This window comes from Sus scrofa, chromosome 8, assembly GCF_000003025.6.
Source record: "Sus scrofa isolate TJ Tabasco breed Duroc chromosome 8, Sscrofa11.1, whole genome shotgun sequence".
In the NCBI taxonomy this organism is placed as follows: Eukaryota; Metazoa; Chordata; class Mammalia; order Artiodactyla; family Suidae; genus Sus; species Sus scrofa.
Genome location: NC_010450.4, coordinates 190,106 through 459,874, shown reverse-complemented (window position 1 = coordinate 459,874; position 269,769 = coordinate 190,106). Strand labels below are relative to the sequence as shown.

At 60.6% G+C, this 269,769-nt stretch overlaps 10 protein-coding genes and 5 long non-coding RNA genes across 40 annotated transcripts in view; 10 read left to right on the top strand and 5 right to left on the bottom strand.

Moving 5' to 3' along the window:
* LOC110262037 overlaps window positions 1-6,205 on the top strand; it is a 19,400-nt gene extending 13,195 nt beyond the window's left edge. Inside the window, exon 4 of the long non-coding RNA XR_002346518.1 lies at window positions 1,638-6,205. This is a non-coding gene — a long non-coding RNA (uncharacterized LOC110262037). The remainder of the gene's footprint in view (window positions 1-1,637) is intronic.
* Window positions 9,046-12,699, top strand: SPON2 (spondin 2). The gene is made up of 6 exons (XM_021100861.1): window positions 9,046-9,387; window positions 9,708-9,933; window positions 10,294-10,517; window positions 10,587-10,778; window positions 11,190-11,364; window positions 12,329-12,699. Exons 1-6 carry the CDS (start codon window positions 9,061-9,063, stop codon window positions 12,511-12,513), a joined length of 1,329 nt encoding a protein of 442 aa, XP_020956520.1. The 5' UTR covers window positions 9,046-9,060; the 3' UTR covers window positions 12,514-12,699.
* LOC110262034 (transmembrane emp24 domain-containing protein 11) lies at window positions 17,971-43,790 on the top strand. The gene is made up of 5 exons (XM_021100862.1): window positions 17,971-18,801; window positions 29,296-29,396; window positions 41,871-41,996; window positions 42,694-42,840; window positions 43,571-43,790. The coding sequence occupies exons 1-5, from the start codon at window positions 18,678-18,680 to the stop codon at window positions 43,718-43,720; spliced, it is 648 nt and encodes a 215-aa protein (XP_020956521.1). The 5' UTR covers window positions 17,971-18,677; the 3' UTR covers window positions 43,721-43,790.
* RNF212 (ring finger protein 212) lies at window positions 45,923-66,168 on the top strand. 4 transcript variants are annotated; one of them, XM_021100860.1, is made up of 12 exons: window positions 45,924-46,109; window positions 47,194-47,255; window positions 49,508-49,582; window positions 52,394-52,450; window positions 53,360-53,418; window positions 55,344-55,396; window positions 55,479-55,530; window positions 56,140-56,185; window positions 57,614-57,677; window positions 58,655-58,724; window positions 59,915-60,035; window positions 60,325-66,168. In XM_021100860.1, exons 1-11 carry the CDS (start codon window positions 46,001-46,003, stop codon window positions 60,033-60,035), a joined length of 768 nt encoding a protein of 255 aa, XP_020956519.1. In that variant the 5' UTR covers window positions 45,924-46,000; the 3' UTR covers window positions 60,325-66,168. The 4 variants fall into 4 exon arrangements, with proteins under 4 accessions (XP_020956517.1, XP_020956519.1, XP_020956518.1 ...); XM_021100859.1 differs by having other exon boundaries at window positions 57,515-57,677; XM_021100858.1 differs by lacking the exons at window positions 58,655-58,724; window positions 59,915-60,035; window positions 60,325-66,168 and having other exon boundaries at window positions 45,923-46,109; window positions 56,140-57,619.
* Window positions 81,491-94,508, bottom strand: FGFRL1 (fibroblast growth factor receptor-like 1). Of its 4 annotated transcripts, XM_021100853.1 has the most exons (8): window positions 94,042-94,334; window positions 93,727-93,827; window positions 85,414-85,533; window positions 84,920-85,191; window positions 83,719-83,799; window positions 83,328-83,612; window positions 82,903-83,256; window positions 81,491-82,782 (listed from the first exon to the last, which is right to left on the bottom strand). In XM_021100853.1, the coding sequence occupies exons 1-8, from the start codon at window positions 94,147-94,149 to the stop codon at window positions 82,325-82,327; spliced, it is 1,779 nt and encodes a 592-aa protein (XP_020956512.1). In that variant the 5' UTR covers window positions 94,150-94,334; the 3' UTR covers window positions 81,491-82,324. The 4 variants fall into 4 exon arrangements, with proteins under 4 accessions (XP_020956512.1, XP_020956515.1, XP_020956514.1 ...); XM_021100856.1 differs by lacking the exons at window positions 85,414-85,533; window positions 94,042-94,334 and adding an exon at window positions 94,403-94,508 and having other exon boundaries at window positions 93,723-93,827; XM_021100855.1 differs by lacking the exons at window positions 85,414-85,533; window positions 94,042-94,334 and adding an exon at window positions 94,403-94,507.
* Window positions 93,718-102,983, top strand: LOC110262031. The gene is made up of 3 exons (XR_002346510.1): window positions 93,718-93,844; window positions 96,653-96,694; window positions 101,995-102,983. It is a non-coding gene; the product is annotated as an uncharacterized LOC110262031 (long non-coding RNA).
* On the bottom strand, window positions 107,905-125,271 carry IDUA (iduronidase, alpha-L-). 2 transcript variants are annotated; one of them, XR_002346509.1, is made up of 14 exons: window positions 124,998-125,267; window positions 124,161-124,301; window positions 112,918-113,003; window positions 112,672-112,779; window positions 112,317-112,412; window positions 112,020-112,222; window positions 111,679-111,858; window positions 111,374-111,590; window positions 110,889-111,101; window positions 110,666-110,787; window positions 110,434-110,559; window positions 110,266-110,346; window positions 109,816-109,916; window positions 107,905-109,680 (listed from the first exon to the last, which is right to left on the bottom strand). XR_002346509.1 is itself a non-coding variant. In XM_021100852.1 (14 exons), the coding sequence occupies exons 1-14, from the start codon at window positions 125,150-125,152 to the stop codon at window positions 109,574-109,576; spliced, it is 1,932 nt and encodes a 643-aa protein (XP_020956511.1). In that variant the 5' UTR covers window positions 125,153-125,271; the 3' UTR covers window positions 107,906-109,573. The 2 variants fall into 2 exon arrangements, 1 of the variants encoding a protein (XP_020956511.1); XM_021100852.1 differs by having other exon boundaries at window positions 107,906-109,680; window positions 110,270-110,346; window positions 124,998-125,271.
* On the top strand, window positions 113,920-124,455 carry SLC26A1 (solute carrier family 26 member 1). Of its 6 annotated transcripts, none has more exons than XM_021100849.1 (5): window positions 113,921-116,447; window positions 119,323-119,478; window positions 119,727-119,853; window positions 120,515-121,132; window positions 121,759-124,455. In XM_021100849.1, exons 4-5 carry the CDS (start codon window positions 120,542-120,544, stop codon window positions 123,286-123,288), a joined length of 2,121 nt encoding a protein of 706 aa, XP_020956508.1. In that variant the 5' UTR covers window positions 113,921-116,447; window positions 119,323-119,478; window positions 119,727-119,853; window positions 120,515-120,541; the 3' UTR covers window positions 123,289-124,455. The 6 variants fall into 6 exon arrangements, with proteins under 6 accessions (XP_020956510.1, XP_020956509.1, XP_020956508.1 ...); XM_021100848.1 differs by lacking the exon at window positions 113,921-116,447 and adding an exon at window positions 117,417-117,828; XM_021100845.1 differs by lacking the exon at window positions 119,323-119,478.
* On the top strand, window positions 128,085-131,059 carry LOC102158901. The gene is made up of 2 exons (XR_299958.3): window positions 128,085-129,354; window positions 129,787-131,059. It is a non-coding gene; the product is annotated as an uncharacterized LOC102158901 (long non-coding RNA).
* LOC110262028 lies at window positions 133,042-134,649 on the bottom strand. The gene is made up of 2 exons (XR_002346508.1): window positions 134,436-134,649; window positions 133,042-133,269 (listed from the first exon to the last, which is right to left on the bottom strand). It is a non-coding gene; the product is annotated as an uncharacterized LOC110262028 (long non-coding RNA).
* DGKQ (diacylglycerol kinase theta) lies at window positions 134,786-146,550 on the top strand. 3 transcript variants are annotated; one of them, XM_021100838.1, is made up of 23 exons: window positions 134,786-135,185; window positions 137,040-137,119; window positions 137,843-137,942; window positions 138,363-138,448; window positions 138,537-138,662; window positions 139,015-139,168; window positions 139,252-139,323; window positions 139,420-139,520; window positions 139,623-139,858; window positions 139,949-140,039; window positions 140,139-140,193; window positions 140,322-140,383; window positions 140,703-140,853; window positions 141,228-141,266; window positions 141,838-141,953; window positions 143,268-143,419; window positions 143,595-143,743; window positions 143,863-144,041; window positions 144,335-144,435; window positions 144,541-144,687; window positions 144,779-144,890; window positions 144,967-145,119; window positions 145,324-146,550. In XM_021100838.1, exons 1-23 carry the CDS (start codon window positions 134,912-134,914, stop codon window positions 145,423-145,425), a joined length of 2,838 nt encoding a protein of 945 aa, XP_020956497.1. In that variant the 5' UTR covers window positions 134,786-134,911; the 3' UTR covers window positions 145,426-146,550. The 3 variants fall into 3 exon arrangements, with proteins under 3 accessions (XP_020956497.1, XP_020956498.1, XP_020956499.1); XM_021100840.1 differs by having other exon boundaries at window positions 135,172-135,274; XM_021100839.1 differs by lacking the exon at window positions 143,268-143,419 and having other exon boundaries at window positions 134,791-135,185; window positions 143,614-143,743; window positions 145,324-146,548.
* On the bottom strand, window positions 145,901-164,182 carry TMEM175 (transmembrane protein 175). 4 transcript variants are annotated; one of them, XM_021100841.1, is made up of 11 exons: window positions 162,500-162,861; window positions 156,840-157,000; window positions 156,661-156,699; window positions 155,309-155,406; window positions 153,849-153,900; window positions 153,660-153,695; window positions 152,938-153,021; window positions 152,579-152,743; window positions 149,311-149,389; window positions 149,027-149,162; window positions 145,901-147,540 (listed from the first exon to the last, which is right to left on the bottom strand). In XM_021100841.1, exons 2-11 carry the CDS (start codon window positions 156,990-156,992, stop codon window positions 146,868-146,870), a joined length of 1,515 nt encoding a protein of 504 aa, XP_020956500.1. In that variant the 5' UTR covers window positions 156,993-157,000; window positions 162,500-162,861; the 3' UTR covers window positions 145,901-146,867. The 4 variants fall into 4 exon arrangements, with proteins under 4 accessions (XP_020956500.1, XP_020956503.1, XP_020956501.1 ...); XM_021100844.1 differs by lacking the exon at window positions 162,500-162,861 and adding an exon at window positions 163,621-164,182 and having other exon boundaries at window positions 146,868-147,540; XM_021100842.1 differs by having other exon boundaries at window positions 146,868-147,540; window positions 156,840-157,005; window positions 162,504-162,839.
* Window positions 162,886-219,057, top strand: GAK (cyclin G associated kinase). Of its 8 annotated transcripts, none has more exons than XM_021100831.1 (28): window positions 162,886-163,165; window positions 178,965-179,026; window positions 179,895-179,954; window positions 180,578-180,692; window positions 183,708-183,850; window positions 188,516-188,641; window positions 190,683-190,772; window positions 192,000-192,135; window positions 192,361-192,473; window positions 193,841-193,913; window positions 195,489-195,612; window positions 201,405-201,454; window positions 202,026-202,174; window positions 202,618-202,740; window positions 203,433-203,566; window positions 205,939-206,133; window positions 206,324-206,441; window positions 206,559-206,638; window positions 210,276-210,469; window positions 210,982-211,104; window positions 211,199-211,606; window positions 211,848-212,021; window positions 212,560-212,670; window positions 213,450-213,566; window positions 216,970-217,194; window positions 217,596-217,744; window positions 218,331-218,507; window positions 218,578-219,057. In XM_021100831.1, the coding sequence occupies exons 1-28, from the start codon at window positions 163,021-163,023 to the stop codon at window positions 218,677-218,679; spliced, it is 3,816 nt and encodes a 1,271-aa protein (XP_020956490.1). In that variant the 5' UTR covers window positions 162,886-163,020; the 3' UTR covers window positions 218,680-219,057. The 8 variants fall into 8 exon arrangements, with proteins under 8 accessions (XP_020956490.1, XP_020956494.1, XP_020956489.1 ...); XM_021100830.1 differs by having other exon boundaries at window positions 162,931-163,165; window positions 179,895-180,360; window positions 180,544-180,692; XM_021100832.1 differs by lacking the exon at window positions 162,886-163,165 and adding an exon at window positions 166,468-166,635.
* Window positions 224,080-227,866, bottom strand: LOC110262027. The gene is made up of 3 exons (XR_002346507.1): window positions 227,725-227,866; window positions 225,174-225,546; window positions 224,080-224,116 (listed from the first exon to the last, which is right to left on the bottom strand). It is a non-coding gene; the product is annotated as an uncharacterized LOC110262027 (long non-coding RNA).
* CPLX1 (complexin 1) lies at window positions 228,154-261,999 on the top strand. 2 transcript variants are annotated; one of them, XM_021100829.1, is made up of 4 exons: window positions 228,154-228,274; window positions 230,058-230,163; window positions 255,128-255,303; window positions 260,138-261,997. In XM_021100829.1, exons 2-4 carry the CDS (start codon window positions 230,133-230,135, stop codon window positions 260,333-260,335), a joined length of 405 nt encoding a protein of 134 aa, XP_020956488.1. In that variant the 5' UTR covers window positions 228,154-228,274; window positions 230,058-230,132; the 3' UTR covers window positions 260,336-261,997. The 2 variants fall into 2 exon arrangements, with proteins under 2 accessions (XP_020956488.1, XP_003356873.1); XM_003356825.4 differs by lacking the exon at window positions 228,154-228,274 and adding an exon at window positions 228,602-228,758 and having other exon boundaries at window positions 260,138-261,999.

Below are 269,769 nucleotides of genomic sequence, written 5' to 3'. Positions count from 1 at the left end.
CTGGGCACCTGACCTTTGGCTGGGCTGCAGCTGGCATTTGGCAGCTCGTTACGAGGCGTCACTTTGGGGACCATCTCTGACGGGTGGATTGCATTGGAACTGGGGGCTGAATAAACCCAGGACACTGGAACCCCTTCAACGCTTTGGCCCCTGGGGGCGGTCACCCCCTTGGCCAGCACGCAGGGACTGGAGGGACCTGAAGCCTCGAGAGGTGTGAGCGGCAGTGGAGGCCCAGGGGCAGCTCGGCTGTCCCCAGAGGCCCACAAACCCTCCAGCCCATGCCTTCTAGAACCATGGCAGCCCCTTCCCATGACCTGGGGATGGTCCCCAAGACACCTGAGGGTAGGTTAGGAGCACCCATGGCGCTTCCTCCTGGCTTGTGCTCTCAGGACGCCCTGGAGGCAGCACAGGCCATGCCAAGGCCGCACACAGGGGCTCCAGGCCCCGCTAAGGCCCCAGCCCCGCATGGCCCCCTGGCAGTGAGTGACAAGCTTTTGGATGGTTTTGGTCATGGCCAAAAGGTGCAGAGAGCAGGTGCCCACCGAGCCCTGCCTGAGTGCAGGTTGGTGAGCAAAGCAGACACGGGGGCGGTTTTAAGGCATCAGGTCCTGGGGGCGTTGGTTACGCACGAGTCAGTAACCAGAGCAGACCCCACACGGGGCCCTGGGTGCTGCCTGCCAGGCCCTGCGGCTCCTTCCAGGCCCTTCTGGGGCTGAGCAGTCCCTGCAGCCCTGCAGTCTGAGGGCTCCCGGAGCCCAGAAGACTTCCTTCCCCAAGTCCAAAGCCCCGGGGAAGCCTCCGGAGGGCTGGCCTTTCCCAGGCGGGCTGCCCGTGGGTCTGCTGGGTTCTTCCCTCAGAGCCACGTGTTTCCCCCGAGATGTTCCGCCTCTCGGTCACCGGCCCCTGGTTGTCCCCAGTTGGCAGCACTTCGTGAATCTGCAGCGTCAGAAGCGCCCTCGGTGAGGGAGCGGCTCCTTCCAAGGGCACGTCTGAGGCGTGTCACCCGCGTCTTCCACTCTCGGGAACACCAGCGGTTCCCCGTGACTCAGCCACCAACCTCACTGTCTTTCTGTCATTTTCCTCTTTTGCATCTTGACTCCAAGTCCGGGCTCTGCCCCCGACACGTCCAGCGCCCGGGGAGCGCCGGGCGCACAGGATCCCGGGTCGGGGTGACGGTCTTTTCTTCTTGACACTGCCCTTTGAAGCACAGAAGGTTTTTGGCTGAAATATATCTTTTTCCTTTGGTTGTCTGTGTTTTGGGTGTCAAACCCGGGAACTCCTTGCCTAAGTCTGGTCATAACACTCACACCCAAGATTTCTCTTCGACGTTTACAGCGTCAGCTTTTCCATTTTTGTTGCTGTGGTTTGTTTTCTCGACGGCTGCACCTGTGGCACACGGACGCGCCAGGCTAGGGGTTGCTGGACGCTGCGGCTGCCGGCCTGCCCCACAGCCACGGCAGCACAGGATCCGAGCCGCACCTGGTGGCCACACCGGATCCTTAGCCCACTGCACGAGGCCAGGGAGTGAACCTGTGTCCTCACGGATGCTAACTGGGTTCTCAACCCGCTGAGCCACAAGGAGAACTCCTGCTTTTACATTTAGGTCTTTGATCTATTTTGACTTATTTTCTCTACAGTGTGAGATGGGAGCCAGCCTCACTGTCACCTGCGGAGGGAGGCTGTGTGCCTCAAAGCCACCTGCTGAAGAGAACATGCCTCCTCTACTCCATGGTCTCGGCACCCCTGTCAAAACTCAATTGACGGGGAGCTCCCTGGAGGCTCAGCCGATTAAGGATCCAGTGTTGTCCCTGCTGTGGCTCAGGTTTGATCCTGGTCCTGGAATTTCTGCATGCCTCGGGTAAGGCCAAAAAAAAAAAAAAAAAAAAAAAAAAAAAAAAAAAAATCAATTCACGATAACGGTAAGAGTTTATTTCTGAAATATCAGTACGATTCCATTAGTCTCCCTATTTTTATGCCAACGCTACACTGTCTTGACTTCTGTAGCTTTGTACGAATGTTTGAAATTTTGAAGAGTGAGTCCTCCCACCTGGTTATTGGTTTATGAGGTTGTTTTGGCGGATCTGGGGCCCCTGGCAATTCAGGATCAGACTTCCCATTTCTGGAGGGAAGAAGAGCAGAGGGAATACTGGCGGGGACAGCCACGAAGCTCTCCATCAGTTTGGGGAGCGCTTCCTTCTTCAGGACAGTAACGCCTCCGACCCGTGAACGGGAGGTTTCGTTCTGCTTACTCACATCGTCTTTAATTCCTTCCAACAACATTCCGCATTTCTCAGTGTGTAACTCTTGCACTTCCCTGCTTAAATTTATTCCTAAGTATTTTTTCCTTTTCTTTTTTTTTTTTGTTTTGGAGGGGGTTCTCCCTGCTGCTTAGGGACGTTCCTGGGCCAGGGCCAGGGATCAGATCGGAGCTGCAGCTGCAGCAATGCCGGATCCTTTAACCCACGGTGCCAGGCCAGGGATCGAACCCGCACCTGGCGCTGCAGAGACGCTGCCGTTCCCATTGCACCATAGCGGGAACTCCTAAGTATTGTTTTAAATTATTTATTTGTTTTTGGCCGCACCCAAGCATGGAGAGGTCCCTGGGCCAGGGATCACACCCACGCCACAGCGGTGCCAACTCCAGATCCTTAACCGCTAGGACACCAGGGTTGTACCATTGTACCCTTTTTGTGCTATCGTGAATGGAATTGTCTCCTTAACTTCATTTTCAGATCGTTATTGCTGGTGTATAGAAATACGACTAACTTTCTGCAGATTGATCTTCTACCTGTGGTCTCTCCGAACTCACTCATTCGCGCCGGCGTTTTTTGTACACATTTCTTCTGACTTTGCGAACAAGATCGTGGCCTCTGCAGGTCACCTTGGCTGCCTTCGCTTTCCCTTTCTTGGCTACGTTCCCGGCGAGACCCTCTAACACAGCGCGCTGAATAGAAGCACAGCGGCAGGCATGCTTGTCCGCCTCCTCCTTTGGGGGGACCGAGCCGTGGTCTTCTTTTCTGGCCATGACTTCGTCTGGTTCGGCTCGCAGGGTAGAAAGAACTGCGAAGCATTCCTTCATCTCGTGTTTTTGGAGGGTGGGGAGAAGGGTGGGTGCTAATTCTCCTTTTGATATTTTCTGGCCGCCAGCAGTGAAGCCGTAGGATCCCGGGCTTTGCTTCACCGTGAGTTGTAATTATTTATTATTAATTCAATCTCTTTGTTACAGGGTCTATTCAGATTCTCCATTTCTTCACGAGTCACTACTGGCAGCCGCTGTCTTTTTAGAAATGTGTCCATTTCGCATAAATCACCCAATTTGTTGGCACACTGTGGTTCATAGGATTTTTTCAAAATTCTTTTATTTTTCTGTAATGTCATCACTAATGTCTCCTATTTCATCCCTGATTTTAGTAATTTGATCTTCTCCTTCTCATTCTAGTTGATCAATTTTCTTGATCTTTCCAAAGGACCAATTTTCTTTTTCATGGATTTGTCTCAGTTTTCAAAATGCTCTATTTCGTGCACTTCTGCTCTAATATTATCGTCGCCTTCTGCTTGATTTGGGTTTACTTGCTCTCTTTTTTCTAGTTTCTTTGGTGTCAAGTTAGGTTACAGACTTGCCATATTATTCGTTTCCTTCTGAACACTTCTGTACTTCCGAAGTTTCCACACGTTGTGTTTTCATTGGTCTCAAAATACTTTCTAAGTTATACTGTGAGTTCTTTTGTGATCCATTAATTATAAGGAGCGTACCATTTCAATATTTTTTTCAACTTCCTAAATTTCTTCCTGTTACTGATTTTTAATTTCTCTTGCCACGGTGGCAAGAGAACGTTTTTGCATATGATTTCAAGCACTTTTTTTTTTTTTTTTTTGGTCTTTTTGCCTTTTCTTGAGCCACTCCCGCGGCATATGGAGGTTCCCAGGCTAGGGGTCTAACCAGAGCTGTAGCCGCCGGCCTACGCCAGAGCCACAGCAACGTGGGATCCGAGCCGCGTCTGCAACCTACACCATAGCTCACGGCAACGCCAGATCCTTCACCCACTGAGCAAGGCCAGGGATCGAACCCGCAACCTCCTGGTTCCTAGTCGGATTTGTTAACCACTGAGGCACGACGGGAACTCCTCAAGCACTTTTTAAGTTTATCGCGACAGTTAACCACCCGGTCTACTCTGCAGGACTCCCGTGTGCACTGGGGACGCTGCCGTGGGTGGCGTGTCCCAGAGACGCCTGCAGGGTCCCGTGGGTCACGCGAGTTGCTCAAGTCTCCTACCTCCTCCTGACCTGCCGTCTCGCTGCTTCGTCCATGTGGAAATCAGGCTACTGACAGCTGAAAGTCTCCAGTTATTACGGTTGGATGGTCCATCTCACCTTTCCCCTGTGCTTTTGCCTCCCAAACGCCGGGACTCTGGGGTCAGGTTCAGGTGTGTTTGTAACGGTCACGTCCTCCGCAAGGTTTACGCTTCCACCGTCGCAAAGTGCCCCTCTGTCTCTGGCCTAACACTTGCCCTGAAGTCTACTTTGCCTCCCGTCGCTGGAGACACCCCCTCTGTTGTTGGCCGGCCCTTCCGCCTCAACCTACTTGCGTCTTTGAACGCAGTGTCTGTCTTTAGCCAACAGCACGTAGTAAGATCATGTTTTACTTCGTCTCGTCTGCCATTCACTGCCTTTTCTTTTTTTTTCCTTTCGAGGGCTGCACCTGCAGCCTGTGGACATTCTCGGGCTAGTTCTCAGCATATGGAATTGCAGACGCAGCTGAGTGAGGCCAGGGATTGAACCTGCCTCCTCATGGATACTCATTGGGTTTGTAACCTGCTGAGCCGTACGGGAACTCCTGGGCTGTTCATTTTCAAGGTCACCGCAGAACTGGAGAGTGGTGGGTGGGCCCAGGGCGCCTCAAGCCCCTCAGAGCGTGGAGGGGCGGAGAGAGTGGCACACTTGCCCAATGATAACGGGAAGATAAGATGGTGCAGCAGCCACAGAGCACAGTTCCTCAAAGTGCTGAAAATAGTTGATCTACCACGCGACCCAGTAATTCTACCTCTGGGTCTGAACCCCAAGGAATGGCAAGCAGGGCCCTGAAGGGCTCTCGATGCCCCGTGTTCACGGCTGCCCTGTTCACAGCCGCTAAGACGGGAAAGCGACCCGCACATCCACGGCCAGGGGGACGAACAAGCAGACTCCATGGAGGGCGATTCGGCCTTAAAACAGAAGGGAGTCTGAGGCTGCGAACGGGGACCCCGGGGACACGGTGGCAGTGAAGAAGCCAGTCGCAAAGACAGACACCGCGTGATCCCGCTCATACCCGCTTCTAGAGTCGCCAAAGTGACAGAGACAAACGTGCAGCGGGGTTTCCAGGGCTGAGTGGAGGGGACAGCGAGTTCCTGGCGCAAAGCTTCAGAGTTTCAGCTTCAGGAGCTCAGACGAGTTCTGCGGACGGAGGCAGTGACGGCTGCACAACAGTGGGGCGTACTTCATGCCACTGGGCTGTCACTTGGCTGGTGACGACGGTAAAAACAAGACCTCACAGCTGTTCCTACCGAGATTCGGCTAATTCTCTTGACTGAAGAACAAAACACACAAACCAGCTCTCCAAAGACTGCCACAAGCGTGGGGTTAATTTCCAGAGTACTGGAAAAGTCCGTTCCGACAATTTTTGCCTGTTTTCTCATGTTTTCAGAGGTCCTTGCTCCGCTGTTTTTGCTGAGGTCCTGGCAGGCCCCCTGGGCGGAGGATGCGTGGCAGATTCCGCACAGACAGGCCTGTGTTTCCCTCGGCCCAGCGGAGGGAAGATCCGCGTGCGTGGCCGGACGGAGGCCCGGCTCCTCCCAGACCTGCGGTTGGCAGCTGGTGGCCTCCTCGGTAAAGCCGGGCTGCAGGCCTGGCCAGGGGTCACTCAGGGCCCCCGGTCCTTGGGCCCACTCGCGCCAGGCTCCAACGCAGGGGTGACCCTCGTGGAGGGTCAGCCGGGCATCTCTGCAGGAGCGATGGGAACCGATGGGAACCGGGTGCTGGGGGTGGGGGTTCAGCGTGCCAGCACCCCCTCCAGTGCTTTCCTGGACCACAGAGGCCACAATCGCTGGATCATGAGCTCCGTGACCTGATTCAGGCCCACAACCCGAAGTGCTCAAAGAGGAGCTCCCGCTGTGGCATAACAGGATGGCACAGCATCTTGGGAGTGCTGGGACGCAGGGCCGATGCCCAGCCCAGCACAGTGGGTTAAGAATCTGGTGTGGACGCAGCTGCAGCTTAGGTCGCGACTGCGGCTCAGATCCGATTCCTGGCCCGGGAGCCCCGGTGCTGCGGGATGTCCAAGAAGAAACACAGAAGACGAAAAGCTGCTGGGGGAGACCTGAGGCCAGAAGGGGTGAGGCCAGACGGAGGCTCGTCCAGGCAGCAGGACCGCGGGCTCCTGAGGCCCCTCCCTGTCCCTGCAGGCGCCGGACTGTAAGCCGGCTGCTGACCAGGCCCTGGGGACCCCCTCGGGTAGAGGGAGCTGCAGGGGGAGCCACGCCCGGGGGCGGAGGAGCGGAGCGGGTGGCGGCTAGGAGGTCCAGCCTCAGGGGTGGAAAGCATGTGTGAGCCGCTGCGGCATCTGGCAGGAACCGGGCCCTTGGTCAGCGTCTGGTGAGCGGACAGACCAGCAAACAAATGCGTGCCTGTTGTCCCCCATGCCCCAGGGGAGCCAGACTCCCGGCCTGTGTGCGTCCGAGGAGCCAGCGTGTCCCCGGGGCGCTGGGTGGGCCTGTCCTGGGCCGGCCCTGAAAGAGCCCTTGTCTCCGGCCCCGCTGCCAGAGCGCCACAGCCCTGGGCACAGGGTGACAGCATCGCGTGGACGCCTGCAGGCTCCACGCCCACTGAGGCCGGTGTGGGCAGCACAGACCCACCCGCAGCCAGCCGAGACTTAAAGGCACCCTTTAAAATGCAAACGCCTGGCAGGGCCTGGTGGCGGGCGGGCGTTCATCCTGTGCTGTCTGCTGTCGCTAATTTGAGCTGCAGAGGCTCTGAGGTGGGGCGAGGGCTCGGGGGGCCGCTGCAGCCGTTAGAGTCGTGGGGGTCTGGGAGATTCAGACCTTGGGGAGCAGGGTGTACCCAGGACTTTGCCACTCGGAGGCGAGGGGGGAGGTGGCTGAGTCGGGGCAGGGGCGGGGGTCTGCAGAGGCTGGGCCACAGCCTCAGCCCCGAGCCTGGTCCCCCTGGAGCCCCCTGAGGTGACTGACCCCGGAGTGACTTACAGGAGTCACTTACAGCGACCCCGGAGTGACTGGCCTGAGGGTCACCGAACAACCAAGCCCACATAAGAACGCAACCTGCAAAACGCTTCCGGTCTGCAGAGCCCACGGCCCCAGAGCAGGGGCACTGCCTGTGGGTCACTTCTGTGTCCCCAGGGCCGGGCCCCAGGAGGTGTTAACGAATGGACAGACTTACAGGGCGGGGGGGCACCTTGTGTGCAGAGCAGCCTTCTGTTTGCAGGCAGTAGATGCTCCCCAAATGCTGCTCTACCCGAGCCCGAGTGGGAGACAGGCGGGAGCGTCCGGGTCAGCAGAAGAGGCTGAGGGCCAGAGCGGCCGGCAGGGAGTCCAGAACCAGTGTGAGCCCACCCCGCCTGGCCAGGCTCCCCGCCGCAGGTCCCCTGGCCCCAGGTCTCCCTCTGTGCCCCCTCTGAGCAGAGCCAAACACTGGCCCCTCACCACGCCCCATGTGTCCTGAGTGTCCTCTCAGGCATGCTCTTGGCAGACATACCGCCACCAAAGGACGTGCCCCTGGCCACCCTCCTCCCGGCCCCGCCCGGGTCCCAGCCTTCAGTCTCCACCAGCAGCACACGGAGGTGGAGCCCCGGGGTGGTGGAGGGGAGCCTCCTGTAACATGGGGCCAGCCCCAAGGCCCCCACTGTTGAGGCTGCGCCTGAGCCAGCAGGGGGTGGGGGTGGGGTCCAGGCCCACCTCCCACGTCTCTCCAAGGACAGGTCGTGAGCAGACACTCGGCCCTTTCCACTCGTGCCCTCTCCAGGGTGTAGGGACTCCCCAGGAGCCCCGAGGCACACCCTGGCGTCCAGCCAGCGTCCCTCGTGTCGCGTCGGCCCAAGGCGGGCCTTTCTGCGGGACGCCCACCAGCGCCTCCGGCCGGGTCCCCCAGGCAGACAGACAGACAGACAGACAGCCACCCGAGCCGCTTCCTCGCAGAGGCTCTTTTTGAAAAAGATGGTTGTTTCTGTAAATCTCTTCTGTTTATGCTGCTGCGTAATCAGTTTATTTTCACTCTAAAGTGAGTCAGTAAAAGTGTCCTGAGTGTTTCCATGAGGGTCCCCAACAGGGCGAGGTCGGCTGATGTCACCCCCCGACACAGGCGCTCCTGGGGTCTGTGATTTTTCGGAGCGTAAGGGGTCCCACCAGGCTGGGGAACCACCAAGGCGGACTCTGCCTGCGGCCTGAGGCCCGGGTTTGCAGCCCCTTTCCCACAGGCATGTCATTTCCTTGAAACACGGTTCGATCGTTTGCTTTTGTTTGCATTCTATTCTTGTTGATTCTGTTTCTTTTCTCTCTTTGGGGGAACATGTAAACCATTACCATGGCTTCAGAATTCAGAGCGCTTTCTTCCAAGCTTTAAAGCTCCCTGGGAGGCTCCCGCGAGTGAGACCACTCACCGCCTTGGCTTCCCAGCTCCTGACCCCGTGACCAGGGTCTGGGAGCATTTTCCAGACTCTGCCACGGCCCCTGCTGCCTCCCTGAGTCCCTGGGGCTCTCCCCCAAGGAGGACGCCGGGGGCCTGGGGAGGGGGCGGGCAGCTGCGGGGTTCTGATGCCCCTCGGAGGGACAGTGGCCAGCAGCTTGGCCAGCACGGCCACTCCGCACCGCCCTGTGAACCGGAAGGAGGCAGCAGGGCTTGCTGAACCCAAAGCCCAGGGCCGGACACCTCCCCTGCTGCCCCCCAGCTGGGACCGCATCTGCCAAGGGGCCCCCTCGTCCCACCCCGTCCTGAGGGCGGCACGCACTGGCTGCGCAGCCCGGCTCTCCCTGCTGGCTTTGGCACCACCTCTAGGGAGACACTAGGAAGGGCCTGATGGGAAGGAGGGGACTGGGGGGAGGGGAGGGCCAGGGGAAGACAAAGGAAGGGGTGCGGCGAGTGGCCCCCGCCCAGGGGAGGAGTGACCTCAGCCCGAGCGGCATCTGTTCGGCGTCAGAGGCCGGCGGGCGGCCAGGCGCTCCGGCACCCAGCCCCTTCCTCTCCCTCTCCCCGCGTCCCATCCAGCGCTCTCCGCGGTGGAGGCCCTGGGGCCTCATTGGCCGCCCGGGCGCTGACCGCGGCATAAATTGGAGCTCTGGGCGCCTGCGGGGACCTTTGGCCGCCCACAGCCCGGCTGCCAGCCCCTCCCGTCGGTCCTGCTGGGTGAGTACTGCATGTGCGTGTGCCGCCCTCCCAGCTCTGTCCCCCAGCTCAGAAACCCGCAGCACCCCAGGAGGGGCCTGCGTGTGCCACCGCGTCAGGGCGCAGCAGTCCCCAGGCTCTCTCAGACGCCAGATGCAGAGGCGTGTGGCCGGGGAAAGCCGCCGGGCGCCGAGCCGCTCTGAGCTGCCGTGCCAGGCGTGACCTGCCAACACCGGCTTTCCAGCCTCGGGGTCAGGAGCCCAGACGGGAGCACGGGGGTGTGCCCGGCACCCCCGTGTGTCAGGACCGCGGCGCAGCGAGGGCCCTCCTTCTCCCCGCAGGTGATGGGAACCGTGAGTGCGGTCGCCCCCCGGGCCCGCGCCCTCTGGGCCCTCCTCCTGGCCTCTCTTGGCACCGCTGCCGGGCAGCCGCTGGGAGGAGAGTCCGTGTGCACGGCCCAGCCCCTGGCCAAGTATGGCATCACCTTCACGGGCAAGTGGAGCCAGGCGGCCTTCCCCAAGCAGTACCCGCTGTTCCGCCCGCCCGCGCAGTGGTCTGCCCTCCTGGGTGAGTGCCGCCCCACCTCCACATGTCCTGCAGGAGGGCCTGTCACCCGACGGGCGCCCTGCACGTCACAGTTTTGAGGGCACGCTCACCCAATGCACCTCGATGCGAGAAGCGCCTGCTAAGCGCCTACTGTGTGCCGGCAGCAGTGTCCTGGGCTTGGGGATGTGGCGGGGCAGCACGGCCAGGGTCAGGGGAAGGGCCCACTGGACGCTGGTCACGCGGCCAAGGCACCGGGCAGGGTGAGGCCCCCCGCAAGGCGTCCACCCGCGTGCGTGACAGGTGGCCGTGCTCGGGCCCAGTGGAGGAGGGTCAGCGTCCCGGCCTGGGCGGCGGCTCCGGCTCACGCAGCCGCGTCCCCAGGGGCAGCGCACAGCTCTGACTACAGCCTGTGGAGGAAGGACCAGTATGTCAGCAATGGGCTGAGGGACTTCGTGGAGCGGGGCGAGGCCTGGGCCCTGATGAGGGAGATGGAGGCGGCCGGGGAGAAGCTGCAGAGCGTGCACGGCGTGTTCTCCGCCCCCGCCGTGCCCAGCGGCACCGGGCAGACCTCCACGGAGCTGGAGGTCCACTCCAGGCACTCGCTCGTGAGTGGGGAGGTGCCGGGGGGGGGGCGTGGGCGGGGGGGGGGGCGCCCACTGAGCACTCGGCCCCAGGTGTCCTTCGCAGTCCGCATCATTCCCAGCCCCGACTGGTTTGTGGGCGTCGACAGCCTGGACCTGTGTGACGGGGACCACTGGAGGGAGCAGGTGGCCGTGGACCTCCACCCCTACGACGCCGGGACCGACAGCGGCTTCACCTTCTCCTCTCCCAACTTCGCGACTATCCCGCAGGACACGGTGACCGAGGTGAGGGGACAGCGGCCCCGCCATTCCCCCCAGGAGGCCGGCGATGGCACCACCCACCGTGAGGGGCAGCTCTCTGGGCCCCGCTCTGCCCTTCGTTTAGAAGACCTGGGCAGATGCATCCCAGTGAACGGGGTGGTGGGGGGGTGCCCGCTGGGAGCAGCGGCTGCGCAGGGAGGGCAGAGGGCTGGGTCTGGAAGCGCCGGACCCAATCTGCTTCCCAGGCGGGGGGGCCATGTGCCCTGTGGGCTGCTGAGGAGGGGGCCGGGGGCCGGGCTCAGAGGGGGACCGGCCAGGGTCTGCTCCTCCCCGTCCTGCTGGACCCCCAGGTTGGGGCCGCCCCACGCCCAGGGCCAAGCGCACACCAGGTGCTCCTGGGTTCTCTGGGCCGTGCTGACGCCGCGTCTCCTCCAGATTACAGCCTCCTCTCCCAACCACCCCGCAAACTCCTTCTTCTACCCGCGGCTGAAGGCCCTGCCTCCCATCGCCAGAGTGACCCTGGTGCAGCTCCGGCAGAGCCCCAGGGCCTTCGTCCCGCCCGCCCTGGACCTGGCGGGCGGGGGCAATGAGATCGTGGACAGCCTCCCAGGTAAGCCCGGTTCTCACCACAGGGCCCACGGCCCGCCCTGCACGTCACATGTCTGATCCCGGGAGTCAAGCGCTCAGGCTCCTGGGCAGCCGTGACATCCACCACTGGCCACGTGGGAGCAAGAGCACCAGGCAGGTTGACGTGCCACTTGGGGACTCGCTCAGGCTCCACGGCACGGGGCAGCCGCTGTTCCGGAGCCCCTGCACCAGCTCTTGCTTCTCACCCTTAAGTAGCCCTCAGAAGTGAGTGTCCACCTCAGCTGCCCAAGAAGGAGCACCTGTGAAGCCACACCCGCCACTTTCACAGAGGCGCCCCCACAAGGGCCGAGGGTCCCCCCAGGGTGCCTCCTCGCCAGAGGACCTTCCCACCCAGCCGCTGAGGGACAGCTGTGCCGCGTACTGGGCCAGCGGGGCCACGCTTCCGCTGCGGTCAGCTTCCAGCTCAGCAGCTGGCACAGCAGAGCTGGGGTCTGGACCCGCCGCCGCTGCCCCCGGGGCGCCTTTCACGACAGCATCCCCTGCTCCCTCCCTCCTCCCCTCGCCCTGGGCCTCTCAGCGCAGAAACATTAACCCAAGGCAGTTCCGTGGCTTTTTTTTTCTTTTTCGGCCGCACCTGCGGCATATGGAAGTTCCCAGGCTGTCAAATCTGGGCTGCAGCTGCAGGTCTACACCACAGCCACGCCAGATCCGGGCCTGGCCGCGACCTGGACCTACACCGCAGCTCACTGAGCGAGGCCAGGGATCAAACCCGCGTCCTCATGGATGCCAGTCGGGTTCGTTAGCCGCTGAGCCGCGCCGGGAACTGCCCCGGTGGCTTTGAGGAGGTGTCTGGTGGCACCTCCTGTGGCCCACTCCAAACCGCGCCCGTGCGATCAAGCTCCGCCCGCAGCCTGGAGGTGGGGGCCAGGACCACCGCCCCTTCGGCGCGAAGCCCCGCCGCCTCAGGCTTCCCTGTGCTCCTCCAGTTCCAGAAACGCCGCTGGACTGCGAGGTCTCCCTGTGGTCGTCCTGGGGGCTGTGCGCGGGCCCGTGCGGGCAGCTGGGAGCCCGGAGCAGGACTCGCTACGTGCGCGTGCAGCCCGCCAACCACGGGGCGCCGTGCCCGGGGCTGGAGGAGGAGGCCGAGTGCGTCCCGGACAACTGCGTCTGACAGCCGCGCCCGCGCCCGCGCCCGCGCCCCGGCGGCCTCGCGCTCGGCGCCCGCGCGCTCCGCGCACCCGCGCTACCTCAGGCCCGGCCGCCAGGCGGCGCTGCAGCGGGTCCCCGGCGGGAGACCGAGGCGACCTGCTGCGTCCCCATCCCCGCTCTTGAATAAAGATCGCCGTCTCCGGCCAGGGCTGTCGTCTCGTCTGTCTCGAGCCGCCTGTCGGGCGCTGGGCGAGGGCAGAGCCAGCCCACCGGGGGCGAGTGTCCCCACAGCGGGAGGCGTGGCACCCGCGCGGGACACACACGCGCACAGCCGCCGGGGCCGCGGCGTCCCCTCCCCCAGGCCGCTGAGCTCCCAGGCCCCTCCCCTCGCAGGGGCGCCCTGAGGCCGCGCGGTTTCGCCGCCTGGCTCCTGTCCGAGCTCGGCGCCCTGACCTGGTCCCGCTGCGCAGATCCTGGGCTGGACCCTCAGGGGACAGCTGCTCGGCGCCACCGCTCCGTCTCCTGCTTGGCCCCCTGGAGAACGAGACCCCTCAGCCGCAGCACCGCCCGGCCGCCCTCAGTCTGCTCCTCCGATTCTCCAGCCCTTCCGCCCCCACGTGCAGACCCCCTCGCCCACCCCTTCCTTCCTGTCTGGGCGGCTGGGGCCGTCCATAGGCCATCAAGGTGACCTGTCCATGTCCCCTGGCCCTGCACACCGCTGTGGGAGCCCCGTCTCCGCTCTCCCCTCTGTGCCCCCCCCCCCCGCCGGTCCTCCCAGCAGACTGGCTGTTTCTTCCCCCGAAGAGAGTGGCCCGTGGCCTCCCCTCCCCGCCCAGCTCCTCCTCCTTGCTTGCCTGAAGGACACACCAGGGAAGAGGTCTCCCCCGACCCCCGCGACACACACCCAGGTGACCTGGGGGCGGTGCCCCTTCTGCTTCTCCTCTGCTGGCACCCCTCCCCCTCGGCCCTCCTCCCCATGAACTGACCCTCAGGCTCCCTCCGCCCCTCCTCCCCACCGCAGATTTATACCCCGGGGGTCACCTTGACCCTTGACCTCGGGGAGGAAGGTGTTCAAGCAGCTGCCTGCGACCCATCTGTCCCCAGTCGGTTGGGACGGAAGCCCAGCTGCTGCCCAGACAGCCTGATGGACAGACCGCGTTTGCCGAGAGGAGACTTGTCTGCAGAAGGTTCCCAGCGGGTGTTCTCCAAGGATGTATGGGCTCAGAGTTTTGGGCGCAGCGCTGCCCGTGGGGGTGCCAGCACGTACACCAGCCCCAGAGGCCAGGAAGGACCCTGCCAGGTGCTGTGCCCGAGCCCCCAGTCTGCCTCCCTGCACGCCAGCTAAGGGCCAGCCAGCCAGACTCCCGGAGAGCCTGGGAGCACGGCCATCGCTGCCCTGGGCAGGGGCCACCTTGCCGAAGCCTGGCGAGCGCCTCCGAGTGAAGGAGCTTGATCCACATCATCCATTTTGCAGGAGTCCTGATGCCGAGTCCCTAAAAGTACCAGGCAAGGGAAGTGCCCTCACTTAAGGCACTGACCAAAAGGCGGGCGCCCCCCCGCCCCAGGCTGCCTCCACGCCGAACAGCCCCCCTGACCTCGGGACCCTCAGCCTGGGGTCTGAGGCCCTCACACCCCAGCACAGGGGCCTGCACGCCCACCGCCGGCTCTCCAAGGGCACAGCGCTCCAGCCTGCAGCTCGCGCCAGGAAGGCACCTTCCCGAGCATATTCGTAAACGGAAGCCCCTGCTCGCAGGGGCCTGAGGTCTGCAGTCACGACCGAGGCCTGAGACGCCCAGGGAACACCCTGAGGCTCCTGGAGGAAACGCTCATGGAACGCGGCCTGGCGGCTGTGCTGTGCACCCGGGACGCAGCACTCCCGCCATGACAGGGACTCAAATTAAAACCCACCAGATGGGGAAACGACACCCCAAGTCAGGGGAGACGGCAGCACAAAGGAGAGCCGCGAGCCAGTGACAGCGGGACGATCGTGCGGGAGACCAGCCAAGCGTGTGGCCATGTCCCCAGACCCCAGCTCAAAACGCACGTGTGCCACGGACCCCCCACGGCCACAGGTGTAGCCCCGAGGAGACAGCCCGCGCCCTCCAGACGGGCCAGGACTGCAGACTGGAGTCCCAAAACCCGGTGCCACTGCAGGACAGGGGACGTCTCCTAAGGACACGGAGAGGCTGGGAAGACACCGGGGACCCTCTGGCGCAGGGCTCTGGGCGGGGCTGGGGGGCAGTGATGCGTGTCATCGCGGGGCCAGGACGTTTACTGCCCGCACAGGAGCTCAGACCCTGGAGCTCCAGTCAGCGTGGAGGTGCCTTTGCAGAAGCCTCTCGGGCCGGCACCCAGAGGGCGGCCCCTGGCAAGGGCCCGGGCCCTACCGCGGGCTCAGAAACAGCCTTGGTGCGTTCGGGCCGATGAAGACGGCACATGATGAAGTAAACCTGCCGGGGAAGCCTGGTTGACACGGCGCTGCTCGGGCTCCGAGGAAGAGGGGCTGGAACAGAGCGGCCGCCGCTGCCGCTGGGGCTGGCGGGCCTGGCGTTGCTGTGCCTGCTGGTGGTGATGAAGGTGGAGGTGCTGGTCCTGGGGCTGGTGTGGGGGGTGGTGAGGCAGGTGGAGCTGCGGGGGTTGGCGGTGATGTGGTGGGGGTCAGAGACGCGGCTCGGAACCTGTGCGGCTGTGGCTGTGGCGAAGGCTGGTAACTTCGATTTGACCCCCAGCCTGGGAACCTCCACAGGCCACATCTGTGGCCCTAAAAAAATAAAATAAAAAATTTAAAAACAATACCAACAATAACACAAAACAACAAACCCTGGAGAAGAGGCTAATCCGATTTCCAGAGGCGTCACCACATCATTAATTCCCAAGTCCAGGGTCCGACAGCGACCACGACGACACAAGGCCTAAAGGTAAAGAGGGACCACACAGCCTGCCCGAAGGAAAAAACGGATCCGAAGGCGACCCCGAAAAATGTCTCATGGCAAAGACGCCGGACAAAAACTTTAAAACCTTGTTTTAAAGACGTTCAAAGGATTACAGATATGGAAAAAAATCAAGAAACCAATGGAAATACCAATAAAGAGAGGGAAGCCCCCAAAAGAAACCCAGAGAAATTCTAGAGCTGAAAAGCATAAGAACTGAAATTTAAAATCCACTAGAGGCATTCAAGGGCCGATGTTAGCAGGTAGAAGAAGATCAGTGGCCTTGAAGAAAAGGCAGTGGAAGCGGCCGTGTCGGAGGAATGGAACGAGCAAAGATCAGAGGACAGAGGAAAGAGCCGAAGCGACCGTGTGACACCGTCGGACACGTCAACAGAGACGCTGCGGGAAGGTCCAGAGGTCGTCTGAAGACCTGCGGCGAAACTCTCTGAAATGGGAAGAGAGCCGTCAGCACAAACGTCTGAGAAGCTGAAAGAATTCCAAGTAAAATGGGCTCAAGGAGATGCCCACGAAGACGTGTTACAACCAAAGGTTCAGAAGACAAAGAGTCTCGGAAGCAGCAAGAGAAGCAAACCGTCCCACACGAGAGATCCTTGGGGATAATATTACTGGACCTCTTATCAGAAACTTTGGGGGCTGAAGACCAATGTATTAAAAGTGCAGAAAGAAAAAAAAATCCATCAACCAGGAATCCAATATCTTACAAAACTGCCCTTCAAATGCGAAGAAAGAGTTCTGGCTGCAGGGAAGTGGGTTAAGAATCCCACTGCAATTCGCTCAGGTTTCGAGAGAGGCACAGATTTGATCCCCAGCTCCAGCTCAGTGGGTTAAAGGATCTGGTGTTGCCACAAGCTGTGGTGTAGGTCGCAGCTGCAGCTCAGATCCCACGTTGCTGTGGCTCTGGCATGGGCCAGCAGCTGCAGCTCCAGTTCAACCCCTGTCCCAGGAACTTCCACATGCGGCAGGTGCAGGCTTTAAAAAAAGAAAAAAGAAAAAAGAAAGGAGCAGAGTTTTTGTATGGTATCAAAGTTAAACTGGCATAAATTCAAATCAGTGTGTTATAACTTTAGTACGTTAAATGTAATCCCATGATAACCACAAATAAAAATAGTTATAAAATACACCCAAAATGAGAAATGGGAAAGGAAAGCAAACATTTCACACACACACAAAAGATCAACTAAATACCAAAAAAAAGGCAGTAACGCAAGAAATTTAGGCCAGAAAATTATAAGGCACACAGAAAAAGCAAAATGACAGACGTCCCTCCCTACATAATTACTTTACAGGTAAACAGATTAAAATTTCTAATCAAGAAACAGAGATTGGCAGAAGAGATAAAAGCATATGATCCAGGAGTTCCCATTGTGGCTCAGTGGTTAACCAATCTGACTAGGAACCATGAGGTTGCAGGTTCGATCCCTGGCCTTGCTCAGTAGGTTAAGGATCCAGCGGTGCCATGAGCTGTGTTGTAGGTTGCAGACGCGGCTCGGATCCTGCGTTGCTGTGGCTCTGGTGTAGGCCGGTGGCTACAGCTCCGATTGGACCCCTAGCCTGGGAACCTCCATATGCTGTGGATGTGGCCCTAAAAAGACAAAAACAAAAAACAAAAAACAAAACATATGATCCAACTACATGCTGTCTGAGACTCACTTTGCGTATGCATGCATGTCTTTTTAGGGCTGCACCTGCAGCACCTGGAGGTTCCAGGCTAGGGGTCGAATCGGAGCTACAGCTGCTGGCCTACACCCCAGACACAGCCATGCGGGATCCAGGACTCATCTGCGACCTACACCACAGCTCACAGCAACGCCAGATTCTCCACCCGCTGAGGGAGGCCAGAGATCGAACCTGCGTTCTCACGGATACTAGTCAGATTTTTTCCCGCTGAGCCACGACAGGAACTCCAAGACTCAATTTAAATCCAAAGACACAAATAGACTGAAATTGAAAGGGTAGCAAAAGACATTCCTTGCAAACAGTAGCAAAAAGAGAACAGTCAGACAAACAGACTTTAAATCAAAAATAGTTACAAGACACTACGGACATTGCACGTTAATAAAAATGTTGAGACAATCCGGCTCTGTAGCATTCGGAGCAGTTACACTGCTCGTGACCGGTCACCACAACACCCGAGGCAAGACCTGAGAAAACTGAAGGGAGAAACAGGCAGCCTTACCAACAGATCTGGAGACCCGAAAGCCCTCCGCGTAGCACTAGGCAGACCCACCAGACAGAAGACAAGTCAGGAAACAGAGGACTAAACGACGCAAGAAACCAACTAGGCCTGACAGACGTGCCCCCGAGACAGCAGGGCCCACCTAATACCCACACGGAGTGACGTTAGCGCTTTTTTATGAGAAAAGGGAGACTCGGAAGGCCGTTCAGCGTGAGGACTCAAACCCAGGCTCTCCCCTCCTCCTGGTCCAGAGCGTTTTCATCTCAGCAGCCCACCTCCTCCTCCCACCCCCACGCCCACCCCGTGCCTTTTCCCACCGCAGTCTCACACCCCCGCCCCGCCTCCCGCCAGGCAGCAAAAACAACCAGAAAGTGGCCCTTTTGGTTGCGTCACTGCAGCTCGGCTTGTGGCCACCGCGGGCACCTGCCGGCTCGGGCTTGGGTGTCCCCAGAGCTGCCTTGTCTGCCTTTCCGTCCATTAGAACAGGTCACAATCCTTGACAGTCTGAGCCCGTCACTTGTACGGTCCGTTCTCGGTCCATCCCTGTGCCTGCAAACGGCGAGACTTCGCTCTCGTCGTGGCCGAGCAGCACATTCCATTGTCCGCATGCCTGCACCTTCCCTGTCAATCTTCTTTTGATGGATCGACGGTAGAGCACAGCAAACTACTCTCCAGTGTATGATAACCTATGTGGGGAGAGAATCTGAAAAGGGACGGGCGTGTCTGTGTGTAGAGCTGCGCTACTTTGCCGTACGCCTGAAATTAACACAACTTTGTAAGTCAACTATTGTCCAATGCGATTAAAAAAAAATCCTTAAAAGTAACAGATCAGGAGGAACTCTGGTGTCACCGCACTCGGGGAGGTCCCCAGGCTCAGGCGTCTCTTATCTCGTTTCCTTGGATTTGCTGCAGTCACCTGCCTAAGCGTAGCCACCATCTGTCATTTCTCACAGAGGTCATTTTACAAAATCATCCAGTGAAGTGCACTCAGGAAGCAATACCACCTGCAGCTGATCCCTTTCAAAGGAAGAACTAGCAGGAGAGGCTAAAGCAACAGAAATGCCACTGTTAACATTTCTTTTAAGTTTTTGTTTTTCACTTTCGACTGCTTTTTATTTCCACGCAGGGGACCGTGAGGAGAAATGCGTCATAGAAGACATTCCCAGTGACACGCTGGTGACAGGTGGGTTGCATGAGCGCCGCTGAATGTTGAACCGAGATGTTGCCTTACGGTATCACGCTAACCGCGTGGGGCAGCTTATGCAGCAGAAAGGATGACACTGGATGACTTTCTCTTGAGACCGTTTCGCAGGTTAGGAAATTTGACTTGAAAATAGCCGTAAGAATTAACTGTTTAATTTGTGAACCAGCAAACCCGAGTTCCCGCCGTGGCCCAGGGGCGGTGAACCCGCCGAGGATCCGTGAGGATGTGAGCTGGATCCCTGGCCTCACTCAGGGGGTTAGGGATCCTGCCTTGCCACGAGCTGCGGTGCAGGTCGCAGGTGCATCTCCGATTTGACCCCTAACCTGGGAATTTCCGTACGCAGAGGGTGCGGCCCTTAAGAAAAGGAGGAAAAAAAACGTTTACCAGATGTTCAAGTGGATAAGCAGTGAGATCCTGGTGTGTAGCCCCGGGAACTAGATCTCATCACTGGTGATGGAGGGTGACGAGGACAATGTAAGAAAAAGGATATAGACACACACACACACACACACACACACACACGCGCGCGCGCGTGCGCGCGACTCGGTCACTTCGCTGTGCAGCAGAAATTGACAGAACATTGTGAACCAACTGTGATAGGAAACACGAAACTATTTTTTAAAAAAGGAACCCAGGCACAGCACCGCAGAGTCAAGCTTGCTTTGTTTTTCCACCTGTCAGGTCCTCTTCAGTGAAAGGGTCACAGACGCTGACAATCATTTGCTGATTGTGGCTGGGTGCGCAAAAGGTTTTTCTTTGAAGGTGTCAGATAGGCGTTATTTCCGCCGTCGTGCCGTATGTTACTGGGTCCACAGTGCTTTCACTTGGCATCAACTGTGCGGTGGTTCTGAAACAACTCGGCAGTAAACCAGCTGGGCCGGTGGCCCTTCTCTCCAGTCCTCTGGGGTGACTCTGCCGACAGGGGACTGGCTCCCTTCTGTTCCAATTCGTGTCGCTGTCTATGCCCACACAACCAAAAGATTGAAGCGAGGTCCCCAGCCTGTCCGTAACCCGAGACAAAACCGCGCGAGCCCGTTCTTCCGAACCTCAGCCTCCCCGAGCCCCACGGTGGCCCACGGCGGGGGTGGGGTGGGGACCATGGCGGGAGGCGCGCGTGGGCAGGTCTGAGCCACTTTCTAAGCAAGATGCCCCGAAAACCGGCCAGGGTCGTGGTGATTTCTGCAGGCTTCCTACCAGGCTTGACGGCCCCTCCAAGAAGGAAACAGGTGTCTGTGGATTCAGACCGTACGGAAAATCAGTGCGATATTTAACACTAAAGTCAGAAACAACATCGACCTCTCTGATTTTATGGCAAAAAAGGGGGAAAAAGAGGCAGGAGCTCAATCCAGTCGTAGTTTCCCTAAGTGCTGATCATGGTTTTACAGCCATTTCAGTCTTAGGTGAGCAGGGCTGAACTCTCTCGGTTTATCTCGGCCAGTACATCTGAGTGTTCCGTGCAGAGTCATAACCCCCAGGACGTGCCGCAGGCGTGGGAGCAGAGAAGGGCGAGGCCGCCCCGCGAGGGAGGGCCCGGGCCCAGCGACGGCGAGAAGAGCCGGGGGCTCCCCGCCTGAACGGCCGCTGTGGGAGGAAGCCGCAGTGGAGACGCTGGAGTGTTCGCGAAACCGCCAGAGCCAAGTCCCGGCACGTGCTCTGCCTGGACCAGGAACACCAGACACGGTCTCCGGTCCCCACAGATCCTCCGAAAAGTTTAAGATTTGGTTTTTTTCATGGTAAGGTACCCTGGAAATTAAATACAGCATATTCCGGAGCAGCACGTCTCAACCAGGTAGGGCTTGACGTGTGTTTGTGACCGAGTATCCCTGAGAGGCCATCGGGGTCACGGGTTAGCGATGGTTCAGCGAGGCCGGGCGCGGGCACCAGTCGTCTGCGGCGAGGACGGCCTGGGTGTGCGTCTCTGAGTCCAGCAGAGCCCGATAAAACACACTCAGCGGGAACCTTCAAGGGGGATGACCTCGGAGCCAGCCACCAGGTCCGCCTAGAAGCGTGTTTCTGCCCTTCGGCACTAAAAGCAGACTCTGCAAAGGGTTTGCAGCAGGGCTCCCAGCCTCCCCGGCAGAGGCCATGCAGGGGCCGCAGAACCCAGGGGTGCCTGAGGTCACCGTCGTTGCCCAGCAGCTTGGTGGCTTTGAGCCCTGTCCCCTTATCTGTGAGCGGGAGGGAGCGCCTGCCCCAGAGCACCTGGCAGGGCCCCGACAGCACAGGTGTTCACCCAGCTTCCTTCCCACGCTCTGGGACCCTGTCTCCAACTCCGTCCCCTCAGCCTCCCAGAGTCTGTCTTCAGCCACCAGAAGAGCAGGTGTGGCCCCGACTCTGGCTCAACCCGACCCCCGAAAGGAAGGAAGATGCTGAGAAGCAGAGAAAAGCCCCCAGTCTCACTGTTGGCAGTGGCAAAGGAGACGAATACACCTGTGCCCCTGTGCTTGTGCCAGCCCAGGGCGCAGCAGCCAGCACACGACAAGACATCCTTGCTCTGGAAACTTGCCTGGAAACGTCTAAGTCAGACGGAGTGGGTGTTTTTACACTTTCTCCTAGGTCTCCTCAATAATGTGCTTCAAGAATAAATTCCAGGTTGTTTTGAATGAAAACAGCGAGAGAGGTCTTTCCGGGAGAGAGCAGAGAGGAAAGAGGGGCTCCGAGGCCGTGGTGGGGGAGGCGCTGCCGCCCGACAGGCTTTACAACCACCTGCTTGCTGGTCCCTGGAGACGTTTTAAACAAGGCTGCGTGTTCTCACAAAGGCAGAGGCACTGGGAGCGGGAGGGGGCCCCGGGCGCAGTGATCACATGGGAGACCGTTCGCCAAAAAGAAAGAAGTTAGAAGGCGAAGCTGTGAAGTCCTGCTCCTGGTAGCTTCCTTTCAAAGTGTCCCTGGATACAACCCTTGCACTCGGCCAAAGGGTCCAGGGCTTAGCCGGTTTCTTTTCTTCTGAGTGCAAACCTCAAGGAGATGGACAGCGAGACGGGACGCCAGGCCGAGCGGGGTCACCGCTCACCACGCGCCTGGGGTGGCAGGGTGGGTGCTCTCTAAAGCCCACACCGAGCCCGGATTAAAGTGGAAGGGATTCATTAAGGCGGTGCCGGGGGTGGGGAGGGAGAAGCCAGGCAGGGTGAGTCTCCAGGCGGCACCCAGCCTCACACTGAGCCTGGGAGCTCGGGGACACGGCCCAGCACACCCCCACTGAGTGGACGCCCAGAAGTGGGGGGTCAGGCGCTATACCCCCACCTTCACAGCAGCAGCATCACAACTGCCAGGGGAGGAAGCAGCCAAGGGCCCATCAACAGATGAACAGATAAACGAACAAGGTATATGCACACAGTGGAATATTGTTCCAGCATAAACAGGAATGAAACGAATAAAAACAAAATTCGGACACCGGCGACAGCGGGGACGAACCCAGAGGACACTTTGCCAGGTGATGTAGCCAGCTGCAAAAGGACAAGTTACCCATGACTGGGCCACTCTGAGGTCCCTGGAGTTATCCAAATCGTAGAGATAGAAGGTGGAGCACAAGGGCAGGAGCCAGGGGTGGGGGTGTCAGTGTATAAACAGGCAGAGTTCCTGTTTGGGAGGAAGTTCTAGAAACCACTGGTGACGGCTGCATAACCATCGACTACACTTAAGGCTACTGAGCTGCATACTTTGATAGTTAAAATATTAAATTTTGTTATATATTTGACCACAAATTTTTAGCCATGCTCATGGCATATGGAAGTTCCTGGGCCAGGGATTGAACCCGAGCCACAGCAGTAACCACAGCAGTGACAACACCAGGTCCTTAATTGGTAAGCCACCAGGGAACTCCCAATACCATACTGTTTTGATGACTGTAGCTTTATAGTATAGCCTGAAGTCAGGGAGCCGAATTCCTCCAGCTGTTTTTCTTTCTTAAGATTGTTTTTTGGCTACTCAGGGACTTTTGTGTTTCCATATGAATGTTTTGTTCTAGTTCTGTGAGAAATGCCACAGGTAAATTGATGGGGATTGCACTGAATCTGGAAATTGAGGGGGGTTTGTTTTTGTTTTGGGCTTTGTTGTTTTTGGCTGCAGCATGCAGTGGCTTGATGTGGGACTTCAGTTTCCAGACCAGGGATGGAACCTGCACCATAGCAGCCGTCTGAGCCACTGCAGTGATGCCAGATCCTCAACCCTCTGAGCCACAAGAAAACTCCATTAGCCAACTATTTTTAATGTCTTTTAAAGGTTGTGGTAAAATAGGAGTCCCTGCATGGCTTCGCGGGTTCAGGGTCCAGCATTGTCAGTGCAGCAGCTCGGGTCCCTGCTGTGATGCAGATTTGACCCCTGTCCTGGGGATTCCACATGCCATGGGTGCGGCCAAATAAAAAGGTTGGATGAGAAACCCCACAGAGTTTGTCCCACCGGCCAGCCCCCTACACCGGGCACTGGCCTCCACGCTCAGAACGCCTCCCCGAGGCACCCCCGCTCTGAGGCCCCGGGCACCTGAATCCCAGCCTCCGAGGGGAAGGGCACCTTGCCTGCCCCAGGCCCTCCCCTCACAAACGCCTCCATCAAAAGGATGCAGGTTTGGGGGCAGGGTCTCTTTAGGGACGAGGACGAGCCCCGAGGGCAAGTGTGCAGGTGGAGACAGGTGCCAGAGGACCACACGCGGTCCCATGAGGGGAAAGCGGGCAAAAGAGCGGCAGACGCCTCCCCAGAGAGGCGACCAAAGAGCTGGGTTTCAGGCGGAAGGACAGCAGGAAAGCACGAGGCTAAGCGGGGACACCGGCACACACCTGCCATGTGACGAAACCAGGGACAGAAAGCAGCACATATGCGGGTGGGTGTGTGGCTGAGCGTGCGGGTGGGTGTGCGGGCGAGCGTGCAGGTGGGTGTGTGGGACCCACCGAGGTCCAAGCCCACGACCTGGGTAAACACGGCCGAGCTCGACAGCAAGCACACGCGTCACCTGCGTCACCTGCGGCTGAGTCTCGAGCACCCGCATGGCGCCCGGGACCGCCCCGCACCGCCCGCAGGCAACCGTCCTCAGTGCAAACCAGTCAGAGGCCCCGCACAGGATGCACAACCCCGCCTCGGGCTGACGGTGCCGGCAAGAGAACACCCACCACGCCAAGTGCAGCCCAAAGCAGCTGCCTCGGGGCACGGCGAGCGGCAGGGGGGCGTCTGGGGCATGGAGGATGTTTGGCCAGGTGATTCGGTTGCGACAACTCGTTGAGCTGTACCCTGATGCTGTGTGTGTATGAAGTGCCATCGCCCCGTCGGTGACAAGTCACCTCACTGTGCTCCTTCTGCACAGAACCTCAAAAAGGCTCATGGGCTCGAGGGAAACGGGGCTCCTTGGGGAACCCACAGCATTCTGGACGAGGTCGCCTGGCACGCACGGCGACTCTTGAAAGCGCTTGCTTTCTAGGCCCAGGTCGCCCCCCGGGGTCAGCCGGATGCTGTGGCCTGAGCACCTCCCGCGGGCGTCCCTCATTCACCGACCCGGGATGAGCAGTTTGTGTCCGCGGAGCCCTGCGCTCAGCATCGGAGCCTCCTCCCGCGCTCTGAAGAACACTGAAGATCAAAAGAAAGGCAGTCACCAAAAATTAGCGGGAGAAATCAGATTAGGGGGAGTACACACAGTACGATTTCACTTTTTAATAGAATATGACATCTTCGCATAGAAAAGGTGAGACGGATAGCACTGAATACCAGAAACTTCTAGAGGGGATTTTTACTTCCTGCGGTTCCTACAAGGAATGCATTTAGTTTTCCAATATCAACGCAGACAGCCCTCAGCTCCAGCCTCAAGGTCTCGGGCTAGAGCAGAAGGCAAAGCCACCTCAGGGGTCACAGGGCAGAGCGCCTGGGCAGGGGTGTGCTCAGGGTGCTGGGGAGACCAGGAGAGACACACACGAGCCTCCCGAGACCGGGCACCCGTGTGCGGGAGCAGCCAGCAGCTCTCAGCGGGCCGTGAGCGGAGCACCCAGGAGGGTGGGCGGCCCGGCCGTGAGGTCCGCCCAGGAGTTCTGCAAGAACGGCTTCTGGGGTTAACACAGACCCACACAGCCCCAGGCTGCGGAGCAAGAGTGTGGTATGTCACGAGGGGCCAGGGCCTGAACTGGGAACGGAAGCTGCCAAGTTTGCATCCGGCTCAGTCTTTTTTCATCTGGATGGTTTGATAAGTCACGTGGCCCCTCCAGCCGCAGGCTCCTCATCTGGAAGCGTGGGTGTCATTACACAGGCTTTCCAGGGTTGCAGGATTTGATGGGAGTTGACAGAAAACACCCCACATTCAAAGCCCAATAATAAGGGAAAGCCTTTATGCGGTGCTTACACAGCACTGAGTTCTGCACTGAGCGGATTATACACATCGACTCAGTATTCACACCCTAGGAAGGATAAACACCACTATTTTCCTGACGAGAAGCACGTGTCACCTGTCCCTGCTCTGTGTGGGTCCCTGTCACACGGACTGTTCTGGCTCCCCTGCCAGGATCCTGGACCACTCGCCCGCGAGTAGCGCTGCTCTTCTGCCACCTGGTGGCAGTCGTGGGACATAACACCCTCGGGTGCGGTGGGGACCGTGGCGGGTGCCGTGGGGACCGTGGCGGAGCTTGGGGCTGGAGGCTGGAATCGCCGCCACTCATCCCTTCAAAATCCTGTACGGACACACACTGTGGGACGCGCCCATCACCGCACGAATTCTCATCGCGCTCTAGGTGAAGCCAACACTGCCCTCAACTCAGGGCCAAGTCCCGGAGGAGGACGCAACACGTCCTCACACCCCAGCACCTTACAGAACGAGGATGGGCTGGCTCCGAGGGCAGCTGGTGTGCTGACAACAGCGCACGTGGGCAAGTGTGGACACAGTGACGAGTGCAGGGCCCTGGGTGGGGACGATGGCCACTAGCAGGACAGGGAGAAGCCAGCAGAGGGCTGTGAGCTGCCAGGGCGCAGGGTGCCTGTGGTGAAAGACGGAGATGCTGAGTGTGTCCAGGTGGCCGAGGCAAGCGCCAGACAGGTGGGCAGGGGTGCTGGACAAGGTTCCGGGCACGAATCTCCCACAGCAGCCCTTTCCAGGTGGTCCCGAGCTCGACAAGCTGGCTGCCTGCCTGGCCGGGTGCTTCTCTCCGGGGACGTGTGGCGGCTTCGGCAAAGATACCCCATGAGGTTTAGGGCCGCCTCGCTTAACTCGGTGAAAGTTCCACGTGCACACGTTCTGCTGTCGGGGGGCGACCTGCTGGGGGACACTGTGGATCAGCTCCTCCAGGCGCAGGAGCCCCGTCCACCGCCGAGGGGCGCGGACGGCAACGTCAGCGGCGGATCCGTGCGCGGCCCCTTTCAGTGGCTTCACTCCCTGTGTTTGGAAAGAGTCGATGCGATTGGGAGACTCGGCTCTTCTCCTTATCGGTTCGTCAGGCTTGGGGATTTCCTTTGCGGCGAAGTCGCTTTGTCTGATATTCGCGGAACCGCGCAAGCTTTCTTTTGACCGTCAGGATGACCTATCCGGATTCTTTCACGTGTAACCTCCCTACAGCACTGCATCCGCAGTCATACTTAAAAAGTCCATTCTGGCAGCCTTTGGCTGGTCTCTGTCTATGCCGTTTGCATGTAATGTAATAATTACTTGGGTCTGTTATGTTCCTATTTGTTTTCTTTTGGCTCCTGTTGCCTGTTTCGTACCCTCTTGGGGGTCCCTTGAGCGCTTTGAAGGACACCTTTTCGTGTCGTCTATAGTATTTTTCACGTCTCTCTCTGTACGGTTTTATTAGGGTTGTTCTAGGGACTACCTAGACACAGCCGCAACACAGCGGCGCGCAGCCGGCCTTCGCCTTTTCCAAAGGAACAGAGAGGCCTCGGGACCCTGCGGCCGGTCCCGCCGCCCCACCCCGCCCGCCGCTCGTCTTCCCTCCTGGCCTCGGCCTCCTCCTCGGGCGGAGCCACCTGCTTTGCCGTGTTTCTGAAAAGGGAAGAACTACCCTGCGGAGGCTCTCTGATGTTTACCTCCTGTGGCTCCTCTTGCTTCCTGGTTCCAAGTTCCTCCTTGCCATCCTCTTCTTTTAAAAAACGCCTTCAGCAGTTACTTTACAGCAGGTATTCCGGGGGAAACCTCTTCGTGTTCCCTGACCTAAGAACAGCTGCCTTCACTCTGAAGGGGGTTTTGGTGGCCACAGAAGTCCGTTGGAGCATTCCTTGTCTTTCAGCACTTGAAAGTGTGCCCCTTCCTTCTGGCCTCCACGTTTCTGATGAAAACTCTGCTGTTACTTGAATTGTTTTTCCCCCGTGAGTCACACGGCATCTCTCTCTGGCTATTTTCCATAGTTTTCAGTGTTTTTTTTTTTCTTGGTCCTTTGTTTTGAGAAATTTGACTAGGATGTATCTGGCGGTGGACTTGGGGGAGTTCAGCCTATTTAAGTTTCACTTCCCTTCTTTTGCTTTTTTTGTTTTGTTTCGTGTTTTGCTTTTCAGGGCCAGACCTGTGGCATATGGAGGTTCCCAGGCTAGGGTTCAAATGGCAACTGTAGCCGCTGGCCTACGCCAGAACCCCAGCAACGCGGGATCCGAGCCGAGTCTGTGACCTACACCACAGCTCACGACAACGCCGGATCCTTAACCCACGGATCGAGGCCAGGGATCGAACCTGCGTCCTCACAGACACAATGTCAGGTCCATGGCAGGAACTCCCGCTTAGCTTCTTGAGTCTAGATGTATCTCTCACACCAAATGTGGCAGATTTTAGCCATCATCTCTTGCAGTGCTCATTCCCTCCCAGGCTCTGTGTCCTCTCCTCTGGGCCTCGCAGAACTTGGGTTCTTGTCCCACAGGTTCATGAGGCTCCGTTTGAGGTTCTTCTTCTTTAATCTGTTTTCTCTCCATCGACCAGATCTGATCCTTCCCTCCTTCCCTCCCCCCTTCCTTTCTTTTTTGGCCTGTGGCATGTGGAAGGTCCCAGGCCAGAGGTCAAACCTGCAGCCACCCCAGCCGCTACAGGGACAGTGCCAGACCCTTAACCTGCTGCACCACAAGGGAACTCCCCTGATCTAGGTTCAAGTTCACCGTCTCCTCTGCCGTCTCCATTCTTTTCGTGAGCCCGTTTGATTAGTTTTCAAATATTATATGTTTCCTGTTCAATGCGTCTGTTTTTTTTTTTTTTTTCTTTTTATATCTCCACTCTTTTTCTGAGACTTCCTACTTTTTCATTTAAGGGTGTTCAAACTTCTTGATGCATTTTTGCGATGACTGCCTTCGGATTCTTGTCAGATCATTTCACCGTCTCTGCCGTCACGGCGCTGGTGTCTAGTAACTATCTCCTCTCATTCAAATGAAGCTTGTCTTGGTCTTGGTGTGGTGGGGAATTTTGTAATGTATCCTGGACATTTTGAGTAGCATAACCCCGGTTCCTATTCAAATATTCTATTTTAGGAAGTTCCCATTGTGGCTCAGCAGTAACAGTCCTGACCAGTATCCATCAGGACACAGGTTCCATCCCTGGCCTCGCTCAGTGGGTTCAGGATCCACGTTGCTGTGGCTGTGGTGTAGGCCGGCAGCTGTAGCTCCAATTGGACCCCTAGCCCGGGAACCTCCATATGCCACAGGTGGGGCCCTAAATTTAAAAAAACAAAAAACAGTATCTACCTACTTAGTGCTGTTGTTACAAAAATTCAGATTATATGTGTCAATTTCCTAGAATGGCGCTTGGCACATAATTAGCTCTGAATGTGGTATGGAAACAAACAGGATATCATTTGCATGCCTGTGATGTGTAGACATTACATGGCCTCCTCCGGCCCCTTACTTAACACGTCCGCGTCCCCGAGCGCGGGCCTAGCCTGACCCTGCTGCTCACAGTGTATTTAATCCCTGTGACATTCTGTATTCACTTAGCTGTTTCTCTGTGGGAAAAAGGCATCGTAATTTTTTTTTTTCTTCTCTTTTTAAGGCCACACCTGCGGGATATGGAGGTTCCCAGGCTAGGGGTCTAATCGGAATCATAGCTGCTGGCCTACACCACAGCCACAGCAACTCGGGATCCCAGCCGCGTCTGCAACCTACATACACCACAGCTCACCGCAATGCCGGATCCTTAACCCACTGAGCGAGGCCGGGGATCGAACCCGCAACCTCACGGTTCCTAGTCGGCTTCGTTAACCACTGCGCCACGACGGGAACTCCCCTATTTTTACTATTTTCAGCAGTCGTCACAACCCCGAGACGCAGGAGCGATGCATTATCCCTACTTTTCTGAACAGGATGCGGAGCTTGAAGTGCTGAAGTAACTTGTAAACGGGAGTGAGAACTGGGCCCAGAACGCCATACTCCAGAATCTTCCTACGCGGCTCTGTGAGCGACTCACCAAGACATAAGCTGTTCAAACTAACAGCATTCTGGGATGTGGATCATTTGAAAAATATAATTCCTACATCAGCAATCATGTATAATAACTGTTGCTTACATTCATGTCATAATAAGTGTCTCCTATTTTTGAAACAGGGACTTTCAAGATACAACAATGGGACATAGGCAGACACGATTTCCTTGAATCTGCTCCTGGCTTGGGAATGTTCGTGACAGTTACAACTTACAACGATGAGGTAAAACAGACCTTTATGTCTCGTTACTGAAAGTTTTCATTTTCGGAAAATTCCTGTGTCATGTAGGCCCACAGACTTTTCAAGTCCTACGTCAGCTTTCATTACCCAGCATTTCGTTTGCGAGGCGTGCGGCCCGGACCAACCACACTGTGCAGGACGTAGGGAGCCCCTGCCTTCCAGGAGCCCACTGCCCGCCTGAGGGGCAGACCCCTTAACATAAACATTTAGAGCGCTCCAGGGACAGGCCTTGCATCCGTGGTCCTGGCGTTCTGCCGGTCTTGCTGGGCAGAGGGGCCCGCGAGGCCAACGCACCGCTCCGGTTGCGCAGCGGCCGCATCCTCGCCCAAACGCGAGCGTTGATAGGCCGCCGCTCGCCTCCATCCCGGGCGGTTGCTGTAGCAACGCGGCTGTGGCTGCGGCGGCCTCCCAAGGCTCTTCCCGCGGACTTAAGCAAAGGCGCGGATCTCGGCAGGAGGCAATTTCAGTGAAGCTGGTCATCTACAACCCGCATCTTGACGGGCTACCGGGCTGCTCTGATCGCGCGTTTTCTCAGCTGCGCAAAGGCCTCGCGCTCACCAAGCCGGTCGCGCCTCCGATTCAATTGCCGGAACTTTCCTCCGGACCGGTCCTGAGGATGTGCTCGCGGGGCAGCGGGAGGCCGGTGAAGCAAAGCCTCGTGGCAAAGAAGAGGCGTCTCTCTAGCTGGCAAGGAGAGGGCACCCACGTCGATGGGCTGCCCAAGTCCCAGGTGAGCTCAAGCGAGACACTGTGACACCCCCGCCTGTGTGGAGCCTGGGAGAGTCTGTTCCAGCCGGACTGCGGGACGCCTGATTCTTGCCTGCGATGGTAGCTTCCTCTCGGTGCCCTTGGCGTCTCCGTGAAGGCAATTCCACTCAGGCACCTGTCATTACAGCTCCCTCCCGCTCCCGACACCCCCACCCTACGCTTCCTGCCAGGTTAAACCAATACACAGTTCTGTGCTGTCCCTTCTCAGAGTCTTTCACGACCAATCTGGAGATGTCTCCGTGGCTTATTAAATCCAGAACCCAAATTTACTTGGACTAAACACGGCTGCAGAAAAACCCGATCACCCGTTTTTAAAGACATAATCGTTTCATTCTTTTTTTTTTTTTTTTTTTGTCTGTTTTGCTATCTCTTGGGCCGCTCCCTCAGCATATGGAGGTTCCCAGGCTAGGGGTCCAATCGGAGCTGTAGCCACCGGCCTACGTCAGAGCCACAGCAACGCGGGATCCAAGCCGCGTCTGCAACCTACTCCACAGCTCACGGCAACGCCAGATCGTTAACCCACTGAGCAAGGGCAGGGATCGAACCCGCAACCTCATGGTTCTTAGTCGGATTCGTTAACCACTGCGCCACGACGGGAACTCCCGTTTCATTCTTTAAAAAAAAAACAAAAAAAAAACCACACATTTACCTGAAATAACACCCCCTTCTTCTAGATGGGAAGGGAAATATTTTCATTCACTCTGCAAACATCCCACGAATGTTTGCCGCAGACCAAGGAGAGAGGGAAGATTCTCATCCCAAAGGCCTGACTCTCAGGAAAGCTCTCTCCACCGGAAGTAAGGTGACACAGCTCTGGTTTCAGCATTTCTTACAAACTACGGGTCCCTTCTAAGATCTTCAGCAGCATCCTCACAGGACTCTGACTGTTCCTGCCGGGGCGAGCGTTCCCGGGCACAGGTGCCACCTTGAATACGTGTCCACCTCTATGGCATGCGATTGACACGGTTGCTGGGTTAGCAGGGCAGGCAAGAACAATACGCAGGTACCATTCAAACGATGCATTTTGTATTCCATGTTCCATTATTCTGCACCCAACATCCTGTTTCATTTTGTGGAAGAGAAAACTGCTCCCGAGAGATAAAATGGCTCCTACCAGACCTCAGCAGCAGCAAGTGGAAGGAAGCCCTGAAGTTTAAACGCAAGCATGTCTTTTTCCAACACACCAAGCTAACAGGCATCCGAAACATGTCTGCTGGGAGTTCCCATCATGGCTCAGCAGTAATGAACCCAACTAGCTTCCATGAGGACTTGGGTTTGATGCCTGGACTAGCTCAGTGGATTAAGGACCCAGGGTTCCCATGAGCTGTGGTGTAGGTCGCAGATATGGTTCAGATCTGGCGTGGCTGTGGCTGTGGTGTAGGCCAGCAGCTGCGGCTCTGATTTGACCCCTAGCCTGGGAACGTCCATGTACCAGGGGTGCGGCTCTAAACACACACACACACACAGCATGTTTGCTGGAGTCCCCATGTGGAGCAGCGGGTTAAGGATGTGGCGTTGCCACAGCTGTGGCACAGGTCACACCTGCAGCGCAGGTTGGATCCCTGGCCCAGGAACTTCCACATGCTGTGGATGTGGCCAAAGAAAAGAATAAACATCTTTGCTGACTTCAGTATTCGCTGGAAGCAGACTGTATAGAACCCTGACATGACACTAAGGCTTGGAAACTGAATTTAACACATAACGAGTCGCCCCTGACGATTTTCAGTGAAGAGTACTGTTAGTCATAAAAGTTGGAAATTGCAAAATCCGATTCTCGGATGCAGTTTTATTTAACCAAGTTTCCCTCGCCACAGGCTGTTACGTGAAATTAAGTACGCGGCAACACGTTAACTTTCTCCAAATCAAAATTGAAAGGCTTTTAAAAAAGAATTTTCGTTGCACTTTTCTATGTGTAATATAAGCCTGCTCTTTGAAATGATTCAATATACTCTATGTTAGAGCAGTTTTAGGTTCACAGCAAAATTCTGCTCCCAGGGCAGAGCTCCCGCATGCCCTCTGCCCGACCGGAACACAGCCTCTCCCAGCGGCAGCAGACGGCCCTGTTCACTCTCAGGGTCGGACACCTTATGGATGTGACAAAGGCGTAATGACACGTTTCCACCCTTACAGGAGCAACACAGCGCCGTTCCACGGCCATGAGAATCCTCTGGAGCCTGTCCATCTCTCCGCCCCTCCCAAGCCTTTGGCAACCGCTGATCCTGTGGCTGTCCCCAGGCTTTGCCTCTTCCAGGGCATCATGCAGTGGGAGTCTCACAGTACAGTGGCCTTTTCAGATGGGCGCCACCCCCTCAGTGTATGCATTTCAGTTCCAGGTCTTCTCACGGCTTGATTGCGAGTGTCTCTTCAGCCCTGAACCATATTCCCTTGTCAGGATGTGTGCCACGGTTTACGGGTCCAGTCACAGGATATTTTGGTTGCTTCCAAATGTTGGCTATTATAGATAAAACTGCTGTAGACATTTGTCTGCAGGTGTTCAGGTGGACGTGACTTTCCAGCTCATTGGGGTGAATAAACGCCGCGAGGGGAGGGCTGCGTGATGCAAGCAGGTTTGGGGCCGTCCCGTTCTGCGCTCCCACCAGCCACGGAGGAGCACACACTGGTTCCACATCCTCGCCGGCACCCAGCATTGCTGGTGTTTTGCATTTTTGCCTTCCCCGTCGACGCAGGCACTGCTGCTTTTAATCTGCAATTCCCTAACGACACAGGATAGGGAGCATCTTTTCATGTGCTTTTTGCCATCTGTATGTCTTGTTTGAGAGGCGTCTGTTCAGATCTTTTGCCCATTTTCCCATCAATTTAGTCCTTTTCTTGTGGTTCTCAGAGCTTTGTGTGCTTTGGATTACAGTCCTTTGTCAGCTGTGTCTTCTACAAATAGTTTCTCCCAGTGTCTGTCTTTTCTTTCTCTTCACAGAGAGCCAGCTCTCTCTTCTGCAGTTTTTACTTTTAATGAGGTTAAATGTTTAATGTTCAACATTGTAGTTAAATGTTTAGTGAAATTTTAATTTTAATGAAGTCCAGCTTCTCGATTCTTTCTTTCAAGGGTCACACCTTTGGTCTTTATCTGGATACTCATAACCAAACCCACGGTCATCTACGCTGTCTCCTGTGTTACCTCCTGCGAGTGTCACAGTTTGGCACTTTACACTAGGGCTACGCTCCATTCTAAGTCAGCTTCTGTAAAGCTGTGTGTTCCGTGTCTGCCTTCACCCCCTGCACATGGATGTGCCGCTACCCAGCCTCCTTGCGTCCTTGCATTGCCTTCGCTATTTTGTCAATGATCCGTTGACTTTTGGGGGGCCCTCTATCCTGATTCAATGATCTATTTGTCTGTTCTTTCACCAGTGTCACACTATCCTGGTTACCGTAGCTTTTACGGCAAATTTCAAAGTCAGGAGTATCAGTACAGTAACTTTATTATCTTTCAATATCGTGTTGGCTCTTCTGGATCGTTCGCTTCTCCATATAAACAGTGTGTAGATATTCACAAAACCAGTCCGCAGATATTCACGAGGTCACTGGATGTGTTGAATCTGTAGACGGAGCCGGGAAGGACTAACATTTCACAACTCGGAGTCTGTCTATGAACACAGAGTATCTCTCCATGTGTTTTATCGTCTTTGATTTTTTCATCAGTTTTTCAGTTTTCCTTGTGTAAATCTTAAGCGTGTTTTATTTGACGTTTTGAGTTTTTTAGTTTTATTGAAGTGTAGCTGATTTACAAGGCCATGGTAACGTCTGCTGTACACGTACACACATCCGGTCTCTTTCGGCTTCTTTTCCTACATAGGTTTTCGCACAATATCGGGTAGATAACAGCAGGTCCCTGTTGGACCATCTTTCCATGCATGTCGGCGTGCACCCCGAACCCCCAGTCCACCCCCTCTATCCCCCATTTTGTTTGACTTATGCCGGTTTCATTGAGGGGGAGGCAAACGTAAACGGTGTTTTGTTTTTTTTTCTTTTCACGGCCACGCCTGCAGCACATGGGAGTTCCCAGGGCAGGGGTTGAATCAGAGATGCAGCTGCAGGCCTCCACCACAGCCACAGCAGGGCAGGATCCGAGCCGCGTCTGCGACCTACACCACAGCTCATGGCAACGCCAGATCCTTAACCCACGGAGTGAGGCCGGGGATCGACCCCAAGTCCTCACAGAGACTATGCGGGGTTCTTAACCTGCGGAGCGACAACGGGAACTCCCAATGGTACTGTTTTTGACGTCTGATTCCACTTGCTCATTGCCGATAACAGAGAAATCAACTTCAGCGTATTAACCTACACCCTGCAACCTTGCTATAATCATCTGTCAGCTCCAGAAAGTTTTGTTAATTATTTTGCATTTTCTACATAGACAACCGGCCGGCCGTGAAGAGACACGGCCTGATTTCTTCCTTCCCAACCTGCACACCTTTCCTTTCCGCTTCTTCTCTCACCGCACAGCTGAGGCCTCCAGCAGGGTGCTGAAAAGGAAGAGCGAGCACGGAAACTCTGGCCTTCCGATCTCAGCGGGACGCCTCTAAGTTTTCACTATTAAGTATGGTAGCTGTTAGGTTTTTGAAGTTTTTTTTTTTTTTTTTTTCGTCTTTTGTCTTTTTTTTAAGGGCCGCACCCACGGCATATGGAGGTTCCCAGCTAGGGGTCTAATCAGAGCTGCAGCCACCGGCCTCCACCACAGCCACAGCCATGCCGGATCCTTAACCCACTGAGTGAGGCCAGGGATCGAACCCCAAACCTCATGGCTCCTAGTCGGATTTGTTTCTGCTGCGCCATGACGGGAACTCCTTGTAGATTTTTTTAACCAAGTTGCCATGGTCCCCCTGCTCTTAGTTTGCTGAGATTTTTACCACATGCATGGATGTTGGATTTTGTCCGGTGCCTTTTCTGCGTCTGCTGGTATGACCGTGAGGTTCTTTAATCTGTTGATGTGATGAATTGTACTAACTGATTCTAAAGTGTTGACCTAGCCTTGCGGGTCTGGAATAAACCAATTCGGTCATGGTGTATAATTCTTTTAATACACTTTATCATGTACATGTATTTTATGTTTACGTATAGATTACCTTACCTATACATCTTGATATCACCGTTGGATTCGCTTTGCTGATATCTTGTTGAGGATGTTTGTCCACGAGAGAGAATGGTCCATAATTTTCTTTTCTCCATCTGTCCCTGGTGTTGGCATTGGGCTAATGCTGGCCCCAAAGACCAGTCTACGCGCTGTCCTCTCCGCCCGTCTTCTGGAGGAGGCTGAGAACGGGTCTTACTTCCTCCTTTGGTGGGCGCACCAGTGACGCTGTCGGCCTGGAGCTCTCTGCTTGGAAGGCTATCACTTACTGCATTTCTTTACCAGAGAGAGGCCTCTCCTTGTGTCTTGTACGGAGTCGGTCTGTTTCACGCAGACACCAGCTTTGGCTTGGACCTGTTCACCGCGCTCCCCTGCCGCCGGCCGATGTCCGAGACCAGCGGTGGCCCTCCTGCTTCACTGCCGATGGGGCCCACTTGCGTCTTCTTTCTCCTCAGTTGGCCTAACCAGAGGTTTCCCGGTAGATCTCTCCAAAGAACCAGATTTTGTTTGCTTGGTTTTCATTGATTTCTGCTTTAGTTTTTTTTTTCCAATATTTTTAATTCTAACTTTATTTGGGTGCCTCCTGCGACACTGAGACGTTGTCTCGCCAGCGTTCGCTCTCCCAACGCAGCTCGTTCCTCAGCCTCAGCAGAGACAGAGAGAATCTTAAGCCAGGCAGACAGGAGGGAAATCCCTGAGAGCTTACTTTCTTTCCTTTTTTTTTTTTTTGTCTTTTTGTCTTTCTAGGGCCACACCCATGGCACATGGAGGTTCCCAGGCTAGGGGTCGAATCGGAGCTATAGCTGCCGGCCTCCACCACAGCTCACGGCAACGCCAGATCCAAGCCACATCTGCAACCTACACCACAGCTCACGGCAACACTGGATCCTTAACCTACTGAGTGAGGCCAGGAATCGAACCTGGCCTCAGGGTTCCCAGTCGGAGTCGTTAACCACTGCGCCACGACGGGAGCTCCTCTGCTGTAGTTTTTATTAGCACAGACCTTATTTTTCTTTTTTCTTTCTTTTCTTTTTAAAATTTTTTTATTTTTAAATTTTTTTTTTTGCATTTTAGGACCACACCCATGACACATGGAAGTTCCTGGGCTGGGGGTCGAATTAGAGCTGCAGACGCCACAGCCACAGCAACGCCAGATCTGAGCCGTGTCTGCGAGCCACACCACAGTCACATCAGTGCCAGATCCTTAACCCACTGAGCGAGGCCAGGGATTGAGCCTCATCCTCATGGATACTAGTTGGCTCTTTACCCACTGAGCCACGACAGGAACTCTCTTATTTCTCTTATGCTTATTTTGGATTTAATTTTTCTCTTCTTTTGCTAACTTCCTAAGGTGGAAGCTTACAAGATTAATCTTAGATCTTTCTTCCTTTTTAATATATGCATTTATTATAAATTTCCCTCGAGGACTTCCCATCAGGGCACAGCAGGAACGAATCCAACTAGGAACCATAAGGTTGTGGGTTCAATCCCTGGCCTCGCTCAGTGGGTTAAGGATCCGGTGTTGCCATGAGCCGTGGTCTGGGTCATAGACGCGGCTCGGATCCTGAGTTACTGTGGCTGTGGCGTGGGCTGGCGGCTACAGCTCTGATTCAGCCCCTAGCCTGGGAACCTCCACATGCTGCGGGTATGGCCCTAAAAAGCAAAAACATAAATAGATAAAATTCCCTCTAAATGTTTCTTTCATCGTGCCCCCCAATTTTTATGACGTGATATTTTCATCTTAATTCAGTTCAAAACATTTTTTTTGAGACCTTTAAGTGGTGGTAAAATACACATACCATCATCTACGTGCACAGCCCAGACGGTTTAGATCCATTCATAATCTTCTAGAATCATCGTCCTCATAACTCTTTAAATCTTAAAAACTGAAACTCCCTGTGATTTCAACTCTTCTAAGGATATGATGTAAGTTGAATCATACAATGCTTGTCTTTTTGTGACTGGCTTATTTCACTTAGCGTAATGTCCTCGGGTTTCATCCATGCTGTAGCTGTGTCAGAATTCCTTTCCTTTCAATGATAAATAATATTCTGCCACGTGTACCTGTCCCATTCCTTGGGCGGCTTCTGCATTTCAGCTGTTGTGAACATGGGTGTGCGAATATCTCTGAGACCCTGCGTCAGGTTCTCTCGGGTGTACACAGAGGTGGGACGTCTAGGTCTCGTGGTGATTCGCTCTCCACCTGGTTAGGGAGGAACCACACCGCTTCCCACGGCAGCCGCACCATCTCGCACCCGCATCCTCGCTGCGCGAGGGTTGCAGCTTCTCCACGTCCTGCCGGGGCTATTTTCCCCCAGGAGCCCTGCGGACGGGCTGAGGTAGCGTCTCGCTGCGGTTTGCTCAGCATCCCCTAACGAGCAGTGAAGCCGAGCATCTTCTCATGTGTGCGTTGCCTTGTTCCAGTTTTTGCTTTTTAAGCACTTTGAATGTATCTGCGCACTGCCTCTGTCTCCAGCTTCTGATGCGAAATCTGCTGGCAATCTTAACCGAGAGTTGCTTCCCCCTGATGACATCCGAAGCCCCTGACACGTGGAGGACAGGGTCGTTTTTGCCCACCCTGGCTTCTGCAAGCTGTGTGCGGGCTGCTCCAGGAACACGCACATAGTGCCTGCCGTGTGGCCGGCTTGGGGTTGGGGGGGGGCGGTGGGCACTAAAGTTCTTAGCGCGGAAACTGACCAAAATTAACCACGACTTACCATCCAAGTCTTCCCCCTGGAAGTTGCGAGGCTTCAATACATTCAGTTCCCCAAAGAGCTTCATCAGTCGATGGTAACAGCGTCACTATGTCTAGGAGACAGATTCCTGCACTTCCTAATCCATCATCTTCCCAGACCCTCTTCTAGTGCAAAATATTTTTTATTTCTCTTGAGATTTCTCCCCTGACTCTTGGGTTATTTAGAAGTGTGCTGTGTAACCTTAAGTATTTGGGGACTTTCCAGCTGTCTTCTGGATGTCCACTGTCATTCCACTGCTGCCTAAGAGCATACACTGCATGTGATTTCCCGCATCTTAAACGTGCTAGGGTGTGTTTTGTGGCCCAGACTGTGGGCTTTCTCTTGGTGCGTGTCCCGTGAAATCCTGAAAACAACGTGTATTCTGTTTGGCTGGATGAACGAGTCCATAGATGTCACACACAGCCGGCTGGTTGATGGTGCCATCGAGTTCAGCTACGTCCTTACTGATCCGCCGCCTTCTGACAGAGGGGTGGCAAAGTCTCCAGCTGAATCCTTCTGTCTATCCTTGCAGTTCCATCCGTTTTTGCTTCACGTATTTTGACACTCTGCTGTGAGGTGCATGCCCACGAAGGTGTGTCTTCCTGGAGAAGTGACCCCTTTAGCGCTGCTTAATGCTCCATTAGCTGATCATCCTCATGATTTTCCCTGTTTTGAAGCCCCTCTGTCTGAAGTTAATATTACTCCAGCTTGCTTTTGATTAAGGTTAAAGTTAACATACACGTCTTTCTCCACCCCTCCACTTTCTTTTTCTTTTTAGGGTCACACCTGCCGCATATGGAAGTTCCCAGGCTAGGGGTCGAATCGCAGCTGCAGCTGCCAGTTTATGCCACAGCCACGGCAATGGCAGCTCCAAGCTGTGTCTGCAACCTACACCACAGCTCGAGGCAGCGCCGGATCCTAACCCACTGAACAAGGCCAGGGAGCGAACCCGCCACGAAGCCACAACGGGAACGCCCATCGCTTAACTCTTAATCCGTGTGTGTCTTTAACCTACAGGCGTCACTTAAAGGAGGGGTCTTGGAGACAATACAGAGTTGGTTTATTTATTCATTTTTTTGACCTGCTTTGACCAGCTGTTTTAATTGGCCCATTTCGACCCCTTGGCTCAAGGTGACCGCAGCTATAGTTGGGTTAAAGATCCATCGAAACCCTTGTCCTGTCGTCGCTCTCGTTATTTGTTCCCACTTTTGTTTTCCACTCTTTTTCAGTCTTTCGTGCTTTTAATTATTTATGTGATTCCATCTGATCTCTTTGCCTAGCCATCAATTAGACGTCTCTTAACTTTTCTCCGGTGACTGCCCTAGAGTTTGCAGTGGACACAGCTAATCCAAGTCCGTTTTTGAATAACGCCCTATCCCTCCACGGGTGGCACCAGCACCTTACAGTAACCGAGGAGGCCCAGTTCCTGTCTCCCCTCCCTTGCATCTTTGCTGTTACAGTTTTCATTTCCATGTCAGCTCTAATCATCAGATACACTGCTGCGATTATTTTGAATATGCATCTATTAACTCAGTCTTCAAAAAGGAAAATAAAAGTTTTCATTTTACTTTCACTTATTCTTCTCTATGCTTTTCCAATCTTCACGTAGACCTGAGTTTCTCACCAATATCATTACCCTGCTCACTGAAGAACTTGTACCTCGACCCTCTTAAGGGTTTCATTTTTAAGAGGATTTTTGGTTTTCGGCTGCGTCTACAGCATGCGGAAGTTCTCCGGCCAGGGCTGGAACCTGCGCCACAGCAGTGACCCAAGCTCTGCAGTGACAATGCTGATCCTTAGCCCACTGCACCACCAGGGAATTCCTGGGAAGACCCTTTAACATTCCTCGAAAGGCAGGAATATCAGTGACAAGTTCCTTCAACGTCGGTTTGAGAAAACCTTTATTTCTCTTTCACTTTTGAAGAACTTGGGGGATAAAGCATTCTAGGTTGGTGGGTTTTTCTCTCAACACCTTAAATGTTTCACGCTGCTCTCTTCTGGCTTGCGTGGTTTCCAAGGAGAAGTTGTGTGTAATCCTAATCTTTGCTCTGCTATAAAAACAGGTGTTTTTCCCCCTCTGGCTTCATTCAAGATTTTCTCTTTATCTTTGATATCTTCAGTTTTGATATGATATGCCTAAGTGTAGTTTTATTGGCATTTGTCCTGCTTGGTGTTCTCCGAGCTTCCCAGTTCTGTGGCTTGGTGTCGGACACTAATTTGAAATTCTTTGTCATTATTGCTTTAAATACTTCTTCTGTTACTCTCTCTTTCTTCTCTGTCTGGTATTCCCATTATGTGTATGTTACACCTTTGATAGTTGTCCCGTAGTCCTCGTATAATGTTCCTTTTTTCTCCCAGTCTTTTTTTGCTTTGTAGTTTTGAAAGTTTCTGTTGACATATGCTCGAGCTCAGAGATTCTTTCCTCAGCTCTGCCCAGTGTACACAGGAGCCTGTGAAAGGCATTCTTCATTTCCACCCCAGCGTTTTTGAGCTCTAGCACTCCTTGTTTTATTCTTTCATAGGATTTTAATCGTTGTGCTCATGCTACCCTTTTGTTCTTGCACGTTGTCTACTTTTTCCGCAAGGGCCCACAGAATATTAATCGTCGTTTTTCTAAGCTCTGGATATGATCATTCCAGTATCCCTGCCATACCTGAATCCCGGTCTCGTTTTGACCGAGCTTGTTCTGTCTCCTCAAACTGTGTTTTCTGCCTTTTAGTCTGCCTTGTTGTTTTTCTGTTGTGGTGGAAAGTTGGCCGTGTTGTGCTGGGAGAAGGCGCCCAGTGCCGGTTTCCCACCAAGGTCTCTGCTCTGGTGGGTTGTCATCCTTGGTATTTGCCTCTCCAGTTCTGGGGGCAGCAGTCTGCCCTGCGACCTCAGTTCCCTGACAGACCTAAGAATTGATTTTCTTTTCATGCAGCTTTTTACGTAAGACTGGATGACAATGTCCAAGCTCCCCATATGCCAGAATGGAAGTCCCACACCTGTTTTTAAAATGCCAAACATGATAAAAATATACTAAGCAGAAAATCAAAGTTCCCCAACAAATGTGACTGCCCAGCAGCTTAGTATGTATTCTTCAGAATCTTCTTCGAAGCATGGGTACTTTTACAAATGACATTTTCTTTTACAGAAATTGGATCCTCTACAGACCACTCCACCTCTGGATATCATAGACATCTTTCGTACAGATACGGGCGCAATGTTCTCTTTTACGCTACCCGGCCTTTCGTCACACGGCTTCCCTAAATGTAATCAACCCCCTACTGGAAGCTGTTAGTTTTCATCACACTGAATAGCCTTTTACACGTCATTCTGTCTACTTGTGCACTTCCATAGGATAAGTTTCTATAGGTAGCACTGCTGGATCAATGATTATACTCTCTCTCTCTCTCTCTTTTTTTTTTTTTTTTGGTCCTTGTAGGGCTGCACCCACAGCATATGGAAGTTTCCAGGCCAGGAGTCGAGAATCAGAGCTGTAGCTTCCAGCCTACATCACAGCCACAGCAATGCCAGATCGTTAACCCACTGAGCCAGGGATTGAACCCGCATCCTCACAGACACTAGGTGGGTTCATTACCACTGAGCTACAATGGGAACTCCTCCAAAACAGTGTTTAGAGCCAGTATTTCTCAGTACTACTCCTGGGTATTTTTAAGTCCTTGCCAATCTGATAACTGACAAGGAACATCTCACTGTGGTTTGTAATCTTCTGATTACCAACAAGGCTGAATATTTTTCACGTTATCGGCCATTTGACTTCTTCTTTAAGAATTGCACAATTTTACCAGATTACATAGGAGAATTTAATTTTTTTTTGGATGGAAAGTAGAGAATAATAAATTTAACTATGGAAATCCTTAATCCTAGGTATTATTATCAAAGTTATATGGCCCCCAAGGAACATTCTATTTCACTTCACACTCACCTGGCGAACACATCATTTGCTTAGAATCTAATTCGACAAGGCTTGTGTCATTTGGAGGGAGTAAGCTGGTAAGTATATGCCTCCTGTGTCCTTGCTGATGAACAGTGTCAGCGCTATTCAGGCATGACAATGACACGCGGAACCATTACGCCCAGACTGCATTAAAGTCCCAACCCCGGGTCGCAGCATAGCAACCAGAGAGGGAGCCGGAGAGCTTGGAAGGGGTTCAAAGGAGAGCCACGGCGTTGATTAAAGGGCCTGGAAAATGAGAACTGGGAGGGAAGGTTAAGAGAGCTGTGATTATTCAGGCTTGAAAACAATTGAAGGCTGAAGGGTGAATTAATAATGGAATTCCAATAAATAAAACCCTTATGCGGTAGGCGGTGACTGGCCGTTTTCGAAATGTGCTGGGAAGACATGAAGAGGCTTTAGCATCAGAAATTTAGTTTTATGTGAAAAACACTTTCTTGAAAGTAACCCAGTTCGCTCAGGGCCAAAGGCCCCTGCCTGACAGTAAGTTCAGGAAGGTCCCAGCCCTCTTTCAGGTCAGCAGGTACCCCTTCGTGCCTTAGTACACAAAGGAAGCCTCCTATGCACAAGAGCACGTAGGGTGGTGGAGAGGGGACAGCGAGACCGAGGATCGAGCAGGATTGCTCAGAAAGGGGGCGCGGAGACAGGAAGGAATGGGGGCATGAAGAGGGGAGACGCGCGGAACGAGAGCGCACCAGCTCAGAGCCTGTCCCTTCCTTTCTCCTGTTCACACAGCGGATCCACTTAGACATTCGCGTTGGAGAACATGACCTTGATGCAGCCATTGCTCAAGCAAAGGACAAAGTTAATGAAGTTAGCTTCAAGCTTGAACATCTAATCGAGCAAATTGAGCAAATAGTCAAAGAACAAAACTATCAAAGGGTCGGTTTGCCTATTCAGCTTATTCCACCTCTTCCTGCCAGGAACGTCATTCTCCAAACAAAGCCCCCGAAACAAGGAAAGAATAAACTGCCTGTTTCCCGGGCTTTCTCTGAGCTAGAGCTGCAGAGACACACAGGGGGTGGGGGAGGGCGGTCTTTTCCCGTCCACGGGACCGTGAGCCCCTCTAGAGGTGTGAGCTCACAGAATGAATACATAAGAGCTGCCACACACTCCCCCGCACGGCTGAGGCGTCTCGGCGCGCCCCCTTCCTACATCGCAATGTTGTTCCTGTGACGTGTCTTTCCCGGTCACCGGGCTCAGTGGACTCACATCTGCCCCCTTGCTCACAAACCTCTGCTGTCTCTGAGCTGCCGTTTCCTCGTCTGGAAAATAAAATGAGCACGGTGCCCAGCAGAAAGCAAAGTAAGAACCTGAATGAAGGAAACCTACCACTCTCAGGCAATGTGATGGACAAGTGAAACATACAAACAGATCAAATATCAGATATTTTACACCAAAAACAAAAACATGTTTTCTAGGCTTGACTCTTACTCCCTTGTCTTTGGCTAACAAGACACCTTGGCTTAGAAAGTCAGACACCGCCCTTGGGCACAAGATAGATCACCACCTGGGCAGCGTTAAGTACCCTGAATGCACACGACACCTTACCCTCAAATTTGTGCATGAAGTTGCCTAAGAAACTAAACCTGCCTATTTCTCTCCTGCGTAGGACCGCGAAGAAAAATTTCGAGTGACCAGTGAAGACACAAACAGCAATGTCTTATGGTGGGCTTCTGCGCAAACGCTGGTCCTTATCTCCGTTGGAATTTTCCAAATGAAGTACCTTAGAGACTTCTTTATAGCTAAGAAACTTGTTTAAAATGTTAATAAAGGCAAATAACTGCCTCCTACATTGCATAATGTCTGAGTTAATAAATCAAAATATATCCATGAATGTGCATTATTTTTATGATTTCAAATACATCAGAGGTTGGAATGAACAGTAGAGCACTGCCCTAACGGAGACAATGGCACGTCAACAACGGAGCTTCTGAGTGTGACAGAATAAGCACACGATCCAATCCTTCTTTTTTTTTTTTTTTTTGTCTTTTTGTTATTTCTTGGGCCACTCCCGTGGCATATGGAGGTTCCCAGGGGGGGCGAATCGGAGCTGTAGCCACGGACCTACGCCAGAGCCACAGCAACGCGGGATCCGAGCCGTGTCTGCAACCTACACCACAGGTCACAGCAATGCGGGATCCTTAACCCACTGAGTGAGGCCAGGGATCGAACCCGCAACCTCATGGTTCCCAGTCGGATTCGTTAACCACTGCGCCATGACGGGAACTCCACGATCCAATTCTTATTTTATTTTTGCTTTTTAGGGCCACACCTGTGGCATGTGGAAGTTCCCAGGCTAGGGGCTGAATCGGAACTGCAGCTGCCGGCCTATGTCACAGCCACAGCAACGCCAGATCCCAGCCATGTCTGCAACCTACACCACAGTTCATGGCAACGTGGGATCCCCAACTCACTGTGAGAGGCCAGGGATCTGACCCACGTCCTCATGTATACTAGTCGGGTTCCTTACTGCTGAGCCATGACAGGAACTCCCCAGTTTTTATTTTAAACTTGGGATAGATCAGCACTGTCCAATAGAAATAAAATGTGAGCCATATATGTAAATTTTAAGTTTCCTGGCTGTCACATTAAAAACGGTAAAATTAACCCTAATTACATATACTCAGTCAAATAATCACCTACATTACCATTTTAACACGTAATCAATGCGAAATTATCAATGAGCTCATTTACAGCTTTTCTTGACATGAAGTCTTGGAAACTCAAGTGTGTTTTACAATCAAGCCCGTCTCACTTTGGAGTAGCCACGTTGCAAAGGCTCAACAGCCCCTTGAGGTTCACAGCCACAGTACTGGACAGAGGAGACCTCCCTGCCCGCTGCATTTCACTCAGAAAGAGTCATCCTGAATCTTCAAACTTTCCTGTCTCCCCGAAACATGGCCACTTTCCTCCACACAAACGGCTGGGAAACTCTCTGAATCGGCTGCTCAGTGGTCCCACTGGGCCTGGACCACCATCTGATCCACGGCCACGTGCAGATGGAAACTGTCCTTCTGGGGGACGATGGTGCATCCTGCCAGCAGTGTATTTCTAAGAAAAGCAACCTCCATTTGTTTTCTCTAAATTTCAAAATAATTATAAGCTCACTAGAGGTCGCAAAAAACAGCAAAGTCCCTTCCAACAGCTCCCTGTCCACACTTTTCAGATGGGAAATAATCTCCCCAGGTCAAGTTCGCACGTGCATGGCCCGGCTTGGCCCACCCCATCATGGGGTCCAGCCACACCCATCCTTGACGCTCAGTCCTCCTGGTGTCCCTGTCCTGATCTACGAGGTCTTCTAGTCCCGCCACCCCAGGTTCCCAGCCTCCGACTGCCCAGGCCCCCTTCCTGCTCTGGTCTCTCTGGTCACTCCTGCCCCGGCCCCCATCCTCCTGGGGCCTAAGGACCCTCCCCCTCCCACCCCCCAGTGCAGTGAGCCCTGAGGGCCCTGCGCACTGATTCCCCCCCCCCATTTGTGTTACTCGGGGACACGAGGGGCCATCTAGTCTATGTGGTGGGGCCACGGGGCGCAGGTGACACCCTGGGCCCGGGCTGTCTCCAGCAGTCATTTCCGCCCTGACCTCAGGCCGAGCCTCACCCGATCTCGCCGGCCCCGGAGGGTTCAGCGCATGCCGCGGCCTCTCTCTCGCCCTGTGTCTGGTCCCAGGGCACCCACCTCGATGCCTCTCGGGGGCCCACGCAGGTCCTGGAACACAAGGTGCTGCCCTAAGAGAATCACTGGGCATTGCGGTGTTGTGATGAGCGAGTCCAGGCTCTCGCCTGTACGTTTCTCCTCCCCGATGTCCAGCCCAAACAACCTGCTGACGGGCAGTCCCACTCTCTCCGCCCTCGCTTCCCAGGTTGGTACCTCCAGCGCATGAGTTTTGGCGGGAGCGCCTCCGCGCCTGGTGCGCAGGCACAGGGCAGGGAGGGGCTCGTGCGCAGGCGCGGAGTCGCGGCCCTCAGGCCACGCCCAGATCCCGGTCCGGTCTCGCGAGCGCGTGAGGCTCGCTGCGCGGCCGCGGGCGCCCTGCGCGGCATGGCCCCCTGGGTGTTCTGTAATCGCTGCTTCCAGCCGCCCCACAGGGCGTTGGGCTTCAGCCTGACCAGCTGCGGCCACGTGTACTGCGACGTCTGCCTGCGCAGCGGTGAGGGCGGGCGAGGGCCCTCGAGGAGGCGGCCCCGGGCCCGCGGGCCTTCGGTGGGAGGGGGCCTCCCGAGCGAGGGCCTCAGGGGCTGGGGGCACCTGCTCCCCGGCCCTTGCCCCTCTCCGCAGGGCAGCCGCCTGGGCTGGGGCTGGGCGCTCAGCAGGCGCTCTGGGAATGGTGGAGTCTGGCGAGCAGGTGGCCCTCTTGCCGCTGGAGGCAGACCTCAGGCGTCCCCGTGAGGACAGGTGCAGTCCGAAGCGGGTGGGACGCAGAGGGCCCTGGGGTTGGGGGTGGCAGGAAGGCGGAGAGGCCTGAGGCGCTGAGAGACCACGGGCAGCAGGCAGCGCTTCTCTTTCCTGCAGTGTTTGTGTTGAGGTGCAGCATTGATACAAGGGGAAAAGCATAAATGAAAACGCAGTGAATGTTCGGGAAGGGACTTGTGCCTGCACAACCGACTCACAGATGAAGAGTCAGAATAGCACCCCACCCCAGAGGCCCCTGAAGGAAAACCACTGTCCCGACCCTGTCAGCGCCTGTCCATCACCTTAGACCTCAAGGAGGGGAAGGTGCAGGGGCCGCCATCCTCTGGGTGAGCATCTGGCGGCGGCAGGGCTCCGCTGTGTCTGGACCTGGGAGCGCCCCTTCCTCCCTGCTGCCCCCTCCCCCAGGCGGCCTGGTGCCTTGAGCGGCTTAGGGTGAGACTCTCGGCAGGTGTCATTGTTGCAGTGCCAGTGGGGGGTGGCAGGGGCAGAGCAAAACACTTGAGCTTGGTGGGGGGGGGTGGAGGAACTTTTCCTTTTGCAAAGTTAAAATTTTTAAATTAAGTTACTCCTGTAAAACCTGGCACTGACCTGTGTTTGAGAGTGTGATCTCGATGGCCACGACCTTAGAGCGTATGTGCAGAAAAAGAAAAAAAGATTCTTAGCTGTATGAATCCTTTCAACTATACGCACACCCGCAGGCTCGTCCGTTGTCAGTGCCATAATCCTGTGTGCTTTTTCAAGAAGTATTGTGATCTAAGGTCTACGTTTATGTAAATTTAAAAGCAGTCATCAGTATAATGAAGTTTGCTTTCCTTTTATAGGCAAAAGGGATGAATGCCTGATTTGTCAAGTTCCATGTCGTACAGTTCTCCTTTCAAAACATGTAAGTTGGAATCCACAGCATCTGAATGTTCTTCTTCGTGTTTCCTTTTAAATTGGATGTTCAGTTTTTAGTCATTTATAGTGAGGGAGATTTTTCTTGGTTTTACTGGGGCCACTAGGAGATCTTACCAGCTCTGCATGAAGTCCCGCAGCGGTTCTGAGTACCTTAGCCGCTTCGGAGTTGCTCCTGGAACCCAGCGTCGATTCCCCAGGTTTCTTTAGTGCAACATGGGCTTCTCAGGAAGGTTGCGCAGGAAGTTCCTGCCATGGCACAGTGGGTGATGAATGCGACTCCAGCCGCTCGGCTCGCTGTGGAGGCGCGGGTTCAGTGGGTTAAAGGATCCTGTATTGCTGCAGCTGTGGCATAGGTTGCAGCTGTGGCTCAGATTCAGCCTCTGACCTGGGAGCTTCCATATGTCACAAGTACAGCCAAAAAAAGAAAAAAGTGGTGGAGCTGTGTTTTCTGGGGTCATACCTAACTAAGGGGGATTTGAAAAGAGTCGGTCACGTTGATTCCTTCTCGCTCAGGTTCTAAGGCACGTATTTGATCTAATGTTTAATCTATAAAAATTGGGTTTTTTCTGATTACAAACATAATACAGGAGTTCCCTGGTGGCCTAGCATTTTGGGATTCTGCGTTGTCACTGCTGTGACTCAGATTTGATCCCAGGCCCAGGAACTTTTGTGTGCTGCAGGTGCAGCCAAAAAAACAAAAAACTCAAAACTCACACATAACAGAAAACCTCAATGGAGAATGAAAATCCCCCCCTCCCCAAACTTGACCACAGCCAGGAGTGTGGCTCTTTGTTGTTTTAGGCTGATTTATCTTTCGAGAAAATGGTGTCTCCGGGTTGACACCACACTCCGGGCGCAGCCGCCTCCTCTGACAGCGGCTGCGCGGCCTGGCAGGGTATTGCCCTGTGGGTAAATGTCTGGGTCCTTTCAGTTTGTTTACGGTGAACATTTTTCTAAACCATAGTTCTGCCTACTTGTGAGAATATTTCTAGAGCGTAAATTTCCACAAGTGGCCAAGCAAGGGCTTCCTGCTGGGGGTTCCATTCCTGCTTCCCCTCAGGAGGGAGGCAGGTCACCCTGGGCTGGGTCCTCTGTGGGTGTGGAATGCGTCTTGGGTCCCAGTCTGCTCTCTCCTCCCTGGGGCCCCTGCATCTCTGAGTGTCATGCTCACCTGGGCCCTCGCGGTTTCCTTGGGGAGAAGGGGGCTGCAGGTGTCGGGGGACGCTGGAGCCTGGGGTGCAGCTGCCGAGGAGTCTGGAGCACACCCACACCCCCATGCAGGGTCCTCCAGCAGCTCCTCGGGGCCTGACCTCTCAAGCACATTCCCCAGTCTCCACAACGGGTCTCATTTTCCCTAAACGCAGCCTTCCTGTCCCTTGAACGGCCAGGGGAGCCCAGTCAGTGACTGGCCGGGCCTCCCTGCCCTCACGCCTGCCCCCGGCTGCGGGGGGCCGGGTGCTGGTCTCCGCCTGATGTGTGTCCCTGTCCTGAGTGTCTCGTGCTGACACGGGCCAAGGGGCGGGGAGGCGGGCCTCCCTGCACAAGGAGGGTACGTGGGCAGGTGCCCTTTCTGAACCTCTCCTTTTCACGTGTGCTTTTTAAAGAATGCGCGTACTCGTGAGCAGTTACACCTTCTGGCTGTTGATTTCACCGTTTTCTTTTTTTTTTTTTTGGTCTTTTTGTCTTTTTGTTGTTGTTGTTGTTGCTATTTCTTGGGCCGCTCCCGCGGCATATGGAGGTTCCCAGGCTAGGGGTTGAATCGGAGCTGTAGCCACCGGCCTACGCCAGAGCCACAGCAACGCGGGATCCGAGCCGCGTCTGCAACCTACACCACAGCTCACGGCAACGCCGGATCGTTAACCCACTGAGCAAGGGCAGGGACCGAACCCGCAACCTCATGGTTCCTAGTCGGATTCGTTAACCACTGCGCCACGACGGGAACTCCTCACCGTTTTCTTTGTACGTGGCTCCCCCAGCCCCAGCCCCAGCCTCCAGAGCCCTTCCGAGGAGGGGCGCACCTCAGGCTTGCCAGCCGCTCCCCCCTGCCCTCAGGCAACCACCAGAGCCCCTGAGCCCTGCCCTTGGTCCTCGGGGAGGTGGTGCTGCCCCTACCCGCGCCATGGCATCCTTGGTGCCTCGTGGACGTAGCTGAGGTCACTGTGGTTGATTCTCAGCCCTGAAGTGCGTAGACGCCTGTCTTGGAGGCGGTGAGGGCGGAAGCAGCCTTTTCTCTTTCAGACCGACTCCGACATCCAGGCCTTCTTCGGGGGCATAGACGGCCTGTGTAGGAAGTACGCCCGCGACACCTCCCAGGTGAGTCCCCGCTGCCGGCGCTGGCCCAGCAAACGCTCTCCGCACTCTGGAGCGCCGTCCGTTCTCAGACCTGCGGTCAGCGGTGGTTTTCGGCCTCCTGTGTTGTCTCTCCTGTGATGAAGCCTTTGCTCTGTTCCGTTTGTCTGCGCCTCTGCTGGGTGTTGAGCCAGGGGTCACTTTCTCCGGCTGCCCAGGCACAGCCCTGAGATCTGGGGTTTGGAAGGACAGGTCCAGGCTGTCTGGGCCCTGGGCAGGGGGCTGCTTCCTGAGGCTGTCCTCTCCGGAGGGTCACTGTGAAGCCCTCACCGTGCCTCTGGCCCCACTCCCTGTCCCTGTGGGTGTCCCCTCCCTGACCCGCTGCACATGCTCCCTGTCGCCAGCCTCTAGCGGCGCATCTGTGCCCACCCTGCACTCCTCCCTGCTCGCATGGGCTCCCTGGGGGTCACCGCACAGCCACCAGGCGCCCCCACCCATCCTTCTGTGAAAGGTGCAGCCCACACTGTTGGCCCCCTGCAGCCGAGCCCCTTCCCTGGGCAGCGGGGGAGGCAAAGCACTGCTCGTCCAACTCTCCTGGCCCATTGGCTTGTGTGTGTGTGGAGGCCACGGTCAGCCAGCCTGTGGGACTGCCCACCCCCAGGCTGCTTTCCAGCTCAGACGTGGCCAGGGGCACTCGTGGGGCCAGGGCCGTCCCCACCACCCTGGGGCAGCCCCAGGGGACACAGGGATGTCCCAGAATGCAGCACACCCCATTGCCGCCTTTGCAGTGGTGCCCCTCTCAGGCCGGGGCCCCAGGCCCGGAGCTGCCCATGTGGTGAGGATGCTGAGAACCGCAGGCGGCCCTGCCCCCAGGGAGCCTCACCAAGGAGCCCGCTCTCGCACAGGGGCGGGGGCACCCGGGGGTGGTGCCACTGGCCTCCCCGCACCTCTCATCCACCCCAGGTGGCCACGTGCCACCTTCAAGCACAGAGAGCAGCCACGTGGCCGAGGCCTGTGCCGCTTGTTACACCCGCTGGTGTCTTGGGTTTCCTGTTACTTCTAAAAAAGTGAATAAAGATCTTAAACTCCTCTCGGTATGAGTTTCTAGCGAGGTAAACGTTGGTGGATAAAGGCCACTTAACGGCCCCTCTGGGATCCTGGTAACTTGAAGAGCATGAAGCCAGCCTGAGAGCAAAGCTATGAGCACGTGGACTACGGGAGCCCAGACGGCCCTCCGACCGAGCTACCCGGTCACCCTCCCGCCCCCTCCCACCGCTGCACAGAGAACCTCTCGCCTGCCCAGCCCGCCCGGGGCGAGGGCGTGCGAGCAGGGCAGTGGGCTGGGCTCAGGGGCTGCAGCCCCGCCGAGGACCCCCGGTCCTCCCATCCCACACAGGGCGCCGGCGAGGCAGCCGTGCGGGTCAGCCCTCCTTGGTCTCTGGGCAGGCCTGCACTGGGCACGGCCCCTGGGCGTCTCTCAGCACATCAAGGCTCGACTCTGCCTCCGTCCAGTTGGGAACTCGAGCCCTGTGGTCTTGGAACCGTCTACACTGCCGAGGCCACGGCAGCTCAGCCATGGGCCCGGGCTGGTCCGTCTGGCTGGCAGCCCAGGTCCCGGAGGCTGTGGGCCCCCCCACCCCGGGTGCAGATGGCGTGTGGATCCAGGTTCCAGGCTGCCCCGAGCTTGCCGAGGGTCCCACACTCAGTGGGGCTGTGCCCTCAGTGTCCCCACAGCCGGTGTCTCTCGCAGGGCCAGCTCTGCCTGTGGCCCCGTTCCCACCGCGGCTGCCCCATGTTGTCCCGTCTGTCCAGCCACAGAGGCCCGTGCGCTGTCGTCAAGGCCCTCGCTCAGAAGTGGCCGCTGGAGTGAGAACAGCTGTTGACCTGTGCACGGGCCTTGCCAAGCCCCGGTGCCTCTGAGGTGGGGACCCTGCTGCAGGACGGCTGGGCCAGAGTCATGCCAGAGGCGGCGCTGTCTCGGAGTTTGGGCCCTGCACCGAGACATGACGCCAGTCTCTCCCTGCCGCCGGCCTAGGGCCCACGGAGGAGTGAGCCCAGGAGTCAGACGACTGGCACTGTGACCTGCTGAAGGCAGTGGCAAGGTGGCTTTAGGCCTGTCCAGGCCCCTCCCAGCCTCTGCCGTCCACGGCCGTGCACAGAGCCCGCCGGGCCCTGGGTTTCAGCATTTGAGTCAGTACCTAGAGGGTGGGTGTCAGGCTCTGAGAGCTCGAGCTGCATGGAGTCGTCATTGGCCCCTGAGCAAGCCGCGGGCCGCTGTTCCCTAGTGGGCATCGGTGCCCTCGGGAGCCCTGTCCAAGCGCCGGGCACTGTGGGCCTGGAGGACAGCGATGGGCTCCCCAAATTGCTCAGCCCCCTGTCACGGGCGTCCTTCCCACCCAGTGTGGCCCCGGGCTGCGTAGAGGGTCAGGGGGCTCCTGGTTGGCCCTGTCTGGTCAGGAGCCCGTCCTGTCATCCAGCCACGGTTTCCCAAGAGACTGCGCCGTGGTTGTCCCTGTGGGTCGTGTTACCCACCTGGTGGTCTGGGCCCCGAGTACCCCTAAGCCACACAGGAGGGAGGCAGAGAGCCTCGTGCCTCTGTGTCCTCACCTGGACGGGCGTCCTCGCTGCCTCTGGACCAGGGCGCGCCCGGCTGCGGCCGTCCAGTCACCCCGGCCCTGCAAGGCGTGTGGCCCGGGAGGATGGCAGCAGGGCCCATGTCTGGGCAGGTTGGGGACCCGGGCCTGTGGGGAAGAGCTGAGGCCTGCACCTGAGTCCCTGCCCAGCTCTGCAGCAGCCACCATGCGCGCCAGCAGCTGACACGTGCCGTCTTTTCAGGTTCTGGAATTTCAAGACAAACACAGGAGGAGATTGTTCGCCTTCTACGCAGAGAAGGTAAATCCCGCCGACGTGCCTCGGGCAGCAGGTCGACGCACGGCCCAGCGAGTGCTGGGCTGCTGGGCTGGCCTCCGGCCTGCTGTCCCTCGGCCTGTCGCACTGTTTCCTGTTTGAGGCCGGCCACGCGGCCGCTCAGGGACCCAACCCTGGTCTCAACTTCACCTTGGGACGTCAGCACAGATCCGTCATTACCTGAAGACGTATCTGGTGCTTTCTTGTAAACATGACCGTGAAGCTGCTCGGGCCGATCCCTCTAGGAGGATGGTCAGCGCCCTGTGCTTGCCCCGCGTGTACCCCTCTCCTGACTTTGAAACTCAACCAGAGGAAATAAAGCTTTAGTGAAAACAACATTAATCTGGACGCCAGCCAGGACGGGTCGGGGCCTCCCCGTGGGCCCCGTGGATGGAGAGCAGCAGAGGGGACGGGGCCGGCTCCCCGAGGCGCTGCGGGGCTGGGCTGGGCTCAGCGCTGGGTTCCTGCACACCCGGGACCTGGACAGGGTACAGATGCACTATAGCAGTGTGAGGCCACTGCCCTGACACTCACGTTCCGAGTCGTGGTTTAAGAAATTGAGGATTAGGGTTCCTGTCGTGGCGCGGTGGTTAACGGACCGACTAGCATCCATGAGGACACAGGTTCCATCCCTGGCCTTGCTCAGTGGGTTGAGGATCCGGCGTTGCCGTGAGCTGCGGTGTACATCACAGATGCAGCTCCTTCTGATCCTGCACTGCTGTGGCTGTGGTGCAGGCCGGCAGCTGCAGCTCTGATTCGACCCCCAGCCTGGGAACCTCCACACGCCGCAGGTGCAGCCCTAGAAGGACAGAAAGGGAAAACCATCGGGGCTCTGTGTTCTCTCTCAGCTGCCCGGCACTGTCCGTGCAGTAACGAAGCTGTCCCATTGTTTAGATTTCCTCGTTGGAGGAGTCGCTCAGGGAGTCAGCGCTGCAAGTGGAGCAGCTGAGCAGGTGGGTCCCGGGACTCAGGGAGGCCGTGTGTCCGCTGTGGCCGTGGGCAGTTGGTTGTAACTGAGGGAGCAGAAGGCAGGGCACTCCATCTGCTAGACTCTTCTGTCAGAGCAGAAATGCAGAAAGCTGGAGAGGAGGCAAGAGTGACAAAAAAAAAACAGGAGTCCCCATCGCAGCTCAGCAAAAACATCTAACTGGCATCCGTGAGGACACAGGTGCCATGACCCCTGGCCTCGCTCGGGGTTAAGGATCTGGCGTTGCCGTGAGCTGTGGTGTAGGTCACAGATGCGGCTCAGGTCCCATGCGGCTGTGGCTCTGGTGCAGGCCGGCAGCTGTAGCTCTAATTCGATCCCTGGCCTGAGAACCTCCATATGCTGCAGGTGCGGCCCAGAAAGACAAAAAAAAAAAAAAAAAAAAACAAACTTGAGAGTGTGTGTGCTTCCCCTTGGGGGCTCCGGGAGGCAGCCTGGGAGAAGAGTGAGCCCCACAGTCCTCCTGCTGGTGGAGGGGCTGCCCGCGGGACCCGGCCCGCCCTTAGAGGGAGAGGCGTCGGCTCCCCAGTCTGCACCCCGGTCCCCTCAGCACGAGGGCCGTCAGAGCCGCATGCCTGCACCCCGCCGCGTTCCCGGCTTGGGGAGGTGTGTCAAGTTTCTTAATGTGGACAGTGTTCAGACGTCCCATGTTGGGGGCCACACACTAACCTGGGGTTGCAGGTGATGCTTGAGGGGCTGCTGCGTGCCCAGCAGTGACCCCCGCCGTGCACTGACCTTGTTTCCCTGCTGTGGCGGCCGCCGTGGCGCGGATGGCACTGGGGCGGCCGTGCACACACCAACTGGTGTGGACTTGGCCTCCACCCCCAGGCATGAGGGGCTGAGGCCCCCGGGGCCACCCCTGACACTCTGCTCGCAGTCAGCCAGCGAAGGTGCAGTGGGCCACTGTGGGGCGGTGTCGCCCACAGAGGAGGGTAAGAGATTGTGCATGCGAGGCCAGCTCCTCACGGGCACCGGGCACAACACACCGCGCAGGCGCTGGGGTCTGTCCTCCTTAGCCTGCAGTTCGCTTCCTCTGTGCAGTCACATCTTTCCCAATTCTGGAAGGTTCCCGGCTGTTACCTTCTCCAGCCTCCCTCTGTGGCTCTGTGTCCACCCGGTGACCTCGGCACCTCGTGGCACCAGCACTGCCCTGCAGCCGCTCGGGTGTCCAGTCCCGGTTCCCAGCTCTGCCCCCACGTCGCACACGCCTTCTCCCTGAGCCTCTGCATCTGCTCTGCTCCCACTGCCGGTGCCTTCCTGCTGCCCTTTACTCAGGCTCCTCAGGCCCTCTTTCCCAGCTGGCGCCTTCAGGGTCAAACTCTGCCCATCTCCCTCGGGCTCCAGGGGGCCCGTTTCTGTGCAGTGAGCTCTGAGCTGGGCCCCTCTGCAGACCACTCTGCATGTGGCTGGCATGGCCTGCACCTTCCTCCAGGGGGCCCAGGAGCCCCAGTGCCCTTGCCCCAGACGGTGCCTGCCTGTTCCTGCCCCTCGGGCACTAGGCTGCTGCTGCTGCTGCTGGCCTTGTCACAGGTCCGGGGGCGGGGGGGAACGACACTCACCATCTGCATGCTCGCACAGATGCCTGCACAGGTGCCCGCACAGGCCCCCATGAGTCCTTAGAAGCAGGAGCCGGTGCCCTTGAGGAGCTGGGCCCCGGCACTGCCAGTCCCTCCACAGTCACTCAGCAGGCCTTCATGGAGCGCCTGCTGCATTCTCAGCACGGTGCGTGGGCCCCTGTGCGGGTGGAGCCGCGTGCGGGTGTGAGCCTGGGGCAGGGGCAGCGCCAGCGAGGGAGAACAGGGGCTGTTTCTGGTTTCCTTACTTGAGGTTGGAAGGAGTTGCTTAGAAGCAGATGTTTATGGCTTTACTAATGCCCTTTCTCCACTTACCCAGGGTGAGGTGGTCACAGCAAGCTGCTTTCAGCACCATCAAAGATCTGGTTTCAAGTAAGTGAGGTAGCGCCCGGCGGGGAGGACGGAGGGCTGCGCTGGCGAGGCCGCTGCCCCAGGGCTGGGCTCCTCCTCTCAGCTCCCGCAGCACAGCCTTCGTGCCTGCCTCCCGACGCGTCAGCCTCTGAAAGGTGTGTACACCGCCCATCTCGAGACCCCCGCCCCTCCACGGGGCCACCGTGCCCCCTGCTTCTGTCCCCGTGGCTGCGGTGATGGGCTGGGTGGCCCCGGGACCCGGGCTGGACAGGGCTGTTGTCCCTGCCCCTCCGCTGAACGTAGCAATGGACTGGTGGCAGCGTGTGGGCCCTGACCCACCCAGGGAGCGTTTTCCTCGCAAGCTTGGCCTGGGCTCCCGCGGGGCTGCCCAGCGTCTCCCCGCAGCCTGTGGGCCAGTGGGTCAGGAGCGGACGTCCGTGAGCACCGCCTGCGGGAAACGTGTGGGCAGAAGTGTGCTCTCCCATCCCGGGCCGCCCGCAGGACCAGGGGGCCTTCCGGGCAGCGGCAGGAGGGCCGGTGGAGGGTGGGGCCAGGAGCTCCCGGGGGGCCGGACGGGGTGTGTGCGGCTCTACCCACCTGCTGCTGGGCGAGGCATTCTGAGAGGGCCGAGATCGCCGAGGGTGCCGCCTGCCGGGGCTGTGCGCGTTTGTGTGCATGTACACGTGCGTGTGCGTGTACGCGTGTGTTCCTGATGTTTCTCCGTCCATCGGGACCGGCCCGGCCCGTGTCTCCCTGTCTGACAGGGTGGAGTCCATGGAGGTTGACCTCAGTCCATCCCCGAGGAGGAAGGTGAGTGCGGGCTGGTGTTCCAGGCGCTGCGCGTCGCGTGCCAGATGGGGGACCAGCCAGCCTGTCTTCACTGTCAGTGGGCTTGGGGTGAGCGAGACCCTGGCGACCTGGCAAGTGGCTTCGCCTGGCACAGAAATGAGCCAGGGCACGTGGCCGGGTCTGCTGTCTGGAGGGGACGTTGCTAGGGTGCCCTGGCACCAGGCGGGGCCTCCTCCAAGACAGGGCATCCAGAGCCGCCACCCCGCTTTCCTGCCGCGGGGCCTGGCCTCCTGCAGGAGGGGCTCTGTGGGCACGTCGTGCGGAGGCGCCGACAACACAGTGTGTCCACCACCCTGTGAGCCCGCCGGGCCCACGCTGCCTACACTGGGCGGTCCAAGGCAAGGGACGGACCCCTCAAACCCAGCCTGAGGTTGGGCCCCTCCCTGGCCCCGGTTCCCTCTTGGTCTGGACCTGCTGTGCCACATGGGCCCAGCTGCAGGCCAAGCCCAGGGTGCCCACCAAAACCCTGAGGCCGGCTGGGCCGGCGGCTGCACTCGCCTGTGTTAGGGCCACTGTCCCGGGCGCTCTGCGTCTTTGTTCTCTCTCTGCTTCTCCCACGTCTGGATCCTCCCCCAAACAGAGGACTCAAAACTGACCCGAGAAACCAGAGTCCGCCTCCGTCAGAAGCCCCGTGAGAGGAGGCGATGTTCCGTCTCCACCGGCCTCCCCACGGGAGGGACTCAGCCCACCCTGCGATGGTCACTTCAGGCCTGGCCCGTGTGGGGCACATGAGGCGGCCACGTGGAGGACAGGCTGGGAGGCTGTGGGGCGGCCCAGGGGGCGGGCGAGCGGGTCGGGGCCCCGAGTGCATCAGAGAGAGCATCGGGGGGCAGGGAGCTGTGAGCGGTGCGTGGGCTCCCACTTGCATACAGCACAGGGTCACGCGCAGAGCCTCCAGGTGGGGCCTCAGGGGCCCTCCAGGGTTAGTCTTGCCAGCAGGCGCGAGCCAGAGGCAGGGCCAGGGGGGCGTTGGCAGAGGGCGCGCTGGGGCCAGGCCGTGGCGCGGTGGAGCACCCTCGGCAGCGCACGGGCCTGGGAGCCAGGAACGGGGGCCCCGAGATCCCAGCGGGGGCACAGGGGTGGTGGTGGCAGTCAGGAGGGGCCCTGGGGCAGAGCGAGCCAGCTGGGGTGCTGCCTCGTGGACCCTGGCCCATGCGCCACACCTGGCGCCAACGTCTGGATTTCAGGGTGACAAAACCCTCCCCAAAAGAGGACTTTCTCAGGAGTTTAAAATTCCTGACGTCCGCCAAGAACTCCGTTGCCTTTTTCTCTTCTGAGCTCCTTTCTCAGAAGCTCACCGGGCCGAGGGGCAGGACCCCTGCCCGAGGCCGCCTTCCGCCGGAACCGCCTCCACTGCCTCCCGCTGACTGTCTTCTCTTCGCGCCGCAGCCCGAGGGAGCCGCCGGCCCCGCCAGGATGTCTCTCCTCAGCCCCCCGCGGGACGGGCGCATGGGTGAGTGGGGTCCCGCGTGGCCCCCGCGGCGGCTGCTCCAGGTCGGGTCCCCGCTGAGCCGTCCTGTCTCCTCCGGGCTCTGAACAGCCGTCCTGGGAGCCGGCGGCTCTCTGGTCGTGGCTGAGCGCCGCCTGCCCCCTGGCCCTGCCCGTGTCAGCGTGAACCCGCCCCAAGGGCCAGGCGCTCTGGCTGGTGGCCCCACCCCCGCCACCACACGCTGCCCGTGCCTCTGGAAGTTTCCGTGGTGTCCTGGCGGAAGTGTTTCCATTGAGAAAAAAGCGCCTCCCTCTGCGCCCTCCTCCGCCGCACGTCCCTCCCTTTCCTGCCGCCGCTGCTCGCGTCTCCATCCTTAGACCGTTTCTTCTTCCTGCTGAGGTTCAGCGTCCAGTCGCTGTGACTAGACTCCGAGGTTCAGGCTCTCGGAGCCACCTTTGCGCTGAGCGCCTAGCTTGGCTCCGTCTCCTTCCACGCCGTGGACGCTGCCTGCCCCCTGCCCTCCCCCTGCCCCTCCGTGGGCACCGCGGCCTCCTGGCCCTCCCCGCTCCGCGGGAGACTTCAACAGGCAGAAACGGGGCCGTGTAAAAGTCCCGCGGTTTGGGTGGGGACAGTGCAGCGGTCCTGGCGCCTGCCATCGGCGCTGTCCCCCCACCTCCGTCAGATCTGCAAGGGCTTCCGTTCCACGGTTCTCAGAGTAACAGGAGCCAAGACGTCGACACGGAGCGCAGGGGTCCAGACACTTTTTCTGGGCGCCTTCTGCAGAGCAGGGGTTGCCCCCCGCCCCAGCGGGGCCCAGGGCGGTGGGTGGAGGCCACGGCTCCAGCGCCGGCATCCGGCTGGGAGTCGGTGGGTCCGCCGCTGGGCGTCAGCCGGCTCTGGGCGGTGCACACGCTTGAGAAGATGGGACACGAGAGGCCGGGAAGGGCGTGGGGGCCGGAGGCAGGAAGCTGCCCTTCCTTCACTCTCACCCCTCTGCACAGGCAGCGTCGCCCGCCGCCCTCAGCACCTCGGCCTGCCGCCCCGGCACCCCTGGCAGCCCCAGGCACTCAGGTAGGTCCTGCTCGAGGTTCACGTGGGGGCCGTGAGAAACCCATGGGCTCTGGGGGAGCTTGAGTTGGGTAGATGGCTTCGTGCTTTCAAAGCTAAGGTGTAACTTGAGCGGGTGCCCTGTTACTAAAACTGCCAAGACAGCCACTTTTGGCTGCAGGACTTTTTATCACAGCAGCATTCGGGGGTCGGTAGCATCTCGGGCAGGGACTGCTCTGGCCGGTGCTGCTCTGGCCGGTGCTGCTCCACCCCCACCCCCACCCCCACCCCTTGCCCACAGTTGCGTCCCACACCCTGTGTCCTGAGAGTAGCAGGTAGCACTCGGCCGTGCTTGTCCTGGACGCTAGGCCACCCTTGCACCGCCTGGCCGTCTGCACACAGGGCACCTTCCTTTTTTTTTTTTTCTTTATTTTTTTTGGGCTGCAGGTGCAGCACATGGAGGTTCCCAGGCCAGGGGTCAAATCGGAGCTGCAGGTGCCAGCCTCCGCCACAGCCACAGCAATGCGGGACCCTCAACCCACTGATCAAGGCCAGGAATTGAACCTGAGTCTTCGAAGAGGCAACATCGGTCCTTAACCCGCTGAACCACGATGGGAACTCCCAGGGCTCTTTTGTCAGCACTGGAAGTGCAGGTGGTTTCTCTAAAACGCGGCCTTTTCCCTCTCATCCTCCTTATCCAAATTGAGCCCACACTTGCTGCCTGGCACAGTCCTGCCACCAGCCTCCAGACTGTGCGCCCAGCGGCCCTCAACTCCCAAAGCCACCCACCCGCCTGGCTGACCACGGCTGCTCCCATGACAAGTCTGAGGCCATTCTTCATCCAACTCCATGACAGGAAGCCCCCCACCCTGCTCAGTGCCCTCTGACCCCAGGAAGCCCCCCCACCCCCGCTGCCAGGTGCCCTCTGATGGTAGCTCCTGACTCTCCAGCTCCAGCACGGAGGGTCCTGTAGGAGAACAGTGAGAGCCGCTCTGGGCCCTGGTAACGGGCGGCGGTTCTCAGTGGCTCTGCCCGGTCACCACAGTCCAGAGGAGGCCTCCCGCGGGGCTGTGTGCCGTGCCCCAGGCTGACCTGGGCACGCAGAACATGCCAAGTCAACACGTGGCTTAAAACCAAAACCCAGTCTGTGCCTGAGTCACCTACCGTGTGGCCCCCGGGGCGTGGCTGACCGTGTGTGTTGAATTTCCCACTAGGGTTCCAGGCCTGCAGACGCCCAGCGAGAGCCCAGCCCCGCAAGCAGCAGGCAGAGCCGGGACAGGGGCCGCGCCCAGGCAGCCCCTCAGCATCTCGGGGCTGCTGCAGAGGCGGCGTTAGGCAAGTGCCGCTCGGAAAGCGCCTGCTTCTCCGGGAGACGCGCACATGCGGGAACGGTTCTTCATGCGTGTGACTCGGGACGGGGGGCGTTCTCCAGAGCTGTGCTGCTTTCCTTTCATAATTCGGTGAATTTTATTATGCTCGTGGTTGCACAGCCATCCTCACAACCTCCCTTGGGTACATGTCCACGCCCAGTCCCCGCCCACCCTCCCCACCCGTCGAAGTCCGCAGCTCTGTTTCTGGCCTGCGGAGCAGCTCATTGCAGCCTTTCCTTACATGCCACGTGCAGGTGGAATCACGCCATGCGGGGCTCTCCTGGACGGACTTCGCTCTCACTTAATACGATAGTTTCTGGGTCCTCCGTGTTGCCGCAAATGCCGCTATTTCGTGCGTTGCGTGGCTGAGTGTGTGCCACGTCCTCTGAGTGCTTCCCGAGCTCTCCGCTGCTGGGGCAGAGCCCAGCCTCTGTCCCACAGGTCTGCCGGCCTCCGGGGACTTGCACGCGACAGACGAGCCGGCTCCCGCCCCGCGTCTGCAGCCAGCGCACCGACGCGCCCGCACCACACCCCACGGGACGGCACCTTTTCTGGACGGAGCGACACAGCAGGACGACGGAATAAAGGGTTTTTCTGACTCGGGCCACGGTCTGTGCCGTTCGTGTTTGCACTTTGAGCCTCTGCAGACGCAGCACGCGTCCTCAGGTGCGAGCACCCCCTTCTGCCGCAGACCCACCCCTGGCAGGAGGTGTGGCGTCTGGCCTGAGGCTCCTCTGTGCCCAGCGCAGGGCCGGTGTGACTTCTGCTGCAGGCGGTGTGCGCCCTCCTCAGCCCAGTGTCGGGCACGGCCGGTTGGTTGCAAAGAGGTGGATTTAATCCTTTAGGTCACAGTTACCGAAAGCTTGTGCCGGAACCCCCGTGTCCCCTCACCTGGGTCACCAGTAGGAGGCAGAGGCTGCGCGGCTGAGGCGGGTTGCACCTCTCGTAGGCAGCGCCAGGGTCCCACGCCCAGGGCTCCCCTGTCCTCTCTGAGGGCGCCATCCCATCTGTGAGAAGGAGTCGGTGCCAGAAAACACTCGTGTCTTGAAAGCCCTGACTGTGCGGTGCCCCTCTGTGCGTGTCCTGCAGGGTGAGCACCACGACCCCAAAGACGAAGACCCCGGACTTGTGCAGAGGGGCCCGCACTGCAACCGGGGCCGAGTGCAGCCGTGGCTCCTTTCCAGCCCCTCGTGCGCCCTGCGGGCGGAGCCCTGGCTCCGGGGGTTTGGGACCCGCCTCTTCATCGCCGGTTCTAAAGCCTCACCCTCCACGGCCTCACCTCGCTTTCCAAACAAAGCTCTGTGTCTGTTTTGGCCTCTCCTTCTTCACTCTTGTCTTCAAGCCTCAGCCTGGGGTCTGGCAGCGCGTGAGCCACCTGCTCCTTCAGCTCAGGTGGCCGCTTTTGTTTTTATTTTTCAGGTATTCTCATTAGAAAGGCGAAATTAAATGAGACACCCAAATAGCAGTGTGAGCCTAGACTGATAGACTGAGGCGCCGTCACAGCCGGGCTCCTGATGTCATCCCCTGGTGGCCGCGTTGGTGGATGACGGGGGTGTGAGCTGTAGGAAAGCGGGCAGCTGGGAAGCCCAGGCCAGTGGCGGGGTGAGGGGTCGTCGCAGGGTCGTGTGAAGGGCAGGGCACAGCACCGGTGGCCTCACTGGGTTCTGGGCCCTGTGTGTCCTGGTGGCTCAGGCTGGGCTGTCCTGCCTGGTGGCCAGTGGTCTGGAGGTGGCCGTGTGCTAGGTTCTGGCACACACATGGCAGCCACGCCCTGGGCCTCTTGGACTTCAGTGTCTCATCTACCATGTGGAGCTTAAACTCAACGGTCCCACCCACGCGTGTCACACAAGGGTACACAGCGGCGCCTTGGCACCTGTAGCCGCGTGACTGCCGTCCAGACTCACCATCCAGGTTTTCCAGTCCTGCAGCCGCTGTGCCGTCGTGCCCCAGGGCCGGCCCCAGGGGACACGGGAGGCCCTGAGCGCAGGCTGCCCTGGAGGGCACAGTGGCCGTCCGAGCAGGGCCTGGTGTGGCCGAGAACGTGGCCCACGTAGTCCTCCCACAGCAACAGGGAAGTGTAGGTGTTTCTACCGGTGGCTTTTGGGGGACGTCTGAGTTTTAAGGAAAAACATCTCCGAGACTAAAGTGAGCGTGGGCCTTGAGAAAGCTCGGAAGGGACCTGGAGGAAGCCAGGCCTGTCTGGTGGGCGGCTGGGGCCCCGTCCATGAGGTGTTGCTCAGGAAATAATGAGTCTCCTTCGAAGTGGCCAGCGTCCGTTTCCTTCGAGGCGTTTGCCGTTAATGCAGGTAGAAAGGCAGCAGGCTTTGGGCTTTGTCTACGGCTGGCCTCGGGCCACGACAGCACAGGTCTCAGGCCACGCTCGGCGCAGCCCCGCGAGGCTCTGTCCCGGGCGCAGCGAGCCTGCCGCCACGGGGTTCCCATCCCCAGGGGTCACCTCCCAGCCTCCAGCTGCGGTTGGCACCACAGGCCTGTCTTTTATCCCACTGATGTAATACCATCTGTTTAACGACCATCCATGGGGGGCGGACGCTGAGGAAGTGCAGGAACAGTGCATCTACCGCCACAGCTTTTCTCTGCCCCTCCTCCTCCTTTGATTACAAGGTGGTACAATTCAAGCCCCAGGACCGAGCGAGTGGGAGGCGCATCCCTCGTGCAGCCCCCCAGGTGCCCGGACGGAGCCCGGCTCAGGCTGGCACTTCCCATCTTCCAGATGTGTCCTGCCTCAGAAACCGGATCATTTGTCATAGATTTAATTAAAAAGGGTCACACTGAAACCATAAAAAAACCAAAAAGACAACTTACAAAATGGGAGAAAACAGTTTCAAATGATGCAGGTAGCAAGACTTAATCTCTAAAATATACAAGCAACTTGTACAACTCAACAGCAAAAAGCCAACAGCCCAACTGAAACATGAGCGAAAGACCTGAAGAGACATTTCTCCAGGGAAGATACACAGACGAGCAACAGACACATGAAAAACGCTCGCCGTCCCCGACTCTTAGAGCAGTGAAATCAAGACGACTGCGAGGACCAGCTCCCACCCCAGCCAGAGCGGCCGTCGTGCGTCAGTCCCCAGACAGCAAGTGCTGGAGGGGCCGTGGAGAAGAGGGACCCTCCTGCTCTGTTGGCGGGAGTGGAAGCCGGTTCAACCACTGTGGAGAACAGCACGGAGGCGCCTTAGAAAACTGTACGTGGACCCGCCACGTGGCCCAGCCGTCCCACTCGGGCACATACCCAGACGAAACTTCCCTTGAAAAAGACCCACGCGCCCGTATGTCCACCGCAGCGCTATTCGCCACAGCCAAGACCTGGAAGCAAGCCACACATCCATCGACAGATGAACGGATAAAGAAGATGTGGTACAAACACACAATGGAATACGGCTCAGCCATCAAAAAGAACGAGCTAATGCCATTTGCAGCAACATGATGGAACTAGACTCTCATACGGAGTGAAGTCAGTCGGAAAGAGAAAGGCAAACACCATATGATGTCACTCATGTCTGGACTCTAGTACGTGGCACAGGTGAACCTTTCCAGAAAAGAAAGCCGGGGACTCGGAGAACAGGCTTGCGGTTGCCGGGGGGGAGGGGGAGGGCGGACTGGGAATCTGGGGTATTCGGAGATGCAAACTATGGCCTTTGGAACGACAAGCAATGAGATCCTGCTGTGCAGCACTGGGCGCTCTACCCGGTCACTTGTGACAGCGCAGGATAATGTGAGAAAAAAGAATGTGTCTGTGTGTGTGTGTGACAGGGTCACCTCGCCGTACGGTAGACAATTGACAGAACACTGTAAACAAACTATAATGGAAAAAAATGAACATCTTTAAAATAAATAAAGAAAAGGGTCACCCTAGAGCTCGTGGGGCCTGCTGAGCTGTGGGCCCTCCTGTGGCTCCCAGGCCCGCGGGGGTTAGCGTGGTTGTGCCCACGGTCCTGCTCCCACGTGGCAGCCTTGTGCCCGGTGCCCGCAGCATGATGGCCAGCACCACGACCCCACTGTCCTCAGCCCCTGTGCTGCTGCGCCTCAGGGTCAAGGCTAGAGAGGCACCTGGAGGTTCCATGGGGCAGGGGTGTCAGGCTGAGACCCCAGCAAGTCACAAAGGACCCAAAGCCCGGGACCCAGGAAGGCCAGGTGGGGGAGGACCCTGAGCCAGAAAGGGCAGGGCCCGGCGGACAGCCTGGGGCAGGAGGAAGGCGGGCCAGGGTCCCAGGACAGCGGCGTTCCCGGGGTTCCGAGTCCTGGGCCGGGGCCTCCCACGGGAGGGGCCCTCACAGAGATGTGAGCCCAGGGAGGTGGGGGCTTCATGGGGGCTGGGGGCTCTGCGCAAGGCTGGCCAGAGGCAAGGCGAGGGCGAGCCGGGCCAGCGCCGCAGATGTGGGGCCCTGGCAGTCCCTCCCTTGGTGGAGACTGTGCTGGAGGAACAGCCGCTGCAGGAGCAGAAGAGGCCGCTGCGAGGCGGGCACTCGGGGGCCGCAGCGGGGGCCCGAGACGCACCCTTGCCTCCCCCAGGTCTTCATGGTCGGGCTTCCTTTCCATCGGATCCTGTTCGCGCCGTGTCTTCCCGCGGAGCGCCCCCTGCACCCGCCCCCGGCACGGAGCCGCCAGGAAGAGGCATTGGGCCCCTCATCCTCAGACCCTCGTGCTCCGCGTCCTGCGTCTGGGTGTCGTGGGGGGTCCGCCCTCACCCGCCGGTGCCCAGGGCGTTTGGGACCCTTCGCGGAGGCGAGCGCCTCGCTGTCTCCAGAGACCGGGCCGGGACCAGCCGGCAGAAAGTGGGCTTTCAGCCGCAGATCCCCAAGGCCGGTCATGCAAGCTGGGGACTCATTTTCACTTGCTGGATACGGGCTTTGAAGGTGAAAGAAAGGGCTCCGACCAGCCCCCGCTGCCGGCTTCCTGCTTCCCAACTGCGGCAACTGCGAAGCCAACTGCCCCCCCGCAGGTGGAGCCTGGACCCGCCCGGTGCTATAGGCTGATGGGGGGGGGGGGGGGCAGCAGGCGCGGCTGGGGAGGGGCCGCAGGAGGAGGACCTTTCACACACACACACACACACACACACACCCCGGTGGGATGGACGGAGGGTTTGGAGGAGTTTTCTTTTCAGACGAAGAGGAAATTCTTGGAATTCCTGGGTGGTAAATCCAGGTCCCTGCTTCGTGCTCAGGGAGCCGCAGAGCCGGCCTGCACATGGCGGGAGACCCAGGGCCTCCCTTACTCCCAGCGGTGCCTCCTCGGACCCCCAGGTCCCCGGGGGTCTGGCTGGAACGGGAGGCCCCCAGCGGGTCGGGTCCTGCAGCCCGAACATCCAGAGCCCTCATACCCTTGGCCGGGCTCCCACCAGGCTGCAGACTCCAGGCCCTCCCGCCGTCTGTGCGTCAGTGTCCAAACCCCAGGGGAGGCCCCAGAGAGGGACGGCCACCGCTGCAGACGTGCCGCCAGCTCTGCGTCACGGGAACCACAGGTCACCCTGTGCCAGGGACGCGACCAGGACGCAGGCGAGCTCCCTGGATGCTGCCCACCCGGACACCGGGCATCAGGCTGCACACACGTCTGCACACGCACACACACGCCCAGGCTTGGTTTTCAAGTGCAGCGGTTCTCATTCTGCTTCATCTGACGTTTCTTTCTGGCCAGAGCACATGTTCCAGACAGAAAACCCCATATGTGTGCTTCTGGGGCCTCGAGGGTCAGCACCCCTAGCTGGCGGCGTGTACAGTGAGGGTGCACTGCCACGCGTCAGCCCAGCTCCCTTTGCCTCCCTGGCGCGCAGTCAAGTCCTCTGCCGGGTCCCCGCAGCCGTGGTGCACACGCACACAGGCTTCAGGAGAGCACGAGTCGCTTGTGTCCCTGAGGAAGTCCAGCACCCGGGCAGGAAGGGCTCAGAACCGAGGGGGCAGCGGCCTGAGCGCCTCCGCCCCCTCCGCGTGCTCAAGGCTTTTGCTCTTAAGCTTCCAAACTGTCAGAGGACGATGCTTTTGTAAAGGCAGCAAAGAGAAGAATTACCAGAAGATGAAATTTTAAAAGGCATGAAACACAAGCCTGGAGTTCCCATCGTGGCGCAGTGGTTAACGAATCCGACTAGGAACCATGAGGTTGCGGGTTCGATCCCTGCCCTTGCTCAGTGGGTCAAGGTTCCGGCGTTGCCGTGAGCTGTGGTGTAGGTCGCAGACGCAGCTCGGATCCTGCGTTGCTGTGGCTCTGGCGTAGGCTGGTGGCTGCAGCTCCGATTGGACCCCTGGCCCGGGAACCTCCATATGCCGTGGGAGCGGCCCAAGAAATGGCAAAAAGACAAAAAAATAAAAAATAAATAAATAAATAAAATGAAACACAAGCCTGTTTCTTTCTTACGAGATCCAACAGGTGAACCGTCCCGACAGATGCAACAGGAAGTTCTGCTCAGACGCACTCCAAGCCCTCTGCAGGGTGGAGTCACCAGCAGCGCGCAGACAGGACGGCAGCAGCCACCCTCTCCGCTGACTTGGGAGAAGGACAAGCGGTCGCGAGACCCCGCCCTGCCCCTTGAAGGCAAGAAGCCGAAAGTCCGAGCGTCCCCACGGGCTGGATGCAGGTCCAGCTCGGCCAGCTCTCAGGGGCTGCAGGGGGCGCCGTCAGTGGGAGGCTCTGCGGACACCGCGCAGCCATTGGACTCCTGGAATTAGGTCCAAGTGTATCCCGAGGACAAAACCTCCAAATGCAAAGGTGACACACAGGTGAATTTTAAAGTCAAACAAACACTTAGGTTAAAAACACACCCTGCCCGTCGGGGCGGGGGCTGGGCTCCTGAGGGTGGAAGAAGGCGAGCTGCAGCCGCCTCAGTCTTCACAGAGCGAGAAAGAGCACCCTCGGAGGTCCCGTGGTGGCTCAGCGGAAACAAATCTGACTAGCAGCCTTGAGCAGGATGCGCTCGCTCCAGGGGCTAAGGACCCGGCCTCGCCGTGAGCCGTGGTGTAGGTCGCAGTCATGGCTTGGATCCCGCGTGGCCGTGGCTGTGGCGCAGGCTGGCGGCTGCAGCTCCAGTTCGACCCCAGCCTGGGAACGTCCATATGCCATGGGTGTGACCCTTAAAAATAAAAAAAATTTAAAAAAACCACGAGCACATTTGCCAAATCTGGGTGTGGAGAACATGCAACGTGCAGAAAGCAGTATTTCTGAATAAGAAATCAAAGTTGCTGAAGACGGAGCACACGTGTTTATCGCTGCGACCTCGAAGTCAGTGCACTGCGTGCTCTGCGGACTCGCCAGAGAAGAGGTCCGGTCTTGGGGCGGGCGGGGGCCGGGCAGCAGTGCTCCCGGGGCGGGTCAGGGCTTGGGGGGATGGATGAGGTGGTGGCGACGCAGCGTGACTGTGCCTAGCGCCTCGGAACTGCACAGTCTCAAGTGATTACGGGAGTTCCCACTGTGGCCCTGCGGGTTGAGAACCCAACTAGGACCCAGGAGGATGCAGGTTCGATCCCTGGCCTCCCTCCGTGGGTCAGGATCCAGTATCTGCTGTGAGCTGTGGTGTAGGTCACAGACGCGGCTCGGATCTGGTGTTTCTGTGGCTGCAGCTCCAATTCGACCCCAGCCTGAGAACCTCCGTGTGCCGCGGGGGCAGCCAAAGAAAAGAAGAGAGGGAGGAAGGTGACGGTACCTCGTTTGTGATGTGCGCGGCTCAGCAGCGAAAACGCCTTGCTGCACCCTGGACCCAACGGACAGACGCTCACTCGAGAAACACCCTTTTCAAGGTTAACGCTCCGTGTAACTTACACCAGCAAGGAACGCTGGCCCTGAGGCTGCGCTTTTGGAGTCAGGTCACGTGTCTCCTGGTGAGCCCGTCCGAAGTGGGAGAAGGGGAACGACATGGGCTGGAGGGAGGCGGGGGCCCAGCCCGCTGCGCTGGGACAGGGGACTCCCGAGGGTGACCGGGCACCGTGCCTGGGGCACACCCTGCACCAGCTCCCGAGTGTCTGCCCGGTGCAGCCTCCAGTGGACTGTGCCAGATGACCGCAGGCCCCAGCTCGGCCACACTCAGGGCACGGGTGCACCAGCTGGGCATGTGGTGCATGCCACTCCTCTGCCCTGGTCCCTTCTGGGACGTTTTCACTCCGAGTGTTTCTTTTCACAACCTCCATTGTTGCCCAGTTTCTTCCTCTGGATGCAGCAACGGGCAACTTAGGACCTTTCATTGTGCTCGCCTGCTCTGCCCCTGCCTCGCGGGGGCATGTCCGTGAGGCAGGGAACATCTGCCCTCACACAGGACACGTTGCCACCCGGGGAGCACCGTGGATCCAGTGCCATCCCTGCCCTCAGTGGCCCGGGGACTGGGGGACGTGCAGCTCCCGCCTCCTGTAGAAGCAGATACGTAGGCATCTCTGCATGCAGCACCCAGGCTCCTACAGGACTTCCCGTGGCCGCGCACTGACCGCAGCAATGAAGGTCAGGGTGATGCCACCGGGGGCGCTGCGGGGCCCATGTGTCACTAGCGGTCACTGCTCTGCCCCCTGGACTAATGGGACACCAGACGCTGCATCCACAGCCCAAGACACTGGCACTGGGTGGGGGCTGAGGCTCAGGACGAGCACACACAGCCGTCTCCCGGGAGCCCAGCAGGGAGAGCGGCTGCAGGTCCAGCATGCTCAGGGTGCACACAGGGCAGGTGGGAGAGAGTGGGCCAGCAGGTTCCAGAGGCGGCAAGGAGTGAGGCTGCCAATGGGATGGGGCTATCGTTCCTCATCTTTCCCAGTGCAGTTTATTTCAGAATCTTCACAGGGAAACAGCTTTTAGAAAAGGGACCGTGTACACACAGCGATGCTATTTGTTTCGCCACTACTCGCCAGCGGCCACACCAGGGGGCGCAACACAAGAATTGTGTTAAACTGGGCAGCCCAGGCCCTGCCCGGAACCAAGAGCAGCTGCGCCCCATCCGGGTGGTCTCGGAAGCCAGCCTGGGCTCCTCTGATGATGCACAGGCCCAGGGCAGACAGGGCCCGCTGCCCTCTGGCTGCAGGAGGACCTGGCCGATGCAGCCCTGCGTCCCAGAGACACGGGGGCGCCCCGCCTTGCTTCTGTGACCACCTGCTCAGCAGAGTCAGCGCCAGGCAGGGGCCCAGGGTAAGGGCCAGTGCGGACTTGGGGTGCAGCAGTGCCAGGAGGGGCTCAGAAACCCCCACGGAGACTTCCGGACGCCTCCCCGGGCCACCCACTCCGGCTGACCTATGGAGGGTGCAGGTCACACTGGAAGCTCCAGGCACAGGCCTTCCCCCCGGGACAGCCCAGAGTGTGTCCAGAAGTTGCACCCAGGCTCGGAGAGCCCTGCACCAGAACTCGAGCGGCCTGGCCGTGTCCTGGGAGGACTGCATCGGCAACAGGGGAACCTGGAGGGTGGGTGTGCTTGGACCCTCAGCCCCAGAGGATGGGACACTCCACAGCTGCAGAGGCACAGGAGGACTGGCCTTCGGAACCCTCGTAGAAACCCTGAGATGACGCCTTGACTTCATGGAGCACAGCGCCACCTGCAGGTCATGCTGGGCAGCTCAGAGCCACGTGCGGGTGACACGGGGGACTGGGGCTAAGGCACTCGCAGGCACAGCCCTGGGCGGGAAAGGCCAGTCTGTCCAGCTTGGCCCTCAAACCAGCAGGAGCACCAGGGGACGCCACACGGAGCCCATAGGCCCAGGCAAGGAGGCGGGAGCTGCCCCAGCCGTGCTGAGTCAGCACTTAGCCAGCCAGGGTTGCATCACCGGGGGCGTATCCAGGGTGCAGAAGAGACCAACGCTGTGGAGCTGGCAGGGCCGCGAGTGCATCCTGTGGCTGCAGCCAGGCCAGTCGGGCAGAACCCTGTTCCCAGCGAGACACCCCTACCCGCGCATCTGGAGCAGCGTGGGTCTCAGGACACCATCCAGCCACAAACACTACGTGAAGGGGTCACTCCATCCAGGAGTCCAGCTGGCTCCCTCCCTGGCCAACTCTGGCACCTTCAGGACCCTCTCAGATAAGCCCCTCTCTGCTCCTGGGCACCCATGACCCTTCCACCCCAACCCCACGAGGCGTGTGGACCGCTGAGCCTGGCCCAGGGCAGCACCAGACGTGTGGGCTGGGGGGGATGGAGGGACGACGGGTGACTGTTGGCATGTGGGGTGGAGGCAGACACCTGCCTGGCGCCTGCTGGGGGCCGTGGTCTTTGTTGGCAGCTGCTCTTTCCGGTCCCAGGTGACTGTCTGCCTGGGTCTCGGACCCTGGTGAGGCCCTGTCCCGCACCCCCAGCACCCCCTCAGACCTTCCTCCCACACCAACGCCTCCAGGGATCACCACACTTTCACTGCTGCTGATTTCATCTTCCACCGAAATTTGGCAGAAAAGCGATCTGCCTCGGGACTTTTCCGAGCCAAGGCCCCGCCAGCGGCAAGAGAGCAGCCAGGCTGGAGAAGCGTCCTTGTCTGAGCTGCGGGTGCTTCTGAGCAAAACCTGTCAACCTGGAGGGCTTCGGGTCCCCAGAAAGAAACTCAAAAGTGGTTTCCTGGCACATGACCGGTGCTGGGGACCCCACCCAGGGTGGAGCTTCTAGAAGCCCCCCGCAGAACCACAGCCTCCGTGGGAGACATTCAGAGAGACCAGACTTAAAGGAAGACACTTCAGCTCCTCCAGAGCTGAAGGTCGGGCTCGGCCGGCCTGGCCTCCGGGGAACCCCTCCAGCCCTGCCCGGCAGAGCCGCCCCTTGGGCCGTGGTCTGCCCTGGCTCCGGCTTCCTGTCCACACCAGCCAAGCTGGGAGCAGGATGCATGCAGGGAGGCCGGCAGGGGTGCGGGTGGGAGCTGCCAGCCTCCCCTGGAGAGGTTTCCGGGTGGTGTGGGCATCAGCAAGAGCCTTCCGTGAACCTGGGATGTGGCCAGTTGAGGGAGGGTCCCGATTTGTCCCGCAGATACTTCTGCCGTCTGGACGGTTGGCCGCACTGCACCAAAGAAAACAGGCAGGCGGGGGCTGCGCTGGGCCTGGGGTTATGGACCTGACCCCGGCCGGGCCAGGGCAGCTGCCCGGGGAAGCACCAACCTCTGCGTCCTCCCTGGAGACCTGGTCTCCCTGCCAGGCCAGGGGCCGGCGCCTTGAGCCCCACCCTGACTCCCAAGCGTGGGGAGGCTGGGGCGAGCTAACACATGAACAGACACCTGTGCACACTTGGGCACGTGTGCACACCCAGCCCAGGCCCCTCCACACACGCGACTGCAGCACCAAGTTTCAGGTGACGGCTCACAGAGCCCCCTCGGGCAACCCCAACCCCCCACCCCACCCCGAGAGCCCGAGAGCCCAAGTTGGCACCGGTTCCTCAAGTCCTGCCAGCAAGGCGTCTTCCAGCTGTGGGCCGTCTGGGCACCACGGGTCGGGGAGCAGCACCTGGACCTGAGACCGTGGCTCCCAGGGCAGGGCTCCCCGACCTTGGGGTTGGGCAGCTCACTGGAGCCCCGAGGGGCTGGATGACCACTTGGAAACGAGAGGAGCTTGTGACGCCCCCCCTCCCCGACTCCAGGCCACAGCAGCCTCGGCTCGTCCACCTCCCAACCCTGGACCAGCGGCCCCAGTGCCCCTTGCCAGAGAGACGGAGACGCCCCCCACCCCCAGCCCCGCAGGTCAGCCCGGCCCGGCCCCCCACTGGCCTCCCTTGGTCTCGGTTGTCATCGAGTGAGCTCTCATCAGGAAAATGGATATATTTGTAATTTTTTGAAAGCTTGGAGCCAGCATTCAAAATGGGGCTGCTTTTCCAGTGGAAACAGTGATCGGAGCTCACACCTTTCCCACTCGCCTTGGTGCATGAGGGCAGGGCCCCGCCAGGGCCCCGCCAGGCTGGCTCCCGCACCCGCCAGGTGGCCCTGCAATGCCTGCCTCCTCAGATGAATCTGGAGCCCCCGTTAAGGCACCAGTGGCCCTGCAATGAGAGTGGAGCTGCCAACTGGTGGGCAGCCGGGGGCGGCCACCGCGGGCCAGAGCAGGCCCTGGAAACCCGGCCGGGCTGTGGCTCTGCCCCTCCCCAGCATCCCTCCACCCTGCTCAGACCCCAGGGGCCACCTGGACCCAGCCCGCAGCCAGGCCGGCCAGGGCCTGCGACGCTGACCAGCCCCGGGAGCCCAGCGCCCTCAAGGCCATGACCTCTCACCCCCGAACTGCAGTTCTCCCCCTCCCCCCAGACCCCAGGCTGGGCTCACCTGCACCCACTTGTCCTTGGAAGGACAGGCTTCCCCAGCGGCTTTGGCTTCAGCAACGAAAACTCAGGACAGCAGTCACTGGCTTCACAGCTCAGAAGGCTCCAGAAGGCGGAGTCGCTGGTGTTTGCTGCCCCGGACTGGCACTGGGCAGCCTCAGAGAGGTCCCTGCCACAGCGCTGCTGGGGCCCCCCCTCGCCGAGGTCCCAACCGTGTGCGGCTGCCCCCACCACACTCAGCGTAGGAACCCAGGCCCCAGAGAAAGGAGCGGCGCCCCAGGCTGGTCCCCCCCGGGCCCCCGGGGCTCTGGGCCCCTGCCCTGGACTGAGCCCCGTGGGCTGGACACCCCGAGCACTGCCTGTGGGTCCCTCCACTTCCCGGTGCTGAGGGGAGCTGGCAGGGCCGAGGCAGGTCCCCGCCATGGCAACCTCTCCCCAAAGGACCACAAATCACCCTCAGCCCTGTCGGGGAAGCAAGGGCCGTCGGGAGGTGGGCATGGGGCTGCATGACCCTCGGGCCCCCCCACCTGAGCTGAGGGCCCCTCCCGGCCCAGAGGGACACAGGGTGGATTCGGCAGTGGCTAGTGCCTGCCCCACCACCTCACACAGGGGGCCTGGGCCACACCCCGGCACACCTGCCCCTGCCCGCCCCAGGCCACCTGGCTCCTGTCCCCACCTTCCTGTAGCAAGAACTTTATTGCTCTGCACAGTCTGTCCTGCCGCCCGGAAACCTGACATGCCCCCGCCTCACGGGCATGGGATGAGCCAGCCTGGGTGGCAGCTCCCCTAAAACGGGGCACTTGCTCCTTTGTCCTGAGTGGACAGCGCCCCCAGCCGTCCTGGCCAGGCGGTGGGGGGAGGGCTGTCACGAGGGGAGGCCCCGTGGGACGGAGGGACAGCCCTGGGTGAGCGCCGGGCACCGGGCAGAGGGTGGGCTGGGGGCCTCCTCAAGCAGAAAGCCACAGGCCGTCGGCCCTGCGCACCCTCACCCAAGCCTTAGGAGGGAAGCCCCTCAGGGGCCGGGGGACCCTGCGTGGCGGAGAGACTGTCCTGCGTCTGCCGCAGTCCAAGGCCTGGGCTGGGCTGGGGGTGTGGGCCCCTCAGACCCAGGCCCGCCAGGGCAAGCTCCCTGTGGTCAGCAGGGGGCTGATGCGGAGTCCAGCACTCCAAGAGCTGAGGGAACCGGGGGAGGCCGTGTGGGCTGGGTACACTGCGAGACCGGGGCGGGGGGGGCCTTCCTGGGCATGGGGCAGAGCGGCCGTGGCGTCTGAGCCTCTAGGCTTCCCAGCAAGCAGCTGGCACCACAGCCCATGGCCCTGTGGCTGTTTGTGTGGGACTCAGACTAGAGGTTCAGGCCGGGCAGGCAGGGCTCAGCCACCACGGCCACTCTGCCCCACACCCAGGAAGGGCCCCCTTCCCACTGGTCGGTGCGGGTCCACTGAGACGGTACACACGCGTGCATGTGCACCCCCACGTCACAGCTCAGGGGCCAGGTTCCCAAGCCTCAGAGCCTCTCCTGGCCCAGAGGACACAGTCTGGTTCACCGGGACCCCAGCCCACCGCAGGGCTGTAACCCCCGCCCCCCCACCCTCCCGGGGGCTGAGCCTGGGCCCCATCCTGGCCACCTCGCAGAGCCTGGGCCTCAGGGATGTGGGGACAGCCCCCCCACCCCCGGGCCAGCCAGACCTGGCCTTCCGGCTCTGGGTGAACTTCGGGCCCCCAGCCAGCCCAGAGGGTCCAGCACCCAGACCCTAGCCAAGGGTGGGCACCAAGGCCCCAGTGGGGGTGGCCTGAAAGCTGTCCTGCCCCAGTGGGACCCCAGGCCGGCACCTGCTTGGTGTCTGACCCGGGGGGGATCTCCGCCCACGGAGATCAAAGCTGGGCCCCGCTGGGCACCCCGCCAGGCAGAGTCGGCCTTTCCCAGGGGAGGTACAAATCTCAGAGCCACAAAGGAGCCTCGGGGTCAGCTTCCGGCCTCAGCAGAGGCCAAGGGCCGGCCGAAATGCATCAAGATGGACGCATCAGGCAGCCTGGGCCCCTCCACAGCCCCCTGAGCCCGCCTGCCTCAGGCCCCCTGCCGAGGGAGGTGTGGGGCAGGGCACGGAAGGGGTCTCGAGCCCCTACCCCACATGCACACACTCGAGGGCACACTCTCCCGTCCAGGGCCCCAGGCTGCCCTGGCCAGGACGTGACACAGAGACCCTCCAGGTGCAATCTGCTAGGTAATCAGCCAGCCCCCGGGTGAGGGCACCAGCCAGGCTGCTTTGGGAATGGGCCACAGACCCCTTGGGTCACGTGTGGGGGAGCTCTGGGGAGAAGCGAAGAGCAGGGAGGGCATGGGCCAGCCAGGCCCTGCCTCTGGCCATCCACCCTCAGCCTGGAAGGACTGAGGCCCGGAGTGGAGACGGGGCGGGCTGTGGGGCTGAGGCCGCAGGTGGGGGCCCTCCTCAGCCTAAAGCGGGGCTGCCCACGACCTGTGCTCAGCCCACAGCCCTCCGCAGTCGCCCAAGGGCCCGGGGTGGGGCCGCGGCCGAGGGCTTCCTGGTGCGGGGCACCGGGTGGGGGAGGCCCGTGGACCCGCCGCCCTGCGCGGGTGCCTGACTGTGCTCGCAGCCCCTCCCTGGAGCGGACCCCTCCAGCTCCTCCACTGGGCCCGGCCCTGGCGTCCGCTGGGCCCTGGCGGCGAGGGCTGCCGGGCAGGCAGGGCTGCTGGCTGGCGCTCCCCTCATTTCCTCTTGGCCCGCAGGCTCAGGCGGCCGCGGGAACAAAGGGTGGATTGTGCCTCGTTCGGGGCCGGCTCCCCGCCCGGCCGCTGCCCCTGCCGGGCCCCATGGGCGATGTTTGCGTTCAGAGCCAAGCCAGGCTCCTCTGGCCAACCTGCCAGGGCTCAGGGGCAGCCGGCCATGGGACCAGCCGCGGGCCGGAGCCCGGGAGCCCGGGAGCCTGGGAGCCCGTCTGGGGCCGAGCAGGCCCAGCAGCCCCTACCTGCCTCCGCAAGTCCCGCGGCAGCAACCCGTCAGTGGCGGCCCCGACCCCCTAGTTCTCTGACCCCCGCCACCACCTGTCCACCCTGCTGTCCTTCCACGGTCAGGCCTGTTACTGAGCATCTGGGGGGCCCGACGCTCAGAGCTGGCTTTGGGGGGCACAGAGGGCCAGGCTCTCAGTGTCCAAGAAGGCAGAGGAACCACCCAAACCCTGACACTCTGCCTCCAACAGCCCCTTCCACCAAACACGTAGCGAGCTCCACTGTGTGCGGGTGTGGGCGCCAGCACCCAGCCCTCTGGAGCCCAGATGGCATCGCCGGCAGGGCACAGACAGCACAAGGCGAGGGCCAGCCCATTTGCCACTCGGGCCCAGGGTCCTGTGGCTGCACACCTCCCAGCAAGCAGTCCCGTCCCCGCCTGGCATCGACACGGGGGACACACTCTGGCAGAGACACGGGTGTCCTCCAAGGCCTCTCCCACAACAACCGGGCCACATCCGCTCCAACCAGAGGGGACCCAGAAGGGCCGGGCGCCGGCAGGCAGCGTGGAGCTCTGTCCTCAAAGCCAGAAACCAGGCTGAGCCCAGGGCTGGGGTCCCGGGGCGACCCAGTGCGCCCTCCCACCCCCCGGCCCCTCCAAAGACCCCCGGAGGCCTCGCCTGGGAGCGCCCTCCTCCCTCCGCCTCCCCACCCCCACTGTGGCCGCAGCTCCCGCCCCGCCCGCCGTCAAAGGAGCTTTGTGGCCACGAGTGGAGCCGGTGCCGATGGTCTTGGAGGGGCTCCAGGAACGAAAAGCAGAGGACGGCTTTTGGAAGAAAGTGGAAAAAAAATAGAGGAAAAACTTGTGAAGGAAGAAGGAATTTGCCTCTGCTGAGCCGTTGCCGCCCCAGCCCGCCCCACCCTCTCCGGGCCTGGGTCCAGGCTGAGGTCCTGGGCCCCCTCCTCCCCACCGCCCCGTGCGCTCTGGGGCCAGGCCTGAGCTCACCTCCTATCCCTGGGGTCACCAAGCGCTGCCACCAGCCTGGGAGCTAGTGCCTCTGGTCCAGGCCGCAGATAAGGAGGCCGAGCCTCCCCCTGGGGAAGCTGCCTGGGGTCTCATGATACAGAGGTGCCAGCCCGAGAAGACAGCTGGTGGACGCTGGTGGACACACGGTGTGGTCCAGGCCGCACAGGACACAGGGAGGTTGAGGCTGGTGTTCTGGCTCCCTGCAGCCTGGGGCCAGAAGCGGACAGTGTGGTCATCCGCAGGGCTCCCACCTTCTGCCTCCACATCAGAGGGGCAGAGCCAGGCCAGGCCAGGCCATCGCGAGGGACCGCTGTGCTCTCTGTCACACGGGCAGTCCTCCTGGGGGCTGGCAGAGGCTGGGGCCACTGAGCGCTCGGTGGCCCTCCCTCGCCAAGTCCTGCGTAGAGCTAGGTACCCCCAGTTCTCGGAGGTACAAACCCATTCCAAACCAGGCCCTGGGGCGCGCGTGGCTAGGCAGGTCCCAGCAGGGAGTGTGCAGCCTCGGCACTGCCCTGGGCTACAGGGCTTCCTTAAAAGGTCACTTGGGCAACACGGGGGCAGGACTGGGCAGAGGCGAACCCAGGCTGGAGTTCACCCTGACTAGGGAGTCACAGGACAGCTGTCCCGGGGGAGTCACCAGGCTCCAGGAACACAAAGAAGCCGACAGTTTTCCAGGATGCTCAGGAGTCTGGGTGGGACCCGCAGCCCACCCCTCGCCCTGAGCTCGGGAAGAAGCTGCGTCAGGCGTGGGCCTCCAGCCTCGCCAGGGCCTCTGCACTGCAGCTCCCCTGCACCGCCTCCCATCGGGGTGGACGCTGCTGCGGGAGGGTTGCTGCCGCCCAGCGAAGACCCCCACCTACTGGCCTTGCCCCTCCCCACCCCTGGAACCCCCGGACCCTGGCCACGCCAAAGAGACAGGTGGAGCCTCCCGGAGTCGGGCTCCCGGGCAGTGGTGCTACCACGCTCCCTTTCTGTCCTGCTCTCCTCGACTGTCCTCCCCTCAAGGACCCCTCTAGGGCCCAGGGAGGGCATTTTGGCGACACCAAGAGGACGGCTTGGCCATCCCTTCAACTGTAAGACCCAGCCAGACCCTCTCCCCACCCCTCCACTCGTGACAAGCTGGCGCCTGCCCCTCTGGCCAGCTGTTGGCAGCTGTCACCACCTGCCGGCCCAGGGCCAGATGCCCCGCGGCTGTTGAGCGAGCGGGGGCAGGGTGGACCGCTGCCTGGGTGACCTTTCAATGGGGCTCCCCCCACAGGATCAGGTGTGTGTCTCAGCCCAGCCACCTTGGGGGCCGACATCCGGCCCTAACCTGAGGCTGCCTGTCCTGAGCTCCTTAAGAGGCTTGCCCCCGGTGGCCAGGCCAGCACGCGCCCTCCCTGGGCCTTGTTTTTGGGCCTGGTGGGGTCCTCAGAACTGCACTGCTTGTGCTCTCTCTGCCCAGTTTCCCTGCAGCCCTGACAGTGGCAAAGCCCCAGGCAGGACTGAACCCAAATGGGGGGGCAGGGCGCAGAAACTCAACCACGCCCCCCACCGCAGGCGCCTCTTTCTCTGCACAGCCCACCTGGCCTGACCCAAGCACTCTGTCTGGTCACCCTGGATGACAAGGGTCAACCCCCCCAAAAAGGACAAGCCTACGCCCTGAGGGGCAGGCACATGCCCACCCGACCCAGGGCCTCGCTCTGCTGCAGAGCTGTGCTCCCCGGGCCCCCCAGGGGCCAAGGCGGGGGCTCGAGAGGTTGGGCCCGGGCAGCGGAATCCCTGTGGTGGAGGGGCCACCCGGCAGGGCCCATGCTAACACTGTGTGAGCAGCATCCCCACCTCAAATCAGCGATGCCAGGGGCACCAGCTGCTGCAGAGTCCAGGCAGGGCTGCAGTCCGGCAGAGGCACATGTCTGGGGGGCTCTTGAGACCCCAGGCAGCACGGCCAGAGCAAGCTGCAGGAAGCTGCTGCCCGGGGCCCTGAGGGCCGCCCCCTGGGTGCCCCCATAGGAGAAGGCCTAGCGGCGAGGTCCAGGGAGCTGCGCGTCCCTCCGCAGCTCCCTGAGGCCACTGGCCTGAGCCGGAGGCGGACCCTTCCTCCACAGAGGATGGCAGTCCAGGACCAGGGTTGGCGGCCAGTGGAGGCCTCGTAGCAAAGGCAGGACGGAAGAGGGCTCAGCAGGGCAGGCGTGCGGGTGGCGGCCGGGCGCCCTGAGAGGGGCTGCGTCGGGGGAAGGACGGCACGGACCTCCCCCAGGCTCCCGGGAGAGTCCCTGGCCCTGTGCTGTCCGGCACTCGTCTGGTTGAGGGTCCCGCGCCCAGCCAGGCCTAGGCGGCCGAGTAGGAAGGGCACCAGTGAGGTGAGCGCGGGGCACAGAGGGAGCCCCCAGCTGCCAGGCCCCACCCCATCCCGGTGCTTGGCAGCCCCGGCCCCTGCCCACCAGAGGAAGGGCTGGCTGCAGGGGTCCCTGGGACTCACCAGGGGCTGGTGCCAAGCATGAGCACAAGCCTAGCCCAGGGGGCCTGGCCTCCCCCGACAAGCTAGAGCCCATGGGAGCCCCCAGTCTCTGTACCCCACCTCACAGAAGCCCTGCCCCACAGGCCCTCAGGTCCCGGTGCAGCCGGGCCTGCGCCCTGTGTCTGGACAAGGTCAGCTGGGGGCTCTCACCTCTCAGCCACTCAGGGCCTTTCCTGTCCCTCTCGCCCCTCCCTGCAGTAGGTCCAGGCCCCTGGCAGCCCCGCGCAGGGCCACCTCCCAGGAGGCTGGGTCACCCGAGTCCCAGGTCGAATCTCTGCTGTCCAGGGTGTCCCTATCCTGTGCCCCAACCCATGTCCCAAGTCCCTGTCCCCTTTCCCCTGCCCTACTCCTGCGCCTGTCCCCTGACCTGGCCCCCGGACAAGGCTCGGATCTCCTGCCAGGCCCGCCCAACCCAAGGCCCTGCACGGGGCTGGGGTGGTCCCCGTCCCCTCATTCTCAGCCTCTTGTCGCACCGCCCAGTCCCTGGAATCAGTCTCAGGCCTCCCCTCTGGGACAGCTGCACAAGACTCTTGGCCACCCCTTCGAAGCCAGGAGGGCTGGGCCGCAGGGGTGGGGGAGGAGGGAGCATCACACCCGAGGTGTCAGAGCCTGGGCTGCTCTTTCAAGTTCACCGGCTTCAAGGGAAGCAGCTTATCACTGGATCAGTGGAAAGATGCTGGCCTGGCACTGGGGTTCCACCCTCCCGGCATCCCCACCGCCCCCAGCACCCAACACCCCCACCGTGTCATCAGTGTCCCTCCGAAATGGCTCTCAGAAGCCCCACCCAGCCTGGCCTGAGGGTCACTCTGAGGCCACAGCTGAATCTCCCTCTACCTCAAGACTAGGAGCCCCCAGGACAGGTTTCCCCAGCCCCCACCCCCAACAAGGAGCCCCGCGGACCTGGGGACCAGAGGCATTTGTACTCCTGTTGAGGTCTGGGAGCTTTGGTGGCCACTCTTGGAGCCCAAAGACCCTCCCTCGGCCACACCCCCTCGAGCCCCACTGGCTCCGCCCCTGCTCCCGCCCCTCGAGTGCGCATCCCTCTGCAAGAGACCAGGGAGCCCCCGGGGGGTGGGGGAGAGGAAAGAGTCCGCGTCTGGCAGGGAGCCTAGGGCGGTCTGGGTGGGGGGGCTGCTGGGCAGAGGGCCTGGTCCCTTGGTGGGCGGGAGCAGATGTGTCTCCCGGCCGACGTCCTGCTCAAGGCCAGTGCGGAGCCTCAGGCCTGCGAAGCCAGGGTGCAAGGCGCCCCTGAGAAGGAAATGGGGTCCTGCGGCCACATGGTTGCCCTCCCACCCCCCGCAGGAAGCTGAAAGTTGGGAGGGGTCAGGGCTGAGCCTCTGAGCTCCAGGGTGTGTGATCTAATACAGGCCGTGGGCTCCGAGGAGGCAGGACAGCCTGTGAGCACGGGTCTGTCTGGTCTTCCAGAGTCCCCTGTCCAGCCTGGCACCCAAACATGTCCACAGAATGACCCGCCCATCAGCACCCCTCTCTCCTGAAAGGGCACTGGGGGGTGGCCAGGACCACTGGTCTCTGGAGGGCCAGATCCCCCTCCCCGCTCCCTGCCGGGCTCAGGCTGAGAGCGCGGCCCTGGGGTGCAGGACCTCATCTCCCCGACTCCCCTGGGCAGACGAAGCGGGGAGTCTCCACGTGAGCCCAGGTGGACAGCATTGGACCTCAGGCCAAGGCCTCGGGATCGGGAGCCCGAGTCTCCTCCGAGGGTCTGGGAGGGGCTCGCCTCTCTGGCCGCAGCCCCAGGGAGGGGAGCGGGCAGCTCATGGCCCGTGACCCAACGATGGCCCAAGGCCTGAGGTCTCCCACCGCCCACGGTCTCCCCTCTCTCACCCTTCCCCCTCAGGCTGAAACCCAACCAGGCGTTGGCGGCAGCCTGTCCTGTCTGGGGAACATCTGTTCGGTCACCAGCTGGGGGTTGCCTGCCGTGTCCACTCTCGGTGGCCTCCATCACCTGGAAGCCGCTGGCCCTCCCCCAACCTCGGTCACCACCTATGCGGTTAGGACCCCACCCCAGTGGCCCTTCCCTTAGCACTAGCCCCAGCTTCCTCGGGGACAGGAGCGGGGTCCACTCTGGGAGGCCAGGGGATGGGGGGACGTGGAGAAGGATAAGAGAGCCCGTCTCCCGGCGGAGAGACTGGGAACTCAGCCCCGGGAGGCTGGAGCAGAGGGAGGGGCTCAGCCCGCAGCTGGGAGGGCAGACTCGGCCCACACCTCGGGGGGCTCAGCGGGGGTAGGATCGTGGGGGTCCCGGCCTGTTCAGGCTGAGCCTGTGCTTGCTTCCTAAGCTCTGAGAACCAGCAGCAGCCGGGCCTCACCCCTCCTGCGAGCCTTCGTACGCCACCCAGGGCTTTGCTAAAATGGCACGAGCCCTCTTAGTGAGTTTTCTCAAGAGGCTCCAGAACTTCTGGGCCACAGGCAACCCAAGCCCTGCCTGCTGGCTGAGCGAGTCAGAGCCTCGGCGTCCCCATCTGGAGAGGGAGGCCACCCAGGCACCACCAGGGGGATGGTACGCAGCAGGCAGGGCGGGCCAGGCCAGAACAGAGAGGGGACACCCGCCGGGCGGGGAGGTCCGTGCAGGTGCGTGGTTAAGTCCTGCTCAGGGACACGGTCGGGGGCCCTGGGGCCCCTCAGGTCTCAGGCCCAGAGCCTCCTCCGCCCCCGACTCCAGAGCCCAAGCCCGGCGTCGGGCGCGTGTGCACAGAAGCCACATGGGAAGAAGCACCAGCTTAGACGAAAGGATGCACATTTTCTTGTTTAAGAAAATAAATTAAATATACGAAGCTTCAGCTCAAACTCTCTATAAAATTACAGAGGGCGGGGCCGCCACAGCCATGGGTGATGGGTCCCGAGGTGGACTTCCAGCCTGGCCCCAAGGCGAGGTGGGCCCGAGGCCCAGGGGAAGGCCAAGTCCCTGTGGCCGGCCCTCCTCTCATCATTATTAATATTATTATCTTAATTTCTTAAATATAAATATCAAGGCCCCTCTCTCAGGCGGGGGGGGGGGGGGGGGACGGGAGCCACCCCCAGCGGCTCCGGCCTCTCAGGACAGGGCCTAGGACTGCTCCGCCAGACCCCCCTGCCCAGGGTACTGGTGGACTCCTGGACACCCAGGACAGGTGGTGACAAAAATAGCCTGGGCAGGGACAGAGGCAGGCAGGCGTAGGGAAGGGGTCGGAGTTTTTTGGTTTGCAAAGCCAGGGTGCCTCTCAGATCTCCTGCCAGGAACCGGGTGGGGGGGACCGTGGCCTCAGTGAAATCCTTCTCATGGGGCCAAGGGGTTCCTTCATGAGCAAGCCCATTGCTACATGCGCACTGCAAAGTTACCACACGGACCTTCCCACGGGCTTCTTAGTCCGAGTGTGTGTGTGTGCGTGTGTGTGTGTGTGTGTGTGTGTGTGTGAGACTGTGTGTGTGTCCAGAGGTATGTCATGCACGTATGTGTGTCCAGGTGTGTGTGTCTCACGCAGGGCGCCTCTCACCTGTGCTCCCGGCCCTCAGCCACCAGCCTGCGCTCGGCCTGCCGGGAGACCCTGGAGCTCTGGCCGGCAAGCTGGCGCCCTCTAGCACTGGTAGTGGACGTGCTGGTGGACCTTGCCCTCCACGTGCGAGTGTGTGTGTGAGTGCGTGTGCGTATGTGTGTGCGTGTCCGTGTAGAGTTTGGGGTAAAGCTTGGGGCCAGCGGCGGAGCCTGGGCCCAGCAGGTGCTGGGGGGGCGCCGGGGGCCCGAGGTCCTCACACAGCCCCACACCGGGGCCGGTGCCAAGGGCAGTGGGTGCAGGCAGGTCCTTGTCCCCGCCGCCACCACCGCGGTCACGGTCGCGGGCCACCACAGGCGGGCGATGAACAGGCATGGGAGCGGCCGGTGCAGGTGCGCACGGCTTCTTCTTGGCCTGGCAGAGCCACAGGAGCACGGTGCCCAGGATGAAGACGGCGCCGGCCGGGATGCCGATGACCACGGGCCAGGGCAGACTAGTGCTCGAGGACGAGGGGACCACCGGGGGCCCCGGAGGCTTTGGGTCTGAGGGAGAAACCAAGGAAGGGGGGCGGGAACGTCACGACGCGAGGGGCGGGGCCCGGGCGGGGCGGGGCGGGGCGGGGCCCGGGCGGGGCGGGGCGGGGCGGGGCGGGGCCCACGCACCTGGCAGCACGGTCAGGAAGGCGCTGCGGAAGCTGTAGCCCATGGTGTTGGCGCCCAGGCAGATGTACATGCCCGCGTCGTCCTGGCGGGCGCGCGTGATGAGCAGCTTGTTGAGGTAGGAGCCGTCGGGCCGCGACCACACGTCGCCCGTGGGCAGCACTACGAACTTCTGGCCGCCCACGTCGATGGTGGAGTTGTAGCGGCCCTCGGCACCGTACTCCACACGCTTCAGCCACTGGATCACCGGCTTCACGTCGCTGCGCACTTTGCACTGGAAGGACGTTGTGCCTCCGAAGTCCACCGTCGTGTTCACGGGGTGCGTGCCCGTGAGAACAGGCTTCGAACGCGTCCGCTCTGCACAGGGACATGCATTGGGAACGGCCCCCAGGCGCCAGCCTGCCCCCGCCCCTGTTCCCGGCACTCACGGATCACGTCCACCTTGTAGGTAGCGTTGATGGCACCGGCGCGGTTTGACACGCGGCACGTGTACTTGCCGCTGTCCTCAGGGCGCAGGTTCTTCAGGCTCAGGGTCCACTTCTTCTTCCGGTGCTCGCCAGCCTCCGGGCGCGTCAACGCCTGGTCGTCCTTCATCCACATGATGTCAGGGCGTGGGTGCCCACTGGCCACGCACTTGAGTCGCACGGAGCTGCCCACCGGCCGCGCAATCACCCGGCGCCTCATCTTGGAGGGCTGCGTGAAGCGGGGCCGCGCTGCGGGGGGGCACAGACATCAGCATAGGGGGTGGTGTGGGGAGGTGGCCCCCACCCGACTAGAGGAGGATGGTGACATCTGCCCCACCCCCACCCCGGTGCTCACCCCACTGCTTGCTGGCTGGGTCTTCCTGGCCCCCAGAGGGGCCATCGAGCCCTGGGCTCTCCCTTCCTGGGCTGGTGTCATCTGCAGAGAGGAAGTGGCATGAGAGGGGCCTCAACAGCCCCCACAAGACCCCAGCGTGGTTCCCAGGCCCCAGCCTCAGGCCCAGCTGGGACAGCTCTAGAAAGGCCAGCAGGAGGCCGTGGGTACACACCCACATCTCCGAATCCCAGAGACAGCTGGACGAGAACCGCCCACCCAGCCCACTCCCTGGGTGCAGGTGACCCCGACAGGCGTGGGTGTTTGGATATCTGGCTTCCCCACCCTGGCTCCGGGGGGTCTGCAGGGCCTGGGGGAGGTGGGGGCAGGGCCCAGCCGGCAGCTGCAGTAACCCTAGCCCACATCAAGGGGCCGAGGGCTTGGTGAGCTGACATGGCTCACATACCGCCCGGTCATCCTCCCCTTTGAAAGGACCAGGGGGGTGGGGCACCCACAGAATTCCCACTCTGCGTCCCAGAGAAAGCCCGTGGGGAATGCCCCCTCCCTGCGACAGCCGCCTCCCCCGCTGGCCCAGGACTAAGGCCAGGCTCTCAGACCCCACCCGGAACCCAGTGGTGGAGGGCATGGGTCAGGCTCCTCCTTTGTGTTGCCAGGGAGCCTGCCTCGAGGGACCCACCCAGGAGTCCGTGGGGGAGGGTCAGGCGCCAGCGCCTGGTACCAGCAAGTGGAGGGTGTGTTGCTGGGGGCGCCGCCCAGTCCCCAAGCCTGGGCCCCAGAGCCAGAGAACAGAAGGCCCTGCCTCCCGGCGGCCCCTCTGAACTCCGAAACCTGAGCCTCAAAGTCATGGCCGACGCCAAGGCTGCTGGCGCGCCTGGCCCGCCAGTCTGCCCTTCCATGGGACCACCACCTGGGGCACCCCCGTGCCCACTCCCACGGCCCCCCCGGCCAGCCCCAGCTCCCAGGTCAGCAGAACTTCTGGAGAGAAGGGGCTCAGAGGAAGAAGACCCCGAGGTGGGGCCTGAGGAGGTGGGGCCCAGCTGGGCTCAGAGGCAGGGAGCAGGAGGGGTCTGGTCCTGGTGATGGGGCCAAGCTCAGGCGGGGTGGGGGTGGGGCAGGGTGGGGGCCACACAGGGACGGTCTGCTTCCTGGCCCGAGTGGATCAGGCACGCAGGCGAGACCCAGCCCTGGCACAGCTGGCACCGACCCATCACGATGAGGGTGTAGTTGACGCTGAGGCTGCCGAAGCCGTTGGTAGCCTTGCACACATAGGCGCCGGCGTCCTCTCGCTCCACCTCCTTCACCTTCAGCCCCTGGGGCAGCACGCGGAAGCGGCTCCAGCCGCCGTGGATCGTGCGGCCGTCCTTGGTCCACATGGTCAGGGGCGGTGGGTCCCCCTCCACCGGGCACTGCAGGCGAACCGTGCGGCCCAGCCGAGCCACCTGCCGTGGGACCACCTTGTCCGCCATCCTCGGGGGCCTGCGGGAGAGTCAGAGGGCTCAGGCAGGGAGGAGGGGACTGCCAGGGGGTCAGGGCCAAGGCAGGAGGGGCACTGGAAGCCGGGGGGGAGGGACCGGCCCCACCCAGGACTCCACCCTGAGATGACGCCCTGCTCCCCACCTGTGCTAGGCAGTCTTCGCCCAGGGCCCACTGGGTGCCCCACCAGAACCCCAATATAGTCGGCCGTCCAGAGAGGCTCACCCAGGTCCCATGTCCACAGGCAATCGAGGGCAGCCCCTCCCCGCTCCCTGCAGGCAGCTGGTCGTCCACGTGTGCCTGTGCGCCTGCGTCCCTGTGTTTGCAGGCCCTGTCCGTGCCTGTCTGTGTGTGCGGATGGACTGCATCGAACCAGGTCTGCTGCCTGGACAAGGGCTTCCCTCCTGCCAGCCAGGCCACCCCAGGTTGGGGAGCAGGATCCCAGGCCCTGGGGTCAGAGGGCAAGCAGCTGGCATACCAGCCCTGGGCGAAGCCCAAGTCCTCGGCTGAGACCGCGGCGTCCTTCACCAGAGGGACGAAACCCACCCCCACCCCTCCCAACGCAGGTCGGGCCTCGTTTCCTCTGGGGTCAAGTGCAAGTGCGGTGGATGTGACCAGGCCTGGAGGACAGCGAGTGACCGGCCAGATGGAAGGACACTGCAGGTGTCAGAAAGAAATGGAGCTATCTCCTGGCTGGCCCTCGGCCTGCCTCATGGCTCTGGCTCTGAGCCCGGGCCAGTCTGCAGCTCCTGCACCACAGCGGGACCAGGAGGGCTGCGGGGCTCTTATGGTCAACCTGCCCACTACCTCCCAGGTCAGAAGAGGCAGCCACGGGCACCCCACTGCCCTTCCCAGGGCCTTGGCTGGACCTGGCTCCCATGACATCGCCCACTAGCCGCTGGAGGGGCATCCGGCCCTCACAGCAGCCCCTCCAGGCTGTGCGGGCCGCTGTCCCGCATCCCGGCTGCACTGCTCTGTAATGCTGTGGCTTCAGGCCTGAGGGTGGCATGTGTTTTTAATAACCAGCTGGTGTTTCTTCGACACGCAGTTGCCAGCTGCTTCTGCTGCCGCTTTGCAACCAGGGCCCAGAGTGCTCCTGTGGGTCCCCCAGAGATGAAGCAGCTCCCAGGGGCCCTCATAGAGTGGGGCATGTGCCCTCGTCGCCTCTGTCTGGGCGCAGGGGGTGGGAGTGGCCCCCCCCACTTGAGTGGAGGGAGCTGATAGCCCAGGGCTGGGCTCCTCTGGAGCCCCAGCTGGGGAGGGGGTTCTGAGTCTCCGATTCCAGCGGACTGGCCTGTGAGGACACAGAGACACTGGGCGCCATCCCTCCATGACGCCCCCGCACACATCCTGTTCCACCCCCGCCCTGCAGCTCCTGGACAGTGAGCTGTGGGTGCCAGCCAGCCCCTCCTCCTGATTCCCCTGGAAGGGGAGCTGAGCGGCCCCCTCCCTAATTACTCAGTTGTCTGCAGGGACCCCCAGGCACCCACTCCGCAGTGACTAGCGAGCCTCCTGAGGCCTCCCAGGGTCCTAGCCTCATTCCCAGGCAGACCCTGTCCACCTGTCACTGCCTGAAATTCCACCATTCACAGGGGCCTCCCAGGCTGCAGCACAAAGAGGGCGCCCTCCCAGCCCAGCCGGGGCCCTGGGCCTCCAGAGCTGACACCTGGGCACAAAGCTCCACAGACACAAGCACAAGGTCCCCCGCGTGCACACAGGCACATGCAGCGGCTGGAACGCGGGTGGGGAGGACGATGCCCGCACCAGGACAGCGTCCCTCCCTGCTGGGCTTGCCTGTCCCAGCTGCATCCTGGGGCCACCACCAGGGCCCAACAGCCCCCAGCCCCTGAAGGGGCACGCCTCAGGGGCAGAGAAAGGACCAACTTAATCATGCCAGGGGGAGGGGGAGACCTTGAGGAGCGGGGCGGGGGGCGGAGCAGCTACTGGGTGGCAGGGATACAGCCTTGGTCACTGCAAAGAGGGACAGAGCCACGTGACCGCCAGATGGGCCAGAAGAGTGGCCCCATGAGCCAGCCTTCGAGCAGAGAGGGGGACTGGCAGCACGGCCCGGCTGGAGCCGGCCTTATCCTAAAGCAAACAGCCCCCTCCCCTCTGCAGCCCGCCTGGCCCGCCCCGCCCCCACCTGGGCTCTGCTGGACCCAGACGCCAGGCCAGACCCCTGCCCCCCAGCGCCATCTCTGTAGAGACCCCGGCAGGCTCACCAGCCGGAGGCCTGGCCCCCCAGATTCCTGGGAATTTCTGCCGCCAGCTCTACATCTAGCCTGGGAAACACAAGCCCCGTTGCTCCACCTGGACCTGGAGTCCCACAGACCCCTCCGCCCGGAGGCGGGGGGAACTGAGGCCAGCGTGGAGACCCACAGGGCCCTGGAGGGTGGGCAGGGAGGGCCAGAGGGGTCCCCATCCTGGCCCAGGGGGAAACTTAGCCCCTTGCCCAGGAAGCCCCAACCTGCGCTCAACCGCAGCCACAGCCCTAGGAAGCCTGGGCACAGGCAGGATGTGGATGGCACACAGAAGGGGGCAGACATGGGGCAAGTCTCACCCCAAGGTGGCACCCCTTGTTCTCCTCCGCCCCTGCTGTGCAAACAGGGTCAAGAAGGGGTTGCAGGGAGAGGCCAGGGTGTAGCAACCTGGAGGGCCCCACAACCCCGGCCCCCCACCTCGAGATGGAGTCACACCCAGATCTGTCACCCCTGATGCTGCCCCCCAGACACACGCCTCACACAACCCACGTCTGAGCATCTGAGCGCGGCAGCCCCGCGGGCCCCCAGCCCCTCCCCTGAGCGACCGGAGCTCCATTTGCCCAGGTTCAGTTAAACAAGACCCTGCAGTAACCCCAGCCGACGCCCTCCTGCCCTGGGGCCCAGGGAGCGCCGAGAGGAATGGAAAGGAGACCCCGGGGTGCAGCCCGCCCCACACCCCTGCCTATGCCACCAGCACTGTCTCCTGCAGTCTTCACAGGCCTGGGGGCCGCCCCCCTCCTCCCTCCATCCCCAGGAGCAGGCTGCTCTGCCCCGGCCGCCGCTGCATCTGGACCCGCTCCCTATCCTGCTCACGGTCGTCAGGGTCCTGGCCATGGGGGACATGGAAGGAATTGGTTTCTGCCTCTCCCCGCTGCCCAGGGTCTTTGGCTGCCCTTCAGGAGATGCTGGGCCAGACCCCACCCCTCCTCCAGGTCTGATGCGCCAGGGACCAGCAGAGACCAACGGAGGTACCCAGCAGTTTCGGGCCTCACCCCCTGAAGCCACAAACACAGGTAGGGGTGAGAGGACAGGGGCCACCAGGCCAGCCCATCAGGATGGCTGGCCCCAGCACGCCCTGCCGAGCCCTAGAAATCTCTGGCCTGGGGGGGCATCAGGCTGACCAGGCTGGGACTGGCTGGGGGGTGAGGGTGGCCAGCCAGGAGGCACAGTCCCGCTGGTCAGGATGAGCTCAGGAAGAAGCTCGGGTCAGCACCTCTGGGCCAAGGGGCACCCGAGAGTACCCCATGCTGAGGACCGGGTGTAGGCGGTGAGCTAGGAAGGCCCTGGGGCCGGTTTCCACCCCAGGATGCAAGGTCTTGGGGGAAGGGCAGGAGCACCCCACAAGGGGGCACAGGTGAGGACCACCACAGAGCCACCGAGAGAGGGGCAGGCTCCAGGGTGCACATGTGCACACAGGCTTCTGGTCACCAGCCGGCCCAGGGCGGCCCCTGGGGGCTGGACCCACGGGACCTGCAGTGGAACTGGTAGGACCCGCAGGACAGGTGGTTGCCTCGGAAACCAGGCCATTCAGGGCGTGGCAAAGGGACAGCCTGACCCATCGAGCAAGCCGGCTGGGGCGTCCCCTCCAGCCAGTGCCCAGCCAGGCACCAGGGGAGCCGGCAGGCGTGGGGTCTCTGGGTCTCTTCTCTTTCTTGGAAGCCCCCAGATGGACCCTCAGTGGACCCCCAACTGCAGGGCCCCCGTCCTGATCACCTCCAGGGCACACACAGGGGCCCAGAGCATCACTCCGATGCTGCCACGTCACTGGGGTCCCCATGTGAACCGCCAAGAGGGGACAGTGACTGGGCAGCAGCACGTACACCCACTGCCACAAACCCACCCAGGGGCTCAGCTGCACACCAGGTACGCCCTGTCCCCTGTCCCCTGTCCAGATCTCACTAGGTCCACCAGACTCAGGCTGACTCCCTGACCCCACACACACCTGCCACCCACCCCCTACCTCACAAATGTCACTCGCAGAACTCTGTCCCTGGCAGGCCTGCCCAGAGGGACCCGGACCTACTCCCAGCTGTCCAAGAACCGAGATGGCCTTGGTCCACAGGGGCCTCCATCACATGCTGGCACTGGACCTGGACAACAGGGTAACATGCCCGGGGCGCAGACCACCCAAAGGGCCCTGGCCTCCTGGGCCCCAATCCGGGTATCGGAGTCGCCTTAGAAGTGGGACAAGGACACTTCCTGAGCCTGGAGCCCCTTGGCATTTGAGCAGAACTGCAAGGGCTTCAGCAGCAAACTGCCCAAACCACCTGCCCCCGGCAGCCCCCCAGGCCAGAGGGCCCCTCCCTCCCACCTCCACCTGCCCTACCTGCTCCGCTCCCACCCTGGCCCACGGCCACCGCAACCGCCACAGCAGCTTCTCCGGGACAGGCCTGAGGCTACAAGGCCTGAACAAGCCAATGGCCCAGACTGGCCCCCCTCAAACCCCAGAGACCCCACAGTGGGCCACCCAGCCCTCAAGGGGCACACACTGTATCCTGCTGAGCTCCAGAGCCAGCCCCACCGTCCCGCCAGAACCCAGACAGGCAGATGGCAAACTCAGAGGACAGCCCCACAGCCACTGGCAGTGACCCTGGACAAGGACAGCTCGCTCCACAGCCCTGGCCCTCCTGGGGCTCAGTACCACGGGAGCCAGAGGGGATCCCCTCCCCGTCCGCCACTCGACGGCACGCAGCTTGTGTAAATCTCCCACGAAATAAACTCCCCGGCAGGAAGAAAAGCAACTGTGTTTCCTGCCAAATGGGAAGCCCTGGTTTCAGCAGCCCGAGGCTGGAGCAGCCCCCTGCTGCAGCTGCCGCCAGCGCCCCGGGGACAGCTCCCAGGACAGCGCCCCTCACCCCGCCAGTCCCCCCCAGGGGGCCGGTCTGTACTGGATGAGGGGTCCACGGCACCGCCCCCCCGCCAGCCTCCAGGCCCTGCCCCCAGCCGCTCAGTGGGGACACAGGGTGTGGACGGAGGCCAGAGGACGCCTCACTGAGGCAGGAAGGCTGTGGCCACAATGACCTGGTGGAAGAGGCCCCAGGCCCTCGTCCCCGCACGCCCCGCTGACCAGCCTCTCCCCCCAGCAAAGCCCCTAGCCCAGTGACACGGGGGCACCCGTGTCCCCTGGATGTCCCCCTCTGCCCGCACCATCGCCCCAGCTGGAGGCCTTCCTCTCCTCACCTCCCCTCAGGCCCGCCGGGGTCCGGCCCCGCGACCGCGTGCCTTTCTGCCCCCCCCCGAGCCTCCCGATGCCCCACACCACGGGCCCCAGGACGGCAGCCCCTGCTCTCCGGGACCCAGAGAGAAGTCAGGCTGGAGAACCCAGTGACCACCAGCAGGAAGAGCGAGCGGTGGGCAGGGCAGGGTGGCAGCACTGGCTGGGGCGGCGGTGGGGCAGGGACAGGCCTGAGGGCGCCTCCCTCCCATGTGCTGTCGGCCCACTGGGGCGGCCCCTGGACCTGCCGGGGCCGCGGCCACCAAGCAGGGCACAGAATGGGCCCGAGGAGGCCAGCATGCTGGCCGCAGCCCGCCTCCTGGCACCGCGGCCAGCGCCCGAGTGGCCGGGGCCATCCCGGGGCTGGGGCCGCCGCGGGGGGTGGAAGGCACCCTCCACCTCGTTGGGCCGCGGTGCTGGGCGGGACCGGAGGCCCATTGATCCCGGCACAATGGAGCCGGGCCGGCGGAGCAGCGTTTCCAGACCCAGCCAAAGGCGACTTTGTTCGGCTCCCTCCTCCCCCCAGAGGGGACAGTGATTTATTTTCCCTTCCAGGAGTGGGGCCCAAGACAAGACGTCAATGGGGCTGCTGGCCCACATCCCCACCTCGCGGTGCCTGGGCTGGGCTCCCACACGTCCACCTCGGCCCCGGCCACACACTGGCCAGTGCTGCCCGGAGGGGCCTGGAGGGGAGGAGGGGCCCCCGCAGCCTGGCCGGAGGCCGAGGTCGGCCAGCGCACATGCCCCCAGCACGGAATCACACGCATCCTGGCGGAGCCTTCCCAACACAGCCCCGGGGCAGGCCAGCCCCGAGGCAGGCCGGCCGGCTGGAGGTGGGGCACGGGGCACGCCGTCGGGTCCAGGGGACAGGGGACAGGGGACAGGGGAGGGGCCTTCAGGGCTGGCTGCTCAGAGACCATCCACTGCACCGTCCTCGGAAAAGTTCAAACGTGGCACTTTGCAGAAAACCCTGAAACGACTTCTTCCAGAATTACTTGTAAAAGGTTTTTCATTCCGAACCTCTCAAGTTCCCACTGTGAGAAACAAAATGGAAATGAAGAAAGCCAAATCCTATCTTTTTTCAAATTTGGAAGAAAGAAAAAATCAGTTAAGACAAACCTACCAAGATTGTGAAACTTTGGGAAAAGGGGAACTTTAAAAATATGACTTGAGTGTAGAAATATACCAATTCCAGAAAGCATGACACTGCGGGCAAAATGGCTTTCTGGCTTTCAAAACCCACGCAAACTCTCTCCTTGCTGGTCTGCCGGCCTAAAGAAGGGCCACACTCACCCTCTCCACCCGCCAAGTGGGAGCCAAGTGGGAATCGCCTGAAACAACGCTGCCCCTGAGGCCAGGCCTGGAGGAGAAGCCGGTAGAATTCAGGAAGAGCCCCCCACCCCCCCACCAGCAACCACAGAGGTCGTCGGCCTTGGAAAGCGGCTCCCACCTCCTTTGGGCCACCAGGGCCTCCCCACGTAGCCCAAGGCCTCAGCCAAGGGGTACAGAGCAGAGTGTGGCCCCTCTGGGCCCCTCCGTGCCAAAGCAGACCCTACCGCCCATAGCCACCACTGCCCACCGCCAGCCACCACTTCACCTCAGGCTCCAGCCAATAACAGGCCAGGCCAGTGGCCTCCAGAGCCTCTCTGGCCAAGAGGCCAGAGGACAGGCAGGGGCGGGGACGGGGAGTCCAAGCAGATAAAAGAGGAATCAGAGTCCAGGCCGCTGGCAACGGGGTGGGTGGGGGATGGGGGTATTTGCTGGGCATGACCTGAGTGTCCGAAGTTCCCTGGATGCTGCCCGTCCTGGCCACGCCTGGGCAGCCCCCACCCTCAAGCCAGCCGGCCAGTCCCCAGCGGGGCAGATATGGGGGGGGTACCTGGGCCACCGCCCGCCACCCCACACCCGAATGTGGCCATATAAGGCCGGGTTGGGCTCAGTGCGCCCGCTGGGTGGCGGGGGCGGGCGCAGAGCCTCAGAGCACTGGTGGACAGGGCAAGGACAATCCTGAGTGGCCAAACATCCGAAGGGCCGGCCCGGCCGCAGGTCCCGCCTGGCTGAGGGCGGCCAGCACCGAACATGGCGGTGGGATCTGCGGGCACGCATCGCCCCAGCCCATCTGCAGAGGCCGGCCCTTGCTGGGGCCGGTGCAGGCGCCAGGGCCTCCCTTGCACTGCGGGTGTGTGAGCCCACGTCCAGGTCCTGGTGTGGCACACGCAAAAAGAAACAACGCAGCTTCAAGTAGGTGGTCTCAGGGTCTGCCTTAAGACAGGCCTCCAGCCCTACGCCATGTGCTGCGAACTCGGCCCCAGAGTCCCACCCTGTCCCTTCCTGGAGACAGGTAGGCCTAGGGCCCAGGGCTGGTTTATGAGTCCCAGATGCCAAGAATGTCCCCACTGTCCCACACCCAACCCTTACCACTATGGGGGTCTCCACAGGTTCCCAGGGGCCTAATTGGGTCGACAGTGGCCCAGCAGCCCATCCCCCAAGAATCCACCATAAGCAGCTGCCCTCAGCTGCAGGGGTGTGTGTGTGTGTATGCGTGTGTCCTGAGGGGAACTGGGGCCAGAGCCCACCCTGCCAGCAAGAAAGGGGCCCCACAGACAAGCTGAGAGTCAGAGGGAACCCGTGGGTGAGCTGGGGGTACCTCATGGGTGACATGAGGATACTCTATAGGTGAGGGGGGCCCACAGGTGAGCTGCGGTGCCCCACAGGTGAGCCAGGGCGCCACAATAGGAGAGGCGGGCTCAGAGGTAAGCTGCAGTGCCCCATGGGTGAGTGGGGGGCCGCATCAGTGAACTAGAGAGCCCTGCGGGTGAGGGGTGCCCCATGGGTGAACTGGGGTGCCTCGAAAGTAAGGGGTGACCTGCGGGTAGACGGGGGTGGTGGGGGGCCGCGTGGGTGAGCTAGGGCGCCCCGTGGGTGAGGGGTCGGTCAGAAGGAGCCAACAGGGGCGGGGCGCAGGCACGCGCGCCAGGCGGGCACTGGGGCAGGGTTCAGGGCCGGAGGGAAAGGGGCGGCGCTGGCGGAGGCCGGGGCGCCGGGCTGGGCGCCAGCACTCACCTCGGGCGGCGGCGGCCGGCGGGAGGGCCCCCAGCAGCAGCAGCGGCGGCAGCAGCAGCAGCACCAACACCGGGCTCGGCGTCATCTCGGCCAGCGCGGACCTGGGAGGTATTCAAAGGTCGGTCAGTGGCGCAGGAGTGGGGATCGCCACCTCCCCCAGACTAGGGCCCAGGAGCTGCCAGCACCCCAGCCCTGGGCCGCGCGGATCGGGGTGCCGGCCGCCCCGCCTTCCCTGCCGCGCTCCGGGCGAAGGAAGCGGCGGCGGGGGAACCGTGGGTATCAAAGGCAGACAAAGGGTTTACACTAATTACCGACCTCCCCCGCCCCCCCCCAAACACCGTCTGGATTCCTGGCGCTTGTAACTTGGGCCCTGCCCTCGGGACACACAACACCGGCGGCCCCGAAGATAATCGCCTGCGCCATTAGCGGACAAATTTGCGCTGGGGGGGCCCACGTGGGGTGCAGGGCGGGGCGGGGCGCAGGCAGGACTTCGGGCCCGACTGGAGCGACGGCGGCGCGTGCCGGTGCAGGCAGCAAACCCCCCCACCCTCGACCGCAGAGCTGGGACCGGGACGCTCTCGGCCCCCGCCCCCGCCCCCGGCCCCAGCCCCTGGCTCTCTCGAATCGTTCCTCCCACTCTGCCCCAGGGATCGCGGGCGCGCTCAGAGGGGCTCACCTCGGCAGGGCTCGCGGGCGGCGAGGCTCAGGGCCGGGCCCGCGGGGCGCGCTGCGCGGACATCGCCGCCCCGGGCGCCGCACCCCGCCGCCCCGCGCCCCCGGGCCCGGCCTCGGGACGGGGCGGCGCTACCTGGGCGCAGGCGGCTCGGGCCCGGGCCGGGGCGGGGGCCAGGGCCGGGGCGGGGGTCGGGGGCGGGGCGGACGGCGGGGTGGGTCCTGGGGCCGGGGCCGGGGTCCCGGGGCGGCGGGGCGAGGGGCCCGGGGCGCCGCGCCGCGAGGCGTCCTTCCCTGCGGGGCTTTGTCAACTCTCCCGGAGCGAGCGCCGAGCCCGCCGCGCGCCCCGCCCCGACACAACTTCCCGCCAATCGACACGCCGTGGGCGCCCCGCCCCGCCCCTCTTCCCGCCCCTAGCCCCTCCCCGAGCCCAAACTTTCCTCCAATCCCTGCGCGCGCCCGCCCCGCCCGCCTGGCTCCAGGCCTTAACCCTCTCGGTGCAGGCGGCCAGCGGGCGGGGCGGCTCCCCGGGGTGCGGCTCCGCCCCCGCCCCGCCCCGCCCGGCTCCGGCCCAGCCACGCCCCTGCGCAGCCCGTCACGCCCCAGGCCGGACCCGGGCCCCGCCTCCACTAGGTTCCCACCCGTCCCCGCCCAATACGCCCCGCCCCCTCATTGTCAACCGCCCTGCCCTGGCCCAGCCCCGCCTCGCGCACCTCCAGATCCCGCAACACCTGCCTCACACCTGCACCTGTTCGCGCCCGCGTCAGAGCCCCCAAGCTCAGGCCACGAAACCCCCCCGCACTTCCGAAGCTGGCTCTGATCGAGCTCCGGCTGTGCGGTCAGGGCCCTGAGGTCTGAGCCCCGGGTTGTCGTGTGGGAGCAGAGGGGAGATCTAAGATGCCTCTGCTCCGGCCCCAAGTGACTCCAGGGAAGGCCAGTCTCGGGTGGTGTGAGGCACAGAGGTCCTGCCCCGACGCCCTGGCTTACCTGATCCCCTTGACCACGAGCAGGTACGTTCCCTCCGCTCATCCCACCAGACGGCCATGGCAACCCAAAGACATTAATACCCGTTAAAGATAGAGAAGACCCGGAGTTCCCGTCCTAGCTCAGCGGTTAATGAACCCGACTAGCATCCGTGAGGACTCCGGTTCGATCCCTGGCCTTGCTCAGTGGGATTAAAGGGTCCAGCATCACCGTGACCTATGGTGTAGGTCGCAGACGTGATTCGGAGCTGGCGTTGCTGTGGCTGTGGTGTAGGCCCGCGGCTAGAGCTCCGATGAGACCCCTATATGATGCAGGTGCGGCCCTCAAAAGACCAAAAAAAAAAAAAAAAAAAAAAGAGAAGGCCGCATACACTGCCACCTTTTATCCTCACAGCCAGGTAGGTGTCTTGCTGTTGCTTGTGCAGATGAAACGCAGGCACAGAGGAGGCAGGCATTTACCCAGGATTTCCCAGCCAGCACTTGGCATGTCTAGGGTTGGAGCCACTGCACTGCAGAGTCCAGCACTCCTGTGGATCTTTCTCCACACTGCCCTTTCCTTTATTTTGTTTGTTTGTTTGTTTGTTTTTGTCTGAGGCATGTGGAGGTTTCCAGGCTAGGGGTCTGGAACTCCGCCCTTTCCTTTCTTTCTCAGCAATGCACGCACACAATGGCTACCACTCCGCACCTACTTCCATTCCTCAGGGTGTCTCCGACTCCCCGCACCCCCATCCTCTCTGGGCTGAATGGGTGGGCCAGGCTCCGCCCCCTCCCCAGCTTCCCCTTCACTGTCAATTGGCTGGAAGTGAGGCTCATCGTTTTATTTTATTTTATTTTTTTGCTTTTTAGGGCCCTACCCGTGGCACATGGAGGTTCCCAGGCTAGGGGCCTAATCGGAGCTACAGCTGCCGGGTACACCACAGCCCCAGAAATGCAGGGTCTGAGCTGCATCGGCGACCTACACCACAGCTCATGGTAATGCAGGATCTTTAACCCACTGAGCGAGGCCAGGGATCGAACCCGCAGCCTCATGATTCCTCGTCAGATTCATTTCCGCTGCGCCACAATAGGAACTCTGAGGCCCATCATTTTAAAACGCATCACCGACTTCTGCCTCTCTAGGGCCCTCAACCCCAAACCCGCCACCCCTGAGGCCCTGGATGCTTGGGTTTCGTCTATCTCTCACCCCCCCCAGCTCTGACCCCCACCCCATGCAGCACTCCCTCCATCTCCACTGGACCTTTGCCCATGCTGTTCCCTTCCTCTCTTCTCAGGAGCTTCCTCTTCCAGGAACCCTTCCAGGAAAACTGGAACAGGTCAGTATGCCCAGGGCAGAGGAGAGCTGGGTCAGGGGTTGCCAGCCATCAGGGTCTGGGGCCCATCAAGACCCAGGTTGCCCACCCCTCCCAAGCCAGCGAGAAGGCACATTCCCAAATTCTGACTCTGGATGGTGTGGGCACCTGTCAGGTGGGTGGTGGTGATTCCCCCCCTCCCCCCCCCCGCCAACGTTCCTACACGTTGGGTGAAGGGCCAGCCACAGACCTGGGTAGCCCTTCTGCACTTGGGAGGCCCCGCAGAGAGAAGGGAGTCAAGAAGGCCAGTTCAGCAACCCCCTGAAGCAGGTCCTGCTGGCAGCAGCGTCGTGGACAGGTGCAAAATGGGCAGGTGGGTGGAGAGCGCGGGGCTAGTGCGAAGGCCGCCACAGACATCGAGGGCAGGTTTGTGAGGCAACGGCCAGAGCAGGAAGAGCTCCGACAGGTGGGAGGCGGCCAGGGGCAGGTGTGTGAAGAGGCGGCTCTGAAGTGGAGGAGGTCAAAGTGGGAAGCGGGCCAGTGCTGGGGCGGGGGCTAAAATGGACGGTGGGGAGGGGCCGCGGCCAGGTGAGCGGCCCCAGGTGAGGTGGCAGGCCAGGCAGGGGGGCCAGGGGGCCTGGCCCACAGGGTAGGTGTGTGCGCTGAAGGAGCTCACCTCCCCGGGCAGGGACGCTCTGCCCCCTGGTGGAGGCTCACGGAGTGGCGGCCCCTCCACCGCACAGGCGGGAGCCTGAGCTCAGCACCAAGGCCGCTTCCTCCGAGAAGCCCTCCAACCAGCCGGCTACCACTTCCCCTTTGTGATAGTGGGCCTGCAATATGAAACCAGTGCAAATACTTCCCGTTTGAAATGAGACTTGGGCCATTGCTCCCACCTGCAACTCCGTCCCACAGAATTATCACGGGGGTTGCAAGGGTTTCTGTCTCCCGCCTACTCCATACAGTGAGCCCAAGAATGGTTCCTCGGCTCTTGGCACCACCGTCATTCAACCACGACATGCTGACCCCTGGCTCTGTGGCAGGCCGTGGGAGAAGCCAGACGCAAGAGGTTCGAAAAGTAGGCGTGTCCCCAGCCTTGCCTTCAAGGGAGCGTGGGACCGAGAGAAACAGCGCTGATGATGGAAAGTGCTTGCCGGGGAATTGAAGCCAACAGCCAATGTACAGGCTTCTGTTTCTGCTCCAGACGAAGTAACAGGAACCAGAGTTTCATGCTTTCTGCATGTGTAAAAAAAAAAAAAAAAAAAAAAATCCCCCCAAAATTGGAGACAAATATATGTGAAAAACTGGGTATCATGAAACAGGAGACAGTGATCCTTGCCAGACAGGAAACAAAGGGAGCCTTACGGTTGTCCCTGCCTGGACTGCAAAGCGTTTCCAGGGCACAGCGCAGGGAGTGGGGACCCAGGCAGAGCCCAGCAGGAAGGGATTGCTGGGGGCGGGGGGCAGCCGGAGTTCACAGGGCAGAGTCCTAGAGGAGAGAGAGCTGTCCAGGGAGGTGGCCCCAGAGCCGCACAGAGGGTCACCCTCAAGGCTTCGGCTGAGTACAGATCGGTCCAGAGTGAAAAGGAACCACTGGAGGCTGAGGAAGAACCGCCCAGAAGGATGGGAGCCCACAGGGCGGGAACAAAGCCTGCGTCCACACCAGAGCTGGGACGTGGGTTAGAGTGGGAAGAAGGGTCTTGCCTCAGTAGAAGGAAAATCAGACTAAATGCATTTCTTTTCCTGCCCAGAAAAGCTTAAAACAAAACGTAAAGGATCACACAGTTTCCAGGTGACCTTCCCCAAACAAATGCAAGAATATTTGGAGTTCCCGTCGTGGCGCAGTGGTTAACGAATCCGACTAGGAACCACAAGGTTGCAGGTTCGATCCCTGGCCTCGCTCAGTGGGTTAAGGATCCGGTGTTGCCATGAGCTGTGGTGTAGGTCACAGATGTGGCTCGGATCCCACATTGCTGTGGCTCTGGCGTAGGCCAGCAGCTGCAGCTCTGATTAGACCCCTAGCCTGGGAACCTCCATATGCCGCAGGAGCAGCCCCGGAAATGGCAAAAAGACCCCCCCAAAAAGGAATATTTATAAGAACACAAAGTCTCCAGCCTCCAGCAAGGTAGAGTACACAACGCAAACACAAGCAAGCACGAAGTATTAGGCCTGGAAAGAAGCAGGGGTTACAACTGATACTGAGGGGGAGAGAGAATCAAAAAGAAGCCCCAAATGACAAAAGCGATAGACGGAGCCGACAGGAACAGCACGCACATGCGACTCTGTTTCCCGTGAAGAGGGAAAGCTGAGCTCGTCAAGTCAAGACGTGGAAGACGTTTCCAAAGTCTCAACTTGGACCCCAGGGAGAATTACAACGTCAGATAAAAGAACCCCGGTGGCTCAGGGGGTTAAGGATCCGGCATTGTCACTGCTCTGGCTCTGGTTGTTGCTGCGGCGAGGATTTGCTGCCTGGCCTGGGGACTCCCGCAGGATGTGGGTGTGACCCAAAAAAAAGAATACATGAACAAAATCAGTAGAACACTGTGGGAGTTCCCTGGTGGATCAGCGGGTTAAGGACACAACACTAGCTCCTTGAGGATAAGGGTTCAATCCCTGGCATCACTCAGTGGGTTATGGATGCGGCGTGGCCGTGAGCTGCTGTGTAGGTCGCAGACACGGCTGGGATCCTGCGTTGCTGTGGCTGTGGCACAGGCTGGTGGCTACAGCTCCGATTCGACCCCTAGCCTGGGAACCTCCATGTGCAGTGGGTGTGGCCCTAAAGAGACAAAAAAAAAAAAAGTTGTCTTCTGAGGAGAAGGAAGACAGGACCAGAGGGAAACCAGAAGCCACCAGAGAAATGAAGGCCCCAGAAAAAGGGAGTGTGTGAGTCGCTGTAGAGAATGCATTTCGTAGGATGTAAACCTCCCGCTTACCGCAGAAATAACAGCAATGTAGTGTGTGATTCCTACGTCACATGAAAAATAAGGGCACGACCACCGGCGCCCAAGGGCTGGGAGGGGAAATAAGAACTGCTGCTCCCAGTTTCTCTTACTGTGTATGAGATGATGTGATCTCACTAACAGGGGCCCCTGACAAGTTAAAAACGTATACGGTATAAATCCTAATGCAGCTGCTAAAACAGCCCAACAAAGAATCGCAGCTAAGAAGGCAACGAAAGAGACAGACGAAGTAATTCTTAACGAAGCAATAATCCAGGGGAGTTCCTGTCATGCTCAGCAGTATCTGTGAGGTTACAGGTTCGATCCCGGGCCTCACTCAGTGGGTTAAGGATCCAGCCTGAGCTTTGGTGTAGGTCTCAGACACAGCTCGGCTCTGGCGTTGCTGCAGTGCAGGCCAGCGGCTACAGCTCTGATTTGATCCTTACTCTGGGAACTTCCATATTCTGCAGGTGTGGCCCTAAAAGGACCAAAAAAAAAAAAAAAAAGTAATAACCCAGGACATTCCCTTGTGACACAGTGGTTTAAAGATCTGGTGTTGACACAGCTGTGGCACAGGTCGCAACTGTGAGAAAAAAAAAAAGTTGGGAATTCCTATCATGGCTCAGCAGGTTCAGGATCCCGAGGGTGCAGGTTTGATCCCTGGCCTTGCTCAGTGGGTTAAGAATCTGGCATTGCCGCAAGCTGCAGTGTAGGCTGCAGAGGCAGCTCAGATCCGGTGTTGCCATGGCTGTGGCAGAGGCTGCTGGCTGCTGCTTCAACCCTGAGCCCCAGGAACTTCCATGTGCACGGGTGTGACCGTAAAGAGGAAAAAAAAGCTAATAATCCAAAGGAAAACAGAAAAAAAGGAGAAAAGAACAGATGAAACAAATAAAAGATAAGTAGTGAGACGCTAGATTTAAACCCAACTATGTTAATAATTACATTAAATGTAAATGATCAAAACACCCCAAGTAAAAGGCAGAGGTTATCAGAATGGGTAAAAAGAGCAAGATTCAACCACATGCTGCCCACACGGGCACACTCCAAATGTGGACACAACTAGGTTAAGAGCAAAGGTGGGAGAAGATGAGTGGGCTGACACCAATCCGCACAGCTCTGGAGTGTGTTCATCCCGGACAAAGTAGACTGGGAGCAAGAATGTGACCAGAGACAAACTGGATTATTTCCCAAGGACGGAAGCTCTAAGATCATCAGGCTGATGTAACCACCATAAAAGCGCGTGCGCCCGACAGCAGAGGCAAGAATCCGTGAAGCAAAAACTGATCAGGAGAAACGGGCAAGTCCCCAGTGGCACTCGGAGATTTTAACACTCTTCACTCAATATTTGACTCAGCAAGTGGAAGAAAATCATGAGGGATCTAGAAGATCTGAACAACGCTATTGCCCAGCCTGGCCTAATCGATGTTGACAGAACAGCCAAATACTTCCTGAGCCACGTCTGCAACCTGCACCACAGCTCATGGTAATGCAGGATCCTTAACCCACTGACCGAGGCCAGGGGTCGAACCCAAGTCCTCATGGATACTAGCCTTGTTCATTACTGCTGAGCCACCACGGGAACTCCCTAAAATAATTCAAGTCATTCAAAGAGCATTGTTTGACCACACTGGAATGATATTAGAAATAGGAGTTCCCTGGTGGCTCAGTGGGCTGGGACGTGGCCTTATTACTGCTATGCCGAGGATTCAGTCCCTAGCCAGGGAACTTCCTCCATGGGTGTGGCCAAAAAAAAGAACCCGATAACAGAAAATATCTGGAAAATCCTCAAATGTTTGCAAACAATATCCACTTCCTAATTTCCCATGCGTTGAGGAAGAAACCACAAGGAAAATTAAAAATTATTTTAAACCGAAGGGAAATGAGCAGTCCGAAAGTTGTGGGCTGCAGTTCAGGGAGTACTTAGAAAATTACTGCTCTCAGTGCCTAATTCAAGAAGACGGGGCTCAGGGCAACGACCTCAGTTTCCACCCGAAGAACTAGAAACGTGAGTACAGAGGAACCCGAAGTAAGCAGAACAGGGCAGAGAGTCAGGATGAAACAGAGCACAAAAGAATAAATTCACTAAACCAAAAGCTGATTCTTTGAGGTCAATAAAATCCATCAATCTCTGAAACAAAAAAGACACAAAGTATCAAGATGAGGAACCAGAGGGGGTCACTACAGATTCTGTTCAGCCCAGAGAAGAATTGGCATGGCCGTAATAACTTTATGCCAGTACATGTGATACCTTAGAGGAAACGGACAACTTCACAGAAAAACAAAAACCACCAAAGCTCACTCTGGAAGAAATAGAAAACCTGAATATATTTATTAAATCAAGTGAGTTCTTTTTTCTTTTTTTTTTTTTTTTTTTTTTTGTCTTTTTAGGAAACTGCATGATTATCCCAGTAGACCCAGAACAAACACCAGACAGAATCCAACACCCAGCCCTGAGGTCTCAGCAATCTGGCCTAGACCAGAACTTCCCCAGCCTGACAAAAGCATCTACGAAAACGTGACAGCTGCCGTCACACGTCATCGCTGACGACTCCCGCTCCCGCTGCCATCAGAGCCCGACCTGGGGTCTGCTCTCCCCGCAGCTCTTCGATGCCGCGCGGGACAGTCAAGCCACTTCACACTGAAATGAGTAAAATGGTCTTGATTTGTAAATGACCCGATCATCTATGTGGACAATTGGACGGAATCTACAAGAAAAAGTCACCCAAACGAAGCATTAGTGCACGTGGGAGGTGACACAGCACCGTCAGGCCTGAGAGGGTGCTGCCCGCCGCGCGCGCGAGGCAGGGCAAGGGTGTGACCCTTTTGGAAAACTCTTCAGCACGGTTTCAAAGAGCGAGGCGCACACCGAATCGAGGTGCGTGATCTCGAGTTGCACCCCGGTATTTACCCAACAGAAATGGAGGTACATGTCCTCGCAAAGATTTGTACACAGATGTTCACGGCGGCTTTATCTGCAAAAGCCCCAAACTGGGAACCCCCCAAACGTCCACCCACAAGCGATGGGCAGACGGCCTGTTCTAGGGCTGACCAGCCCGGAAAACCGTGAACTCCACACACACACACACGCCACAGGCACCGTGCAGGGAGCCCCAAAGGAACGACGCTGGTGGGAGAGGAGTACATCTGTGCGACGGCATTTGTACAACATTCTAGAAAGGCCAGCGGATCGATGGTGGCAGAAGGGGGACCTGGGGCTGCCTGGGGTGGGGCTGGAAGGGGCATGAGACGATTCTGTGGCTGATGGAAATACTGCAGCTATAGTTTCATGGACAAACATGCCAAAACTTATCGAATCACATTTTAAACAGTGAGGTTTATTGTTATCAACTACGCTTCAATAAAAGTGTTATTGAGGAGTTCCCGTCGTGGCGCAGTGGTTAACGACGCCGACTAGGAACCAGGAGGTTGAGGGTTCCATCCCTGCCCTTGCTCAGTGGATTAACGATCCGGCGTTGCCGTGAGCTGTGGTGTAGGTGGCAGACGCAGCTTGGATCCTGCGTTGCTGTGGCTCTGGCGTAGGCTGGTGGCTGCAGCTCCGATTGGACCCCTGGCCCGGGAACCTCCATATGCCGTGGGAGCGGCCCAAGAAATGGCAAAAAGACAAAAAAAAGTGTTATTGGAAAGAAAACACTAGGAGGTCCTCTCGTGGCTCAGCAGGAATGAACCCAACTAGTATCCATGAGGATGCGGGTTCGATCCCTGGCCTCGATCAGTGGGTTAAGGATCCAGTGTCGCTGTGGCTGTGGTGTAGACCGACAGCTGCACCTCCAGTTGGACCCCTAGCCTGGGAACCTCCCTACGCTGCAGGTACGGCCCTAACAATACCAAAAACAAAAACAAAAACAAAACCAGCACAAGACCTGCTAGACAGACAGAGGCTCCAAGGGGGACCGGGGGGCAGCTGGGCTAACAGGCACAGAGCAGAGCCCCTCCGGCAGGGCTGCCAGGTGAACACGAACGTCTGGACCAGGGTGGGAATCATTTTTTTTAATTACTTAATGAATTTTATTACATTTATAGGTGTCCAACAATCATCAAAACCCAATTCATTTTAGACTTTGTAAGGCACAAAAGACTGCTTCGGGGTTTCATCTTCTCTCCTAGTTCAACCTGAGAACCTCACTGGAGCCGCCCCTCATCCCAGCCCGGGGCTGGGCCCCTCCCGCCCCTGCACCAGGACCACTGTGGGAGGAGCGCTGGGGGCGCTGCTGGTGGCTCCCGGGCACAGTCACTGTAGGGTGTACTCCTCCCAGCGGTAAGCTTGGAAGGGCAGTCGCTGGTCTAGGGTTTGGCCCGGAGCCCCCCTCAAAGAGCCAGCTGTCCCTACAGGGGCTCACAGTGGGCGACTATGGGATGTGGCCAGTGCTCCTGGACAGGGCCACTGGGCAGGACAGCAGACCAAGTGGGCCTGGCCAGCTCCAGGGCTGAGCAGCACACTTGCCGTGACTGGGGCCCCCAACCCTCGCAGACGTGCACCCCTGAACCCCGATGCAGATCCCTGCCCAAAGCCAGAGCAGGACGCTGGTCATGCCAGGCCATCTGGCCAGGTCCACTGGGTGCACAAGCCTCCCCGATGGAGAGGCCAGCCTGTGGCTGTCATTGGTTCCCGGTGTTCCCTCTCCAGTTTCTGGATGTCCCTAGCACGGTGGTCTGGGGGAGCTGGTCAGTGCTGGTGTCCACACCCCCTCCCCCAGGGCACCTGTGCCAGCCCCTGGAGGGATCACTGTCCTGCGGCAGGGCCCTGGGGGAAGGGCACTACTGGGCACGGAAGGCCGGGGATGGGCTTCGGCCACTTGTTGCATCCTACAGACTGCCCCTGGACCATGAGGCTGCAGGGGGATTTCTCATCTGGTGCCAGGATGCTCGGCTACCCTGGTCACCTGCTTGGTGATGCCCAGGCAGGTGGGGTGTGACTCCGAGGTGCCATCCTGCCAGAGGCTGGACTCCATCCACATTCCCCGCTGCTCCCCAGTGCCAGCTCTGGGCGGTGGACAAGGGCACCAGGCCAGGACGGCCCTCCTCCCCTGCAGCCCCTCACGCCCCTGGCTCCACTCCATCCTTCTCTGCCCACGGGGGACCCACTGCCCCCTCCTCCCTGTGCTCTCAGGCCCAGGGCTGTGGTGGCGTCTGGAGCCTCCACCCGTGGTGGCCACTCGGGCTTTGCCTCCGTGCACCTGGAAGGCCTCTGAGGACAGGGTCAGAAGTCGCAGGCTGTGGGGCAGCCTGGGAGGGTAACAGCCGCCCCTACAGGAGCCTCTTGAAAGTTCTGCTGCCTGGCCCACTCCTTCAACCAGCCCTGTACGGAGGCTCTTCACTGGGCGTGCGTGGCCTCCAGCCAGGGCCCTGCCCGGTGGGGCCATCAGCATGAGGGGTGGCCCCAGGACACGAACATGGGGCTCTGGCATCAGGTGACTCTGGGCTGGCCTTGTGGGTGGGAGATGGCCCCATGTTTACTCGCGTTCCCGGGGTGGCCAAGAGTTGGGCCCCGCATGGGTGGTTGGAAGGGTCTGGTTGCTATGGCAACAGCAGGGCTTCTAAGGACCGCATCCATCCTTCTGCCTTGAGAGGGAGGAGGCAGAACAGAGAGCCAGGCACAGGGAGTCAGGGCCTCCTGACTCACCTCCCGTATCCACAGGGCCGCCTGGACCCTGCTGAGACTGAGGCCCTTGTTTGCTCAGGATTTGCAAGGAAGCGAAGTGGGGACAGAGGGCTGCGACACCAACACTGCGGGGTCCCCTCTCTGGGGAACCCCTGCCACCATGCAGAGCTGTCCACATGTGCGTGTGGGCCTGGCAGACAGCGTTCCAGGAAGAGGGCGCCCCAGGCCTGGCCGATTGCGGCACAGGACACCTCACTTCTGCACAAAGCAGGCAGACGTGGCGGACACGGCTGCTGGACGGTCTGCTGGGCCAGCCTGAGCCCCAGGAAGTGGATCCCAGGGCACATCCAGCCTTCGCCCGCAGCAGCCCCATGGGCCGCCCGACTGGTGTGGGGAGGCCATCGTGGGAGCCCCAGGCCTGTCCCCCTGCTAAACCAAAAACGCCACCAGTTTCCGGAGCAACTGCACAGATGAGGTCCAACATCAGAAACCTGGGAGGAGGGGACCCCGTCTCTGTCCTCTATGTAACTTGCCGGCTGGGTATTGCATGACAAACGATCCAACACAACCTTGGCAACGCCAGTCAGCGGAGGTCTGGATGCGGGGTCTTTCCTGGGGGAAATCGCAGGGCCCGGCGCTGATACGCAGGTAACCTCGCAAATGCCTTTCTATGCCCAGCAGGGAGGACCAGCCGTCTCCCCCACGGGACGGGCACAGCAGCACGCCTTCAGGCTTGGCCGAGATGGCACCGACTCGCCCACCCTCCAGGGTGTCTGGGAATCGTGATCTCCTTGCTGACCTTGTGCCAGTTAGATGCGGGTGGCCCAGAAAGACACGCACCCTGGATGCCTTGGTAGAGCCCTGCTTTCCACGGGGTGGGAGGCAGACCCTTCGAAGCTTAGGAGTCTTCAGGGAAGCCGACTCCGATGGTCCCAGCAGTGCTAGGACGGCCTCCGTCAAGCAAGGCAAGTCGTCCAGCTGTGGAACCTACTTCAGGGGGGACAGTGCTTGGGGGCCCTGGGTGTGGAGGCTGTTCTGACCCATCTCCCAGGCCAGAGGCAAGGATGGCCAGGCCTGACGCAGGCCACTCGCCCCTTGGGGGGCTGGCCCACAGACCCCTGGAAGAAGCAGGTGGGGCGGACACTAGCAAACGCCTCCAGCCCAGACCCCCAGCCTCTGGGGGCAAGGCCATCTCTCCCTCTGTCAAAACCAGGTCTCTACTTAGAAAGTAGCTCCAGGCTTGCAGCTGAGCCTGGGGCAGGGGCAACCCCATTTACCGAGTGGCCATGGGACCCGAGGGCCCGGTGAGAAGCCGGTGCACACAGCATTCGGTCCCGAGATGTTCGAATTGGAGCCTGGCCTGGGTGTGTCTGAAGCGGGTTGAATGACCGGGGGGCTGCAGCTCCCTGGACCCACTGGACTGCATGCAGAGCTGCCTGCCCACAGGCAGAGGCAGATTAGGTGCATGTATGCAGGCAGGGCGGCTCCTGGTGGGCAGAACCAAGGTGCCCGTCTGTGTGGAGCTTGGTTTACAACTGGTAGCATCTAAGGGGTTAGCCAGTGGGCTGGACTCAGCAAAATCAAGACAGGAAGCTTGGGGACAAAGAGGTCTGGGGAGAGGGACAGAGAGGGTGCTGTCTCCTGCAGAAAGGCTACGCCGATCCAGGCAGTGTCCTCTACAGCCCTCTTGGGCTCTCGTAAACAGGACATGTCAACATCAGCCTCTTCCTGCCATTCCTGGGACCACCCCCAGGGACCCAGGCGGAAGCGGCCACAGCAGCAGGGATGGAGGCCCCAGGTGGGCTTCTCCAGCTCAGCACAGCTCCGAGCCCAACCTCAAACCAGAGGGTCGGGCAGGCCAGCAACCAGGTGGCTGCCTGACAATACAAAAGCCACAGCCAGTGGAGCTGGTGACTTACCCTGGAGACAGACATGGCTTCGCTATCCTAGCTGAGGTGCAGGTGCCCGTGCTAAGTCCCCACGACTGCCCTGGAGCCACAAGAGCCCCCAAAGGCGAGGAGCATCCTACTAGGACAGGAGGCATCGGGCTTCTGCCGGGAAACGGAGGGGTGAGCTTTGAACACGTGCTCCTTCTTCACCAGCGGGCCAGGAAGAGGGGCCATCCCACTGTCCTGGGGGAATCTCTTCTTGGTGGCCTGAAGGTCCTGGTGTCCAAGGAAGGAACCAGGGAGCCCAGCCCCCCACCCAGTAAGCTAGGAGCTGAGGCGGCCCCTGGCCCTCAGGAGACTGGACAAGCAGGTGGTGAAGAGGCTGCTTTTTTTTTTTTTTTTTTTTTTTTCCGGCTTTTTAGGGCCGCACCCACGGCATATGGAGATTCCCAAGCTAGGGGTCAAATCAGAGCTACAGCTGCCGGCCTGCACCACAGCCACAGCCATGCCAGATCCGAGATGAGTCTGTGATCTATGGCACAGCTCACGGCAACGCCAGATCCCTGACCCACTGAGTGAGGCCAGGGATCGAACCTGCATTCTCATGGGTACTAGTCGGACTCGTTTCCACTGCACCACAACAGGACCTCCAAAAAGGAAGTTCCCGGGGTGGATCCCGCGTGGCTGTGCCTGTGGTGCAGGCCGGCAGCTGCAGCCCAATTCAACCCCTAGCCTGGGAACCTCCATATGCTGTGGGTGGGGCCCTAATAAGCAAAAAATAAAAATAAAAAACTTTAACAAATTGTATTGAAGTACAGGTGATTTACACGGTGTTAGCTTCCAGCGCACAGCGTAGTGATGCGGTTTGAAATACACATAAACCGTAAATGTGCTTCCCTGTTTTCTGCTGTGGTGGATGCGGGAGGTGGGACGGGCTCCCGCGCTGTGCACTGGCACCTTGCGGTGAATCTGTCTCCAGGGCGCAGCTGTTGGGCCCAGACAGGAGGCTGCTTTATGGGTGCGGTGATGAGCACCCTCGCCACCCACAGTGCTCGCTATGGGCTGAACTGGATCCCCCAAATTTGCACGCGGACCTTCTGCCCCCCAGGCCCTCAGAAAGTGATGGTATTGGGTGACGTGGCCTTTAAAGAAGTGATTCAAACGAGGTCGTCTGGGTGGGCCCCAACCCACGGGGCTGGTGTCCTCACCAGAGGTTAGGACACAGGCGCAGAAGAAGGGCCACGTCGGGGCGCAGGGAGGAGGTGGCCGTCTGCGGGCCAAGGCGGGACCCCAGGAGGAAGCCCCCTGCCGCAGCCCTGACCTCGGACTGCAGCCTCAGCAGGTCAGGGGCAGAGTGCGCGCTGGAGCTACAGGGCCTGGGACGCTTCACCCCTGGGCCCCTCCGGCAGAGCTGCGGGACGAGGCAGGAAGACAAGGCCCAGAACCTGGGGGCCCCCATATGGTAACACAGGGCCCCATCGAGACAGACGGCCCCCCCCCGGGAACCAAGCCCTGAAGCCCCCCCCGACCTCCGACCAAGGGGGACGGGGCACAAGAGCTGGCTTTGGAACGTGGAAGGACAGCCAAACTGACGCCTCCTGCCCAGAGTGAGGCAGCAGTGGCCCTGGTGGTCCTGGGTTTTCCGTGTGGACCGGGGGCAGCAGGTTTCAGTGGGGACAGAGGGTTGACTGGACTTTCCATCCGCCATTCCAGGCCTGCGCCTCCCCCGCCTAAGGTCAGGCCGTGTTCAGAGGACAGTGGGGTTGCGGCCCCCACTCTGCTCACAGCAGCCCAGGCTGGCTGCACCCGGGCTGAAGGTCTCTGTTTTGGACAGGTGGCCTCACCAAGGGACCTCTCCCCGCCTTTCTCCGTTGGCCCCACCTGCCCCAGGGTGGGGCCCCAAGGTTCTGCACTACCCCTGGAGGCCCCCCTGCCCTGCCCACATCTCCATACACGGCCCCCAGCTGTCCCTGACTGAGCCTGGGCCTGCAGCCTGGGGCCCTCCCCTCCCCCCACCTGGCAGGGGGCGGGGGCAGGGGGCATCCCGGCTGGGCCTCGGAAGTGGGGGCCTCTGGGCTCTGCCCTGCCCCAAGTCACCCCCGCCCAGCGCAGCCTCAGCAGCCCCCCTGCAGCACAGGCCCAGACCCCAGGCAGGAGAGCAGCTGCCCCCCTTGGCAACTGCACCCTCAGCCCCTCCCAGTTCCCACAGGTGGGGAGAGGGCCCCAATGCGGGTGCCGGGCATGGCCTTGCTCTGGCCGCCATCTGCCCAGTGCCCACCACGAAGGCCATGCCCAAGATTGTGTGTGGAAAGGCACTTTAAGGGGGTGAGGGAGGGGGCAGGAAGGGACAAACAGAGGGGATGGACTGACCGAGAGGCCAGTGGTGTGCAGCCCAGCACTGCTCCTGGCCACCCAGGGTCATGGTCGGCACGGCTCAGTCTCTGGGCAGCAGTGGCCTTCACCCGGCAGGGACCTCCAGGTACCGCACAGGGCTCGAGAAGGGGCCTGGCCGGGCCCAGTAGTCCACGGCACGGACCCGGTAGGAGCCAGAGACAACAGCCGTGTCTGGGAACACAGAGGTACATGCCCGCTCTTGAACGCGAACCCCCCATCGCCCCCAATTCCTAAAGCCCCCTAACTCCAGGCTTCCAAAGGCCCTGGACCCCACCCCACAGGGCACTGCTGAGGCGGTAGGCACACCTGGGCTGAACACGAAGAGGTTAAAGGTCGAAGGCTTCCTGTCCACGCGTGTGTACACCCCACCCTCCGGGCAGAACTGGATCTCATAGTCCCACAGGCACCTGGGGAAGAAGGTCAGGCAGGACAGGGGCTGGGATCCAGAGCAGGTGGCAGGCAGATGGGGCCCAGGGCCGGATTCCCTCCGGCGCCTTCCTGCGACCACAAAGGGCCACACTGGCTGGGAAGAGGGGGCTGGAGCACAAATGCCAGCAGCAAATGTCCCCTGTAGGTGGCGCCACCCTCCATCAGACAGGTGTGAAGTCACGGGCGATTTGTGCCAACACTGGCGGCCCGGAGGTGGGCAGAGGTGCATTGCCTGCGCGGGCGGCTGGAGGCCACAGCAGAGTGGCCACGTGGGCACTACAGCCCGCAGGATGGGGGAGCGGGCGAGGGGGTGGTGACCGCACTCACGCACTTGGAGCCCACGCGCTCATCCGACCAGACCAAAAGCAGCTGCCCGCGGGTCAAGGGCAGGGCGCGGAGCCGTGATACCTGGGGGAGCGAGGGTCCGTGACTGGGTGGAAGGTGGCTGGGGGCGGGGCCTGCCTGGGCGGCGGCGGGGATCGAGGCGCCACTTGCCTGGCCGGGCGGCGCCTCGGGGCGCGCGCAGACGTGCACCAGCAGGAGCGAGGGCAGGGGCAGCTCCGGGCTCAGCGTCAGGCGGCCACTGGGGGGGAAGGGCAGCGGTCTCACGGCCGCCGGGTCCTGCAAGCGGAAGCCAGGTGCTCAGGGCCCTCGGCCCCGGCCCGGCCCGGCCCCGCCCGGCCCGGGGAGGCGTCCCCGCCCGCCGGCCGCCCGCCCTCCCGCGGACCTCGGCCGCGCGCATGCGCCGGAGCTGCTGGGCGGAGGGGAAGACCGGCCGGCCCAGGCGCCGCCACTCGCCGTCGGGGCTGGAGATGGAGTTGTCCATGTAGAGCTGGACAAAGACGAGCCCTGCAGAGCGGGATGCCGCGGCCAGGCCTCGCCTCCCAGGCCCCGCCAGAGCCACCCTCAGCCCAGGGGCCCGAGGCCCCTTCCTGGGAATCCGTGCTCACCAGGGCCCGGGGGCACCCCGTGCAAGCTCAGGATCAAGGGGACGCTGCGGTTGGCGTGGGCGCGGGTGTCGTCGCTCGCGTAGACCAGCACCGTGGCGCGCCAGGCATCGGCGGGGCCGGTGGGGCGGTGGGCGCTGGCCAGGACGCCCACTGTGTGGTTGCTGTCCAGCACCCTCCCGGCCTGCGACACCTCGGCCCAGAGCTGCTCGCTGTCTGCGGGGACCGGCAGGTCATCTCGTGCAGTGACGGCCCCTCTGCCCTCCCAGGGCCTGGCTTCCCACCATTTGCTCCCCCCTCCACAGGAGGTCCTCTGGCCCCACCACAACCTCTGTGTCCCTCCGAGCTGGAGGGAGGGAGAGGGACACGAACCCATCTCCCCACTCCCCAGCAAGACACGCCCCCCCCAAAGGGCCTTTGCACAAGCCTAGAACAACCCCTTGTCCAGCCGCTCCCTTGACCCACCCAGGATCCAGCATGCCACTCACCCAGCAGGGCCAGCAGCCCCATGGCCGTGAGCACCGGCTTGCGCAGCAGCTGCACGTGTGGTGGGCGCGTGTTGTTGACCTGGAAGCGTGCGGTGAGCGTGCGCTGGGAGAAGGGGTGCGGGTGGTAACTCAGGAAGGCATTGTCGTTGCTCAGCAGCGTGTAGCGGATGGAGGAGCTGGTGTTGGCCACCAGCAGGTTCTGGTGCTGCGCGATGACCTGTCAGGTGGCCGGGACGGTCACTGCCAGGGCCGCCTGCCTGCCGCCCCCACCCGGGAGGAAGGCTGCTCCCTGGGGGCAGGCGCACCTTCACAACCATGGCTGCGTAGGTCACATCGGCCCTCCAGGGCTGTGGCAGAGACCAGCCCACCAGCGGGTCAGCCTCGTCGTTGTAAATGGGGGTGTCCGTGAACTTGGGGAAGAGCCGCTGTATCTGCTGCATCACCGCCACCTCCTGCTCCAGGATGTAGATGGAGCTGCCCGCGCCCTGCACCGCGGCCCAACCCACACAGGCCTGAGACCACCGCTAAGGGGCGGCAGGACTGCAGGCAGCAGGTGGGGACTGCAGGTCTGCCGCAGGCAGGGGAACCTGTGCTGGTGTTGGGTTAGGGGCTGGGGCGGCCAGAAGGCGGGAATCCTGGGCCATACCTTCTTATGGAGGGCGATGAAGTCTAGCCGCACGCCCACCTCCCCGGTGAAGAAATTGGTTCCGTTGTGACAGTGCGCCAGGAGGCCCCAGCACAATGGGGAGCGTGGTGGGTCATGGAAGGAGTCGCCAGGACCACCCAGGCGCAGAGCTGGGCTGGCAGCTCGCAGACCCTCGGAGCAGGCGTCGTAGTAGTTCAAGAAGCCTGGGTGGGAGGGACACAGAGTCCTCACCCCCCAGGTCAGAGGGCCACTGCCCCCCTCTCTCAGCTCCCGCAGGACCCCGGGAAGCCTGCCCACCTTGCAAGGTCATGGACACGTTGTCAAAGTCGTGGTGGTCCGGCTCGTTCCACGTCTCAAAATTCCACTTGGAAACGTGCTTGAGTCCGTACCTACCTGCAGAGAGTCCCTGCTGTGGCAAGAGGGGCCCTCCCCTGGGGCAGGGACACGAGTGCATCCCGAACCCCGGGGAGGGCACCCGCGGTGGGCGGTTTGGATGCGATGGCGGTGTCACTGGGAGCTCCCCCCCCGCCCCCATCAGAAGGCCTTGGCTCAGGGGGCTCATGACAAGAAGACCGGGAGATGGCCTGGGTGGTGCAGAAGGAAAGCCTGCCCAGAAGCGCCCCCATCCCCAAAGGGCATGGGCCCCACCCACCAACGTATCTCCTAGCCAGGAGCGAGACCAGGTTCCTCCACTCGAACACCTGCTGCTTGTCCTCAAAGTCCGTGAAGTGTCCAGAGGGGCTGCCCATCAGCTCAAAGCCTGCAGCACACGAAGGTGGCTGTCCCACTGCTCACCTGCCTGGCTCCCCCAGGCCAGCACCGAGGCAGGACCTGACTGGGCAACCAGGAGGACCCGGAAAGGCCAGGCCAGTGGGAGACGGTGGGGTCAGTGGTTCACCTGGGAGGAGCTGGTTCTCCCTGAGAAGGTCCAGGTATCGATCCAAGTGGGTGAAATTGTAGCTCAGTCCCTGTCCAGCTGACCTCCTGTAGAAGGACACTCAGTGTCAAGGTTGGGGGACGTGGGCCTGGGCCTGGAGCTGTGGCCACATTCAAGCAGCTAGGGAGCTTGCAAGGTGCCATTCGGGACTAGGCTCCAGGCTAAATAGGCCCCTCTCCTTGGCACACATCAACTATGTAAGCCTATTAGTCACTCACAGCCTAGTATGAACTCATGTGCCTGCACTGGAATCCCACCCTCAAGTCTTTGGGGGCTCAGAACAACCTGGGGCCTGGGAGTGGGACAAGAGGATGGAGACGGGGAGAACAAGGCGTCCTAAAGACAGCTGACGGAGAAGCGCAAGGCTGGAGGAGAACCTGGTGGGACTCTGTGGGCCCACATTCTGTTTCTCTGCACCTCCCGGAGGCCAGGGCCCCACATTTGGTTCGGCAGTACCTGGTCCCCCTGCTGCACTCTGAGAGACACCATGGGAGCAGGAGCGGGGCAAGGACAGCCTCCCCCCTGCACGCACTCCTCACATAGAAATGAACGTGTGACAACCAGGCCGCGGACAGGAGCCACGGGCCTGGGGCGGAAGAGGGCGCGAGTCGAGGGAAGGGAGGTCACCTGGTGCCTTGGGGCCACGTGAGAAGGGAGCCTGACTTGGGGCGAAACGGGGAGTCCTTTCAGAGATCCACACAGAGCAGGAAGTACCACAGCTTTTTTGTTTGTGTGTGGGTTTTGTTTTTTGTCTTTTAGCCTTTTCTAGGGCCGCTCCCGCGGCATATGCAGGTTCCCAGGCTAGGGGTCGAATTGTAGCTGTAGCCACCGGCCTACGCCAGAGCCACAGCAACTCGGGATCTGAGCCGCGTCTGCGACCCACACCACAGCTCACGGCAACACCAGATCGTTAACCCACTGAGCAAGGCCAGGGATCGAACCCGCAACCTCATGGTTCCTAGTCAGATTCGTTAACCACTGCGCCACGGCGGGAACTCCTGTTTGTGTGTTTTTAAGACATTATTGTTACAATTATTATGTTATTACTTTGCCATAATTTCCTCAGCTAGAGATTGAATCTAAGCTGCAGCTGGGACCTCTGCATAGCTACGGCAACACGAAATCCTTTATTTTATTTATTTAATTTTTTTTTGTCTTTTTAGGGCTGCATTGGTGGCATGTGGAAGTTCCCAAGCTAGGGGTCAAATTGGAGCTACAGCCGCTGGCCTACACCACAGCTCACAGCAATGCTGGATCCTTAACCCACTGAGCGAGGCCAGGGATCGAACTTGCGTCCTCATGGATACTAGTCAGATTCGTTTCCGCTGAGCCATAACAGGAACTCCCACACGAGATCCTTTAACCCACTGTGCCGGGCCAGGGATTGAACCCGCATATCCACAGCAGCCCGAGATGCTAAAGTCAGGTTCTTAACCCACTGCGCCACAGTGAGAACTCCAAGATTCAATTTTTTTTTTTTTTTTAGAGTGGTTTTGGGTTCACAGCAAAACTGAGGAGGTACAGAAGCTCCCCGCCCCCGCCACCGGCCTCCTCTCCACAAGCACAGTCTCCCCCGTGATCAACAGCCCAGAGCGGGATGCTTCTTACAACTGATAAACCTACGCCGACATCTTAGTCACCCCAAATCCACAGTTTACATTAAGGTTCACCTGGTGCTATACATTTTGGGGTTTGGAAAGACACATGATCTACCACCAAGATCATACAGTGTTTTCTTGGACCTAAAAACCCTATGCTCAGAGTTCCCTTGTGGCTCAGCAGGTTAAGGATCCCATGTTGTCACTGCTGTGGCTCTGGTTACTGCAGTAGCGCAGGTTCAAGCCCTGGCTCAGGAACTCCCACATGCTCTGGCTAAAAAGGATATTCATGCTCCCCCCACCCCACCAAACCCCTGATTTTTTTTACTGTCGCCATGGTTTTGTCTTTGCCATGATGTTTTGAAAGGATCCCTTTGTGGTCAGTTGCAGCAAGAGCAGGGAGCTGGAAGATGGCCCCCCGGGGACCTGGAAGAAGGGTCCCCCATCAGAAGGCCTTGGCTCAGGGGGTTCATGACAAGAAGACCAGGAGGTGGCCTGGGTGGAGCAGAAGGAAAACCTAGATGCTGTCTGCAGAGGCATCGAGAGGGAGCTGGGGCGGACGGGTTTACAAGTGGGAGGGACGGTGATGGACTGGAGGGGAGCTGGGACCGGGGGTTCAGCACAGCCTCTCCGACTAGGTTTCACTTTGGCGGAGGCCGGGAGGGATAAGCCGATGGAAGCTGGGTCTCAGGTTTGTCCACGTAGGGTGGACGCCCAAGGCTGGAGCCGGGTGAGGAAGCTGGTGCTCAGCGATCCCGCCAAGGCGAGGGAGGGCGCGGAGCAGGGCACTGAACCCAAGGTGAGCCCAGGCAGGCGGGGCTGGCGAGGCCCTGAGGGACAGAGCAGGGGGAGCAAAGGCACTGCCCAGAGGGGTGCAGCTGCGCCCTCTTGCGGCCGCCGGGTTCGCCCGGCGAGCGCAGGGAGAGGAGGGAGCGAGGCGGCGTTCCGGCCGAGCTGCTCTGGGTCGGTCAGTGCCCCTGTACCCGCCAGCCAGGCCACCCCAGCGCTGCCCCCCTGTCGCCTCGAGGATCTGGACGAATCAACATCTCTCTCCCTTCCGGGCTTCCTCTCCCCCCACTCTTCAGTGCAACGGTCAAGGACGAACCTGGGCTCAAGTCCAGCCGCCATGGACACAGGTGCCTCGGGCTCCTGCAGGGTCACAGAACCCGCTCGCTGGTGGGCGTGGGCTGCGTCCTCCCGCCTCTGGGGGGGGGGCGCCCCTCCCCCTCCAAAGGTCACAACCAGTAGCAAAAAAACCCGAAAAAAAAAAAATAAACTTAAGCGCTTGGGTAAAAATTAAATGGGCGGCAGCAGATAGGTTCCAAAGTCCCACAGGTGGGGGGTGGGGAGGGGGAGCAGGCGTGGGCGATGCACCTAAGCCCCGGCTCTGGGCTTTCTCCGCTGATCCTGGTGGCCTGGTCTGGTAAATGCTGACACCTCCCACCTCAGTGTCCTGGGGCAGCACCAGAGGAGCCCCAGCCCCAAGCCGTCCCTAGCCTGCCAGTAGGGTGGACTTGAATGTCCACAGACCCATCCAGCCTTGGCACCAAGGACTGCCCTGGGGGCCCGTAGAGCTGCCCCCGGGGACCAGAACCCCCAGACTTGGGAACCCTCTGTCTCCAACCAGTTCAGCCCCCCGTCGGGAGGGGCACTGGGGAGATCAAAGCTGGTGAGGGGCAGAGCCCACCCCGGCACTCCCCCTGCAGAGGCCGGACGGGGCGCGGCACAGGCCCGGTCGCCTCCCGCTCCTGGCCGGGCACGTGGGCCGGGTCCGCGGTAGCCGCACAAGGGCCTCATTCACCGCGCGCCAGCGTCTGGGGAGGCCGCACCAGGAGCCCCCTCATCCCTGGGCCTGAGCGCGTGCGCCGCGAGGACCAAGCAGCGCCCAGCCTGGTGAGTGCTCCGGTGCGTGGGGCGGAGCCCGGGGCCTCGCGTGCTCGGGTGAGGGACGTGGGGGCCGCACTTCCTCCGTGTGTGTGTGTGTGTGTGTGTGTGTGTGTGTGTGTGTGTGTGTGTGTGTGTTGCACTTGTGACTGGGGGCGCAGGATGGGAGGAAACGGCGTGGGGTGGGGCCGGGACCACCCGTGCTCGGCTTGGGGGAGGGGCGCGGAGGGCGGGGCGCCCTTGGCTGAGGGGGCGCTGGCCCGGGTGGGAACTTGGGCCCGCCGTGTGCTGCTGGGGGCCCGGGCGGGCGGAGCAGGGGGCGCGGGCGGGGTGGGAGATGCATGGGGCGGGATCGGGAGCGCTCAGAGCAGGCTATGCGAGGTGGCAGCGCGGCTGGAGGACACAGACCCGCCACTGGAGAGAACCTGCAACGCTGTGGGAGAGCAGAGCCGTCCTGGCCAGCTGGCGGCGGGTCCCCTCTTCTGGAACTAGGGCTCTGGGGCCTGGTTGACGGGGCCCTGGAGGAGAATGGGCCCCGCCCAGCCTCTTTGCACTTGCTGTAGGGATGCATTGCTTCCTTTCCAAGTAAGGGTCCCCAACAACTTAAAAGGGTGACACAAGAGGATGCTGTCCCACGTGGTCACCCCCTCGCACCTGCAGCCCCTGCGCTAGTGGAGAGGCCCACAGCTCAGCTGACCGCTGGGGTAAAGGGGGACAGTGGGCGTTGGCCAGCAAGGCCCCAGGACCCAAGACATGGGCCTCTGTGCCTGGCCAGACCACAGCACGCAGCCCACTGGCCTCAAGCACAAAGCAACAGGCAGAGGGACAGGGGGGAGCTGCAGTTCTTTTGAAGGACCTGAAACCTCAGCGGTAATTCTTCACCTGTTTCAGGCACCCAGCCTAGGGCAGGGCAGGGACAGCAGAAGGCCAGGTCTCTGCCACCCAGGCGGCCCTCAGGGCCCAGCTGACTGGATGGGGGCACACCTTGGCGCTGCTGCAAGCTGAGAACAGCCCCTCCCCGAATATCTCCACCACAGGTGCCCCAAAGCTAGAGAGCCCCTGGAAATCCCTGTCCCTGCCTCCAGGGAGGCAGGGGGGCCGCCACCCACCCCCCTCCATGCACCAGTTCCCTGCCCCCGTCACATCGCGGCACCACTGCTCCAGGCTCTCGGGAGCCCTCTATGATGCATAGCTTGGCCCCTGGCCAAGGAGATGCACCCAGGGTGATGAAGCCACCACCTGGCAGCCGGCGTCTCTCCCACACGTGCCATCCAGGGAGCTCCCTCACTGCCACTCTGCCAGTAGCTGGGTTGGAAGATAAGTGATTTCTAACCACAGTGGCTGCCCTCCGCTCCAGCCCCGAGACAGTCTTATCTGCTCCTGAGCTGCTGTGAGTCATCACGCCCGCCTACGGCCACTGGCTCTGGGAAACCACATCCCCGGGCAAACAGCTCCCCACTAGGGCAGAGGGGGGCCGGGGTGGGACTGGGGGTGGTGGGGAGCATGCTGGGGAGGCCCCAGGCTCTTCCCAGAGAACAGGGCCAGATCTTGGGGTTCAAGACAGGCTCTTCAGGCAGAGGAATCAGATCTGGAGACACAGCCGGCACGGCAGTGGGGCCTCGGCCCTGACCGCACCTCCCCCTCCCCGCCCCCCGCCCCTGCGGCTGTGCGGACACCTCCTGCTCTCCCGCTGGCCCCTGGCCACCCCGGCAATCCACTCCCATCTCTTTTTTTTTTTCCCCTTTTATGGCCAAAAATGCAGCATATGGAAGTTCCTGGGCTAGAGGTCAAATTGGAGCTGCAGCTGCCGGCCTGCACCACAGCCACAGCAATGCCAGGTCCCAGCTGCATCTGCGACCTCAGCTTGCAGCAAAACCGGATACTTAACCCACTGAGCGAGGCCAGGGATCGAACCCTCATCCTCATAGAGACAATACCAGGTCCTTAACCCTCTGAACCGCAACAGGAACTCCTCCACTCCCACCTTTGCCCTCAGATGGGGCTCCTGGTCTTTCCAGGCTGTGGATGTGGGAACAGGGCAGAGTTTTCAGGGCAGCGTGTTCAGGGCTGAGTGCAGAGGAAGCCTGGATGGAGCTGTCCCCTGCCAGGGCCCAGGGGACAGCAGGCCCAGGCCAACTCACCCCTGTGTTCCATAAAAGGGACCCCACACAGTACCCCAACCCCCCACCCCCAGGATGGCGGACATGTGGGTTCAGGCAGCCCCAGGGGATGGACCTCTCTTTCCACGTGGCCCTCAGGCACACACTTGATCATTTTAAATATGGGTGGATGGAGGTTTGAGTAACCATTTCAAAAACAACAGCTCGCTCTTAGCTTGCCATGTGCTGGACACCTAAAGGTCACCTAAAGGGACCGTCCACCTTCACAAGGCCCCGCGAGGCAGGTCCCACCTGCCCGAGAAGAGCAGACAGAGGTGTGGCGAGGCCAGACACCCGCCCGCAGTCACAGGGTCAGCACCGGGCTGGCGTCCGAGGGGCTGGGCCCCAGGGCAGAGCAGGACCCCCACCCCCATAGCCAGCAGGGCACACCCCGCTGGGAGCCGTACCTCCACGCCTGGCACCTCGCCCCGTCGTCGGCTGGACATATGTTCATACATGTGCACACACACGCACACACCAACAGTTCACACCTGCTTTCCACACGAGGACACACAACAGAGGCCGGGGGTGTGACTGCTCAGGCCCCAGTGGCTCCAGCAGGGGACAGACCCGTCTCCTGGCAGACAGGATGTACAGTGATGGACTCGGGGACTGGCCCCTCCCTCAGATCCCAACCTTGCCCCCAGAGACAAGGGACCACACGATGCCTGTCCCCTCTGCCCTCTGGCACCACCCGCCAGAACCGAGCTTTCTGTCTCCCCCAGGGGCCCCTGAACCAGCTTCCTCGTCCGCAGAGCCCCAGCCCCTGTCCCACACCTGCAGCCCTGCTCCTGCGAGGCTGGGAGCAGGTAAAAGAGCCCCAGAGTTGTAATGATTTGTGAGCCTCTGATTACAGTACAGCTCCCGGATTAGCCGCTCAGGTAATGCCCCTCGGGTGGGGGGGAAACCCATGACTCAGCAAATCTCTGGAGTAAATTATTTAACTGCAAGCCCAGCACAGAGGCCAGGCGCGGAGCATTGCTGCGGGTCAGCACCAGACCAGCTCTGTGCCCGAGCCCCGACACCGCGCTCCCCACCAGGCTCTGGGGACAGACAGGCCAGGCTCTGCACAACCTGCCGGGCCCGTGGGGCTCCCTCCAGTAAGAGCCTCCCCGGGACCCCGCTGCAGGACAGAAAGGGCTCCGGACGACGTGGCTGCAGCGGAGGCAGCTCCCGCTGTGGAGTGGAGGCGTGGGACCACGTGAGCGGACGCCCGACTCCAGGGTCTCGTTGGGAGACTTGCAGGCACAAGACAGGTAGGGTTTAAACAGCCCTCAATCACATGCCTGGACCCGGAGGGGCTGGCTGAGCTTCGAGGTGTCTGGGGGCCCTGCCTGGTGAGGTCTTCGGAGGAAGGGAACAGCTCTCATAATGTCCCCCGAAGGGCAGGCCTGCCGTTTAGCCCACAGCTCACGCCAGGCCGGAGCCAGGTCCATCATCCACAGCCCCGGTGCTGGGCAGTGCCCACTGCCAGGGTGACCAGGCTCTCAGGAGCAGAGAGGGGGACGTCAAGAGCTGAGTCTTAGCTAAGCTCACAGGTCCGCCTGGCTGCCCTCGACGGCGGACAGTGGCGCGTGTGTTCCACGTGTGCCCGTGTGGTCTGAGACTCACGCTGCGGAGTGGGGTCCGCGGTCCCAGGACGCCCCAGGCGGGGACAGGCTCTGTTCACCCCAACCCCCTCCAGGCGGCGGCAGAGGTGATGGAGGAGCCACCAGAGCGAACAGGGCGCTTCAGAAGGGGGAGCAGAGGGGCGTCTGGTGCGGGCACTGGGTGATGGAGCCGCGCCTGGATGGGACTGCCTGGGAGCCATGGCGTTGGGGCGGCCACTGCAGCCTGTGTCTCGGTGACGTCCTCTGACAGGTCCTGACGGGACACTGACACATCTGGCCACCCCACCCACTTCAACTCACTTTGCAGGTTGTCCGGGGGCGGCCGTGCCCCAGGATGGAAGAGTCCCCAGAGTGCGCACCGCAGGGCCGGGGCCCAGTGCTGGTCCGCCGGCGGCCCCCGGAGCGCCCAGGCCTGCGTGAGGCTCTGAAGGCCAGGCTGCGGCGGGGCTGCACGTGCAGCGTGCAGGGGGCCTGGGCGCTGCTGCAGGGCCTGTTCCCTGCCATGCACTGGCTCCGGCGCTACCGGGCGAGGGAGGACCTGGCAGGCGACGTCATGTCGGGGCTGCTCATCGGTATCATCCTGGTGCCGCAGGCCATCGCCTACTCGCTGCTGGCCGGGCTGCAGCCCGTCTACAGCCTCTACACGTCCTTCTTTGCAAACCTCATCTACTTCCTCATGGGCACCTCGCGCCACGTCTCGGTGGGCATCTTTAGCCTGCTCTGCCTCATGGTGGGCCAGGTGGTAGACCGGGAGCTCCTGCAGGCCGGCTTCGACCCTGCCCAGGACGGCCCGGGGCCCGAAGCCAACAGCAGCGCCCCCAATGCCTCAGCCACCACACTGGCGCTCGGGCTGCAGGACTGCGGGCGGGACTGCTACGCCATCCGCGTCGCCACTGCCCTCACGCTGGTGGCCGGGATTTACCAGGTGAGGAGCTGGTCCACGTGGCCGCCCAGCCGCTTGGAGCATCCCCGTCAGGCCGGGTCACCCACGTGGAAGGGACGAGCCCAGCGAAACGCGGGGGCAGGGGGGCGGTTTACCAGCAAGGGGAGGACAGAACGGCACGGGCAGAGGGGGGTGCATGATGACACCCCAGTCAGCACCCAAAGGGATGAAGGGACCCAGGGTGAGGGACCCCTCCGCCAGTGGAGAGCGGGGCCTCGGCCTAGCCACGCCCACCCCCAGCACGCCGCTCCTGGCTTCCGGTCCCCAGTGGGACCCTGGGACTGCCTGCCTCCCCGCGCCCCCCAGGCCCCGCAACCAGCCCTTTCTGGATCTGGGCCTCAACGCAGGTCCCTCCTGTCAGCCCCAGGTCTCCCGGGAAGGGTGGTCCTGCGTGTGGAGCAGGAGAGAGGAGTGGCCTTCCGATGGCCAGGGCCATGTGAGGCCACGAGTGGGCATGGGGGCACGGCGGGCACTCCCGTGTCTGCCGTGCCTGTGCGCACACGTATGTGCAGGGCGGCTGCAGGCGGAGGCTGCGTGGGAAGCAAGCGACAGCAGGAGGGAGGCCGGGCTCTGAGCGCCCCTCAGCGCTGCCCCCGCTCTGTCCACAGGTCCTCATGGGCATCCTCCGGCTGGGCTTCGTGTCCGCCTACCTCTCACAGCCTCTGCTGGACGGCTTCGCCATGGGGGCCTCGGTGACCATCCTGACCTCGCAGCTCAGGCATCTGCTGGGTGTGCAGGTCCCACGGCACCAGGGCCCAGGCCTGGTGATCAGCACGTGGCTGAGCCTCCTGCGTGGCGCTGGGCAGGCCAACCTGTGCGACCTGCTCACCAGCGCCGTGTGCCTGACCGTGCTGCTGGCCGCTAAGGAGCTCTCGGACCGCTGTCGGCACCGCCTGAAGGTGCCGCTGCCCGCAGAGCTGCTGGTCATCGTGGTGGCCACGCTTGCGTCCCACTTCGGGCGCTTCCACCAGCGCTTCGGCTCCAGCGTGGCTGGTGACATCCCCACTGGTTTCGTGGCCCCACGGGTGCCAGACTTGGGGCTGATGTGGCGTGTGGCGCCGGATGCCGTGTCACTGGCCCTCGTGGGTTCTGCCTTCTCCATCTCGCTGGCGGAGATGTTCGCCCGCAGCCACGGCTACTCCGTGCGTGCCAACCAGGAGCTGCTGGCCGTGGGCTGCTGCAACGTGCTGCCCGCCTTCTTCCACTGTTTCGCCACCAGCGCCGCCCTGGCCAAGAGCCTGGTGAAGACGGCCACCGGCTGCCGCACGCAGGTGTCCAGCGTGGTCAGTGCCGCCGTGGTGCTGCTGGTGCTGCTGGCACTGGCACCGCTGTTCCGGGACCTGCAGCGGAGCGTGCTGGCCTGCATCATTGTCGTCAGCCTGCGGGGGGCACTGCGCAAGGTGAGGGACGTCCCTCGGCTGTGGCGGCTCAGCCCAGCCGACGCTCTGGTCTGGGTGGCCACTGCTGCCACCTGCGTGCTGCTCAGCACCGAGGCCGGGCTGCTGGCCGGCGTCCTCCTCTCCCTGCTCAGCCTGGCCGGCCGCACACAGCGCCCACGGGCCGCCTTGCTCGCCCGCGTCGCGGATTCCAGCTTCTACGAGGATACCGCGGAGTTCGAGGGCCTGGTCCCCGAGCCTGGCGTGCAGGTGTTCCGCTTCGCAGGGCCACTCTACTACGCCAACAAGGACTTCTTCCTGCAGTCACTCTACCGCCTCACCGGGCTGGACGCGGGGCGCGCAGCCTCCAGGGGGAGGGAGCGGGGCCCGGGGGGGCAGGGGGGCCGAGGAGAGCCTGTCGAGAGCAGGGACCTGGGCCCTGTGAGCAGCGCGGCCGCGCTGGTGCCCACGGCGACCTGCTTCCATGCGGTGGTCGTGGACTGCGCCCCGCTGCTGTTCCTGGACGCCACTGGCCTGGCCACGCTTCAGGACCTGCGCCGGGACTACGGGGCCTTGGGCATCAGTCTGCTCCTGGCCTGCTGCAGCCCCTCGGTGACCGACACCCTGAGGCGAGGCGGCTTCCTGGGGGAGGAGCCTGGGGACGCGGCCGAGGAGGGGCAGCTGTTCCACAGCGTGCACAGCGCTGTGCTGGCGGCCCGAGCCTGCCACGGGGAGCCCGCGGCCACCGATTCCACCCTCTAGAAGAGCCAGCGCTGCCACCAGCCTCCATGCACACCATCAGTCCCTGCAGTCTCGCTGTCCCCACCCTGCAGGCACCAGGGAACCCCAAGTGGGACGGGGAGGCCGGCGATGTGAACACACTAAGGGCCCAGGCACTCAGGAAACCACAGCCGCACCTCTGAGACAGGCGGTGCCACATTGGGCCCAGTGCTGGGCGGCCGCGGTCCATGGAGCTGGGGTGACACTCAGTCTCCTGTCTCACTTGAACAAGGACCTCGAGGCAGTCACCCAGCCTCCAAGGTGCCAGAAGGACATTGGTCCCTTGGCCCGCCAGCCCCCACCCCAGCAGGTGAGAGCTGGCAGCCCTGGCCAGGGGCCTGAGGGTCTCTGTGGCTCTGGAAACCCAGCAGTACACAAAAACAATGCACACATTTCTCACACCTCCTGCCTCAGCCCCACTGGCCTTGCAGGGCCCTAGGCAGCTGTGACCGACACAACCTCAGCCTGGCCCTTGGCACGGCGTCCCTGCACGGCCTGACCTTTGAGCACACAGCACGGCGCATGGGTGCCCTCCCGCTGTCATGGGGTCAGCTGCGCCTCCAGGGTGGCCTCCAGCAGGAGACCAGTGTGCCCGATGCAGAGGTCCCCCCAGCACCACGGCGCCGGTGGAGCCGGACGGCGTCCTCCGTTCTCCCCTCCCTGCAGGACACTCAGCCAAGAGGCGGAGGGGCCGTGGCTCCTTGGAGCAGGAGTCCCCAGCCCCGGTGCCCCCACCCAGGGCCCCATACTGCACTGTCCACACCCAGGCGCCACCCCTCTCCGTCTCAGCCTTCATCTCCAGACCACGGGCTGTGCCCAGAGGCCCCCGGGCCGCCCATTCCTCCATCACCCACCTGGCTGTGACAAGGCCCAGCAGCCAGTGGGCCCGAACCTGCTGGATGCCACCATGAGGGACGGCGCCCACGTAGGCCAGGTTGAGCTGCTGGTCCCAGCTGAGGTCATACCGGTGAGCCTGGCTGTGCGGCAGGGGAGGACTGGGCACGAAACAAGGGGGAGCGGGGGTGTTAGTCCTGAGGGCAGGGCCAGTGCAGCTGCCTCGGCACCCCCACAAGTTCAGGGCTGAGACTGGCGTGTCCCCTGGTCAGTTTTACTGTCCTGATGTAATAAAAAGACCTCTGACGTCAGGAATGTGAGGACGTCTCCAGTTTACCGGGTCCAGGGTTCCTGTGGAAACCACATCCCCGCCCTGCTCCTCGCCCTACCAGCAGGAGGATGCTGGCTCCAAGCCCGGCAGAGGGGACGGGGACAGGCAGGGATGCGGGACAGGTCCCACTGCAGGGACTTCTGACACCGCTGGGGTTGCTCCCTTGCATCTCCTGCAGCCTGGGCTGCCCTGGGCGGCCACCGGGCTCTTCAGACTCCTGGGGGGGACCATGCAAACTCAGGACCTGGCCCTAGGCCTCCAGACAGGGAGCGGCCACTCAACTAGAAAGCCTTCCTTGCACCACCGGAAAGCGCGGCCCAGAGCCAGCGCAAGAGCCGAGATCCCGCGCGCTGAGGGCGGGCCCGAAAGGAGTGAGCCGCGGCCCTCCTCACTTCGGAGCACCTACCCCAGCTCTCTCCAGATGCCACGAGGGGGTCCCCGAGGCTCGGGGTGGGGTGGGGTGCACGGCCAGGATAGGTGCGGGATGGGTCGCTCGGACCTCAGTTTCCCCGCTCAGAGCGCTCACCAGAAGCCGGTGCTCCTCCAGAAGGGTCGCAGGGGCCCCAGCGCGCGGGCCGCGTCCACGCGCACCAGGTGCGGCGCCTCGGCGGCCGCGAGGGACGCGGCCAGAAGCACCCCCAGGAGCTCTAGCAGCGAGGCGTGGGGGCGCGGGGGGCGCATGGCGGGGCCGCCGGGGCGCGCACCCCGGGCGCGAGGCACCCCAGCCCCCGCAGACCCACCCGGGCCTCCGCGCAGTGGGAAGCGATGCCCGCGCCCAGCCGGCGGTTCCGCCTCCGGGTCGCGTGCCACGTGACGGCCGGCGCGGGGTGGGGCCTGGGCAGGAACGGGCCCCGCGGGTCGGGCCGACGGGGTCGCGGTGGAGACGGGGGCGGGGCCGGCTGGTGGGCGTGGAGGGGCGGAGGGAGGGGCGTGGCCAGGAGCCGAGGCAGAGCGGCGTGGGCGGGGTCTGGCGGGAGGTGGGCGTGGGGGCGAGGCCAGGGCCGAGGGCATCCGCAGCAGCTCCCTAAGCTCCGGAATCCGGAGCTCGTCTCGGACAGTGGGCTCTGCCCAGCGGCCCCCCGGCTGCCAGTCCTCTCCGCCACCCAATGTGGTACCCCTTCGGGCCGGGTTCCTCCCCTCGGTCCCCTTCGGCGCTAAGGGCTGTGGGAACCGCGAGTCCCTTGGAGAGCGCTCGGCCTTCAGCCGCACTGGTGAAGACATCTGCTGAGATGCTTCGGTTGGCCTGGGCGGGAAGCAGCCCAATGCGGGGGCCAGGAGGCTGCTGGATGGCTGAGAGACCTGCGGTGGTTGCAGGGCGGGGAGAGGTGGTCAGACGTGGGGCGCGTTTGGAAGGTGGACTGGTGACTGCAAGGACTTTGGCTGGAGCAGCGGGGTGGTGTGCTGTCTTCTGAGAGTGGGGCCGCTGTAAAGCAACAGGGGTGCTCAGGGGACTGAGCTGCCTTTGAGAAGCCAAGTGGACACCTAGATGGACAGCTGGCAGCCCCGCCTGGCCGCTGGGGGAACTGGGGCTCAGCACTGTGAATGGGTAAGCTTTAAGTCGCACGCATATACTACAGGAACCCTACAGCAACACGCCCTCCACCAGGCCGACATTGCAGGACGCGGGGACCAGCCTCCCTCTGTCCCCATACCCTCCTCCCTCCCCTCCGCTGGACAGCAGGACTCACCCCCAAAGCCAGCCCATGTTCCTAGTCCCTTAGACTGAAGAGAGAGAAGCTGATCATCTTCTAAAAATGATGGGTGGAGTTCCCGGTGTGGCGCAGTGGTTAACAAATCTGACTAGGAACCATGAGGTTGCGGGTTCAGTCCCTGGCCTTGCTTGGTGGGTTAAGGATCTGGCATTGCCATGGCTGTGGTGTAGGCCAGTGGCTACAGCTCCAATTGGACCCTTAGCTTGGGAACCTCCATATGCCACAGGTGCCACCCTAAAAAGACAAAAGAAAAAAAAAAAGTGATGGGTGACATCCAGCCGTGGAATGAAGACATGCTGTGTAGCCAGAGGAAAAGTACAGAGACAGGAGCCCAGCTGTGTTCTTGCGAGATGTTGAAACCAAAGCCAGAGCAAAACCGTCAGAGCAGCCAGAGGGGAAAGGACCTGTTACCCTCAGAGCATGAAATAGCAAGAAAGACCACTGACGTTCCAGCAGAAGCAGCTGGAACAGCCGACGAGGAAAGAACCGCAGGCGGACCTTGGCAGCCGAGACATCTCAACCCAGCAAAAGGTATACTTTGAAAACGGAGGTCAAAAAAAGACGATTCAGAGAGACTGGCTCTGGGAGTGTGTGTCCCCACTGACCCTCCTTAATGGAAAGGTCAGCTGTGTCCTTTCCGAACCATGATCCCACGGCCCAGAGGAGCAGGACTGATGGAACACAGCAGAAGGGTCTGTTGTCTATAATCTAATGGAGAGTGACACAGAACGCGACAATAAAAATGTCTTGTGGGGCTTGAAATATACCCAGAGTCTAAAACGCAGGAGAAGGAGTTCCCGTCGTGGCTCGGTGGAAACAAAGCTGACTGGCATTCATGAGGACATAGGTTCGATCCCTGGTCTCACTCAGTGGGTTAAGGATCTGGCGTTGCCGTGAGCTGTGGTGTAGGTGGCAGACTTGGTTCGGATCTGGCACTGCTGTGGCCATAGTGCAGGCCAGCAGGTGCAGCTCCAACTTGACCCTTAGCTTGAGAACTTCCATATGCCCCTGGTGCGGGCCTGAGAAGACAAAAACAACCACCACCGCCACCACCATAAAACGCAGGAGACGCCCACAGGAGTTCGAGGGGAACAGAGTGTGTGCCGGGCTGGCCCGGCCACACCCACAGCCTATTAGCGTGAGCTTACACGGCAAAGGGACTTTGCAGCTTTGATTAAGTTCAGAGTCTTGAGATAGGGCGATTATCCCGGATTACCTGAAGGGGCCCTGAGTGTCATCACAATATCCTCGTAAGCGGGAGGCAGAGGGAGATTTGACACGAAAGAGGCCACGTGGTGACTTCAGAAGAGAGAAATTGATCTGGAGACAGTTCTGGGTTTGTTTGTTTGTTTTAAATTTTTTTTGGTCTTTTGTCATTTTAGGGCCGCACCCGCAGCGTATGGAGGTTCCCAGGCTAGGGGTCAAATCAGAGCTACCGCTGCCAGCCTACACCACAGCCACCAGACCCGAGCCACATCTGCGACCTACACCACAGCTCATGGCAACGCCGGATCCTTAACCCACTGAGTGAGGCCAGGGACAGAACCCACAACCTCATGGTTCCTAGTCAGATTTGTTTCTGCTGTGCCTAGACAGGTACGCCTGAAGATTGTTCAAAAATTTGTACTGAGGGCTTGTTTTAATCGGCTGTGGTTAGACAGATGGACACAGATCCAAGGAGCAAGAGGCAGGACTGCATGGGGAGGTGGAGAAGGGAAGGAGCATATATACATATGCCTTGTCTTTTTGCCTTTTCTAGGGCCGCTCCCGTGGCATATGGAGGTTCCCAGGCTAGGGGTCTAATTGGAGCTGTAGCCACCAGCCTATGCCAGAGCCACAGCAACATGGGATCCGAGCCGCGTCTGTGACCTACACCACAGTTCATCACAACGCCGGATCTTTAACCCACTGAACAAGGCCAGGGACCGAACCTGCAACCTCATGGTTCCTAGTCGGATTCATTAACCACTGTGCCACGACAGGAACTCCAGTGATGGGTCTTTATTGCAGAGGCCGGACTCATCCCCTGTAATGTAGGAAAGGGCAAAGGGAATGGCTGTAAAGTTGGTGTGAGGGGTGGGCTAGCCAAGGGCCTTGAATTAAAAGAGATTGAGGCCTGGGACAAGATAGAGACCCATGCAGGGGTCCACTTTCTGGGCTGGAATTGGGAACGGGATGCTTGAGGAGGCCAGTATGTCTCCGGGGACTGGCCCTCTGGGAGCCCTCACGGATCGTGCCTTGAAAAGTGACATGTGTGTCTGAAAGTCCAAAGGGAATGAGCAGGTCCTGGCCAGGCCCCACATCCTGGCCTTAGTGCATGTGGAGACAGGTGATTAAAAGGTGTAGTCGGGGTGTCTGTGGAATAAGAGATTCCCAGAGTTCTTCACTCCAAAGGGAGGAATTTTTTGGTGATGGCTGGCCAGTGTATGATCCACGTGAAAATGGGCCGCTTGTTCAAGGCACCCACTGCTAAGACAGCTGCGTGGAGTTGGGCCCTGTGTGTGGACCTCTGGGTCTGACCGTTGTCGGGGCTGAGGGGCAGGAAGCCTCAGCACTGCACTGACCCCAGTGCTGCTTGCACAGTCCACGAAGTCCTACCGCTATTGCTCGGGCGGACCCAAGGGGTTCCCCGGGTGGCCAAGGGTCTGGGGGAAGAGTGTGCGGCCACCAGAAGCCAACAAGGACTAAAAGATGTCAGCCCGGTGTGTCAGGTGGATCTCCTTGTGAGAAAGGCTGGCTGCGGGGGGCTGAGGGAAGCTTGGAGAGGAGGCAAGCGTGTCCCTTGGGCTGGTGGCAACTGCAGCCGAGAGGCTAGGGCAGGGCACAGATTGAGCAAAATGCTTTGGTAGTTGGTTGGGTTGAGTCCATAATTTCAGCAGTCTTAGCATTTGGGTGTGGGGGCCCTAATGGTGGGGCCAGAGCTGCAGGGCTGTGGATTCCGACCACGAGGGACCCTTGACTTTCCCAGGTTAAAGAACACAGGATTGGGCTGCATTTTCTCTCCTCCGTGCCCTTAGAGTGGTTTTTTCCTTTTCTCCTGCCTCATTTATTTTTCTGTTGGGCTTTTTGTCTCTGGATCCGGCTGGCGAGAGGACCAGGGGCTCTGCTGGCCAGACCATCCGTCTTTCTGCCCTTTTTCGTCTCTGAAATCTGGCCCGTGTCTCTAAGCAGGTGAGAATGGTCCCCTCCCTCCCCCATCTGTCTGACTCTGTTGGCTACATTTGCTTATTTTCTGTGTCCTTGGGGCTCAGGCCTTTGGGGCCCCTTCCAAGGCTGAGCCTCCCCCAGTGAACTGGCCCAGAGTCCACACCCCAGCCAGCCCCTCAGTCCAGTCTCAGCATCCAGGGCGGGGTGCTGGACAGCCAGGGGCTGCCCCCAGAGTGCAGGCCTGCCCAAGCCCCTCCATTGGTCCGGCCCCATGTCACTCCAGTACCGAAGCTGCCCCCGCCGCTCCTTCCTGCAAAACCCCCAGGAAAGGCTCTGGGCCCTGTTCTCTTGGTTCCTGCTTCTACCTGGAACCCAAACCTGTGCTGCGGCCATGGGCCTGCCTCCGTGGTGGCCCCTTCTCTTCAAAGGCAGTTTGTCTCAATTCTTCCTTCAAAGGCAGTTTGTCTCGGTCCTGTCACCTCACCGTGTCTGATGAAAACAAATCCTGGGCACAAACTTTCGAACAAAGATGCAATGCTGCTGCCTTTGATGAGGAAGGAAGGGGCCAGGTGCCCAGGAACGCCGGGAATGCGGCTCTAGCAGCTGGAGGGACCGTGGTCCTGCCCACACCCTGAACACACCCAGGGGCTCCTGCTGGCCGAGACTGGGGCTGTGATGCCAGAGCAGTGGGGACAGCGGGGCCCAGGGCAAAGACGGACAGAGGCACTGCAGGGACTCAGTGGCCTGTGTTCTCAGTGGGCCTCACTCATGTGCTCACAAGTTTTGATAAAACCTGCTGAATGAAGACAAAGTGACCACAGGGGCTCCCACACGGTCGGGTCCCCCGCCACACTTCCCCTCTTGCTGGTGGGGCGCCGGGGGGGCACTTTTGGGGTCTGGCCAAGGGGAAGTTTGGTCGTGGGAACACTGGTTGGGGGTCACTGGGGTACACGTGTGTCCCTCCCAGTTGCTAGCTTAGCGACCTTCACAAAGGACACGCTGGTGCAGAAAACGGCTTCCAGGAACCCTGAAGCAATTAACCCGGAGGAAGGAGTGAGTCACCCGACTTTTGGAAAATGGTTAAACAGCCGCTGATGTAGCAGGAAATGCTGACATCAACAAGAGAATGCAGGCCTACCAGCCAATGTGACGAGGACACAACGTAAGAAGTTTGGACAGATCAGGAGGGTATTTCAGATTGGTTGTGGCACAAGAAAACTGTGCCACCCTGAAACCTCCCAGCTCATATGTGAAGAAACATGACAAGGTTCTCTGCCGTTGTGATAATGGCCTTGACTTTTTTTTTCCTTTGGCCACACCTGAAGCATGCAGACCTTCTTGGGCCAGGGGCGGAACCCGCATCACAGCAGTGACAATGCTGAGTTCTTAACCACCTGCACCCCAAGGGAACTCCTTTTTTCGTGAGTGTCATTTTTTTTTATATATATATTTTATTTTCCCACTGTACAGCAAGTGGATCAAATTATCCTTACATGTCTTTTTTTTTTTTTTTTTTTTTTGGTTGCACTCACAGCATATGGAAATTCCCAGGCCAGGTATCAAATCAAATCTGAGCCACAGCTGAGCCCTATGCCATACTTGTGGCAACGCCAGATCCTTAACCCACTGTACCACAGCGGGAACTCCTCCTTTGCCAATGTCTTAATGTTTAATTTGTTGTGATGTTTTTCTCTCCTTCAGAATAAAGGTGCTCCCAATTTTATCGAAATAATTGTTCACTGTTTCTTAAAGAGAGCCCCATCCACTTCAGGCCGCCCCACACCTGAGCGGGCCCAGTCTCACCCTTACCTGGTCATGTATCAGCCGAGTGGACACGACCACTGCCACACAGGCTGGCAGCTGGGAGGCGCCCGTGGGAAAGGCAGACAGCCGTCTTCTCAGACAAGGGTGTCTTCACAGCTCAAGGATTTAAAGGCCCTCCCCAGAAGGGAAATACAGCCCACGCTCCAAGAGCCCCCACTGAGCTGGCGCTGGGCTGCTGGTGTGAAGGGGCAGACACAGTCTGCCCGATATTCGCAGAGCCTGCCTTTGCACCCTCGGGGTCCCCTTGGTGTCCCCCGCTTTCCTGCTCCAGCTCATCCGGGGGCAAGTCCTCTTCCACCTGTTTGGTGCCACATTTTTGCCTTTGGGGCTCAGTGGGTGACTTGCTGCTTCAGGGCCCCCAGCCCAGGGCTCCTTCCGCCCGGAGCTCTGAGTGCAGGAGCCTGGGATGCCCGACGGAGCCGACTGGGTGCTGGGCGAGCTTTGTCCAGGCCGAGTGATGGTGCTGCTGCCTGGGCCTGGGCTCCTGAGTCAGCCACGTCTGTTCAATAAGCCCCCTTCAAACGGAAGCGCACAGGGAACCAGGCTGACCGCTGGTGAAGTGGGGTGACCCGGGCTGGCGGGGAGCAGCCCTGAGTTTCAGGCTGGCTGGTCAGGGAGTCCAAGGCCGAGGGGACTTTACAGAGTGTGACAAAGAATACTGATAAGTGCCTGTACCCGACAAAAAACCACCCCCAGAATATATAGAGAACAGTTTCAAATCAACAAGACAGAGACAGTCAATAGAAAAGGGACCAGACGTAGCCTCACTTGAAGAGCTGCAGACGGCAGAAGGACCCGGGATGCTGGGCTCCCTCCTGGGCTGCCGCCGCAGCAAAAGCCGAAGCCACCCAAATACCTCTGCGCCCCACCGGAAAGGCTGAGCTTGTGAAACTGAAAGTCTCCCGCGTTGCCCGTGGAAGTGCCAACTTTTATTTCTCTGCGCACTTTTGGAAGGCTGTTTGAGCCAGGAGCAAATGAAGCAAATGCTAAGCAGACATGTGGACCTGGGCACACGTGGTGTCCAAACACCTGGACAGGAATATTCCCAAGCATTTTTCAGAACAGCCCGAGTCTGGTACCAGCACCCAAGCCCACTGCCCTAGAAGGGACACTCGGCAGCACACAGGGGGCCAGATACTCACATGCCCCCTCAGCGGAATTCAAGACAAAACCTTGGGTGAAAGAAGCCAGTCCCAATTAAGGCAGAAGCAGCCATTTCCCGGCCTTCCAGGCAGCCCCGAAGCATCTGTGGGCACCTCACTTTGCCTGGGTTCCTGCCACAAAGCACCACCAGCTAGGTGGCTTAAACTGCATTGACTCTCCCACTGATGAATATGCCAAAACTCTACCCCCTTGTGATGGTCTTTGGAAGCGGGCCTTTGGGGGCAATTAGGGTTGGACGAGGTCATGGGGTTGGGACTCCCACAACCACCATGGGCCAGAAGGTGGCATCTGCAGGACAGGGCTGTGTCCTCAGGAGAACCCACATGCTGGCACCCTGAACTCAGACTGCAGCATCTAGAACCAACAGAAACGAGCATCTGCTGGGCCTGTCCAGAATTTCGATGTGCATCCCAAGCAGAGGTTTAGTGTTAAGTGTCTTCTAGAAGCTGCTAGTTATTTTGGAAGGTATTCTAAGAAGTTCAGGGAGTTCCCATTGTGGCTCAGCAGGTTATGAACCCAACTAGTATCTATGAGGACTGAGGTTCGATCTCTAGCCTCACTCAGTGGCTTAAGGATGGGGCGTTGCTGTGAGCTAGGTTGTAGGTCGAAGACTCAGCTTGGATCTGGCATTGCTGTGACTCCGATTTGGCCCCTAAGCCTGAGAACTTCACATGCCATGAATGACAGACAAAAACAACAAAAACGGGTCATGGGATGGTGCGATGAAGTATCTTTGCCATTTTAGTGAATACGAAACACAGTGAAAGTCTGCAGTAAAGGTCAGATGTGGAGTTTCCTTTCCAAGATGTTTTTCCCACAGTCCATTTTCTTGCAAATGGAGAAAGATAAAGCCTGAGGTTTCCTTAGAGGCAGTTACTACAGTGTGAATGGAGAGGCGTGGTCTGCAATAGAGACCTCGGGGTCAGGACTCTCCTGGAGCCACGAGGCAGGCTGGGGGGAGAGGAGGCTGGCAGTGAGTTCCGGCCCCAGGAGGTAGGACCATCCTGGAAGCCCCAGGGAGGGTGCCTGGCCTCGCCGCAGGACTCTGCCTCAGGGCTTTGGACTCCGTCCCCCGTGTGGATGCTTGTCCTCCTGCAGCTCGTCCTGGCTCCTTCCATCCACACTGGGCACCAAGTGGCATTTCTGGGCTTATTTTTCAGCTTGTTGCTGTTTGTCTGCCCCTGGTGCATAGCTGGTGCTCAAACAGGATTGGGGGCTGACTCTGTGTCCCCCTTCCTTGCTCCAGGCTTTGCTCTTGTCTTCAGCCAGGTCCCTAGCAGCCCCTCCCAGCAGACCTAGCACACGTGTAGGCATTTCCTCACTACTCCCTCCCCACACCAATCTCCCCCGGTTTTCTCCTCTTCCAGGCCCTGCAGCCCCTGTTCACCCCGCAGGGTGGATGCGAGCTCCAGGGAAGCCTACAAAGAGCCTGGGGATGCCCCTCGAACCACGAAGCCGGCCACGCAGCGCACTACAAGCCACCGTGAGGCCCGCAGGCGCAGGGGCTCTGGAGCTATGGCAGGCGATGGGGCAGGGTGACCTGCGTGGACACGCCCGGGAGACAACGCGGGGCGGGGGGGGTTCAGGGGCTGGGATTCCCTGGGAGTGCGGTGGGGGCGGATCTTTCACAGAGGGAGAGGCCTGGGGGAGGGTCGCGTGAGGTCGGCCAGGAAGGATGCCAGTCCCTCCGGCTTCCGGCTTCCGAGGAAGAGATGATGGGAGGGGGCTCCTCCTGCAAGGAACGATCCTCCAACAAGCCGGGCAGCCCCAGGCCATTGCTGGCCCAGAGCCCCGTCAGGACAGGGACCTGGCGCCTGAGGGTGCTCGCGGCCAGGCAGCGTCCAAAGACTCTGCAGACGGAGCCGCTTACACGCGGCTGGGGGGAGCACGCGGGGAGCCAGGCCGTCCAGCCCCAGAACTATCTCAGTCGCCCGCCTCCGCCCAAGGACGCCCAGAGTGGAGCCCAGGCTGGCTCCTCTCCGGACCTCACCCTAGGACGCCCACCCTGAGACCCTAGCCCCTTCCCCGCTCCTCTGACTCCAGACCGGGGCCCCCTGAGGGCAGAGCCGGTCTTCCAGACTCCACTCTGGGGACCTGGGGCAGTGCTGCACGCTCACCAGGTCGCCCCGCGCAGCCTCGAACCAAGGGCGTGATCCCGGTGCCGCGTGGGAGGCGTCCGTCTGCGCAGGCGCGGGCCAGGTCACCGCAGGTGCAAACATCTCGCGTCGCTGTCTGGAGGCCGTGTGCCAGGAACCGGGTCCCGGCTACCGGCCCGCCTCTTCTGGCCACCGGGCTCGGATCTCCGCTGGGTCCCGGCTCCGCAGGCTGGCCCCGCCCACCCCCCGCCCCACTCCGCAGGTCCCACCCCCTTGGCCTCGCCCCGGCCTGCAGGCCCTAACCCCGCCCGCGGCCCCACCCCTGGCCGGCCCCGCCCCTGGCCCCGCCCCCAGACCGCGCGCCTGCGCAGTGGCGGCGGGCGCAGTCGGAAGCCCGGCGCGGACGGCCGGGGACCACTGGGGACGCTGGCCCGTTTTGCACGCAGCGCGACCCCCGCACTCGTCCCCCGCCGGGGCTCGGGCCGCCCTGGCCGGGAATGGCGGCGGCGGCCGAGCCCGGAGCCCGCGCCTGGCTTGGCGGCGGCTCCCCTCTCCTGGGCAGTCCGACCTCCAGTCCGGAGCTGGGCGCCGGAAGCCGCTCGCGATCGGGGCCGGGGTCCGGGCCAGGGTCGGGGCCGGAGCGGGCGGGCGCCAGGCCCCCAGGCCCCGCCGCGCTGGGTCACATCTTCAGGAAGGTGACGCTCACCAAGCCCACCTTCTGCCACCTCTGCTCCGATTTCATCTGGGGGCTGGCCGGCATCCTGTGTGACGGTGAGCGCCCGCGACCCCACCGCTGACCTCTGACCTCTGGACTTCCAGCAATGGCCTCCCCAGGACAGGGCCCCTTGCCCCCCGGGCAGGTGTGTGCCAGGCCCAGACCTCCCCGTGGAGGTGATGAGGACCGGTTCCTCCGGGGTTCTGGGGGGCCGTCGAGTGGCTGCTGCCGCTTCCCCACGATGGCGGAAAGAACTGCTCCCTGGGCTTCTTCATGTGGGTTGGGATCCAGCCGGGGAAGGGCAGGTGCAGGGACTGGGGCTTGAGGCCAGCCAGCCCTGAGCAGGTGCAAGGGACAATAGCGTGTCCAGGCCCTGGGCCACTGGCTCCCGGGGTCTGGTGCTGGCTCTTCTCCCCTGAGTGCACGCTGCCGAGTGCTGGCGCTGCCCAGCTCAGACTCTCAGAGAGCCGGGCCGGGCCTGCCACCCTGAGTGTGACGTGCCCCTGCCACCCTGAGTGTGACGTGCCCCGACAGCTCCCACCCAGCCGCCAAGCCAGCCTGGCTGGGCAAGGAGGCCCTCCCTCCTCTGGCTCCTGGGCAGTTGACATGCGTGCTTCCAGGGCTGGCTCTTCTAGCCCTGCTCCTCTCTGCGGGGGATGGGGCAAGGTGTCCCTGCCCTGCTTGCAGAGACAGGCCTTTGGCTCTGGGGACAGAGGGACCACTCAGCCCAGGGTTGGCAGAGGAGGATTGGCTGGGTCTGGGTAGAGGAGGCTGGGCCCCTTTCACAGGATGCCTTCTGCCTGGGGAAGTGGCAGGCTCCCCTCAAGAGTAGGATATGACCTGCAGGTGGGCGCTGGGTCTGAGGGGCGAGGAAGCTTGTAGGAGGGAAAGGGGTGATGTGGAGACCTTCCCTGCGTGCTGTGCCGACTTTCTCCCCAACTCTGGAGGATGAGCTGGTGACCTCAGCAGGCAGAGGGCCTGACAAGGCTGTGGGAGGAAGAGCCCCCTCCCTTTCCAGGGAGCACCCAGGATATATGGTGGGGAGCAAGGCCTATCTCTGGGGGCCAGAGGAGGAAGCCGGGTGCCGTGTGCCCGCAGCTGCTGCCGTCCATGGCGGCAGAGCCAGTCCGAGTGGCTGGAGGGGAGCTGACAGGGACTGTGTACCCTTCTCCAGGCCTCCTCCGTATGGGTACGGATGCCCCCTTGCTGCCCCGCCTTCGGAGCCTCTGGGCCGGGGGCAGGTGCCACCCTCACTGGGCCGGCTGCCCTGCTTGCCTGGTGGGTGCGCTCCTGGTCTGTCACAGACTGGCTCTGGGCTGGGCAGGCCCCTTGTGTGTGGGATGGAGATTCGGGTGTGTGCATTTGTGAAGAGTGAGGGAGTGTGTCTCCGGAGAATCCGGTCTGGGGGGTAGGTAGAGATACGGGAGCTGGCCAACTGCCTGCCCGCCTACCCCTCACAGCGACTGCAAAGAGCTGGGCCTGTGCGCGTGTCAGGGGAGGGGTGGTGGGGCGGGGACAGGGGCCACTCTCAGGACACCAGAACACACCATCGTCCAGGATGGCAGCGCCCCCAGGGGCTCTTGGGGGTGGGCCAGGGGAGCAGGCTGCCACTGTGCCCTCTCTCTAGCCCTGAGACCAGGGTTAGGGTTAGGATAAAGAGGTGAATCCCACATACAATGGGATGGGCCTGGGGGCCCTTCAGTGAGTCACCACAGGCACGAAGCGCTCCCAGCAGGTCTGGGAGAGTGGGCCCACCGAGATGGCTCTCTCCCCTGTCATCGAATGCTGCCCGCCCCCCACCATGGCCCTCGGAGGCCCCACTGTCTGCAGCCTCCCTTCCGTGTGCCAAGCCTGGGGTCTCTTGATTCCTGGGCAGGACCGGGCTAACTCACGGGCTCTCATTCCCATAGCCTGCAACTTCATGTCCCATGAGAAGTGCCTGAAGCACGTGAGGACGCCCTGCGCCAGCGTGGCGCCCAGCCTTGTCCACGTGCGTATAGAGCGTGGGCGACTCATCTGTGGGTGCAGGTGCAGAGGGTTGAGGAAGGCCGGCTCTGTGGCAGGGGCTGGGCTGGCAGGGGCGGGGCAGGCAGGAGCTGGGCTGGGAGTCAGGACGGTGGGTTGGATGGGGTGGCCGTGGAGTACTCGCTTGAGCTGGTCTGGGTCCTTGAGTGCAGAGTGCGCCTCTGCCTCTGCGCCCCTCCCAGCAGAGCAGCTGGGCCTCACTTCCCCGTGGTTCTGACCCTGTCTTCTCCCGGGGTCCCGGTACCAGCACTGCCCCTGCTGCCTGTTGGTGGGCCTCCCTCCACCTGTACTTCATCCACGTGGCGCCACATGTATCACAAAGGGGAACAGGCCTGGGGTCAGCCCCACGCAACCTTGGCCGTATCGGGCCTGGGCAGGACCAGCTGGGGCCTGAGCTGCAGAAGGGGCCATCTGAGATCACGGCCTGGGACAGCCTTGAGTTGGCCTTGCACGGGGAATGGGGAGGTCCATGTGCTGGCCAGTCCCCAGCAGAACCCCTTGGGAGCGTGGAGGGGCTTTGAGGCACTACATGGTATTAATAGCGCTCGAGAGGACTTAGGGGTGTATAGCGGCCAGGCAGGTGGCCAGGGCTGGGACAGAGAGGAGGTGGGGCTTGGGGACCGGGCATCCAGGGGTGAGGGTGCTAGGCCATGGGCCCCAGGCTAAGGCAGCGCTCTGCTCCTTCCAGGTCCCGGTGGCCCACTGCTTCGGGCCCCGGGGGCTCTACAAGCGCAAGTTTTGCGGGGTGTGCCGAAAGGGCCTGGAGGCGCCTGGGCTTCGCTGTGAAGGTACTACCAGGAGCCTGCCTGGTCCTCTGGGGTCTGAGCCCTGCCCCACTCCCCACCCCCCCGCGCCCAACAGGGACCAGGTCTTTGCTGCCCAGGGTGGCCCAGCCCTCCCTGCGATCTGGGGTGGGGGCAGGAGAATTTGTGGATTCTAGAGGCACAGCAGGGAGGCAGGTTCCCCGGATGGCGGGTTCAGAGGCTGGTGTTGAGGTGGGCCAGTCTGGCGGAGATGTGGAAATGCTGGTTCCCACCCCGCTGAGGGGTGGGGGGCTGCTCCTGCCCCGCATGTTGGGCCCAAAATGGTTAAAGAAAGGGTGGCCAAGGGAGGGGAGGGCCCCGGGTGGTACAGAGAGGCCTGCGACAAGGGGTCTGGCAGGGTCCGGGTGGGGCGGCGAGAGGCCCCTAACCCTGCCCGCCCCCCAGTGTGTGAGCTGCACGTTCACCTCGACTGTGTGCCCTTCGCCTGCAGCGACTGCCGCCAGTGCCACCGGGACGGGTACCGGGACCACGTGAGTTTGCCGGCCCGGCCGCCTGGGCCAGGTGGGAGGGCAGTGGAGGGGCGGGGCCGGCCGAGCCCGCTGACCGCCCTCTCCGCAGGACTTGCATCTCCACCACTGGCGGGAGGGGAACCTGCCCTCGGGCGCACGCTGCGAGGTCTGCCGGAAGACCTGCGGTTCATCCGACGTGCTGGCCGGCTTGCGCTGCGAGTGGTGCGGCGTCCAGGTGGGGCGGGGCCGGAGGGGGGCGGTGTCCAGGTGGGGCAGGGCAGAGGCGGGGGTCGAGGCTGGCTGCGAGGCCCATGGGCACAGCAGGGTGAGAGGGTCCTGGGGAAACTTGGGGGCACCTCTCCTCTATCCGAGCTCGTTTGCATCGCGTTCTTTTCCGGCTTTTGGGTGGGGTTCGGTTGTACAGCGGAGAATCAGGACGGGGTGAGGGGGGTTGTAGGGCCACCCGCTGTGCACACTCAGCGTGGGAGACTGGGCGGTCACTCACCGCTGGCTTGGACCCAGGCCCTCTTCTGCTCAAGGGCCCCAGGCTCGAGCCCCTGCTCCTCCTTTCCCCACCCTGGCCCCAGGCCCACTCCGTCTGCTCTACGGCTCTCGCCCCTGAGTGCACTTTCGGGCGCCTGCGCACCATGGTCCTGCCCCCAGCGTGCGTGCGCCTACTATCCCGCAACTTCAGCAAGATGCACTGCTTTCGTATCTCGGAGAGTGCGACCCCGGAGCCGGGTGAGCGCGGGCAGCAGGGAGCGGGTCCCTGTGGTGGGTGGCTGGGCTTCGATAGATTGAGTCCAGCTCTGATGGTCCCACAGGTGAGGGAGAAGACAGCGTGGACGCGAGCGCCCCCGCCGGCCCAGGGAGAGAGTTGGTGGTGCCAGAGTCCAGTAAGTGCCCCTTAGCTGGGCCCAGTACCCCCTCCCATCCCCTTACCCCATCCTGTCCCCCACTCCACGGATCTGCACCCCCTTCCCTGTGGCCAGGCAAGCAGACCCTGAAGATATTTGATGGCAACGACTCCGTGCTGCGAAACCATTCTCGTGCCATCACTGTCCCCCGACAGGCCAGGAACCAGGAGGTGCTGGTAAGAGGGGGCGCACGCAGCTTCGCAGGCCTGTTCCTGGGGGGCCGCAGGGACCCAGCGTGACCTGGCTCCTGGCGCGTCCGCTCGCTCCCCTCTCTGCAGGAGGCCGCGCTGCGGGCCTATTACATCACGGAGGATCCTCAGCACTTCCAGCTGCAGGCACTCCCCCAGCCTGCACAGGCTGGCGACCTCGGGGCCCTAGGGAGGTTCTGGAGTGGCGGGACGGTGGAAGAGGAGGGCAGCAGAGGCCCAGGGGCCCGAGATGGTGCTGAGGCCTGGATCATTCGTGCTCGGCCCCGCACCCAGGAGGTTCTGAAGATCTACCCTGCCTGGCTCAAGTGAGACCCAGGCCCAGCAGGATCCGCGGCGGGAGGGGTGGGCGTGGGGGCCGACCATCGGAGCCCGGCACCTGAGCTTGTCCCCTGCAGGGTGGGCGTGGCCTACGTGTCCATCCGCGTGACCCCCCAGAGCACTGCCCGGACCGTGGTGCAGGAGGTTCTTCCGCTGCTTGGCTGCCAGGTGTGTGCTGGACCCACCCTGCCTGGTGTGGCGGCCCTAGGTGGGTCCTTGGGAGTGGGGGGCTTGTCCAGGCCTCACACGGAGAACTTCACCCCACAGGACGAGGGGCCCGAGAGCTTCCAGCTGGTGGAGGCGCTCATGGGCAGCCGGCAAGGTGAGTGGGCCGCCTGCAGCCAATGCGCTCATCAGCTCTGCCCCAGGGGCCCTGTGGCCCCAGGACATCTGTTTTTGGAGGTGGCCACAGTGCCTGGTGCTAACGGCTGGTGTCTCTCCACCCCACAGTCCAGCGCACGGTGCTGGCGGCTGAAGAGCCCTTGCTTGACCGGCTTCATGATATCCGGCAGGTCAGTGGATGTGGGCACTGGCCCCTGGGGAGCTGCTGGCCTTTGGCCATGGCCTCTACCTCGTAGAGAGAGGGTCTGCCCTTAGGACACCACGTCCATCCTGGTGGGCAGCTGAGCATCTTGGCCAGCAGTGCCCATTCCCTGAGGGGAGGTGGGGAGGCCTTGTTCCAACGAAGGAAGCCTGTACGGCCTTCCACTCCTCTTCCGTCTTGGTGGGGTCCAGCCTGGGGAGTCTCCCCTTCGGCTCCTATGGACAGGGAGGGTGGAGGGGCCTGGAGCCCCTCCCTTTAGTGCTCTGTTCAGTGTCGCCTCCGCACAGACGTCCCTGCGGCAGATGGGCCAGACGAGGTTCTACGTGGCTGAGAACAGAGCGGTGGCCCCACGTGTCTCTCTCTTCGTGGGTGGTCTGCCTCCTGGCCTGTCCCTCCAGGAGTACAGCAGTCTGCTGGACGAGGCTGTGGCCAGCAAAGGTGCGGCTGCCTGGGCTGGTCTGGCACTCTGGGCCACAGGGGTGGGGCGGGGGTGCGGTGCCAAGGTGGGCTCCTGCTCCCGCACTTCCCCCGGTCGCTGTTGAGCCTGTGCTGAGCGGGTTCCTGCCAGCGGGTCTCTCTTCTCACTCTGGGGCCCAGACCCCATCACCTCCTCTGAAGGGTTTCTGAGCCTCCTGCTCTGGACCCTGGGGGGGTGACCTGTGCCTGGAGGTGGGGACACTTCGTGGGGGAGGTCCTCTGTTGGGTGGTGTGAACACAGGGCAGGGAGGCTGGCCTGGGAGGCTGGACGGGGCTGCCTGGGGTCTGAGGCCCGGGGTGGGTCCCGTGAGGCCGACCGCAGCTCCTCTTTGCAGCTGGCCTGGTGTCTGTCAGCCACGTCTACTCCACGCAAGGTGAGCCACTCCCGAGCGAGGGTCAGGTTTGGCCAGGGTTGCTCCCTGGAGCAGCCCTGCCCTCTCACTTCTGCCAGGCACAACACTTGTGTTTCATTTTCTGGCTCACGGCTGTGATGCTCTTGCTAAAACATGACTGCGGTGCCTGTTCTGCCCGCGGGTTCACCTCTTTGGTCGGGGGAAGCTTCAAATCTACCCAGTGGGGGGACGGTCCTGTGAGGCCCATCCCTCTGTGAGTTACCAGCGTCCTCATGCCTCTCTTGGATGCTGGGGGTCTCGGCGGGGGGGCGGGGAGGGGGGAGAACAGGGTGCAGATCTGCCCCCCTGCCTCCTGGTGGCCTTGCTCACGTCCACCCAGCATGTTTTGTTTCTAAGCCCAGCTGTCCTTGACGGCTCTCTGGGGGGGCAGGGGTCACACACCATGGAGATGCCTTGGGATGGGCTAACCTGAAATGGGCCAAAGCCAGAACTGGGGCCACCTGGCCCCAGATGGAGGTGAGGCCTGCGGTCCAGACACTGTGGAGGTGGGGCCTCAGGACAGGCACCTGAGCTCATGGCCCACCTGCCGCAGGTGCGGTGGTGCTGGATGTGGCCTGCTTTGCGGAGGCCGAGCGGCTGTACATGCTGGTCAGGGACACGTCTGTGCACGGCCGGCTGCTGACCGCCCTGGTGCTCCCGGATGTGCTGGTGAGTGGTGCTGGGATGGGGCCTGTGGGCGCGGCCTCCACGGCTATTTTGTTGAATGCGGGGCAGTCAGAGCAAAGTCCACATGTGTGTGCGCAGCCAGTTCACACCGAGGGAGGGGCCCGAGCTCCAACGGCGAGAGGCCTGCCTGCCGGCTGACTGGCCCTGCAGTGGCCGCCTCCTAAGGGCTGGGTGTACTTGTGGCTTGTGTGTGGCCCTCCTCTCCCTGCCCAGGAGGTCTCTGGATTCCTGCTCCCGCCCCCCCCGGGCCTCCTCTGGCCAGTAGATGATGCTTCCTGGTTTTGGAGGCTGTCCTAAAGTCCCAGCAGCGCCCCATGCCCTTTGTGCCCTGGTAGTAGCCTCTGGTCCTCTGCCCTGCTGGCCCCAAGGACCCCCCCCACCACCACCACCAAGGGATCTATGACCCAGGCCCCAGTTCAGGCCAAGCAGAATTAGAGCAGAATGAGTTCAGGGTCTGTGGCTGGATGGGCAGGTCTTTAGATCATCAGATGAGGATGTGGCCACGGCAGGTCAGGGTCCCCTCTGCTGGCCCCGTGGGCAGACAGGTGGGTAACGCCAACACCCACTTTCTCTCTTCTGGCAGCCGCCTGCCCTGGGGTGAGTGGGTAAGTGGTGGCCGCAGGCAGCTCTGCCCAGTGGGTGACACGTCACCCCAAGTGTGTCCTTGGCCTTGAGCCATGGCTGAGCCCATGTGCTGCCACTGCCCACTGCGTCTACGCCTGTTTGTCTCCTGTCACCTAGCAATTCCCATCGTGGGGAACCCCGTCCCATGTCCTCACCCTTGTGGGGACACCTGCTCTCTGCCCTCTCTCGGGCACAGTTCCTGCAGTCATGCGTGGGAGGGGGCTTGGTCACCCTGTGGTCGAGGGGAGACATGGGGCCGTCTTGCGAGCTGGGTTGCTCCCGGCTGCTGTGGGTGGGCCCTGGGAGCAGTGGCTCTGAGAAGGGCAGGTGGGGTCACACATTGGCTTCCAGCCTGGTCTCGTGGGCTGTGGGGACCAGGCAGTGGGTGTGGTCTGAGGACACCTGTCATGGTGGGTGCAGTGTGGCCTGTGTGCTCGGGGCTCCAGGCTGGCTCTGGCACCTTCCCTGCTCTGTGGGCCAGTGGGAGGCACCCGAGCGGTCAGTGGGGAGGTGGCGTGGCCATGTGGGGTCCTATGTGTGCTAGCCCCAGGCTGGCTTGGGCCGGGTGGGCTTAGGGTCAGGGCAGCCATTGCCCGGGCAGCGTGGCAGGGGGAGGCTATGCCTCTGAGGGGCAGCCTGGGGAGCCCACCCTGATGCAGCCCCATCTGTCAGCACACAAAGTTGCCCCCAGACTGCCGCCCCCTCCTCGTGTTTGTGAACCCCAAAAGTGGAGGCCTCAAGGGCCGGGACCTGCTCTGCAGTTTCCGGAAGCTGCTCAACCCTCACCAGGTCTTTGAGCTGACCAACGGGGGGCCTCTGCCCGGGTGAGTCTGGGACCCTGCTGCCCGAAGGAGTGTGAATGCACCCCGCCCCCCGAGGTTGTCCTGGGCTGGGGAGGAGCTACAGACCCACTCTGCCCCCAGGGTGGCTTCCCATCCCTGCTTGTTCATGACTGTGGCCATGGCTGGTGGTGGGACGCTTCTGTCTCCCTGCTGCCAGGTTCCACGTGTTCTCCCAGGTGCCCTGCTTCCGGGTGCTGGTGTGTGGTGGGGACGGCACCGTGGGCTGGGTGCTCGCCGCCCTGGAAGAGATGCGACACCGGCTGGCCTGCCCAGAGCCTGCTGTGGCCATTTTGCCCCTGGGCACAGGTGAAGCCAGCGAGCTGTGGGGTGGGGCCTCGGGTTCCTTCTCTCCCTGCCCCATCCTGGTGGGGCCTGGGCCTGGTGGCAGGTGTGGAGAGTCAGCATGCGTCCTGCCCGTGTCCCAGGGAATGACCTTGGCCGGGTCCTCCGCTGGGGGGCGGGCTACAGTGGAGAGGACCCGTTCTCCGTGCTGGTGTCTGTGGACGAGGCTGATGCTGTGCTCATGGACCGCTGGACCATCCTGCTGGATGCTCACGAGACTGGCAGTGGGGAGGATGGTGTGGCAGACGCAGAGCCCCCCAAGGTACTGGTTTTCCCGGGGGAGGGTGTGGCACCCTGTTGGTGACCCTGCCACACCTGTCTGGGCATTCGTTCTCGTGCCAGCCACACCTTGGCGTAGGCACCAGTGCTGCCCCTTCTGGATAGGGAAGTGGAGGCACAGTGGTGACTTGTTGGCACCACGTGCTGCTGGCTCCTGAGTACTGATCAGTCTCCAGACAGAAGTGGCTCTGGACGAGGAGGCTGGACCCACCGGGGGGAGGCGGAGCGCCTGGTGGGGGCCGACCGGGGCCACGGGAGGACGTGTCTGCTTGTCAGGTTGTGCAGATGAGTAACTACTGTGGGATTGGCATCGACGCAGAGCTAAGCCTGGACTTCCACCAGGCGCGGGAGGAAGAGCCCGGCAAGTTCACGAGCAGGTGCCAGAGGGCCCAGGGTGGGAGCGTCCTTCCTGGGGCTGGCAGTGACTGGGGGGCGGGGATGGGGCCCGCCTTGTGACAGCAGACGCCCCCCCCCACCCTCAGGTTCCACAACAAGGGCGTGTACGTGCGGGTCGGACTGCAGAAGATCAGCCACTCCCGCAGCCTGCACAGGGAGATCCGGCTGCAGGTGGAGCGGCGGGAGGTGGAGCTGCCCAGCATCGAGGGGCTCATCTTCATCAACATCCCCAGGTGCCGGTGGGCGCGGCTCCCGCGGGCGCTGGCCCTGCCGGCCTCCTCTCCAGCCTGCGCGCTTACCTGTGTGCCCTCCCTCCCGGTGCAGCTGGGGCTCGGGGGCCGACCTGTGGGGCTCCGACAGTGACTCAAGGTTTGAGAAGCCGCGCATGGACGACGGGCTGCTGGAGGTGGTGGGGGTGACAGGTGTCATGCACATGGTGAGTGAGGGGCCAGGAGCGGGGGTGGGGGTGGCGCTGCCGCCCACTAAGCAAGGTTCGCCCTCTCCCTCACCAGGGCCAGGTCCAGGGTGGGCTGCGCTCTGGCATCCGCATCGCCCAGGGAGCCTACTTCCGTGTCACCCTCCTCAAGGCCACACCCGTGCAGGTGGATGGCGAGCCCTGGGTCCAGGCTCCCGGGCACATGATCATCTCGGCCGCAGGCCCGAAAGTATGTCAAGCTTGGGGTCAGCAGTGAGGTGGGCTGGTGCTGGTGGGCTTTGGCTGTGCAGAGTGGCTGTCCTGCTGCCACTGGTTCTTCCTGACTCTGGGAGGTCACAGGGCCTTCTGTGAATCGGGCTGCGTGTCCTCGGGCCCCGGGGCCAGGCGACCTGCAGTGCTGTGCAGCCCTCAGACCTCGCCTGTGCTGGGACAGGTACACATGCTCAGGAAGGCCAAGCAGAAACCCAAGAAGTCCGGGACACCCAAGGATGTGCGGGCAGAGGGGACACCCGCCCCCGAGGGAGACTCCAAATAGAGGCAGCCCTGCAGCAACGCCTGGGACAGATGACTTGGCCCCAGCCCTGACCTCAGGCCTTCCCCACATGTCCTCACGCCTGTGTCGCACAGAGATGGCTGGGTGGGCACTGGGCTCCTGGGGGCCCAGGCCACTGTGTCCTTTCATCACCTCTGAGCCCTGTGAGCTGGGAAGTGCTGGACCTCATCTCATACCCCTTAGGTGGTACCCCCGGATGCCTCCGCAGGGCAGGCGGCCCTCTGGGCCCTGGCTGTGCCCAGATACGGACAGGGCACCCTAGCCATTAGCTCTTCGAACCTCACCTCATCGCCAGGGTGCAGGGGGGAGTCTGGCTGGGCTGGGTCCTGAGCTGGGATGTGGCCCTGGAGAGAGGAGGGCCCGGAGGAAGCCAGGTGGGCCGAGCCACCCTCCTGGAGACGAGCTCTGTGCCTAGGAGGCAGCAGGGGCAGGCCCGGCCGAGCCCGGAGGCTGAGAGGAGTGTGAACAGGGAGCAGCTTTAATGACCAAGGTCGACACAGTGCTTTGCTCCTACCTGCCACGTCAATGCCCGGTTCTGTCTGCTTGGCAGATGGGACCTGTGTGGTCCCAGTGCTTGTCCACGTGGAAACTCAGGTCATGGAATGAAGCCATGGCTGCCAGGGCCCCTACACCAAGCTCCCGAACCCAGCTGGCCCAGACCGTGGAGGGAACTGACCCCCATTGAGCAAGCTGCTGGGAATCCCCCGAGGCCTGGAAGAGGGTCCATGAGCCCACCCCTCCCCTGACCATGCTGGTCCTCTGCCACCCTGGGTGGTGGCTTGGCCCTGACACTTGGCCTCAGACATGGCCCGGCCAGCTTGTGCCCCAAATGCCCAGACCCGTGCATCTTAACAGCACCCACCCCCAGTGTCCGACTCACACCCCTTGTGCCCATCCGCAGGGTGGAGCCAGCGCGCGTCTGCTCTGTGGCCCGTTGGTTGACAGGAACTGTCCGTGAATAGGGTCTGGGAGGACGTGGCCTCGAGCTAAGCGAGGCTGCGCTCAGAGGGGCTGCAAGGGCGCCCTCCCTCCCTCCTGTGCAACTTCCCACTGCGTGAGGATGGCCGTGATTGCCATCTGGGACAAATACAGTCTGGGCACCCTGTCCCCTTGCTGGCGCCTGTGTCTTCGCCTGAGGCATGTTGCAGGGACGGGAGCCCCAGGGGAGGGATTGCTGCCGGTTGACCTGGGGCCATGTCACACCTGCCCAGGGCTCCCGGCTGGACCCCAGCCACCCCTGGGCCTCATCTTAGCTTGATGGAGGCAGCGGGGTGGAGGACAGACACGGGCACATGCAACACAACTGAAGCTCCCAGGAGGCTTTCTCTGCAAAAGCGGAAACACGCTGAGGGCTCTGGGGTCGAACATGAGGTCTCACAAGAGGAGTTGAGAGCCAACCTTGGGCTGGGGGCCAGGGCCTGGCACTAGCAGGGCGCAGGGAGGAGCGGGGCCCGCGCATCGTCCATGGCCCTGGGTGCCGGCTGGGTGCGTCCTGGCCGGGTGAGGCCCCGCAGGGCACGCAGGGCGGCCAGCGCCAGGCGCACCAAGAGCCGCAGCAGCAGGAAGGCGAAGGGCACGGCGATCTGCATGATGTGGAAGATGGCTGTGCTGAACCTGCTCAGGATGCAGGTGGAGGCGAAGGCCAGCAGGCTGGCGCAGGGGTACAGCGCGAGCTTGGCGAACATGAACGCGTGCTCCCGGCCCCCAAACCGGGCCGAGGGCTGCAGCGTCTCCCCCTCCTGCAGCAGCGCGGTGGTCCAGATGGCAAACTGGAAGATGCTGGCGAAGAAGATGATGGCGCAGCTAACTCGCACGCTCTCCAGCTCTCTGGGGGACTGCTTCTCGAAGGCCGAGGTCTGCTGGTAGGCCAGGGGCAGGCCGCCCACGAAGGCCAGCGACAGCGTGTTGAGAAGCCCCATGGGCCGCGTGACCTTGCGGATGTGCAGGAAGAGTGAGTGGTGGGCGAACCAGAGCAGGCCCACCGTGACGAAGGAGCCGAAGTAGGCCAGGAATTGCGGCCCGGACGTGCCCAGCGCTGCCACCAGGCTGCCACCGAACTTCGCCTTCACCTCCTTGGGGTCGGGGACGTTGTCCTCGCTGAGGAGTGGGACACAGGCATTTGCAGCAGCCTTGCTGCCCCCCCGTCCCCCCCTGGGAGCCCCACCCCCACGCTCGGACATCAGGTGCACTGAGCTCTCCTGGTCTGTGTCCACATCCCACAGCGCCATCCAGCAAGTTCAAATTCAAAAGCATCCTGTGGTTTCCTGGCTGCCACAGCTGGATGCTTGGGCGGTCTGCCCACTGCCCACCCAGGCAGCAGGCTCCAGACCTGAGGGGCTGCCTCTGAGGGGACGAGCTCCGGGGCCGACTTTACTGTCAGGGTGACTCTAAGGCACCTCCGGCCCAGGCGCTCCCCTCAAGGAGGCTACGGGGCTGCTGCCCTCCCGCTGCACGGCCACGGCACAGCTCCGAGCGGTGCCGCGCACGCTGGCAGGGGCAGAGACAAGAGCCTGGGGAGCTTCCTGGGGATCCCCACTTGGATCCCTGGCCTGCAGCCCCTCCTTGCTGCCACCCATGGCCCTGGCTGCAGGGCAGAAGCAAAAGCAGATCATTCTAGAACCTTAGGTCTAGGCCTCGGCGACTGGTACTAATGGACAAGTGCTCCCAACTTTTAGAAATTCAGAAATTACAGGAGAAAAAAACCCTTAGGAGAAATTAAGAAGATTAAGACTTTTTTTTTTGTCTTTTGTCTTCTTAGGGCTGCACCTGCAGCATATGGAGGTTCCCAGGTTAGGGGTCAAATCGGAGCTGTAGCTGCCGGCCTACACCACTGCCACAGCAATGCCAGATCCTTAACTAAGCAAGACCAAAAACTGAACCCGCATCCTCAGGGACACTAGTTGGGTTCATTAACCACGGAGCCGCTGAAACTCCAGAAAGATTAACACTTGAGACGATCAGACGTGAGCACGAAATCAGAGCATTTTGGCAAAATAAGAATGTACGGGAGTTCCCACTGTGGCTCGGCAGAAACAAACCCGACTAGTATGCATGAGAATGCAGGTTTGATCCCTGGCCTTGCTCAGTGGGTTAAGGATCCAGCGTTGCTGTGAGCTGTGGTGCAGGTCACAGATGCAGCTCAGATCTGGCATTGCTGCGGCTGTGACGTAGGCTAGCAGCTGTAGCTCCAATTGGACCCCTAGCCTGGGAACCTCCATATGCTGCGGGTACTGCCCTAAAAAAAACAAACAAAACAAAACAAAAAAGTACAGAAACATAACCAAGGAGTAAAAGGCTTTAAAAAAGTCTCAAAGATCTGAAGCAGCAGCACATAAAACACTTAGACATAAAAATGCAACAAAGGTGGGGACAGACTGAGGCAGGCCGGGCCAAGCAGAGGAGCAACAGGGTCGGGGAGAAGCGAGGGTTGGAGTGGGGTGGGAGTGTGGCCGAGACACAGGGGACGTGGGGACCCTGGGGAGCTGCCTGCCTTCCCACCCACGTGCGTGTGTGCAGCTCTGGGAGGGAGCAGGGACGGCCCCTCCTGCGGGGCTGGCGGGTAGGGTGCCCGGCTGGTCCTCACCAGATGTCCAGGATGAGCAGCGTGGCCACGATGGCATAGACCCCGTCGCTGAAGGCTTCCACCCGTTCCTTGCTCAGCGGCTCATGCAGGTCGAAGGTGAAGAACTCCAGGCTGTGGGCTGGGGGCTCCCTGGAGCCTGTGGGCAGGTCAGGGGTAGGAACAGCCAAGCCCTCAGGGCCTTGGGCCAGCTGGACATCGCTGCCCGCTAGCCCAGCCATGGTGGGTGCTCCGCGGGCCCTGGCGGTACCCCGAGGCCCCGCTCCCCAGCCTGTCCTGGCACCTACCTGCAAGCCTGTCCCTGCACCAGCCGGCGGCTTTGCTGACGTAGGGGAGAAAGACGACTGTCGCCATCAGCAGGTATGACTGCGTGAGATACAAGACATGTCGGGGTGTGATGCCTGGAACCCCCTGGCCCCCCAGAGCCATCCGCTCGGGAGAGAGGGCAGCATGAGCCACGGAAGACGAAGCAGGTGAATCCCAGCTTGTACGACGAGCACGTTCTGTGCACTGAAGGATCCAACCAGGAGGGCGAAGAAAGACCGCACAGGACGGGAGCACACGCTCCCCAACCACCTACCAGATCAGGGTCACCGTCCAGACATAAAGGCCTCCAGCCCCCCAACAGGGACAGAGTGCCCCCGGGAAAAATGGGCCAAGCATGTGAACCAACGCTGCTCTGAAGAAGAGACGTGACCCCCACGCGTGTGAGCAGGTGCTCAGCACCCGAAACACGTGGGGAAAGGTGAGCCACGACCACGAGAGCCCCTCACACCCCAGCTCCAGCCCCCACCTGGAAACAGGAAGCAGCAAGGGCGGGCGGGCGGCCGAGCCTGGAGGCCTGGGCACTGTCGGTGGGCACGCGAATGGTGCGGCTGCCATGGAAAAGAGCACGGGGCTCCTCGAGACACGCCTCCAAGTTTCCACAGGATCCGGCAACCCTACTTCTGAGGGTCCACCCCAAAGGGCTCAAAGCAGCGGCTGGGTGAGTTCTCTGCCCACCCACGCTCAGCCGCACAGCTCACAACAGCTAAGACGCAGAATCACCCCGTCCACGGATGGATGGATGGGGTGCCTCCACGTGGCAGGGTGTCACTGGTTAATGCAAAGGAAGCCCTGACAGCACAATGTGGCAGAACCTGGAGAAGGTGCTGAGGTGGAAGCAGACAGACGTAAAAGCCTTGTGTTTTAGGACTCAGTCCATGTGAAATACCCCAGAGGCAAATCCACAGACAGAAGGATTTGTGGTTTCCCGGGTCTGAGGGTGGGGAGACAAGGAGTGAAAGCTAGTGGGGATGGGGTTCCTGTCGGCTGCTGGAAAGTCCCAGGACCAGACAGAGGCGCTGCTTGCAGGGCAGTGTGGGTGAAATCACTGCCACTGACTGGGGTATTTCAAACCATCGCAGTGGTAAATTTCACGTCAGCTGCACCCCAAATCAGGTTAAAAGGGAGGCGGGCAGACCAGGCGCGGTTCTGGCCCTGAGGGGGCTGCAGCAGCCCCCTTGCTCATCCCTGCAGTTCGGCGGAGGGCACCCTTCCTCCTGCCACCCCCTCCTGTGCCTTGCCCGCAGGGAGGGGGCTCCCCCCTGCCCTTCCCAGCTGTGGTTCATGGTCACATGGCAGGGCCAGAGGACTCAGGACAGATGGGGGCAGCCAACATCACAGGTCTGCTCGTGACCCGGCCTCCACTAATCATAAGACCACATCCTACACAGCTTTCAACACACATGGGGTGAGTCACATCCCAGGTGCACAGCGGGTGAGAGCGGGGGCTCTGGGAGGAGACAGCGACCTAGGTGGGCCACTTGGCGGGGGGGGGGGTGTCCCACAAGCACAAGAGGGGACCTGCCTAGGTTTTCAGGAGCACGAGTCCCTGGAAGGAGCAGCTCAGCACCGGGGTGTGAGGCCTAGGACAGAGGTCCTGGGACCTGAATGTCACCAGCAGAGGAAGGTGGTCCCGAGAGGCCAGGGCCCTGAGCAGCGGCTGGACGTGGACAGGGGACCCAGCACAGGGTCTGAGACGAGAGGAGGGGCAGCGCATGTGGTAGGAGGCCGTGGGGGACCAGGAGGTTCAGACATGCCCTATCCCCAGACGGTGATGGGCAGGGGACCCACGCAAGGGGTCAAGGCATCAGACTCACTGTAAGGAAGGAGGGGTGAAGAACACAGCACACTCCCCCCACTCGGAGGCACCGACCCACCGACCACCTGGGCCCTCCCGCCCCACTGAGAACCCTCCCTCCCCCTGGGGCTGCCCGGGAGCTTGACCAGCTGCTCGCTGTCCACCTGGCCCGGGCTCCTGGTCCAGTCTCTGGGGCCTGCCCACTCGTGTCCTTCCTGGACCCAAGCATCCAGGCCCTGCCGGTGGGCACGGCCCCCAGGGTCCTTGGCTCTGCTCCTGTCCTCGCCCAGGCAACACGCACATCCCAGACCTTCGCTCCTTCCTCTGCCTGATGACCCTCAGAGCCCCTCGGCCCCAGGCACCGCCCAGAGCTGGGAGGAGCCAGCCCACTGCAAACCAGGAGGCAGACATGGCCTCGGGCGTACTGCCCCTCAGTCCCATCCTTCTGTCTCTCTCTGGCGCCCCTTCGCTGGCCCTGCCCTGTCCACAGGGAGGGGCCCCACTGAAAGGACACAGCGAAGGATGCCCGCCTGACCCTGAGGGCCCCCGCCCAGCAAACACATGCAGGCATGGGAAGGTAAGCAGAGGCCTGAGGCCTGCCCCCACCCTGCACGCCAGCCCCTGCCTCACCTGGGGCTGCCCTGGATCCCAGCCCCCGACTGCACCCTGGAGGGCATGACTGCAGCTTTGCCGGCCTCGAATTCTCTTGAGATATTTACTCGACTTTAAAAATACCGTCAGCCGTTCACTTCTTCACCATTCTTATGATGCTTTGGGCTTAAACATTGCCTTTTCTTCCCAGTACTCAAGTAAAGCCCAGAACCAAGCCAAGAGCATCTGCAAGCCACTCCAGGAGACGGCTGCTTGGGTGATGGCAGCATCACTAGAACACTCCTGTTACATCAGCTGTTGGCCAGAGGGGGTCTGAGCACCCGGCCTCGACCCCTGCAGCTGGCAAGGAGGACTCTAGGTCCCCTCAGTGTGATGGCGCGGACCTGGCGGGGCTCAGCCAGAGCCAGACACAGCTCTGCCTGCGCGCCCGGCGTGTCTAGGACGCACTTCTGCCGGCCCCGCCCGCTCACCTCGCCGGGCTCCCCCTCCCGTCTCCAGTCTTTTCTGGCTCGGGAATCTCTCTCCACCCTCTCGCTTCTGGTGGCTCACATCCTCGCGCACATTTTCAGGAGGGGCGCAATGTCTCGTGCCCCCTGGGTTTACGCGTGTTTCCTGAGGTGACCGGGCACCCCTGTCCAGGCAGTGAGCTGCGCAGTGTCTGCGCCCTGCAGCCTGCCTCCAGGTGGGGGACCTGGGTGTGAGCTGGGCTCCCCCGCGAGCCTCCAGGAGGAGCTCCTCCCTCCGGCTGGTGGGGGCACCCCATGCGGCCCCCAGGGGCCCAGCAAGGAGCCTCCCTCCTCCCCCTCAGCCCCCGGACTCACCGCGGGGTAGAAGAACAGGGAGAAGCAGGCCGCGGCCAAGCACAGCGTGGGCCCCTGGAGGATGATGCCCAGGATGTGCCGGCGGTGCAGGGCCCTGTGCGCGGAGTCCTCGATCTGGGGACTCAGGAGGTGGGGGAAGTGGAAGGCGTACACGACGATCAGTGCCTGTGGGGGGCGGACGCGGGGCAGGAGCAGGGCCTCGGGTGAGGACCTGCAGAGGCAGGGGCCCAAACTCTGCTCCCGGGGTGCGGGTGTCTGAGCGCTGCCCCACGGAGCACCCCGTGTCCCCCTCCCTCTCCGGCAGCAGGTGTCCCACCCCTGCTCCAAGAGGACGGGATGTGGGGAGGGCTGGGTCCTACCTGAATGGCCCCAATGGCGATCACGCACACGCAGAACAGGAAAATGCCCAGAGGCACCTCGGGGAAAGTCACCATCAAGGAAAACTGCAGCCAGAAAACCCCACACAATCAGTCCTGCGGGGTTCCAGGGCCCTGCAGCCTCCTCTGCGTCAGCTGGGCTGTGGCCGGCCAGCACCAGAGCCGTGTCAGGTGGGGGGCGGCTGGAGCCCTGGAGGTGCCCCCACAAGAGCAATCCCATCCAATGCTTTAAGCTCTTAGAGCTGGAATGTTAGCAGATTCGTAAAGAGATCCTCAGGCCCCAGCGCCTGGCGCGGCCCGGCACCCTCAAGAGCGCTGTTCACCAGAATTCAGAAGGAGCTGCTGGGCTGGCAGGCTGCGGGCGAGCCCAGACCTGCCAGGAGGCCACGGGCTTCAGGCGCTGGGTGGGGAGCTGGGTGTGTCGGCAACGCGGGGGTCAGGGGAGGCCAGGCTGGTGGCCCTGCCCGAGAGCCCAGGATGTGCCGGCGGTACAGGGGCCCCGGCCGCCTCCTCACTCCACGGGGCCTGAAGGCCCAGGCAGGCCTTCCCTAGGACCTGCTCTCCTCTCGGCAACCACGTGCTCCGGGAGCTTCTGAGCAGTAAGCATCTGCGGGCTGGAGTCCTCGTGCCCAGGGGAGGGCAGGCTGGAGCCTGGGAGGTGTCAGCGGGCATCAGGGAAGCGGGCGGCGAGCGCTGCTACTCACGGTGAACGGCAGGAAGGTGATGGTCATCATGCAGGCCTGGCGGGCAGAGGGATGCGGGACGGTGAGGGCACCCGACGGGGACGGCCCCGGCCCCGCACACCCCGAGGTCCCGGAGCAGCTGGGCGCGCCTCGCTCCACCTGGTGGGGCAGAGCCCCCCACCCCCACCCCAAGGCAGCCGGGAGACTCACCAGGTTGAGCAGGGCAAGTGTGTCATCTATTTTCCCAACGATCTGGAACAGTCTAAACCATTAAAGGCAACAGGAAAAGCACACTGTCCACAAATGCACTCCCGAGGGCATCACAGACGCTTGCCCAGAGCCAGGGTCTCACACACAGACTGAAGACAGAGGCAGGACCCACCCCCAAGGCCAATTCAGGACGAGACAAACACCTCTCCCAAGGCCCCATCCTCCTCCAGGCCCCGCCATCCGGTCCCCCAGGGCCCTGACGCCCTGAAGACCTGGCCTTCCCCTGGGCTGTGCTCAGTGGGAGGTGGAGAGGCACCTGGGAGGTCTGCACCCAGCCAGGGGCCAAGGGTGGCCTCAGGGGCCAGGCTCCTCTCTGGAGGTCAGAGGAAGGGCCCGAGTTCCCCGGAGATGGCAGCCCCACTGCCGAGCCACGCATCCCGGGCGACAGATGGGCACCCCACAAGGGTCTAGGCCGCTTCCAGCAGCTGGGGCCTCCGACACAGGGGGTGGGCTTTGCTGGAACCAGCCCGCGAAAGAGGCACCGAGTGGCCCTGTCCACACCACTGGTCTGATGGGGGGCTGGCCACGCAGGCCCCCAGCAGGACTGGAGAGAGGGTGGCTGAGGCCCCCCGCTCTCTGTGAACAAGGGAGAGGAGAAAACCCTGCAAAGCCTTTAAAGAGGACCACTCGCCCCACCAGAAAGTCGTTTTCCTGAAAACCAGTATGTGATGTGAAACGCTGAGAAGCTTTCGTCCAAGTGCCAACGCCTCGCAGGCTCCTGGGTTCCTGGCACCCCCAGTGGGGAGGGTTTCCTAAGGGAGATGTCAGCACCCCACCCCACCCCCACTCCACCCTGGGGGCCTGCTCCACTTGGGGGCTCGGGCGAGGCCTGCAGATCTGGGGTCCCATTTCCCTTGGGTCCTAAGGTACCTTTTCCTCCTCAAGAGAAAGCTCATGCCCTGGAGGCCTTACCCTCCTCGCCAGAGTCCTGGGCCAGACGCAGGGGCCCCGCACCCCGCGTGGGACAGGGGAGCAGAGGGCGGGCAGCTCGCCTCGCCTCACCCTGCTGTGCGCGTTCTAACGGTGGCTCCAGCAGGCAGCAGTGCTGTGCCTGGCACAGACCTGGCCTGAGCTGCCCCTGTGAACCTGTCACCCCGCTTCATCGTCCCAGGCCAGGGGTGTAAGCCCTGTTGCTGCCATGTGCAGATAAGAAAGCAGAGGCTTGAGCGAGACCTCTGCAGTGAGGGGCAGGAGGGGCAGCCCACGAGCGGGCCCCCTCGGGACTCTGCCCAGGAGGGCAGGGCTGCCACTCAGGCTGAGAACGGGTGTCTCACTGTGCTGAGAGCACCCCTGCCACCACCCGACCTCAGCCAGGCCGAGGTCACACCTGCTGGCACACGCACTGAGCCAGCCACAGAGACGCGGCCGCCAGCCCGGGAACAGGCCCAGGGCCGCCCTACCTGGTGTGTGCTGCCCAGGCCACGGTCACAATGAGGAACGTCATTAGGTAGACAGCAATCCTGGTTGCTAGAAGGTTCTGTACGCTCTTGTCAGACTTCTGGAAAAGAGCATTGCCAGCAGGCACAGCTTTGCTCTGCACTGCCAGTGGCCCCAGGGCTGGAGAAGCCCATGCCCAGGCCCCGAAAAGCCCCTCTGGAGGCAGGGTGGCCCCAGGCCTTGCTGCCACGGGAGTCAGGGCACTGCCAGGTGAGCCATCCCAAAGCAGTTGCGAAACCTGGCGAGAAGGCCACGGTGACTGCACTCAGGACAGTGGGCTCGACAGGACGTGGGCGGAAGCTGTGAGAAGGGCTTGAGGCTCGGTCAGCGGAAGCTGCAGACACCAAACCTACGCCTTTTCATCTCGGCCGCTCTGGGCCAACGGGAGCAGCCCTGCTTGTCGAATCACCAGGTCCTCTGATCTCCCCTGGACGCCTCCTTGGCTGGCAGTGCGCCCGCTGGCCGGCCACCCTCAGAGAGCCCTCCTTGGGGCAGCGCCTTCTCTGAAGGAGTCTCCCGACCAGGGCGGTGGCCCTGGCTCGGCTGTCCCGAGCTGGCCAGCCCAGAGACCACGTCTCGATAAAGGTCATGACCTCCAAGGTGAGCTGCACTCACAGCAGCGCGGAGCCCAGGCTCATGTGCGTCCGTGTCCCCTCCTGGCACCACACGCACACACCCATCCCCATCCCCAAGCTGGTGGCACCAAGGTCCCAGGAAACCCCATTTCTACTTAAGCCTCACGCAAACCCAGTGAGGAGTGGCGTTATCGCCATTCCACAGATCCAGGCCATGAGTGCTGGTCAGGACTGGAACCAGAGCACAGGCGCGGGTACCCAGGGGCCCCCGAACGTCCCCCAGAATCACATCTGCCTCCTGAGGCGCTGCTACATGGGACTATTTTCCTGATAAAATGGAAGAAGTCCAAGCTGATGACGAATGGAAAGTCTGCTTTTAAAACCCTCATTTCCCACTCACCTCCACGACAGGGCCCAGGTCGGGGAGGCAGGTCGCCCCCAGCTCCCCAAGCACCTACTTGGGGATGCTCCGGGGCGGCAGGCAGGGACCCCAGGGGGCTTCCCCCGGCGTTTGCTGCATCTCCCTGGTGTGGAAACTGGCCTGCTGGCACAGTCCCACGCCAGCCATCAGACACCCCCTCCTTTCGCAAGCTTCTTCAGGGCTCCGCCTCTGTCCACAAGCTGAGACTGGGCCAGCAGCACGGCTGGGGCCTGGCCGTCCCTCCCAGCCAGGGGCCCCGGGCGGAGCCCAGCACGGGTCTCCCAGGCCCCCCAGAGACGCTGCCGTCTGCTCCAAGTACCTGTTCCGGGGTGATCTCCATGTGGGTCACGGGCAGGATCTAGAACAGAAGCAACACGACCCGAAGGACACGTCTCGGGCTGGGCACGGACGCGCCTCAGTTGCCCTGGGACGCGGGCCGGTCCTGGGCTGCTCCTCCCACCCCTCCGCTGCCCGCCAGGGCCGGGGCCCCACACGGACCATGACAGTGGCGATGATGGACAGCAGCGCGTCGCTGAAGCTGAGCATGCGATGGGAGTGCTGGATCCCGTCGGCAGCACCCTCGTCCCCAGAGCCTGTGGAGCAGTCTCCCTGCCTGTCGAGGGCCGGCTCTGGGGTCTGCGGCCCGGACATGGTGGGGCCTGGGAAAAAGCACAGGTCTGATCACGCAGGGCACTCCTGGGGGTCAGCTCCTGCCGGCTTCAGCCATGACATGGGGTGGAAGGGCCCCTGCCACCGTCTCCCCGTCCAGGTGGCCTCGCAGAAGAGCTCACGTCACCGCAGAGCCCTAGGACCGGGAGACTCTGTGCTCGAGTCCCTTCTTTTTTCTATTGTCTCTTTTGCCTTTTCTAGGGCCGCTCCTGTGGCACATGGAGATTCCCAGGCTAGGGGTCGAATTGGAGCTGTAGCTGCTGGCCTACACCAGAGCCACAGCAACGCGGGATCCAAGCTGCGCCTGCAACCTACACCACAGCTCATGGCAAAGCCGGATCCTCAGCCCAGTGACTAAGGCCAGGGGTTGAACCCACAACCCCGTGGTTCCTAGTCGGATTCGTTACCCACTGAGCCACGATGGGAACAGCCCGAGTCCCTTCTAAGAACAGGAGAAGGCACATGTGACACATGGTGGATGCTCCAGGGACAGGCCTGATACCCGTGACCCCCAACCCCAGATACAGAGTCCTAAGAGTCCCTGCTCCCACTTCACAGTGGCCCATTTCTTTTGCAGGGGCCACACCGTGCCCGTAACCTTTGGGGGCATTAAGGCCCTGCGTGGAAAGCCAGCTGCCCCTGGCCCCAGGGGAGGTGGTATAGTGTTATGGCAGCGCAAGCCGGCTAAGACAGGGAGCACAGAGGCAACAAACCGTCATGTACAAAACCCAGAAACACAAGAGCAGAAGGGCCGGCGTCCAAAGAGACACAGGATCAAACCACCTCTGTCAGTGTTTAAAACACGGAAAACAAGCCTGGCTTCCTCATGACCATACAAATACACAAGTAAGAGCACAGGTCAGAAGCTACTCCGCAACCCCAGGATGGCCCTGCAGTGACCCAGGCAGTAGGCGTCGGAGTTCGCTTTCACTGGTGTCTCTAGTTTATTTCCCACGTGGTTCCCTTTTCCGTTTATAGGAAGACTCACTCCCTCTGGCTGCACAGCTCTGAGTTTTGGATGAGTGCACACGCGTGTGTAACTACAACCACCATCACACAGCAGTTCTGTCCCCGAGCAGCCCGTTGGTGGCCAGGCCCTCCTCTTCCCAAACCCTGGCCTCCCGCTAATTTTTCTGCTACTGGCATTTGGCTTTTTCCAGACTGTCCCATGAGTGGACATGTGCTCCACAGAGCCTCTGGAGTCTGGCTTCTTTCACTCCGCACAGCACACTCAAGATCCACCTGTGTGCCTGGGGATGCCCCCTAACGTGCATCTGCTGCTGTGTGGTTCAGCCCACCGCACGCATGTGCCTGTTTATCCATGCGCCGGCTGGGAAACGGGCAATTATGAACAAAGGCACCGTGGGCCTGCTGGGTCACACGCTAAGGGCACGCCGACTTTCCAAGAGACCGCCAGGCCACGTTCCCACCGGCAGATCGCGAGCTGCACCTGCTCCCACCCCTTCCAGCACTCAGCTGGAGGGCCTTTTAACAGCGTAATTAATTTTAGCTGTATTGATAGACGTGCTCTCACTGCGGTCTAACCTGCACCTCCGCACCGACCAGCTGGGCATTCTCACGGGCCTGCATTTGAACTGTGCATCTTTCGTGGCAGAGAATCTTTTACTCACTTTCTTTGGCGGGGGGTGTTCATGTTCTTCCTGAGTTTGGAGAGTTCCTTCCGCAACATGGTGAGAAGCTGTCTGTTAGATGTGGGATTTGTGGGTGTTTTCTCACAGTCTGTGGCTTTCACTCCTTCTTACCGGGCTTTAGAAGAATGTGAGTTTTAAATTTTGATGAACTCCAATTCATCAACTTTTCTTTTACGGATCATTCTTTTGGTGTCACATCTAATAATGATTTGCTTAACCTCAAAATCACAACGATCTATTTTCTTCAAGAAGTTTTAAAGTTTTAGGTTTTACTTTTGGTCTACAATCAATTCTTTTTTTTCTTTTGGTCTCACCCATAGCATGCAGAAGTTCCTGGGCCAAGGATGGAAACTGCACCACAGCAGTGACACTGCCAGGTCCTTAACCCACTGAGCCACCAGGGAACTCAGATCTTTGATCGATTCTGAGTTAATTTTCATACAACATGCAAGGCATAGGTGAGTTTCTCTGTCTTGCAGATGGATGTCTGGTTATTCCAACAGTCCCTGCTGGAAAGCCTGTCTCATCTCCACTGAACTGTCTTTGCATGCACCTCAGTCAAACCCTAACGAACGCTATTCGTGTGGGTGTATCTGGAGGTACCCATTCCTTCCTACTGAGCATGTCCCTATCCCTTGCCAGGATCACACTGACTTGAATGTGGCTTCAGAGCAGGTCTTGGTATCTGCTACACTCTTCCAGCCTCGTTCTTTCGCAAAACTGTCTGGATTACTCTAGCTCCTTTCCCTCCCTCGCTTCCATGTGCCAGGGCCCCTTTCGAGGTTCCTCAGGCAGAAAGACGGGGTGCAGCAGCTGTGAGGACAGCCCAGGACAAGATGGGGCAAGGGTCGAAGCCACAAAAGGGGACAAAATGGAAAACTCACTCATGTAATCGCCACTTCAGGTTTCAACTCTCCTTCCCAACCTATCACCTTTTGTGTACTTTTCTTTTTGTCTTTGTCTTTTTTTGCCTTTTCAGGGCCGCACATGCAGTACATGGAGGTTCCCAGGCTGGGGGTCGAATCGGAGCTGTAGCCGCCAGCCTACGCCAGAGCCACGGCAACGAGGGACCTGAGCCGCGTCTGCAGCCTACACCACAGCTCACAGCAGCGCCGTATCCTCAGCCCACTGAGCAAGGTCAGGGATCGAACCTGCAACCTCATGGTTCCTAGTTGGGTTCATTCACCACTGAGCCAGGATGGGAACTGCCCAACCTAAAGGTAATTTAAAACTGAGTCATTCAGTTTCCAAATATTTGGATGGATTTCCAGACATCTGCTATTGATTTCTAGCTTAATTCCAATGTGTTCAGAGAACACATGTGCCCAGAAAATCACCCATCTTGGTAAATGTTCTTTATTTTATTTTTTATTTTTTGGCTGCACCTGCGGCATGCAGAAATTCCTTGGCCCGGGATCCAACCTGAGCCACAGCAGTGACAATGCCAGATCCTTAACCACTAAGCCACCTGGGAATGCCAGTGATTGTTCTTGATATATTTGAAAATGTGTATTCTGCAAATATCCATTGTCAAATTGATTGGTGGTGTGTTTCAACTCTGCCACATCCTTGGTCATCTTCTGGTATTTATTCCATCATTTGTTGAGAAAGAAAAATTGAAGGAAGTTCCTGTCGTGTCTCGGTGGTTCACGAACCCGACTAATATCCATGAGGACTTGGGTTTGATCCCTGGCCTCGCTCAGTGTGCTAAAGATCTGGCATTGCCGGTAGCTGTCGTGTAGGCCGCAGATGTGGTTTGGATCCCGAGTTGCTGTGGCTGTGGTGTAGGCCGGCAGCTACAGCTCTGATTTGACCCCTAGCCTGGGAACCTCCGTATGTAATGGGTGCAGCCCTAAAAAGCCAAAAAAAAAAAAAAAAAAAAAAAAAAAAAAAAAGAACCACTGAAATCTCCAACTACAATCTCCTTGCAGTCCTTCATGTATTTTAAAGCTTGATTAGCAGGGCAGAATTGTCTAAGGTTGCTATGTCTTTTGTTGAATTTACCCCTTCATCATTACAGAATGATCTTTTTCATTCCTGCTAATAATCTTTGTAATGAAATCTACTACAAAAGGGACAGGTTTGACTGTAAGCTCAGTTTTAGACATGTATACACATGCTGAGATCTCTGAGAACAGATGTGAAAGAGTTCAGGAGGAAAGTGTGTTCCCGAGACTCGGATTTGGATTAAGAAGCTGCTACAATAACACCTAGTGCAGTGTCAGCATAAAAAGATACCATCAACATGAAACACGAGGTCCGGATAGAATCTTGCCTCTAAAGGAATTACACTACTCAGCAACCTCTACCTGATCCTGGGTCATGCCTATAAATCCAGAGCCTCTGAAATCATCATGCTTTCTAGTGAATTATTTCCTATGTTTTCCACCACAAGTATTTTAGAGCTTTTCCCCGCTGCTTAAACTTAGTTTTCTTACCTCCCTTCTCCTTTTCAATAGATGTTTTCTCTTCGTTATTCACAGTGAAGAGCTCATCAGAGAATTCCTTTGCTTTCACTCCAATACATGCACGACGTTACCACCAACTGCACTCTGTCTTCGTTCTCTCCTTTTGCGACGAACAGTGATTTTCCCTTGTCCAAAGTGAACACTTCCCTGTGCTCTGGATATCATTCCCTCCTACCTTCTAGGAGGGAAGGCACTTTACACCTGACTCTTCTGTCCCAGCAAACACATCCTGGTTTCCTTCCATCAGCTGTAGGATGCTCAGGAATCTCCCATCTTAAACATCTCAGCACCCCCTCGGTACCGTAGTCTCCGCAACCAAACTTCCTGAGTTACCTCCCCTTACTGTCTCTCCCTCTTCATTTTTTTTTCCTTCTCTTTGGGTACCTAGTTTCCACCCACTGCTCCACGGAAACAATATTGTTCTGGGCAAGATGCTGATATCACTGCTGCTAAATCCCAGGTACATCATTTACTCCTGGAAGCTGTAAGTGGAGGTTCCTCTTTTTCTTTTGTCTCCTTCCTTTTAAATGGCAAAGTCATTTGACATAATGCTTTTAGTTTCCTTCTTGCTTCCCTAGTTGCTGCTCCTCTCTAAAGAGTGTACTTTCAGTCTAAAAGCGACATTGTCCCATTGGTGCTCTCCTCCAGACAACTGCCACCTCTATGCTAGGAGACACCCAAAAACAGCCCGGACTTTTTCCCAAGCCTCCGATGTGTTCCATTTACCAGACAAACGCAGCGGCTGGAAGAGCCATGTGACTCGGTATCACTTGTTGACCCTGGCCCCCTGGCTAAGTAATGGCACTGCTGGGCATGTTTTCTCACCCCAAAGGGATAATTAATAGGAACGCTTCTAAAAGGATGTTGTAAGCAGTAAAGCATTGTATGAACTGAGCTTCTTTACTATAGTGATAACACGTGCTAGCCTGTCCAGAAAGAGACTTTTTTTTTTTTTTGTCTTTTTGCCATTTCTTGGGCCGCTCCCACGGCATATGGAGGTTCCCAGGCTAGGGGTCCAATCGGAGCTGTAGCCACCGGCCTACGCCAGAGCCACAGCAACACGGGATCCGAGCCGCGTCTGCAACCCACACCACAGCTCAGGGCAATGCCGGATCCTTAACCCACTGAGCAAGGGCAGGGACCGAACCCGCAACCTTATGGTTCCTAGTCGGATTCGTTAACCACTGCGCCACGACGGGAACTCCCGGAAAGAGACTTTTAATAGCTTGAAATTCTAGGAGGGTTAAGATGCTACCGGGGGCGGTGGCTCCATTTCTCCGTTTGGAGGTGAACACGCCAGACAAGAACCTACCGAAAGCGGCCGGCTGCCAAACGCGCCAAGGGGGTCAGGCAAGTGGCAGCGTCTTACCTGGGGGGGGGGGAAGCTCTAGGTGATGGGTCACACACGGGATTCTGGATCCAGTGCTGCCAGAAATGATTTTTCCACAGAAGCGTCAAAACTGAGCTTTTAAAATGATGCTTTTCGGTCTTTTATAGGCAACCAACTCAATAAATAGACGGACGCCGCGGGCCCCCCGGCGCTCGGCTTACACAGACCGGCTCTGCGCGGCCGGGCACCGGGAGCCCCTGGACACCAGCCTCCGCGGAAACCGCCGCGTGCAAACGGTTGGGCGCCGGGCTCCCTCCTCGAGCTCGGCGCCAGAAGCCCGTTACCCGGCCCACCCTCGCGTCCACGCCCAGCTCCGCGCACTCGCAGCCGCCCGGCGCGGCGGAAGTGACGCCCGGCGCTCTTCCGGCCAGCGACGCGCCCCCGCGCCTGCGTGGAGGCGTCGGGCGGAAGCGGTGCGGTCGCGGCCGGCGGTTGCCGAGTGGACCCGGACGCGGCTGTACGCTGAGCCCTCGGTCCGGCGCCCGCCGCGGGCCGCAGCCATGTCGCTGCTGCAGTCTGCGCTCGACTTCCTGGCGGGCCCGGGCTCCCTGGGGGGTGCTGCCGGCCGCGACCAGACTGACTTCGTGGGGCAGACGGTGGAAATGGGCGAGCTGCGGCTGCGAGTGCGGCGGGTCCTGGCGGAGGGTGAGGCGGGGGCCGGGGGCGCGCGGCCCGGGGCGCGGGGCAGGACCAGGCGGGCAGGGGGAGGGTCACGGCTGGCCGGAAGGCGACTGCCGAGGGGGAGGCCCGTGTGGGGTCGGGCACTTCCGTGTCGGAGGCTGGGGTCAGGCTGGGGCAAGGTGGTCGTGGCGGCAGGTGTAGGCTCACCTGAGGCTGGAGGAGAGGCTGTGTCGCTGGGAAGGAGTGGTGGGCCGGCGGGGGTTGGCGCGCGGGGCCTTAGCGGAAAGGAGGCAGGGGGACCCGCAAGACTAAAGGCTGGAGTCCCGAGGCACGCGCTGGGGCCGGGGGGTGGGTTATAAGTCGTCGAGGGCCGCGGTGGGACAGTGGACGTGGGGCTGGTCCTCTCAGGTTTCGGGACCTTAGGCGAGGGTGTTGGGACAGACAGCGCCGCGTCCTGTAGCCGGGGTTCCCCCTCTTACCATAGGAGCGTCTTCTGCCCCGGTCCTCTCTGGGCCCGAGCTGACCCGGCAGTTGGGATCCGTACAGAACCTCGCCGCGGGGCTGGTCAGTCTGTGGTCGGCTGTGTTGCTGCACGCTGTTTCTTGCTTCCTGCACCCCGCCTCCCTTCCTCACACAGAATTTCCCACCAGTGTTGGCGCGGTCCTGTTTCCTTGTCTGCGTTTTTCTGTTTTGTCCAGTGGGGATCACGCGGGCGTGTGAGCTTCCCCTAGCCGTGGCACGGTTGGCTTTGGGGCTGTGTTCCTTGCTTTAGCCTGCGTGAGGGAGTGGCTGCATGGACAGCTGCACATGGCTGTGGTTTCCCTCGGAGCTGTAGCTTCAGCCAGTCACTGCGGACATTCCTGCTGCCATTTGTGCTCAATTTCAGGTGGAACAATGGCTGGCTGTTTCCAAAGGCCTGAGGCGTGTTCTGCCCTTAGCATCCTCACACACATTGGCTCCACTGTCAGGAAGAGAGGAATTTGGAGGGTGATTTGGTGAGAAGATCTCAGGCTCTTCTTCAGAGCTAGTGACGTTCTGAAGTGTGGTATTCTTTCATATCTGGGGTAGAACGAGAGTTGCCCCCAGATCAAATCATTTATTCTGAAAATGCCAGGGAAGTATTTTGATTCTTTAAGAAATTCAGAGTGGAGAGTACGTGATTTCTGCCTTGTGGAACTTTAAATAAGACACATTTTCTGATGAACAAAGGACAGTGCAATGCAGGGGATTCCTCTGGTGGGATAGACGGTGGGCCCAGCTGAGATGGGAGGGGTGAGAATGCACCTCCTGCCAGGGGCAGGGCCAGTGCAGAAGGGGAGGGATGGGAAGTGGGTCACACAGAGAAGGAAGCTCGTGCCTGTGGCATAACACCCAGGATGAAGAACAAGGAAATGGAAGCAGCCACTGTGGTTGTGCAAAGCACCTGCTCCCCTTGTTGTCTAGACACACCAGGAGGTGCAAGGTGCCAGTGAGATTAGGAGCTGTAGATTTCCTCCCCTTGAACTGAACCGGCGGCTTGGCTTCAGTTTCTAAAGCTCGCGAAGCTCCTTTCTGAGCTGGAATGCTAAGAAACCTGTTGTTCCCATCAAGTAGCAACCGTAGAACCTAGACTGGGGGAATTCAGGCTGTCTTGTATAAATATGTGGAAAATCCCAAACCCAAAACCCTTGGGTACCTGTATTGACAATTTCAGAATTCTTCAGGTTCTAGGAAGAGCCTGTGTATTCTCTCTGAGCTGGCACGCCGCCAGGGCAGTTGGGAAAGTGTTGCATAACCAAGTGCATTCGTGTATCTGGAGTTAAGGGAGTGAGTCCTCACGGTGGGATAATTAAGTCTTCAGCTAGCCTCACATCAGTTCGTGTTAGGTGTTGCCCAAAATGACTTTATAATAGATCAAGTTTTGCTCTCAAATGATTTAGGGGAGGGAGTGCCCATTGTTGTTCAGCGGAAATGAATCTGACTAGCATCCATAAGGACACAGGTTCAATCCCTGGCCTCACTCAGTGGGTTAAGGATCCGGTGTTGCTGTGAGCTGTGGTGTCCTTCGCAGCTGCGGCTTGGATCTGGCCTTGCTGTGGCTGTGGTAGGTCGGCAGCTGCAGCTCCTATTCAACCTCTAGCTGGGAACCTCCATATGCTGCAGGTGCAGCCCCCAAAAAAACAAAAAAAAAATTAAGAAAAGATTTAGGGAAAAAACATTGGTTTTCATAGCTTTGACATGTGCACTTGTAGCCTGAAATGGGTTGTTGGGCAGAACTGTGGAGCCAGGTGATCTTTGCAAAATGTACTGTTAATTTTCACTTTAATTTAATTTTGTTTTGTTTTTTCAGGGCTGCACCCATGGCATATGGAAGTTCCCAGGCTAGGGGTCCAATCAGAACTGTAGCTGCCGGCCTGCACCACAGCTACGGCCTCAGCAATGCCAGATCCGGGCTGTGTCTGCCACCTACACCACAGCTCACAGCAACGCCGGATCCTTAACCCACTGAGCAAAGCCAGGGATCGAACCTGCATCCTCATGGATCATAGTTGGGTTTGTTAACCACTGAGCCATGAAGGGAACTCCTTCACTTTAATTTTAAAGCTAGTTATTGGGAGTGCCCACTCTGTCAGAAACACCCAGTCCAAGTGGACTGTAGGATACGTTCTGTGTGGCCTCTTGTCATGGATTCTGCCTGCTGCTGCTGCCTTCTGCTCGCGGGGTGGCTGGGATGGGCTGCTGCTGCTGCTGAGACGTGTCTTTGCCCTGCTGGCGGGCGGTCCACTCTGCAGGGGTGGCTCCACTCTGTGGATGCTGCTGTGAGGTGGGTGATGGTGCATGAGCAGCTCTCGGGAAATGGGTAGGTCTGGAGTCCGTGTGGTCAGAGGTTATGAACTCGAGTCCGCACCCGTTTGCTGGGACATTTGTGTGCACTGTGTGGGACCAGTGGTCTCGGGGAAACTCGATGTGGTTTCTGCTCAAGAATTCGCGTTCCCTCCGGGTCAGCCCTGGCCTGCGAAGCCGTGAGGGCACGCACACCCTACACCAGCTCCCGGGCCCCCAGTTGACAGTCCTGGCCCTCCACCTGCTGTCCTCTGGCTGCTGCCTGTGGCGGGCCCCCTCCCTTCTCCGCATGGTCTGTTGTGACCCAAGGTGCCAGGACCTAGGGGCAGTCGAAGGCGTTGTGATAGTCAGGGCTCTTGGCTGCAGGTCTCGGATGGCGCTGAGGTTGGTGTGAGGGGGGGAGAGGCTCTGGGCCTCCTCGGCGGGGCCCACCTCCAGGGCCTTGGGGCAGATCGTAAAGGCCCGTCAGGCTGTGGTGGGTGGCCTGCCCCTCTTTCCCCCAGGAAGTGCGGCTGGTTTCGGTGTTGGGGTGTCTCCTCCCTGGACCCTTGGGGTCTTGGCAGCCTCCTTTCTCCGCACCTGACCCTGGACCAGAGGCCTGAGTGCGGGGCTGTTCCCTCCCAGGGAGAGTCCCAACTGGATGTTTCCCTTTTGGACGCCGCAGAGCACAGGTAACCAGGGCCTTTGCAGCAGGGCTTGGGGCTCGAGCGGCAGGACATGGTGGCCCATGCTTTGTGCCTGAATGATCACCCTTTCAGCTTGCCCGCCCGTCCCTTCACTGACTCGTTGGCAGCTTTAAGGCCAGCCCTTAACAGTGGGGCTCGCACCCGCCATGCAGTAGTAACAGCACAGCAGCACTCATGGGGTCCCGGGTCCCGGCGGTGATGAGGCCTGGGCCATCGGGAGCTTGCCAGAGCCATCCGGCTTGGTGGTGGGGTTGGGGCAGGAGCCCAGGAGAGGCTGTGGCCTGGGAGAAGGCCTGGGTGTGTCCTGCAGGGAGAGGTGTCCAGAGGAAATCGAGGTCACAGAAGCTCTGGAGCAGCTCCTTGTGGTGGCCGTGGCTGGGGGGCGGCATGGGGCCGCGAGCTTTTGCACTGCCCTGCTGACCGCAGTGCTTCTCCAGTTTGTGGCTGCTGGTGTGTGAGTGCCTGGAGTGGGCACTGGGGAAGGCAGCTGGGGGCAGAGGTCACTCAGGGGGATGGACACTTTGGGGGAGGTTTTCTGGGGAAGGTTGGGGGCGCTCTTCTTCCTCTGGTTGGCTGGACCAGCGCTTCACCCTGGACCCCCTCTGTGCACACGGAGCTCCCTGTAAGTTAGGGAGTGATGGCGGGCGTGCGAAGCAGCGAACTGGAGCTGTGCTCCGGCAGAGTATCTGTTTCTTAGCAACAATGCAGGTCGATAAACCTTTTAAGATCCCCTGAACTGCTTCCCGTGGCTGCTGCCCCTGTCTCGGGCAGCAGTGTCCCCACCTCACCCTGCACCTGTCCGGGGCCCCGTGCTGTGGGAGGGTCATCCCCAGCTCTCATGGAGGCCTTGCCAGACCGCATTCTCCCCACCTCGTACTCATTTTTGTGGGAAATGTTATTGCACTTCTCTGATTGGGAGTTGGGCATATTTCAGTGCTTGTCAGCTGTTCAGGTGCCGCTTCTGGAATTGCATGTTCATACGCTGTGCCTGTTTTTCTGTGGTGCAGCAGGTTAAGGATCTAGCATTGCTGCCGCTGTGGCGTAGGTTGCAGCTTTGATCCCTGGCCTGGGAGCTCCCACAGACCTTGGAGTGCAGCCAAAAAAGAAAAAAAAATGTGCTGGAGTCCTTCTCCTGCACAGGACAGGCTTGAAGTGCAGTGACACGTGGACCCACCTGCACAGCAGATGCCTGGGGAGAAAAGCTGGCTGTCACCCGGAAGACCTCCTGTGCCCCAGTTGCCCTCCTGGCCAGGCAGCCGCTGGCCCCGGGTCCCCTCGTGGGAACACTCTGTGCACTCTCCCCGGCCGGCTCTGTGCTCCCTTTACTGCTGCACCTTTGGGTGTTTCTGTTTGAGGCTGTTATGAGTCAAGCTGCCAAGAATGTTTTTTGCAAGATTGGTGTGTGTGTGTGTGTGTGTGTACCCACGCTTCCCGTTCTCTGGAGCAGAACAGCCAGATGTGGGTTGCCGGCTCTTAGGGGCTAGGGTGGACTTGACCTGGGACAGCCAGGCGCGCTCCACGCCTCCCCAGCCTTACTGTCTGTCTTGGCGATTACACCTGCTCTCCGCAGTGCTCAGCGGGTGGCTGTGCGTGTTCTCCGTCACACCGTGTCGGACCCTTCGTCACCAGCCAGTTGGGTATCTTTCGTGTGTGTACTATGTTTGTTAAGGTCTTTTTCCACTTTTTATTGGGCAGGAATCGTGGGAGTTTTCTCTGAGTACGAGTTTTTTTGTAACACACACACACACACACACACACACACACACACACACACACACGGAAGGGCAGGTGAGCCATTCCTCAGCCCACAGCATACCCGGGAAGGACTGCGCAGGGCGAGGTCCTGGCTAGTGGTACTATTTTTATGGAAACTCTTACTTTCGAGGTCCTGTAGATTTACGTGTGGCTGTGAGAAGTGGTGCCGAGGTCCACAGCAGCGTCTGGAACAACTGGCGTTGCCATCACAACCAAGATTAGACGCCTCCATCCCCAGGAGGGTCCTTGAGCCTCTCGTAGCCACACCCCCTCCTGGATCCTGGAAGCATCCTTTATTCTCCTCTGTCATTTGGTCGTTGGAAGACTGCTGAGTAGATGGAATCGCCCATGGGGTAGCTTTTTGGAATTGGCTTTCGCACTCAGCACAGGTCTCTAGGGACTCATCCACGTCGTCGTGTCCACAGTTTGTTTGTTGCTGCTGTGGCAGGGTGTTCTGTGGCGCAGGTGTACCGTTCACCCACTGAAGCTCATCTGGGTTGTTTCCAGATTTTTTTGGTAATAGAAATAAAGCTGTTATAAACATTCACTTACAGGGTTTTGTGTGGATATGCTTTCATTTTTCTGGAGTAACTGCCCAGGTGCTGGGTCCCATGGCAGTTGCATGTTTTGTTATTTAGAAAACTACCACCCTGTTTCCTAGAGTGGCTGTGCTGTTTTCACATCCTCGCCAGCAATGGACAAGCTGGCCTGCTCTAAAAACCACAGACCGGGTGGTGTAAGCAACAAATTTATTTCCTTGGTTCTGGAGGCTTCAAGTCCAAGATCGAGGCGTTGGCAGAGCTGGCTTCCGGGCGGTCTTTCCCTGCGTCCTCTGCTTCTAAGGACGTCAGTCCTGTTGGATCGGGGCCTGACTCTGACGACCTCCTTTAGCTTTAATTACTTCCTGTACGCCCTGTCTCTGGATAAAGTCACCTTGGGCTCAGGGCTTCCACACGTGACGGCTGAGGGGACACAGTTGAGTCCATTACAAAGAGTGACCCGTTTCTCTGCGTCCTTGCTGGCGTTGTGTGTAGTCTTTATTTGGTGACGCTAACAGTGACACCACGCCTCGGCTTCAATCTGCGGTTCCCTGGTGGCTAACGATGTGCCTGTTCTGTAGGTGAAATGTCTCTTTGCCTATTTTCAAACTGTCTTTTGTTGTTGTGGGGTTGTGTTTTGTTTCTTTTTGGCCCCAGCATGCAGTGTATCGATGTGAGATCTCAGTTGCCAGAACGAGGGATTGAACCTGCGCTGTAGCGGTGAAAGGGCTGAAAGCGCCGAGTCCCAGCCGCTAGCCGGGGAACCCCCCGTTGTTGAGTTCTGAGAGCTCGTTGTATCCTGTAGATATGAGGCCTGTGTCCGATGAGGTTTGCCAGTGTGTTCTCTCAGTCTGCAGCTTGTCTACCAGTCTCTGCGTAGGATCTGTTGCAGATCCAAAGTTTTAACTCGGACAAAGTCTGTTCTATCACTTTTCCTTCTACGAATCCTGCTTTTGCTGGCAAGTCCGAGGGTTCTTTGTCCAGCTCTGCATCTCCAGGATTTCTCTTCTGTGCTTTTCCTAAAAGGTTCATGGTTTTGCATTTGTGCCCTGAGATCATTATGGTGTAAGGTGTAAAGTTTATTTTATTTATCTATTTTGTCTTTTTGCCTTTTCTTGGGCCACTCCCGCGGCATACGGAGGTTCCCAGGCTAGGGGTCGAATCGGAGCTGTAGCCATCGGCCTACGCCAGAGCCACAGCAACGCGGGATCCGAGCCGCGTCTGCCACCTACACCACAACTCACGGCAACGCCGGATCCATAACCCACTGAGTGATGCCAGGGATTGAACCCGCACCCTCATGGTTCCTAGTTGATTCATTAACCACTGCACCACGACGGCACCTCCAGGTGTAAAGTTCAGATCAAAGTTCTTCCTTTTGCCTCTCGCTGACCAGTTGCTCCAGCACCGTTTATTGCAAACACGGTCCTTCCTCCATGAACTCATTTTGCGCCTTTGTTAGAACTCATATGGGCTTATTTGTGTGGCTCTATTTCTGCGGTTTTTCTCTTTTGTTCTGTTGATTCATGAGTCTTTCCTTCCGTCAGTACCACACAGTCTTGATTACTGTACCTATAGCACAGGATTTGAAATTTTTGAGTATGTATATCTAATATGTGTATATACGTTTGCTACGTGTGTGTTCATATTTCCGAGTGTGTGTGTACGTGTGGAAAAGTTTCAAAACTGTAGGAAGGTAGAAAGAGTAGCAGAACAGGTCTCTTTGTCCCTGCTGTCGGAGGTAATAAGTATTAGCTTTAAAAAATGGTGTTTGGCTCCAGAGCTTTTCTAACCATTTAGGCATCACGGATGTTGTGAAAGGGTCTGTCGACCCTCTGCCTCCCGGTTGCATTTCGTTCTTCTTTCTCTTTTGAGAGGCAGCCATCCCATGAATTTAGTGCAGGTCCTTCCTGCTCATCTTTTTATTCTTCCTCTGCCTGTGCCTCTTTCATAGACAATACAAAATACCACGTTTGGGGGGTTAAACCTAAGTGACTGTTGTAACATCTGAAGAGATTTTGTTGTGATCTGCTTATTTGCTCAGTGCACATTTCTGGCTGTGCACACTGGGTCAGACACTGTTCCGGGTACAAGTGTAAACAGCCTGGATGAAACTTCTGCCTTCTGAGCTTACAGCCTAGTGGGAGAGACAGTCAGCAGGCGCCCCAGCGACTGTGTGATAGAGCGCCAGTTATCAGGAAGCTGGGGAGGAGGCTCAGGGAGTTCCCATTGTGGCTCAGCAAGTTGAGAACTGGACTAGTATCCACGAGGACGTGGGTTCGATCTCTGGCCTCACTCAGTGGCTTGAGGACCTGGCATTGTCGCATGCTGCGGTGTAGGTTGCAGATGCGACTCGGATGTGGTGGTGCTGTGGCTGTGGCCTAGGCCGGCAGTTGTAGCTCTGATTCAACCCATAGCCAGGGAACTTCCATGTGCAGCATATGTGGCCCTAAAAAAAAAAAAAAAAAAAAAAAAAAAAAAGGAAGAAGAAGAGGGGTCAGAATTGGAGATGGGGTGTGGCCGGGGTGCAGGGCGAGTCGGGCGGGCAAGTGATGGAGAGCAGAGCCTCCTCGGCTGAGAGGGAGTGTGGCCAGCGTCCCAGGTGAGGTGCCCTGCGCGGGGCTGTGGTGAGAGGGGCCCTGGAGAGTAGTGGGCTTGGTGGGTTTGAGGAAGTGCAGAGGTCTCCGGGTGGCTGCAGCTGAGAGAACCCGACAGGCTGGGGAGAGGCCGAGAGCTTAAGGTCACTCTTCAGCCCTAGAGTTTTTCCATAGCGTCTTTGGGGTTCTCTGCTGAACAGCCATGTCATCTGCAAGTAAGAACAGTTTTAGTTCTTCCTTTTTTTTGTTTTTGTTTTTTGTTTTTGTCTTTTTGCCATTTCTTGGGCTGCTCCCGCAACATATGGAGGTTCCCAGGCTGGGGGTCGAGTTGGAGCTGTGGCCATCGGCCTCCACCAGAGCCATAGCAACGTGGGATCCGAGCTGCGTCTGCAGCCTACACCCCAGCTCACGGCAACACCAGATCCTTAACCCACTGAGTGAGGCCAGGGATCGAACCTGCAACCTGGTTCCCAGTCAGATTCGTTAACCACTGAGCTATGATGGCAACTCCAGTTCTTCCTTTCTGATCTTGCTGCTCTTTGTTTATCTTTCTAGCTTCCTTGCAGCGATCAGGCTCACTGGTAAAATGTTGTATTACAGCTGTGGAGCAGACCTCCTTGTGTTATTCTTGGTCTTAGAAAGAAAACACCTTTAAGTCTTGTGTTAGCTGTAGGTTTTTCATAGTTGCCATTTCTCAGGTTGAAGAAGCTTCCTTCAGTTCCTAGTTTGCTGGACATTTTAACATTTTTACTATTTTAATAAATGGTGCATGGATTTTGCAATGGACAGATGCTTTCTCTGTGCCTCGCGAGGTCATCTGCCTTCCCCGGCTGTTAAAGGCATGCACCAGAGGGATTGCTTTTTTCGTGTTGAACCAACCTTGCATTCCTGGAGTAACTCTCTTGTTGTTGTCCTGGTGTGTCCTTGCTGTTTATACCAGTCACTTTTCTGCTCTTTTCCTGATGATTTTTCTATGTTAATGAGTGATTTTGATCTGTAATTGTATCTTCATTGTCTTCTCTGCCTTGAAGAATAGGCGGGGTCTTTTTTCTCCTCTTATCTTGGCAAATATTTTGTACAAGATTGTTAGGCTTTACTTAAATGCTTTGTAGAATTCACCAGTGAAGCCATCTGTTTTCTATTTCTTTCTTATGAATTTTGATTTATTTCCTTTCATCCGTTTATCTATATATTTGATTTTTAGGGCTTTACCCGCAGCATATGGAAGTTCGAAGTTAGGGGTTGAATCGGAGCTGCAGCTGCGGACCCACACCACAGCCACAGCAATGCTGGATCCCCAACCCACTGAGCAAGGCCAGGAATTGAACCCCGTATCCTCATGCACACTAGTCAGATTAGTTTCCACTGAGCCACAATGGGACCTCCTCTATGGTTTTATTTATGACTGTAATTTTTAACTGTTATGGTGAGATAAAATGACATGCAGAAACTTGCATACATGTCAAAACACTTGAAATGGGTACGATGTATGTCTCCCTCCGACTGGGTCTGTGTCCGTATTCAGCTCCGTCTGGTGACTGTCCCTGTGACCATCACTCCTCTTCCCTCCAACCCTCTCCTCCCATCCGCAGCCCCTGGGCCACCGCCGATCGGCGTTTGGTTACTGTGTATTCGTTTGTATTTTCCAGGGTCTTCTGCAAAGGAAATCATGTGTACACGTAACCCTCTTTCCGGCCCTTTTCCTCGGGTAGTTGTTTCGCGAGTCCTCCTGTTGCTGCATGTTCACGGGGTGCCGTCGCCGGGTTCCCCACGGGGGGAGCTGGGTTAGCCATTCACTGTTGATGGACTCGTGGGTGGCCTCCAGTTTGGGCCGGTACCGACGGAGCCGCTCGGAACATTCATGTCAAGTCTGTGTGTGTGTGTGGGCTTTCATTCTTCCTGGGTGGATGCCTGGCCGTGTGATGGCAGGGCTGTCGTCCCAGTGTGTGCCTGCCTTTTAAAGAAATCTCCAAACTGGTTTCCAAAATGACGACACCATTCTGGGTGTGCCTGCTTCGCGTCGGTCGGTTTCAACAATTTTAGCCGTTCTAATGGGTGATTGTATTTTTGTGGTTGTGTTTCGCGGTGTAAATGTGCATTTCCCTGTGGGTAATGACACTGAGCATCTTCTCAGGTACTTACTTGCCAGCTGTTTATCTTGGTTGAGGGTCTTTTCATATGTTTTGCCTGTTAAAAATGTTATTGAACTGAACTTTGAATTTTTTCTATATTTTCTAGATAGCGTTCCTATATCAGGCGGTAATTTGCAAAGTCCATTTAGGAGCTTACCTTTTCACCCTCTTAACAGTGTATCCCAAGACCCGGTAAATCATCCTTACTGTAGTGAAACCTCTCTGTCGTGTTTTGCTTTTGTTTTTTTTTTTTGGTCTTTTTGCTATTTCTTGAGCCGCTCCTGCGGCATATGGAGGTTCCCAGGCTAGGGGTCCAATCGAAGCTGTAGCCACCCGCCTACACCAGAGCCACAGCAACGCGAAATCCGAGCCGTGTCTGCAACCTACACCACAGCTCACAGCAACACCGGATCGTTAACCCACTGAGCAAGGGCAGGGACCGAACCCACAACCTCATGGTTCCTAGTCAGATTCGTTAACCACTGCGCCACAACGGGAACTCCATCTTTGTCGTATTTTTCATTTATGGCTCATCCTTTTGTTTTTGTAACTAAGAAATCTTTGCCTAACTTAGGGTTTGGAGAAATAAAATTGATGTGTTGCTTTTACATCTGACAGCTTTCCCAAGCTCATTTACTACTTACAGTAGCTTTTGGGGGCTTGTTTACGTACTGATGTTGTTTGCAAAGAAAGACATTTTTCCTTCTTCCTTTTCCTCTCTCTTTTCTTTTCTTCTCTTTTCTTTTCTTTTCTTTTCTTTTCTTTTCTTTCTTTTCTTTTCTTTTCTTTTCTTTCCATTGTGGCCGCACCTGCAGCATATGGGAAGTTCTCGGGCCATGGATTGAATCCAAGCCACTACTGTAGCAACACTGGATCCTTTAACCCATTGCATGGGGCCAGGGATCAAACCCGCACCTCAGCAGCAACCCATGCCACTGCAGTAGGATTTTTAACCCACTGCATCACAGTGGGAACTCCTCCTCCTTCCTTTTCAATCTGGATGCCTTTTTTTTTTTTTTTTTTTTGACCAAGCCCATGGCCTGGGTCAGGAATTGGTCTCCAGCACAGCAGTGACAATGCTGAGTACTTAATTGCAAGTCCTCCAGGGAATTCCTTGGGTACCTTTAACTCTTTTCTTGCTGATTGCACGGCCAGCACTTCCAGCATGACCCTATAGGCGGTGGAGAGTACAGAGGTGTTGGCCTTGTCTCTGATCTTAGAGGGAAGCAGCTGGTCCCCCCCGTCCCCGCCGAGTGAGACACTTGCCCTTGGTTCCTCAGAGATGCTCTTCATCAGGTTGAACAAGTTTCGTCTATTCCTAGTTTGATGAGAATTTTAAATTTCATGATGTGTGTTTTCTACTACAGGAAGCTACAAAAAGCTAAGCAAATATGACTAAAAAAATCAAATTACATTTATTTTCAATGATAAAACAGTTCTACTTAATCGTAATGTTTTATCCTTTTTTATAAATTGTTGGGTTTGATTTGCTAATATTTCACTTCACTTCGAATTAACAGTTTGTAAAGAATTCTTTTGTCCCTGTTCACGTGTGATACTGGTCAGTAGTTTTCAGAGAACTGGCCTCAGTCATGTTGATTCCTCTCATTGATCTCATTCGTACGTTCATCGCTTTCCTGCCTCTGAAACGGCATATTTAGAAGGCAGTTTTATATAAATTGAAGTCATCATTGTTGCAAAAGACAAATTGCTAGCCACAAGTCCAGTTTTTATTTTATTTAGTAAAGATCTTTTTTAAAGGTTTTATTGAGGAGTTCCCATCGTGGCTCAGTGGTTAACGAATCCGACTAGGAACCACAAGGTCTCGGGTTCGATCCCTGGCCTCGATCAGTGGGTTAAGGATCCCTCGTTGCCGTGAGCTATGGTGTAGGTCGCAGACATGGCTCGGATCTGGCATTGCTGAGGCTGTGGTGCAGGCCAGCAGCTATAGCTCTGATTCGACCCCTAGCCTGGGAACTTCCATATACCTTTTTTTTGCCTTTTCTAGGGCCGCTCCCGTGGCATATGGAGGTTCCCAGGCTAGGGGTCTAGTGGGAGCTATAGCCGCTGGCAACGCGATATCCGAGCCGCGTCTGTGACCTACCCCACAGCTCACGGCAACGCCAGATCCTTAACCCACTGAGCGAGGCCAGGGATCGAACCCGAGACCTTGTGGTTCCTAGTCGGATTCATTAACCACTGAGCCACGACGGGAACTCCTGTAGTGTTCGTTTCTGCTGTACAACAGAGTGGTTCAGTTATACGTATACACACATCCATTCTTTCTCAGATTCTTTTCCCATATAGATTATCACAGAATATTGGGTAGAGTTCCCTGTGTCGTTCAGCAGGTCCCCATTGGCCACCTGTTCCATATGCCAACAGTGTCCATTTGCCAGTCCCAAACCTCCAGCCCCCTGCACCTGTCCCCTTTGGTAACCATATGTTTGTTTTTAAATTCTAGTTTCTGTTTTGTAAATAGGTTCATTTGTCATATTTCAGATTCCACATAAAAGTGATATCATATGGTGTTTGTGTTTGTCTGACTTACTTCACTTAGCTTGATCATCTCTAGGTTAGTCCGTGTTGCTGCCAATGGCATTATTCCATCCCTTTTTGAGTAGCTCTTACTCACAGCTGAGTAGTAGTCCACTTGTGTATATGTACCGTATCTTCCTTATCCATTCTGTCAGTGGATGTTTAGGTTGCTTCCATGGCTTAGCTGTTGTAAATATTGCTGCAGTGAACATTGAGGTGCACGTACCTTTTCAAATTAAGACTTTTTTTCTGGATATATGCCCAGGTGTGGGATTGGTGGATCATATGGTCGTTCCATTTTTAGTTTTCCACAGTGGTTGTACCAGTTTACATCCCCACCAGCAGTATAGGAGGGTTCCCCTTTCTCCACACCCTCTCCAGCATTTATTGTTTGTAGACTTTTTTCTTTTTTCCCTTTTGGCTGCCTGGTGGCATCTCGAGTCCTTGGGATGGGATCAGTTCTGAGCCACAGTGGTGACCTGCGCTGCAGCTGTGACAACGCTGCATCTTTAACCCACTATGCCCAGCTGGGGATTGTGGTTGTGTCCCAGTAGTCCTGAGACCGTTGACCTGTTGCACTGCAGTGGGAGCTCCTGTTTTTGGACTTTTTGATGATGGCCGTTCTGACTGGTGTGAGGTGATACCTCATTATAGTTTTTAAAAAGTTTTATGGCCACACGAGCAATATATGAAAGTTCCCTAGGCTAGGGGCTGACTCTGAGCCACAGCTGCAACCTACGCCACAGCTGCAGCAATGCTGCACCATTTAACCCGTTACACTGGGTCAGGGAAGGAACCCTTGCCTTGGTGGTTGGTGACTGGAGCCCCTGCAGTCGGATTCTTAACCCACTTTGCCAGAGTGGGAACGACCCCATTGTACTTAGGATTTGCATTTCTCTAATAATTAGTGATGCTGAGCATCTTTTCCTGTGTTTTTGGCCATCTGTATGTCTGTCTTTGGAGAAATAGCTATTTAAATCTTTTGCCCGTTTTTTGATTGAGTTGTTTGTGTTCGTGATATAGATTGACCTCCATGAGGTATTGTATATTTTGCAGATTAATCTCTTTCCAGTCACTTCATTTGCAAATATTTCCTCCCAATCTGTGGGTGTTCTTTTTGTTTTATTGTTGGTTTCCTTTGCCCTGCAAAAGATTTTGAGTTTAATTAGGCCCCGTTTGTTGTTGTTGTTGTTGTTTGTCTTTCTAGGACCACACCTGTGCCACATGGAGGTTCCCAGGCGAGGGGTCCAATCAGAGCCGTGGCTGCCGGCCTACACTACAGCCCCAGCAACTTGGGATCCGAACCGGATCTGTGACGTACACCACAGCTCATGGCAACGCTGGATCCCCAACCTACTGAGCGAGGCCAGGGATCGAACCCACAACCCCATGGTTCCTAGTCGGATTCATTTCCACTGCACCACAGCAGGAACTCCTGTTTGTTTTTGTTTGTTTGTTTGTTTGTTTTTCATTACTCTTTCTAGGAGGAGATCCAGAAAGATATTGCTGCAGTTTATGTCAGAGAGTGTTCTACCTATGTCTTCCTCTTAAGAGTTTTATAGTATCCAGTCTTATATTTGTCCTTAATCAATTTTGAGTTTATTTCTGTGTATGGTGTTAATGTTCCAATTTCATTCTTTTACGTGTAGCTGTCCAGTTTTCCCAGCACCATGTATTAAAGAGGCTGTCTATTCTCCATCGTGTATTCCTGCCTCCTTTGTTACAGGTTAACTGAACATAGATATGTGGGTTTATTTCTGGACTTTCTATCCTGTTCCCTTAATCTTTATTTCTGTTTTTGTGCCAGTACTGTACTGTTTTGATAACTGTAGCTTCGTAGTATAGTCTGAAGTCAGGGAGCCTGATTCTTTCAGTCCTATTTTTCTCTGGATTATTGTAGCTTTTGGGGGTCTTTTGTGTTTCCATACAAACTAAAACATTTTCTGTCCTGGTTCTGTGTAAAATACTGTTGGTACTTTGATAGGGATTGCATTGCGGCTGTAGATTGCTTTGGGTGGTCTACTCATTTTGACAGTATTGATCCTTCCACCCCAGGAGCATGGTGTCTTTCCCTCTTCTGGTGTCATCTTTCATTTCTTTCAACAGCGTCTTGCAGTTTTCAGAGGACGGGTCTTTAGTCCCCTTAGGCTGGTTTATTCCTGGGTGTCTTATTGTTTTTGACATGGCGGTAAAGGGGAGTTTCCTCATGTCTCTTTCTTGCCTCTCGTTGGTGTGTAGAAACGAGAGGGATTCCTGTGTATCGGTTTTGTGCCCGGCAACGGTGCTGGGTCCACTGATGCGCCCTGGCAGTTTTCCGACGGCATCTTCAGGCTTTTCCGTGTGGAGTATCATGATCTCTGCACACAGGGACAGTTTTACGTCTTCTTTTCCAGTTTGGATTCCTTTTCTTTTTCTTCTCTGATTGCCATGGCTACGGCTTCCAAAACTGTGCAGAATAGACGGGGCCAGAGTGGACCTCCTTGTCTTGTGTCTGATCTTAGTGGGAATGCTTGCAGCGTTTCACCAGTGAGAATGATGTTCGCTGTGGGTTTGTCACATGTGGCCTTTATGATGTTGAGGTAGGTTCCCTCTGTGCCCACTTTCTGGAGAGGTTTGTTTGTTTGGTTGGTTTGTTTTGTAACCGTAAATGGGTGTCGGATTTTGTCAAAAGCTTTTTCTGCATCTAAGATATTTTTAAAGCTCGTGGTTAAAGCCCACAGCACTGAACTAACGTATCTTTTTCTCCCTTGCAGGCGGGTTTGCGTTTGTCTACGAAGCGCAGGATCTGGGAAGCGGTCGAGAGTACGCGCTGAAGGTAGTGAAGGCGGACAGCGTTCTGTGGGGTGTGGGTGTGTTTTAAAGGAGTTATCTAAGTGACAGTGTTTTCAGAGAGGTACACCTATTCTGTATTCTGTATGTCTTTTTTATAGTCTGTGTTAGCTTGTTTTACTTGTTCCTTTTTTTTTTCCCCAAACGGCCACACCTGCGGCATGTGACTCTTAGGCTAGGGGTCAAATCGGAACTGCAGCTGCAGGCCCACACCACAACCACAGTGACACTGGAGCTGAGCTGCGTCTGTGACCTACGCCACAGCTTGTGGCTGCTGCTGTGGTGTGGGGTTCCATCCCTGGCCTGAGACCTTCCGCAAGCCGAGGGTGCAGCCAAGAACAGAGGCGTGGTTTCCAGCTTTGGGCTGGGGGCTTGACGGGCTGCTGGTGGAGAGAAGTGACTTCATAGTCTCAAAACCAGCAAAGTTAGGGTTCCACAAATACAGGAGTTTTGAAGGCCACTTGTAAAATAATGTGTTCACAGCCTGGCTGTAAATAGGGGGTCACGGGGTGGGAGCAGGGTCGGGACCGTCTGGGACGCTGGGCACACGGCTGGTTTGTCCTGAGTCTCGGAGGGCGCGCTTGGCTCTGGGGGGTGGTGGCCTGTGTACTGGGACTGTGGGATCCAGAGCTGGACGCACACCTCTTGAGAATCTCTAGCCTGTTTGGAGAACGGCCGCTTAGTTTTAGTTTTCTTGGGTCCTTAGATCCGAAGGGCCATTTCCAAGTGTCTTTCACCTTCTGTCAAGTTTCTCCCCGCGTCAGATGTTAAGACACAGTCGGCGGGGGAGCTCTTGGACACAGAGCGCAAAGATTAAGGCTTTGTTTTTTCTCGCATGGTCTCTCCTTATGCAGAGGTTGCTGTCCAACGAGGAGGAGAAGAACAGAGTCATCATTCAGGAAGTTTGTTTCATGGTATCCTTTTCCGGGGAGAGGAGTTTTCTTCTTTGTGCTTCACTCTCGGGGTGATGGTAAGAGATTCCCTAGCGTTGGGCCTGGAGGCGTCGTTCTGCCCAGAGGTCTCCGAGCCCAGGACAGCCCCTTGCCTCTGTCCTTCCATCTGCCCCTTTGGACCTCCTGCGGCCCGCAGGGCCCCTCGCCGGGCCTGGCTCCTGCCGGCCTCCATGTGGCCTCTCATCAGCCCGTGTGTCCCTCTCGCCCTGCCCAGAGCGCTTGGGTCCCGGGCGTCCGTGCCCGGCCTCCTCTTCTCTGTCTCGAAGCTCTGTCCACTGCGAGCCTGCCGGCCTCCTGGGCCTCCTTGCCCTTCGCATCTTCGCGTGCGCTGTGCCCTCGGCCTGCCGTCCCGCCGGCCTCTGGTCAGGTGTGTGGCTGGCGCGCGCGGGGGGGGGTGTCTCCCTCCCCCCCCCCTTTCCCGGTTCTCCCTGCACCCTCCTGCCCTCCTAGCTGAGCCCACCTGTTGCCCTCATCTTTCTGCTCGGACGGGAGCCAGTGTGCTGACTTGAGGGTCTCACTGTTGTGTGTGTATTTGTTTCTAAACGTGCAGACTCATGCATTCTCCTTTAACAAGACACCTGCAGAAAAAACTTTCAGGCCACCCCAATATTGTCCAGTTTTGCTCTGCAGCGTCGATAGGGAAGGAGGAATCGGACACCGGGCAGGCCGAGTTCCTGCTGCTCACGGAGCTCTGCAAAGGTGAGCCTCCCGTGGGTCTGAACCACTGCTGCTCTTAGCGTCTTCTCTCCTGGAGACGCGTAGGTCGCCACGAAAGGAGCGTGGCTAGCTGTCTGGTGGGAGCTCTTCCCGTGGCTCGTTTTCGTGCTGGGGGCAGAGTAGAGACAGTGCTGAGAGAGGGATAGAGGATGCTGGTGACTGTCCTGCTTGGTGCCATGTGGGCTCTGGGCAGCAAGAAGCAGCCTCAGGCAGGATGTGGTCCAGCAGTGGTCCTGCGAGGCTGGAGAGGCGGGCTCAGGCCAGCTGGGCACTGCCTCTGGTCTGCATTCAAAGAGGAAGGCCCCCTAGCCCCCAATGCAGTAGGGGAGCTGGGTGCTTCCTGGAAAATCCTAGGGCAGGGTGGTCTGAGTGGTGACTGTGGTGATGCCGGGAGTGGGGGAGTGGGCAAGGCTCAGCCTCTGTCAGCAGTGGGAGTAGGAGCCACACCACCGCCTGTCCCATCCTGGACCTGTGTGGGTAAAACAGCAGGAGACAGGTGGCCGATGTCTGCCCTGGCCTTGTGGACAGAGGGGCAGGGCAGGACTTAGAAGGCCTGGCAGTCGTGGAGGGCCCAAAGCTGGGGCAAGAGCCACCAGCCATCCTGCTTGTCCATCAGTCACCAGCAGTAAGTATGTGGAGCCACCACAAGGCCAGGGCTGAGCGAGAGAGATGGAGGCAGGTGGCATCCAGGAGGGAAGCTCTCTCAGGGTCTCTGCGCCCAAAGGAGTGGTGGGGGAGTGGTGGGATGCCTTGAGCACAGACCCCCGGGAGGAGTCTCCCTGCAAAGAAGCGAGTGCAGGAAGGTGTGGTGGCTGCAGGAGAAGGATGTGCTGGGGACCTGGCCGTGAGCCAGGGAGCTGAAAGGTCCCCACCCCGAGTGGTGGGGTGCACGGTGCTTTCTGACAGGGTGTCCTGGGAGCCCTGGGCTCTGGCCGGGAGCGGTGTTTAGGATCGGAGTTCTGGCACGCTCACAGCTCCTGGGGGTCCCTGTGCCTGGGTCCTCAGCTGGGCAGTGTGGGTGCGACTCTGGTCTAGCCAGTGGTTGGCATCGTCGTCGTTTTTCTCTACCTGCGAGAGGACTCGGCTCATTGAGGACAGTGTTGTCTTGGCAGTGGGTTCCTGGGTTCCCAAGACAAACCCTTGGTGCCAGCAGAGAGCTGGGGACCCGCCCCTCCGCCCAGCGCCCCGCCCACTCCGTTCCTGGGGGCGTGGCCGGGGCGTGCCTCTCGGAGGCCCCGCCCTGCACGCGCGGTCCCCTCTGCCCTGCGGCAGCTGGTGATGTTCTCTGCTCTTAATGAATTAGGAGAACCGAGGTTCGTGTACTGTGTTCCCTGCTTACCGTTCTGGATGCTCAGAACGTTCTGGCATGGCTTTGATCTTGGGTTTAGAGGCTCTGGGTGCCCTTTCACAAGTGAGGGGCGTGGGGCGGGGCGTCCCTTGGGGCAGCATTGTCCACGCACCGTTCCTCGTGGCGCTGCCAGGGCCTCTGTCTGGGCCGGCCCACGAAGTCCAGGCTCAGCAGTTGGCGCAGTGATGCCTGGCACAGGGGTGCAGAGGGGTCTTTGGGGATGGTGGCAAGTGGGACGCGGGTGCAAGTTCTGAAGGTTGGCCTCGCGGTGGCCCCTCTGGATACTCGCCCAGAAGCCACGCCCCCCTGCTGGTACCGACGGGCCTCGCCCGCATCTTGCTCTCCACGTGCTCTCTTCAGTTGCTCTGCCACTTAGGGAATTATCTTTTAAGATGTGTTTCTTCTCATTGAACGTCAGCCAGTGAGCCCTGGCATTGTGATGCTGCCACCATGTACCAGCCCATCCGCATGCCCCCAGACAGCCTGGCGATGGGTTTGTCACCCCTGCTCCCGGCCCCTCAGCACCACCATCCTGAGGGTGCTGGTGGTCTGTTCTCCAGGCCTGGCCCCACTGTGGGCCCCCTGCCCTCACTGAGAGTCAGGGTTGTGGCACAACACAAATAGAGACCCGCCCAAGCCCAGAGTGGGGGCTGGGCAGTTCCAAATGTTGGGGAAAGGGGCGGCTCCCTGGGGGGGCGATGTTTGAGCTCAAAGCCGGACGAGGCAGGCACGTGGCCGCAGGTGGTGAGCACAGTGGGGACTAGGTTGCAGAGAGGATGGAGGAGCACTAAGGTGCCACCTGGAGGTTGGGGAACAACTGTGGTTCTGCGTCGGATGGGCCTGGGGCGTGGGCGTCACGTGCAGAGCCGACCTGCAGGGCATAGGATCTGAGGCAGCCTGGGTCCTGGACTGGGCACAGGGCAGGCTGGGCCTCGGAAAGAGGCCTTGGGACGCCAGGGCAAGAACAGGGCTGAGGGTGTCGAGGCCCGTGGGTCGTGGGCAGCCTTGGAGGCTGGCCTAGCAGAAGTGGCACGTGGTGGTGGAGGGAGTGGCTCGGAGGGAGCTGGCCGGCCCACACCTTAGGGGCCTGGCCTCACCGGTCTGGGCTGCAGCCCATTACAGCAAGACTGGGGGCCCTGGGCTCCAGAGACAGGAGGCCGCAGCCCTGAGGTGGCGCATCTGGGGCTCACTGTCCCCTCCACGCGCCGCTTCTCTGTTGACTGCGTGTTCAGCGGGCGGGAACGTTCACTGAAATTTCACACTAACAGAAACACAGCGATTCTTTCCCTGGAGTTATTTGCAAAGACGTGCACCTTGTGGTTGTTTTCCTTGTAGCTCCCCTCGTGACAGACTCCGTGGGTGAGAGGCCTGTGCCCATCCCCCGGAGGCTCTGCGACCTGACACCTCCCCCCCCCACCGCCCCGGTCCTGGTGGGGGTCGCTTGCCCCTTGCCCCTCCGCGGGCCTTCCCTGAAGTGCGCTTCTGTGGCCTGTGACTGCCCACCGGCCCTGCCCCTGTGCCACCTGTGGAGGGCGGGCGCCACCGCAGTGGGCTTGGGAGGGCAGCGGGCGAGGCCGGCGGTGCTCAGGCCTGGGGCGGGCATATCAGTCACAGCTCCATGGTGACGTGAATTTAATTGTCTCTTTTAGGGCAGTTGGTGGAATTTTTAAAGAAAGTTGAGTCCAAAGGTCCACTCTCGTGCGATACGGTCCTGAAGATATTCTATCAGACGTGCCGGGCGGTGCAGCACATGCACAAACAAAAGCCGCCCATCATCCACAGAGACCTCAAGGTACCGCCTCAGCTCATGCCCGGCCCTGCCCCGCCCACTTGCCCGCTGGGGTGGCAGCCTGATGAGAGCCCCTCGGGCCGGGCAGCGCCCCCTGCCCAGGCGGGTCCCTCTCCCCGATCTCTGCGGGGTGTCCTCGCCTGCGGGCGCGGGGCCCTGCGCTGGGAGGAGGGCCTGCTCCCCCGGGCTGCCTCACGGAGGCCTGTCCGAGGCCCATCTCTGGGCAGGAGCCCTGCCTGGCCGGCCCTGCTGCCCGGCGCCTCCTGAGGTGGTGCTGGCCCACAGCAGCAGGATGAGCAGGCGCGTGGCGCTGTCCTTGGCCCTTTTGCTGCCTGGTTGGGGGTTTCTCAGTGATTCTGCCTTTTCCTCATCCCTGAAGCTGAATGTTTTGCTGTGTTTTATCATCCTCAGTGCCCTTATTCTTCCGTTAACTGGGTTTTTTTGCCTTTTGTGTGTTGTCTCTTGGCGGCGGGGGGGCATTCTCACATCAGTCTTTTTAAAGTTAGACGTGCTGCGCACACTTGCTCCTGGTCTGCGGCCTTGTTTTAACAGCTCTCCAGCCTCCGCAACACTGGTGCCCGACTCTGACCACATGCCAGGGTGGCAGCGGCCCCCTGGTCCTGCTTGCTAACGCAGTGTAAAGCAGGCTCCAGACATGCCGTTCCCTCCCAGCAGCTTCTGTGCGCAGCTCGGCGGAGACACGGGTGTTTCTCAGGCACTGCTGCGGGGTCCCTAACCCTAATGTCAGGTCCCGGCCTCTCCGCCCGTCTCTTCCGGTGGGTCTCAACCTTTGCTGCCCTGGAAAAGCGTCCTCCCCGCAGGGGGCGCGGGCAGCCGTGGCTCTTCGCTCCACCCACCAGGTGGGCTCTCCTTGGGGCCCAGGTAGGGTGGGAGACGGGCGCAGACAGCCCTGTCTGTGAGACATGGTCTTCCCTTAGGCTTGAGCCTTGGACGAGCCCAACTTTTCTCTTTTATCCTCTGAACCCGAGAGGCCCGGTTCAAGCTGGCAAATGGGCAAGTGTCTGGTCGTGGAAACCTGTGGAGTTGGGGACCCCCTCCTGGGCTCTGGAGTGTTGGGGGCACTGGAGTGGGGCTGCTGGAGTAAGAAGGCCTTTCTCTGCCCTCTCCATCGGCCGTCTTCGGTCAACTGTGGCTGGTGGACTTTCTTGTGCCATCAAGACTCCACTGATTTAGGAGTTCCCGTCGTGGCGCAGTGGTTTAACAAATCCGACTAGGAACCATGAGGTTGCGGGTTCGGTCCCTGGCTTCGCTCAGTGGGTTAAGGATCCGGCGTTGCCATGAGCTGTGGTGTAGGTCACAGATGCGGCTCGGATCCAGCATTGCTGTGGCTGCAGTGTAGGCCGGCGGCTACAGCTCCGATTGGACCCCTAGCCTGGGAACCTCCATGTGCCATGGGAGCGGCCCAAGAAATGGCAAAAAGACCAAAAAAAAAAAAGACGCCACTGGTTTATAGGCTGCCCATGTTCTTTTATGTGAGCAGTTTTGTTCTTTTTGAAGTAAAGTGGAAAACTGGCAGGATGAAGCCGGTACAGAATCAGCGTTCGGGGCCTGGCCTGGGCGTGACTCCTCTGTGCTCCGTGCCAGGGTCCCAAGCAGCCAGCCCCACACTGGGCCTCCCTCCAGGTCTACAGGGGTTTTTCGAGTGGCCTCTGTGGAGGGATAGCTAGGACTCGGGGGCTGGGGGACAACCTCCTGGGCCACCCCCTCCTTGCTCTGCTACCACGTGGCTCCACTGGACGCCTTGGACTGTGGACTGGGCGCCCCCGCGTACCGGACACGGTGTCGGCCCAGGGCCGCCTGCCCCTCGTTCGTGGTTTGTAGGCTTGCTTCCTCTTCAGGGTCGTTTGCCCTCTGCTCTCTGGGGCATCGTGGGGGTGGCACCCCACAGCCTGGGTTCTTGTCTACCTGGCTTTTGCTCAGCATCGTGACAGAGGCTTTTCCGTCTTGGGGCCCCACTGAGCGGGGCCAGGGCACTGCACCCGGCTGGGCCCTGCGTGCCTGAGTCTTTGCTCTGGACGTTCCCGCCTCAGCACACAGTGGCCCCATGCCCGCGCTTGGCCAGCCCTTGCTGTTTATCTCAGCAGATACATGGGTTCCGTTGGGTTTTCTCTCTCGTGCCGAGGTTTGTCCTGTCGTGTCATGTTTTGGGGGATCTGGCATCCTCTATGGGCAGTGCCGTGCTCCTGGTTTGCAGTAGCCCCACGGTGGGGTGAGTGGGGCAGACCTCGCTCCTCTGGCTGCGTATCGCCTCCCTGGGTTGTCCTTTGTGTTGGGGAGCAGGTCGTGCCAGGCTCTTTGTGGGGGCCGTCCAGGGCCCCCTGCTGCAGCACCACCTGGCTTGGGGCCGTCAGTCGGTCCTGGTCCCCACGCTCCTCGGCCTTCTGTCGCAGACGTCCACGGCGGGTTTACACCTGCTTCTCCAGGACCACGTGTCCGCTCTCAGTGTCTCCACATACACCTCGGAGACGCTGCGGGTGGGAAAGGGTGCCACTCAAAGCTAAAAGTTATGTTTACCCTGGACTGTGGTCTGTTACTCTGAGGTAGTGTTGTGCTCAAAAAACGGTGTATGTGCTCTGATTTAAAAGATACTTCATTGGAGTTCCCGTCACGGCGCAGCAGAAACAAATCTGACTAGGAACCATGAGGTTTTGGCTTCAATCCCTGGCCTCGCTCAGTGGGTTAAGGATCCGGCGGTGCCGGGAGCTGTGGTGTAGGTTGCAGACACTGTCCGGATCCCATATTGCTGTGGCTGTGGCTGTGGCGTAGGCTGGTGGTTACAGCTCTGATTCGACCCCTAGCCTGGGAACCTCCATATGCTGTGGGTGCCACCCTAAAAAGACAAAAGACAAAAGCAACAACAAAACAAAACAAAATAATACCAAAAAAAAAAAAAAAAACCACTTCATCGTGGATTTCCTTAGTGGCACAGCAGGTTGAGGATCTAAACGTTGTCACTGCTGCAGTTCAGGTCACAGCTGTGACACGGGTTTGATCCTTGGCCTGGGAACTTCCATATGTTGCAGGAGTGGCCAAACAATATTTTAGTTTAAATCAACTATATTTCTTTTTTGTTGTCTTTTTAGGGCCGCCCCTTTGGCAGTATGGAGGTTCCCAGACGAGGGACTGAATCAGGGCTGCAGCTGCCGGCCTACACCTCAGCCACAGCAACGCTGGATCCAAGCCTCATCTGTGACCTACACCACAGCTCATGGCAACGCAGGATCCTTAACCCACTGATCGAGGCCAGGGATCAAACCCTTGTTTTCATGGTTACTAGTCAGATTCGTTGCGGCTGAGCCACAATGGGAACTCCTGTGAATTGACTACATTTCAGTAAAAGTCTTAAAAAGACACTTTAATGCTGAAAAAAAGCTGATCAGCACGTGAGCCTCTAGCTAGTCTCAGTGGTGAGTAACGTCAGAGACCGCGGATCACAGATACCACAACACACACACGAGCCACGACGGAGCTTGAAGTGCTTCGAGAACTAGCACAATGGGACTCCGAGACACAGAGCGAGCAGATGCTGCTGGCAAAAAAGGTGCCCGCCCATAGGCTCGCCCGATGTGAGACTGCTCCACACTGTTGCTTGGTACAGGGTGCAGTGAAATGAGGCTCGCCCATATGTTTTTAAATCCCTTTGTCAGCTGCCACCTGAAAACTTCAGGGGCTCTCCCTGGAATTGGGGGTGGGCAGACCTCAGCTGTCCTGGCCTGCAGCCCCCAGGCAGCCACAGGCCGTCTGGCCCTGCAGCTGTGGCCGGTCAGTAAAGTGGCTCCCGACCGGTGGCATGAAATACTCACCTTTTGATTTCTTTCAACCCTTTAAAAAGTAAAAGCCACTCTTAGCTTGTGGACTGGTGGTGGCTGGAACTAGCTTCTGGAGTGGTTGGGACAGATGTGTGCCTGCTCTGAAGGAATAGTCTAGTTTCCTGTTTGTTTTGGATTGAAAAACTCATCTCTGTCGTTCAATTTCTGAATAAGAAGTCTTTCGTATGTCTTTTGTTAGATTTCTTCCTTAGTTGTGGGTGTATTTGATGATTTTCTAATGGTATGTTAATTTCTTTGCATCTTCTGAGTTTCTTTTTTTCTTCAGTTTGTGTTGGAGTAGTTGCTTTGCGGTGCTGTGTCAGCACCCTCCGAGTTTCCTGATGGCTTTCACTGTCTGTCCCACCTTACTGGTTCAGATCATCTTTGTTTGATTTGTGGTTGATTTTAACTTGCTTTCATGTTTCCGAACGCACACACCAATAATCTTTTGTCATCTTTTTTGGGGGGGGGACACATTCGCAGCATGTGGAGGCTAGGGGGCCACTTGGAGCTGTAGGCGCTGGACCCACACAGCCACAGCAACGCGGGATCCAAGCTGCGTCTGCGAGCTCATGCCAATGCTGGGTCCTTAACCCACTGAGCGAGGCCAGGGATCGAACCCATGTCCTCGCGGATGCTGGTCACATTCGTTTCTGCTGAGCCGGGACGAGAGCGCCTACACACTGACTTTGATCAGAAGGAAATGTCCCCTTGGCCCAGGGAGACCCCCCGCCGCCCTGCCCTCTGAGCCCCTCCCCACTGGGCGCCCCGCCCTCCGTGTTGCCACCGTCCAGCCTGCGCCCCAAGTTCACCAAGGCTGTCTCCTGGACTTTCACAGGTTGAGAACCTCCTGCTGAGTAACCAGGGGACCATCAAGCTGTGTGACTTCGGCAGCGCCACGACCATATCCCATTACCCGGACTACAGCTGGAGCGCCCAGCAGCGGGCCCTGGTGGAGGAGGAGGTGAGCAGCGGGCCGGGAGGCACCGAGTTGGAACGGTGCTCAGTGTCTCCGTCGCTCACCACGCTCTAGACCTGCCGCTCACTGTCCCGTGGTGTTTTTTCCTGGCCTTTTTTGTTGTGGCAAAATGTGAAACATAAAATCGACCACCTTACCCATCTCTAAGTGTGCTGCGCAGCGGTTCAGTACCTGCGCAGCATGCAGCCTTTCCCGCCACACATCCCGGGGCTCTTTCATTACACAAACATGGCAATCTTTAAAAAATCGCACAAAAACGTGCCTTCAAGGAAGAGGGTTCCTGTCTGGGCTCAGCAGTTAACGAACCTGGCTGGTATCCATGAGGACACGGGTTTAATCCCTGGCCTTGCTCAGTGGGTTAAGGATCCAGCGTTGCTGTGGCTGTGGTGTGGGCTGGCAGCTATAGCTCTGATTTGACCCCTAGCCTGGGAACCTCTGTATGCTGCGGGTGCGGACCTGAAGAGACAAAAAAACAAAAAAAGCCCTCTGTGCTGCGGAGTTCCCATCGTGGCTCAGTGGTTAATGACCCTGACTGGCATCCATGAGGATCCAGGTTCCATCCCTGGCCTCGCCCAGTGGGTTAAGGATCTGGCGTTGCCGTTGTCTGTGACATAGGTTGCAGACGCAGCTCGGATCCCCTGTCGCTGTGGCTGTGGTGTAGGCCAGCAGGTACAGCTCCAGTTCATCCCCTAACCTGGGAACCTCCATGTGCTGCACATGCAGCCCTAAAAAGACCCCCCAAAAAAAATTCCTTCAAGGAAGCTTCAGCAGCTCCCGGGGGAACCCCAGAGGAGACGGGTGGGTGTGCGCCGAGCACAGGCGGGTTCCCGGCCACGCGGCCTGCCCGGCCCTCGGGCCTGGCCCTATCAGAAGCATTCACGAGGAAGCCGTTCCCAGGGAAGCGTCCCCGTGCCATGGTGCAGGCGCCGTCTCTTCCAGGGCTCAGGGAGGCCCTGGCCGTGCCAGCTGGGCCAGGTTCGAGCCCAGGGAGCCTGGTTTGTAGCCTTCTCGAGGGGTCCCAGGGCATGTCCCATGAAGCAGCCCCCCCGCTTTTGGGGACTCCCCATTTTCGGATGAGGGTCCCTGACCTTGGGGTCACGGAGTAATGTCTCTGCAGGCTGCGTGAAGACCACCGTGTCCACGAGGAACTCAGGCCTTCCCTGTGGTTCTGCTCCCAGCCTCGTGCTGACCTGTTATGTGGCTCCTTGAAATGTGGGCTCCCTGTGTTTTCATCTTCTCTTTAAGTGGAGCAGTTCCAGGCTCACAGAACTGAGCTGCAGCTGTAGCCCCACCGCCCGCATCCCTGCTAGGTCCCCGCTCCTAGGTCCTGCTCTGTCCGCTGTGCTCCTTCCTCCCGAGAAGACAGATAGGTGTACCTCCCTGCCTTCTTGCCTCTCCTTGTCATGCTTTCCTGCCTCTGTTGGCTTTTTGTCTCCGGAGCCAGTCACGGCTTCCACAGAACCGCCTTCGTTCCTTCCCGGCTGCGCTGAACTCCTGTGGTGTGCGGCCATTGGCACTTCGGCCAGTGCCTCCCAAGGAGGCCGGCCATGGGCAGTCCTGCCTGGGCCGCAGCTGGAACTGGACCGGAGGCAGCCACGGGGGCAGTGGGTCACACTTCCCCTGTCCCGATGCCCGTCCTGAGGCCCAGCGCCTTTGGCTCTCCGGGACTCTGCGGCCTTGGGGCTGGTGGTCTGTATCTGCCATGCTCAGAGATGCCCTTGGCCGTGGGCCGAGCGGTCCCTGCACAGCGCTTGCCAGTCTCAGGGCTGTCACCTGCCCCACCTGACCCAGCCAGGTGGCTTTCGTTTCCCTGTCCCTCTTTGCTCACAGGCACTTGTCAAGAACTTTCTGGAGAATACTTCCTTTCACACCTGGCGTGGCCCAGCTCCCAGAGTTGGCCCACGTGAGCCACCCTGGGCCTGGGCCTGCCAGGTGGCCGGGGTGCCGGGCGTGGGGACTGCGGTGCATGTGACAGCAGTTGCTTGCAGGTGGCCTCTGCCCTGACGTGTGAGTGTCCTTTCTCCAGATCACCAGGAACACGACGCCCATGTACAGGACCCCGGAGATCGTGGACTTGTACTCCAACTTCCCCATCGGCGAGAAGCAGGACATCTGGGTGAGCCGGCTTCGCCCGCGGGCCCTGCGCAGCCCTGCCACGGCTGGCGCAGGGCCCCTCAGCTCCTTCCTTTCTTCTTCGCCTCGTGGACTCTCCTCCTCTTCTCCAGTGGCCCTCGTGCTGCTGCTAGTGGCGAGGCGCTGACGGGGCTGGGGGTTGGCACCCAGCAGAGCGGACTCAGGTCGGCCCAGGGCCCTGCCTGCGACGGGTCTGCTCCTGCCCACATGGGCCTGAGCTCTCCTGGTCGGGGCCCTTCACAGGGCCAGGGTTTCGTGAAGCCACGGCGCACATGGCCAGGAGAGCCCACTTGGCCTGGCAGCTGTATCCGGTCTGGCGACAGCTGGAGCGGTCGCCAGACCCGATGTCTAGGCCCCAGGCCTTGGTCACTCCCGCAGAGCGAGGGCTGGGCCTGGCGTCCGGGGTGGGGTCTCAGAGGGAGGCCGGGCCAGACACTGGACGTGTCGTTTAACCTCCTGGCTGTGTCCGGTCGATGGCGGGCAGGCCATGGCTGCAGGGAGTGTGGTGCCTGGCTGGGCCTCTCCTGGTCTCTGCTGACCCCTCCGTTCTGCGCTGGCTTACCGCACCCAGGGAGCACAGCGCCAGGCACACACGGCTGTGCTCCTGCCCATATGAGGTGTCCTGCTGCCTCTCTGGTGTCCCTGAATGCAGGGACAAGGCTCCTGCCTGCCCTGTCTCTAGTGCCAGCCAGCTCTGTGGACTGAGTCCCTGTCCTGGGCATATGACTTGAGCTGGTGGCCAGCTCGAGGGCATGTACTCACGCATGTGGGAAGGTGGGCCTGGAGTCGCACCCCAGGGGTTGGCCTGATGTAAGCCCAGCCTGTGCTGCTTGCCCTCCGATGCTGGGCCTCCCCAGTGTCTCCGTCATGCTCCTGGGGCCATGCACCCCCCACAGGTGCTGTGGTAGACACGGGGATGAGGCCCGACATTGGGGTTCAGGCCGTTCTGTGGAACCCCGACTGCCCCCGGACCTGTTCCCTTGTCTGTTCAGCCCCTGGCTCAGTGTCAACTCTGAGGCGCGTGGGCCCCCCGCCCGCCATGGCTGCCTGGCCCGTGGGTCCGCGCACAAACTCTAGGAGCTCTTCGTTTCGATCAGAAAATAAAGGGTTGGGGATTGTGGGGCTACCTCGACCCGAATGGTGGCACCTGGCGAGCACAGGGGTCAGACTGGGCAGGCCAGGCAGTGACCGCCCTCCCGCGCCCCCGCAGGCCCTGGGCTGCATCCTGTATCTGCTCTGCTTCCGGCAGCACCCGTTTGAAGACGGGGCAAAGCTGCGCATCGTCAATGGGAAATACGTGATCCCTCCGGACGACACGCGCTACTCTGTGTTCCACGGCCTCATCCGTAAGTCCCGGGCACCGGTCCTGGGGGCACGCCTGCCGGCGCATCCCGGCTCCCCTGTGGGCATACGTCCCCTGAGCGGGTGGCTTCGGTGATCTTGGGCCTCACGTCGCCATCCCTCGCTTGGTTTTAAAATCAGTAACCGAACGAACGCGGGGCTTCCGGGGGGCAGGAGCCTCTGCCCGGCTCTGGAGCCTGTGGGATGAGCATACCCCGCCTCTGCCGTAGGCGCCACGCTCAAGGTCAACCCGGAGGAGCGGCTGTCCATCACAGAGCTGGTGAACCAGCTCCAGGAGATCGCAGCCGCCCGGAACGTGAACCCCAAGTCGCCCATCACCGAGGTAGGCCTGCTGGTGCTGCTCGTGCTGGCGCCATCTTGATGCATTTTAGAGTCGAGGCCCCCGAGTCCCCAAGGCAGGGTCGCCCGCTGGAGGCAGGGGACAGCCGAGTGTGGGGCTCCCAGGGAGGCACTTGATGCCTGGGACCCGGGGCAGGGCTGGAAGCAGACCCAGGGTGTTGGCAGTGGCCTCGCAGGAGGCAGAGGAGGCAAGGCTGGCTGCGCTCCAGAGAGGACGGGGTGCGGAGGAGACAGCGGCCTTCCGCAGTTGGCCCGGGCTGCGGCGGCCCTGTGCGCCAAGCCTGCGCCCTTGGCTGGCACAGGAGACACGTCGTCGTGGGCAGCCAGCTGGAGCCCGTGCTACTGGGCCTGCTCGCTCCGTGCGCAGACGGGGATGCCCATGGGAGATGCAGTCCTGCCGGCCAGGCGGGCTCTGAGCACGTCCTGCTCTTCGCGCTTCTCGACCCGGAGGCCAGATGTGAAACCCCTTCTGCAGGGGCTTCTGCCCAGGGTCCCCGAGAAGCAGCCTACCCACAGGGCAGCGCTAGGCAGAAACCCAAGGCTGGAACCTTGTGGAAGGTCAGGCCGACTCCACAATCAGGAATGTGCGTGGGGCGCGGGGAGACACCCAGAGGTAGCTGCGTGCACCCTGACATGGCCTCAGAGCCACGTCCCCGGGAGCTGGGAAGCCAGTGGTCCCGGCGGGGAAGTTGTATGCTGTCGAGAAGCTGGTGAATCAAGGAAACAGAGCTGGGATCTGTGACCAAGAGTCACAGCTGCCCGTGGACACACGTGCCTCACCTGACTCCTGCTGGGCTGCAAGGAGAGCCGACGTTGCGTCACGCGTCGGACCCCCAGGAAACCGTGACGCACTCTCTAGGTTACTTGTAGAAAGCAGAAGGAGCATGGCGACTCCGAGCTGCCTTAGACGGACGGAGTGTGAGGCCGGCCCAGCTGTCGCCAGGGGCTCCACAGGTCCCCTGGAAGGTTTTGGGGTTGTGGCTCTCGTTGGCGCCGGCCTTGGGCCTCCCCGGTGCACCTGCGGTCCAGCTTGGTGGCAAGTAGGGGCCACCGACACCTTGCCCGCATGCCCACCGGTTCCTACACCACACCCTGTGTCGACTGGCAGAGCCTGTGGCTGTGGCAGGTGGGCGGGTGCGTGACTCCTCCTCTGAGATGGAGATGGAAGTGCGGCCGGGTGGCCCTGGGAGCAGCACTGTGGACCCTGGGGACTCCTGTGAGGGTTTGTAGTGAGTCAGGTAGAAAGGAGGGTTGACTCAGCGGGCGATGGGCCTGGAGCCTGCGGCGCTGCGTGCTGGCACCGCGGGTTTCTTGGCGGCTGTGCCCCTGATTTGGTTCGAATCGTTGCAGCTCCTGGAGCAGAATGGAGGCTGTGGGAGCGCCGCCCCTCCCACGGGCTCCGCGAGCAGCGGCTGCAGTGGAGGTGAGTACCCCCCACGCACCCACACCCTGCTCTTGGGGGCTTTGGACAAGCGGCACATTTGGGGTCCCCAGGACCACCCTTGGGTCCATGTTCCCCAGCACCCCCTCCACTCAGCGGGGCCGCCACTCAGGCTGTGGTTTAGGGCAGGGAAGGAGGCCCCAGGCCCGGCGCCTCCTGGCCCGTCCCGGTGCCATCGGCAGCTCTGGGGCTCTGAGTCCGGCACCCGGCCTGCGGGCTGTGGGGGCGCGCCCCTCAGAGTCCAGCTGCCCCCACAAATCACTCATAAGCATGGTCCCCGCCCAGGTGGGCGAGGGTGGGCACCTCGGGAGGGGTGCGCGAGGAAGTGGGGCGGCCAGCAGGTCAGGGGTCACAGGGTCCGAGTCTGTGGGCCGAGAAGTTGGGGCTCAGATGGGGAGACAGGTCTGGCAGCTGCGGAAGTGAGGCTGGTGGGCTCTTCCCATGGCTCGGGCGTGTTTGCTGAGGGCTTCGCCTTGTGGTCTTCCGCGTGTTGGGTGGGGCTGGGTGCCCGGTGCTGGCGTGATGTGGGGTGTCCCTGGAGGCCCTGGGGGAGAGCCCACGCCAGGGCCCTGAGCAGCTGCAGGGCAGGTTCCAGGAGCCCTGCTGGACACACCTCTGCCCTGCGCGTCCTGGCCATCGGCCGCCACGCCGTGGGGGGCATGGAGCCCGGCTCCCAAGTCTGCCTCAGCCCTTCGATTCTGGGGTCATCCCGGCAGCTGGCTTCTTGTCCATGCAGCGTGAGTCCCCCATGGCCGCCTCCCCGGAGCGGCCGCGTGTGGGGCTCCTTCGAGGTGCCAAAACAAGACCATCCCACACGTGTGGGTGGGGCTCCTGGCAAGGCCGCAGGGCACAGAGATGTGGCCACGGGCCACTTGTCCCGGCTGCCTTACAGCCCTCTGGCGTCCAGTGTTGCCGCGGGGTTGCAGAGGCCACAGGCGAGCACGCAGCATGGGTGCGCGTGAGAGGCCGCTTTCTCTCCTCGCTGATCCACCGTCGGAGTCCCCTCTTCAGGCCACACCCCGGGATCCTGGGATCCTGGTGGCCTTGGTGTGCCACCACTCTGTGTCTCCAGGGCACAGGCCTGAGGCACCTGCCTGGGGCTGCGGCCAGGAGGCCCCTTCCCTGCAGATGGACTGAGCTGCAGCCCACACGGCTGTTCTGTGCTGGGCCGGTGCTGCCTACCCAGCCTCGCTCCTGCGCCCTCCCCTTCCGCAGGCGTCTGCGGCCTCTGTGTCAGCCTGTGTCCCGTTCCCTGGGGACAGGCTGCCCGCTGGCTGGGCCCCAGCTCCTGTCTGTCTGTGGCAGGTCCCCGTGTTGCCTAGGATGAGCATCCTGGAGACGGGGACAGAGGACCACCTGTGCTCGAGGCTCCTGCCAGGGTTCTGCTCTCGAGAGAGCGGCAGCGGTGCTTGGACAGGACAGGGCCACCAAACTCGGGTGCCAGTTTGTTCCGAGTGTGGATGTAGAGCCGGCGGCCAGGTGGACGAGCGTGGCCGCTGCAGGTGCCGTGGTTCTGGCTGGGCCCTGCCGATCCCTGAGGCTGGTCTCTGCCTGCAGGCCTGGCGGTGGCTGAGTACGACCAGCCCTACGGGGGGCTCCTGGACATTCTGCGTGGGGGCACTGAGCGCCTGTTCACCAACATCAAGGACACCTCCTCCAAGGTCATCCAGTCTGTTGCCAGGTGAGTCCAGGTGGCACAGGCAGGTGGTTTCTCTGCTGGGAGATTTTTGGAACTCTGGGCTCAGGTCTGTCTCCACACCTGGCAGAACCCGGGTTCGTGGCTGTGGGTGAGCGTGTTGTGCTCAGCACCAGCCCAGTCCCTCCTTTGCGGGCTCGTGTGGTGGGCACGTGGACGTGCTGGCTGCGGGCCGCAGCACTCTCCCTGAGGGAGGCCCTGTCCACAGAGGGCACGGCCCACGGCCACAGCACCCAGCCTGCCCTGAGTGTCCTCAGGGTCCCGTGTTGGTTTTGTTTTGTTTCGTTTTGTTTTTTGCCTTTTTATAGCCACACTCATGGCATATGGAGGTCTCCAGGCTAGGGGTTGAATTGGAGCTGCGGCTGCTGGTCTGTGCCAGAGCCACAGCAACTCGGGATCTAAGCTGTGTCTGCAATCAACACCACAGCTCACGGCAACGCCAGATCCTTAACCTACTGAGCGAGGCCAGGGATCCAACCCATGTCCTCATGGACACTTGTTGGGTTTGTTAACCACTGAGCCATGATGGGAACTCCAGGGGTCTCGGTTTTGACCAAAGAGCCCGCAGGTGCTTGGGAGTCTGCCTCCGACCGTGACCCACCTCTCCCAGGCGGCGTGTCTGTGTCTCTGAGCCCCACGGTCCTCCAGTGGCCTTGTTTTCTGTGTCCTGTGGCCATTGGTTTTGTGTCCATAGTGTTGGCAGCACAGGTAAAGGCACCCGTGCTTGTGTGCCATAGTGTGCACGCGTGTGTGAGCCCTTGTCTGCCTGGAGCACACTGTTGTGTGTAAGTGCATGTGCGTTCTGCGTGCAGCCCGGGCTGCACGGCACTTGTGTGCTTTGTCTCTGACGGGACCCACGTGACAAGAAACCTGATTCCACCGAGTGCCAGGTGTCCTGCAGGGCAGGGACCCGCCCACGCCTCTATCCGGGGCCCTTGCTGTCCCAGGCCACGCCTGTAGCGGGCGGAAGCCTCAGAGGCAGCATTTGTCTGTTTCTGGCACCCAGCCCCCTTTGGGGTGAGGCCCGTGCTCTGGGCGCAGATGCCAGGGGGGCCTGGACCGGTGGAGTGACCCCTGCAGTTCTCCGCCTGCAAGTCCCGGGGCGGGGTGACCTCTTAGGTGGCACCCTGCCGGGTTGCACCCTGGCCATCCCTGTATGTCCTGCTGACTGTGGTGCCGTGAGGGCTGTGGGTGCCGCGGCCCCCTCGTGTCCTCTTGTCTCCTCCCAGCAAGGGCCAGCGGGGTCTTGGGGCGCCCCGGGCTGGAATGGAAACCATGATGACAGCAAGAGGGAGACGCTGCCCAGCCTCTCCCAAGAAAGGAGACCAAGCTGGGGCGAGGCCGAGATGCTGTCCCCATCGCGTCTCAAGTGGCTCCAGCGGCCGCCGGGGCCTTGCGGGAGCCCAGGTGCTGGAGGGTGGAGGGGCCGTGCTGGCATCGCGATGCGCCCGACCTCAGAGAAGCAGAGCTTTGGGGGAGCAGACAGTGCTCACGGGGAGAGTCGTGCTGGCGGCTCCCACCTGGACCGACAGGCCACACAGCGATGTGCGCCCGAGGGCGGGTCCCCGTCAGAGTGGGGCTCCTAGAACGAGCGGCGGTGCGGGTGTGGGGTCTTGAGCCCACCCGCAGGGTCTCTGTTCGCCGGAGGCCTTGAGACCCGCGTGGAGCCGTCCTTGCCTCTGCCAGGTGTGGTGTTTCGGACAAAGGACGTCACTGGGCTCGGGGAGAGGCCAGCCTCCGGGGTCCCCTCTCCGGGGAGCCAGACAGACGGATGGACGGACGGACGGACACGCTGCCCTCCAGCCAAGCGTCAAGGACCAGTGTAAAGGGCTGTGACGCAGAGAAGCCCCAGGGCCCTCGAGGCTGCTCGTGGAGCCACCTCCCTGGCTGGCACCACACTCGGCTCCAGCGGCAGGGGGACCGTGGTTTCGGACAAGCAGTCGCCGGGGGCCCACCTGCAAGCAGCTCTCCGGGATCAGCCGTAACTGCCTTCTGACCCGGACGTGTCCCCCAGAAGTCCTGCTTGCGTGGCGGGGGTAGAGGCCCCGGCGCAGCTTGTCTGTTTGGGGTTTGCACTCAGGGGACATGGGAGGGGTCCCAGCCCCCTGCCCCCGCCTCCGGCCTCAGAAGGATACTTACTGGCCGCAGTGGGTGGAAACGCCTCCAACACGCCCAGCTTGGCATTTGCAGCCAGCACTTCCTGGTCCTTTGTTCACCAAGGACACGGGGTGGGGGGGGGCAGGGCTCAGCAGAGAGGTGGCCCTTTGCTCTGCGGGATCAGATGGCTGCGCTCACACGGCAGACAGCTTGCTTGCTGGCTCCTCCAGGCGGAGTCCGTGTGCCGGGCCTTGGGCCCCAGGAGGGTCTGCATACCCCAGGCCTCGTGTTCCGCCCGAGGACCCAGTGAGGGCCTGGCAGGCGGCAGCCCCGTTGCTGGTGAGCCCCACCCTCCAGGGCCTGCTGGCCCCTCTGTTGCAGGCACCACCCCTGTCTGCGTGAGGACAGGAGTCCTGGGGCCTGACCAGAGGGGGCCTGTGTGGCCTCTGTGTGGCCCTGGCTGCCATTTGGCCTGGACGCTGGGCCCTGTACCCTGCAGTGTTTCTCTCAGGTTTCAGGTGCAGACCCTACACGTTCACACATCCGTCCTGGAACCAGCCTGTGGGGCTCTCTTAGCCGCCTCCCCAGGCCCCAAGTTCCCAACTGCCTCCTCCCCCCACCCCCGCCCGCTTTTCCTCTCCTCCCTCCTTCTCCTCCTTCCCCCTCCCCTCCCCCTCCTCTTCTCCTCCCTCCCCCTCCCCTCCCCCTCCTCTTCTCCTCCCTCCCCTCCCCCTCCCTCCCTCTCCTCTTCTCCTCCCTCCCCCCTCCCTTCCCCCCTCCCTCCCCTTCCCCTCCCCTCTTCCCCTCTTCTTCTCCTCCCTCCCCCCTCCCTTCCCCCCTCCCTCCCCTTCCCCTCCCCTCTTCCCCCTCTTCTTCTCCTCCCTCCCCCCTCCCTTCCCCCCTCCCTCCCCTTCCCCTCCCCTCTTCCCCCTCTTCTCCCTCCCCCCTCCCTTCCCCCCTCCCTCCCCTTCCCCTCCCCTCTTCCCCTCTTCTTCTCCTCCCTCCCCCCTCCCTCCCCTCCCCCCTCCTCTTCTCCTCCCTCCCCCCTCCCTCCCCTCCCCTCCCTCCCCCTCCCCACCCCTCTTCCCCCTCCTCTTCTCCTCCCTCCCTCCTTCCCTCCCTTCTTTCCTGAGAATGTTGGTTATTCCAGCTCATCCATTTCTTCAAACGAATTCCAAATGAACCCGCCAGGTTGCCTGTGTGGTCATTGAGGAGGGTGCCTTTGCCTGTGTCATGGTCAGTTTGGACAGTTGGTCTGCGTGGTGCCAACTCTGGTCACCAGCAGGGAAGTGTCCCCAGCTCTGGCCCCTTTCCTGCCCTCCCTGAGGCCTGCTGGCTGCAGGGGGGCTGGTGTGCAGCGGTGAGGCCGACCTTCCTGCCAGGGCGGGCAGTGCAGGACGGCGGCCAGGCTGCCCGCCTGCCTGAGATGATGAGAACCAAAAATCAGTCCCAAGTGGGGAAGTGTGCCTCATTTGTGTGTGGGAGAATTAGATTTTAAAGATGATATCATTCCTCCATCTATAAATTCGTTGTGATAAAAATTAAAATCGCAAGGTTTCCACAGACTTTGGTCTTAAAATTTGCATGTGAGCTACCAAAAATTGCCAGCAGTGCTTTTATTTTTAATTTTTTTTATTTTTATTTATTTATTTGTCTTTTTTGCCATTTCTTGGGCTGCTCCCCCAGCATATTTATTTATTTGTCTTTTTTCCCATTTCTTGGGCGGCTCCCAGGCTAGGGGTTGAATTGGAGCTGTAGCCACCAGCCTACACCAGAGCCACAGCAACGCGGGATCCAAGCCGCATCTGCAAGCTACACCACAGCTCACAGCAATGCCGGATCCTTAACCCACTGAGCGAGGCTAGGGATCAAACACGCAGCCTCATGGTTCCTAGTCAGATTCGCTAACCACTGCACCACGACAGGAACTCCCAAAAATTGCCGGCAAAGTTTTTAAAAATAAGAATGGGGACATTGTGGCGCAGGGGAAACAAACCCACCTAGGAACCATGAGGTTGTGGGTTCGATCCCTGGCCTCACTCAGTGGGTTAAGGATCCGGCATTGCCGTGAGCTGTGGTGCAGGTTGCAGGCGTGGCTCGGATCCCGCCTTGCTGTGGCTGGGGTGTAGGCCAGCGGCTGTAGCTCTGATCCAACCCCTAGCCTGGGAACCTCCACATGCCATGGGTGTGGCCCTAAAAAGCAAATCGAAAATGGGGACAGACCCTATTGTATGTTAATATTTCTCAAACATCTGTTGTGGTGTTAGGAGCAGAGTGGTGAGACTCAGGAATGGCCTGCACGAAGGTGGGCTGGTCTAAGTCATGAGCCCTGGCGCAGAGGAGCCCGCAGACTGCGTGCCGGCAAGTCCTGGTGCTGAGCCCCTGGGCGCCACCTGTAGCGGCCAGAGCACAGCGGCTCTCGTGTGTTAGCAGACGTCATCGTGAAAAGCAGTTTCTTAGGAGAAAGTAGTGAAGTGTAGAGGGCATTTAATCCCACCAGAGTAAGGAGGGTTTCTTAAAAATGACGAAAAACATACAAGCCTGATAAATTTAACCCATTTAAAATAAAAATCCTCCTTTCCTTGAAAAACTATGTTTCTTTAAAATAACAGGAAGATGTGACACTGGTGAGGAGTAAGTATGTTCAAACTATGAAGCTCCCAAAGGACTAGTCAGCCGCGCCAGTTAAGAGGCAAGTGGAAGCTGCGCGAGGGACGTTGACAGGACAAACCGTGAATGAGCCACGGGAGGACGCTCCGTCTCACGTCATTTCGTAGCCGCGTAGTTGGGCCACGTTTTTACACAGAATCTCTTTTAAGTCGTGCCTTTAGCCTGCCGGTGTTTAAAGCCTCTGCTGAGACGCGGGCTGAACTCCCTTTATTGCATGCTGCAGACACTGTACCTTCTACCGATGGGAGGTGTGTGGCGGCCCCATGTCGAGTGCGGCTCTGGACGCCTTTTTTTGATTTTTGTTTTTTAGGACCGCACCTGTGGCACATGGAGGTTCCCAGGCTAGGGGCTGAATTGGAGCTGCCGCTGCTGGCCACAGCCACAGCCACGCCAGATCCGAGCCGCGTCTGCGACCTTCACTACAGCTCACGCTAACGTCGGGTCCTTAGCCCACTGAGCAAGGCCAGGGATCGAACCCGCAACCTCATGGTTCCTAGTCAGATTCGTTTCTGCTGCGCTACACGGGAACTCCCAACTGCAGTTGTTTTAAATTCCTGGCCCGATAATTGCAGCATCCCTGCCACGTCTGGTTCTGATGCCTGTTCTGTCTGTTCAGACTCCCGTTTTTTGCCCTTCTTATGCCTCATGGTTCTTCTTGGCAGCCAGACGTGATGTACAGGGTCAGAGAGCTCCCGGCTCAGCTCCTCGTGCCCACGCCTTTTTAGAGAAGAGTGGGAAGGAAAGGGAAGCTCTCTCCTGGTGGGTCCCTGTCTCTCCACCCCTCGGGGTGCGCAGGTGACGTTGTTGTGCACAGGCACACGCGTGCCTGCAGTCGCTCAGTTGCACACACGCACTCCGACTTGTGCACACAGGGTCTCCATGAGCTGCAGCCTGAACAGGAGGTCCCCACCACCCCGACCCCTTAAGGACCTGCTTCAGTTCAAGCTCTCATGAGGTAACCGTAGAAATTTCCCGGGGTGACCAAGTGCCTTCTTTTTTAACCATTGCAGTTACGCGAAGGGAGATCTGGACATTTCTTACATCACGTCCAGAATCGCAGGTATGTCTGCCAGCTTTGCCCCTTTCCTGTCTGAGGGCGGTGGTGGGATTCTGGCCCCAGGTCACCCCTGGCTGCAGGGTGGGCCAGGTGTGGAGGGTGCGGCCAGCAGGGAAAGGGAGGGCCTCTGGGCAGCCCCTCACGCACCCAAGCGGTGGCCTGGGGTGTCTAACCCTATGTCCAGTGTGCAGCTGGGCTCTGCCATGGACGGTGCTGTTGCCAACCCAGTGTCTCCCCTGATGTGGAACTTTCTGGAAGTGGTGCGAGGCCGCACATAGTAAAACGTGGGTCTTCAGGCAAAACCCAGAACCCAGACCTTGGAGACCTGAGGTGCTGCAGACTGTGCAGCAGACGCTGTGTCTCGGGAGCACCTGCTGGAGACCCCAGGCGGTCTGGCGGGCGGTGGGGTGGGGGCTTTGGGGGCCTCCGCTCTGCCCCCTCTCAGGACTCAAGGTGCCAGTGGGTCCGCAGCTGAGCAGCGGAGCCCCCCCGCCCCGCCCCGGGCTGGCGAGGCTCGGGCCCCGCGTGTGCCCCCTGCCCCCGAGGCCGCTGAGGCGCAGGCACTGTCTTTCAGTGATGTCCTTCCCGGCGGAAGGCGTGGAGTCGGCCATCAAGAACAACGTAGAGGACGTGCGGCTGTTTCTGGACTCGAAGCACCCGGGCCGCTACACCGTCTACAACCTCTCCCCGAGGACGTACAGGCCCTCCAGGTTCCACAGCCGGGTGAGCCCTCCGCCGGCGCTCAGCCTCTTGGACCCTCAGCGCCACCTCTGACACCGTGGGGGGCTTGGGGGCTGCAGTGGGAGGGCCGGGGCCTGGGGGGCGAGGATCAGGGGTGGGGCCGGTGGGGGGAGGGCGGGTCTTCTGAGACTCAGGGCACAAACCAGGGTGGATGTCAGATGGCTCGTGCCCTCGGCTAGGGCTGCTGAGCCGCAGCCACCCCGCAGGAGCGCAAGGCCGCAGGAGCCCAGGGGACAGACGCCTTTCGCGTTTAAATGGACTGGGGCGCAGGAAGGGGTGGGCTCTGTTCCTCTGGCCGGGGCTGCCGTGGCCTGGCTCCGAGTCCGTGTCACAGAGAGCTTGGTGCCCGATGGGGGTGGTGCTCGGGGGTGGGCCCCCCCACCCCGGGCCTGCGCCCCGGCTGGTGAGCCAACCTCTGCCCACAGGTCTCTGAGTGCGGCTGGGTGGCCCGGCGGGCTCCGAGCCTGCACAGCCTGTACAGCCTGTGCAGGAGCATGCACGCGTGGCTCCGCCAGGACCCCAAGAACGTCTGCGTGGTGCACTGCATGGTGAGCGCCGCCCCCCGGGGGCCATCACATACAGAACACTTTGGTCCCAGAGGCTCCTCGCAGAGCCTCCTCTGTCTCAAACTTGGTGCACCAGCCGCCTGCCAGCTCCCGCGAACAGGTCTCTGCAGGCTCCAGGCTGGTGCCAAGAGGAGCAGCCGGCGACTCAGGCCTGTGTCCCCAGTGCGGCTCTTGTCACCTCAGGGCAGCAGGCCCCAAGGGAGGGGTCCGCCCTGGTGGCTCCGGTGCTGGGGAGGGAAGACCCCAGGCCCTCAGTGGGTGCACACCTGGGTTCCTGCACCCTCCCTGCTGTGGCAGGTGCAGGTCCTCTCATGGTAGCACCCCTACAAGCTGCCTGCTGGGACCCCCGTCTCCCTCCCACACCAGTCGGGGCAGAGGGCTTGTGGGTGTCACTTGGAGCCCTGCCAGAGCCCGCCCTTCAGGGTTCGTGGCCCCGTCCTGGTGTTGGTGACAGTGAAGAGGACCCCGGAAGGGTGACCAAGGGCAGGCGGGGACTGATGGGCAGCCACGTGGGGGGTGTCCTGTGCGTCTCTCGAGAAGCTCTCTGCTCTCTGACCTCTCACCTCACCAGGCGGGTTTTCGGAAGTTCTCCAGTGAACTTCAGCCCCAGGCCAAGGCCCTCCCTGTCCTGGGGGTGAGTGGCCGCGTGAACCCCTCCCGTGCATCTGTCCTAGGACGGCAGAGCTGCATCCGCCGTGGCCGTCTGCTCCTTCCTGTGCTTCTGCCGGCTCTTCAGCACCGCAGAGGCCGCCGTGTACATGTTCAGCATGAAGCGCTGTCCGCCTGGCATCTGGCCGTCCCACAAGAGGTGCGGCGTCCACCGTCGGGCCTTGCTGTGGCTCCTCTCTGGCCAAGTCGCAGCTGTGGGCATCAGGATGCGGTGTGGGTTTCAGAGGAGTGGGAACAGTGTGGGGTCAGGTGGAATGTGGCGAGGAGCACGTTTGGGGGGCCCAGAGTTCCTGCCTCGCTGGGGCTGCCAGCCCACAGGTGCACATCTGTCTGCTTCCTGGGCGCCAGCTGCCCCGGCACATGGGCCACTGGCGGGGCAGCCCCCTGTTCCTGCCTCTGTGCACATGGTCCACGGGACACACCGTTTCTAGGCTCTCTCTGCCGACAGCTGGCAGGAGCTGGCTCCCGTGGCTGCCGCTAGCCGCCCATGTGCCTTGCGCACGAGGGGCTCAGGCCTGAGCAGTCACTGTGTCCCTGCAGACCCAGGGAGATATTTCCTTCTTCTGCAGGCAGGGTCTCGGGGGTGGGGCTGAGGCCGCTTTGGCCCTGCCGGTCCCCTGGCCCTGCCCCTACAGGGAGCTGAGGAAGGCGTCCCGGCCAGTGAAGGGCTGTGCGGCCACCCCTCCTGCTCAGATGGCCCCACGGCCTTGACGGTGGAGTGGGACACGTGGTGCACACCTGCTGTGGGGCTCAGCCCTTTGGCTCACAGCCTGGGGACCGTGTCCCTCACAGCCCAGGACAGGCCACACTGGCAGTTCTGTGCGGCTCGTGCGGAAGGGGCTGGGCCGCCGACCCCTCAGCGTGCTCCCCGTGTCCCAGACACACCTGGGTACCCGTGGTGTGGGGTCAGGGGTCAGAGCCCAACAAGTGTCGTTCCTGCGGGTGTGGGCCTGGCTCTGGGACCCCACCAGGCCCCGCAGCTACTTCCCACCCTAATAACTTAAAAAGGGCGACCACTTCACATTCACGACTTTCAGACCTGTTGGAAGGGGGCACCCCAGCAAGTCACCGCGGCTCTTTTGTCAGAAACACCAGGGGGGCCTCCGGTTGTGGCTCAGTAGTAACGAATCCGACTAGTATCCATGGGACACGGCTTCCATCCCCAGCCTCTCAGCGAGTTGGGGATCCGGCGTTGCCCGGAGCTGTGGTGTAGGTCGCAGACACGGCTCGGATCCCACGTTGCTGTGGCTGTGGTGTAGGCCTGCAGCTGCAGCTCCGAGTCAACCCCTAACCTGGTAACTTCCTATGCCGCGGGTGCAGCCCTACAAAAAAGACAAAAAACAAGAAGAAGAAGAAAGAAAGAAACCCAGCGGCAGTGTGTGCTTCTCCAGCGCTGTGAGCAGCGGGACCAGGCTTGGCGATTCCAGGAGGTCGGGGAAGAAGCAGGAGCAAGAGGAGTGGGTGGCAGGGCAGCCAGCTTGCAGTTTAACCTGTGTGTCTGTCCCCACGCTGGGCGGGCTGGGCACCAGCTGAGAGCTGGGCTGCCCCAGAGCCCTGACCGCAGGGCTCGGGGAGGGCTGAGTGTGGGACCCACGAGACAGACTTAGCGGCTTGAAACAGTGCACACTCTGCCCTCCCTGCGTAGGGGTCAGGCGTCTGGCTCAGTGCCACCCACGCTGTGGCCAGGCCGCTTTCTTGTCCAAGTCACAGCTCTGGGAAAGTCTGCCTCTGTCTGGTTTGTTGGCCGTGCTGGCAGCACACGGAAGTTCCTGGGCCAGGGGTTGAACCCACACCAAAGCAGGGATAGCACTGGCTCCTTAACCCGCTGAGCCACCAAGGAACTCCCTCCTTTGGATTTGAATTCACTTCCAAGCGCCCTCAGATTGTTGACGTGAGTTGAGGCGTCCTGGCTTCTGGTGGTGTCGGTAAGAGGCGCCCAGGTTTCCTGCCGGGCGGCGGCCGTCCCAGGGTCAGTCTCTGGGGAGGCGGAGTGTTGACGCCTGTCAGGAGGCAGTCGTGCTCCTGCGTGCCCCAGGGGACAGGCGAGGGCAAGGACGCTCAGCGCCGGGTGCCATGGAAGGGACCCACGGCCTCACGTCAGTGTCCCTGCTCGCCGAGCAGAAAGCTGTTGGGGTGACGGCAGGAAGGGCGCTGACCGCAGCACTGACACCTCCAGACCCATAGATGCCCCAAGAACAGAGCCGTGCCCACGGGACCCTCGGGAGGGAAGGGGGCGGTCCGGGCCGTCGGGCCACAGCAGAACGGGGACTAGGAGTCGCACAAGGCGTGTTCTCGGGGTCCCTTGTGGACTCGGCTGGAGGCGGGTGCGGAAGGCTGGTCCAAGAGCTTCAGCAGGACGGCCTCCTCTGGGGAGGGAGCCTCGGCGTGTGCAGTGGGAAGCCAGGCCATCCGGCCGCCGAGCTGGAGCTGGCGTGTCGCTTCCAGGGAAGCCGGTGGCGAGGGGCGCGGATGGAGTGCGCGTGGGGTTGACGTGGCGCGCCCTGCCCGCAGGTACATCGAGTACGTGTGCGACATGGTGGCGGAGGAGCCCATCACGCCGCACAGCAAGCCGGTCCTGGTCAAGGCCGTGGCCATGACACCAGTGCCGCTCTTCAGCAAGCAGAGGCACGGCTGCAGGCCCTTCTGCGAGGTCTACGTGGGGGACGAGCGCGTGGCCACCACGTCCCAGGAGTACGACAAGATGAGGTGGGACACCGTGGCGGGAGGTGCGTGTGGAGCGGGGCCGGTGGCAGCCCGAGGGGATCCTCGCCAGTCATGTCCTGGAGCAGCCCCGGCCCCCGCTACAGAAACCCGTGCAACAGGGAGAAGCCGACCCTCTGGGCCTCTCCGGCCGGGTGGCCTCTCCCCGAGTGACCTGTTTCTTGGTGTTGTGCAGGGATTTCAGAGTCGAGGATGGCAAGGCGGTCATCCCCCTGGACGTGGCGGTGCAGGGCGACGTGCTCGTCGTCATCTACCACGCCAGGTCCACCCTGGGAGGGAGGCTGCAGGCCAAGGTGAGCAGCCGGGTGCCCCAGCCTGTGGGCCGTCTTGAGGGCTTCCCTGCCTGCAATGCCAGGGGAGGTCTGGCGTCAGCCCCCAGCCCGGGGACCTCGTGTGCGCTCTCCCCGCAGATGGCATCCATGAAGATGTTTCAGATCCAGTTCCACACGGGGTTCGTGCCTCGGAACGCAACCACTGTGAAATTCGCAAAGTATGTTGGCGTCACGTGGCGGGGGCGGGGGCACGGTGGCCCCAGCCGTGTGTGGGGTACAGGCCGGGGCTGGCGACGGACCCTGGCAGGGTCCTCACGCGGGGCGGGCTGCCCGCTCGGGGTCAGCATCCCGGCTGAGGGTGCAGCTCGTGTCTGCACGTGTTGCTGCTCCTCTAAGCGTCTCCACATTTTGGTCTCCCAGTGTGTTTGTTGTGCTTGCAGTTCACACTTCCAAGTGCCAGCGTGACAAAGGGAGGGGCTGTCACCCTCCGAGGTCCGGTTTTCCTCCTGGGGAGGCAGTTGCCCCAGCACGTCTGTGGTCAGCGTGTCCTCCGACGTTCCTGAGGCCACAGGGACAGCTGGGCCAGAGACCGTGGGGAATCGGACCCTGGAGTCAGGAGACAGGCTTGTCGTGCTGGCCGAGCGTGTTCAGGGAAACGCATAGAGGGGAGTCTGGCTGGAGACCTGGAAGCTGGAAGGGGCCGCAGGCCTGAGTCGCACAGTGTGTGCCGTGGCCAAGCAGACGCAGGACACAGCAGCGGAGTGCAGAGGAGCGGTGGCGGGAGATGGGCGGGTGCAGGGGGCCGCCTGTGAGGCTCTGCGTGCTGGCGTCCACAGGCTGAGAGGAGAAAACACAGCAGAGACAAGGTGGGAAACATCACTCGCCCCCAGTTTTTCTTTTTCTTTTTTAAATGGCAGCACGTGCAGCACATGGAAGTTCTTGGGCCAGGAGTCGAATCCGAGCTCCAGCTCTGGCAACGCCAGGTCCTCTTCCCCGCTGCACTGGGCCGCGGGTCAGACCTGCGCCTCCACAGCAACCCGAGCCACTGCAGTTGGATTCTTAACCCACTGCGCCACGGCGGGAGCGCTATGGCCCAAAATTTTCCTAAACTGATGAGAGATGTGAAACCGTAGAATTGAAAGCTCTGTAAACAGCAGACAGGAGTTTTTGTTTGTTTGGTTTGGTTTTTTAGGCCCACACCTGCGGCATGTGGAGGTTCTCAGGCCAGGGGTCAAATCAGAGCTGTAGCTGCTGGCCTGCACCACAGCCACAGCCACGCCAGATCTGAGCCACGTCTGCGACCTACACCACAGCTCACAGCAACACTGTGTCCCCAGCCCACCGAGCGAGGCCAGGGATTGAACCCGCATCTTCATGGTTCCTAGTCGGATTTGTTTCCACTGCACCACAACAGGAACTCCCAAACAGGAGTTTTTATCCAAGAAGGAAACCCCTTTCTCAGCCTGTTGTAGTTCGTGCTGAGAACCAAGGAGGACCATCTGAGAGCCCCAGGTGGGGAAGGACTGTCCAGTAACCAGCCTGGCAGCTGCCTTTCAGCTGATGTGGGAGCGGCGGGCGCTGTGGTGACCCTCCCACACCTGCTGGCAGGGAAGTGCCACCAGCCTGCAGTTCTGTCTGGCGTGAGGTCACCCTTCAGAAATGAAAGCCAGTCGAGATGTTTTCAGGCGAACGAAAGATGTTTGCAGCACGTGTGTCAGGCGTGGACGTATGAAGAGGTCGTGATTGTTGGAGCTCCCTGGTGGCTCCGTGGGTTAAGCATCCGGCATTGTCACTTCTGTGGCGGGGGTCAGTGCTGTGGCACAGGTTCAACCCCTGGCCCGGCAACTTCCAAACTCCAGTAACGTTTGGTGGCTGCGGCCAAAAGGGGAAGTAATGAAAAGAGAAAGACACCCGTTGAAATTGGGCAGACGACTCAGCTAGTGCTTCAACGACGGCGAAATCCAGATGGCCCGAAAGCACCTGACCCGGTCTCGCCATCCTTGGTCACCGGGGAAGCAAGTGAAAGCCACATGTGCTCGGCTGGAAGGGCGAGTGCAGCCCAGATGGGAGAGGCGAGGGGACGCCCCGGACGGTGTGCAGGGATGCGCGGGCGCCTTTCGGATCTGCGGGCCTGGCAGCTCTGAGCACCTAGCCCAGCAGCCTCGTGCCCGGGGATGGCAAGTGAGCTGTGCTGCCACACGCAGCTGCGAGCCTCATGCAGGGCCTCCCGTGTGGCCCAGGGGCCCCAGGAGTGGCCGCCTCTGGGGGCGCAGCCTGGAGAGCGTGGGTGGGGCCTGGGCCGGCCCGTGTCCCTCCCGGGAATGGCCCGGGTGCGCAGCCGTGCTCGTAGGTTTGTTCCTGGCTGAGCCTCCAGAAACGGACTTGCTGGTTAAGTAGGAGAAACCAGTGGGACAGAAAGCGGGTGAGAGAAGAGAGATGGGAGTTGAACGAGGGGAGGGGAGCCGTGTTCTGAGCGGCCCAGCCTCGGGGAGGGCTTCCTGTGACGGAGCAGCGGTGCAGAGCAGGGACGAGCAGGCAGGGCCACCGTCCAGGACGAAAGCCCAGGTGTTTGCTCCCCAGCCGAGCAGCACAAGCGCCCTTGGTGGCCCATCCATCAGGGCCTGGGCCCTTTGCCCTCTGAGACCCAGGACCCTTGGGGCAGAGGGAGCTGCGCCTCTGCTCACAGACCTCATTGTTCCCTCACTGGCCTGGGGGTGGGGGGTCCAGCCTGGCCCGGGGGTGGGCGGGGAGGCAGGGAGGGGTGGCCCGAGGCTGTGCTGGGGCTGAGCTCATAGAGGCCTTGCGCCCTCACCCCTCCTGCTGTGTGGGCGCCTCCCAGGCCCTCGCCACCTGCTGGCCCCCCCCGCTGTAGCTGCTTCCGCCAGGGTGAGCTGTCCTGTGTCGTCTCCTGCTGGGGGCACCCCTGCCTGGATGGGAAGCCCCTGGTGGTCTCTGGGCCAGGAGCGCCTGGTCAGAGGGGCTGCAGCCTGAGCAGGGCACGCAGCAGGGCGGCCTGGCCTCGCCCACACAGAGGCCTCGAGGTGGCAGTGCCCCTGAGGAGTGGGCGTCAGACGTGCTTGCTCATCCCATGTGTTGCGGCCAGAGAAGTAAGACCTGAGATCTGCCGTGGCCTCCCACCCAGCCCGAGCCCGCCCCCCGAGCACGCCTGCAGCCTCCCCCCACCCCGGGCCTCCCCCTTACTCGGGGGCCCCGCTTCGACGTCGCTGAGGACAGCAGGGCACCCATCTCCCCGTGGCTGTTTCTTTTCTGGCACTGGACAGTTTTGGCCCCTCAGGACAGCGAGTGATGCACATTGACGCTGGAGCGTGAAGGAGGGGGGCAGCGGGCCTGTCGCCCGGCGGGCAGCTCGGGCCTGTGCGCACCGCTTGGGGAAGCCCTGTCAGAGGTGGCCTCAGGGAAGACAGGCAAAGCGCTGGACGTCCCTGAGGACGCGGAGCTGGGGCGGGTCTGTGAAGCGGCCACCGCCGCCTGTGCCTGGGGCCCGGCCACCCCGGTAGCACCTGGGGCCGGCATCGAGTCTCTGGCCTGCCTCCTCTTCCTGCCCGGCGGGGGCAGGCTGGTGCCCCTTCCCTGCCGCCGGGGTCCAGAGTCTTGGTCTAGGGGCTGTTGCCAGAGTGGGCGGCGTGGGTCTAACGGGGACCTGGGCTGGATTCGGAGAGCCAGGTTTGAGCTGAGGGTGGCGGGCCCCCACCAGGGGCCGGCCCTGCTCTGAGGAGGAGGGTGGGCCCCGCTGTGCGCAGGCCCTGCCGACCCTTTGCTCGCTTCCCAGGGAAGGTCGGGTGACCCTGAAGTGCCCACGGTCCTTCCCAGCCTGTGTCTGGCCTTCAACTGCAGGTATGACCTGGACGCCTGTGACATTCAGGAGAAGTTCCCGGACCTGTTCCAGGTGCACCTGGAGGTGGAGGTGGAGCCCAGAGACAGGCCCAGCCGCGAGGCACCCCCCTGGGAGAGTGCCAGCATGCGGGGGCTGAACCCCAAAATCCTGTTTTCCAGTCGAGAGGAGCAGCAGGACGTTCTGTCTAAATTTGGTAAGGCCTTTCCTCTCGGGGCGGCAGGTGCCAGGGCCCTGGGAGAGGCAAGTTGCTTCTGGCGCAGGGCGGGTTCATTTTCTGACCACGCACCCACTTTGAGCATGGCCGGGAAGGAGCGGAGGCTCTGACGGGGGTGCCCCCAGCGGGGCTCCTTCCTGGCGACCCCCCCTCAGCTAGGTTGTCTTATTTCAGAGCGTTTACCAAGAGGAGCGTGAGAGGTGGGATGGCGGGCGGGACTGGGGCTTCCTATGGCATGGGTCACTTTTTGCTTCGTTGTTCGTGGTTGGCGGGGTTTTTTCTCTTCTCTCATTTGAGGATAGCCAAGCGCCCCTGACACGCGGGTGTGCGTGTGTGTGCCCATGTCCACACCTGTGAGCCGGGGCCGTCGCCCCTTGCCGGTTGTCGTGCAGGGTTCTGGCGGTTTGGCGCACTTTGGGCCTCGGCCGCAGCCCTGGGCCCCGTGCTGGCTGCTGCCCCGGGCTGGTGGCCTGACACCCCGCTCCCCACAGGGAAACCAGAGCTGCCCCGGCAGCCGGGCTCCACCGCGCAGTATGAGGCCGAGGGCCCCGGGCCGGACCTGCCGCACAGCAGCGCGGACGCCAACCACTTCCTGCACACACTGGACTGGCAGGGTAGGTGCGGGTGAGGCCTGTGCCCGCGGGTGCCCCGCCCGCCCGCCCACCCCTCGCTGGGCCTACTGCCACGGCGCCGTTATCTTCTTTTCAGAGGACAGGGACACCACGGCAGGCCCGGAAGGCCACCCGGCCAAAGAGGACCCGCCTGCTGCGGCCGAGGATGGACGTGAGAGTGAGCCGTCTGACGAGGAGGCCACGACGCTCTCGGCCGAGAGCGGGGACACGGCTGATGAGGACGCGCCGGGCCCAGCCGCGCCGCCGGAGGACAGCGTGGACCTCCTGGGGCTGCACGCCGAGGCGGGGCCGGCCCCGTGCCCGCAGGCCCGCGGGGGGCCCCCCAGCAACGCGGACCTACTCAGCTGCCTTCTGGGGGCCCCGCCACCTGCTCCAGCGGGTACCACAGGCCGTCTGCTGGAAGGGGACACGTCCCTGCTCTTCTCCAGCCCAGCCCCTCCTCCCAGCGCTCCGACGGCGCCTCGCGAGGCTTCTGCCCCGGCTGGTAGGTGCCGCCTCGGCGGGTGGACCAGGGGTTCCGGCAGTCTCGGTGTCGTGGGAGCGGGAGCTGCCCCGCCCCCCTCCCCCCGGGCTCCTGAGGGCTTGGGGACAGCGCTGTGCCCCCCGCTTGGGGCTGCGGCGTCCACAGGAGGACGTCGTCTCAGGCTGGCCTGGAGTGGGCGCTCCGGCCGAGGGCGCCCTGCAGCTCTCACCGTAGCCCTCCGCTTCTTGCTGTCTTGTCCCAGCTGACCCATTCGACCCTCTCCTGCTGCCGTCTGACCCAGTCTCCCAGCCCTGCTCCAGGCCTGACCTCTTTGGGGAATTTCTGACCTCAGACTCTCCGGCCGGCCCGCCCGCGTCCTTCCCCTCCACCCACAGCGCCCCACCCCCGGCCTGCAGCTCCGACTTCCTGCGTCTGGGTAAGGGGCCGGGGAGACGGGCAGCACGGTCCCCTGCGCTGACCAGGCATGGCCGCAGGTCCCCCCTGCCCTGGGGAGGGGATGCAGCCGGTGTCCGCCCCGAAAGCCCTGCTGGGGAGGTGGGAAGGCAGGCTCTGTGGCCACGAGCGAGTGGCTGTGGCCGGCCGGGGAGGGGGCCTCTCTTCGGACCTTTTCTGAAGAGGAAGCAAGGGTGCTGCCCCCGCGTCCACTTGGGGGTTTAGTGACCCTGTGGTGTGTTCCCAGCCCAGGAGGAGGGAGGAGGGGCCCAGAGGCACGTGGGCCTCGCTAGGCCAGGGACGCCGCCTGCCTGGCAAGCTCGGTCCCCAGTCTCTAGCTCGGGCAAGGTGTGCGCCTCTTGCCGCCTGCTTGCAAGTGGAGCAGGGGACAGAGGGCCGCTGTCCCAAGCTCCTGCGTTCAGGGCTTGTGGCCAGCCTGTCCCCACGGGCCCCCAGGAGGCCATGCCAAGGCCCTGCGCCAGCCCCCACTGGGGACACACTAGATGGCACTGTCTTCTCAGGGGACCTGCCGACAGAGCCCAGCAGGGTGACGGCCTCCACCAGCCACCCGGACCTGCTAGGAGGATGGGACGCCTGGGCCGAGGCTTCGGCTCCCACGTCGGCCACAGAAGGTACAGCGCGCCGTGACCGTGTTCCCTCCCCCGGAGGAGAAGCGGGGCGGGCCCGGCGCTGCGGGTGGGGTGCTCCGCCAGGCCTGCTGCCGCGCGGCCTGAACCCTCTGCGCGAGCCCTGCCCCTGGCTCCCGTGGCTGCTTGCGCTGCCCATTCCGAGGTTTTCGCCGTGACCTTCCCTAGCGCTTCCCTGCGCTCCTGCTGCGCCGCCTTCCGCAAGGCCCCGGAAAGGCTGCCGGCTGTCCTGGCCGCTGCCCTGCCCGTGGGCCCAGGAGCGCGCCCGGCCTCCACTCGGGGCCCGCCCGGCCTCTGTGTACGTCGGGATTCTCCGCTGTGGAGACGCCCCAGCAGTGAGCTGCTCTCAGAGCAGTGGTGTGTGCGAGGCCTGCGACACCTGTCCTCTCGGTCAAACACAGGCTCTCCCCCCACTTGTGTACTGTGACGTCTGTGCGTTGAAGGTACAGCTGCGTGTCCATCGAGGAACACAGTGGAGCCGCACAGCCCCACGCCGCGCTGTTCGCAGGCCGACTGTGTGGTTCCGCCCGGGCGCAGGACAGTCCTGCACTCAGCAGTCTCAGTACCTTGTCCCTGGAATTACGAGGGACACTGTAAACTGCTCTGAAGCTTAGGTTCCAGGAGGTGGTGGGACAAGCCCAGAGCCACCTGTGCCCGGTGTCAGGCTGCTTGGGGTGCGTGTGGCCGTGTCCCGGGGCTCTGAGGGGGCGGGCGCAGCCGCGTCCCCCCCACTGCGCTACTTCTAATGCCCCGCCCTCCTCCAGGCCCCTTCTTCTCTCCCGGAGGCCAGCCGGCCCCTCCTGGCCCCCCGGCCAGCCAGCCCCAGTCTCAGAACCAGGACCCGTTTGCTGACCTCGGTGACCTCAGCTCCAGCCTCCAAGGTAACCTGCAGGCTGTGTGGGGCGTGCAGAGAGCGCCAGGCCCTTGTGGGGGGACTGGAGGGGGGTCCTCACCCCTTTCACCGAGGCCCAGGGCACAGCCACACCAGGCAAGGCCCATCTGCCTCGTCCTCAGGGCCTGTCACCGAGATAATCCCAGAAGCCGTCAAGGCTGGCTCCAGAGCCTCCCCCCGCCCCGCAGGCATTGCAGAGCGTGGGGGACCATGGGGGGCAGACTCGGCCAGGAGTGTGGAGTGAGCCTGCCCTGCTCCCAGGGGGGCCGAGCTCCTCCCGGGGCTGCTTTTCTGGGAAGACGTAGGGGGGCGTTCATTGGAGACCATGCGCGCTTGTCCCGTGTGTCCCATCCCGGCGGGCGGGCGGGCAGCATGTGGAGTTTCTGGTGAAAGTCAAGTCAGGTCTTCCCAGAAGGCCCCCCCCGCCCCGGTGTGTCGGCCTCAGTGTCTCCCTGAGTGTTCCTGGAAGTTTGGCCTTGGCTTCCTGCCTCTGTCTGAGGCTGTGAGTGCAGGGCGGGGCCACGCGGCGCCTCCGGGCGCTCACTTTCAGGATGGAGTCCGACCCTCAGCTCTGCCCTCTGACCCAAGGCCTCCAGTGCACCCCTCGGAAGGTGGGGTCCCCACGAAGCTGATGGAGCCGGAAGGAGAGACAAACTCACATCCTAGTTGGAGGCCTCAGCATCCCTCTGTCCACAGGGATAGGGCGCCAGACAGAACGTCAGCCAAGCGTGGGAGCCGAAGGCCTCGCCCACCCAGCCACCAGGAAGGGCCGAGCCCTGGGCCGTGGGCAGTGTCAACCGCTTTAAAAGAACAGAAGTTGTACAGTCGCTGTTGTTCCCTGATGGACTCACGCTAGAAACCGGCAACACCAAGAGGTAGAACCTCCACGTTGTTGGAAATGGAGTGACCCGCTGCTAAACAACACGAGTCATATGGGAAGTCGCGCGGGAAATCGAACCGTACGTCAAAGAGTAAAATGAAAACACCGCGTCGGAACGCGGGGTGCAACTCGAGCGGCGCCAGGGGCGCCCGTGGCACCGAGTGTGCAGTCGGGAGAGAGAGGTGCCTCGCCGGCTCAGAGGGTCTTCGCAGAGAAAGGCAAGGTAAGCTCGAAGCCAAGAAGGAAGAAGACGATACGCAGCCCCCGTCGGTGAACCAGAGTGAAAACTAGAGAAAAACGGGGTAAACACAAAGTTTGTTTTCTGAGAAGATCCGCAGAATTGACAAATCCCTGCTAAGATGGATTTAAAAAGGTTGACACGTCGTCCGCAGACTCCAGAGACTCCGTAGGGCAACGGGCTCACGGCCTCCGAGGGGCGCGGTGCGGGAGGGCGGTACCGTGAGGGGGACTCCGGCCCAGATGGGCTCCCTGGAGAATTTTACTGCACATTCAGAGGACTCGCAGCAATTCCGGTCTCTTCCAGGCAGCGGGAAGAGGAGGGCACCTTTTCCAGTTGGCTTTTTGAAGCTGGCATTACTCTGACACCAAGAGCAGACAGAGACCGTAGCGTCCCTCCCAAGTCCAGGCGCAGAATGAGAGCTGCGCCCCGGCACGTGGCGGTCACCCTGCACAAGGGGACCCACAGCACAGCCGGGGAGGGACGCCGTGCGCCCTGCGATGCAGGAGTGGCACCGGGCATGCTTGGCAAACCACGGCGAGAACCACGCACTCACAGAGGCCTGCCGCCAGCTTGGGGCTGGACTGGGGAGCCCTCACGCTCCCGGTCGACCCAGGGGGTCCAAGCAGGGACGGAAGGGGCACAGGCAACTGCGGTCTGCGTGGGAAGCCTCCAGGGTCTGTGCAAACGTCGCAGGTCCCAGAGTGAGCTCCCGAGGTCACAGGACACAAGGCTGCTTCTCTTTGCTCGCAGCGACCACTGGTATTAGGAGCCCCACGGTGGAACCACCCCATGTACAGTTCCCCAAAAGAAGAGAAAAGAAACACCTCTTACCAAGCACTCACGGGACCTATGTGGCAAAGCTGCGAAACCACCCGGGGAGGAGGTCAGGGAGCCCCTCAGCCAGCGGCCGGGCTCCGGCCCGGAAGGCACCCTGGTCACTGGGCCGGTTCCTGCCAGAAATTCCCGAGAGGGGGCTCCTGCAGGCACGGCCGAGCTCGAGCTCGCTGCGGGGTTGCTGGGACTCGGGGGAAGGGGCCTTGCCGGGACTTGCCCCGCCAGGCCTCGGGCTTCCTCTGCGGCTGCCGAAATCAGGACTGTGTAGTGTCGGCAGAGGGACAGACACATAGGTCCCCGGCCAGGGTGGAGGACCCAGAAATGACCCGCACAAGTGAGACCTGCTGATTCATGGCAGGGGAGCAAAGCCGTTTGCGGATGGTGCTGGGTCAGTTGTTGGTCGTGGGCAAAGAAAGCGGTCACACCCTGAAGCCCCCGCCTTAAACAGCAGGTGAATGAGGCCCCCAGAGTCGGCCATGAGTTTATAAAGCCTTCGGAAGGAAGCAAAGTCCCAGGAGCTGAGGCGGGGCTTTGGTGTCTCCTGGACCGTGGCCCATCCCGGGAAAATGAAGCTGGAGCAGGTCAAGTGGAATCTTTCGCTCCACTAAACCCTGACGGCAGGATGAAAGGCCACACAGAAAAATCTTTTCGAACCACATACTCGACTCTCTAGGATACGTACACACAGTGAAAGCAAAGCAAAAGTCACGCAACTTGAAAATGGGTGAGCAGTGAGGACGGGGCCAGGCCGCCTGGAGGTGGAGGTGACCTGCACCACTGGCCGCCCGGGGACGCCGCCCCCGGTGCTTGCGGGCGTGCAGCGCCGCGGGTGTCTGTTTCTTGCACACGGAGCCTGCACCTGCTGTTTGCGCCAGAGACGTGCCAGCGCGGCTTGTCGGGGTCTGTGCCGGGGTGCACAGCAGCCTCCTTGTGAGCGCCACACCCCGGAACCTGCTGGAGACCTTCCGCGGCACCCACCTGCCAAGCTGCCAGGCTGCCGGTGACACACAGGGCAGGTGGGTGGGTCCTGAGTGAGAAGGGCCCGCCACAGACGCCCCCTGCCGTGCAGTTCCACCTCGAGAGCATTCTTGAGGCGACAGTCACAGAAGGAAGAACCGGGCGACCTGACCTGGTGTTTGCACAAATCTGTACACGTATGAAGTGGCGCGGAACCACACACCTGACACGCCACACACCCGCATGCGCGGTGTGGGGTGTGGCCTCTGAGGGCCCTGGGCGCTGGCTTTGCAGCTTCCTGGACTCAGCCCTGCGTTCCAGTGGGGAGGTGGTGACAGCCCGGCCCCCAGGGATGGTATGGCTGTGGGGCCACCTTGACGCTGCTGGTCCTGGGGGCTGGCCTAGAAGTTCACCCCGCGAGGGCGTGTTCTCCGCATGCAGGGCCGTCACTGACGCTTCCCGCGTGAACTGTCTCTCCAGGTTCGCCTGCTGCACCTCCTCCTGGGGGCTTTGGTCCCAAAACAGGAGCCCTTCCCAAGGCCAGCGGCTCCTGGCAGACAAGTCGGCCTTCGGCCCAGGGCACCTCCTGGCATCCCCAGGCCAGGCCACCCCCCAAAGCCACTGCACAGCCAAGGCCCAACTACACGCCCGGCTTCAGCGTGATCGGCAGCCGGGAGGAGAGGGGGGTCCGCGCCCCTGGCTTTGGTGAGTCCTTCCTCCGCGCTCCGCTTCCCCAGCTGGCTGCAGAATGGTTCCAGCGGCCCCTTTTGGTCAGCTCGTAGCCCGGTCCTGGGACGGGGTTTAATGAGATCTGGGTCTGTTTCCACCCGCAGGAGCCCCCGGGTGGACGTGAGTGGTTTCAGACGCATGTCTGTGGGGGCCCCTCTTGCCCCTGGGCGGTCCAAGCCCAGTGGTGGTCCCAACGCCTGCTGTGCCCGGGGTGGGGGCGCCTGTCCCACCATCTCCCTCTCCTCAGCCGTCTTGCTGTCCCGAAGGGTCCTGGAGCCGGCAGCGCAGCCTGCAGAAGGCGGGGGGGCCGTGGGTGAACCTGGGGCACGGGGCCGGCCTCTCCTAGCGCGGCCCCTAAAGCCTCCTCTGCTCTCCAGGTCCGAGGCCGCGGGTGTCAGAGAACGACTTTGAGGACCTGCTGTCCAGCCAGGGCTTCTCCTCCCGGGCCGACCGGAGGGGGCCGAGGACCGTGGCCGAGATGAGGAGACAGGACCAGGCCCGAGACACCGACCCGCTCAAGCTGAAGGTGGGGGTGCCGCGGCGGGGGCGGGCGGGAGGCCCCGGGTCACCCGGGCAGGAGCCCCTCGGCCCAGTGTGCCCGCGCAGGCAGTGGCTGCTCGGCGTCACGGCGTAGCTGTTCTCTTGAAAGTCCTGGGGGTGAGATAGAAAGCGCCCACGTGGCTGGACACGAGGCCTGGTGCCTGCCGAGCTCCTCGTTCTGAAGCCCGGTGGGACGCGACCCCGGGCCGCAGCCTCAGCGGCCCTCGTGCGGGACAGGTTGCTGTGGAGGCGCCGGGGCCTCGAGCACCGCCTGACAGGCCGCCTGGGCTGGCCTCTCACCCCTGCTGGCCACTGGGGCCCCAGGACCGACGGGTCGGGGGCCGCGACGGGGGATCCCCTGTGCGTGTCCCACTGACCGCAAGGTTGCCGGGCGCCGTCCACCATCTAGTCCACGCCCCGTCCGGCCAGGCCTGGGCGGGTCCACGCCGGAACTGGGGCTGCGGGGCTGGGGCTGCGGCAAGCGTCCCATGGCCAGAGCCTTGCTCCGCGGGAGGCCTGCGGGTGGGGGAGGGCTGGGCCCAGCACGGCCTGGACAGCGCCGGTCTCTGCAGCTCCAGGACTGGACGGAGGGCAAGGAGAGGAACATCCGCGCCCTGCTGTCCACGCTGCACACTGTGCTGTGGGACGGCGAGAGCCGCTGGACGCCCGTGGGCATGGCCGACCTGGTGACGCCCGGCCAGGTGAAGAAGCAGTACCGCCGTGCCGTGCTGGTGGTCCACCCGGACAAGGTGGGTGCGGGCGAGGGCAGCGGGGAGGGGGTCCTGGGAGCAGGCGGCCCCTCACCGACACCGTCCACAGGCCCAGGGGCAGCCCTACGAGCAGCACGCCCGCCTGATCTTCATGGAGCTGAGCGACGCCTGGGCCGAGTTTGAGAGCCAGGGCTGCCGGCCCCTCTTCTGAGCCCAGGGGCCAGGGCTGCAGGGCCTCGTGGAGCCGGGAGCTGCTGGCTGGACCTTGGGGGCCGCCCCGTGGCCGTGGCGACCTGGGCGGCCCGGCTCCCCCCGGCCCCCATGGCGCGCCCGCTGCGCTCGGTGAGAAGAGAAGCATTCCAGCGCCTCCAGGCCTCCCCTTGTCCGCTGTGGTCCCCGAGGAGCCGTGTCGATGCACGCTCTTCCCACGTGTCGCAGTCTGATTTCTGCTCGGCGGCCGTCCCCTGGGGCGCGTCCCCTGCGCAGGTCGTGCTGCTCAGCTGTCCTCCCGAGTCCGTTTGTGCACGTCCATGTACCTGCTGTAACCAGCCTGGTGGCACCTGTACATAATTAAACTATTTTCTGACAACCCTCGTCTGCGGCCTGCGTGCCCCTCTACAGAGGTGCCACGCCCGGCAGAGGGGGGCTCCCGTGGCTGCGGGCCTGAGCCTCCGGGCTGGCAGGTCCCTCACGGCAGGAGGGCAAGAAGGACCAAGCGGAGGGGGCTTTGGGGCTGGGGGCTGGGCCGGTGGCCAGGGCGGACGGGCACAGCGCAGACGTGCGTCCCCCGAGCCCCTCCTCACAGCAGGAGGCTGGGGCTTCAGGGTCTCTTCTCTGGGGAGTCAAAGCGGCACCTTTCCTGAGGCCTGGCTGTTGGAGAAGCGCCAGCTGCCCAGCCGCAGAGCGTCTGGGCAAACAGCAGGACAGACGGCAATCACCCAGCTCAGGGTTCAGCCTCCTGCGGGTCCGTCCACAGCCCCCTCACCTTCTCAGCACTGTGGGCCAGCCTCTGAGAAGCCCACGTGTCTTATGAGTCAGACGTGATGCCGAGCGGGCTCGAGAGGAGGCCGCCTGCTCCCCTGGTGCGTGAGTTGCTCTTAGCCGGGCCAGGCCCAGGCGTAAGCGCCCGGGAGTCGGGAGGGTCTGTTGGATGCTCCGATCTCAGGCTCCCGGAGGCTCAGCCTCCCCTGGCTCTGGGTCCGGACAGACAGGAGACCGTCAGGACCCCACGCTGTCCCCTCGCTGAGGCCACCCACCCATGGGGCACGAGGGCTACACCCAGCTCTTCCAGGGCTGGCGCCAGCACCCTCACACGTCACAGACACCAAGCGGGGCTGCTCCAAGGACCATGTGTCCCATCCAGTGAGTCCTCGGGGCCCAGAGAACAGCCCCTCCCCGACCCCTGCTGGTGGCCGGGGTCCCTCCTGGACAGAGGTCGGCTTGGGAGAGAGGCTGGGGAGGGACGCATCACAGGACACGCCTCCACACTCCCCAGGGCCGCGGACCCTGCCACCCCCGCCTGCTGAGGACCCCCACCCAGCGTGTGCCAACAGCCCTGGTGACCGGTGTCACCCAGTGCGGCACGGGTCTCCCTGCTGTAGGGGCCCCTTCCCGGGCTGGGGGCCCTTGGGCGCATGGGAGGCCCAGGAGGGCCACGTGCTTGGCTTCGACACGGAAAACACGCTGGGGTCCCACCCCCGCCTGGTTCCCGTGGAGCCTCACCTGATCAGTGGCTGTTCACCGCGTGCCCACCCAGCAGGCCTGGAAGACTCGAGGGCCTTTCTGAGGGTTCAGAGGCCAGCTTGGCCACGAGCCTCCTCGGCTCTCTTGGCTGCCCTGGTCACTCCTCCCGAGGCCTCAGAAGCAAACCGCAGCTCAGGCCCTGCCTGGGGGGGGACCCAGGGTTAGACGCCCTCAGGCCATGGGGGGTGCTGGAGGGCTGTGGGGCCCTTGCTCTGGGGCAGGTTCTACAACCAGGCCTCTGCCCGCCCACTCCCTGCAGGGCCCAGCCCTGGTCCTTCCAGACACCCTCAGGAACCATGTCCCAGCACCTATGGGGTGACTGGAGGGCCTTTGGGTCAGCTGGATGTGTCACCAGGTCTGAGAACAGTCCTGGGGGATGCACCCCTGCCTGGGGCGGGTGGTCAGAGTTCAGGGGTGGGAATCCTCTGTCCGGCGTCAAGCCAGCTCAGACGCCTGACGGGGCTGGGCAGAGCCCCACGGCCTTGCTCTGCAGCCACCGGCCCCCAGGTCTCGGCCAGGCTTCTGCCTGGAGCTGGGGGAGCCCTGCCCTGTGCCCAGCGGCGCAGCCTGGGCCTGCGACGTGGTGATGATGGCAGCTGAGCAGCAGTGCTGTTCTCCCCCCTTGTGGCAGCTTCTGTGCCAAAGTGATGGGCATGCCTGGGGGTGGCCTTGGCTGCCCCGAGAGCCGTGAGGACACAGACACACGCGGGCGGGGCTTTGGTGTTTCCTGTTCCCGGATGAGGCCCGGACACTGTCTCATGTGGAGCGGCCCTGGGGGCCTGGCATTGCCCTGTCTGCTCATGCCGGACGGGGCCCTTGCTGGCCGGGCGTGAGGGCCAGGAGCATGAAGACCCCCACAGGTGGTCCGAGGCGCCGCCGCCACCCACCTCAGCCCGGCAGGCCTGCGGTTGGCAGAAGGATGGTTCTCAGCTCAAGGGTCTACGGGCAGAGGGCGGGCTCTCAGGCCAAGTTCACCAGGAACCCCCGGGAAGGGGCCCAGGGACTGTCCACTCAGAGTGAGCAGGGAAAGGGGGGCAGGGGGCTTCCTTCATTCCTGGGAGTGCTGCTCCCACCCCCCACTGGTGCCTGGTCTCCATGCACAGTCCGCAGCCGCCCCCGCTCTTGTGTCCCCAGGACACACCCTCTGCCCGTAAAGTGGCATTTCAAGGCCAGGAAACCCCCTCAGGCCAATTTTAGTGTCAGACCTGCCCCTTTGGGGACAACTTCTGGGGCTCAGCCTTGCCTTGCCTCTGCCAGGGCCCTTTAGAACGTGGCTAAAAGAGGGTGCCTGGGTCTGCCGGGCTGGGGGCAAGGACCTGTATAGACCTGCTCCTACCAGAGTCTGGGGACGCCCCGGGGTCCTTGCTGGAGCCCCTGGGGTGTGGGGGAGATGGAGGGACCTCAGGAAGGGCGTGGGGGTCATTAAGGGGTGGGAGGCAGCTTCTGGGGGCCCAGGGAGGTTTGGGGCACTTGAGCCGGGATCCTCCAGGAGTCTCATCAGATGTGGGGGCAGAGCCTGGGCAGGGTGGGGGTTGCTGAGCAGCTAGGGGGCCACTGGCCAAGGGTCCCACCTCTTATGGAGGGATTGCAGGGTTGGGGCAGGGCCTGTGTCAGGTCGTCATCTAGACCCAGGCCCCCTGATGACGGGGGGAGGGGAACATGTGGTTCCAGACCCCTAGGCAGGCCCTGGACAGACGGCCGGCCAGGACACCAGGCCCAGGGTGGCACCAGGGCTGGCCCCAAGGCTGCCAGGCCATCCTGTCGGCCAAGGCAAGGGCTGCCAGTGACCCGACCCGGACCAAGGAAGACCCCTCCTCCCTAGTCCATGGGGCCCTCGGGGCAGCCCACCCCCGGCTGTGGGGTCCACCCAGTGCCCACAAGGCCGCGGCCTGGAATAGCACTGCCAGGCAGGTGCGTGGTGGGGGGCAGAGGAGTGCTGACAGTCGCCTTTTCAGTAATTTCCTGGGGGCCGGGGGGGGGGGCATTTCTATCAGCTTTATTTTTCTGCTGCTCCTCCAGGGGGGAGTCTCGGTTTTTCCAGCCTCTCCTTGACGTGCCCAGGGCGTCTGTCGTGGTGGGGGTGGTCCAAGGTCTCACCTGTCTGGGCCACACCACCTGCACCTGCAGCACGGCTGTGGGACTCAGACCTTCCAGGTGGGCCCCACCTTCGAGGGGCAGAGTGGGTCGCAGCCTGGTCCCAGGAAGCATGACGGAACACGGGTCGCCCCACTCCTGCCGTGCCCCCCCTCTTCTGCTGCCGTTTCCCACCTTGCAGCCCCCACGTCCCCCGGCTCAGGACCTCCGTCCTTCCCGCCTGCGGTGCCCACTGCTCAGAGTGCAGCCCTCCAGTGCTCCTGTGGCGCATCCTGGGGGCACTGGGTCATTCAGCCTAAGGCTGGCCGGGCCACACGCTAATGGTCCCCCGTCTCTCCAGCTCCGCCATTCCGATTATACGCATGGCACTCAGCCAGTCGTGTCCAGGAGTAGAAGCTTCTAGAGACGCAGCCTTCCCGCCTTCCTCAATGGCTGCCGAAGCACCAGCACAGTACCTGGGTGGCGGGGGGCGGGGGGGTGTGTGTGACAGGGACGGGATCCAGAGAGGCCAGCCCAGCCCCAGGGCCTCGGGGGCTGCTACCCGCACAGATGTGCTGATAAATTACTGCTAAGAAAAGAGAGGATGCCTGACGGTGCTGCGGGCACCTGTGGTATGAGCGCTCCCACCGCAGCCAGCCCGGGTTGCCACCATGAAGTCACTGGACGGTCCCCTGGTGCGCACAAGCCTGGCTGTGATGGCCTCCCTGTCCCCTGGGCAGGCCTCAGGCCACACCCTGTGCTGAGCCTATGGGAACAGGGCCTGAATTCAGCCACCGACCCTGCCTGCAACTGCAGCCCTGGACACAAGCAGAGCCGTGAGAGGCTAACGGCCCAGGACTGAAGGAAGGCCCAGCCCGGGTCCGAGCCCTGGCCTCCTCATCTGAGTGAGCAGACAGGCTCTCCTGGAGGACCCATCCTGCAGGACCTTCACAGGCCTGGCCACACTCTGGGTGTTACTGGAGGGGGGAGTGGGAGGGGTGGGGGCTGCTCCGGGTGGTGGCCGTGGCCGTCTGTGTCCCTTAGGCCTGCGTTCCTGGGAGGGGTTTCTCCAACCTGAAGCCCACCCCCTAAGGTCCAACTCTGTCGTCAGCCACCTCAGCGCCTGCTGGAGCAGGGTCACTGGCTGCAGTGGTCTAGACCTGGCCACACACCGTGCCGAGGAGGGCCCTGGGGCTTCCCCCTGTGGCCGCCTTGGGGCCTGAGGGAGACCGGGCGCAGCATCCACCTGGAATCGCCTGGCCCCACAGCTCGGACCGCACTGGGCTGGGGCCCTATGCGCCCCCAGGAGTCCCGGACCTTCCCTTGGGCCGGGCAGCCGCTTTCTATCCAGGGCCTGAGGCTGGCCTCTGACGGGGTGTCCTGGTGCAGGTCCCGGGGCAGGCTGGGCGGTCCTTGGGGGTAAAGGAGGCCTCGAAAGAAGGTTGGGGTGACGGCAGAGCTGACGGATGTGGAGCAGGGACTCCTGGTCTGCGGCTCAGAGAAGCTGCCCCATGAGGGTCTCACGACGAGTCAGTGGGGGTGACACTGGACAGAGAGTCAGGGGCCCAGAGCCCAGGTGTGAGCAAAACTAGGGGGGCCAGAGTTCCCTTCGTGGCTCGGTGGTTAACGAACACCACTAGGATCCATGAGGATGCAGGTTTGATCCCTGGCCTCGCTCAGTGGGTTGGGGATGCGGTGTTGCCGCAAGCTGTGGTGTAGGTCGCAGACGCAGCAGCTCGGATCTGGTGTTGCTGTGGCTGGGGCGTAGGCGGGCGGCTACAGCTGTGATTCAACCCCTAGCCTGGGAACCTCCATGTGCCTCGGGTGTGGCCCTGAAAAGCAAACAAACAGAAAACAACTAAATTAGGGTTGCCCCTTTGCTTTTGGAGTCTGCCTCACTGGCAGCTGGGGAGGGGACCCTGAAGTGAAGCCTGGGCGAGCTGATGCGGGGACTGGCCCCAAGCCAGGTCTGCGGTGGCCTGGACCAAGGGCGGCTGGCAGCCTGGGCCCCCACCTGGCAGAAACCTTTAGAAGCACTGCCTGTACCCCCCCATGCCTCCTGTTCACGACCGAGGCCCGGGGCTCACTCACGGCCTCCCTGTGCGTCTGTGCAGCCCCCCCCCCCGCCCCCCGTGGCTGCCACCGCCCACGGGGCTGTGAAAAGCGGAATTCCATTTTCAGGCCATGTGAGCCCTGCTATTTTCACCTTGCAGCCCAGAGGTGCGGGTGGCTCTGCGTAGAGCCACAGCCCCCAGTGGAGAGCCTCTAGGTCACCCACCCCACCTCCAGCCCCCTTCCCTGAGCATTACTAGAGGCGCCCCCCCTTTCTAACGCTTGCCACCCTCTAGGCGGCCTCAGAGTCCTGCAGCCCGGCACGGCCCCCTGTGCCCTGGGAAGAGGAGAGGGCTGGTCCCCGGCCCCATGGGCATGACTGGTGCAGGAGGCCAGGGAGTAGACAGATGGCCGAGGTGACTGTGGGCTGGGGGAGGGCACGAGGGGCATCTGCAGGACAGCAGTCCTGCCAGCTCAGCGGGGAGGACCCTGTGGGGAGGGGTGGCAGGCATCTGGGGTCCGAGGCAGAGCAGGGGCAGCCCGAGGGCCCAGGAGGCATCGCTGTGCTCTGAGCCCAGATGCTGGTCCAGGTCGTCAGGCGAGAGGGTCCCCAGAACTCCTGGGGCGGGGCGGGGGGACCGAGGGGCTGCCTTGTCTCTGGAACTCAAGTACCCGGCGTGCGGGTGGGCAGGGCCTCTGTGGAGATGGACGCTGGGAAGGAGGGCATTTTAGCACATGACCTGCCCAGGCACCGCGTAGCCCAGCACCCCAGACTGGGCCAGCACCTCCGGCCCCACCCTCGGAGCCTGTGAAGACCAGCTCCCGGCGCTGACCCACCTGGCTGGGGAGAGGGCCCTGGGGCCTCCATGCAGAGCCACTCCGGCCCAGCTCGCCGACAACTGTGATGATGTCTCATCTCACTACGCGTGTATTTTCACGTGTTGTTACCCTTCAAGGAGTGATGAAATCCAGCAGGAGCATGGCAGTGGGCACGCGCCGGTCCTGGGACCGCATCATTCTGTTCCCGGTGTTAGAGTATTAAGCTTGCATGTGAAGTTTCTGGTGAGTGCAGTGTGTGCGCGCCAGAGCTTGTCCTGTGCTTCCTGCGGGGCCTGCGGCCCTCTTGCCAGGGCTGAAGGACAACCTGGAGGAACCCTGAGTGTCCTGGGGCACAGGAGCGGCTTCGGGAGACAGCAGGCACCAGGCCTCCCTGGAGGAAGTGGAGGGCCATCAGATGGGGGCTTGCCGCGGGGCTGGGGGAGGGGGCGGCTGGAGCAAGGCGGCAGCCTCCCCTCTCTGCCATCTGGAGTGACCCCATGGAGGCTACCGGGGGGGCCTCCGGGGGGGGTGGTCTCAGACCATGCGGCCTTGGCTTTAGCAAAACCCCGCCTTGGGTCAGGGGTTCCTGGCTGTCAGGGCCACTTTCTGGATTTTTCGCATACGCAGGGCACTGAGCTAGGGGCTCTGTCCCTGTCCTGCCAGCTGGCCCGGGCCCCGGAGTTTGGCTCTGGCCAAACACACGCGCCCCAAAACTGACTGCTTGGTTGGAACCCCTCCCCATCTCTCCAGCTCCGTGCACCCTCCTCCTGCCTGGCCTGGCCTCTGGCCACCCCCCGACGGCCCACAGGTGTGCCCCCACCACCATCCTGGGTCTCCAGCCCCGTGGATCCTGATGGGTGCCCTTGGCTGTTACAGATGTTTTCTGCTCAGCTCCTGCCTCGGGAGGACCCGTCCAGGACCCAGGCCCTCTTTGGGGCACTCACAGGGCCATGAGTGCCTCCTGGGATGTGGCCCTGAGGCTGGGTCGCCTCCGGAGCCCATGTGGCCATTGGGCCCATCCGTCCTCACCTTCTGCCCAGAGCCCCTGCCCCCACCCCCCGCCCCTAGTCCTGACTCCACAACTGCCTGGCCTCCCTGGCCTGGGACTGTGGCCAACCTTGTCTATTTCACATGGGAGCCCCCCACCTCCCCACCCCCCGCCCCAGCCCGGGGCCTGGATGTCTGAGGAGGGCAGCTGTGTGTGCAGTGGGTCTAAGAGGAGTAGCAACAGACCAAGACAGACAGAGATGGAGGGAGACAGAGGAAGAGCCAGAGAGACAGAAGGACAGAGACAGAGGAACAGACAGATACATGGATAGAGAGGGAAGGAGAGATACACAGAGACGGAGACAGAGCTGGCGACTTCAAACCTGACCTCTGAATGGTGACCCCAGAGGGAGGGAGAGGGAGGGAAGGAGAGACAGGGCTAGAAGGTCAGGCAGCAGGACCAGCAGAAGGGCCTCTGGCTTCTGGGCCCCAGGGGTGTGTGGAGTTCAGCCAGGCCTGGGCCACGGGATCGGCGGGGGGGGGGGGGGGGGTGGAACCTGTGCTCACGGACACCTGCACTCCCCTCTCCTGCCCATACGAAGCCCCACACCCAGCCTGGCAGCCCCAAGGTCAGTGGCGTGTCTCCCTGCCTTGAACGGGCCACTGGGGTCATTGGTCATGGGGCTGCCCTGGACTCAGCTGGGGTCACCTCAGGGGCCTCTGCGGGGTTACCATCAGGAGGTCAGCTGTGGGTCAGTCCTCAGGTCCACCTAGTGGCGGGGGGCCTCTAGTGGGGAAAGTGACGTGCCCCTTTCCTGGACCCACACTCTCCCTCTGGCATCCACACCCAAGTTCTCAGGACACCAAAGGCCCAGGCTGGGCAGAGCCTGTGGGCTCAGGCTGGACCCTCAAGACCCTCAGACACATGCAAACAGGCGGCCGCTCCCATCCGTCCTCAGACCTGCAGAAGCCCTGGGGCTTTGGCCCACCTCCCCCGAAGGGTGGGGATAGAGGTGCAATGGAGGCACTCCTCACACCCCTGGGTCAGCCAGGGTGTGTCCCAGGGCCCCAGCTTCTGAGCTGCCCCACCCACCCTCCTGGCACTTCCTCACCCCGATCTAGGTGACAGGAGCCATCAGCAGGAGGAATGGATAGAGTGCTGGGGAGGCTGCAGATGCAGAGTGCAGCGTGCCGCTGCCCCCCCGCACAAAGCAGTGCTGGCCTGTGCCGCCCTGCCTGCACCTGCTGGGCACAGCGGGCGGGGGTGGGAGCTGGGAGCCCAGGTGCCAAGCAGACGCGGGGCGGGGGGAGAGCACCCCCCCGGGAGCCCCCCCCCCCCCGCAGGCACGTCCTCCAGCGTTCAGGCTGTGAGTCCTGGGGAGGGGCCTGAGCAGGGGTCTCCTGGGGTTGGGGGTCTCCAGGAGCTGCCCCTGCCCCCACAGGCCCAGGAGCCCTGATGACTCAGCTGGGAGGGATGGGGAAAGCGCAGGGCCACCAGGGGTGTCCACCTGCTGACCAGGAGGCCAGCAGAGACCCCAGACCCCTGCCGAACCGTGGGCCCCTCCCACAACAGTCTTCCTACCCCGAGAGCAGCGGCGGGACCGGAGGCCCAGCCGCCGACCTTGCAGCGACCCCGCTCTCCCCGCAGCGCAGCTTCCGCCGCAGAGGAAATCCCGGAGGCCCGGGGAGGGGGCGGCCCCGCGGGGGCGGGGCTGCGGGGACAGCGAGCGCCACAGCCAGTCCGCAGTGACCTTGGCGCGTCCCCGCCTCGCTTGGGGCCCTGGGCGGAGGGGCGGAGGGGGCGGAGGAGGCGGGGGTCTCTCGGACCCTGTCCCACTGAAATGAAACGGCGGGGCTCTTTCGTTGCGACTCTGTTACACAGAAAAATAGGTCCGGGCCGGTGTGCAGACTGCTCCTCGCTAACGGTTGTGTGGGTTTTCAGGGCCTGGGGGCTCCCTTCTCCTGCCCAGCGGTGCCGGAGGCCCTAGAGCGGCGCGGGTCCGGGACCCCGACAGCGACCGCCGTCGCCGCCGTCGCCAGGGAACTCCTTCGCGAGCGCGCGGGGGCAGAAAGGGAGACCGCGGGAAACGGCGCCCCCGACCCGCGGCCGGACTGGAAAGGACTTTTCCCAGGGGAGTCGCGCGCGTACCCGTCCGCCCGCTGGGTGCCCCTCACGGGCGGAGGCGTTGGGTGTGCGGGGCCCTGTCCGCGGGGGGAGGGCAGCCCCCGGGACCCACGCGCAAGGGGATCGGATGGCGCGGGCTGGGGGTCGTATCCGGGATTCCGAACTAATGGGTGGGCCGGGGTCGTGCGCGCCGGCTCGGAGAGACAGCGCCCCAAGACCCGCGAATCCGGCCAGGGAGCCGGGTTTGGGAGCGGGGGTGGGGGGCGGCTCCGCCCCCCGCCCCGCGGGCGCCCGCCCCGCGCCGCTGCCCCGCCCTCCTCGTCACGCTCGGACGCGGGCGGGGGGCGGGGAGCGCCTCCATGTGACGCGCCCTCCTCGCGGTGCCCTTCAGCTGCCGCCGCAGTTCCCGGCGCGCCACATGGAACCGGCCGGCCCGAGCGCGCTCTGCCGCTGACCGCCCGCCAGCCCGCCCGCGCTGCGGCCCCGGGAAGGTAACCGGCGTCCCCGCGCGCAGCCCCCTCCCCGGCCCTGCGGCCCCCTCCGCGGCCCAGGCTGGGCGCGCACTGAGCCCCTGGCGGGCGCTGTCCGCAGACGCGGTGCTGAAGCGGCTCCAGGGTCCCGGCCCTCCTTCCTGCTCCTTGGCCCGCATCTCCTGCCGCTCGAATCTCCCCTTCCCCTCGCTCGTCCTCTCTCTCTCTCTCTCTCTCTCTCTCTCTCTCTCTCTCTCTTTTCCCTATGTTCTGGCGCGCTCCCGCCTGAGGGCTGCTTGGCTGAGCTGGGCAGCTCGATCTCCTGCAAAGCCAAGGGGTACGGCGGCCGCGGGAGCTCCGAACCGCGCGGGGCGGCGGTGGGAGGGCTGCGGAAGCTCCAGCGGCACCTGGTCTCTCTGTGTCTGGGCCTGAGGCTTCCTCTTCCCCCCCTAGTCCTCCACCCCACCCCGCCACCAGAAGCCAGGGGAGAAGTTTGGAAGAGAATCTGTGTTGCGGCAAGGGCGCCCCTGCGCGCGAGCGCTTTGCGAACAGGCAGGGGCACTCCCGCCCCCTGCCCCCTCCGCAGCCCGCACACTCGCGGATCTCCTTCGTCTGAAGGGGAAAAAAACGCAAATAGCGCATCTCCAGGGACCTGGGTTTCCCTGCCAGGAGCGACCTCACAAGGGGGGAGGGGACACACCGCAGCTGCAGGTTTTATAGGAAGCACCTCCCACCAGACCTCCAGCTGGCCTGGACCCTGGAGAGCCCCATCCACGCAAGTGCATGTGGAGGGATGGACTGCCCCCCCCCCATTTTATTTGTTTCCTGAAGGCTGGGCCCCCTGCAGTTTCTCCTTTCCACCTCAGTCTCTGCTGTGGGCTGGTGGCCTTGGGTGCCGGCCTCTCCCCTGGATGGTACCTGGTCTCCGAAGACTCTTTCCTTGGGAACCAAAGGGAGCGCCCACTCAGGTCTCAACCTTTAGATGGACCCAGGGTTCCACCAAGGAGGCAGCAGAGCCAGTCACCTCCAAACGCCCCTGGGCCTGCCCCACTTGGCGCAGGCTGGTTCCTCTGAGCTGCACCCCCCTCCCTGCATTCGCAGCCAGAAGCTGGCATCAGAAACCCCAAGGCCAGGGGAGACTATTTTGCAGGGGCCTCGGGTGCCCGTCCCAGTGCTGTGGTCTGGCCTTGAGGTGTGGGGGAACCATGAATGATGCTCTCTCAGACCCCAGACCCATGCCCAGGGAAGCCGGGCAGGTGCGAGGAAGAAGTCCTCCCCCGCCCTGTCGGAGGATGACTTGTGCCCACGTCCTCTCCCCAGGCAGAGGACTTCTGGCCACACTCGAATGTGAGCTACGGCCCTCCAAGGAGCCACTGAGGACTCAAAGCCATCGCCATGGAGTTCGTGATGAAACAGGCCCTGGGAGGTAGGAGGGGCCGCTGCATCCCCAGCAGCAGGCGGACACGCGGGGTTGAGCACAAATGTCACATGACACCCAAAGCACACTGCAGGCCCCTCCGGACAGAGTGGGGGAGGCAGGGACCAAAGGCAGCCCCTCCCGAAGCACCTTGGCCAGCTTTGGGGCGGGGGGTATGCACACCTAGTACCAGGATGTGCAGAGCTGAAGCACCTCCACCCCGCCTTGGGAGGACACCCCACGGTAGGTTGAGGGGAACGGGGGCCAGTCTGGCCAGAGCCGGTGGCCCCCACAAGGACATTGCTTCTGGTGAGCAGAGCTGCAAGAGGCTGCAGGGTGGCTACGGCCACTGGAGTGCGGGTAAGGAGCAGAGATGGGCTGGTGGCATCCAGCAAGGGCTTCATGGTGTCACCGGGGTGGGGCCAGCAGTGTGTACAGGGAGCCGGGGCTGGCTGAGCTCAGGGACAAGAGAAGAGGCCCCGGGTAACTCGTGTGCCCTCCCCCATGGAGCAGTGCAGCCTCTTGTGTGTGCTGGGGGAAGGGAGCCCTTCCGGCCCTGCCGACTGCTTTTGAAAGGAATCCTGTACCTGCTTGGCTGGAGGCCATCTCCACGGCCAGAGACCCTGGCCTGGTGGGGAGGTGGTAAACGCAGTGGGCCGGGACCCAGGCCCAGGAGGTGGGCAGGGCAGCGGGCCGAGGTCCACACTGGTACAGATGCAACCCAGGCCTGACTCTGCGGTTAGAGATGTCTTCTTTGGGTGATGGCACCAGCCTTGGACCTCACGTGGTCTCTGTGGGCCACGCCCTGACCCAGTGCCTTTCACAGCCTGGCATGAGCCAGGTGAAGCATGACAAGGCCACTCCTTGGCAGGAGGGACTGAGCGCTCCTCACCAGAGACGGGGTGCCGTGGGCGCTGTCACGCTAGGCGCAAGGGGCAGGGTCGAGGGCCAGTGGCACAGAGCCCAGACAGGGGCCCCGCGTGTGGCTTCTCTTGGAAAGTGGCGGCATTTCCACTCAACATGAATTAACCGAAGAGACTGAGCCTGGCCCAGGGCCACCCTTCCTGAGATTTTGTGGTCAAGGATAGGCTGCAGGTTGAGTCTAATTATAATGATGACGTCACTGGGACGTGATTCAGGGACGGGCCGCATCCTGGCAGCAGGAGGGATCCGAGTTCCACCCAGCCAGTCCCAGGCTGTTACAGATAATTAATTAGGTGGCTAATTCAGGCCTGAGGTGGGCTTGTAGGAAAACTGAAATATCTGATTTGGCTGTCTACATGGCTGGAATTAGCAGGGTAATTGCCAGCCTGGATTCCCTTTGTTCTGTGTCAGCCCAAAGTTTCTCCTTCGATGGCGATGGGGAGGGCTTCACCAGCCACTTGGGAGCCTGGGCGTGGAGGGGTGCAGCCAGCCAGGCACCTCCAGGCAGCCCCTCCCTGGTGCCCCGGGCCCAGCGTGCCCCCTGCCCGCACCCCGTCCTCACCCCAGTGCTGCTGGGGGCGGGGGCTGCTCCGCGTGAGACTGAGTTTTCTCTCCCCCAGCGGGCGTCATTTTGGTGTCTCGGGATGAGTGTGGGTGAGAGGCAGACAGACGGAGACCGGGAGACGGTGCCGAGAGAGACAGAGCAGAGCCGCAGACACAGAGGCAGGACAGACCCGGGACGCTGTCCAGAGACAGGCGGGCCCAGGGGAGACACAGCCAGACACAGACCAAGAAGGGGAAGGCAGTGCCGTGGACCCTGGACGCAGAGATGTGGAGAAACAGGCCTGGAGGGGGACAGACGCAGGATGGGACAGCGGGGGCCAGGCAGCCTGGAGTCAGGCGGGGCAGGCAGCGGGGCGCGAGGCTCAGAGCAGAACTGCAGGAGGAATACACCACGGAGGAGACAGGGCGCTGGGCCCGGGACCAAGGGACTCGAGCAAATGGGTCAGGAAGTGTCAGTGCAGGACAGACGGACAGAGAGGGACACTCAGGGAAACACAGAGAGAGAGGCAGAGTGAGATGGACAGACTGAGAGACAGTGAGAAACAGGGATGTTTCAGAAACAAAGTGAGAAATGGAGTCGGGGCCAGAAGCAGCCCTGTCCCCACACGCACGCCCATGCGCCCGCTTCCCAGTGCTTGTCGTCTGCCTGATCCTGCGTCTCGGGCAAGGCCTTTGTTGGTGCAGAGGCTTTGAAATGACTCCTGGCGGAGACTGCAGTTGAGGGCCTCAAGAGCCCTGAGATAGACAGACAGACAAGACAATGGGCAGCCCCCAGACACGTGCGGCTGTGTCTGTTTGGTCTTGTCCACTCTGGGACTCTTGGGCAGAATCCAGCCCAGGGCCTGCTGGGCCTCAGACAGGTGCCTGCCCTTGTCTGAAGCCTCCAAAGCCCTGGCCCCTGCCCGCCTGGCTGAGCGTTTCAGGAGAGGGCTCGTGGGCTTGTCCACGGCTTGTGCCCCTCGCTTCCTTGAGCGGCTGCTTTCTGCTCCACTGGCAGCCTCGGCCCTCTGTGTGCCAGTCTTTGGCGTGTGCTGGGCACCTACCGCCAGGCTGGTCCGGGTGAGACAGCCACGTGCTGATGTTGCAGAGGGCAGACCGAGGGGCGGCTGGGGCTCAGGGAGAGCCAGGCCTCGCTTGGACCCCACCATGAGACTCCGGGCCAGCCCAGCCTTTCCCGTATTCCTCCGTAGACGCCTGGCTGCCGTGTGTGCAGCCCAGTGCCTCCTGGGCCCCAGGCCTGGCCGGCGGGGTTCTGGCTCTGCCGCTGTAGCTGCCGCGGGGCCCCTGCTGATGGCCTGTCTGGTTGGATGCAGAGCCCACCTCTCTGGGACCACAGGTCGTATGGGGGTGGGGCGGGGACCTCTGGGGGCGCCTGCTGCAGGTGGGCAGGGAAGGGGAGGGAGTTGACAGGGCGTCTTGGTGGTGGGGTTCGGGGCAGGCGGACTGGGGAGGGCAGCTGGGAAGAGGGCGGGCAGAGAGGGCAGCAAGCGGCAGGTAGGGGGCTGTCTTCGACACGGCCCAAGGTGGTGGCCCCTGGGACTCAGGTGCTAGCACATCGACTGTCCTGTCAGGTCCCAGCAAAGCCAGTCCTGTCAGGTAGACGCCTGGCGCCAAGCTGTTCCTCTGAGGGCCCTGGAGGAAGGGATGGGGGCTCCAGAGTTCCTGCCCCGAGGTGGCAGGCTCTGCTCGGATGCTCCAGTCTCAGCCCCTGGAGATGGAGACAGGAGTGGACGTTGGAGGGCTTTGCACAGTGGCCTTCTCTCTCTCTCTCTCTCTCTTTCTCTCTGTGTCTCTGTATCTCTGTCTGTCTGTCTCTCTCTCTCTGTCTCTGTCTCTCTCTGTCTCTGTCTTTCTGTCTCTCTCTCTGTCTCTGTCTCTCTCTTTGTTTCTCTCTGTCTCTGTCTATGTCTCTGTCTCTCTTGATGCAGCCTGAATGGGGCTGGGCGGGGCTTGTGGGCTGGTGAGGGCACCTTTGTTTCTCTCAGACTCTGCCCAGGACACAGCTCTGCTGGGGGCTGCCCCGAGGCCAGGGAGATGGGGGCCCTGCAGGGCTGGCAGGGAGAATTCTCTTGGGGCCACGTGGTCGAGGAGAGCGACCAGCTGTTGGCGAACTCGTTCTCGCCAAGAGAATGTCCTGGAGGCCTTTACAGGTGCTGGGCCTCCCGAAATCCATCAGGACACCTCCAGGTTGAGGAGTTCCCACAGTGGTTCAGTGGGTTAAGGACCCGACATAGTATCCATGCAGATGCGGGGTCAATCCCTAGCCTCGCTCAGTGGGTTAAGGATCCAGTGTGGCTGTTGTGTAGACCAGCAGCTACAGCTCTGATTCGACCCCTAGCCTGGGAGCCTGCCCTAGGTGCGGACATAAAGAGAGAGGAGAGAAAAGGACTTCCAGATTTAAATCAGCCAGTGCCCGGTGCCCATGATGCGCTGATGCCAAGTCGTATGGTGGCTTGGGAGCTTGTCAGCGGCAAAGCGGCCTTGAACTGGAGCCAGGCGCTCCGGCCACATTTGCGTGGATCTGGGACTCGGGGTCCCTCAAGGGTATAATTTGAAGAAGCGGTTTTCCCCCAAGGCCAGGAGTGGTGCATGGCCCTGGAACTATGCTTACTCGTGCAGAGAGTGCAGGCCCTTGTCAGGTTGCTGTGGACGCTCCGTAGGCTAATTCAGAAGCAGCATGGCTGCTTTGGCTCAAGTGATCTGGTTTGTGGCTGGCTGTCCCGTCACTGCCTCCGTGTGACATGTTCTGTGTCTGGACGTGGTTAGGTCCTTGGGGCTGGCGTGGAGGCAGCGGAGGGCTTCGCACAGGAGCGGGTGTCTGAGGTGGGCTCCCCGGAGGAGCAGAGGAGTCTGGGATGTCGTGCGTGCAAAGGCCCAGGGGACCCTTGGCTGAGACAGGCTCGGAAAGCAGCGGGGGACTCCGGGGCCCCGGAGACCAAGCCTGAGGGGGTCTTTTTTCCGAGCCCAGTTCTGCCCTGGGCCCAGAGGTTCAGTCGGTGTGGACGTGTCCTGTGATGAATTGGCCCTGGACCCGTCCTGCGGGCAGGCGGGCTCTGCTGAGGGGCTGCCCTGTTGCGGGGAGTCGGGGGCTGTGCGGGCCTGTGCCTGGTGCGCCGGAAGCAGGAGGGAAGAAGAGCCGCCGGCCCGAGGCGGGCCTGCACGTGTGCCGGCAGCTGGGGCACCGCATCACCCAGATCCCTGTGGGTGGACAGAGGGTGCTCCTCCAGCACCCACAGGGAGAGCCCGGGGCCCGGGGCCCTACAGTCGGGTCCTCCACACCGTGTGTGGTGGGCTGTGCGCGTGGCTGGGGCACCTCTGGGGTCTGGTGGAGGCCAAGGGACCAGATCCAGGGGGAGGAGGGCAGCACCCACCTCCGGGCTCACACGAGACGGGTGGGCTGGGTGGGGAGAGGCCCCTCCGCGCATGGGAGCCCCTCCCTCGGTGCCCACACTTCTCCCTCCTGCAGGGGCTTCGCGGGGCCTCCTTCCTGCTGGGCAGCAGCCTGGGCCCCGCCTCCCGGCTGCCAGCTTGGTTCCACTGCGCCCAGTGGGGGCCTGACTGCAGCTGCCTCGGGGGCCCAGCCCTGGGGTTCGTGAGGTCCCTGCCTCACCCTTAGGCCCTCAAGTCACAACCATGGAGGCAGGTCCTGACCCGCAGTGTCTGCCTGCGGGACTCTACGCCGAGGGCGAGGCCTGGCCTCCCCAGCCTGTCCCAAACCCAGGTCCTCAGGGCAGGGCTGGCCCAGGCTCCTCTCCCCATTCTGCCTGCCTGGGGGCTAACACTGCTTCTCTGGGTCTTCCCACGTATGCGGGGCTGCTCTGCTGGGTGCTGGCCAGGGGAGGCCACGTGCTCTGGCGTCTGGGAGGATGGATGTCACAGAGTGAGCTGGACTGCAGGGGCAGGAGCAGATTGGGCGGGAAAACTAGAACTCTGCATCGGGGAAGATGCTTTTGACTCAAACTACAAAGAACCAGAGCTTCAGTCGAAGTTTATTTCTCCCGTGATGAGGCCTGAGGAAGCAGCTCTGCTCCCAGACCTGGCTCTGACTTACCTTGTGCCACTGTCATCCTGGTGGCGTCTTCCGCTCGCTCTTCAGGGTCACACAGTGGCTGCGACTGCTCCAGCGTCACATCCACAGTTAGGGCAGGAAGACGGGAGGAAGAAGGAGACACAACCCCTTTGTCCGCTTGGACCACGTGTCTGTGGACTCTCCTGGAGTGTTCCATCTCTATGTCACAGGCAAGGTCTGGGAAGGCGAGGGCCAAGGTGGCCTCATCACCCTTAGCCAAGGGGGTGGGTGGGACAGATGGCTCCCGTCGGCCTGGGAAACTGATTTCCAGATGTGGGCTCCCCGGTGCAGGAGCTCCTCCGAGGGCAGGGGTGCCGCCTTCCTCCCCTGCGCCCGCGTGACAGCCAGGCTCCTCGTCAGGCACACACCTCCTCAAGATGAGCAAATACCCACATTCGTGCAGAAAGGGCTTCCAGATGCTGTGGTGGATGGAGAAGGGGCTAGCTCACTTCGCAGGGCTCGGCAGAGACGCCCTTACCCCCCAGCTCGGGGGCTCCAAGGACCCTTCAGAGCAATGGTCTTTTCTCCGGAACCCTTGAAGGAGAGCCCTTCCCTGGGGAGAGGGCGCACCTGGCTGGTTAGGCTGCAGCTCGACTACAAACGCTTTCGGCCCAGCAAGGAGATAGAACGCAGATAATGCACTTCAGCTGATAAAGTCGCTTATTTTTTGCCTCGTTGGTTGGCAAGACGTTCTGGTTGGGATTAAAGTGTTTGTTTTAATAGCTCCCGAGAGACGGGGCTCTTGGTAATCTTAGGCTGACATGGGAGCCGCGGGCTGGCTCTGGATCGCCCCGTGTTTAACGCTGGGACATTACACAGAGCAGGGGATTCGTGAAAATTTCAGAATCAGCATCAAATCCAGGAAAATCCCAATACTGACAAGTTTCAGTGACCTCGGCCTCATAAACTCAAACCCAGGTCAAATCAGATCGGAGTGGGGGAGCAGCAACGGGCTCCTGGCGGCTCCCAGGGGCCCCTCCCCAGGCGCCCCCTCTGGGCTCAGGCTCAGCGAGGGCAGAGGGGAGGAGGGCAGGGTCCCCCCCCCGACTCCTGCTGGCGGCTGGGGACTGCTTGGAGCAGCCTGGTTCTGTCTGGGGGGTGGGGGGTCCTGGCTAGGCTTTCTCCAGACCCCCCTCCTGCGGGTGCTTGGGCTTTGCACACGTTACTGTTTTTCCAGCAGTGCCCTCACGTGTCTCACCTCCTGGACATGGAGAATGAGACTCCTCTCACCCCTGCAGGGGTCAGTCAGGACCCCTGGCTGCTTCCTAGGGGGCAGCCTGGCAGGGTCTGGGGGCGCCCCCATCCTACCCTGTAGGTCTCATGGATTGGATGGTGGACTGTAGTGTCCAGGCAGAAGGAGAGGCTGAGGCCAGGCCACTTCTTGGGCGCCAGTGGAAGGCTCGGGGTACTGGGTTCTGAGTGCTGGGTGCTGTGGCCAGGTGCTGAGTGCTATGTGCTGAGTCTGAGGATGCCAGGTGCTGCATGTGAGGTACTGAGGGCACTGAGGGTTGGGTTCTGAGTGCTAGTTCTGAATGTTAAGTGTTGGGTGCTGGATGCCAGTCCTGGGTGCTGAGGGTGCTGCATGCTGATTGCTAGCTGCTGGATGCCTGTGCTCAGGGTATGGCGTGCTAAGTTGGGTGCTGAGGGTCCTGGGGGCTGGATGCCAGGGCTGGGTGCTGAGGGAGCTGAGTGCTGCGTGCTAGGTGCTGGATGCCAGTGCAGACTGAGAGTCTGGAGAGAGAAGACTCGGGGGGTTGGCAGCCGGCGGGAGCAGCCCAGTCTGCACTTTTTGGTGCTAATGGCTGCTCCTCATGTGCCCCTGGAAAAGCCATGGCCTCTTGTGAATGGAAACGTCAGACCCACGTGCTGAGCTCTGCTTCCTGGGCTGGCGGGTGGGTTTCACTGGGACAGGGTGCTGTCCCCTGCTTTCGCCCTCTGGGGCCAAGCAGCACAGGACCTGGGAAAGCCCTTGGTGGGGGGCCTTGGGAGAGGCAACGGAACAGGTGCTGGGTGCCTGGGGGGCTGCAGGAGGAGCCAGGGAGGATCAGTTTGCTAGAGGGCAAGGGGGGAGCCCTAAGCAGAACTGCTAGCCTCAGACCTGGAGGGTCCCTGGGGCCGTGGGATCACCTGGCACTCAGCCTTTCTTTAGAAGGAAGCCTCTGAACCCGGAGACCCCATGTGCCTGGGTCCCAGGGTAAGAGCAGGCTTCTGTCTGCCCATCAGGCCCGTGGACGCGCTGCTAGCAGAGCCTGCCCTGCCCAGGAGACGATGTGGTGGGGGGACTTTGAGCCCCGGCAGTCACAGCTCGATGACCCTGTGCGTCCATCCCACTCCCAGCTGCACATCGGGCGAGGCACCCATCACCCAGCCTCTGTGGAGATGGCTAGAAGGGACTTGGGTGGGGGGCGGCCCTGAGCCACTGCTCGGCCTCAGGGTGGCTGGGAGGTGGGGGCAGGATGGGTCCTCCCCAGGGCCCAGTTCCTTCCTGGCCAGTGGTGCCCGGACTCCATCCCTGAAGCGTGTCCCTTCCGCAGAGTGGCACTGGGGGGCCGGCAGGGTGGCCAGTGAGGGGCCAGGCAGGTGTGCGAGGAAGCCGGGCAGCTGCCATCTGTCTTGGAGCCGAGTGCTGTTTGGCTTCCTGACTGGCATTGTCATCTTGCCTCTGTCCCTGTGTCCCCCCCCCCCCCCCCCGCCAAGCCAAGACCTGGCCCTCCTCCTGGCGCCCGGCTCCACGGGGGCCTCCCCAGCCAGTTTGGACAGGGAGCAGGGTTTGCAAAGTGCAGGAGGAGGCTATGGCAGCGGGCGAAGGAGCGCGGAGCCATGCGGCCGAGATCAAGAGCTGGGGCCTTCCGGGGGGCCTCCAGCAGCCCCTCGCCAAGCCCCGCGGTCAGCAGCATGAGACGGGGCCTTGCCTGGGCCTCCGCTCCCTCAGGGCTGGACCAGCCTCGGGACAGGTGGGCTCTGCCTGCCGCGAGGACCGCGCAGGAAGCCCGATTTCCCTCTGCTTGGCCAGCGGGCCGGGCGCGACAGGGCCTGGAAGGCGGGCCAGGAGGCCGGACAGCGGACGGTGTCGGAGGTGGCTGTCGCCGCTCCTTGGCAGCTGCTTTGTTGGTGGGCCCAGGACAGCAGTCGGAGCCGTCGACGGCCTGCGCTGCCGCGGCCCCGCCTCACCCGGGCCCAGCGCCTCCCGCCGGCGGGCGGCTGAGGAGCCTTTGCTTTATGGTTTGGTCGAGTGGTTACCGCGCAGCAGCATCCGAAGGACAGATGTGACTCAGCGCGCATCGCCTTAACCTTCGCCTCTTCGCATGCTTCCTTGCTCTCTCACTGATCTCATCTCACTACATGGACGAAATTTTCTTCTTAAAAACCTACTGTAGTGGTTTGAAATCTCCAAGCCCTTTAAATACATTATTCAAGCTCCGATTGCTAGAGTCAGGAAGGACGCCTCGTGTTCTGAGCTCGCGCCAAGTCCCCCGAGACGTCCCTGAGCCCTCGATGTTTGTGGTGACATCCAGAGGGTGGTTTCACAGTTGCTGTTTCCCTCACATATGAAAAATGTTTTTATCTTTTTATTCGACTTGATAGGAGGTATTTATACATAGCTATTTTTAACTTGAACGCGGTTCTCCCCCGCGGTGAAAATAGTAGCCCTTCCCGCAGGGCGCACTGACGGGGTGCGGAACAGTGTGAAGACGCGGTGGCTCTCAGGCGCATCTGCTAGACTCACTCGTCACTTACGTGAAGGGGTAGTATTTGAAACTACCTTTTCAAAGAGAAATGCCTTCGGAGTCACCTCTAACTTTAAAAGATTCTACAAAGTCCTTTCGACTGTCGGGTTTTTAGAACTAACTCGAGCTGGAGAAGAGTCAGCCTTCCTCCCGCCTTGAGCCTGGTCGGAGGCGGCTTCGGACGGGAGCGGGTACCAGCATCGCCACCTCGCAGCAGCTGCTGAGCAGGCCCGTCTCGGGGAGCCTGTCTGCTTCGTGGACAGAGGGAGAACCAACTCGCCCTTGGGGTGATGAGCGCCAGCATCAGGACAGACTAACCTGCAAGTTCAAGGAGCAGTTTGTACAAGTTGCGAAGGTCCTGTCGGGGGTGGGGTGGGGGTCCTAACCCTGATCCAGACCGAAGGGGCCCCTGGAACTTAAAGGGGCTCAATTCTCAAGGTGCCACCTGAGTGGCTCCCGTGTGTGCGCCCACTCCTGGTCCTCAGTGCTCCGTGGAGCATCTCTGACATTCTGTTCATTTCCTGGAATGGGTGGGGGGCTCCGAGGTCGGGATGGACCTCCTGCCCATCCCCCTGAACGGTCACCTCGGCCCCTGAGGCGCAGTGTCCCCCTGAGCCAAGCTGGGTGCCCAGTGACACTGCTTCCCGCGGAAGCTTTGGCTTGGCCCACAGTTCCTGTGTCATTTTCCGTGTGTCTGGTTGTCGGTGTGCTCTGTCCGACTCTTCCCGCGCTGCAGCAGCCCGCCCCCAGTATTCCTGTGTGATTAAAGGGCCCTCGTGAACTGGCCACTGTCCTCTCTGGAGCCCTGCCCAGCGCCGGCACCTTCTGCCCCATCGGCAAGGTTGCATCCCCACCGTCACTTGTCACTCAACCCCCCTCCTCTCTCCGCTCCAGCTGGGCGCTCGGGAACTTTCCCAGAGAGGGTGCACAGTGGCAGGTGGGCCTCTCTGCTTTCGCGCCTGACTGCCAGTTGGGCGGGGTATGAAGTTTCAGATTTTGAAGAATTTCCTCCTTGAAACTTCGAGTCTTATTCTGCTGTCTGGCAGGTTCTGGAGCTGCTATTAAGCCTCAGGCTGTTCTCACTTCTAGAGACCCGGAAGTCCTGACCTGACTTTCTGCACGGCCTGTCTGTTTTCCTCTCTAGAAGCTTTTACGGTCGCCCCCTCCACCCTGGCGTTTTGAAATTGCAAACCTCAGGACCTTGCTGTGGGTCTTCCATCCACCTGCTGGTGCAAGATGCTCGGCCCCGGACGGTGCCCTGCTGCTCTGGGGCGACCCCCACCAGCCCTCTCAGCTGCGGGGCGCCGTGCTCCGATGCCGTGTCCTCGTATTTTCGGTGCTGTGGTCCACCCCCAGAGCTGTTGTTCTACTCTCTGGGGTATTGCCTTAATTTCATTTTCTAACTCTTCACCTGCGCTTTCTGTTTCTGCCCCACGTCTTCTGCGCCAGAAGCTCTTCCGTGCATTCTAAATGCCCTTCGTCCCAAGGCGTCCCCCCTCCCTGGTTCTGTCACCTCTGAGCCCCTTGCAAGTGGCTGTTCAGTGCCAACTTCACGTGGGGGCTCTCAGGGTGCACTGTCACACTTCAGTGACTTCTGAAAGCCTGGCTGGAGGCCTTGTGGGCCGTGGGGGGCTTTGGGGCTTACCTGTGGGGTCGACGTGTAGATAAGCTGGCTTTTACGTTTGGAGAGCCCCAAGTGGTAGGGGCTTTTGGTCTTGTTTAGGGGCATGGTTCCATTTCTCCAGAAACAGATTCTCCGTGGCTGGATGGGGGGTTGTGTCAGCAGGTCCCTGATTTCAGGAAACAATTGTCCACTTGACTCTTGTCTGCAGGTGGACATGTCACCTCTGCTCCAACAGCACCCGAGACTGGCCCCAGTCGGGAGGGTCTCTTTTTGACCCCCCCCCTTGTTGCTTGAGTGGTGGGTCCTCAGGAAGGGAGTGCAGGTGCCCCCGTATGGACCTCAGTGCACCCCTCGAACCCCACCTTCCCCAGGGCCTGGTACCCCCAACCCCAGAACCTCCCTGGGAAACAGAGCAGCTACTCACTCTGCCCAGGTGCCACGCACGTCTACCTCCCTTTGCCCCAGATTTGATGCCTCTGTTACCTTGTTCTTTCTTCACCTGTTCTGTTTGTCCCTGTGAAATTGGACTTGTTTACTTCTTTTAGTGGGGTTGTGGAAAGTGGCATAGATCAGCATGTGCTTTCTCTCTCTCTCTCTCTTTTTGCTTTTTAGGGCCCTGTCTGTGGCATAAGGAGGTTCCCAGGCTAGGGGTCCAATCAAGCTACAGCTGCCGGCCTACACCACAGCCACAGCAATGCAGGATCTGAATCGCGTCTGCAGCCTACACCACGGCTCACGGCAATGCCGGATCCTTAACCCGCTGAGCGAGGCCAGGGGTAGAACCCGCATCCTCATGGTTCCCAGTCGGATTCGTTTCCGCTGCGCCATGATGGGAACTCCAAGCACGTGTGTTCAGTGCAGCACGTTTGTCAGAACTCAGCACCATCAGCTCTAAGGATGCCCACTAGGATGCCCAGGATTAGAGCACCTGGAATGAGCATGTGGGATGTGGGGTTACCTGGACGGAGCCGGCCGGGCGTTAGGAAGACCCGTGCAGGCAGACCTCAGCCCACGGCAATAAAGAGGACATCACAAAGAGGTCACGTGCATTTTTCGGTGTCCCGGTACATATGTTTACACTACAGCACAGTCTGTTAAATGCGCAATCATATTATTTCCCAAAAAATGGTGTACCTATCCTGCTTAAAAAATTTTACTGCTGGAGTTCCCGTCGTGGCGCAGTGGTTAACGAATCCGACTAGGAACCACAAGGTTGCGAGTTCGGTCCCTGCCCTTGCTCAGTGGGTTAACGATCCGGCGTTGCCGTGAGCTGTGGTGTAGGTTGCAGACGCGGCTCGGATCCCGTGTTGCTGTGGCTCTGGCGTAGGCCGGTGGCTACAGCTCCGATTCAACCCCTGGCCTGGGAACCTCCATATGCCGCGGGAGCGGCCCAAGAAATAGCAACAACAACAACAACAACAACAACAACAAAAGACAAAAAGACAAAAAAAAAAAAATTTTTTACTGCTGAAAAATGCTAACCTTTGTCTGAGGCTTCAGTGAGCCATCATCCTTTTTGCCGGTGGAGGGTTTGGAGTGTGGGGAGAGTTACGGGAACGCGACGAGAGACGTGAAGGAGCAGATGCGGCTGGAAGCACGGACCCGTTAGACCTGCTCGACACAGGGTCACCACAAACTTCGTGAAAAACGCAGCTTCTGCAAAGCGCAATAAACAAATCACAGTAAAGCAAGGGACAGCGGCCTTGGGCCACCCGGCATTAGGATAAATAGTAGTATGGCATCGCGTGTCAGGGCGGCTGGCGTGAGGATAAGTAACATCACAGCCGCTGGTGTCAGGGCGGCTGGCGTGAGGATAGCTAGTTGCACAGCAGCTTCAGTGCGGCAGGAGATCGTGCACGGCTGTGTCTTCTGTGGACACACGTTTCCAAACCACCTGAAAGGCAAAGCATCTAGTGTTAGGACCCTTGGTGTTAGGAGAAGCAGCATTAGAACACCTCGTGTTGGGACACCTGGCATGGGGCTTGCGTGAATTCACTGCCTTAGACTTCAGTGGTACCCAATCTGCGTCATCCCGGTTCTGCTCTTAGAAGCAGTGCTGCAGTGGCGCTGCACGGACAGCCTGCCATTCGATGTGTGTTTGCTGAGTTCTTACCGTGAGCTGGACACATAGGAACAGTCTCTGCCTGATGGGGCACACATCCCAGAGTCAGAAACAGATCAACAAAATGCAGGTAAGCAAACACTAAGGCGAGGTTACAGTAGGTGCCCTGTAGGAGGGCAATCCAGTGGGTGCTTGTGTCTCCGGTGGTCTGTTTGTGTGGAGGTGGCAGTGCTGTGGCCACAGAGGGTGGCCTTCTCGGAGGCTGCGATGTCCATGGTGACAGGACTGCAGCCTGGCGGGAGGCTTGCACGGCTTTCTTCTGTGGACGCGCGTTTCCAGACTGCCGTCTAAATAGATCCCACAAACCTACACCCAGCCGTGCTCCACTACGCAGATCACGCAGGCCCTCCCGACGTGGGGTTTTGCCAAACTTGCTGACTAGATGGATGAAATGGGTCTCACTTTAAGTACGTTTTTTGGATAATAGTGTGAATTAACATCTTTCATCCACTCAGCAAACTTTCTGAATATCTGATAGTAGCCGCATCATTTGCAAGCTGTGCGCTTCAGGGGAATTTTCCGTTATTTGCCGTCCAGGTTGGTCACGTGCTGTTTAGCTCGGTGACGCTGCCGACGTTGTCACCACGTGCGTTTCCTCAGTCAGCGCTGTCAGGCTTTGGGGGCTTCCTCCTTCCAGTCTGTTTCTTCCCATTCCTCTGCTCACCTGGTGGGTTTTCCCTGGACGCCAGACGTGGGTTAGTTCGCCCGGTCAGTGGTGGTGGTTCTGTTTCCCTAAAATGCTCACTTTGTTCAGTGGCCGGTCAGGTTCTCTAGAGACAGTTGGCTTCTTTCCTGTCTTGTTTTTGACCTTCGTTACTGGGAGCAGAGCAACGCTGAGTATAAGGATAATTCTTCCCACAACCGAGGCCTCCCCTTCTTCCTGCTCAGACAGGTGCCTGGTGATCTGGGGCTTTTTCTGCTCTTGCTCTTGGAACTTTTTTTTTTTTTTTTTTTGCTTTTTAGGGCCGTACCCGTGGCATATGGAACTTCCCAGGCTAGGGGTCAAAATGGAGCTACAGCTGCGGGTCTACACCCCAGCCACAGCAACACCCGATCATTAACCCACTGAGCAAGGCCAGGGATCGAACCCACATCCTCATGGATACTAGTCGGGTTCATTTCAGCTGCACCACAATGGGAACTCCCTCTTGGAATATTCTCGTAAAAGGCAGAGATCACTGGATTGGGTAGAAGATCAAGACTCGACTTTGTGATACCACTAAGAAACTCACTTGAAATATAAAAACACACATAAGGGAAAAGTGCAAAGATGGAAAAAAGATTAGCCACATTAATATCAATGAAAAGAAGCCTGGAATGGCCGTATTAGTGTCAAACAGAGAAGATTTCAGAGCAAAGATTCTGAGCAGGGCTGCAGATGGCCCTTTCCAGGCGGGGAAGGGGCCCGTTCACCAAGAGGACGCAGCCGTCCCGACCGTTTCCACTCATGACAGCTGAGCTTTAAGACACATGAACAAGGGAGTTCCCTGGTGGTTCCGTGGGTGGAGAATCTGGCATTGTCACTGCAGCAGATCAGGTCACTGCTGAGGCGCGGCTTCAGTCCCTGGCCCAGGAACTGCCACATGCTGTGGGCGCGGCCAAGAAAAAAGACACGTGAACAAAAGCAGGTGGAGCTTAAGGGATGAACAGACAGCCCGCAAGTCCAGGGGTGACGTTCAGAAGGACACAGATCTGAGCCAGACGTCAACTGACCCGGCTGCCTGAGTCCACACACACTCCAAACGGCAGCACACGGGCCTCTGCCGAGGCGGACCTTACTCACGGCCCTAAAACCAGCCCCCGTAAATGTGAACGCTGAGGTCGGGCCACATGCGTTCTCTGCGCAGCGGGAGAAGCAGGAAGACACGGCAGGAAGTCGCCGGCCGGTCCCCCGGATAGTTGGAAACTGAACCACACACCTCTGAACACCCACGGAAGCGGGAAGGAATCAAAAGGGAAATTGGAAAGTCTTGTGAACTGAGTGGGAATGAGAAAAATAGATACAAATTTGTGGGATTCAGTGAAGTAGTGTTTAGAGGGAGACATATACAATCACACACGTCAATAAAAGTGAAGAAAGGGCTCAAGGATTAACTTTGACTTTTTTTTTTTTAGGGCCTCACCTGCGGCGCAGGAGGTTCCCAGGCTAGGAGTCGAATCGGGGTGCAGCTACCAGCCTACACCACAGCCACAGCAACACCAGATCCAAGCCGCATCTGAGACCTACACCACAGCTCACGGCAATGCCGGATCCTTGCTTAACCCACTGAGCGAGGCCAGGGATCGAACCTGCAGTCTCATGGTTCCCAGTTGGATTTGTTTCCACTGCACCATGGTGGGGAACTCCTAACCTCCAACTCCCAACATCAGAAACTAGGAAAAGAAAATCAGATGAAACCCAAAGTCAGCAGAACCAAGGAAATAATAAAGATCAGAATAGAAATTAATGAAATAGAGGGCAGGAGTGAAACAGAAAGCTAGTTCTTTTAGACAATAAATACAATTGGACTCATATCCAAAATATATCAGGAACTGTCGCCATTCAGTACTAAGAAGGTCGGAGTTATCATCACGGCTCACTGGGTTAAAAACCCGACTAGTATCCATGAGGACTCGGGTTCGACCCCTGGCCCCACTCAGTGGGTTAGGGATCTGGTGTTGCTATGGCTGTGGTGAAGGCCGGCAGCTGCAGCTCTGATTCAGCCCATAGCCTGGGAACCTCCATAAGCTGCAGGTGTGGCCCTAGAATAATAATAACAACAACAAAATATCCATAAGCCAATTTAGAAAAGGGCAGAAGCACAGGGAGGTGGACTGCAGCCTTGGCTCAAAGCAGGCTGGCGGGAGATGGAGGTGACAGTGACGCTGAGAGCATCGCCGCAGGTGGGGGGTGCGATGGGGTGGCGCCCATCCTGAGTCCTCCTCCCCAATCCGTAACCCCAGACTAATCAAGAGAAAAACACCAGACAAATGCTAATCGAGAGACACAAAATTCCCAGAAAGCACTCCTCAAGAGCAGCAAGGCGAGCAAAACCCGGGGAGGTCTGAGGAACTGCCACGGCCCGAGGCGCCTCGGGAGATCTGCTGGCCAACGTGCATGGGCCCTGGGAGGGTCCCCGGACAGAAAGAGGCCTCAGGTGGACACTGGGAGGTCAGTTAGTGAGGGCGTCATCACTGCGCTTGACTGTGACACGGGCACACTGGTGCCACTGCCAACAGCCGGGGATTGTTGTCCCCTGCAGTGCGGGCACGAGGGGCTCCTGTACTACCTGTCTTCATCACATTTCTGTTCATCTACAATTGTTCCGAGAGAAAAAGTTTATTTTTGAAAGTGTGCAAATGATTTGAGTAGGGATTCCGCCAAATAAGGCATAAAAATAGTGGCTAAGGACATAGAAAGATGCTCCGCATCCCTGGTCAGGAGGGACACGCAACCGCTGGAGGGTCAGAGCCGCGAGGACAGGAAACAGCGCGTGTTGGCGAGGACCCGGGGACGCTGAACCCTCAGTCGCTGCTGGGGGCAGCTTACAATGGTGCAGCTACTTTGGAAAACAGCTGGGCAGTTCTTCAAAAGTGGATCCTCGATTTACCATACAACTCAGTGTCCATTCCTGGAAAAATTAAAGCTCATGTGCACACAGACTTGGCTCTGAACACGCAGGCCGCCGACATTCCCGCAGAGACCCAGGCGAGGGCGTCACGGAGACCGCCAGCCCCTCCCCACAATCGGCGCCTATCCAGAGACGCCGTTTCTGCAAGGTTCTGGAGAATTCAGTGATCTACAGAGACAGAAAGTAGGCCGAGGTTGTCCGGGGGTGGTTTGGCTGGAGGAATTACACGGGGCCCCCAGGAAAGTCTGCCGGGGGGTGGGGGGGTGTGTCCAGTATCCTGATGCGGTGATGGGTCCACGAAGGTGCCTGTTGATCAAACTGCATGGTTTGTAGTATGGCCGCTCCAGCTTCACAAAGCCGTTGTTAAGATGGGTCGTGTCGGAGTTACTGCTCTAACACGTCGGGTTAAGAATCCAACTGCAGGAGTTCCCATCGTGGCGCAGTGGTTGACGAATCCGACTAGGAACCATGAGGTTGCGGGTTCGGTCCCTGCCCTTGCTCAGTAGGTTAACGATCCGGCGTTGCCGTGAGCTGTGGTGTAGATTGCAGACGCGGCTTGGATCCTGAGTTGCTATGGCTCTGGTGTAGGCTGGTGGCTACGGCTCCGATTGGACCCCTAGCCTGGGAACCTCCATATGCTGCAGGAGTGGCTCATGTAAAGGCAAAAAGACAAAAAAAAAAAAAAAAAAAAAAAAAAAGAATCCAACTGCAGCAGCTCAGGTGGCCGCAGAGGCTCAGGTTCCATCCCCAGCCCAGGAACTTCCTTACGCCGGGGGTGAGGCCATAAAAACAAAGACAGGTGTTGTCACCGAGGACGCCTACCTCTGTGATGGTTGTGCGGTGGTCGAGGTCACACGTATGGGCGCAGAGCCCGAGGCCTGGCCGCACCCGGGCCCCTGCTCCAGGCAGGGCGGGATGTGGCCGTGCCAGGCGGGCACAGGGCGAGTGAGAGCCTCGGCGCACACGGCTGTGGGGGGCAGGGGCAGCCCCTCGCGAGGGAGGCAGGCGGGTGCCGGCCTGGGAACAGGGGTGAGCCTGATTCCTGCCGGGTGCACGGCGGCGCCAGGCGAGCAGCTCCTTCCTGCTTTAACCATCTTTCCTTCCCTGAAATGACCCTGCCCAGTGCGAATTGTGCGAGAAGTGCCAGGCTGCTGTTCCCATCTCCAGCTGAGCATTTTGCACTGCCGTTTATGGGGGAGGCCGGCCCCCCAACCCCCAACCAATTTTTGGCATCGTTCTGATGCTGCCTTCACAAAAATAACCAGCAGGACTCCCTTCTCCTCCTCCCTTCCAGGAAGGTTCTAAATGCCGCTGGAGTTACCCGTTTCTTGAATGTCTGAGAGGATCCATCTGTTGAATTCTTAGACGTAGTTCTCAGTTTGTGACGTTTTTAGAGAATCTCCTTCACTCAGGTTTTCAAGTGTACGAGGAGCACGTGCAAAGGTCGTCTGCCCACTCCAGTGTCCTTTCCACCCGCAGCCGTTTCTCACTTGGTTTTTCCTCTGAATTTGCGTATCTCTGTGCTTGCTTTCCACCCCCTCGCGCCAGCAGGCTGCCTGTCCCTGTGTCCCCATCGGCCCCAGGGACCTGCCGGTCCGCTACCCCGTGGATCCTGCAAGTCCCGGCCTCCTCCCCCGGCTCCCCGAAACGCAGCGGCTGTGCTCCCCGTACCTCCTGCCTCACGGGAGAGACTCCACACGCACGGGGTCTGCCCGGAGGGCTCTGGTTCCTGGTTTCTGTTGGTCTGCTTTCCCGGGTCAGAGCTTTGGCTTCATTCCTGCTTTGAAGATGTGTTGAGGCTTCTCGGCAGCCTGATTTCTTTTTCTTTGAGACACAGGATTATAGATCAATTTAAATTTATGCTTCTCTTTCTCTCTTTTTTTTTTTTTCCTTTTTATGGCCACACCTGCAGCATATGGAAGTTCCCAGGCTAGGGGCTGAGCCGGAACTTGCAGCTGCCAGCCTACACCACAGCCACAGCCGTGCCAGATCCGAGCTTGGCTGAGACCTACACCACAGCTCACGGCAATGCCAGATCCTTAACCCACTGAGCAAAGCCAGGGATCAAACCTGCGTCCTCATGGATACTACTCAGGTTCTTAACCCATTGAGCCACAATGGGAACTCCTGGGAATTTTTTTTTTTTTTTTCTTTTTAGGGCTGCACCTGCAGCACATGGAAGGTCCCAGGCTAGGGGTCAAATTAGAACTATAGCCGCCAGCCGACACCACAGCCACAGCAACACCAGATCTGAACTGCTTCTGTGACCTACACCACAGCTCATGACAACGCCGGATTTTTAACCCATTGAGAGAGGCCAGGGATCGAACCCACATCCTCATGGAGACTAGTTGGATTCATTTCTGCCGAGCTGTAAGAGGAAATCTCCTTGGAATGTTTTGTTTTGTTGTGTTTTTTGTCTTTTTGCTATTTCTTTGGGCCGCTCCCGCGGCATATGGAGATTCCCAGGCTAGGGGTCGAATCGGAGCCGTAGCCACCAGCCTACGCCAGAGCCACAGCAACGCGGGATCCGAGCCGCGTCTGCAACCTACACCACAGCTCACGGCAACGCCGGATCCTTAACCCACTGAGCGAGGTCAAACCCGCAACCTCATGGTTCCTAGTCGGATTCCGGAGCTCCCGTCGTGGCGCAGTGGTTAACGAATCCGACTAGGAACCATGAGGTTGTGGGTTCGGTCCCTGGCCTCACTCAGTGGGTTAAGGATCCGGCGTTGCCGTGAGCTGTGGTGTAGGTTGCAGACGCGGCTCGGATCCCACGTTGCTGTGGCTCTGGCGTAGGCCGGTGGTTACGGCTCCGATTCGACCCCTAGCCTGGGAACCTCCATATGCCGCGGGAGCGGCCAAGAAATAGCAACAACAACAACAACAAAAGACAAAAAAAACAAAAAAAAATTTTTTTTTTAAATTTCTTGGTTGCACCCATGGCATGTAGAAATTCTGGGGCCAGGAATGGAAGCCTTGCCACAGCAGCGACCCGAGCCACGTCACTGTAGTGACAACGCTGGCTCCTTAACCCACTGCACCACAAGAGAACTCCCTAATGGAATTGTTTTTACACTTCATTTTCCAATTGTTAGCTGCTACCATATAACAACCCACTTGTTTGTTGCTTTTTAATCTCACATCTTGGCCTTTGCTAGGTTGATGTATTTGTTCTAGTTGTGGTTTTGTAGAGTCCTTTGAATTTTCTGCACAGATGAAATGTTGTTTGTTAATAAAGATGATTTTACTTCTTCCTTTCCAATCGTCATGCTTTTGCTTCTTCTCCTGCCTCGGTGCAGGGACCGGGTCCTCCAGGACAAGGGGTTTGGGAGCGTCCTTTGCTCGTTACTGAGGAAAGCTTTCAGCAGTTCACCGGGGACTGCAGTGTTAGCTGTAGGATTTGCTGAGGTTTTATGTGTGGCTGAGTACAGGATATGCGTGCCTCTTAGATCTTTAAAAACTCACCACTCGCTGTGTGTTGGGCACTGGTCCAGGTGTTGGGAGTCCAGCCGCGAGCTGGTCAGAGTCGCTGCCCTCGCGGAGCTGGCCTTCCATTGGCAGAGACTGACGATAAAGAAGCAAGCAAACACAGGGGCACCTCAGGCTGGCGCGGGCTCTAGGACAGTAAGGCTGGGCGACAGGGCGGACAGAGGTGAGGGCGGTTTTCCTTTGCCCACTTTCATTTTGGCTTCATATTCAGATGGTTCGTCAATAAAGATTGGTGCTTTTATGTGCGAATCCATCTTCGTGCTTCCCCCAAGGAACTCAGGGTGCCCAGCCCTGGAGAGGGAGATCCGGTTCTTTGTCTGCCGTTCTGAGGCGCCGCCTGTCACTGATCACATGTCTGAGTCTGTGTGTTTGTGGGTCTTCGGGTCCTCCCAGGCACCATGGCACAGCGGGCGCCGTGGGTCCCATGCCTCCTGGTTCTCCCTTGAGGCGTCTCCTGGCCAAGAGGGGCCTCTTGCATTTCCGTCGGTCACATTCTTGCTTGCCAACTGCCACAGAATCTCCTTTTCGACGCTCGAGAGTCTGAGGGCAATTGCGCTGAACTGTGACTCATTTGTGGAGAACTGACATTACATTACCGATAAGCATGACGTGTCTTTATTTATTTAGGTGTGTTTTAGTTTTTCATTACACTTTATATTTTTTCCCATAGCTTTATTTGAAGTTAAAAAATATTTGGAGTTCTTGCTGTGGCGCAGAGGAAACGAATCTGACTAGTACCCATGAGGATGCAGGTTTGATCCCTGGCCTTGCTCAGTGGGTTAAGGATCCAGCATTGCTGTGAGCTGTGGTGTAGGTTGCAGACGCGGCTCAGATCCTGTGTTGCTGTGGCTGTGGTGTAGACCGGCAGCTACAGCTCTGATTCAACTCCTAGCCTGGGAACTTCCATATGTCGAGAGTGCGGCCCTAAAAAGCAAAAAAAAAAAAAGTTTTTTTTTTTTTTTCCCCAGGACTGGCAGAGTCTTGGGAGCGCTGGGACGCAGGATTAATCCCCAGCCCGGCACAATGGGTTAAGGATCTGGTGTTGCTGCATCTGCGGCATAGGTCCCAACTATGGCTTGGATCTGATCCCTAGCCCAGGAACTCCATATGCCACAGAGTGGCCAAAAAAGAAAAAATAATTGACTTTAAATGCAACATGGTACCCTGGGTTGGATCCTGGAACAGAAAAAGCACATTAGTGGGAAAACTGGTGACACCAAGTAGAACCTGTAGTTTGGTTGATCGTGTGGATTATCTCAGCTTTGATGAAGCTTCCATGGTTAACGCGCGGGGACGCCGGCCAAGTGCGTGCAGGAGACCTTTTGCCACCTGGGTGACTCTTCCGTAAACGGAAATTATTTCAAGATGGAGTTTGAAAGATCAACTTTAGGAATTCCCTTGTGGTGCCGTGGGTTAAGAATCCAGCATTGTCACTGCAGCGGCTCAGATCACTTCTCTGGCACAAGTTCAATCCCTGGCTGGGGAATTTCCACATGCTGTGGGCATAGCCAGAAAAAGAATATATATATGTGTGTGTGTGTGTATAGAGAGAGGGGAGAGATTTCAACTTATGCTCTACTTCAGTAAACACGGCTTTGACTCTGCGTAGGGACATGACCGTAACTGGATGAACCCATGCTGCCGAGCGCTGCCGAGCAGGGTTTTGACCACAGGGTGCCCGGGGCACACGCAGAATCCCAAGGAAACCTGTCTAAAAAGACTCTGGGTTTGGGAGCAAGTTTGGGAATTCGGCGCAGTAAGAAGAGCAGGTACAAAGGTCCTGAGGTGGGGACATCCCAGCCCCTCACTCCGCCTCGGCTCTGTCCCCAGGCCTGCAGAGAAAACAGCATCCCCCTTGCCTGCAGAGTGGGATGGGTGGTACAAGGGGTGGGCGGGGGTGGGGTGGGGTGGCAGGGACCGGCGTAGGTGGCAGGGGACAGACTTTGTGGAGCCTGCGGTGGAGGCCCTGGGCAGGACCGGGCCAGCTCCGTGGCTTTCGTTATTCAGGCCTTGGCAAATCTAGCTCTTTTATTTCTGAATAATCCACCCCCTCAAGTATGGGTCCCCCTCCAAGGCAGAAAGGTGACCCCACCTCATCCTGCCTGGGGTCACTGCGCTCCGCGCCCCACTAGTCACCCTAGTGATGGCGAAGGTGAGGCTGAGGCTCAGCAAAGAGTGAGGGAAGGGACCGGGTCGCCCCTGCAGCCGGCACCTCTCCGTGGCCAATCGGCCTGGCTGGGGGTCCGGCCTTGGGCGCCCGCGGGGACAGCTCGCTGCCAGCGAAGGCAGCCTCGCTCCTTGGCGGCTGCGGGGGCGCCTCGCGGGGCTGGGCGAAGGGCAGAGGGCCCGGCAGGAGCCGGGCGGCCCGAGCGCAGCGGCACGCGGGTTCGGGCGCCGGCCTCTCCCCGCCAGGGGGCGCTTCCCGAGGCGCAGAACCGGGGCCCGGCGGACCCGGCAGGACCGCGCTGCGGGCACCCCCAGGGCGGGGCCGCCGGGACAGGCAGCGGCTTTGCAGCGGTGGAGTGACCACAGCCCCCCGGCCCTGGCCTGGGAGAGGTCACCCGGCCCCCCCGGAGGGGAGCTGCTCTCTTCGCCTTCTCTGCTTCCTCCCGGGAGGTGGCCCGGGCCAGCGCACAAGTGTGGGCAGGACAAGAATGCCTGGGCCGTGCGCGCGCGCGCGGGGGCGACGACTCCCCCCGAAGGGCCCCGGGCCAACCCCCGGGCCGGCGCCTCCAGCAGCAGAGCTCAGCACACCGCTGGCGCTCACTGAAGGCTTATCTGATCAGGAGGCCTAGAGCCGGGGTGACGCACTGGACCCAAACCACCCAGCCTGGAGGGGCCCCTCCGACCTCCACGTGGCTGCCGGCAACACACTTTCCCTCTTGGGAAAAGTCCTCCTCCGCCTGAGGGGCCGGTCTTTCCAGGAGAGCTGTTGGCGGCTCTCACCCCAGTGTGAACAAGCTTGTTCTAGGGAGGGATGGGCCTAGAAGCCTACCACTGAGCCGTGGGTGGCCAGCCAGCCAGCCAGCCAGGGGCTCCCGCGATGTCTGTCGCCCCCACACCCCTGCCAGAGAGACAGCACTGGGGCGCAGAGGGCGTCTGGCCTCCTTATTTGGGGACAGATTAGAGAAGTGTATCTGCAGCTCTACTCCGCCCAGTTTCCCTTGAGTCACTGGCTTAAACACTCCTTTGCAGAGTTTTGCAAATGTGGGTGGAAAGTGCCCACGAGGCTCTTGGGTTTCTGTTGGAGTCTGGACCTGTGCCATCAGCCAAGCACCCATACAGGCGGGTTCCCTTCCCCACAGAGACAGTGGTGGCAAGGTGGCCTCGGCCTTTCCACACCCTACGACTCTGTAGTGGTTTCAGCAGCCAGGAAGGCCCGTGTGTTATAGGCCTGGGCCAGCCTGATGGCCACCTGGTTTTCAGCCCAGAGTACTCCATCAAAAGTTGTTTCCTTCCCACCACCAGCTGGCGGCCTTGCGAACTGCTCCTGCTGCCCTCACGGGGGAGAGGACACGCCTGAGGAACTGGCAGGGACAGCATTTGGTGCAGAAGTCTGCAGGAAGGTTCAGCACTGCACGGACCTGTGCAGTATCAGAGTAGTGCAGTAGTACCCGGAGTGCCAAGGACAATGGAGAATCAGAGTACAAAGCCACTGACTTCAGAGAGAAGCGGGCAGTACAGAGCTGGGCCTTGAAGCCAGGGTGGGGAGGCAGGCACACAGGTGGAGAGGGGTGGGGTGTCAGCATCTGCCCACCCACAAGGCCTTGCGTTTCCACCTCATGGCTTACTCTCAAGGCCTGGACGCAGCTGGCCTTGGGCAGTGCTTGTGAGTGATCATCAAGGGGTGAGGGGACAGAAGCCAGTGCCCAGAGAGGCCTGGGGACAGATGGCAGGCACAGGGAGCAGCCCAGCCCAGGGGTCCCCTCAGGAACACAGCTTGTTCCAAGGGAGCGACAGGGACAGCTGGCCTTGCCTTCCCTCTGGTGGTGTTCAGGGTGCTCCCGCGGGACCGGCACCCTGGACTGAGATCAGCTGACCTGCGGTGCTAACCACTCTGCTCCCCGCCTCCACGATGCCTGGTGTCTAGGTGCAGCAGGGCAGCCACACTCCCCACCGAGAGCCAGGGCTGCGCTCCGAGGCTGTAATTACATATCTGCCCTGAGGGCCCAGCCACAGAGGGCGTCCAGGGAGTGTTTGTTGTTGCCTGTGAGTCAGGAGTTCATGAGCAAAGTGGCGGCTGGCGAAGCAAAGAAATTAAGGCCTTGGTGCCTCGACACACACGCGCCAGCAGTTGTGGGCCAGGGGCTGTACTGCACACCCAGTGCGCTGACAGATGCCTGTCCCGGGTGTCCCTCAGCCCACACAGCTGTGCCTTCTGCCACCCTGCCACCACCTCATGCAGGCTGGGCCTCTGCTGCACATGGAGCGCAGAGAAGACACACACAACCACACACACACTGTCACAGACACACACACAAACACACACCACCACACAAGACACACAACCCCACAGACACACAACCAACCACACACACACAACCACCCACATACGACCACACAGACACACACCACCCCACAAGACACACACACATACAACCACACACAGACACAGCCACACACATGACCACCAGCCGCTCTGCCTTACAAACACAGCTGTGCATACTCTCACCTCCTCTGGCACGCACTGGCATGTACACACACACACACACACACACACCACACACACACACACACACGAAGGCCACCCTGCCCTGATGGACAGAAGAGACTGGGCGGGGCCCGGTGGGGGCAGGGAGACAGCAGGCCTGGCCTGACTGCCCACCCTTCTGTGCCCAGGGGCCACCAAGGACATGGGGAAGATGCTTGGGGGCGACGAGGAGAAGGACCCTGACGCCGCCAAGAAGGAGGAGGAGCGGCAGGAGGCGCTGCGGCAGGAGGAGGAGGAGCGCAAGGCCAAGTATGCCAAGATGGAGGCGGAGCGCGAGGCCATGCGCCAGGGCATCCGCGACAAGGTATCCGCGACAAGGTGGGCGGGGCCGGCGCCGGGGGCGGGCCTCCGGGGCGGGGCCACCGCCGGGGCGGGGCCTCCCCTCCCCCTTGCCTCCCAGAACAGCCCCCGGGAGGTGGGCCGACAGCAGGGGCAGAGGAGCGGGATGGGTGGGGTCACCGCTGCTGTCTCTCGGGGTTAGGGCCGCGCCGGGGGGCCCGGAGTCCTTCCGGGCCCTGGCGGCCCGCACCGGGTCCCATCCTCATGGGTGGGGGCCACCAGGTTCCTTAAACAGGGCAGTGGGATCTGCAGGAGAAGGAAGCCTCTGCCGGCCCCCAAGCGCTCGGAGGAGAGGCCCTTGGCAGGGAGGGCGGGGGCAGGGTGGGTGAGCCGCCTTGCGGGGGGCGGGGGGAACGTGCCTGACCACCCCCTGGCTGGGCCCCGGACCTGCAGTTACCAACAGGGTGAGGGGGCAGCAGGTGTGTGGGCCGTGAGGTCTGCCTGGGCGTGGCCAAAAAGGAGGCCATGACCTTTTCCAGAACCATCTGGGCCACCTTCCCAAGTGCAGGGGGCAGGGGAAGCCTTGTGCTGGGCACAGGCAGGGGAACCGAGCCCAGAGCAGAGGCTGAGTCTGCAGCTAGACCACAGGTGGCGGTGCACAGCGGCATGTCCTCAGTTGTCTGTCCAGAGCCTGGGTCAGAAAGGCGAGAGAGGCCAGGAGGGGTGGCTGCCCTGGCCTCATCCAGGATGGGCCGGCGGGGAGCCAGGAGGGGAGAAGGGGACCTCCCTAGGGACCCATGGCATTCCCCAAACCACAGGTCCTCCCGAGGGCCTTGAATCCACAACCCCTAGGGACACACCCTACACCAGGCCAGGCCCCTCCATCCAAGGTGCTCACAGCCCAGTCAAGGGTCCAGGGGCCCCGGCGGCAGACTCAGTTTGGGGGGACCTCCCTAGGGACCCATGAGTTGATTTTGCTGGGACAGCCGCTCACGGGCCCCACCCCCAGGACCAGCCCTGCTGCTGTCCTGAGTTGCGGACTCAAGGCTTGTTGAGCTCTTTGGGGAAGCACGGGGAAGTGTGCACCACAGACCAGAGGGCAGAGAGGGAGGCAGCCAGGCTCCACTTAGGCTGTGCGGGGGACATCAGTGTATCCATTGAGAAACGGGGGGCAGAGTCAGAGGCTAGAGAGACAGAGACAAAGTCAGAGAGAGAGACAGAGATAGACAGAAACAGTGAGAGATGTCCAGGCTGAGTGTCTTCTGGATGGAGGAACAGAAGCAGAGGGAGGGAGGGAGAGGCTTGAGGGAGCTCCTGGGAGTTCCAGCGGAAGTGAGAAGCCGGGGTCCTGCTTGCCAGGCGTGGGGTGGGGGTGTGCAGGGACGAGAGGGATGGTGAGCACCTCCCCCTCATGGGCAGAGGCAGCTCAGGTCTTACCAGAAGTGGGTCCACCCCACCCAAGGAGCCTCCCGCTCAGCAGAGAGGTGTGCTTCCTGCCCCAGGCCCCCCAACAAAGTGGTGATCACTCAGAGTGGGGGCAGCAGCTGTCCTGGGGTGCAGGTTGCAGGCTAGAGCTGCTCCCTCACCCAGGCCGTCCTGACCGTGAGGGAAGGCACCCCTGGTGCCTGGTACAGGGAGCTCCGGGCCTGGCACTCTTGCCCACCTCTCACCAGCACGCCCCAGGCGAGGTCCTGGCGAGGTCTGCCCGACACCCATGTCCCAACAGCTCTCTGCAGATCCCATCGCCACCTGGCACACCTAGGCGACTCCCACTGCCCTCCTGCTTCCCACAGCGGGGAAACCTGGGCTTCAGGTGTGGCTCCCCAGTGGCCCTTGCTGGGTCCCGGGCACCAGACCCACGGCCCTCTCCTGGTGCCCTACCCATGGGGCTGGGCAGAGAAGAGGGTGCCGAGCTGCACAGTTCGGGGGCCCCTCAGATGGGGGCTGATGCGCTGGGCCAAGGTCAAGAGCCTCAAGACACCTGGCTCCCCACCGCCCCACCCGCCTCGACCTAGTCTGCATTCCGGACTTATCCTGAAGGCAGCTCCTCCTGTTCCGCACGCAGTCACGCCACACTATGCAGGTCCAGGTGGGGGGGGACTCACCCACCCGGGCCATAGGCACCACCTGGTTTGCATAAGCACTATCTGGCTCACCGGCGCACTGCCAGATTTGGTGCTTCCAGCCGCCCGCATTCCACAGTTTTGAGCCAGAACGCCCCTCCAACCAGCACCAAACTGGTGGGTCCTGGTCGACCCCATCCCTCCTACCCCCCTGAGGTCCCTCAAGGCTCAGTCCGAGGTTTGTGCTGATAATAACAGGTGTAGGCGTGACTCTGATTATTAGTGGTTTGGTTGCATTACTGATTTTCACCATGAAATCAGCACCGCATTGCCCAGGCCGGTGCTGGCACCCTGAGCTCCCTCCCAGCCACGGGGTGTGTGGCGGGGCCCTACCATCTCTGTGGTCGAGGAGGATGGCTGGGGCCTCACACCGGCTCTCAGCCAGACCACACCAGAGCCAGACTCGGGGAGGGACCCCAGAGAGTGAGGTGGCCCCAGGTCTGCCCGGAATGATGTTGAGTCTCTGTGGCGTACTGGGCTAGGGTCTGGGGCCTCCTCTCTGGACCCTAGAGGGGAGGCCCTGACACAGCCCCCCCCCCAGATGGTCGGGGAGGTTCCTCCGCCTGACCACACACCCCATGTTCCCTTACATGCCTGTCACACTGTGCCCGCCCATTCCGGCTGGTGCCACACGTTCCCCTGAGCGTGAGTGCCTTTGCTGAGTGAGTGTGGGCTCTGGCCACTGCAGCCTCCTGGGTGCAGCCTGCAGACCTTGGCCCCGCCTCGGCCCTCACACAGGCGTCCTGGGCTGTGGGAGCTGCTGCGCTCCGGCGCCTCGGGCTAGAGGTCTGACCTCGTTTCTGCTGTCTCTGGTCTGACTCTCTCTGGGCCCACGCTCTGCCCCACACCCGCCTCCCTCTCCTTCAGAGCCCAGGGCACTGTCCCCTGAGGTGAGGTTGTGCAGGCTCAGTGACCCAGAAAGAGGGCCGTACTCCTTGAGCCAGCCCACCAAAGTGGCTGCAGTCTGGCTGGCGTCACCCTCTGTGCCCTGGGCTGACCTGGCAGTGCTCTGGGTGGCATGCCCGCTGCTCAGTGCATCCCTTTGGGTGCCCTAACCTCTCCCCGCCAGTGCTCCAGGCTCTTGTTCAGGGTGCAGAGGGGCCTTCTGGCTGCCCAGGGCCCCTGCTGAAGAAGGGTAGACAAACCCCTCGCCTCTCTCCTCAGTGGCCAAGGAGGCCCCAGGCTGTGCTCTGGGCACTGGCAGGCCGAGAGCATAGCTTCCTCCTCTCGGACTTCTGCTGAAGGTGGCCTTGCCCCCTAAAGCCCAAAGCCACCTGCAGCCTCGAGGGAGGAGTGGGTGTGGTTTTCTCTTAGCAAGCTGGGGGTGGGACGCAGGTAACCCCCCATCTGGATGCAGAGGGCCAGGGTGCCCCTGATGTGCACCAGAAGCAGAGCCTCCAAGAGATGGGCGGGCAGTGGGGGCTCTGCCCTGTGGGTCCTGCAGCCCCGATCATCGCTGACACCACAGGCTCCCCAGAGCTCCCCCTTTACTCTCACTAACGCTTCTGCTCCCGTACTTCCCTGTGCATAATCTAGGACCTCAGACCTGGCCAAGGGGCACCACCTCTGCTGCGCAGGCCCTGAGCTCTGCCCACCAGGTGGGCGACATGTCCCCCAGACTCCCCAGGCCAGCTTGTCCCTACCTGGTTTCCACCAGCCTGCCTGAAGGCAGGAGGTCTGTCCATGGTCTCGTGGCCGCATGACCCAAGGCTCACCCGCATCAGTGCTCTGCTCGTCCCGGAGGGCTGGTAAGGGTGCCCATGGGCCTGGTATGGGTGGGGGGCATGTTAATCTCCTGGAAATATTTCTTTTCCGTTCTGGAGGATGGAAGGCCAAGATCAAGATGTTGGCAGGGCTGTGCTCCCTCTGAAACCTGTAGGAAAGACCTTTCTCTTCCAGTTTCTGGAGGCTTCTGGCAACCCTCGTGTCCTTGGCTTGTGGCAGCGTCCGTCCGGACGTTTTCTTCGTTTTCATTTCCTAATGTGTCCTTTTCTTTCTCTTACGAGGAGACTTTCAGGGGATTTAGGGCCCAGAACGATCTCATCTCTAATCTTACCTTAATTACATCTGCAAAGACCCTATTTCCAAATAAGGTCACGTTCTAAGGTTCCAGGTGACATGAATTTTGGAGGGAAACCACTCAATCCACTGCTGAGGGGAGACACATGCAGGAAACCAGAATGGGGGGGCACTCAGTAGTGCCCAGGAGTGTAGCCGAGGGCACACATAGGTGGGGTTCCCAGACATCTACCCGGAAGTGACAACTGGACATGGAGCAGGCAGAATGACCTTCGAGGGGCCAGGGTCTTGGTGGCATCCAGGGATAGTTGGCCAGGCATTAGGCTGTGGCCATATGTAGCCAGACAAGGATCTAGGCCCCGCGGGGCCGGCTGGACACAGAACAATGGCTTCTCTCCGCCACTGCCAGCGGGCGTCTCGGCCAGGCCTCTGTGCTCCAGGTCTACAGGCCAGGCCAGGCCGAGGACCATGCCTGCTTCTCTGAGACCTCCTGGTTGGGGACCTCTCCTTCCGGGAGTCTGGGTGGCCGTCCACTCCCGTCCTGTGCCTTTCTCTGCTGCTGCTGCTGCCTCTCGAGGCCCCTCCTCTGATCCTGCAAAAGCTGGGAGGGTCCAGCCTGTTCAGGCCTTGGGAGCGCCCCTCCTGGGGCTGGGAGGCAGGCCCGGGGACTCCAGTGCCTGATCCCCGCCTGCCCTCCGCCTGCCCTGTCCCCTGCAGTATGGCATCAAGAAGAAGGAGGAGCGTGAGGCCGAGGCCCAGGCTGCCATGGAGGCCAACTCGGAGGGCAGCCTGACAAGGCCCAAGAAGGCCATCCCACCGGGCTGTGGGGATGAACCGGAGGAGGAGGACGAGAGCATCCTGGACACGGTCATCAAGTACCTGCCTGGACCACTGCAGGACATATTCAAGAAGTAACAGCCACGGAGCCGGACAGCAGCTCGCCCGAGCCCGGAGCCCCTGCCCCCTCGCCCACCCCCAGTCCTGCCCTCCGCGGAGGCCCCTGAAGGGATGTCGGGAGCAGAGTGCAGCCCTCCAACACCAGTATAAGCCATAGTCCTGGGTCTTTCCGCCCCATGCCCCCCTTATGCCTTGGGAGCCTCTGCCCACCTCTCACCCCACCCCATCCCCGCACTGCCATCGCCACTACCACCGAGGGAGGGGCACCCTACCGCCCCACCCAGGGCCCCTGCGGTCTGCTGGAGGCTCTGGGGACCAGCCCACGTGCTCGTCTGGCAGCAGGTGGGTTGGACCCTCCCCCAGAGCCTGGGAAGCCCCTTTCTGCTCCAGCCCTTCACCACCCACCCAGCAGGGCCCTTGGCCAGGGCCACCTTAAGGGCCAGTCCCTCGACCACCTCTGCGTTGGCGGGCGCAAACTCAGGAGCACAGCCATAGTAGGGGGCAGCGGTCGTGCAGGCTGGGGTGGGGGTAGGAGAGGCCAGCAGCTGGCCCGGGCTCACTGCCTGGGATCAGCCTGGCCCCCCCAACCCCTCCCCCGCACTGACACCTGGGTTGCTGTATCTGTGTCTTCCTAGTGCTAGTCCCTAGTGCCTGCCCTCCACCTCCGTCCATCTGCACCCCTTACCTTCTTCGTCCAGCTGTCTGCCCTCCCGGCCCTCTTCTTGTCCACTCCTCTGGAAGCCTTCGATTCTGAGGAATGCCAGGGCCTGCGCTCTCCCCCACCAAGGGAAACACAAAGTGACAGGCTTGGGAAAGCCTCAGATAGGCGCTCATGCAGCCCCATAACTCCAGCTCCCCTGAGTCTGTCGGCCCGGCTGAGCCCAGCCCCACTCCCCTTCCTGGTTGCCATGACCCGTGTCCTCCGAGGCTGCTCTGGGGGTGGAGTGTCCTGCCCTCACCCTCTGAACACCCACACCTTCGCCCAGAACCGGGAGGAGAAGCAGAGCCCTGGGGACCGGGCGCTGGGTGCCCGCAGAAGCAAGCGGAGTCAGAAGGCCCGCCCCTGTCCTGTGCCGTCCCTGCGCAGATGCAGGCCCTCGAATTGGGGTTGGCGCCCCTGCCACTTGGGCCAGCCGGGGTCAACAGAAACAGCCAAGGGCCTCCCAACCCTCACGTTTCCTCTACCTTCGTTTAATTTGCATCACAATATGTCGAATCTCAGGTAATTGAGGTCTTACGTATTTGAGGAGTTTTATCGTGACAGGAAGCCTCTCGCCTCAGTCCCTGGGGCCTTTTCTGTCTCGTCGAAAATTCATCGTGTCCACGTGTCGCGGGCCAGGGGCGCGGGCCTCCCTAGCTCTTTAGAGAAGCCATACGACTAGACGCAATACGAACCACCACCGCCCCCCAGTTCCCAGCCGCGGGCGCGCCCCGCCTCCTCCCGGTCCCACGTCTTTTTTAAATGCCTGTTTTCACACGTTAAAAAGCCAGCTCTGAGCAGACAGGGCGCTATCTCTAGAAACCCCGCATCCTGCTCCGGGCGCGTGGGACGCCCAAGCAGCCGAGCTTAGTGTAGACCGTGGATGTCCCCGTCGTCTGTCCTGGCGCCCGTGACTCCTCCTGCATGCGGGGGCCTCTCCAGATGGAGTCACAGCCAATAAACACCACAGTGATTTCACGCGCGTGGCCGTCTGGAGTCCTCTTTCCCCCCGGAGGCAATGGGGCTGGGAGGGGCCCCGGGGTGCAGCCGAGGTCCTGCTGGATGGTTGGTCCCCACTTGCCCCCCCAGGCCCTGCCAAATAGGCCCAGCCCACCCCACCCCCTTCGCGGGGGCAGCTCTGAGGGCTCCCCACAGCCCTGACCTGGACTCCCTCCGCAGACCCTTTCTCCCTAAGGCTGCCCCGCCCGACTCGACATCCGCAGACCGGGTCCCTTTAGGGCCCCAGCCCCGCAAGTCTCCCCCATCTCTGGCCTTTCCTGTCCCACAGCCCTTGGGGCCCTGGTCCCACTGTGCTGACCACACTTGTCCCCCCACCCCCACCCCCTCCCCACTGGGCTGGGCCCAGAATGCTGCCCCTTTGCCTCTGCCTCAGAACTTGGCCAGCTGATCCAGGTTTTGGGCTCTACAAGCCACCGCCCCAGCACGGCTGCTCTGAGAAGGGGCACACCGAACTGCACCCCCGCCCCCGCCTGGCCTGAACTCCTCTCAGTGCTGAGCAACCCGGATTGCCAGTGACCTGCATCGCCTTCCCTCGGGAGCCCCGCGGCCCTTCCTCAGTGCCTGGTGGGGCAGATCTCTTTGCAGAGGGGTCCGCGGGCTCCAGGGAGAGGCACCCCTTTGCCTGATGCTTGCTGAACCCCCACAACGTGCAGAGCCCCGTTCTAGGCACCAGGGGTAATTGAGGTTCCTTTCTCCTGGGACTGATTTTTCCAGCGGCAGGAGGCAGAGGGGATGGTGAGGGTCGCTGTTTCCCTCTGAAGATGTGATGTGTGCACACAGAGGGAGCTCTGCAGGCCTCTGATGGAAGTGCATTCCAGGCAGAGGAATGGCAGTGCCAGGGCCCTGAGGCGGAAGCTGGCTGAGGACCTCAGAGTGGCCCTGGGACTTCTGCCACCACGCCCTTGGCTCTGGGCTTGCTTTAGGACCACTCTGCCTCTTTGTAGTCTCTTTCCTTTCAGAGCATTCATTTAACTCTATAACAAAGCAGACCACACTTCCTTCAGGGAAGTCCTCCATGCCTCAGGTAGGCAGGCAGATCCTCTGGAGCCAACCTGGGGCCGTGTTCTGCTCGGCATTGCTGTCTCTTAGGCACCTGGAACTGCTTGAGTCACAAGCCACTTAGCTATCAAGGCTGTCAGGACACTTTTTTTTTTTTTTTTTTTTTTTTGTCTTTTTGCCTTTTCTAGGGCCGCTTCTGCGGCATGTGGAGGTTCCCAGGTTAGGGGTCTAACCGGAGCTGTAGCCGCTGGCCTACACCAGAGCCACAGCAACACGGGATCAAGCCGTGTCTGCAACCTACATCACAGCTCAGGACAATGCCGAATCCTTAACCCACTGAGCAGGGCCAGGGATCGAACCCACAACCTCATGGTTCCTAGTCAGATTCGTGAACCACTGAGCCATGATGGGAACTCCCAGGACACGTTTTTAAAGATCTGGCAATTAAGGACCATTTTGTTTTGCTGTGCTAATCCGCAGCTAGACAAATCCTGCTGTCCACAATCGCTGCCAGCGGGTCTCAGTGAACCCTGGGTGCAGGCCACCTGTCCACACAATTTGGAGCCGACCTCCACTTCTGCCTCAGCCGGTTCTCATCAGGTCCTAAAGGAGGGACAGTCTCCGGTGAAGGGTGGGATGGGATCCCTCGGAGCCGGTGGGATTCAGGCCGTCGACCTGGGGCCGGGCTTGGGCACGATTGGGTGGGGTGAGAATGCGAGTCAGGCTGGGGGGGCGGGGGGGTGGGACCAGGGGCAGGAGCCCAGGCAGGATGCGGGGGGCGGGCTCGGGTGGGGTGGGGTGGAAGTCGGGCTTGGGGGGGAGGGGGGAAGCTGACGATGGGGCGGGACCGGAGGAAGGATGAGGGAAGCGGGCTGAGGGGCCGAGCTGGGGATCCGGCTGCAGCAATTCCTGGCTAGGGCCGGCCGACACGTGCGTGGCCTGGAGGATTGAAGGGCCTCAAGGAAAGACACCGCCCAGCGCCACTCAAACTGGGCGCTGAGCCTAGGCGTCGGGGCCAGGAGTAGGCCCCCTGGTGACCCCGGTCCCGCCCCCACCTCATTCCACCCCGCCCCTGGCCGGCCTCAGCCAATCAACGCGTGCTAAGTCATGCGGCTGCGATTGGCTCCCAGAAGGTCACGTGGCAGAAACCTAACAAATCGGGGCCCGGGAGACGCCAAAGAAGGAAGGGCGGCAGCCGCAGGGGTGTCCTCGGGATCGATTACCTAGTGTCTCCCCGGCGCTCTCCGGTCCCTCCCTGTGTCCTCTCGTCCTCCCGGTGTCCTCTGAGCCCCCGCGTTGGGAGGGCTGGGACAGAGAACCCAGCTGAGCCAGGACCAGGAACGGGACTACCTGGTTGCGGGGTGGGGCTGGGCCGGCGCAGCGCGGTCCAGGCGGGGCGGGCACTGGAGAGGAGATGCGCCCAGCCTGGTGCGCACAGGTCGTCCAGGGACGGGACAGCAGAGGATCACCACCTCCCGGTGGGGTCATTCCTCCCGGCCACCGGTGGGGTCATCCCTCCCGGCCATCGGCCCTGCCCCGGACTACCCTCACCCTTCTCCCCCGCCCCCCAGCCCCAGTTACAGGCGGTGAGGGTGTGAGGCCCAGGAGCTGGAGGTGAGGAGGGGGCTAGGGCATCCATTTGGCTCTAGCAGCCAGTGCCGGCCGTTGGTGGGTCTTTACTCTGCTGCGTGAGGCTCGGGGAAGAACTAGAATCCTACATTGCTCGTCCCTGAGGGTGGGGCCCCCACAATGCTGAGCACCAGACCCCCGTGGTGCCCAGGGTGATTTCTCTCAGCCCCAGAGGGTGAGGCATGGAGTGGAAGTTTAGTTTGGTTTCTGCAAAATAAACGTGTTTCTTGCACCCTTGAGTACGTTGAGATTTAGGCAGAGGATGATGCCAGTGAAGAGAGGTGCCCAGCCTGACTGAGGGAAAGGCCTGGAAGCCTGGGATGAACTGGGTGAGATCCTGGCAGACACTCCTGGCTGCCACCCTCCTGAAGCAGGAGACCCAGTGCCAGGGGTAGCTCCTGGGTACAGCCCACGTCATTCCCTCCCTGGCTGTCTCCTCAGGGCCCTCTGCAAAGAAGCCTTCTTGGAAAGACAAATGCTAATGAGTTGTTGACTGGCCTTTGAACCTGGCCCCCAAGCCTGGTCCCAGCGCTGACCTTTATTTTATTTTTTGGCCATGCCCACGGCATGGAGAAGTTGCTGCCCAGGGATCAAACCTGTGCTACAGCAGTGACCTGAGCCACAGCAGCGGCAATGCCAGATCCCCAACCCAGTAGGCCACCAGGAAATTCCACCCTGACCTTTAAACTGCCTCAATCTGCAGCTGAGTAGCACTGATGCACCTGCTCCTGCAGAGAGCTCTGGCCCATAAGGATGGCACCTGCTCTGTGTCCAGGTGCCCCAAACCCCTGATTCTCTCCAAGGAGTCCTACATTCTAGGGTGCATCAGCCAGAAGTCAGCCTCTGTCTGCACATGTCCACACAGTCCTGCTTAGGGCCCAAGAAGGGGTCTCACCCTGTCACACCTCTTGACCCCTCCCTCACCCACCCATGTTGAGGCCAGACAATGAACAGGGGCCGGGCCTGGCTGGACCTTCCAGGTTCAGACGGGAGACTGACAGTCCATACAAATTCTCTGACTTGCAGCTAATCCTCATGCAGTGAGCAGAAATAAAGTTCAATAAATAATCAAAAATCGGGAGTTCCCATTGTGGCTCAGCAGTAACGAACCCAACTAGGATCCATGAGGACGCGGGTTCGATCCCTGGCCTTGTTCAGTGGGTTCAGGATCCCTCGTTGCCGTGACCTGTGGTGCAGGTCGCAAATGCGGCTTGGATCCAGCATTGCTGTGGCTGTGGTGGAGGCTGGCAGCTGCAGCTCCTATTCTACCCCCAGCCTGGGAATTTCCATGGGCCCCACAGGTGCAGCCCTAAAAACACACACACACACTCAAAACTCACCACTGAGGAGGCATTTGGAGCTGGCTGGTGCAGGAAGCCTGGAAGTAAGAAAATGCCAAAGAACAAACCAAACCCACAATGATGGGGCATGAGAAGGGGAGAGAGCTCCCAAACCTGGACCAATCTGGGCAACAAAATAAGGTCCTGTTGGATTATGACCCGGGTATAGGGTAAGGGCCACGCGTGCACAGGCGCACACGGACACGCAAAAGCAGACGCAGACGGTCCTGTCAGGAGCCGGCCTTCGGTGTGGGCTCCACAGGGTGACTTCCTTCAGGGAACACGCTTATGGGAAGGGCTTAAGAGAGCACCTGCACTGGAGAAACGTGACAGACACCACCTCTGGGGCCCAAGGTCAGCATCAGCAGTGACAGGGCACTGTGATAGGATGGGATACACACACCTCTGGGGTCCTCCTCCCCCAGACCCACACCCCGAGTCTAACCCTGAGAAAAATAGCAGGAGGTCCCGCCGTGGCGCAGTGGTTAACGAATCCGACTAGGAACCATGAGGATGCAAGTTCGGTCCCTGGCCTCGCTCAGTGGGTTAAGGATCCGGCGTTACTGTGAGCTGTGGTATAGGTTGCAGACGCGGCTCGGATCCCGCGTGGCTGTGGTTGTGGTGTAGGCCGGCAGTTACAGCTCCGGTTCGACGCCTAGCCTGGGAACTTCCATATGCTGCGGGAGCGGCCCTAGACAAGGCAAAAAGACAAAAAAAAAAAAAAAAAAAAAGAAAGAAAAAAAAGAAAAGAAAAAATAGCAGACGAACACCAACTGAAGGACATGCTACAACATATCTGACCAGAGCCCCTTAAGACTGTCGAGTTCATCAAAACAAGGCCTGTCTGAGAAACTGTCACAGCCAAGAGGACCCTAAGGAGACATAAAAACAAATATGATGTTGCTACCCTGTGGGGCCTCCAGGGACAGGCCCCCATGGCCGCTGCCTCCCTCTTGTTTGTAGTAGGCTCCAAGTTCCAGAGAATAACTTTAATCAGAGAAAGGGCAGGAACAAAGGAAAACAAGCAAGACAAAATAAGAACAGGCAGCCATAAAACAAAGTCAAGGACCTTGAGTTCCTCCTCAAGGGCTGTCGATGACATCCTGACCCACGACTTTGAGCCCTTTTCCAGAGAGAGACCGAAGCCCCAGCGGGGGAAGACTGCTGACCACGGGCACGCAGACCCCAGACGGGCTGAACCCGAGGACGGGTGATGCTGACTGGCGACCTCCTCCTCACCAACCCGTCAGCAGAGTACCCAGGAGCTGATGGCACCGCCCTCAGCCTGTCTTCACAGACCCTTCCCTGAAAGCCTCAGGGAGCCAGGGCTTTTGAGCCCCAGTTGCCTGTTCTCCTTGTTTGGCGCCTGCGACAAACTCTGCATTTTTCTTCACCACAAGCCGTGTCAGCAGATGGGCTGAGCGGACCCAGGTTCGGTTCTGTGACGTGCTGACTCCATCTAAGAGCCTGTTGTGTCTCTTCATTCACGTAGATCTTCTTTCACGGCCTTTACCAGCCTCGGAGGGCTGGACTGCGGGCCCCAGGCAGCTTCTCTGGAAGCGGTATCAGCATCTCTATCCCTTTTCCAGAGGGCACTGGCTTTTTCCACACTGCATTTTACCACTGGCCCCAAAGCCCTTGTCATGACTCAAATCTTGGAGTCACAGAAGAGCAGCCACTGTGCATGTCCTGCCTGCACCGCCCGGCACCCTTGGGCCCTGCTGGCATGCACCCGGTGGTCCTGCAGCCCTGCCCAGGGGCCCTCCACGCCCAGCCCAGACTGTCGGAGGCAGGACCCTGCTTGCTGGACCAGCGGCAGCGAGAGGAGGCAGATGGGGGTGGGGGCATCTGCCTTTGTCTCCAGGTGAAGGGAGGGCCACTACTTCACGCTCAGGGGCTCTCAGGGAATCTGGGGCTCAAGATGGCCCTGGCCCCACGCAGGCACCTCCACCAGGTCTCATGGTGAGTGCCATCCCCATCAAGGTCTGACTCAGCCCAGCAGGCCCGGCAGCCTGACTCGGCCCTTTCCTGGGCAGCTGCAGCCTGACCTGCTCTCCAGCTGCAGAAGATCAAAGTCTCAAAAGGCTGCCTGAGGCCCCTTGAGTCACGGGGTTAACAGCCTTCAGGACACTGGTGGCTCCAAGAGTGACTGGCTGGCCGTGCAGCCTCACAGTGGCACATGGCCGGGTGATCAGGCGCGCGCTGCGGTCGCTGGGTGTACCCCGCCCCACTCCAGGCTGGCAACAAGGAGCCCTTCCGACCCCAGCCTGAGGGCCTGCTCCCTCAGCCCACTCTCGGTGGGGGCAGTTTCCCCAGAAGTCACCCCGAGGCGGGGCGTGTGTCCCGGAGCTTCACATGGAGGTAGGTGGGAGCGGGAACAGGCTCTGAGGATGGAAGGCCGCCAGGGAGAGAGAGGGAAGCAGCTCTACGCCCCCCGGGAGCAGACCCTCTTCCCCGCCAGGGGCTGCCCCCTCCCCCACCCGCAGGAGCCCCGGACAGGAGCTGAGCCCTCGCCAAGCAGAAGCGACCGCACACACGTCCCCGGGCAGAGCAGCCCTGATGGGTCAAGATAGAAACAGGAGCGCATTATAACCGCGTCTGAACACTGTGACCCGTCCGGGCTGTGTCCTACCAGTCTTCGCGCTCTCCAGATAAAAACGTGCTGAGCGGCCTCATCACAGAAAGACCCCCAGTTCCGGACTGAACCCAACCCAGAGCAAAGCCTACTTCCTCCAACCTTCCGCCCAGGTATCCCACCGTGGCTGGAACCCTAGCAGTTCCTTCTCACCAGACCCCCTGTTTGGGTGTCAAGAGCTGTGGTGTGGGTCGCAGACGCGGCTCGGATCCTGCGTTGCTGTGGCTCTGGCGTCGGCCGGCAGCTATAGCTCCGATTCAACCCCTAGCCTGGGAACCTCCGTATGCTGTGGGAGCGGCCCAAGAAATGGCAAAAAGACAAAAAAACAAAAAAAAACCAAGAGGGAGGTGGAGGCCATGGGGGTCTGTTCCTGGAGGCCCCACTGGGTCCTGCTCAGTTACAAACACAGTCAAGATGTCAGCCTCCTTCAAAGTGATCTATAGAACTCACGCAATTTCAACAATTCCAGCAGGACCTTTTTTAGATACAGACAAGAGCTTAAATTTATATGGAAGGGGAGTTCCCGTCGTGGCGCAGTGGTTAACGAATCCGACTAGGAACCATGAGGTTGCGGGTTCGGTCCCTGCCCTTGCTCAGTGGGTTAACGATCCGGCGTTGCCGTGAGCTGTGGTGTAGGTTGCAGACGCGGCTCGGATCCCGCGTTGCTGTGGCTCTGGCGTAGGCCGGTGGCTACAGCTCCGATTCAACCCCTAGCCTGGGAACCTCCATATGCCTCGGGAGCAGCCCAAGAAATAGCAACAACAACAAAAAAAAAGACAAAAAAAAAAAAAAAAAAAAATTTATATGGAAGGGTAAATGAGCTTGGATAGTACATACTTTTTACAGAGAAGAACAAAGTTGGATAAATCACTCTACCCACTTTGAACACTTTCCATAAAGCAACAACAATCAAAACAGTGTGGTATCAGCAAAGGACAGATGCACAGGCAGGGATCAGAGATTAATGACGGAGAGTCCAGAAACAGATCCACCTAAATATGGCCATTCGACCTTGGACAACAGTGCCACAGCGATCCAGGGGGGACAGGGTAGCCTCTTCATCAAATGGTGATGGAACAGCTGACCATCCAAACCCCAACTTAGGCCTCATGTCTCACAATGAATTCAA

What these genes read in the sequence shown, in the direction of transcription:
- SPON2 (XM_021100861.1), top strand. Translation starts at nt 9,061, where the DNA reads ATGGGAAGGAGGGGACTGGGGGGAGGGGAGGGCCAGGGGAAGACAAAG. An exon ending in CCTCCCGTCGGTCCTGCTGG is followed by an intron (nt 9,388 to 9,707) that starts GTGAGTACTGCA and finishes TTCTCCCCGCAG; the next exon opens with GTGATGGGAACCGTGAGTGC. An exon ending in GCAGTGGTCTGCCCTCCTGG is followed by an intron (nt 9,934 to 10,293) that starts GTGAGTGCCGCC and finishes CCGCGTCCCCAG; the next exon opens with GGGCAGCGCACAGCTCTGAC.
- LOC110262034 (XM_021100862.1), top strand. Translation starts at nt 18,678, where the DNA reads ATGCCACTGTTAACATTTCTTTTAAGTTTTTGTTTTTCACTTTCGACT. An exon ending in CAGTGACACGCTGGTGACAG is followed by an intron (nt 18,802 to 29,295) that starts GTGGGTTGCATG and finishes TTTTTGAAACAG; the next exon opens with GGACTTTCAAGATACAACAA. An exon ending in AAGAACAAAACTATCAAAGG is followed by an intron (nt 42,841 to 43,570) that starts GTCGGTTTGCCT and finishes TCTCCTGCGTAG; the next exon opens with GACCGCGAAGAAAAATTTCG.
- RNF212 (XM_021100857.1), top strand. Translation starts at nt 64,401, where the DNA reads ATGGGGGCTGGGGGCTCTGCGCAAGGCTGGCCAGAGGCAAGGCGAGGG.
- FGFRL1 (XM_021100853.1), bottom strand. Translation starts at nt 94,149, where the DNA reads ATGGCGCAGGCGATTATCTTCGGGGCCGCCGGTGTTGTGTGTCCCGAG. An exon ending in GCCGGCCGCCGCCGCCCGAG is followed by an intron (nt 85,534 to 93,726) that starts GTGAGTGCTGGC and finishes CCGCACACACAG; the next exon opens with ACAGGCACGGACAGGGCCTG. An exon ending in CCTGTGGACATGGGACCTGG is followed by an intron (nt 85,192 to 85,413) that starts GTGAGCCTCTCT and finishes ACTCTCCCGCAG; the next exon opens with GCCCCCGAGGATGGCGGACA.
- SLC26A1 (XM_021100851.1), top strand. Translation starts at nt 120,542, where the DNA reads ATGGAAGAGTCCCCAGAGTGCGCACCGCAGGGCCGGGGCCCAGTGCTG. An exon ending in TGGTGGCCGGGATTTACCAG is followed by an intron (nt 121,133 to 121,758) that starts GTGAGGAGCTGG and finishes CTCTGTCCACAG; the next exon opens with GTCCTCATGGGCATCCTCCG.
- IDUA (XM_021100852.1), bottom strand. Translation starts at nt 125,152, where the DNA reads ATGCGCCCCCCGCGCCCCCACGCCTCGCTGCTAGAGCTCCTGGGGGTG. An exon ending in CCTGGCTAGGAGATACGTTG is followed by an intron (nt 112,413 to 112,671) that starts GTGGGTGGGGCC and finishes GACTCTCTGCAG; the next exon opens with GTAGGTACGGACTCAAGCAC. An exon ending in CCTCTTCGTGTTCAGCCCAG is followed by an intron (nt 109,681 to 109,815) that starts GTGTGCCTACCG and finishes CTGTGTTCCCAG; the next exon opens with ACACGGCTGTTGTCTCTGGC.
- DGKQ (XM_021100838.1), top strand. Translation starts at nt 134,912, where the DNA reads ATGGCGGCGGCGGCCGAGCCCGGAGCCCGCGCCTGGCTTGGCGGCGGC. An exon ending in TGGCGCCCAGCCTTGTCCAC is followed by an intron (nt 137,120 to 137,842) that starts GTGCGTATAGAG and finishes TGCTCCTTCCAG; the next exon opens with GTCCCGGTGGCCCACTGCTT. An exon ending in CAGACGCAGAGCCCCCCAAG is followed by an intron (nt 144,042 to 144,334) that starts GTACTGGTTTTC and finishes TCTGCTTGTCAG; the next exon opens with GTTGTGCAGATGAGTAACTA.
- TMEM175 (XM_021100844.1), bottom strand. Translation starts at nt 156,992, where the DNA reads ATGTCCGGGCCGCAGACCCCAGAGCCGGCCCTCGACAGGCAGGGAGAC. An exon ending in TGGAGATCACCCCGGAACAG is followed by an intron (nt 155,407 to 156,660) that starts GTACTTGGAGCA and finishes GCTCTTTTCCAG; the next exon opens with AAGTCTGACAAGAGCGTACA. An exon ending in TCGCCATTGGGGCCATTCAG is followed by an intron (nt 152,744 to 152,937) that starts GTAGGACCCAGC and finishes CGCCCCCCACAG; the next exon opens with GCACTGATCGTCGTGTACGC.
- GAK (XM_021100830.1), top strand. Translation starts at nt 180,008, where the DNA reads ATGGTAAGAGATTCCCTAGCGTTGGGCCTGGAGGCGTCGTTCTGCCCA. An exon ending in GCGAGAAGCAGGACATCTGG is followed by an intron (nt 190,773 to 191,999) that starts GTGAGCCGGCTT and finishes GCGCCCCCGCAG; the next exon opens with GCCCTGGGCTGCATCCTGTA. An exon ending in TCCCACGTCGGCCACAGAAG is followed by an intron (nt 212,671 to 213,449) that starts GTACAGCGCGCC and finishes GCCCTCCTCCAG; the next exon opens with GCCCCTTCTTCTCTCCCGGA.
- CPLX1 (XM_003356825.4), top strand. Translation starts at nt 230,133, where the DNA reads ATGGAGTTCGTGATGAAACAGGCCCTGGGAG. An exon ending in GATGAAACAGGCCCTGGGAG is followed by an intron (nt 230,164 to 255,127) that starts GTAGGAGGGGCC and finishes TTCTGTGCCCAG; the next exon opens with GGGCCACCAAGGACATGGGG. An exon ending in GCCAGGGCATCCGCGACAAG is followed by an intron (nt 255,304 to 260,137) that starts GTATCCGCGACA and finishes TGTCCCCTGCAG; the next exon opens with TATGGCATCAAGAAGAAGGA.